This window comes from Amphiura filiformis, chromosome 14, assembly GCF_039555335.1.
Source record: "Amphiura filiformis chromosome 14, Afil_fr2py, whole genome shotgun sequence".
Lineage (NCBI taxonomy): Eukaryota > Metazoa > Echinodermata > Ophiuroidea > Amphilepidida > Amphiuridae > Amphiura > Amphiura filiformis.
This window is the reverse complement of record NC_092641.1, coordinates 20,398,625-20,686,982: the sequence shown is the minus strand read 5'-3', so window position 1 is coordinate 20,686,982 and position 288,358 is coordinate 20,398,625. Positions and strand designations below refer to the sequence as shown.

The 288,358-nt window shown below is 36.3% G+C and overlaps 2 protein-coding genes, 1 long non-coding RNA gene, 1 other non-coding gene and 1 pseudogene across 4 annotated transcripts in view; 1 reads left to right on the top strand and 4 right to left on the bottom strand.

Moving 5' to 3' along the window:
• The window catches only part of LOC140169261 (uncharacterized), a 59,109-nt gene extending 56,858 nt beyond the window's left edge, over positions 1–2,251 (bottom strand). Inside the window, exons 1-2 of the mRNA XM_072192518.1 lie at positions 1,907–2,251; positions 1,009–1,168 (exon numbers count right to left, since the gene is read on the bottom strand). Of these exons, the coding sequence (XP_072048619.1) occupies positions 1,009–1,168; positions 1,907–2,251 (505 nt within the window). The remainder of the gene's footprint in view (positions 1–1,008; positions 1,169–1,906) is intronic.
• A 27,117-nt stretch (positions 2,252–29,368) lies between these two features.
• LOC140169816 (cytochrome P450 2J4-like) lies at positions 29,369–36,502 on the top strand (annotated as a pseudogene).
• Positions 36,503–45,358: 8,856 nt separating this feature from the next.
• On the bottom strand, positions 45,359–242,053 carry LOC140169260 (uncharacterized). The gene is made up of 30 exons (XM_072192517.1): positions 241,446–242,053; positions 138,249–138,376; positions 117,480–117,699; positions 92,312–92,499; positions 91,900–91,990; positions 90,402–90,549; positions 75,830–75,957; positions 73,710–73,994; positions 72,820–72,985; positions 71,836–71,963; positions 71,206–71,403; positions 70,447–70,596; positions 69,715–69,839; positions 68,993–69,209; positions 68,116–68,237; positions 67,307–67,535; positions 66,396–66,689; positions 63,923–64,070; positions 63,527–63,572; positions 62,680–62,714; positions 59,723–59,740; positions 59,403–59,641; positions 57,274–57,405; positions 56,818–56,825; positions 56,345–56,651; positions 55,191–55,856; positions 53,600–53,677; positions 53,204–53,374; positions 52,426–52,512; positions 45,359–52,105 (listed from the first exon to the last, which is right to left on the bottom strand). Exons 1-30 carry the CDS (start codon positions 241,573–241,575, stop codon positions 51,780–51,782), a joined length of 5,208 nt encoding a protein of 1,735 aa, XP_072048618.1. The 5' UTR covers positions 241,576–242,053; the 3' UTR covers positions 45,359–51,779.
• Positions 200,200–202,710, bottom strand: LOC140168965 (uncharacterized). The gene is made up of 3 exons (XR_011861298.1): positions 202,573–202,710; positions 201,739–201,823; positions 200,200–200,316 (listed from the first exon to the last, which is right to left on the bottom strand). It is a non-coding gene; the product is annotated as an uncharacterized lncRNA (long non-coding RNA).
• Positions 209,455–209,528, bottom strand: Trnat-cgu (transfer RNA threonine (anticodon CGU)). The gene has a single exon. It is a non-coding gene; the product is annotated as a tRNA-Thr (tRNA).
• Positions 242,054–288,358: the final 46,305 nt, after the last annotated feature.

The window sequence follows — 288,358 nt, the reverse complement described above, 5'->3', positions numbered from 1 at the left end:
ACTGTGTGTACATTGCCAAATCTTCACAGGGCAGCTATTGCATTTACCCAATTCTGGCACTGAGCAGTCGATTTGTCTTTTCCTATGTGTAGTGAATCCTATACCACTAGAAACATTAAAAAAAATTAACGATACATACAGGCACACAAACCCATCCTCTCTACATACGCAAACAGATTAGTAGCTAGAACATATAAGCGGTTTATGATACTAAAGGGTTTCGAATAAAGATATATGAGTAGGTGTACCGACTATCGTCAGGTTAAGTCGGGTCAGAGGGGAGCATAACCCAATGGTGTTTGCACTCAAATTTGAGACAAATGAAGCTGCCACACAAGAGGAACAGCAGATGCAGGCGGCATATATTAATGTAATATGGTAATTAGTCTTTTGCGCGATAGTGTGACCACCAACCCTCACCATTACGACATCGGCAGAACAAAGGGAAGAAATGTTGCTGCATTCACATACAAAACGGTTCTTTTGATCGACCGTCGATACACATGCCCAGAGTTTAATTGAGAACACTCTGTTAGTGTGGCAACGTCTTTTGGGCAACGTCCTATGCGTCATTGGCCCGAACATGTTTAAAGCAAAACCTCTTGGCAGGTTTGTTTTAAACATGCTCAAAGGCTACAAGTACATAAGAGGTTTTTCACGACGATATTTGCAATTGACGAAAAAGTTTGCATTTCGTTAATGACGATATTAACGCAGACTTTATCCGCTATGTCAAAAATGTGGATATCACAGTCTTTAACCGAATGAGATGTGAACCAAAAACGGTGTGACGCACACACAAGCGTTGGACCGCTGTGTGTGAGCTCACCTTCCTGGTCAAATTAGTATATGACGCTGATCCGAGACGCCTCTAGTCACACAGCACAAAATTCTCTATACTTTTAGATCCGCTAGTCCGAAAAAAAGGCGCGTTAGTCGGAAATGGAAAACACTGCAGCGTGTGGAGCGGAAGCAATTCACTTCATATTCTTCAACTGACTAATATACCTGTTGTAAGATATCCAAAAGCAGACAGTCGGTAATTTAAAGTAACGATGATGACATCTCCTACGCTTGATAGGGGTATTCCGCTATAGGACCCAAAATATCCGTTACCGGCCGAATAGCCACCTCCGTGGATAAAGACCATAACTGATGCATTAGAGTGCTGGAAGTAACAAGAATTTTCTACAAAATTAAAGATCAATGTTTTCTGTAAAAGACACGATCTGATCCGATCAGACTAAAGCCAGCATTAATGAGACGAAGGCAAAAATAATAATATAAATGAAAAAACAAACAAACAAACACGCAAAACATACGAAAATGGACTGCAACAGCTTTCACACATTTGCAACCAAGTATAGGGATATCAATAACAGTAAGCTTACGTATTGAGCGAGCTAGTATTAATGGTAATAAGTCGATTTGCAATATGTCTGACTTTGGTCTGATTGGATCAGATCGGGACAATTGATTACTGGAACATTATCACATGTTTATAATTATACGAAATACAGGGTGTATCAAAATGATTGGTACGGACGATTTCTCATTTTTGCCGAATTGTTTTACTATTTTATGTACCGGCTTGGGGTTAATTGTTTATATATATATATTTAAAATTGTAGTAGGTTTATCTTCTCTAAGAATTTTAGATCATAAAGATAGCACATTCTATTCAGACGTTACATGATTCTTAAGGAAAGAATGTGTTTTTACACTTTTCGTCATAACGCTGGATCAGTGGCGCACCATTTTCAAAGCTCTATTTTACTGCAAATACCTTGTGAGAATGAACGTTGTCAACATAGGCTGGTGTACTCCAGTGGGACAGAATTACCAGGGTCTAATGTATACTATCATTCAATACTACCTATATGTTGCGTTGGATTAATACGCTTACCTTTGGGTTGGGTGCATACACATTAAGATGAAGGCAATCCTCACTCATAGGGAAAGGATCTTCAGTTGTTTGCACACATATGTCTCTGGTGTAAGTAGCATTATAGACCTCATCCTCACTCCATGGCTCCTTGGGTAGTGGTGCTTTAAACCGCCTCTCACCAACAGGTGGTTCTGCATATGGGATACCTAAAAACACGTCAATATCTTTCTGTATATCGAGATAGTCATTCTCAAAACGAACGGTCTCTCCAAGTATCTTCCCTTGTTCAACCCTTACTGTGGGTTGACCAAAGACGAGGAAAATTTGACATAAAATGCCAACAATTATAGCGGATGTAACCATTGTGTTTCCCTCTATTACTGTTATTATAGGCAACCTAATTCCGTCGATATAGAAACAAAGAATGGCTGAATATGCTAGATATGGTGTGGAGACAAGTCAAAAGTGATAGGAAGAAGAGCTATGAATGAATCACTGGCCATCTATATACATGTAATCTAATCTGGTTTTCATAAGCGTTTAAAAGGGCGGTATCAGTGTATGTGTTTACGTAGTTATGATGATAACGTAACTAACGTGACTAAGTAACCTTGCTACCAACTGTAACATAAAATGAATTATGTAAGTTCTCCGACAGTTTGGATAATTTCCGGGGATAATTTAGAAGAATATTTGAACCATAGCAGACCCAACACTTTAGTTTAAAATATTAAATTTAGCCAAGCAACTCTCGTGGTCGCCACTTAATAATCATCATAAATATACCTTAACCTTACCCCTAATTTAAATCCTGAACATAACACTAATACTAATCATGGTCATAAAACTTAACCGGATCCTAAGGGTTGAAATTATTATCAAATCTCATATTGACAATAACGTTACAATTATGTGAAATACACAAAACGTTTCTTTGGTCAAATTTGTCAGCAGCCAAAAAAATACCATGACCTTTTAATTGACCGATTTTCATGGAACTAAATCGTATTTGGTGTAAATCAGAACGTGACCGTGGTTAGAATTCATGTTTTTTGTGCAGGAGGTCCGGCTTCGATTACAGGCGTGGAAAACTTGCTGGGATATTAATATATTTTAAAGATATCAAAACTTGTTGGGATATTTACTTAAATTAAAATTTAAGTAAATACATCGACGCTCTCCCCATGGTGCATTTAGAGTTGGGTATAATGATCCTTGAGTGAATTCCGTTATTTGGAGTGGACGTTATTAGTTAAGAGATATACCTGTACATGTAGCTCGCAGTCAGTTTCCAGAAGATTTCAGTGTCCAAATGGACCACAACAAAAATAATTTATTTCAGAAGCTTTCTTTGTCAAACTCTAACAAATCTTATTAATGAAAAAAATAACCAACACCGGAATTATCATCAATTCTGAAACCTTTGAGCTAAACGCTATGATATATATGTATTCGGTATTTGGTTAGGTTTTGGTATTTGGCTTGGTTTTGGATGTACACGTACAAGGTGTAACAATAAAATTTATACAACTACATTTTGACTTCTCAGGAAAAAAACTAAAAGAGTTATGGCACAAATGTTATATCTTGGCTAAAAGAAGACGTTTAGTTGGTTTCTTTACTAGCTTGGGTTCAAAAGTTATGTCCGATTAATTAAATCGTCCAGAAAACGCATTGGGCCACTTTTGCCATGTTTGCACATATCAAGTTTTTACCGCATAGATATGCTTATTGTGTATTAAACATCAAAGAACGGACACAAAAGAATTATAAGTGGTGTTTGTTTCTTCATATAATTAACATGAACTTAATAATAATATGATATTGCTTTAAAATAAAGCAAGTCATGAAATTTCTTTCAAATAATCTTATAAAGTAATATCTCATATCCCTGAGATATCAGTAGTAAAACTGAGAACAGGTTTTTCATCAATAAGTACAAAACAATAAAATTGTGAAATTAAGTTCAGCTGGGCTTCTAGCTGTTCTGGAGCGACCACTATTGCCAGCATTCATGTTAACAAATTCTACATACTTCTCATAGTTCTATGTAATTGTATGTCTTGATGGAAGACGTGAGTTTGAAAAATGAGCTATAAAGAATCGTATGGTTTCTGCTTGACTCCATGTGCTACCGAATGTGACAACCGTCTTCCAACGTGAATTGGGGTTGAAGTTGCTGAGCTACAATATTGTTTGACTATGCTGTGTTGACTTTCATTGTGCTTTAATTCAATATTTTATATATCTATGCAAAATTTATATATCTCTCTGAGTCAGATGGCGCAGGATTGCGCTGCTGTGGTCTTCACAAGAGTACGCCATCTACTTCTATCAAAAGCCAAACGTGTTGCACCATACATTCCGTGTGATGAAACGTTCTTCACATCATTTGTCCAAGATGTTGATGGACGTCCCCTTCCACGATGGCCTTCCACAGCTCCCTGAAGAATCTGCTTCTCAACTCCACCATCCTTTCTTACAATGTGGCCAAAGTAGCGCAATTTCCTCTCAATGATGGACTTTCTGATGTTTAAGTCTGTGCCAATCTTATTCAGAACCCAGATATTTGTTTTCTTGTCTTTCCAAGATACTCCCAACAGCCTCCTATAGCACCACATCTCAAATGCATCTATCTTCTTCCTGTCATTCTTTGTCATTGCCCAGGATTCGCACCCGTATGTAGCAATTGAGAAGACTGTTGCACGGATAAAATTTATATAATTATGTAATAAAATGAACAATGCTGAATAATTGTGAATTTTATCCAATCCTGCTGTATTGATTTATTGTTATTGTAATTTATATATTTACACAAAATAATAGTAATATATTATCAAATGAAATAATAATCATACCGCACGATTTAGGAGAGAATAATATTTAAAAAACTTCGCAAAGTAATATATCAATTATTTACCCTTTCATGACAAAACAATATAAATCATAACAATACAAAACAATATAAACGTAACAAGAAATCCAAGTTTTGCAAAGTGATTAAACAATTTCTCACTTTTCATCACAAAACAATTGAAACATAAATCAAAATTTTGCACCTTTTCATCACAAAATAATATAAAAAGTAATGAAAAAACCTCTACTCCTTTCAATTTAATTGCATCCCTCTCGATTTCCGTTTTACTGCATCCCAAAAGGTTAGTTGCATTTATTATTCTGAAAGCACATTATATTTGAATTTACATTACATTCGAATATAAAACATCCAAATGTTTTCCTGACCATTTTCATTACAAAATAATATAAAATAAAAGTGTTGAAAAAACTCTACTACTTTAAATTTAATTGCATCCCAACCGGTTCCAGTTTAACGTTTAACTGCATTCCAATCGATTTCAGTTTGTACTTTTAACTTTCTTGTGCAAAAAAAAAAAAAAAAAAGAAAAGAAAAAGATTCAGCGAAAGCCTCTTCATCAACCAAAACATCAATCAAGGTATTTTGATTAGTTTCAACTCATCAAACGTCTCCCGCGTTATAATTTAAAAAAACACCTCTTTTTGCATTGAAAGTAATACAGTAATTTCACTTTTGACAATCACTAAATTCATTTTTCTTCAGTGTCTTCCAATTTTTTATGCCAAGAAAAGATTAAAATACATATTTCATGCACAATTCTAAGTTAGAAAGAGAAGTAGATAAGCTTTTGGACGATTCATAATTTATTGTATTTCTACGAGTACGCCATCGGTTATCACAGTACCGGTGCAGCTAGACTACCCCGTAGTCCACTTGCCCATTCTGCATATACTCTGGATATTGTATTTTAAAGCTTAAAACTCTGATTTAATTAATGTGGGCACAATTGATAGATTTTCACTGACATCTGATCTTTTCAGTCACCCTACACCCTCTGTTTGTTAGCTCCCCAAGTGTATTTTTAACCTGAAATTTCGCGATTTATAAACTGGCAGATTGTAAAATCAGAATTGTTCAGTGAAGTGCCATTACAATTACGACATTATGATATGTTGCATTCAATAATATAAGCCTACGTACACTTTACTTTTACTGTCACCAATATAATTATATAAACTTTTTCATAACAATTTTATACTAGTATATATTTTAATGTAATAAATATCAGTATAATTTCGAGTTCAACTGAATGCTTTCATCATGATTAACATTAATAACATGCTTTTATTTATCAAAAATAGACTATGGCATAGTCTACGATGTAGTCGGTCCCTGTGCGAGTGTAGAGCTTTCGTCAGATAAGACTTCATCAGTCGACCAATCACACAGGGACCGGCTGACTGGTACTCTAATAAACAACGGTGTACTCGTAAAAATGTATGACTTGTTAATTATTTAGGAGCACGTGTGGCCGAGTGGATAATGCGCCCGACTCATAATCCATAGGTTACGAGTTCGAGCCCCGCTCGTCCCAACGTGTTGTGTCCTTGGGCAAGGCACTTTATCCTCATTGCCTACTGGGGGATGGGGTGGGGTTGGATTGGATGTTTGTATCGTTGTTTGTTTCAATGTTGCAATATTGGCGCTGATTAAGCTGCTGACTGCAAATTGCATTGTGTCTGTTTAGGTGTTTAATGTACAATTCTAGCAATTTTACCTGCGGGTCATCATTAGAGTTTGAAATAAAAATCCTTCCTTTAAAAAAAAAGAATGCAAGGAGGTCAGAGTTTTAATCTTTCCGTATAATCTGACAGTTGATTATACAGTAGTTCTCAGATACCCAATAGGCCTGCACGCTATCACTCACAAACTACTGAAAAGTGATTAGACCTCTCGATAAGCATCATTCCACCTTTAAATTCTAGACGCAAAGGCTTGGCTATAATATAGTTTAGCCTAAAGGTTCGCTAGTCCTATGGATCGAACCTCATACTTATCCTTACCCGAAACTTTACCTTAACATGAGACGAAAATATCAGGCGGTCACGCGACACGTGACGTTCGAGGCTGGCGAAAATACAAGGCTGACAGCCCCATTCAAAATACACGGTTAGCATTTATAAATTGAAAAATAACATACGTACAGTGTGGTACATTGTCGTACCCTAACGGTTTTAGAGTAAGATAATTTTGCTTTGACACCACATAACAAATTTAGAATTGTTTGTGAAGATTTCATGATTATGTGTTAATCCAATGGCGACGTCAAAAATTGCGATATCGCTTCCACCACCACCTGGAAAATATTTAAACTAGCGAACCTTTTTGTTGCACTAAATACAGTCCACATTCATTTGGACAGGTGATCAATAATACTATTGTTTATTTACTTTGTTCCTATATCGGACAATTTCCCCAACGCTTCAATATGATATGGAATATACAGGGTGTCCCAGAAAAAATTACCGAGTGAATAAAATTGAACGTAAGTCGAGAATCAATCAGAATCAAACAATTTAAAATGTAGCGCATAGCCTGTTTTATTGTGCATCACGTATGAAAATTGTATTTGATTCGGTCGATTGGTTGCGAGGAAATTAACGATTACATAATTCGCGCATCAATGCAGTTCATTCCAAGTTTGATCAACAGGCGCTTTTTTCATACTCACTCAGCGCTTCCTAAAGTTTGTGTATCTCATTAAATGTAGTCCACGTGATCTATTTTATAATCCGACGGTGTTATGTTATTCATGCTTTCACTGAAGATAAATAACAGTTTGTCTGACAAAACTTTGATTTCTGCAATTGGAAGGTTTCCAACTTTAATTTTTAGGTTGCGCAAATATGTTATATTTTGACTTTCCAAAGAACATTTGAGCCAAGAATGACAATGATCAAGTGCTTACAGCTTAACGTGTGAATTTTGATACTATGCAACATTATGTTGGAGTTTAAAAAAATTTAAACTTTGCATTACAATTTATTGGAAATATTCCAAAAACATTAATGTGTGTGAGAAATTTTTTAAGCCAGCTGGAATTCTTATGCAATAATTCTTTATACAACATTTATATCAACATCAAAGTACCGAGCACCATCTTACATGCAAGCTTATAATTTTTCAATATTGTGCAGCTTTTCAAATTTCAAATTTCCTAATTAAATGTTTTACAAGAAACAGATTGTTTAGAAAGAACGAAAATGATTTCGCCGAACAAAGTATGAAGCCCAATGACAGTGTTAACCACTAGTGCGTATTGTGTTGAATGATCTTTATTTCAAACTTGGAATGAAGTGAATTGACGCATGTGTTATGTAATCGCTCATTTCTTCCCAATTAGTCAACCGATACCAGTAAAATTAACGTATAAGATGCACAATAAGATGGGCTACAAGCTGATATTTAGATTTTTGGATTTTGATGTCTATTTTTCGACTTACGTCCAAATTTATTCGCCCGGTAATTTTTTCTGGGACACCCTGTATTTCACAGTAACATGAGTGAAGAGAGGCAAATGCATAATATCGGCTGTATTTTCTACCCGATGTTGAATATTTTATCGAAGTAAATAATATCAAGGCCCTTCACAATTAACTCTTAGTTTACTTATTTAATTTTTTTTAAATTTTTTAAATTTGTTTTTTTAAACCCAAAATAAACCGGGCCCATAATTATTTTCGCGATTTTGACCCGGCCGCGGATGGCAACACAACAACTTTTTTTTTTTACCTAATCATAACACTTGTATATCGATCTAATCTCCTAAGAGGAATACACACATTATTTTCATTTAAATGTTTACGACTTTTTATCGTTTCCGGCATATGAAATCTTACTTTCGTTATGAGTTCACCTACAAAAATATGGAAAATGTATAAAAAACAGTGTAGGTAACATTTAGATGTACAATTATGCTAAGCTTGAAGAAGCTATCATTTTATACAGGACAGAGGTTATAAGAGTGGAGGTAGAACTTTTTGAATGGCCCTCGTATATCAAGGAGGTTCAACGCCCCCTGGGAAAATGCCGTGCAATGAAATAAAATATGAAATATAATCTTCAGTAGATAGCAATGACTTCACATAACAATCTGCTATCATTTGATAGCACTGTCTTTACATAACCATCAGCTATCTTCAGTAGATAGCAATTACTTACATCAGCAACCTCAGTAAATAAATATGACTTAACATAGCCATCAGCATATATATCAATAGATAACAATGACTTTATATGACCATTTCTAGATTGGCAAATACTGTATCAAGTTGACAATTGATATAGGGCCGTAACCCTCACCCTAACCTTTAACCCTAACCCTAAGCCCTATAACTATAAATCTTAACCCAAGTCCCAAACCAAAACCCTAACCACAAGCAGCGCCCTTACCCTTACGCTCTGAAAACCTTAACCCAACCCGAATATCCTAAACCCTAAACCATTACCCTAAGTCCAAACCCTAAACCCTAACCATAACTAATTCGGTGGGTTGGGATTGTATTTAGCAGTTCAGCATATAGGGGGCGAAATGTCAGGTAGGCGAAGTGTCCTGTTTCCCTTTAGTAGATACGTGGTGTGTGAGCACTATATTCAGCAGTTCAGCATGTAGGGGTGAAATGGTAGGGATGCGAAATGTCCTGTTTCCCTTTAGTAGGTGAGAATAACTTCACAGAGCCATCAGCTAACCCCGGTATATAGCATTAACTTTACATAGCCATTAGCTATCTTCAGCAGATAGTAAAGACTTCACATAACCATCCGCTAATATCAGTAGGTAGCACTGACATCACATATATCCATTAGCTATCTTCAGCAGATAGAAATGACTTCACATAGTCATCAGCTATCTTTAGTAGATATTAATGAATTCACATAGCCATCAGCTAACCTCAGTAGATAACAATGACCTCACAGAGCAACCAGCTATCTTTAGTAGATAGCAATGACTTCATAATAGCCATCTGATTTCTTTAGTAGCTGGCAATTACTCCATATTAGACATCAACTATCTTCAGTAGATAATAATAACTTCAAATAACAATGACTTCATAGAGCCATATCTTGAATAATTAGCAATAACTTCACATAGCCATCAGCTAACCTCAGTAGATAGCTATGACATCACATAGCCATCAGCTATCTTTAGTAGATAGCTTCACACAGTAATCAGCTATCTTCACCAGATATAGCAATGACTTCACAGAGCTATCAGCTATCTTCGGTAATGAAATGAATTGACACAGCCATCAGGTAACCTCTGTAGATAGCAAAGACTTCGCAGAACAAGCAGCTATTTTTAGTAGTTTGAAATGACTTCTCAGGGCAATCGGCTATCTTCAGTAGATAGCACTGGCTATCTTCAGCAGATAGCACTGACTTTATATAGCCAACAGCTATCTTCACTAGTTAGATAGTAATGATTTCGCAGATATTTATTTGATAGCACTGACTTCACATTGCCATATCGGTTATCTTCAGTAGACATGGTAGATAGTAATGACTTCACAGAGCAGTCAACTATCTTCATTTCATAGCACTGACTTCCCATAGCCATCAGTGTCTTAAGTAGATATATCAATGAGTTTACATAGCCGTCAGCTTTTCTAAGTAGATAGCAATGACTCCACAGAGCCATCAGCTAACATCAGTAGATAGCAAAGACTTAACTTAGTCATCAGCTATATTCAGTAGATAGCAATGATTTCAGAGAGCCATCAGCTAACATCAGTAGATAGCAATGACTTCACATAGTCATCAGCTATCTTCAGTAGATAGCAATGACTTTAATAGTCATCAGCTACATTCAGTAGATATTAATGACTTATCATAGCCATCAGCTATCTTCAGTAGATAATAATGACATCACATATACATTACCTAACTTCAGTAGATAACAATGACTTCATAGAGCCAGCCGCTATCGTGAATAGATAGCAATAACTTCACATAGCCATCTAGCAAAGTAAGCAGGGGCGTCGTTAGACCAATCGCATTGGGGGGGGTGGGGAGGGTATACTAATAATGGTTAAATATGGCCTATGAAGTTAGGCGCACCACGTGCATAACAGGAGGCCAGAGGGGGGGGGGTGACGGATTCCAGAAAAATGGATTCTCTTCTTCTAAATTTGATTCCTGGTTGACCCAGGCGGCGGATGACATGATCGAGCCGGCAACTTGTGAAACCACCCGGCCGTATGACATTTTCCAATATACTCGGTTAGTTTTGTGGGGTTCATTATCGAACCCCAACGGTTTTAGCTTGTATTTATATTATTTATCAACATAGGCCTATTTGTTTGTGATATTTCAAGCGTTTTAAAATTTCAAAATAATCCCATTCAATTACACGGTTGACGATGAAAATTTACTGAATTTAGAGAATGCAATGCGGCCACCACCTGGGTTGACCCACAAAAGTGTTTGTGGGGAGTGAAAATGTTTATCATTTGGTGTCGGTTTCACCAAAGTATTGTCTTTTTTGGAATGAGCTAACAAAAATATAGACCAATTTAGTCATTTTTGGCGATATTAGCAACTTGAAAAAAATTGACTAATTATTTTTAAAATTTTAGGTTAAAGCAATAAAAAGGGGTCATCGGATATGCATGGGGGGTAGTAACTTCAGATTTTTTTTGTGTTCATTCAAGACATTTGATTTTTTGGGTTTTTTTGCAGCTCTTTTGGATCAAAAGTCAATACAAACATTTTTCTGAGACCTCTGCTTTTTGACCTATGAACTCTTGAAATTAAAAGTAGGCACTAATGCGTGTTTTAGTGATGGAGCCTCTTTTATAATCTTGAGCAGTTTCTTGCATTACAAAAGTTTGTATTAAACTTTATATTATTGATATACAAGCTTTAAGCTTAAGCTATTAGGAGCATTCAAAGTGAAGGCAGTTTCCATGGCAACGGCCATATATACTCATTTTAAAGCAAATTCTCCCAGTAAAATTGAGCACATTTCTCAGTAAAATAAAAAATGGGGGTAAATGGGGCCACGATCTAGAGAAGGGGCAAGTTTTGAGAGGAAAATAATAGTAATAAAACAATTTTAAAAATTAAAAAAGAAAGAATACAACACAGGTCAACCCTCTTAAGAATGTAAGCATTAAAATAACACCTTTTCTGGCCCACCAGGATAATAATTTATAATTTTTTCATAATTTCCCAATAGGATTTGTACACACGTTTAAATAGCTTGATATCATATTATATCAGTGACATTAACAAATATCGTATATTGGACATATTTTTCGTATAATTACGATATTCGCCCATTGGCTTACTGAACAGAGCTAGATAATTGTGTAATAAAAATCGACGATCGAATATAACTTTTTCGCAAGGTACCGATACCAATATGAATATCCGATTCATAATAAATTGTAAGTATGGGATAATACTGGACACTTCACCCCGCACACTTTCACCACGTATATTTCCACGCGGCCCGCACACTTTCATCCCAGCACACTCTCATCCCGTACGCATTTGCCCTCTAAATAACAAGCTATTCTATGTTCAAAATGGGAAGAATGGGCCGGTCGGTCCAGTCGATTTTTTTAAACTTCAGATTTTTAAAATCCAAACAAGTATTAAATACTGGTTCATCCATTAGGGACATTGTCAATTTTTACTACTGGATATTTGTTAGATTATCAATTAAGACTAGTCTTTCAAAAAAATTTAAAATAAAAAAAAAACATTTAGTTTCTATATCTGTACAAATTTTAAAATAAATCCTAACTCGATTTTTTTTTTCTTTCTTCGATAAATGTCACGGAAAAAAAAGAACTTTTTCGACAGTGTCGGAGCCAAAACGCATAACGTAACAATTAGACCCTGTCCACTTTTTTCTTTCTTTGATAGGTATTAACCGTAAGTCAGGTCAACTCCATTTATGCAAAAAAATCCGGATTGAAGAACTTTTCTGAGAGTGTCGGAGTCAAAACGAATAACGTAACAAATCAATTAGACCCCCTTGAATTTTTTTCTTTCTTCGATAAATATTAACCGGAGGTGAGGTCATGTCCATATATGCGAAAAAATCCGAATAAAAGAGCTTTTCCGACAGTGTAACCTCCAAAACGCATACAAAATGTATAGAGCCTAATACGTTACAAAAAATTAGACCCACTCGAATTTTTTTCTTTCTTCGATAAATATTAACTGGAGGACATGTCATGTCCATATATGCGAAAAAATCCCGATAAAAGAGCTTTTCCAACAGTGTAACCTCCAAAACGAATAAAAAATGTAAAGAGCCCAATACGTAACCAAAAATTAGACCCACTCGAATTTTTTTCTTTCTTCGATAAATATTAACTGGAGGTCAGGTCATGTCCATATATGCGAAAAAATCCGGATAAAAGAGCTTTTCCGACAGTGTAACCTCCAAAACGCATAAAAAAATGTATAGAGCCCAATACGTAACAAAAAATTAGACCCACTAGAATTTTTTTCTTTCTTCGATAAATATTAACCGGAGGTGAGGTCATGTCCATATATGCGAAAAAATCCGGATAAAAGAGCTTTTCCGACAGTGTAACCTCCAAAACGCATACAAAATGTATAGAGCCTAATACGTTACAAAAAATTAGACCCACTCGAATTTTTTTCTTTCTTCGATAAATATTAACTAAAGGACATGTCATGTCCATATATGCGAAAAAATCCCGATAAAAGAGCTTTTCCAACAGTGTAACCTCCAAAACGAATAAAAAATGTAAAGAGCCCAATACGTAACAAAAAATTAGACCCACTCGAATTTTTTTCTTTCTTCGATAAATATTAACTGGAGGTCAGGTCATGTCCACATATGCGAAAAAGTCCGGATAAAAGAGCTTTTCCGACAGTGTAACCTCCAAAACGCATGAAAAAATGTATAGAGCCCAATACGTAACAAAAAATTAGACCCACTCGAATTTTTTTATTTCTTCGATAAATATTAACTGGAGGTCAAGTCATGTCCATATATGCGAAAATATCCGGATAAAAGAGCTTTTGCGACAGGGTAACCTCCAAAACGCATAAAAAATGTATAGAGCCCAATACGTAACAAAAAATTAGACCCACTCGAATTTTTTTTTTCTTTGTTCGATAAATATTAACTGGAGGTCAGGTCATGTCCATATATGCGAAAAATCCGGATAAAAGAGCTTTACCGACCGTGTAACGCATAAAGAATGTATAGAGCCCAATACGTAACAAAAAATTAGACCCACTCGAATTTTTTTCTTTCTTCGATAAATATTAACTGGAGGTCAGGTCATGTCCATATATGCGAAAAAATCCGGATAAAAGAGCTTTACCGACAGTGTAACCTCCAAAACACATAAAAATGTATAGAGCCCAATACGTAACAAAAAATTAGACCCACTCGAATGTTTTCTTTCTTCGATAAATATTAACCGGAGGTCAAGTCATTTCCATATATGCGAAAAAATTCGGATAAAAGAGCTTTTCCGACAGTGTAACCTCCAAAACACATAAAAATGTATGGAGCCCAATACGTAACAAAAAATTAGACCCACTCGAATTGTTTTCTTTCTTCGATAAATATTAACCGGAGGTCAAGTCATTTCCATATATGCGAAAAAATCCGGATAAAAGAGCTTTTCCGACAGTGTAACCTCCAAAACACATAAAGAATGTAAAGAGCCCAATACGTAACAAAATATTAGACCCACTCGAATTTTTTTCTTTGTTCGATAAATATCAACTGGAGGTCAGGTCATGTCCATATATGCGAAAACATCCGGATAAAAGAGCTTTTCCGACAGTGTAACATCCAAAACACATAAAAAATGTAAAGAGCCCAATACGTAACAAAAAATTAGACCCACTCGAATTTTTTTCTTTCTTCGATAAATATTAAATGGAGGTCAGGTCATGTCCATATATGCGAACAAATCCGGATAAAAGAGCTTTTCCGACAGTGTAACCTCCAAAATGCATAAAAAATGTAAAGAGCCCAATACGTAACAAAAAATTAGACCAACTCGAATTTTTGTCTTTCTTCGATAAATATTAACTGGAAGTCAGCTCATGTCCATATATGCGAAAAAATCCGGATAAAAGAGCTTTACCGACAGTGTAACCTCCAAAACACATAAAAAATGTATAGAGCCCATTACGTAACAAAACAAATCCAGCCGAAAAACACTGACAAATATTTTGTTCTAAAAATACTCAAAATGACTCTAGAAAGAGTCACAAATGACTCAAAATGAGTTACTGGGTCAATATAAAGTAATTCTATAACAAAAACACGCACTAATAACCATAATTTGCTTTAAAAATAACCAGAGCCCAATACGTAACAAGAAAAAATCTATGTCTAAAGAAAAAACACTGTCAAATTTTTTTCTAGAAGACTCAAAATGACTCAAAATGAGTTACTGAGTCAATATAAAGTAATTCTATAACAAAAACATGCACCTAATAACCATAATCAGCTTTGTTCTAGAATTATTCAAAATGACTCAAAATGAGTTACCGGGTCAATATAAAGTAAGTTTATAGCAAACAAAAATGCAACTAATCACCACAATAACCAGAGACCAATACGTAACAAAAAATTCTAAGTCTAGAGAAAAAACACTGTAAAAAATAATTTTCTAGAAAGACTCAAAATGACTCAAAAGGATTTACTGAGTCAATATAAAGTAATTCTATAACAAAAACATGCACCTAAAACCCATAATTTGCTTTAAAAATAACCAGAGCCCAATACGTAACAAAAAAATTCTAAGTCTAGAGAAAAACACTGTCAAAATTTTTTTTTCTAGAAAGACTCAAAATGACTCAAAAGGATTTACTGAGTCAATATAAAGTAATTCTATAACAAAAACATGCACCTGAAACCCATAATTTGCTTTAAAAATAACCAGAGCCCAATACGTAACAAAAAATTCTAAGTCTAGAGAAAAAACACTGTCAAAAATTTTTTTCTAGAAAGAATCAAAATGACTCAAAAGGATTTACTGAGTCAATATAAAGTAATTATATAACAAAAACATGCACCTAAAACCCATAATTTGCTTTAAAAATAACCAGAGCCCAATACGTAACAAAAAAAATTCAAGTCTAGAGAAAAAACACTGTCAAATTTTTTTTCTAGAAAGACTCAAAATGACTCAAAAGGATTTACTGAGTCAATATAAAGTAATTCTATAACAAAAGCATGCATTTAATCATGATAATGTCCTTTTAAAATAACCAGAGGCCAATACGTAACAAATAAATTCCAAGTCTAGAGATTAAACACTGTCAAATATTTTGTTCTAGAAAGACTCAAAATGAGTTACTGGGTCAATATAAAGTACTTCTATAAAAACACGTGCACATAATATCCATAATTTGCTTGAAAAACAACCGGAGCCCAATACGTAACAAAAAATGTATAGAGCCCAATACGTAACAAAAACCACTACAGAGGGAGGGAGTATGAATAAAGTAATTTTAATCAAATTTTAGTTTTGTTACGTATTGGGCGGGATGAATTATTTTTTGCCACTTTTTGTTCTAGGTAGAAGAGGTTGAGCCCAATACGTATCAAATTGATACGTACTGGGATTTTGTTACGTATTGGGCTCTTACACACGTTACCATGTTTAACATTATCTGGTAACATGTGGGAGTCCTTTCGTGTTGCTACTTTTTGCTACATATACTTGATGCACCAATGAAAATACTTAAAATAGATTTTAACAGAATTGGATTCTGGAGATTGAGATAGAGTTTGTTTACAATGAATTCATACAATGTTTTGAACAATTACTAAGTAATTGGATCTAATCTAATTGAAAATAAATGAGTAGGTCCTGATGTAAGATTGAGAATATTAATTGGGGATTTAGTAATCATGAATTTTTCGATTGATGAAAAATGTCTGAGCAGAATTGCTGCCAGGTAACCAAAATGGTGCTATTTTGCCGGTCTCGAACCCGGTCTCGGACCGAGACCTCGAGACCAGGAGGGCCGAGACCGAGACCAAGACCGAGACCAGCAGGCCCGAGACCGAGACCGAGACCAAGACCAGGCTTAGCTGGTCTCGAGACCTACAACACACCTTGGTTGGTCCGTAATAAAGGAAAGAGCATATTACTTAATTATATACAAGGTGGTTGCTTTACGGCTTCCGTCTCTTTCTTTTCTTTGCTTCTACGGGCCCGTGGGTAACACACCTCATTACCTCTCAAATAATCAACTAGTTTGTCTAATTTTAGATAAAACTTTATTACTGCTATACGTATGAATCTGCAATTCTACACAATTAATATTTTATTTTATACCACTCATGCATGAACTATGTTACTTTAATAGTATTACCAGAGAGTTGATATTCTTGAGAGGGCACTCTATTCACGTGGTTTCTTTTCCAACGCTAAAAGATCACGAATTTTGGTGGTTTGCAAATGAAAAGTGTCCGCACTATCGATTGATTACGTAACTGTTATGAATAATGTATTAGGTTTTCAATGCAATCGCCTCGACCCATCAATACATATTATCTGTATTTATCAAAGTACTTGGAATAGCAATCTGGTGAGTTCACTGAACTACGCCCTAATACTGATGGAGTTTTAATGGCGTTTAATGGCGCTAATCCTCTCCATACACAGATGAACAATACAATAGGAGAAGGTCAACACATATGACCTCCTATATGACATGTTATATGAGATGTACAACAACCTGAATATCATAAAGATCAGTGTTCGTTTGTGCATATGAACTGCATATTTACAATACTAAATATTAGTCGTTATATATTATGCCAAATATTGGTATTATGACAACACGGTATATGCATTGTATATAAAACAACTAATAGAGCCTGCTATCATGGCGTCAGGTCATTGGTTCATCATATCCCGTATGTTTCTTAAAATTCATTCATATTTGAGACAAATTTCTGTGCCCATTTTATAGGCGTACAGGTGGATCCGGTTTTTTGGTCATTTTCATTTCTTTTTGATGAAAGAATTAAGGTTTTCCACTGCACGGAGGCCACTATGTGATACTAATTTAATGCTATTTGTAAATGAATGCGGATTCCCGGTTGTTGTTTTTCCACAGTGTGACAACTGTCCACCCATCCAGACAACATCATAACATAATAAAACGTCTGTATTTGTACGATGAGTAAATATTAAACTGAACTTTGCCTTGGAACATTGTGTAAGACGGTGTAAGATTTTGTGGGCGCCCTCAACATTATTATCCTCTTTGTATCCGTAAATGACATGGCATAGACTGTGTGAATTCTATGAAGACTACTTATACATAGGGTCATATCCATGGACACAAGTAACGATAATTGACAACCAGAGGATGATTTAAGCACTTCCCAGCAAGTCTTGCGGTTAGCACAGCTGTGTGAGTGAACATGACACCACTGCCCGCCCACTGCATACACACGTGCATGGTTAAATTTGAATTTGGACAGATATATTTACAACAAAAACACCTTCTAAAAGTTGGTCGATTTCACATTTTATGTTATCTACAGAAGGCGTGAATTATCCTTCATGCATACATCACTTTAGATCTGAAATCGACCAAGTAATAATGACACACGGGCAATTCTAAAACAACATCTTTTGCACAGAGTTCAATGGGATTTGAAAAGTAAAGTGACAGTTGAAACACTAGTGATAACACTTTTACAGTGCATGATGGGGCTTCCTTAAATCATCCTCTGATTGACAACACGATACGCGACTGTATTTAGGGGCTAAGCACTAATAATTAATAATGCCGGGTAGGGCCTACTCCTGGGCGACTCGTGTGGGCAAGGACGCTTAGGACGGTGACCAAATGAGTCCCAAATTTCACCGGGGGTGGGGGGGCACTCAAGTATGATAGTGTAGGCCTAAACGCATGACTTTTTAAACACCCCTAAAACGAGTTTTACCCTACCAGCAAATTTAGGATCAATAGGCCTAAGGCCGTGTAAAATTAATATTTTGGTTCTCGTCCCTCCTCCTCAATTTCTGGGATTTGTCAGATTTTTTTTTTTTTTTTTTTTTAGATTTTTCAATTTTTTTAGACTTTGGAATGATTTATGAAATCTTCATACATATAAATAAGTTTATTAGAGAACAAGCATCACTTCCAAGTCTTTTTGTGGTACTCTAGGGGGTTTATCCCTCAGAATCTCACATTTGAAAAAAAAAAAGGGCCTCATCGTTTCCTCGAGCACTGTTGGAGAAGACCGAAAACTACTGACAATGCTAAATTTTTACATTAAAAAAAAAAAAAACCACCTCCCTCCCTCATCAATTCATGAAAATCCTCTGGACGAGAACCAAAACATTAATTTTATACGGCCTAAGCTAACTTAATACACTAAAGGAAGTTTTGGATGAGAAAACGGACATTTTGATGAGAAACGGCCAAAATGGTGAGAATTTAAATTTTCTCATTCTTTTGGATGAGAAACTTCCTGGTGTGTGTGTCAATCGTTATTGTCTTATTAAAACTGGTGAAAATTGGTAATCCCCGCTGAGCTCAAAATAAACGTTATTATTTTGTCATCCAAAAGAAGAATGAGAAAATTAAATTCTCATCAGTGGCCGTTTCTCATCGAAATGTCCGTTTTCTAATCCAAAACTTCCTCTCAGTAGTGATAGGCCTATAGGCATAGGCCTAGAATTTACCTCCTAAAGAGTTTTTGCCTAGTAAAAATGCAACAAATGTAGGCTACCACTTTTGGACTAAAAACATTGAAAATATAGGCCTACTTCCAACTTGTTCAGTTTCAGAAAACTACCCTTATTTTTGTGTCACGCGCGTAACTTGCCTACAAACGTGATTTGTTTTCGTTGCTCCATCATTTTGCTTCAGTCTGCTCCATGACCCAAGCGTGTGTCCAAGATAGGCCTACATGTTAAACAAAGAAAGAAATAGAGATCGAGTGGACTAACGTCCGTTTTCTTGATTACCCACCTTTGCTGTTTCCTGACACTATGATCTGTTTTATTTTCTTCAGATTTGTGATGATCACCATCAGGCTACCATCATGACCATAACTGAAGAGATATTGAAGCCTGAAGGTGAATTTCTACTTTAAAACAGATAGTAATGAAACCAGTTTTTATTTTCCTTGCTCTAGCGAATTCACAGAGAAGGTGTTTCTAGTACAATACAGTAATTACCAGGGGGATGACACTCACCTCATTTGCATGGCAAAATTACCCGTCTCCTCTGCAGCCAATTTGTTTTCGCTCCATCGAAATCAAGCTGGTCACGGAGGAGACTACCTTCCTTTGTGTTTGTTCATTTGTGTATGGAGAGCCCTTCTTGGAGTCCGTTTGGACTTAGGCTACGCTCTCAGCTAGAGTCCGACGCTGTATTGTACTAGAAACACCTTCTCTGTGAATTCGCTAGAGCAAGGAAAATAAAAACTGGTTTCATTACTATCTGTTTTAAAGTAGAAATTCACCTTCAGGCTTCAATATCTCTTCAGTTATGGTCATGATGGTAGCCTGATGGTGATCATCACAAATCTGAAGAAAATAAAACAGATCATAGTGTCAGGAAACAGCAAAGGTGGGTAATCAAGAAAACGGACGTTAGTCCACTCGATCTCTATTTCTTTCTTTGTTTAACATGTAGGCCTATCTTGGACACACGCTTGGGTCATGGAGCAGACTGAAGCAAAATGATGGAGCAACGAAAACAAATCACGTTTGTAGGCAAGTTACGCGCGTGACACAAAAATAAGGGTAGTTTTCTGAAACTGAACAAGTTGGAAGTAGGCCTATATTTTCAATGTTTTTAGTCCAAAAGTGGTAGCCTACATTTGTTGCATTTTTACTAGGCAAAAACTCTTTAGGAGGTAAATTCTAGGCCTATGCCTATAGGCCTATCACTACTGAGAGGAAGTTTTGGATTAGAAAACGGACATTTCGATGAGAAACGGCCACTGATGAGAATTTAATTTTCTCATTCTTCTTTTGGATGACAAAATAATAACGTTTATTTTGAGCTCAGCGGGGATTACCAATTTTCACCAGTTTTAATAAGACAATAACGATTGACACACACACCAGGAAGTTTCTCATCCAAAAGAATGAGAAAATTTAAATTCTCACCATTTTGGCCGTTTCTCATCAAAATGTCCGTTTTCTCATCCAAAACTTCCTTTAGTGTATTAAGTTAGCTTAGGCCGTATAAAATTAATGTTTTGGTTCTCGTCCAGAGGATTTTCATGAATTGATGAGGGAGGGAGGTGGTTTTTTTTTTTTTAATGTAAAAATTTAGCATTGTCAGTAGTTTTCGGTCTTCTCCAACAGTGCTCGAGGAAACGATGAGGCCCTTTTTTTTTTTTCAAATGTGAGATTCTGAGGATAAACCCCTAGAGTACCACAAAAAGACTTGGAAGTGATGCTTGTTCTCTAATAAACTTATTTATATGTATGAAGATTTCATAAATCATTCCAAAGTCTAAAAAATTGAAAAATCTAAAAAAAAAAAAATCTGACAAATCCCAGAAATTGAGGAGGAGGGGACGAGAACCAAAATATTAATTTTACACGGCCTTAGGCCTATTGATCCTAAATTTGCTGGTAGGGTAAAACTCGTTTTAGGGGGTGTTTAAAAAAGTCATGCGTTTAGGCCTACACTATCATACTTGAGTGCCCCCCCCACCCCCGGTGAAATTTGGGACTCATTTGGTCACTGTCCTAAGCGTCCTTGCCACACGAGTCGCCCAGGAGTAGGCCCTACCCGGCATTATTAATTATTAGTGCTTAGCCCCTAAATACAGTCGCGTATCGTGTTGTCAATTATCGTTACTTGTGTCCATGGATATGACCCTATGTATAAGTAGTCTTCATAGAATTCACACAGTCTATGCCATGTCATTTACGGATACAAAGAGGATAATAATGTTGAGGGCGCCCACAAAATCTTACACCGTCTTACACAATGTTCCAAGGCAAAGTTCAGTTTAATATTTACTCATCGTACAAATACAGACGTTTTATTATGTTATGATGTTGTCTGGATGGGTGGACAGTTGTCACACTGTGGAAAAACAACAACCGGGAATCCGCATTCATTTACAAATAGCATTAAATTAGTATCACATAGTGGCCTCCGCACACCGTCATCATCCCTATATCTTCGTGTTAAAAATTGCCGTGGTAGTACGATAAATCCTCACGTGTTTCAACAACTACGCATGGTGATTTTGAGCTATTTTGTTCGAGATAGGCCGTGCGACTCAGGCTATGCATACAATTTGAGATTTTGAGAGCCGGCCACACTGTTTCTATTCTATGTTTTACGATTTTCGCATGATCAGTATATGGCTGGCCGTAACCGCCACAACGTGGAGCTGCTACGCGTAGCTTACTTTTCGCTTCGCGGAGCTAAATGGCCCATTATGTTAGATTTTTTCATTACGCGGAGCCAGTTGATGCATCATCGTTCCAGAGAGAGAAAACTCTTGCCAAAATTAATGTTTACTATGTGGATTTTAAATGAATCGAATGTAAATAAACCACAAACAGTTGTACAGGATCAATACCATTGTTTGATTAGTGTATAGTCAATGTTACCTTGCATGCATGTGCCATGTGTGTGGCGTGTTTGTTTGTTTGTTCTGCACTGTGTCAGGCCAGGATCACTGACACCCACGGTACTGATACTGTCATACTATCACGGTGATCATATTGTTGAATGTTGTTGACTTTAAAATAATCATGATGCAGTCATGTCTACAGTAGAATTCACCACGACCTTTGAAGGACTTAAACCCCATTAAAAGCTATTAAACCAAGATAACACTCAATGAAAACAGCTCAACTATGTTACATCAGATCTTCTCTGGTTAAATACACACTGCACTTGTGCCTGTTTTACCTGTGCAATGAACAATGAGCTGGTATTATAGTTTCAGTTGGGTGAATGATTATAAAGCGAACGCAAGGTAACAATACTGTCTGGGCTTTTGTTTACGAAATGAGACAATAGTCTGCTTATTGTTAACCAGCGTTCTTGAAAATGAGAAGCATAATGGTTTGCAGACTTAACACGGATTAGAAATAATTTGTTCATATTTTTTGGTGTTATCTGTCGTTTACATATCCTTCCTAAAACACAAAAGTACCAATATTTCCAAACACCTAAATTAGCTAAAAATTTAGGAAATGTTACAAAACTATATTTTCTAGAATTTCAGAGAATACTTTAAATATTGACTGGTTATTTTTTATTTATTGTCGTCATATAGGCAATGGCATAATACTTCTAACATACACTAGGTCACGCGTCAATGGTGAGCGCACTGAGTATTGTGTATAGGAAAACGGGCAGTACCGTAACTACAGTATGTATGGCCTACTACTAATATATAAAGTAAATCCGAACTGGTTTGCTGAAGGTCGAATTCCGCAGGCCACGCCGCGCAAGATGTACAAATCAGCTCCCGGCGATACACTGCAGATCGCAGAATTGTGTGCATGGTTTACCACCACTCTGCCTAGCTATATAGTTGTGTACAATACTGTATGAGTTTCTTGTGAGTGCATGTCCATCTTAATAATAAGTCGGTTCGTACTTTTCATAAATTACTTTTTGAATCATAACTATCGTGACCGAGGATATCTTGCAACTACGTGAAGCTCGTCTGGCAAATTCTTAATGACTAAATTCGCTTCACGTAATGAGTAAGTCGTACTTGATTGGTCAGTTTTACCTCCGAGTAATGAAAAACTCTAACATGATTGGTCAATTTGGCTCCACGGAACAAAAAGTCAGCTACGCGTAGCAGCTCCACGTTGTGGCGGTTGCGGCCTACCATATCAGTATCCCATATGATATTTCTATTGTAAGAAAATTTTATTTGTTGTCACGTAAATCACAGGTTTCGTTTAAATGTACTAACTGGAAATTAAATGTACTAATTAGTGAGGACCGGTATTTTGCTGTGGATATGTTTAACTGCAATTTTGATGTAAAACATTTGAAATCCTGGGTAAAAATTTTGATAATATTCAACTCTTTGAGAAAATTATTTTATAAAGGAATGCTGGTAAAACCAGGTGCAATACAATGTACATTATTGACACACTATCACGCTCTTTATCTTCGTCAATAATAGAATAATCGATTTCAATCGAATTGAATGCATGAGTTTGTAGTTGACTACTGAGCGACCTAAGCGATCGATTGCTAGCCAATCAGATAGAACTCCTTTTCTTGCGTTCAGTGAAATACCACTCGCCTGTCGCTCACTACCACTCGCCCGTCGCTCACCAACGGAGTATCAAATTTATATTTATCGTATAGGACGTCGACGGTGTGCTCCGTGCAGTGGAAAACCTTAATTCTTTCATCAAAAAGAAATGAAAATGACCAAAAAAACCGGATCCACCTGTACGCCTATAAAATGGGCACAGAAATTTGTCTCAAATATGAATGAATTTTAAGAAACATACGGGATATGATGAACCAATGACCTGACGCCATGATAGCAGGCTCTATTAGTTGTTTTATATACAATGCATATACCGTGTTGTCATAATACCAATATCATGATGCAGTCATGTCTACAGTAGAATTCATCTCGACCTTTGCAGGACTTAACCCCATTAAAAGCTATTAAACCAAGATAACACTCATTGAAACAGCTCAACTGATTAAATCGGATCTTCTCTGGTTGTGCACAAGTGACTGTTTTCATGTGCGATATCGCAATAAAGCTGGTATTCATAGCTTCAGTTGGGTAACCGATTACAAAGGAAACGAAAGGAAACAATGTTATGTGTGGCTTTGTTCACGAAATCAGACAATGTCGTGCTTTTTGTAAACCAGCATTCTTGAAAATGAGCAACATAATGATTTTTGACTTAACACGGTTTAGAAATAATTTCTTCATATTTTTGGTGTTATCTGTCGTTTACATGTCCTTCCTAAAACACAAAAGTACGACCCTCTCCAAACACCTAAATTAGCTAAAAATTTAGGACATGTTACAAAACTTTATTTTCTAGAACCTATTTAGAATAATTTAAATGTAGCTTTTACCTGTTTTTTTGTGGCATCCTTCAGAAGTGAGCGGTCCGATACCAATATTTTCGGTCAAATCTCCATTCAAATAACACGGGAGTTGGCTAGCTATGCCTTGCCCTCACTCATATTTTACAAAAGTACGACCATTTCTGAACATCTAACCTAGCTGTAATTTTAGGTCATGTTACTAGAGAAATATATTTGCTAGAAGTTTTGGAGAATAAATAAAATATTGGCTGGTTATTTTTCACACAGTGATGTTAAGGGGTACTACACCCATTGATTTTTTTTGCATTTTTTGCATTTTGTGAAGAAATTACAAAAAAACTGGACAAAGTGGTATGCAAAATGAAGGGCAAATCTTCTCGTTTTATTGGTGGCATCGGTATCAACGTAGCTTACATGCTTTAAAAGTAGAAGCCAAAAGGTGGTACATCACTGATGTTTTAAATTCACTTCATTTTGGAAAGCTTAATATCAACGGATTTCGTTAAAATTTTGGATATGTGTTGCTAACACGTTAGGGAAATAAAGTTGATATGTAAAATGGGAATAAGTGGTTCCTGATTTCTTTTATGACTTCATGAACTTGGTGCTCCACAACTATCAAAAAGGAACTGGTTAAAATGCTTCTATTTTCAATGTTGAGCTATATTTTGTATTTTTAACTTGCGACATTATTTCACTGAAACTTAATTAAGCCATAGGTAACAGGTTACCACAACCATACTACAGCAATGTTGAAAAAATTGTATTTCTTGTCACCTATACCACCATATTGGGTAGTTTTCCGTAAGCTTAGCTTTTGTGATTTTGGTAACTATTTTATATTTATTTGTGAAATCCATCTCAACTAGGCATTCTAAATTGTACTCACCATTTACATCCCAAGGTATATTAGTATATCCACCTTGCACTTCTCGATATATATCCAGTTAAAGACAGAATATCAAAATTATTCCTCATTATGATACATTTTGTATCACAGACTCTCACATGTGTATTCAAAATTGATGCTTAAATTTGACCTGAACCAATTGACCTATAACCTGACATACGGTGACCTAATAGCCTTTTCTTCTCCTAACAACACATCAATAACAACATCAATATCAAATTGACTAATGACTATGCATCTATTGTGTAAGTGTTTATTTAATTTATTCAGTGTTATATATTTTGCAAGCACCACTAGATTTTCTATAGAGAGTATAACAAAGGATTTAATGTATTCTATTCATGTACCCTACTTGAACATGTTGAAAAGAATAAATTATGGTTTGTTATGAAACACGCATCTGAGTTACCAGGATACGGTAAACAAAAAATATATAGGGCTAAAATGACTTACTATACAATGGTTTAAAACACCTTTTTATTTATTTTTAATTTTTTTTTATTTCACATGATCCGTGCATATATCGCCTCGCTATAAATGAAAAAATATTTTTTTAGACCAATCAAACCAATATATGGGTGTAGTACGCCCTTAACTAGGCAAGTGTCCATTCTCCCAACATACATCATTTGTAGGGGTCACGCGTCAATGGTGAGAGCACTGTGTATTGTGTATAGGAAAACGGACAGTAACTGCAGTATGTTTGGCATAATATATAACGACTAATATTTAGTATTGTAAATATGCAGTTCATATGCACAAACGAACACTGATCTTTATGATATTCAGGTTGTTGTACATCTCATATAACATGTCATATAGGAGGTCATATGTGTTGACCTTCTCCTATTGTATTTGTTCATCTGTGTATGGAGAGGATTAGCGCCATTAAACGCCATTAAAACTCCATCAGTATTAGGGCGTAGTTCAGTGAACTCACCAGATTGCTATTCCAAGTACTTTGATAAATACAGATAATATGTATTGATGGGTCGAGGCGATTGCATTGAAAACCTAATACATTATTCATAACAGTTACGTAATCAATCGATAGTGCGGACACTTTTCATTTGCAAACCACCAAAATTCGTGACCTTTTAGCGTTGGAAAAGAAACCACGTGAATAGAGTGCCCTCTCAAGAATATCAACTCTCTGGTATTACTAATTTCGTCAACCATTGTCAACATAACACATATACATATGCCGTGACACATATTGCATTTTGTGGTCCCCCATAACTAAATCGACGAGTCTAAGAAAGTAATAATAATCCTTTCGTCAATATCGATAACATTTGACATGCCCTTCACTATCTATTAAGTTGCGCATAAACCATGCAGTACTACTAGTAGGGATGCCCACTCTCAATACAGTTTCCACTAGAACGATTTTTCATTTACTGTGTGCGTGCACTCACACACGTATTGTCTATGGAGAAACTGATCGATACAAGAAATCCCAGGCATGTTAAATGGCGTACATACTTGTTTTGATCCAAATGTAGGCCTATATCAGGGTGTTTCAAGAAATTCCTGATTCCACCAGAAAACATTCACCAAACTTTTTCTTGTTTGGTCAGTAAATAGAGAGGACCTTCCTGCATGAAGAGATCAACTTTTTTAATGAAAAATTTAATGAGATGAGAACTACAACAGGTTGAAGTGACACCATTCCGTGCATCAGGTGTTCAAACGCAATTATCTCCAAATTTGGAGTGAATCAGACAAGCAAACTTACATACTCATAAAATTTAACTATTTATGAAGACAAAATGTGTAGGATGTTAAGAAATTTAAGAATGTTTAAGCCTACCGCGGCCCATCTCAAATCATGCACTTCCCCGTGCACTTCTTACTACCATGTCCATTTCATAGGGAGTATAAAAACCGGGGACCATCATGGCTTCCATGCACACAGTGTATTGCTCAATGTAGTAAAGATAAACTTTGAGTTGGAGCAAATTTCTCAAAATTGGCAGTGATTAATGTTACCAAACTTATGCCATGATGAAATATAATAATTTTTGAAGATAAAATGTGCTGACCGTAATGACTACCGCCATTCATTTGAAATAATGCACTTATTGTTCATCTCAGTCCTCTATGGAGATATTTTCCATGGCGGCCATCTATGATCATGCTTGCGGTTTCACCAAACAAACCATGGGTTTTGAGGTCTTATATTTTTTGTTGCATGTCAACAAAATCGATTAAATTTTCAGGATGATCTTATTTTCATGTTGTTATAAGCAAATATAATGTTCCAGATAACGCTAGTTAATAAATACATTAAGAAAAAGTACCTTAAAATTGCACTTTCTGTTAGTAATCCTTTTTGGACTTTAACTTTTTTAAATGTTCTAGCAGCCCTATATAAAACCGTAACACTCAAAAGGCCATATCTCTGGAATGAAACGTCCGATTAAGATTATTTAAACGCCAAAATGTTTCTTTCATCAATTCCCAGCCAATAAGTTAGGTCTGAATCAATTTAAAAGTACTTCAATTTTTAGTGGACATGCCTACTACTAGCAGAGGGGTGACACTTCTCCTGAAGCATGGCAGAATGACCCCTCTATTGTGTTTGTTCATTTGTGTATGGCGAGCCATTATACTAGAAATACCTTTTAAAAGCATTAAATTAGTATCACCCTGGCGGCCCCGTGCACTGGAAAACCAGAATCTGTTATTTAAAAAGAAACGAAAATACAAAAAAAAACAGATCCGCCTGTGTACATATAAATGGGTAGCAAAATTGGTCTCGAATATTAATGAATTAAAAGAAACATACGGGATATAATGAACCATTGACCTGACGCCATGATGGCAGAATTTATTAGTCGTTTTATTCCATGTTTTTTATAGTAGGCTATGTGAAAATCCCACTCCTTGTTTAAATTATAGTGACTTATTTGTTGCATGTTCAATGTGCAGTCCATATGCACAAATGAATACTTATCTTTTCGATATTGGGCTTTTTGTACAACTCATATAACATGTCATTAAAGCAGGTCATATGTGCTGACCTTCTTCTATTGTATTTGTTCATCTGTGTATGGAGAGAAGAACGCCATTGAAACTCCATCGGTATTAGGGCGTAGTTCATTGCACTCACCGGATTGTTATTCCAAGTACTTTGATAATACAGATAATATGTACTAATGGGTCGAGGCGATTGTATTATGTGCTGACCTTCTTCTATTGTATTTGTTCATCTGTGTATGGAGAGAAGACGCCATTGAAACTCCATCGGTATTAGGGCGTAGTTCATTGAACTCACCGGATTGTTATTCCAAATACTTTGATAATACAGATAATACGTACTAATGGGTCGAGGCGATTGCATTGAAAAACTAATAAATTATTCATAACAATTACGTAACAATCGATAGTGCGGACACTTTTCATTTGCAAACCACCAAAATTCGTGATCTTTTAGCGTTGGAAAAGAAACCACGTGAATAGAGTGCCCTCTCAAGAATAACTACTCTCTGCTACTAGTAAGAAGCAAAACGTATTGTCATTTCTTGTGTTCGCTTTCAGTAAATTCCAGTTACACTGAATGAATTGCCGTGTCTTTTTTTGAAATCGATGCAAGCACAGCTCTCATTGCAGTGCTAGTGTTTCTTGTGATATTTTACTTCTTAAGAAAACCTATCAACGTCCCACCAGGACCACGGGGCTTACCAATTTTAGGTTGCCTACCAAACCTAGCCTACTATGTGTATCGTACGGGCCGTAAGGAGCCATTTCGATTATTTGACTACATCGCAAAGGACTATGGCAATGTATTTAGTATGCATGTGGCTACAAAACTGATCGTGGTGGTTAACGACTACGAATCTGTAAGAGAAGCGTTTCGTAACCCTCATCTTAACGACAGACCAAAGGTACATAATTATGATACCAGAATCTGAAGCAGGTAAATTTAAAATACCCTTATAGCCTGCCTATCAAATCAAAGTCGATTTTGAGTTTCCCGTCACCCGCCCTCACTTCATTTTCTGACCCTCACTTGAATTCATTATTGTGATTTTCCAAACAATACCGATAAAAACTGGTTATATTTGCAAAAAAATGATGAATATGCATTTATTTTTTGTGGAAAAATCAAAACATACATTTTGCTGTCAACCTTGCAGACTCTTTTTCAAAAGTATATTATATACTTTTGAATCTCATTTGGGCTAAACTTCCATCTTCAAGTGAGTGCGCGGTAAAAAACAACACATTTTACATGCGTGTTGGTCATATAATGAAAGACAGAAAAATAATGAATAATGAATAATGAAAAAGTTACCTCACTTGTTTTCAGAAATTATGTGACGGGAAACTCAAAATTGACTGTTAGTGGCCTATAAGGGACCGGTCACAAACACTTGTAAGGGAGGCCTAATGCAAAAGGGGGGTCCTGAAAAATGTTGACCCTCCTAAGCTACTGTCTGTTCAATTAGCTTAGATTCTTGTATTTTTAAGATATTTGAAAAAATAAAACATTGTAGCAAAGTCATCAAAGAAAAGTGTTAGCACAGCCTTAGACCCAACGTGATTTATACTTTTCAAATTCTAAAGTTCAATTTGAAACCCCATTTCTTTTCAATTTTGGTCTTTTCCCGCGATATTTTTATATAAAAAGCCGTAGAACATCGGGTACCGTAAACTTTTTTGAATCAATCCATTTAGTGCAATGGGGACGAAAGTCATAATAATTAGATGCGCTGAGATAGTATTTATTCGACCATCCGCATCAGGAAGTATTGTCCAGCTAAATAGCTATATTTGTCAGTAGGCCTAATTTGTGTTGAAACCCCACTGTTGAAACATTACGTTATTATAAAAATGTGAAGATGAACTAAGGGTTTCCGGAATAGGCCCAGCTTATATAAATACATTCCTTACTGTTTATTTATTTATTTATTTATTTATTTATTTATTTATTTATTTATTTATTTATTTATTTATTTATTTATTTATTTATTTATTTATTTATTTATTTATTTATTTATTTATTGTGTGAATGGGTCTGTGAAGGTGTAGGCCTAGGCCTATATAAAACTACAATTTATTTTTTTTATTTCGTTTTGTTTGTTGAATACAAACTATGTGAAGGACATTTGGAAACAAAAGAACTGTTGCACAAGAAAATATTATTTAAAAAAATGAGGTTACAGAAAACAATTCTTGTAAAGTCACTGTATATGAAAATGTCAAGCGAATGCTGATAGTCTTGGAAAGGAATGATGGTATTAAACATGTTAAACAAAACTCAATATACATTGTAAACCAGTTGAAATAAGAACGAATTCCATAATTTTAATGTCATTATTTAGGAAAAAAATAATGCTCAGCATAATGTTATGCATAAAACGTAATCGCGCATATAATTTCGTGCAACAAAACCGGTGAACCATTGTCACCTATAGATCCTACCCAATAACCGGAACGGTATTACAATTGAAATGACAGGACAGATTGGTAGACAGATTGTTTTGCTAAATTGGATAGGGTCTATGCCCTAAGTTGAGAGTGGACCGTCCCACTCGATTTGTGAAAAGGTCGCGAACCCTTTTGGTGGACCCAAGTAACTGCCTAAAATGAGGCAAAATTGAAAAGAAATGGGGTTTTAAATTGAACTTTGGAATTTGAAAAGTTAAAATCACATTGGGTCTAAGGCTGTGCTAACACTTTTCTTTGATGACTTTGACCAAAATTCTTTATTTTCTCAAATATCTTAAAAATACGAGAATCTAAGCTAATTGAACAGACAGTAGTAGTGCTCGCAGCAGAATACGGGAAGTTGTAAACAAGTTTCGTTCATTTTATAATAAGGGAGTTTTTATGACGGTAACTTTGTTTTTGCTTTAAAAAATAATTTACAGTTATTAAAATAATAACAAGCAGGTCCAATATTTTTATCGTAGTGGATACTCAAAATATTGGACCTGCCTGTCGTCTATCACACGGTAGAGGATAGTAAAAACAAAAATTCCTATCGTTTATTCTCTAATTATGTTGTTGTTGTTTTAGTTTTGATTTGTTGGCCAAGAAGATTATTAATTTTAAAGTAGGTGTAAATCAAAATGTTGATTCAAAATACCTCCACGTCTTAATATGGATCTTGTACGTCATCATCAGAGGATGTTTTACACACTTCCCATCATTCACTGTAAACGTATTATCGCCAGAGTTTCAACTGCCACTTTACTTTTCAATTCCCATTGAATTCTGTGCAAACGATGTTATTTTACAATTGTGTGCGTGTCATTATTACTTGGTCGATTTCAGAACAAAAGTAATGTGTGTATAAATGGTAATTCACACCCTCTGTAGATAACATAAAATTTGAAATCGACCAGCATATTCATAGTGTTTTTATTGTTTACAAAACTGTCCAAATTACAATTTAACCATGTACCTCTATGCAGTAGCAAAGCAGTGGTATCATGTGTCCTCACACTGCTATGTTAGGTGTATCATATGGTTAACCCAGTGGGGGTGTTGGGTAGTACTTAAATCATCCTCTGGGCATCATCAAGGTCACCATGTTCATGCATGCAAGCTCTCTTGCTTTTATCACAAAGTGTACACCGGTTCCCAATTTGTGAGCTTAGCAGCTATACTATATTCTAAACTCCTTAACAAAAGTTTGGAAATTTTTTTCAAACATCTATAATTATCTCAGATTATTTGTGACATGGTCATATTCTATTCAATTCTATTCTATTTTATTCTATTCTATTATATACAAGCATTTATAAGCGCTCTACAAAGAACACAGCGCTTTACAATGAGAAACATATAAATACTACAGGAAAAATACAAATCAAAGCACAAAATGAAAACGTGAGCAACAAAAACTCAACATGGGAATAAAAATATTTTCAATATACGCTTGAAGCAAGACACAGACTCCGCTTCACGGATCTCCATAGGCTCGTTATTCCAAATGCGAGGTTAGGATGACTGTCAGCTAGTTAGGGCTCGCTGACAGTCATCCTGGATCTTTTGATCAAAATCAAGGTATAGCTGTATGTCGTCAGCATACACATGAAACATAATACCATGATCACGAATGATATCCCCAACAGGGGTAGTATACAAAGTAAAACCCAATGGCCCAATAATAGAACCCTGAGGAAGAGAATATTGCAACATGTGATCTATGGAAACTTCATTTTTGATGGTAACCTTTGTGGTACGATCACATAAGTAAGATGCAAACCAACGATTTACAGTACCCTCTATGCCAAACCTACATTTGAGTCTTTGTAACAAAATGTGGTGATCCACCGTGTCGAATGCTGCCGACATGTCAAGTAACACCATGAAGATAGCCTTACCATTGTCCAGAGACTGCAGAATATCATTCTTCACCTTAAGAAGTGCAGTCTCTGTACTATGGTGTCTTCTCACGAAGTTGGTTGGTCTCAACATGGTCGGTTACCTGACATGTCGCAGCTTTTTCGACGATTTTGGAAAGGAATGTTATATTCGCCACAGGACGATAACTTTTCAACGAGTTTTGATCTAGGGTAGGCTTCTTGATATCCTGTTGCATATCAATAGACGTCTAATTTATTCCCATTTACAATGACACCACATTTGAAACAATCACCTTTTTACGGCTGAGTCTTTCGAATGTAATGGGGTCTCAAACAGAATGTGCCAAATTGACTATTATTCGGTGCAGCAATCTGCAATCCCATATCTTCGCAATCTGGGACTAATGAAATCCCCACGATGACAACCCCCCCCCCCCCCCAGCCAGGGTAATCAACGACTAGCTACAAAATAAGGGAGTAGAGAGAATGGAATGGCCTGCGTCAGTCCAGACTTCAACCTGATTGAACACTTGTGGGACCAGCTTTGTCGTGCTGTGCGTGCCAGAGTAGCCAATACAACCACATTGAATGATCTGCGACGAAATCTGGTTGAAGAATGGAATGCCATCCCATAGCAACGTGTGACCAGACTGGTGAGCAGTATGAGGAGGAGATGCCAGACGGTTGTGGCTGACTAGTGTCGATTGAGCACAGGATAATAGTCAATTTGACACCTTCTGTTTGATACCCCACTACATGCACAAGACCATGAAGACGTGTACTCAGTCGTGAAAATGTGATAGTGTCAAATATGGGGTCATTGTAAAGGGTAATAAATGAGCTGTCCATTGATATGCAACAAGATATGAACATTCACAAAATAATCTCAGATATAGATGCTTGAAAGAACTTTCCAAACTTTTTTTTTAGTTCATTTGTTTGTATTTTGTGTGTATTTGTTGCAAATCCAGGTGTTTTACTCGCTTGTGGGCACTCATGGAATCGTCAACGTCGCTTCACACTCAGCACTTTCTGTGATTTTGGCATCGGCAAATCCAGATTCCAAGACCAAATCTCAACTGAAACTGAACATGTCATCAAAGAATTCACCAAATATCAATCGAATCCTGTAAATCCGCATCGAATTCTAAACATAGCTATAGCAAACGTAATTTGTTCAGTTGTATTTGGGCAAAGATTTGAGTATTGTGACGAACGGTTTCAAAAGCTTTTACGCAACCTTGATGCGTGTCTTGAGGCATCTGCTTCCGGTGGTTTATTGCATTTTGTACCAATCGTCGCACACCTTTTTCCTGCCTTCAAGAGGACCACTATACAAACCACGGAACGTTTGGTTCATTTTGTTAACGAAAGCGTGAATGAACACAGGAAAAATTTTGACTCTGAGAATTTTAAAGATTACATAGACGTATTTCTGAATGAAATCAATGTCAATAATGCCAATGAGAATGAAAGCGATACCATTTCTTTGTCAGAAGAAAACTTAATTCATTCTGTGGTGCAATTATTCGTCGCTGGCTCCGAAACTACTGTCACCACACTCCGTTGGTGTTTCCTGTACATGATTGCATACCCAGACATCCAGAGTCGTGTACAAGATGAAATTGACTCAGTCGTTGGTAGGAATTCTCTGCCAAGAGTGAGCGACAAACTGCCCTTTACAGAAGCTACCATCATGGAAGTCCAACCCGGGAGTCCAACGCATCGCCAGTATCGTGCCTCTTGGGGTACTTCATACTGCAGCGGCGGATACGACTCTACATGGTTATTTTATTCCAAAAGGAACAATAATTATGCCCAATATTTGGGCTATTCATCATAATCAGGATACATGGGAAGAACCAGAAAAGTTCAAACCTGAGCGATTTCTGGATAGTAACGGAGATTTGTGTCATAAGACCGAATATGTACCGTTTAGTACAGGTAAGTTCTAATATGTTGTATAACATTAATATGTTTATAACATTAATTGAATAAGGTGTGTCTTGAATGTGAGGTGTGTGGGTGTGCGGGGTTGGTGTTGTGGGTGGGGGTGGCGGGGTGTCTGTGTGTATGTGTTCAAATTTACTTTTAAATTTGAATATAATTATATACATTGTACAATGTATACACATGGTGGGTGAGCTGTTATTAACCAAGTGATTAGTTTCGTTTTGCAATTACATTTAACTGACTTATATCGGTTGTTCATATTTTGAAACAGGTAGACGCGCTTGTCTGGGAGAAAACCTGGCCAAGATGGAGTTATTTGTGTTCTTCACGCATCTCTTACATCAGTTCTCCTTCAAGAAGCCAGAGGATACCCCTCCGATTACATTTGAGAGTACTATAGCCGCAACCAACGCACCTCTTCCTTTTAAACTAACCGTAACAAAGCGTTGAAAAGCAATGTGATCAGTCTGTTGATAAATCGGAATTTTTGTAACATGTATGTAACAATCATTAACCCTAAGCGTTCCAAACATAAAAAAACATCAATTCCAAAACCATATACAGCCTGTCTCAAAAAAGGTTGTGCAAGTGAAAAGCGCCCTCTTTGGCAATTAGAAAATACCGTTGTGACATGATGCTTACATCAACGTCAAGGGCGAAGTCTTAGCTCTCAAATACCGTTTGTTCTGTTCAATTTGCTTGTTTTAATCTGGAGATCTGCTTACGACGAAATAGTACATGGTGTTACGTAGAATTATCATAAGTCAGTGCAAAATTTGCTACATTAGTGGAACCAAGATTTTTTGCACCCTTATACCCTAGGTAACAAGACCTGAGTTGGTTCCATTTTTTAAATGTGTCTTCGGCCTTTTTAAAGCCATATTTGTCCCAAAAGTGCACAAAGTCATATTTTTTACTGATTATTTATACTTTTGATTGTCAAAATCCACTAAGAACATAATTAGGATCATTTTCTAGAATCCAAGATGGCTTCAAAATCCAAAATGGCCGCCAATTTGTCTAAAATGTTCTGCCAGCTATAAGGACATTGATTTCTTTCCTTTTTTGCTGATTATTTTCACTACTAATGTTTCTGAGAATCCACTGAGAACTAAAAACATAATTTGGTCCATTTTCTCCAATCCAAGATGGCCTCTAAATCCAAAATGGCCGCCGTTTATTAAAATATAGTATACCTCTTTAGGTAATTACTATCATTGAGAGTAAAATACACGTATCTCATTTCTGTTAGATATGGATAAGAAAATGATTGTAAACATCTTAAAGTAGTGCAACAACATTGGTAAAGGATAATATAGGTGCATTACAAATGCAAGCGTGTATTAAACATGTTTAACGCCAATTGGAAAAATCACAAAAGAATACTCTGCAATTCAGAATCGTATACTACATTAAATTGACTTGTTCCCAGAAAGTATTCTTTATACGATTGATAGATCTCTCCCGTAGTTGATATCAGAGCCTTCAACCATCACACAGGTATTTCGTTCTTTTCTATACACCTTTTGCAAACTGGCAGGCGTGTGTGGAAATGGTAACTGTAGGCCTATCATGTAAAAGAAATACGTATAATATTCATCAAATTAAGAAGAATATCAAACAAATCATCCTACTCAGCGGCGTAGCTGGGATTTTTTCCAGGAGGGGCAAGACTGTATGGGGCGGGGGCCCAAATCCACCAAATTTCCCACTTGGGGGACAATTTTTGCCAGGCTTATTGATAATAATCGCATGGTTTTGCATATCGTATGGATCTCCATCTGACCTCCGCCCCTCTCCCTCCTCTCTTTTTTTCTTCTTTCTCCTCCCTTTTCCTCTTTTTCCTTGCACTAGGGGGCGGGGGCCCAAATAGGCAAATTTTGCCGGGGGCAATTACCACCCCCCAACAGCTACGCCACTGATCCTACTTCCACATTACACTTGAAGCAGGCTTCCCCAAAACACAAAAAAAATTAGGTCTTTTGAGGAAAAAAATCCATATCTTCAATTACACCACATTTCGCCATAATACATTCTAGAAACGCTTGCTGTTAGAATAAGAAAATTTTAATGCTAATTTATTGCACATTCTAGGGAAGCGTGGTTACCTTTTTAAAATAACCGAGTGAGAGGATTTTCAAGAAAATATTTTTCCTGTCAAAACTGAAGCATCCTCTGTATAAAAGAAAATATGAATATTAACTGCACATCATATATAACGATTCGTGATACCCAATTGTGGCACATTTGATGTCGTTTAAGAAGCAGAGAATTTTATTTCAATTTTATATACGCCAAAATATTTTTTAATTGAGCAAGAATAAGGATAGAAAAAACGTTGAAAATCCTATGTGAATATTACATTAGACCCAACCAAAGATTACTGTTTCGTTTTTATGGTAATGAAAAACATTTTGGGTCTAATGTCGAATATTCACATACTTGATCAAAACATCGAACGTGTATACAAGAAAATGGCCCGGAAAATGGTAGGTTTACCTCTATAGTATTTTACTGACCGTGGAAATGTACTGAGACACAAGCACGTGTCAAAATCGATATAATGTATTGTCCATATAGACGCCCAGTTATCATGTTCATTGTTGGATTTTTTTTGTATAAAACACGCAGTTAACAATTAATAATACACATAAATGTTTTTAGGCAAATAAAATTCCAAAATATGGTACGTTTTCTGCCTTTGCTTGTCGCGTGGTAGGCCTATGTTGAAGTTGCGATTATATCTTCAAATAAGTTTCAAATGAATTCCAACAAGACAAGTGGCCGAGTGGTCTAAGGCGCTGGGTTCATAGTGTGTCCAAAGCAGTCCGCCGCCGTGAGTTCGAACCCCGCCTCCGCCAAACTTTAATGAAGTAAAATTAAAATTAAAATTTTACTTTAAAAAAATTTCATATTGGGGAAACGTGACTGGCAGAATTTATGTATGGCGTGGAGTGGTGTGATCTTCAATATGAAAGGTCAAAATTTTCAATTGATCGTCGGCTTTTCCTCCAAGCTACATACACTTTAAGATTATATCATTAGATTCATAAAATTTACTTCGAGGTCTGTTATATATCAAAAATGTGAAGAATTTATCATAAAATTTGTATTATATTGTGAATTTCAAAAAATTAAAATTATTTGATATCAGAAAGACATTCTTCGTATTCAGAATGCAATTCGATATGTCTGATGTGCTCTCATGTCCCACAAAAATACTTTCAAAACGCTCATTCCAGATCCCTTAAAATATATGAATGTTTATTCTGTGGATGGGAAAAGCTATTTACAATCCGCAGAATAAATGTTCATACCATAGGCCTAAATGGAAAATGCACTTTACTATCAGTACATGTACAATAATGCACTGTTTATACAGGGTGTCCCAAAAAAAGAGGCCCCTCATTGCGCCCTCTTTTTCTCCTATTTCTGAAAAGTTGATTAAATATATTTTGGTATGTAAAGAAACCTTTAATCATTAGATTTAATACACCGCAACAATTATTTCAATCGGCCCACAACTTTTGAAGATATGCCCTTTTAAATAAAAGTACCCGTTTTTCACTCTGTCCACGGATAGCAAACAGAGTGGTTGGGACGGCTCATGCTGTGGAGTGGCCTGCACGATCACCAGACCTCACACCACTTGATTTTTTCCTTTGTGGCAAATTCCAAGATCTTCGCAAATGTATTACTGAATGCATTCGCAAGTATCCGCCGCACAAGGATGGTACGCTACGCAATTGATGCAATGAGGACCAGGGCTGAAACCTGTATTCGCCAAGGATGCAACCAGGTAGAGGGCAGAGCAGCACAGTTTAAAACTCACTTCAGAAGAACCAAAGACAAACCAAACAGCCTTTTAGGGCTACCTTTAATCCTAAAAAGAGAAATGACTTATGTTGTAAATAAAAAAAAGAAAGCAAGAAACAACAAAGTACGAAAGTAAGAAACATAATAAAACAAAAAGGCATAAATAACCAAGAAAAAATAAGTAATTGCAAGTAAATCAAAAGAAGTCCCATTCGGCATCCATTTGACCCACAAATTAATGACACTATTAACAAAATCCATTGCCCGTAAACCCACCGGTAAAGCCCATTCCATAAATAAAGTTATTTTATAAAGTTATCATTGAGGAATGTTTGATATTCATGCATGGTACGTGTACTCCTTTTCAATCTTTCAAGTAGCCAAACCTTCTCCGTGGACAGAGTGAAAAACGGGTACATTTCTTTAAAAGAGCATATCTTCAAAAGTTGTGAGCCGATTGATATAAATGTTTTGGTTTATTAAAGCTAACGACTCAAGGTTTCTTTACATACCAAAATATATTTGATCAACTTTTCAGAAATAGGGAAAAAGAGGGCGCAATGAGGGGCCTCTTTTTTGGGACACCCTGTACCTTTTATTTAAAAAGCTATTAATAAAACCCATTGCTACCTGCATGTAGAATACATGTAGCACACCATGCTCATCCTGGGAATGGAAAACGCACTTGACTATCTGTAGAGTAGAATACCATGTTCATCCGGGGGTGAAAATCGCATGTTGCTACCTGAGGAATAGCATACCGTCCGTGTTCATCCCAGGAGGAAAAACGTACTTGACTATCTGCAGAATAACACACCCTGTTCATTCTGGGGATGGAAAATGCACATTACTACCATTACTAGCATTGGTAATGGCATATGCTGTCTACTAAGCTGTCTACTGAAGATAGCATTGGTAATGACATCAGATGCTGTCTACTGAAGATAGCATTGGTAAAGCCATCATGCTGTCTACTGAAGAAAGCATTGGTAATGACATCATATGCTGCTGTCTACTGAAGATAGCATTGGTAATAACATCAGATGCCATCTACTGAAGATAGCATTGGTAATAACATCAGATGCCATCTACTGAAGATAGCATTGGTAATGGCACCAGATGCTGTCTACTGAAGATAGCATTGGTAATAACATCAGATGCCATCTACTGAAGATAGCATTGGTAATGGCACCAGATGCTGTCTACTGAAGATAGCATTGGTAATGACATCATATGCTGTCTACTGAAGATAGCATTGGTTATGGCACCAGATGCTGTCTACTGAAGATAGCATTTGGTAATGACATCATGCTGTCTACTGAAGATACCATTGGTAATGGCATCAGATGCTATCTACTGAAGATATCATTGGTAATGGCATGATGCATCAAATGCTGTCTACTGAAGATAGCATTGGTAATGACATTGGATGCTGTCTACTGAAGATAGCATTTGTAATGGCATCAAATACTGTCTACTGAAGATAGCATTGGTAATGACATCCGATGCTGTCTACTGAAGATAGCAATGGTATAAATGACATATGCTGTCTACTGAAGATAGCATTGGTAATGACATTGGATGCTGTCTACTGAAGATAGCATTTGTAATGGCATCAAATCCTGTCTACTGAAGATAGCATTGGTAATGACATCCGATGCTGTCTACTGAAGATAGCAATGGTATAAATGACATATGCTGTCTACTGGAAATAGCATTGCATTACATCAGATGCTGTCTACTTAAGGTAGCATTGATAATTGATAATGACATCATATGTTGTCTACTGAAAATAGCATTATTAATGACATCAGATGCTGTCTACTGAAGATAGTATTGGTAATAACATCAGATGCCATCTACTGAAGATAGTATTGGTAATGACATCTGATGCTGTCTACTAAAGGTAGCATTGGTAATGACATGAGATGCTATCTACTGAAGATAGCATTGGTAATGACATCAGATGCTGTGTACTGAAGATAGCATTGGTAATGGCATCATATGCTGTCTACTGAAGATAGCATTAGTAATGACATGAGATGCTGTCTACTGAAGATAGCATTTGTAATGGCATCAGATGCTGTCTACTGAAGATAGCATTGGTAATGATATCAGATGCTGTCTACTGAAGATAGCATTGATAATGACACATCGAATACTGTCTACTGAAGATAGCATTGGTAATGACATCATATGCTGCTGTCTACTGAAGATAGCATTGGTAATGACATCAGATGCTGTCTGCTGAAGATAGCATTGGTAATGGCACCAGATGCTGTCTACTGAAGATAGCATTGGTAATAACATCAGATGCCATCTACTGAAGATAGCATTGGTAATGACATCAGATGCTGTCTGCTGAAGATAGCATTGGTAATGGCACCAGATGCTGTCTACTGGAGTTAGCATTGGCAATGAAATCAGATGCTGTCTACTGAAGATAGCATTGGTTATGGCACCAGATGCTGTCTACTGAAGATAGCATTGGTAATGGCACCAGATGCTGTCTACTGAAGATAGCATTGGTAATGACATCGAATACTGTCTACTGAAGATAGCATTGGTAATGACATCATATGCTGCTGTCTGCTGAAGATAGCATTGGTAATGGCACCAGATGCTGTCTACTGAAGATAGCATTGGTAATGACATCAGATGCTGTCTACTGAAGATAGCATTGGTAATGACATCAGGTGCTGTCTACTGAAGATAGCATTGGTTATGGCACCAGATGCTGTCTCCTGAAGATAGCATTGGTAATGCACCAGATGCTGTCTACTGAAGATAGCATTGGTAATGACATCAGATGCTGTCTACTGAAGATAGCATTGGTAATGACATCAGATGCTGTCTACTGAAGATAGCATTGGTTATGGCACCAGATGCTGTCTACTGAAGATAGCATTGGTAATGACATCAGATGCTGTCTACTGAAGATAGCATTTGTAATGGCATCATATGCTGCTGTCTAGGAAGATAGCATTGGTAATGGCATCATATTATGCTGCTGTCTACTGAAGATAGCATTGGTAATGACATCGGATGCTGTCTACTGAAGATAGCATGGGTAATGGCACCAGATGCTGTCTACTGAAGATTGCATTGGTAATGACATCAGATGCTGTCTCCTGAAAATAGCATTGGTAATGACATCAGATACTGTCTACTGAAGATAGCATTGGTTATGACATCAGATGCTGTCTACTGAAGATAGCATTGGTTATGGCATCAGATGCTGTCTACTGAAGATAGCATTGGTAATGACATCTGATGCTGTCTACTGAAGTTAGCATTGGTAATGGCATGATGCATCAAATGCTGTCTACTGAAGATAGCATTGGTAATGGCACCAGATGCTGTCTGCTGAAGATAGCATTGGTAATGGCATCAGATGCTGTCTACAGAAGATAGCATTGATAATGACATCCGATGCTGTCTACTGAAGATAGCATTGGTAAGGACATCTGATGATATCTACTGAAGATAGCATTGGTAATGGCATCAGATGCTGTCTACTGAAGATAGCATTGGTAATGACATTGGATGCTGTCTACTGAAGATAGCATTGGTAATGACATCAGATGCTGTCTGCTGAAGATAGCATTGGTAATGAAATCATATGCTGTCTACTGAAAATAACATTGGTAATGACATCAGATGCTGTCTACTGAAGATAGCATTGGTAATGACATCAGATGCTGTCTACTGAATATAGCATTGATAATGAAATCATATGTTGTCTACTGAAGATAGCCTTATTAATGACATCAGATGCTGCCTACTGAAGATAGCATTGGTAATAACACTAGATACCATCTACTGAAGATAGCATTGGTAATGACATCCGGTGCTGTCTACTAAAGGTAGCATTGGTAATGACATGAGATGCTGTCTACTGAAGATAGCATTGGTAATGACATGAGATCCTATCTACTGAAGATAGCATTGGTAATGGCATCAGAAACTGTCTACTGAAGATAGCATTAGTAATGACATCCGATGCTGTCTACTGAAGATAGCAATGGTATAAATGACATATGCTGTCTACTGGAAATAGCATTGCATTATATCAGATGCTGTCTACTGAAGATAGCATTGATAATTGATAATGACATCATATGTTGTCTACTGAAAATAGCATTATTAATGACATCAGATGCTGTCTACTGAAGATAGCATTGGTAATAACATCAGATGCCATCTACTGAAGATAGCATTGGTAGTGACATCCGATACTGTCTACTAAAGGTAGCATTGGTAATGACATGAGATGTTGTCTACTGAAGATAGCATTGGTAATAACATCAGATGCCATCTACTGAAGATAGCATTTGTAATGACATCAGATGCTGTCTACAGAAGATAGCATTGGTAATGACATCATATGCCATCTACTGAAGATAGCATTGGTAATGACATAAGCTGGGTACTGAAAATAGCATTGGAAATGACACCAGATGCTGTCTACTGAAGATAGCATTGATAATGACATCATATCGTTATGAACACGGCAGAGTGCCGAATACGCAAAATTGCTGTTCTGAGTAAACGGCGTTTGAAAATCTTGGTACCATTCCATTGGTCCCTCTAAAAATTGAGAACATTCTTGGGCACTCATTTGAAATGTATATTATTGAAGTGAATGTTCACGAATTATTTGCAATAATTAGATCTTCTGAAACAATCGATATCATCCCTCCAAACGGGTATTTACAGCTATTCAGCTTTATGCTGAATCCAAAATGTCTCTACCGCTGCGCAAATAGTTGTATACAAGGTCGAATACGCATTCAACTATGTGTAGACCATAGCGCGCATTCTTGATTTGGGGCTTTAGTGTAGAAATTAATGGTTGTCCAAAAGCTGTAGACTTTACATTTGATATATAAGTTATAAAATAGTCATCTATGTAATATTTAGCAAAACCCGAGGATTTTAAACCAGAAATAACAATATTGGCCTATATTTTGCATACAATTTATGGGATTTTACGAGAGCGCACTCACATTATTAAGCCATAGTGATATCATGTGGGGAATGTTTGTACTTATATTGGTATCACTGGATAGAAGACACCTATTGCTATCCATTGATTTCAAAAATAATAGTATAGGACACTTAATACAGAAAATTCGAGGTTTTCAGCTATACAATGCTACAAATCAACTTGATTTGTACAGCTAAGTACACGATTCATCTTTTGGTCGAATTCATTAATTGCACTCAGGCGCAATTTGTCCAAATCAAAATGTTGATATCTACGTCAGGGAGTAACATTTACCATTAATTTTTGTTGGAAATAAATGATCATGTGAAACATATTCACAAGCATACAATAACTCAATTTACTCAAAATTCTTGATTCGTCACTCTGCCAAATTCATAACGATATGTTGTCTACTGAAAATAGCATTATTAATGATATCAGATGCTGTCTACTGAAGATAGCATTGGTAATAACATCAGATGCCATCTACTGAAGATAGCATTGGTAATGACACAAGCTGGGTACTGAAAATAGCATTGGTAATGACATCAGATGCTGTCTACTGAAGATAGCATTGATAATGACATCATGTTGTCTACTGAAAATAGCATTATTAATGATATCAGATGCTGTCTACTGAAGATAGCATTAGTAATAACATCAGATGCCATCTACTGAAGATAGCATTGGTAATGACATCAGATGCTCTCTACTAAATGTAGCATTGGTAATGACATCAGATGCTGTCTACTGAAGATAGCATTGGTATTAATGAGATCACATGCTGTCTACTGAAGATAGCATTGGTAATGAATGGGGTAAAATACGTTGCCCAGGGGGTATTTGTTTTTAATTTTGGAAGACTTTCTAAAACATTTTTGTCTCCATTTCACTGAATTGTTGACCCGGGTACGGAGACATGTGGCAGACTTGGGGTGTATTTTTTTGGATCTTGGGTTTAAAATGTATGACAAATTTCAGAAAGCTGGTTGATGAGAAGGGGTGCTTTTCTTTTCAAAATTGTCTTAAAGACGTTTAAGAAGCGTAAATTTTTCATCGTGTTTAGCAACATCTTCAAAAGTTAAAAAAAAAGGGCAATGTTGGCTTAATTTTTTACAGGAATTATTTCAGAAGTCCAGAAAATGAGGATATTTTATGGGTCAAATTTGGTATATTTTCGGGGTAAGTTTCCGCAATCGTAGCCACAAATCCGTACCCAATCCTCTGGATAATTTAACCCCATGAGAACTACCTGCCGATTGGTCAAAAAGAAGTTTTCATTATCAATTTGGCCAATCAGCAACATTGTAAGAATCATTTCACCATGTAAATACATTGAGGTGAATTATTTTCTAAGCTCCATTTTGATTGGTGATTAAAGTGAAGATATCATGTAATTGACCAATCAGAGGCAATGTCAGATCGGCAGGTAGTGCTCAGGGGGTTAATGAAACCGAGTTTCATGAGTCAAATGATGTGACAGAATTGTCAAAGTTGTCCAGATGAGGCCCCAGGCCCCATATCCACGGGCACTGCTGTGGTATCAGAAAGTCAGAAAAAATGCACATTTAGAGACACTGTATTTATAAAATGTTCATCAATATAGCAGTTTATTCCATGCTTTTTATACAGACAAATGCATCAAATATAAGCAAATATATCTAGCTCAACTTTATCGGATCCTTATACAACGTTGCAATGGATACTATTAAAATGTCAGACATGGAATCAGCCAGGCTACAAAAAATGGCAAGAAAAATCTCAGAGCACAAAAACTCTTTTTGTCACAAAACTGTTTGTTAATATATTAAATGTAAAAAATGCAGAAAAAATGCACTGCCTTCATTGAGCCTGTGGTGTATTCTCACTTCTCAACCTTATTTTAACCAAATGGAATCATAATGTGACTATTGTACTTTTTATGTGCTTTATAACATGTTAAATAAACAACTGAATAACAATATCAATAATAACAAATATATTGGGTCATGATTTCTACACAATATTATTGGTATCTAGTTCCATACAAATTGTTGGCACTAAGCTTTGGCTCAAAAGGTTTTTAACAATTCTTCATAATACAGCTTTACATACAGTTTTAAACTCAAATACTCCTTTATTTTATTATGTACACAATAAATAACACATACATACATGTACAATACCCCTAAAATAGTGAAGTAACAAAATATTTTAGGAATCGATTCAAAGCTTAGTACCAACAATTTACTTGGACTTGAAATTACCAAGCTCTGTTTAACAATGGCTTCTCATTCAACGCATGGAAAACACACTTGTTGTGCTTAGGTTGTTTTTGATTTGTGTAAAATATTGTCCAATATTGAAAAATAAAATAACATGATTATTTAAATTCAGTGTAACACATATAATATCAGAATCAAAGAAGCAATACACAGTTGCATGTTTTTTACATCCAATTTTTGGGATTTTGGTGCCTATAAGCACCTCATCAAGCCTGATACACATACTGAATTTGACATACTGGGTATGCTTTGCACACAATTGGGTGTATAAAAGCACACAACTAACCCTATCAATCAGACAGTTGTGTGATTTTTACACCCAATTTGGGAGCTTTTGGTACCTATAAGCACCTCATCAAGCCTGATACACATACTAAATTAGACATACTGGGTATGCTTTGCACACAATTGGGTGTATAAAAGCACACAACTAACCCTATCAATCAGACAGTTGTGTGATTTTTACACCCACTTTGGGAGCTTTTGGAACATATAAGCGCCTCATCAAGCCTGATACACATACTGAATTTGACATACTGGGTATGTTTTGCACACACCTGGGTGTATAAAAGCACACATCTAACCATATCAATCAGACAGTTGTGTGATTTTTACACCCAAATTGGGAGCTTTTGGTACCTATAAGCACCTCATCAAGCCTGATGTACATACATTTCACATACTGCATATTGAGTGTAAAAAACACACAACTAGCCATATTTTGTTGTTTATCTTAATCCTACACCCACATGAGAGTTGAAACAAACAAGAAAAACATATTGAATGCAGCATTTTGTTTTAAAATTGAATAAGTTGGCAACTAGAGTTTAACAACAACTTTCATGGTTAATTTCATAATAGTTTCTAACTAGGCTTAAACAGTTTTAACAAAGGCTAACGCAATATAATAGCATTTTTGTATTAAATATATTTGAAGTACCACAAAACATTATAGGGCATTATTATTGCAATTTTGACAACACTTACTAACATTGAATATGGAGGCCTATTGAATGTGGTAAAAACATGTACAGTCGATAGCAGTTTCTGAACTAAGAGCCTTGTGACGAGGCTATAAACATGTATAGTTAACAGCAGTTTCTGAACTAAGCCCTGTGATGAGGCTATAAACATGTATAATTAATAGCAGTGTCTGAACTAAGCCCTGTGGTATGTGGTAGTATATAATCATGTAACTATGCCCTGTATTATGAGGCTAGTCAATGCCGGTTTCTGAACTACGTCCTGTGATATAAGGCTATAAGAGTTACAACAAAATCAGTGTTTTTACATTAAGAAATGATTATAACACAAAATAAGCTTGAAAACATTGTTTCCCAGTTTCGAGGTATAATAGTACTTAGTTTTATTTTGGGTTAGTAAAATACAAGTACTGCAAAATTGAGGTGCTTATTACATGGTGGTTCACTACACAATGCGCCACCAGTTTATAAATGAACACCATGAGAACTACCTGCCGATTGGCCAAAAAGAAGTTTTCATTATCAATTGGACCAATCAACAACATTGTTTGAATAATTTCACCACACAAAAAAATTGGAGTGAATTATTTGCAAAGCTCCATTCTGATTGGTGATTAAAGTGAAAATATCACATAATTGACCAATCAGAGGCAATGTTAGATCAGCAGGTAGTGCTCAGGGGGTTAAACATGTTTCATAAAATAAAAGAATAAGTCATAATCATAATCAAAATTGTAAACAATTATGTTATATTCATAATTGAATCTAAAAAAATACTACAAAAAAAAAAAAAATGATATTTGGTATAAATCATAAAAACAATCTTTGGTGGAAATCAAACAAAAAAGACAGATCCTTTGTGTCCAAGTTTTGAGGAAAAGTAAAAAAAAATGAAATTGTCCAGATCCCTCCTTCGTACATCACCATAGTTACGAAATATTATTTTCTTTGTTCCATACCAAATATATACAAATATCCTGATTTACAAAATTATTATGTTATACGTAGAGAAGACATTCTGGATTTAAGCTTTTACAAAATAAAGAAACTTGTGATGATGTGGTTAAGGGATGAAATCAAAACTTGACCGACAGTTGACCGCTGTTTCCATTATTTCATACCTATAGTGTTCCTTCAATGACCACCATTTGGTGGAACTCAGAATTGCTAGGTTATTTATAGAGTGCAGATCAAAATATAAATATTAACAAATCTATGATATGGTACTTACATAATTGTACACAGCTCTTCCATTTTAAGTCCACACTACCCCTGTGGAAGATTTTAGCTAAGTATTACACAGAGGGAGTATAAGTTTCAAATAGAATAGACAATTAGGTAACTTCCATTTGAAATACTCACTCCAGTTGTGGAAGATATAGGTGAAGCCATAATACAGGGGGAGTATGGGTTTCAAAATGAATAACTCTGAGGAATTACATTTGAAACACATACTCCCCCTATGGAAGATATTTCCAAAATCTTCCACAGGGGTAGTGTGGATCTTAAATCGAATAGCCCAATTTAGTATACAGACTTGTTGGCTTTCAATATTACAACATAAGATGAAAGCAAACAAACGAAGAAACAAACCAAAACTACGGTAGTTGAGTAAACAGCAACCTTCCTTATCCCTCTGGTGACACACATACTACTTTGTAGTAAGATAGTGTGGCAATTAACCCATTGTGTATTACCATTGGTTAATTAAATGGTGTAATCATCTGACTAACCAATCAAAATAAGGCTTCTATTCCAACGGGCACTACTGCCTTTCTTACAGTACCCCTGATTGGTTAATTAAATGATATAACTATTTGAGTAACCAATCAAACTACAGCTTTTAGATCTGTTGGCATATAGCTTAATGCTGTTCGCCTTACTGACTATTCTTTCCGTATCTCTGATTGGCTCAATAGCTTAAACCAATAACCAATCAAAATAGTTCTTAGATGCCGATGATTCGGCTGGCACTTTTGTGGCAATAGAGAGTGACAATCTCATCAAAATATGCACAAAGAATCCTCTGCACCGCTAATAAGTCAATAATGGAAAGTAGAATTTGCTCTTATAAAACAGAATTAATACAGAGCATTCAATAGCATTCAGTAGCATTCCGCCAATGGACACTTAAAATATGGGACTGCTGAATACCCATTTGCTAAACCAATGCATAGCTATAGACTATCCACACTGAAGAAAGAAGTAATTTCACTGTAAAGATGCAGATATTTTGATCACGTATATGTATTATTTCTTTAAGCGCTCATATTAACTTCAACTACCAGCAAAAACATTGTGCCTAAGCTCTGTAACACTTTGTATATACAGTGACATTACTTCTCACTTCAGAATAAAATAGACCAACTATAGTTACCTCTGCACCATGGAGTATAGTTCCCAGCAAGTTACCTGTAGGGGTACTACACGGTGCTTTACTTTGCAACTAGCGTTTAAAGAAAAAACTTGTTGTGTATCCACTTGCATTGGTCGGCTAGAGTGAGGTCACTTTCAAAGTGAGCATGGATGGATGGAATATTATAGTACCCAGTGGTGGTTCAGCATGTTATCTGTAGAGGTACTACATGGTTACTATACTTTGTACCCATTATACACACATATAACTTCTTCTGTATCCATTTAAATGGGTGGAGTGACACACCGCAGGTGGTTTCCAAACATAACTCAGCTATGTATGTGCAATTGATTCCCATTCAGTGATATTTGACCCATTGTACACACATAACTTGTTGTGTATTCATTTAAATGGGTGACATCAGACCGCAGGCGGTTTCCAAACATAACCTCAGCTACGTATGTGCAAATGGTTTCCCATTCAGTGATATTTGACTCCAAGCAGTCGGCACCTTGCATACACTATACGGAATACTAATTGCATATAATCTATTCAACCTGAAGTATGAAGTAGTATCACCCCATATACAATGCGCCACAGAGCATACACTGCATGTCTATGCTGCAAGGGGGTAGCAAGCGCTTAAAGCAATATTACATAATACGTGACCAAATCATATGCGTCTTTGTAGTGGAGTAACTTCATACTTGAAGCTGAACAAAATGTAGCAAATTATGAAGCATTACAGTACTGATGCATTACAGTATTGGAAATTACTAGCTTATGACGTTTGAAATGTGAACATACATCTATGATAGCTTTATACTATAATACTGCTTAATGCAATTATTGGGCTGTTCCATGCGATTTCCACACTCCCCCAGTGGAAGACCGAGTTTCACTCCCCCTGTGGAAGATTCTGCAGAGGGAGTATGGGTTTCAATATAATACACAACTGGTGGGTACCTTCCATTTCAAAGACTCCAGTTATAGGTAAAGCCATATAATATACAGGAGGAGTATGCCTTTCAAAATAATTAACCCTGGCCAATTCCATTTGGAAAATGTACTCCCTCTGTGGACAGGGTTCCACAGATTTTTCTTAAATCTTCCACGGGGGTTATGACAGATTTGAAATAGAGTAGCTCATTCATTCCCTTTTAAGACAATGTCAACATATGCTATGAATTTATTTCATTTAACTCACAAACTTCAGCCTTATGACTTCGTTATTTATTATGTACATTTTGGTATAAATTACTTAAGCCCAAACATTTTTTTCACCTTACACTTTCAACAACTGTGGAATTTTTTATTTGTTTTATAAAACACCTTTCAGGATTTAAACCATGGAAAACAATTGCACTGACTGAAAAGTGTCAGAAAGAAGAATAACAAAAGTCAAATCTTTTTTGATTTAGCAGAAGTGATTAGATATAGTTTCACACACACAGTAGCGATTCAATGTTTCAAACATTATTTTTCAATACATTTTTATACAAAGTTCTCTGTCACTAATGTCAAGCTATAACTGCTCATTCGCTACATGAATAGAAGTGTCCCTATCCATATTGTTTATATCCATTTGCTGAATAAAAGTGTCCCTATCCATATTGTTTATATCCATTTGCTGAATAGAAGTGTCCCTATCCATATTGTTTATATCCATTTGCTGAATAAAAGTGCCCCTATTCATATTGTTTACATCCATTTAGCAAACATTTTACAAGAAATTGTGTTTTCTCATTACTGGATTTAATGTTTTGGTGACAATGTAATAAATAATGGGGATATTCACACGGTATAATTTAGATCTAGATCAGTTTGTTTGATATGGATCCATACTTGATAAAAATATATGTGGATCCTAGCTTAGCCACAGTTCACAACATCTTTAACAAGTGGACCAGAATTTGGGTAATCTACATTCATCTGAATTTACTTGATTTGCAATAAAGCAACCAGGACTTGTGGTAAGGCATATGGATCACATTTGAACAAAAAGCAATCCACATTAATTTATACTAAGTTGAAATGTGCGCAGAAATTATGTTACTCATTCCTGCTTATGTATACTAAGTCCTGCATTCAAATCCCTTACATAGACAATAATTATCCCCTTCATGGCTGCTTATATTATCAACATTATTTATATCATCATACAATGTTTTCACTCACGCAATTATCAATCATAATGGCATCAAAAAACAACATAAAACATTCAATAGTTCTTTCTCTTATTATATACATTATCATAATAGTAACAATAATAATAATTACATCTTGATTTTGCTTTTTAGTACTAAGGTTTCATCAAAGCTTTGCATTATATATATATACACACATATATATATAATATTTATATATTTATATAAAAGCGTTTTTTTTTCATTTCAATGTTTAAAAAGCGCCACTCTTCTCCGCTTCAAAAGCCATAGGATTGGCGGTAACTCGTAGTCCCATTTCATTTGTATCACGTAATAACACATGATCAGTCACATGATCAGTCACATTGCCATCCCTATCTTGTGGATTTTTACCACTGGGATTTTGAGATGTATTGTTTATTATCGCGGGATAAGGTGGTTTTGTCACTCCGTCCATATTGCTATCTTGCTGCTGCTGTTGCTGGTGAAGCTGCTGTAATTGCTGTATATACTGCTGTTGAGTCTGCTGTGGTGTTTGGCCATTTGCAGGTGAGCTGTTTTGTATTATATGACCATTGCCTGAAATGAGAAGGCAGGGAATAGAGATTATAAGAACATGTCTGTTGGGTGTGGGGGGTGTCTTTAGGTGTGTGTGGCTGTGGTATATGACCATTGCCTGACATGAAATGACAGGCAATAAAGCTTAACGAGTCAAGTATGGACAGTTTGTGACATGTGTGCTGGGGTGTGCATGTATAATCAAGTTGGGGTGTGTGCATGTTTGTCTATGAGCTGAATATGTGGGGGTGTGTATGCACACATACATTTGATTGTATGTGCCTGTGAAGTGAGTAGGGGTGTGCGCGTACACATAGGTCCATTCAAGATACCAAACTTACCCATTTGTCTAGGAATTTGTTGCTGATATTGCCCGGCACTAGGATCACCATGGTGATTTCTTGACTTTCTTGTTTTAGGCTTCTTACCTGCAATTCAAAGTACATCAACTTTTAATCAAAATGCACAATTAAAAATTTAGAAAAGCTGCAAGGAAGTGGTTAAATAAAATAAAATATATGGACTAGCCCAACATAATATTGGTCAACATATTTGTTGGAACCAGAATTGAAAATAATGCCAGGGGTATTGTATTTTGAATACTGAGTGTGCTACACCAACAACCCATAATAGATGGTTTGAAAATGTTCTAGATAGTTTTGTAATTCACTTACACATACACATGGATATTTTCAGTTTTAGTTTTAAAAAGAAGGGCATATAATGTGTTGAGCCAATTAAAAGTATGGTAAGATTAGTCAATAGGGCTTAAGGGGAGTAAGCTTAACAAAAGCTTGTTTTATACAATGTAATTAGGCCGGGCTCGTAAGAAAGGCAGTACATGCTTCTTTCATCATGGGAGCTAAATCAGTGCATTACAAAGACCTCAGAGTCAGTTCCAACCAGGGGTATGCCTGGCCATTTTTACACTCTGCCCTGGAATCACGAGAGCTAGATCAGTGCATGACAAACACCTCAGAGCCAGTTCCAACCAGGGGTATGCCTGGCTATTTGTACACTCTTCCCTGGAATCATAAGAGCTAAATCAGTGTCTGAGCACTAAATGAATTACCTAGGTTAAATAAGGAAAGAGCAGAAAACAACACCTTATTCACTTACCATTTTTTGGATCTACTATTGTTGAGCCAACAACTTGCATGCCAGCACTCTCTGCTGCTGCTGCTACCGCCGAGGCAAAATCAGCGTCGGTGTAAAATGAACCGTCGCTACTAGTACTGCCGCAACTATCCCGATTGCTACTATTAGTTGACCATGCTGCTAACATAGAATCTGAAAATATGGAAAATTAAATTCTGTTTATTTAGACACTGGTGTACAAAACTGTACATTCAACATAATTGGCCCAATTTTAGATCTGGTGGTACGTCAACCTACGCATCTTCTGCTTAAAACATGCTTCGAGCATTTTCAAAATATCCCATATTTCACCTGAAAGGCTCCCCCATTTGTAGATTAAACCGATTGATTGATTAACCGTTGATTGATTGAACCTACCTGTACACCTAGCACTCTCGGCATCCGTGTCATGGTCATTATCTGATACCTCAGATAGCGCTGGTAGATATCCTGATCCTGAATTTTAAAAAAAATGATATTTTTAATTGAATGTACCAGCATTTGCATAATATTAATTCCTCCTCTTAGTAAAAACACAGTAGCAATTATGTTGCCTATTTGCAGATTCACTCATCACTTCATAGTTTTGCATGCTTACAAACTAAGATAATAAAAGCTCATTATTATGAGAGAAAAATTGGGATTACAAATATTTTTAAAAAACCAGGAACACAAATAATGTTATATAGCTATATAACAAGTATTGTTTTTCAGGTGACTAACTTTGGAATTAAAAGTGCTCAAACCCATTACAGGTGAGCGTAGAAACAAATTCAAAGTATAGACCTCTGGAAAAGGCAACCGTTACTACTAGTTTCACAGCATACCCTCACTTACGATCATTGGGTATACCGATTATCAGACGGATAATTTGTAATGGTTTCAAGTTAGCACAAATGCATATACGTGTATATATATTCTGTGGTGTCAAAACCATGACAAACCTAGCCATTCCAGCACAGTCTCGACTCCAAAAGTAGTCGAAAGTGCTCAACCACTATAAATAGTATGGCTATATAAATATATCTGAACTACCTGTATCACAACCAAAATAGTAGCACCTATACTACAATTTTGGAAAAAAGTACTTGGAACGCTTGGCACACTCTGCCGTAAATTCCATCCAGAATTTCTTATGATCATGGAAATGATGTATATTGTGCTTGGGAACAAACATGACTTCTACAACAATGATTTACCCTTCCCCCTCCCATCAATCAATGTTGGACACATTGGGAATCCGCTGAAGACATTGGCATTTCTCAACATTGCATGGGGGAAAGGGGTGACAGTTTTCCGTTATTTACACGCAAGCGTTCCAAGACTTATTTCCAAGATTGTAATTAATCCATCAGTCACTCATGCTCCACTTAATCACTCACTAACTCACAAATTTACTCTCTCTCTATGGCTCACAGATTTGTCCTATTGCTCACCAACTAATTTCCCTTCTTATCCAACAGCAACCAACAAAGATGGCTGACCCATTTATTTGCCAAAACCCTAGCTCTATCACTCATTTCACCCTAAGGCAATGGGAATGAAATGCGTCCACCACCCGCATGCTTTGAAACCTACCATATGAAAGTTTCATTATTTAAAAAAAATGTCATTATTTCCATAAAACAAGGTTTTGAATTTTTTTTTTCAAGTTCTGGATCGACACACTGTTGTTAACGCTTTATTTATGCAATAATCGGCACCTAGGGCCTCCCTAGTACTAGATCGTATGTGCATACTGCTATAATAATTTAATAATAGTTTCGATCTGTGGATTGTGAACTATTTGACACTGTGGTCCAAGCCTACATAACGAATAATGAAAAATGAAAAACAACGACAAAACTTTCATTCCCATGGCCCTTCCCACACTTCTTTCCTACTTTACCCAATCTAGGGGCCTGTCAAGAGGCTGCATACCAACCCACCCACCCATATACAAACAAATAAACAAACAATGCATTCTTACCTGGTTGTGCTGCCAGCATGGGTGTCTCCTCTTCTGGATCTGACATCATTTCACTTTGAGACATATCGTCATTAAATTCTAGTAATTCTTTTCCTAATTGTTCATGCCTTGGATCCTCAAACACTTTATGTGACAATGCCGTCCCAGCACTGCTATGCAAGCTGCCATTATTATGTACATATATCGGCTCTCCTCTTTGTCCATTTGGCAAAGCGCCCCCTACCATTGATTGTTCCACAGGCGGCATGCCATTATGCACTGGATGTTGCTGCTGTTGTTGCAGCGGGTGCGAGTTTTTACGGGGTAGTGACCCGTAGTGTTGTATCGTACCAGGAGGCAGGGGGCCTTCGCCATTGCACATTACACCATTGCCACACATTGGCTGCTCTGGCAAAGGTCTGCCAATGTTGTGTTGTCCACCACAAGGCATGGAAGACTTCATACTACCACGGGAGTTCTGGTGGGCTAGATGAGGAGAGCCAGGTGGGGAATCAAGGTCTGTTGGAGGCTGCTCAGGGGGAGGGGGTAGTAGCTCTGTCCAATTGCGAGCTGGCTGATTCACTTGCTTGTTGCTACCACGGCTACGATGTTTCCTACGACTTCCACGCTCATCACCTTCCATGCCATGATTGCTCTGCATTGTATTGCAGTCTGGACACATATGTTCTATTGAATAAAATAAAATTATGAAAAAGATTTGCTTATTATACTGCTCTCACCGATAGCAACACAGTAAATACACATTTTGGAGCAATACTTTAACATTTCTAGATGAAAGGTTTAAAGGTGAGTGTTAGATTTCCAGGCAAGTGAGATAAATTTCCAAGCAACTTAGCAGGATTTACCACCATTTTGTATGTATTTCTTTATATCCAGAAAAGCAAAATTTCCCTCCAAATGACCAAATTTACCAGCAAGGGGATTGCTGACCACCTTTCCCTTTACCCCATTGAAATTGAAATCTTGGAAGCAGATTGATTTAGTGAAGCCTTAATGGAAGGTATAAACTACCACATAAAAATTGTATCACCCACAATTATTTGTTATGAAATCTTTACCATATAACTTAGCAGCTACACATGGCAGCTATTGCACTTTCCCACTTCTGGCACTGAGCAGACAATTTGTTATAAAATCTTTACCATATGACTTACCTGGTTCACCTGGTTGACCAGACCCGCCACTACCACTATATGCTGCATTATCATGAGCCCTTGTACACCTCCGACCCGCCGTGTTGTGTGAACTATGAGATCCAGAATTATCTGACGAGCTGCTGTTGCATTGTGGGCCATGTCCGACGCATCCACGCATGTTAGGGGGAAGCACAAGAGTGGTGGAGGCGTATGGTTCAATGGTCAGCTGGATGTGGCACCATGCATTGGTTGCCCATATGATTGGGACATCGTTGTAGGGGGAGTGTGTGACAATTGTGTGCCATGCATTCATCATCTTCATTTTCTACTACAGCATATTCTGGACCAGCACTTCTGTAATGCAAAATAAGAGAATGGAATAACAGAAATGAAACATTATTAGGACATTGTTGTAGGGGGTAGGGGGAGTGTGTGACAATTGTGTGACATGCATTCATCATCGTCATTTTCTACTACGGCATATTCTGGACCAGCACTTCTGTAATGCAAAATAAGAGAATGGAATAACAGAAATGAAACATTATTGGGACATTGTTTTAGGGGGTAGGGGAGTGTGTGACAATTATGTGCCATGCATTCATCATCATTATTTTCTACTACAGAATATTGTGAACCAGCACTTCTGTAATGCAAAATAATGGGATGCAATAACAGACATGAAACAATGTGCAAGTAAGAAGTGAAATAATTTTAAGAATCAATAAAATATGTGCAAAAATCTCCTTCGTTTAATATCATAGGTAAAGGTAAGTCATCTGACTTGTGTTTAAATGAGCTTAAACTGATAGGCTATTTCCTCATAACAAAAAACAAACAAATAATTAACAATGCTGAATATGTGACCTATCATAACATAATTTTCTTGATTATCCATTTCTGACATTTTAACAAATTTTTAACACCTCAGATTGGTCAAGAAAACTTACCCATAAGTCTGTTGGTGTCCGTGTTGAATGTTGAGGTAGTATTACGTAATGTGCCAAAGCGAGGCTGACCTTCTTGCACACAATAATTGTCTGGTGGTGCCACTCTTTGGGGATTTCCATCCGCTGGGTCAGCTGTTTGAGAAAATAAAATCATTGGCTTGTTAATTTGTTAGATTCACACTGAAGGTACACCTCACTGTCTTAATGCCATTCCGTTTAAAATTCACACACCACCTGTAGAAGATTTCGAAACCATCTCAATCTCATTTGCACCCGAAGGTCAATCCAGCTGGAAATTTTGGCTGGTTTTATGTAAAATTTTATGTGATTTGGACTAAAATTAAACAATTTTGTTTGGAATACCAAAATCTTTCCCATTTTTTTAATTTTTTTGAATGAAAAATGGTTGGATCTCTAATCATTGCAACTGTTAAATTTGGTTGGAATTCCAAAATCTTCCAGTGGGAGTGAGGAATTCAAATGGAACACCCCATTAATATTTAGATAGGGATCTACATCAATCTGAACTGATGTAGACCAATCTGAAGTGATCCAAATCAAGTACACAATAGGTTTTGAAAGAGGATCTGAATCAGACAAAATGAAGAACTGATTTTTGAGTCAAGCCATGCAATATTGCTATGTAATTGTACATGGATAAAGAGTTTGGATTCACAAAGTCAATGTTTCCAAAATTAATATGTATTCTAGTAATTCTGTTATAATCAATAAAGTTCTACAAATCCATTTTGACTGTTGGTCAAACATGTGGCAAAAAGCAGTCCAATATTTAAAGGGAAATGTAATTTACTTTACGATAAAAGCTCTAGTGATGATGCAATCAGCCATAAGCATGCTGTTAATAGGGCAAATGGTGGTGTTCTTGTGATGTTAGATGTCTCTATTTAATCTGATCTCAACCCATAATCAATTACAGACCCTTATTATTGGCAAATGATAGAAAAATTTTGTGTTAAAAAATTTATTTTATTTAACCTGAAGCACTAAGTAACTCTTAGACCAAATGATGAAAATGATGATTAGTGTTCCCCAGTATATTTGATTCCCTGCAACTTGTTTCCCATAACCAAATGTAATGATTTTATTGGGTACCAGCAATTTTACCCAGTATTCTTGATTCCCTGCATCTCGTTTCCCATAACCAAATGTAATGATTTTATTGGGTACCAGTAATTTACACAGTATTCTTGATTCCCTGCAATTTATTTCCCATAACCAAATATTATTTTATTGAGTACCAGCAATTTTATCCCGTATCCATGCATGAATATATGATGGTCCATCAGACAAATATATTAGTTTTGGTTGGTTTCCACACATAATTAGACACTGTGCACTGAGAAGAAGGCGGCAATGAATCACTGCAATGTGTCTTTTATATAACGTAAATAATAGCAATTTTATTGGAAACCAGCAAAACCACCATATTTTGGCCGATGTTCAACATGGCATTCTTCTGTGTGAATGATAATAAATGTTGGTGTTTCATATTTTTCTGAGATTAATATATAATATTGGTTTACACAGTACGAGTTCCAAAATTGAGATTACTTTCAAGCGAAATTCATTTGTAACTTTTTAACAAAATCAGATCAGAGTTAGTTTCATAGTGAATAAAAAATTATCCAAACGTATAATGCCTTTGGTGAGGGGATGTAAGGAGAAATGTCAACATAATCAAAATGGTGAGGGGAGGTAAGGAGAAATGTCAACTATGTAACAAGCAACACCAACATTACTTAACATGAAATGAAATGATGTGATTTGTAGAAAAAAACAAGAAAGTCATAAAACCGTGGCAACTTGTGGTGAAAGGTCAAATGTTATTGTGTGCTTTAAAATTTACACAGGTGTCTCAATCACTCTGTAGAAAATTTTGATTCATTTCAGTAAATTTGTCCGGAATGTTGATTCTGTCACATTAATTTGTCCAGAATTAAGTTTGAGTCTTTATTCCACAAAATAATTCAAAAAGTTCAAAGGTCAACCTGATTTATACATACATATTGAAGCAGTAATGACCTTTGACATTATCAAAGCTGCCATACTATTTATTTATGTCTTCCCCGTATTTCACCAGTCACATGAAATGAATGTTAGCTTCGCACCATAAGGCTCTAGTAGCCAATATGCAGGGTTACCCCCATTAGGCTGTAGATATTGGCATGATTGATGAGTTTTGTCGTATGCGCTTCTTGATGTCATGCAGCCACGGTTACCAGGATGTATATGTCCAGGGGGAGGCTGCTGACCATCAGGTGTCTGGTGTGGTGGCCATGTCTGGTCTGTCCAGGCTGCTTGTTGACCGCCCGTATGGTTAGAGGTCAGCTGTGCATTTTGGAAGTTTCTGGAAATGGATTAGATAAGATGACATATTGGTTAAATCACTGAAATAATAAAGTAATCAATGCTATGGAGATAAACCTACCGTTGTTGGTGTTTAAAACTTCAATACAATATAAACCAAACTATAGTTTGATCAGCTCGTAATCCATGGGAATTGTTATGCTTTTACCAGTACGCCGAAAAGTAGGTCCACGTTGAGAGTGATATAGTTGGCCTGTATCAATTAATAATTTGTGATGTTTCTGGCGAGATGTCACATGACTTTTCTTGAAATAAAACATATTGATATTAATCTGTGATGTTGTGAATCCAGCCGATTACGAGCTGATCAAACTATATATGCTTTAACCTCTACACAAGTATCTATCCACAAGGTAACATAGCTATAGGTTTATGCACAGTTCTTGAGAAGAAATTGTAAAAAATCATAATATGTAACAACTGACATCTTTCAAGTCTCAAGTCCCAGACAAAGATTCATAATGAAACTAAAATGTAGTTAACAATTCAGTTGTAACAAATTCTACCTATCCCTGCATTCACATACGCTATATGCTGTTATTTTCACCTACAGAATTTTTTGTGATTTTGTTTTTTTGTTTTATTTATTTCATGGAATATATGTCAAGTAAAATAACTTTATTTAAAATTTTTCCTATTTTGTTATTTTTGTGCAAATTTTTCCTATTTTGTTATTTTTGTGCCTGCGTGCCCACTCTCACAGAATTCATAGGGAAAAAAAAGCTCATGAAAATAACAGCATATAATAAACTGAGCTCAAAAAGAAACTTATAATTTTTTACAACTTGTGAATCACAAGGTCATATCTTAAAATACTGTCAATCAAAATGAACCAACAAAACACACAGGATTACCTTAATACTCTACTCAAAACACATGTCAGTAACCAAGCAGTTGTCAAACTGACACAACAGCAAAATGCACAGTCATGGGACAGCTTCCTGGACTTCCTCCACTTTCACATCCCAACATTTGGCACCCACTACAAAAAATCTGTGAGAATACACACAAGATCCTTGCACAGATGATAAAACGGTGCTGCTTTCTGCTTTTCATACACTTTTTTCATGAAACAGGGCGGGGCTGTAAATGTGGTCCAGGAAGCTATTCCATGTCAGTGCATTTTGCTGTTGTGTCAGTTGGATAACTGCTTGGTTACTGACATGTGTTAAGAGTAGAGTATTTAAGTAAACCTGTGTGTAATTTTGGTTCAATTTGATGGACAGGATTTCAAGATATGACCTTGTGAAAAATTATAAGTTTCTTTTTGAGCTCAGTTTAGTAGTTAAACATACAAATATTTTGTACAAAACAGACTTTACGATGGGAAAAGTTAGAGCATGGTTGTAATGTCTTAGGAAACAATAGATGTAGGATAGAAAACGAGGGTGTAGTGCACAAAAAGCATATCTGCTATAGCTGCCAGGTGTCATTTGTACACTATAGAATGCAGAAATGGTCAAATTGTATATAGGGCAGCTATTGCAGGTATGGTGTTTTTTTGCACATAACCTTCAATAAGGAAAGGAAGGAAACAGAAACAGTTTGGTAAAACATTGAAGAGAGACCGGTCAATTTTTGCTGACATTTTAACATAAAGATCCAAGTTTTGTGGATTTTGTTATGTGGGAATTTTCAGGTTGGTAAGCATGGATGGGAAAAGTATGTTTACTTTTTAACAGAAATAGGAGAAGGCGGAGCACATGATTACTTTCCACAAATTTTCAGCTAAAACAACCAATACGATGATTTTACTGGGACTTGACAAAAAAGTCATCAGGAGAGTTGAACAAAATTTGCTTTTTCTACAAATCAAAGGTGTCCTCTTGGTAGCATCTTACCATCGTTCGAAACAGGGCCGGTCAGCCGGCCATTGGCCTGTAACTTTTTGGCCTGGCCGGTAACTTTTCTGACTGGCATCTAGTTGCCGGCCCGGCTGGCCGGTAACTTTTTAATGTCAAGCCCGGCTGGCCTGTAACTTTTTGAGGCATATTTCGAACACTGCATCTTACATATTGTTTCTAAAACTAAAACAATCTCAGGAAATTGCCCATAAGAACTACCTGCCGATTGGCCAAAAAGAAGTGTTCATTATCAATTGGCCCAATCAGCAACATTGTTAGAATAAGTCCACCATGCACAAAAATTGGGGTGAATTATTTGCAAAGCTCCATTCTGATTGGTGATTAAAATGAAGATATCATGTAATTGATCAGTCAGAAGCAATGTTAGATCGGCAGGTAGTGCTCAGCATGTTAAATAAGAGAGAGGTACAATTAATTTACTCCATGCTGGTAGTTCAATCTAAAAAGATAGAGATACATCCTCATCTTAGAGAAAGGACAAAGTTTAGGATTTTAGAGAGTGAACAAGATTTCAACTATTTGTCTAAGGATAAGTTTGGTCTTTGTTACATAATTTCGTTAATAATTTTGTTGTAGATTTTGATACTTCACACTAATATCATGCACATCAATAGTATCATACACAGGGGGTGCTCAGCCTATAGCTTGCTGGGGTTGCATGAAACTTGGCACAGGTTTTGTAAACTTGTTCCTGATTGGAACAAAGGTATGCATTCAACATTTCATAGACATACAATTTAGGACATTATTTTTTACCACATTCAAAAGATCTTATATAGAGGCCTTGCATGTGACGTATCATCCCGTAAATATGGCGGACTACTCAAATGCATTCAACAAAAGCATGATTGCAATCTACTGTGACAGTTCGTCTCACACACATAACCCTGCACTACGATCGAATAGGTTGATGACAACATTTGATTGAATGGACTGCACTCCGCCATAACTACGGTGAAGGACACCGGCTCAAATCCTTTGTTTAAAGCCAATCGATAATTTCATGCAGGGCCTCTATATGATCTCATTCAAACTCTGACTCAATGCAAAACATGACCAATCATGCAACCCAGTGTCTACACTGACTTGGCACACCCTGTATGACACAACTTCATGCAAATTACACTGATGATGATTAAGTACCTCTTTTTGCTACCATTTACCCCTGCTACACGGGCCCAAGATGATCTAATTATGAAATAAGAAATGATTTGACACGTTGGCTCATTCAATGCAATCAGTCATATTATTAATATTAGTTAGGACATGTCGAACATTGTGACATTACATGTTAGTTACATAGTTTCCTTGTTAAAAATAAAGTATATTCTTCAGTTGAAAATGGCAACATTACATATGTTAGTTATGTATAACTAACATATGTTAGTTAGTTAGTATAATAAAGTATATCATTCCACATATTTATATTGTGCTGTTATTGGACTATTCCAGTTTAAAGAGGAAGCCCCACAAGAGCAGTTCTTCTGGGGTGAACCAAACCTGCTTGGTTATCAAATTAATCAGTGACAAGGTTATCTCTGAATTTTACAGGTACTAATAGTGTTTTAACATTATTGCATCAATTAACACCTGTCATATTCAGAGATAGCCTTATCACTGATTAATTAGATAACAAGGCAGGTTTGGTTCACCCCAGAAGAACTGCTCTGGCAGGGCTTCCTCTTTAAACCAATGTAACCCCTATGTAAGACATGCCCTTTATCTCACTCTGAGCAGGGGTTGTAGATTTCAAATGGGAATCATCCATTCAGGTAACTCAATTTGAAATTGTGGGAGATCAAGGTCATGTCATCAATAGTGGGTGTATGGTTTTCAACTGGAATAGCCCATTTCCGCATACTGACGAATCCCAGCTAACTATAAACCAGCCCACTGCATTTTAAGCACTGTAGAGGGCGGGCTCCCAAGTAAAAATGTAGTATTGTTCTAGCAACTTCCTCACAGATGCTGCATTTGTGTTATATCTATACAATACTTACTGTGCTTCTGTGTAGTCTTTGCTGTAGTCTTGACCATTTATGGGACCTGGAATTTAAAACAAAGATGAAATATAAAGTTAATGCATTGAAAAAAGTAGGTAATGGAGAGTCCAATGAACAAGAACACAAAACACTTAACATGGGTCTACTTTTTGGCGTAGTAGTAAAAGCCTAATAATTCTTGCCATACGAGCTGATCAAAGTATAAGAACTGTTTTGATTGGTTACAAAGTGGGCTATATCACATATTGAGCCGATCACATAAAGTCAGTGATGGCTGAGGCAAATTAAGCTTAAAATGACTGAGAAATCTAGAAACTTCATTTTTGATTGGTTACTCCAATGATTACATCACAAAATTAACCAATAAGGGGTGTCAACACAACTTACTCTTACTTTGAGGTTCTTTTTTGTCCGCGTCTCCTTCTGTAGCACACAACACAAACCAAGAAGAATATCGCTGCGAAGCCGAACACAGGAACTACGTAATACCACTTTAACCCAGCACCCTTGGCAACATCACCTTCGGTTATACTGGGAACATCTATTGAAACAAAAATAAGATGAGACCAATCTGGGTGAATTTCAGCATGATTGGTAGAACACTGCACTGGTCTGGAGGTCCTATGTTCAGGAGAGCAATGTTATTGAAGTTCTAGAAGGGTGTGGTAGTTTAAACTAATGAGACCAATCTGGGTGAATTACATCTTGATTGGTAGACCACTGCACTAGTAATCTGGAGGTCCTAAGTTTATGTCCAGGAGAGCAATGTTATTGGAGTTATTCATATAGAAGGGTGTGACAGTTTTAACTGATGAAAACAATCTGGGTGAATTACATCTTGATTGGTAGAGCACTGCACTGGTAAGCTGTAGGTCCTAAGTTTATGTCCAGGAGAGCAATGTTATTGGAGTTATTCATCTAGAAGGGTGTGACAGTTGTAACTATGTCAGATTACGTTTTATGATTTATATAGTGACTGATCTTGCCTTAAATATAAAATAGACAAATTATGTTTAAGAGCAATTCGTCGTCCGTATTCCATAGTGGCGTATAGTGATTTTGGGTCATTTTTTTGAAAATTGGCACATATGTTTTTAATGATGTTCTCTTTCATTTTTCTAAGTCTCATCAGTCATAATTAGCTAATTAATTAGTAATTAATTAATTAAATGTGGCGTATAGTTACAAAGTGACATTTTTTGTATTCCATAGTGGCGTATCGACCATACGCCACTTTGTATACACATTTTTATAATTATGAAATATCGGCAAAAATGAAAAACATCGTATGTCATAGTGGCGACGCGTATCGGACCTATACGCTACTATGGAATACGAGCGATTTAAAAGTAATGCCATAGGGATTACACGGCGACCTAGGTGGCCTACGGTTAACGTAAGGTTAGGGCATTGCGTTTTGTTCGTTTTCCATAGTGACGTATAGTTTTATTGTCAGTTTGCCAGCAATAGTATGTATTTATTTCTTTTGAAAAATATATAACAATAAAATCTATTATATTTTATATTCTATTATGCTGGCTTGCATGAAACAATATTGTAAATAATGCTTTAATAAATCACCAAGTCTATTTTAAATGTAACAATAAAAGGCCAAAAAAAAAAAAAAGGTTTGTCTCACGAACATTTGCCAAAAAAGCTAAGTGCTATGCTTTTTTTTTTTTTTTTTTTTTGGTTTAGAAGCTATGCTAATGCGTTTTTTTTTTTTTTTTTTTTTTAGTATGAGACAAATGAAAATCACAAGACAGGTATTGGAAAACTACAAGTGGTCTTACAATGAAAGAGAAGCAACAAATTTACAATGTTAATATTCTGTAACTGTATTTTATTTGCCTTCCTAGAGCTGATCACTATTATTAAAAATCAGTGCAAAATACGGGTTACAGCTTCGCCCGACACCAACTCATTTTTAGGGCATTCAGAGTAACCGAATCGGTAGCACCGATGCAGTGCCCAATTCCTCAGCACAGTCCCCCTGTTTTAACTATCTGAATACGAACAATCATGTTGAAATAAATGGTAAAAATTCGTTAAAAAACAGCTACAAAAAATACAAAAATTTATGAAAACAACATGGCTTCACTCGATCGCAGAGTTCTCCGTAGTCTAAGTCCTTTTATATTGCATCCACTTTGCTTCGTAAACTTTACGCTCCGTGCCGTTGCAAGGATGGCGTGAAACTAGCGAGACTGAGGCTACGGTGTGGGTTACGGGCTATCTGCAACACTAATGGCATACGCGCTGCCTGACATTTTCGATGGTTTTCTGACATTGAGGAATTCATTTTTACTACGTTGGTCGAACTATCGGGAACCGGAAAAATCGGGAAAAAAAAACCTTTAAAAGGCGGTCAGCATGTGGCGTGAGACAAACGCGCTGTATCGCTTTCACATACTTATCTGTGGCGGGTTCGTGAGACAAACCTTTTTTTTTTTTTTTGGCCAAATCTATTTAGTTTACTACAGAAATTTCACATCATTTACAAAATATAATGAATGTCTGATTTACACAACTCGATTTTCTCGAAAAGTTGTTTATTCACGGCGCCCAACTATACGCCACTATGGAATACGGACGACAAATTTAGCTGTTAGAAGTCTACATTACTAAGTCTAAATCTAACGCGTCAAATTATTTATAGTAGAGAGATTGCGATTTCGTAGCATCTATTCAACATCCCGTCACAGGATCTATTCAAAATCCCGTCACAGGTTAGTGATTTTGAATAGATTCCACATACGTTCGATATGTATGTTTGGAAATCGCAATCTCTCTAGTATGTTACCATCTCAACATAATCAAGATTCCCATTTCGTAAAAAAAGGAATTCATTAAGATTCTTACATACCTTGTTTGATATATACAGGAAATGATGCACTGCTTGGACCGGTGCCGGCCGAGGTAGCAGCAGTCACGCTGCATGAGTAGATCTTACCGGCAAGTAACCCGGTCACTTTAGTTTGTAGAACACCGCCCTCTACTGTCTTGTTGCGATGCTGATTGCTAGAATTGCCCCGGCAGAAAATCTCATATTTGGCGATTTTCCCAGGCACTTGGTTGGAAGGAGGAGGGCGCCATGATATGAGTGCTGTACGTGACCCGTTACTGCTGGCTTCAATTTGTCGTGGTGATACTTTGGGCACTGAAAATATATCAAAAATGCAGAAAATGGTTGAAATATATTTATTTAGTATAAACTGAAAGCTATGTAATATTACAAGCTTTTAAACACTCACATACCTTCAGAGATGGATCATGAATAAATATTTGTAAGATTACTTTAAGGCATTTTCAGACATTTTTGTACCACCAGATAATCATTATTATATTATATTTCTTGCCTTTTTCATAAACATTTAAGCCATGGTTTCCAAATTCAACAGCCTCATTTGGACTGATAGCGCAAACTTTTATTCTATCTTCCTTCTATGTCAGACTTGTCTTATCAGACTTGTCTTATCAGATTTTGTCTTAACAGATTTTGTTTTATCAGATTCTGTCTTATCAGATTTTGTCTTATCCAATTGCTTTCACGTTCGCCATCAGTCAGTATCATTAGCATACTATGATTGTTCCCAAAAAATGCAAAAATCTGAATTTTTATAATATTAGGGTGTTCTTGTTCATCATATCACTGAATTGGCATTTTTAATATTCAGATGTCCATGTTGACTACATCAGTTAAAGAGTACCATTCCAATTCATCAAGAATTTCCAAGCTTTGTTTAAAAAATCAATCCACAGAATATGATTACTCACAGTCTTCCCCCGTCCTCATTTTCCTTGGATCACTCCATGGCCCAAGATTTTGCTCCATGTCTTCAGATCGTTTGAATGGCTGTACCATAATGCTGTATTCCTTATACGGGGTCAGGTTGGTGAGGAGTTTGATCTTCTGTCCAGTGACTGTCTCAAATAGTGGCTGTTCACTCTCAACTTGATTGTATTTGATGTGGTATCCATCGATATATGCTTCGTTCCTTTCAACCTGGGAAGAAATGATTAACATTACTTGAAAATGAGGTACACAAAATGTATACAGAATACAGAATTCTGACGACAGTGAGAAATAAAGTATGTATTGATTGAGAATAATAATAACAGCAAATAAATACAACTCACATCTGAGCTACCAAAAAAACACACCGCACTATGCCATGCATACTATGGAGTTTCTATAACTTGTGTTTCCTTTTTGAATATTTTCATTTTAGGGAAATCGGGCCAGGCAAATTTATGCATGGCATCGGGTGGTGTGTGTCCCTGAAAAATTGTTCAATCAATTTGTAAATGTCCAGTATACATTATTATGTTTTGATGGATCCAAGTGTGTGAAAATATTGGATCCAAAACATAATAATGATAAAATTGGATGCTTTACGCCCAATATGTATTGGTCTCACTATGAGTTTTAAAATATTGGACTCGACTACGTCTCGTCCAATATTTTTAAACTCATAGCTCGACCAATAAAGATGGGCTCAATTGATCCAATTTTATATCATAGTCCCTAATTCTTATAAGTGTGCCCGAGTAGGTGACATTGATATTGTGACCTTTGACCTTACCTTCCATGCTACTTTCAAGGTGGTAGAGCTAAGTGCTACAACATCAGTGATAGTGATGCCACATGTCTGGAGCTTCTCATGCAAAAGACTGCCATCTTCAATGATTCCAACTGGTGCTTCATCTGTAAAAGGAATTTACAATGATAAAATAATCAAAATGAATGAATTCACTTCAAATCATATAATGTCACTAATAAAATATTTGTTGTTTATCTTAAAACATATCCATATTTGAAAAGCTGACTAAAAACAAACAAAAGATTGATAAACAGACTGACAGAAAATAAAAGGAGCCTTTTTCTTTAAGACATAATATACAATTATTCTGTTTAAGTTTACCAATGCATACCCATGCAATTAATTATGCGATATTTCATCTGAGTGTCCAATTAAAATACAGCTTTGAGATATCTAAGCTCAGTCCTCTTCAGCACTACTGTTTTTTACCATGCTGCTGATTGGCTCATTAAATCATAATAGCCTTCTTATGACCAATCAACAGGTAGCACTTATGGGGATATAGCATCAAACTTATCATCACTTAGTGTTCACACTGATATGGTTGGACTCTCATCTTCATGATAGATATAATGAAATGGTTGGAAAGTGACTGAGTATTCCGTCATTGTCTTCAGACCCAGACACCCCCACACACACCCCATGACACACCCTCCCACCTACACTGACATACACAGCACCATACTTACTATAATAGTGTTGATACTGATATGACTAGACTCCCATCTCCATGATAGATGTAAGGAAATGGTTGGAAAGTGACTGAGTATTCCGTCATTGGCTTCAGATCCAAACACCCCCACACACACCCCATGACACAACATCCCACCTACACCCACATACATAGCACCATACTTACCATCACTTAGTGTTGATACTGATATGGCTGGACTCTCATCTCCATGATAGACATAATGAAATGGTTGTATAGTGACTGAGTACTCCGTCATGGGCTTGAGGCCTGTGATGATATGAGTGCTAGCTCCCATCACCTTCTCTACTGTATACTCAGAGGGGGCGCTATTTGGGCGATATTTCAGGTAGTATCCTTCAATGATATCTAGGTTTGGGTCAGTCTGTAAGAAAGTCAAAGTAATTCCATTAACATAAATGTGACATTAGTTATTGGTTGATCTGGAATTTTCAATAAGCCTGACATCAAGTCATCATCCTTCCAAAACCCTAATCCTAGGCTGTATACATGTGCTCAAACTCAGCCATCTGCACAAATGAGGCATTAATTACTGCACGATGAAGTACATACAAAGTGTGACACAGTGGTTAGAGTACTTGGCTCTCTAGTGCACAAATATGTCACTTGCTGGTAGTCTGTTAAATTGATACCATATATATATGGTGGCACTTAATCAGTACTTTCAATGTCAGAGGAAAGTTTCCCCATCAGGCTTTCTTCCTACTGCAGCATGCAGCAAAAAACAAAAAAAAAAAAACACTGACAGAACTAAAATGTCACCAAATTTTAAGATTTTGTGCTCCACTACTCTCAAACAACGATATACACCCTCACTATTCCCTCAACCTCTCCCTGCAAACTGTATGGTGCCAAGCCGGATAACTTACCCTCCACTGTACAGTGATAGCTGTTCCACTCAACCCAGATGCAGCGACATCAATGTTAACTGAATCTAATCGCCTCTCAAGTTGGGTCCTTTGTGCTTGAGGTAATGGCGGCAGTGGTTCTTCAACTATTGGAGGGAACAAGAAAATAAAACACATGATAATAATGGATGCCAATACTCATTTTCTAGCTAATTATTATTCCAATCATATCATCATACAGGAACAACCTTAACATGCGATCCATTCTTGCTAACTGAAAACAAAGTTATCAAATGTATTTTTGGGTAATGCAGTTAAGACAAAATACCGTAGAATTCCGAAACGAGGGTTTTTTTTAACGAAAGATATGAAACGCCAATACCCTTCTCAAAAACATTGCAATAGATTGGTCTTATAAATATACATGTTTGTGCAGCCGCCTTTATCAGTAATATAGTTGTTCAAACTCCAAATAACGTTTTTGTTGAGAGTGTCTGCCTCTTGTCTCTTGTGTCAAAAAAACCTCGTTTAGAGGCATATATATGCTTGTAGACGGAATTTTACGGTAGAGCAGATAAAATACTCTCTAGAGCAATGCTAAAATCTGAAATTGACATTTAGTGATTCATATGTTATTTGATCCAAGGCAAAATGACTTTTCTTATCTTGGCTTGAACTTCTTATTTGCATGACTAGTGATAATGATGATTTGTATCAAATACAGAGGTAACCATGGTGACCATTAGTACTCACTTGTAGTTTTGATAGCTTCAGAAACCGGACTTGGTGGTCCAATGCCATTGTCATTTAATGCCCTGATCATAAACATGTATGTGGATTCCGGTCTTAAATGCTGCACCGTGAAACGTTCACCAACTATGGTGTCATTCAAAGTTTGCCAACCTGAAATAAAATAAGATAAAACTATTATTAAATATCATCTTTGAACCCTTTTGATTGGTTACAAAGAGGATTATAGCATGTATTGAACCAATCAGAGATATGCTAAGACATGACTTGTTATCTACTCTGAATTACTGGCTTCTATGAACCATTTTGATTGGCTATAAAGAAGATTGTATCATGTATTGAGCCAATCAGAGATGTGCTAAGGCATGTCTACACTGAATTACTTGTTTCTATGAACCATTTTGATTGGTTATAAAGAGGACTGTATCATGTATTCAGCCAATCAGAGATGTGCTAAGGCATGACTTGTTATGTAATACAAGATTATCACATTTTTTAATAACAATTTATGCTGTTGCAAAACTTAATGTAATTATGCTGTCTTTTTGCTAAGTGTTATATTTGTAACTCATCTCTCAGCCACTGTCCAGTAAACCAAAAACAATATAAATTTAAAAGTTCTTTAACCAATATAATTATGTTCAATTAGCAGTATTAATGTCAAATTCCAAGAGCATGCTCAGAGCTAAAGGATCATTTGAAAGTTATCATGGACAGTTACATGGTCAAAGGTCATAAATGGCACCAAATTTAACTCCATACCTGGTCCCATGTCATGGCAGAAATATTCAACTCTATAATGAGTCAAATCCGGACTTTTACTACTTGTAGCTGGCCGTTGCCATGTCAATACAACAGATGTCCTGCTGATGTTATGGACAGATATGATACCAGGAGCATTGGGTAGAGTGCTGAAATCTGGTGTCCTCTTCACTGGGATGGTTTGGGCTTGAGCTCGTTCTGTGATAAAGAAATCATGATGATGTCCATGTACATTATTGCTGTTATTGATCAATACAGTTGGAGTATGTAAGGTGCACATATCATTCATCCCCTATGGCAGACATGATCTTAATCTCCCACACAGGGAGTGTGAACTTGAAATAGGGTTACCAGAATGGGTGATTCCATTTGAAATCTATACCCCCTGTGTGAGATTTCAACTGGAATAGCCTATTCAACATGCCCCTTGCTTTATTTGAAAATGTCATCATCATCAAAAGAAAGATGTTTTTCCCATTTCAATTCCCGACTTTTTATGGCCATTCCTGAAATCCTGACATTTTGGGAAGGCTTACATTCACATCATAAACAGATATTGCTTAGTGTGCACTGTGCAGTTTAAATGTTCTAAGAACTGATAACAATCCTTAAGACTGCCTTAACACTTACCAATAACTCTGAGATATGCACTCCATGTTGTCTCACCGCTACCATTGGATGCAATGCAGGTGTACACTCCAGAATCAACTTTGTCTATGTCTGAGATTTGAAGGTTTTTGGATGAGAGTACTGTGAATCTGTGACAGAAAAAGAAGGTATACCAAGTTAAGATTCACACCCATACGTAAGTGGTTTTGTCACCAAGAGCTGAGAGCAGGTAGGTTAACATGAAGTTGCAGACTTTGTTAGTAGTCCATTAGTCAGCACCGGATACGTGCGACTACAAATCTGAATAAAATCTCACAGTATTAAAATACCTAAAATGCACAAATTAACACATTAGGGCATAGTCAATAGTGCATATCATGTTATACTAACACCTAAAGTAACTGAAACACAGAGCACTGTTAAAATCAACAAATAAACCAAAGAGGTAACTCCCCTTCGTATTTGTATCCTGACAGTTATCCACCCCATCCCTTTCAAACCCCTCCATACTCTAACATATAAAACCAGCAGACTTTACCTTACCTCTTCGCACCCCTCCCCCTCCCCACCCCTGGAGCTTACATATCTGCCATGTTTCACTGGACGTGGTCGGAATAACCCTGCCATATTTAAACTAGTGGACTTTGGTTCCCTCATACCCCCTCTGGTTCCCTCACACCCCCTCTGAACCCCTCCCCATCCCTGGATGTTACAAACTCACCTTGCTTCACTGGACATGGATGGAATAGGTCTGCCATCTTTAGACCAGCGGACTTTGGTTTGGGATGAACCTGAAGTCTGACACGTAAAGATGCATAGGGTTCCGTCACACCCCTCCCCACTCCTGGAGGTTACAAACTCACCTTGCTTCACTGGACATGGAAGGAATAGGTCTGCCATCTTTAGACCAGCGGACTTTGGTTTGGGATGAACCTGAAGTCTGACACGTAAAGATGCATAGGGTTCCGTCACACCCCTCCCCACTCCTGGAGGTTACAAACTCACCTTGCTTCACTGGACATGGAAGGAATAGGTCTGCCATCTTTAGACCAGCGGACTTTGGTTTGGGACGAACCTGAAGTCTGACACGTAAAGATGCATAGGGTTTCCTCTATCAGGGTCTGGTCACTTGGTCCATGACGGATGATTGGCGGGGGTCTCTCTAATGAATCTGTGTAAAGAAAAATGCAGTAAAAACTTCATCAACTTTTTGGAATACAGATAATCCAAAATATGTTGACTATTGAATACACTCATTCATCTTTGTAGATATTTGTAATTACCCTAACCAATCTAGATTTGAGTTAACCATCGCAACCTGGTTGCTATATCCCTGGCTGTGACCTTCGCTACATATATTGCTATAAATGTAATGCCCGGCCGAATCTTCGTCCTACACAGGGTAATCTAGACACAAGTACCCTATCCAACCTACAATTTAGTAAACCATCACACTGTTTGCTGCATAGATAATCCTAAGATACCCTATTTTTATCAACACTGTAATGTGCCGAATCTTCATACTAAGCAGTACCCTAATCAATCTACATTTTATTAAACCATCACAACCTGGTTGCCACTTACCTATTACTCTAAGGTATGCCCTAGCCTTAGCCACACCTTCTCCACCTATAGCCCTACATATATAATGTCCTGCATCTTCATATTAAGCAATCTGGGCACAAGTACCCTGACCAACCTAAATTTCAGTAAAACCATCACAACCTGGTTGCCACTGACCTATAACTCTAAGGTATGCCCTAGCCTTAGCCACACCTTCACCACCTATAGCCCTACATATATAATGTCCTGCATCTTCATATTAAGCAATCTGGGCACAAGTACCCTGACCAACCTAAATTTCAGTAAACCATCACAACCTGGTTGCCACTTACCTATAACTCTAAGGTATGCCCTAGCCTTAGCCACACCTTCACCACCTATAGCCCTACAGATATAATGTCCTGCATCTTCCAACGTGACATCAACAATCTGTAGAGTGCCATCTTCTGTAACAATGAGTCTTCCATGCTGTTGACCAGCAAAGATCATATCCTGATTGCCTTCCTTTTCCCATACAAGTGATGGCTGTGGACTGCCAGTGGCTTTACAAGGAAACCTAGCCACCAAGCCAACACCAATAGTCTGATCTGCTGGGATATCAATGAAGGAGACCTCAGCTGAAAGAAAACAGGAAAATAAAACAATGTTACTGACAACATTTTGAGCAATATGTATCAATGTTAATCTCAATATTCCACTATGATAAACGAGTACCAATTTCCTACCATTTGCACCAATTTTGCTCATACCCTTTTCATCACTTAAATCATAAATTTGACACCCTTTCAAGGTCTTATAGTGAGAAGTTTGAGTGTTTATATGTGACCTGTTCTGACAAAACCAAGAACAAGTCACATTTTGACATTTCATGATTTGAATAAAAATGAAAGCAAGAGACAATAAGCTTCAAAATGATACAATTATATACATACCATCAATACTTTTCAAGTTATGGATAATTTTGTAAATGATACCTTGATATTTTTGATGAACTGCTATTCTGAGAATTGGGCTAATTAGTTTCCTGCTTTACACAGGATTGAATAGGGATTATCATAGTTCAACTATCAATTATTGATTAAATAAACCTCTTTTTAATAAGTACTTACAAGGATTTGAAAGTCCTCTCAGTCCCAAGGTCAAATACCATGAAATTTAAAATTCCAAAATTTGATCTTTTTATGGGAATGTCATCTTCAAAGGCCTATACTCAAACACATGCCTGGTGCCTTGTTCCGGGTTTTGTTGGAGCTGGTCACATATCCTATCCCCTTTCCCCTACCTATCCAGCACTTCTGAATGGAAATTGACCAAAATCCAAGAATAACCTCAAAGACACTATTTCTAAGGACAGTCCATTAAGGTGGTTCTGGACCCATTTTGGAAGTGCTCTATTTATGTTTTAAACATATTAATTGAGTAGGGCAGAGAACACTGATCCATATGCCTTTTGTTTGAAGCTAATCGGACATACCGTTTTCATAATACATACATTTTAAATGTCTTTGTATTGTATTGTTTTATCAATAATCAATACAGTTAATGAGCTAATATGACTTGAAAGTGCTCATTTATATGTAATTTTTTTTTTTTTTTTGCTAAAATCCAATGCATAAATGTTCATAACATTTTTATTTAACAGAATATTGGTTTCAAACTTGGTCAAAGTGTTCCTAATGACTTCCAGATAATTTATGCATAATTAATGAGCTAGCCGCCCTAATTTGCATAATTAATTAGCATTTATGCAAATTAGCTCATTAATTATGCAAATATGCAAATGGGGGGCTTCACTATATAATACATTAGAACATATTAGAAACACTTTGACCAAGTTTCAGGGCAAAAGTATGCAAAATAAAAGTACCATGAACATTTATGCATTGATTTTTAGCAAAATATTGGCAAAAATTACATATTAATGAGCCTTTACAGTCCTTTTAGCTCATTAACTATATTGATTATTGATAAAAACAATAAGATACAAAGAAAATATAATTTGATGTAGTATAGAAACCGTATGTCCGATTTGCTTCAAACAAAAGGCATATTGATCAGTGTACTTTACCCTACTCAATTTATCTGTTTAAAACATGCTCAAAGCATTTCCTTATTTCTAGAAAATGCATCCAATACCACCTTAACCCCAATACATTTGCACATACATTAAATGACCCACGAATGTGCTGGGTACAAAACTCGTAATTGTTCAATGGGGGTTAATGAACTGTACAACCATTTGGGCTATTCCAGTTGAAATCCATACACCCCCTATGGAAGACATGTTCTTAATCTTCCACACAAGGAGTGTAAATTCCAAATGGAGCCACTCATACAGGTAACCCCATTTGGTATTCACACCCCCTGTGTGGGAGATTAAGATCATGTTCTTCCATAGGGGGATGAGTGGATCAACTGGAATAGACCAGTTTGGCTCACAACCTGTACTTACCACTGACTGTGAGTGTGAGATCTTCACTATTACTTCCCCACATATTCTCAGCTGTACAGGTGTACACACCATCATCATGCAGGTCTACATTGCGTATACGAAGGCTGTTGTCATTCAATATGGTTAACCTGCAATATGGAGAGATGAAATAAGATATAACGTGGTCAATTAATGAAATCTGAACAGTCAAGGAAGATAATTGCAATTAGCTCAAAGCAAAACTTTGATTGGGATAGGACCTGGAAATTAGATATCCATCTTCTTTTATGACCTGATGGTAAGGAACAGGTGGATTGGGACTCCAAATCATCAGATATGCAAGCAGACACCCAAATACGAGAAGAATACACCCAAATGACTGAGAAATCCACCCAAATGTGTGAGGAATACACCCAAATGCCTGAGGAATGCACTCAAATATCCAAGTAACACACCTAATTGTGTGAGGAATACACCCATATCATCAGCAAAATGCAAGAGTGTGACTTCCATTGTATTTCATTGTCACTTTATAAGTTGTGTATTCTTACAATCTGCAGTGTTACTGATGTGTGGGTGGTGGGTGGGGGTGTGGTTGTGTGTTGTTAGTTTGGCTATTTTAAGTCATTAATAAGTGATGTGATCTTTTATAGTGTTTCTGTTGCTTTGTGTGTGTGCTTTTTTCAAATTTCATTTTAACTTTACTGTAGCCTATTAAATATGTACAAAATAATGCATATTTTTTTCAGTTGCTTGATTGTGACACATAAAAGATCAGAAGCTTTCCTACAGCCATGCTCCTAAACCACAACATTAAACTCCTCCTCAGACATCACAACATCTTGCCACAAAAATACATTAGAACCATTCTTATTTCATGTCATATCATAAAAGGAAAGTGCACTGTTATTCACTTAACCCCTTATCCCCACAAATGCAATGAGTTTACCGGGTTTATATCTCTAGGCATTCAGGCAGCCAGCATAGAGTACACCCTACACACACAGGCAGTCGGCATATACACAGAGTGATGGTTAATGAAGTCAATTTATTTAGTTGCATCCATTAATGAATAGATGGGTGGATGTGAAAACCAGAGATGTCAGCTGGCTGGATTAACAGAGTCTGGCAGGTCGGTAGTGTGACTTGATGGAGGGCGCTGATGAGCTTGATGATATAAGGAGATACTCAACTATTGATTGAAATTATTTAAAACTAATCAAAATTAGACCAACTTTTACAATTCTGAATTTTTTTAATTTAAAAACAAAATTTGAAACTTGTTGTGTGTATTCGACACCCATGTGGAGAGTTAATCACAGCTGTTTTGTACTTCTCTGATCCATTAGCGACAATGCCCTATTATTCTCCTCAGTATCAAGGACAAGAAAGACAAAACCTTGATCTTTAGAATCTCACAATGAACCAACCATCTAGACAAATGGATTTGACATGAACAGAAGAACCTGAAATGTCAAAGGGTATCTGGCTGGATCTATGTTGAACAATTTGTGGCTAGGACTCTTTCTGTTGTTGGTTAGCAACAGCAAAAATAACTGTTAAGGTAATACATGAAAGTGTCAGGCAAAATTTCCACAAAATTACCAAAATTGTAAAACTGTTTAGAAACTGGCTACATGTCAGCAAATGTCTATTTTGGCGATGAGCAGACTTTTTGTTAACCCATTAACAAAGTATAGGGTCCAAGAGAAGAAGAATACCGGCCCAGATTTTATAAACTTGGTCTAAGTGTATGTGCATCTGGGGTTTGTACATGCGCAGTTGCGAACAATGAATACTGTATCTAATACTACAGTCTTACACCAAAGTTTGTCTGGGTTTTCACACCATGCTGATAAATTTCTTTCCCAACCTTATGTATATGCATATGCGGTTGATACTTGAGGAGCGCTTAGTTTAGAACAATGAATCATTTACGATTCAATTACCGCATGATCCGCACAAATCTTCTCTAACTTCTCAACTTTAACAGAAACTGATCGTCTGTGTTCACTATCAGCCAAAATGATCTCATCTGCAATAGCGAAGTACCCAACACGTGGAAAGGTCATTCTATGACTATATCATTATCAATCAATTGGGGTAAAGAACTGTGTCATGATAGATGAGCATGTTTCTTCTCATCTTCCTCAAGGATGCCTCAGATTAGTGCTGAGTAAATGTTGGCGTTGCTAAGGATGACAGCTTCTTCTTTATCGTCACCGTCTACATTTTAAATGTGCTACTAAATCCTGCAACTGTATCTGTTTTCTTGCTTCATGAACTTGAGATATTTTTGCAAAATTTAAAAGATTAAGATATTAATTTTGATGGGAATGTGTGTGTAATTTTATATTTTTTTTTTTCAAATTAGCAAGTTAAAAAGTAAATGACTTTCAATACAAATGTATATTGGTGTAGCAAAAGAGAGCTCATTCAATATACCCCCCTACAATATTACTACTATCACTTCCAAATTGGTAGTATGTCATTTTACATGTATCTGAGACAGCATTCCGATTCCGAACTGCCTTCACACGCAAGTGTATTATGCTCCGATTCCAACAACAGCACGCACGTTTCAGGCTGCGCATCGCTACCAATCTCAAGGCGGCAAGTAGCATAAGCCAGCTCATTCAATGTCATCAAGAAGATTAAGTAATTTTGTTAAATTGTGGAAGGAATGGAAGATTTACAAGCTTTTATAGTAAGTTAAGAGTAAAAAACATGTGAAAAACATGTGCAAATCATGATCATTTATGTATAAATAGAGCCTCTTAAAACTCCTTAAACCATAGACTTTAGCATTACATGATGTAGTATAAGACAAATCTTATCAATAAGAAGCTTTGCTGTGTGGAATATTACAACCAGCTCCAATTACTACACCTGAGACTACTCCGTAACCATGACGAGTTAGAAGATAGTGAGCATGAATAGCTGCCACTTGATATATGGTAGCCATCTTGAATACTGATGCAGTGGTCTTCCGAATTGAGGTCTGAATAAAAACTAACCCTGTTTGCAAACCGCGGCAGCCAACTTGAATACTGATGCAGTAGTCTCTCAATTTGAGATCTGTTCGTAAAAAACACCCCTTGAACAGCAAGTGACGCGAGCATGTACTATTGTTGAAATATCTTAGATCATAATCAGCGTTCGAAATTTTGGTTGTCCGGTTGCCCGGGACAACTCAAAAAGTCGCCGGACAACCAAAAATACTGATTCGGTTGTCCGCCGGACAACCATAAATCTAGCCAAAAGTCACATTTGTAGGCCTACGGACAACCAAAAACTTAGACGGACAACCAGAAATTGTAATCTGGTTGTCCGTGGGACAACCATTTATTTTTCCTAAATTCGAACACTGATCATCATACAGGTATCAGAGTCCCATTTAACAGAGCCTGTGCTAATCTGAATCATAACGCAAGTAGAATGACAACTCATTTTTGCCGCCACCTTCAATTTTCATATTGCAGGTTCCCAGAGTGGAATTAACACACTCAAGTTCTGATAGGACATCCATAATAATATGCTCTATTTCTTAATTTTCGGTAAGATCACAAGACGGGATATGTCTGCATTTTTTACTTAGTGAATAATTTCATTTTCCCTGTTCATTAAATGACATTCAAATCTTCAGTCTATTTTCAACAAACCCAACTTTGTTCTCATCATCCACCTCATAAAAATTCCACTTTAATGCATGAGCTAATAATACATACTCTACACCAATTTTACAACATTGTTATTGCAGAAAACATATCGGCACCTGTAATAATAACATGTAAATTATTCATCCGACAAGTCTTATTAGCAGCATCAGGAGCATTGAAGCTTACCGACGACAAATAATACAATGTATCCCTGGTAACATTCTTATCACGCATACAATCCACCACTACCCATCTTTATTTATCCCCCGTATTGAAATATAAGCCAGGATCTTAGGCTCCTGTTTCTTTAAGCGCATCGTATCATTTTTCGGTCGTGACAAGCGATTTATGAATTGTGACACTCTTATAATTACTGTTAGATAAACTGTTATGAATTGGAATGGTCCTAGCGCCTGTGGTGATAATGTAGATATATACAGGTGTGTTGATAAACTGTTATGAATTGGAATGGTCCTAGCGCCTGTGGTGATAATGTAGATATATACAGGTGTGTTGATAAACTGTTATGAATTGGAATGGTCCTAGCGCCTGTGGTGATAATGTAGATATATACAGGTGTGTTTATGAATAGCAAGACCGAATCTTTCATATCTAATATCTTGTCAAATATCCTTATACAAAGCTATAGGCTTCAAAATTCATCTCATCTTTCAACTACTTCTGAGACTGTTCCTGAAATTGCACAATATAATCTTGAGAGCTGCTTAACCAATACTAGGCATGTTTGTACTCATTTGTATGAAGTTTTTTGTCCGGGGTACTCAAGTTTGGTTTTGGTAGGGACGTGCTGCTGAGATTTTGGAAGTGGACCCATAAATATACCAATTTTTCAAGAAATTTGGACCCATTGATATACCAAAAGTCAAAATTTTCGGCCGAATTTAACCAAAATTGCCTGGGTTTTTAAAAAATTTCCCAAAATTTTTTGAAAATTTTGAAAAATTTGGCTAGATTAAGGAAAAATTGGGTTGTTTTTCTGAAATTTTTTTAAAATTTTGAAAAAAGGACCCATTCATATACCTAAATAGGCTTTGAAAAAGGGGTCATTGATATACCAAAAGGCCGAAAATGCTACCCATGTTGCGGCACGTCTCATATGGTTTGTACTGAGTACCCCCGGGTTTTGTGAAAATACTATTATAAAATCCTGATTTTTTTTTTTGGCCAAATTCAAATAAATTTGTGATAAATATGTGATAAGAGTGTAACTGCAAGGGCAATGAGAGGCCACCACCCTTTCAAGTTGTAGGGATTTCTCCAGAGCATTTTAAAGGCTTTCAAATGCTTCTGAATGATCTTGTCAGAGTCCATTTGAATTTCATAATAACACTGCCTACCCCTCACAGCTAGGAAGGGGCCACATAGAGGGCGCAACCTGTGACTTCTTACAGGAGGGAACGCAAGGATGCTCATACACTTACAGAAACACCTTTGAATACACATAAACTGGGCACGAAACTCACCCCCACATCATGAAGGTCAATGCATGAGCTATGGTTACTGAATTGAGGTTATTGAACTATGCCACTGAAGACACCAACATTTCTATCTTTCAGACAAGGGTTCTGACACTGATCTTGTCAGCATCATTTTTAACCATCTCCAATGGATCAAGAGAATCCCTCACTAGCCCCAATTCTGAGAGCTGTAAATGGGGTGCTATCTTTTTAGTTCGGTATGGCATTTTTGAAGTCAGGCTACACTTTGAGATGCAGTCATGTTAACATACCTTAGATTTTGTTTATAGAGTATGGTGTATTTCTGCAAAAACAAATTAAAAAATACTGATTTTCAACAATACCTGTTGTTGCTTAGTGTAATCTTGAAACTTCATCCTAAAGTTGAAACTGATTTCCGATGCTGAGACACATGTCATGAATATGCATGAGATGCATGCAACAAGCAATGCACTCCAACTGGTAGCAGATATGATGTCATAGAGAATGTGTCTACCATGATATTGGTAACTTTATTATCAGTAATTTAATGTATGAACCCGGGGTATGAACACACAACATGGCTTCCGGATTATATGCTGAGAATCGGTTACATCATTTGAAAACCATGAGAGCACACCGCAGAAGATTAATTTATAGAAGCGACATCGTAGAATAATTTGTGTAACTCTAAACGTATCAGTATGTCACCAAATACGATCAATGACCTCTCTATGGTAGAGACAGCCTGTCATCCATTTCATTCATGAAGTTGATGATGAAGATACTGAATGCTAGAACAGGTATATTGCACCAGCAGAGAATGAATTGAAGATGAAGTTATTGTAAGAATGCAAACAGGTCATATGAAGTGAGGAAGAAATGCAAATTAAGTCTTTTGTGTTCTACATATATTACAATCTCCCCCCCCCCATATCTTACAGATGAATACTTATAAGGGAAACGGTGTAAATTCATTGGTTTGTTTTTAAAAGATTGGTCTCATTTCAGGTGTTTTTCAGATTGAACACAAAGAGACAGGTATCCCTGTTGACTCATTTGTAACATGTTCTAGAGCAGAGGATAACATTTCAAACCACAAAAACATCATGTTTTAGGAGACATTGGCAAAAACAGATCTATTTTATAAACCGCAAATTCTGTTTAGAAAGTTACATATCTGTCCAGATCATGTTTTGGGTAATTTGCCCCCTTGTGTAACACAAGAATTATTACATCCATCCCACAATGCACTATGACTTGCCATCACAAATCAATGTAATATGTAGCTGGGTTCTCATGAAGCAGAATCATTGCATGGAACACCCCCATTGCATGATGGGAATGCCCAGACCCTTCCCTTGTGCATCTATCCCACAATGCACTATCACTTGCCATCACAAATCAATGTAATATGTATCAGGGTTCTCATGAAGCAGAATCATTGGATGGAAAACCCTACTGCATGATGGGAATGCCCAGACCCTTCACTTGTGCATCTATCCCACAATGCACTATGACTTGCCATCACAAATCAATGCAATATGTAGCATGGTTCTTATAAGCAGAATCATTGCATGGAACACCCACTTGCATGATGGGAATGCCCAGACCCTTCCCTATTCTGATCTTCCCCCTTGTGCATCCTAACAGAGTTTGGTCTTGTTATTAATTTTGCTGTCAATTCTGTGAATGATTCCACTTTGTATGTGTCACACTGTAATGACCACATCATGTACCAAATGGTGTCCACAATGAGATCAAAACCATCACCTGTCGCCTAATAATCAAAATGCAATTCACACTGAGTATCATCAATTACCATCAATTCAGGACCCATGAGATTCTTTCACATTGTTATGGATACCACAATAACATATTTTCATATAAATTTATGCAGTTTCTTAATGTAAAACAAACAATTATGGGATGGGTAAAACGTGAGCAATTATTGCAGATATTTAAGTGTTGACACAGAGCAAAACTAACAGAACTGTATGAACACCTCTGCCCCAGCAAGACTGTGTAAGAGTCTGCTAAATTGACACAGGAAAGGATTCTTATTTTCTGAAAAATGTCTGAGTAAATTGCTCCAATTTTGTGCACATTTCCGGATATTTCACCACATTAATTTAAATTAACGAGTTTTTACGCTAATAACTCATGGCACCGTCCACTCATCTGATGAGTCCACTGTGAGCCATTACTAAGAATCGGATAACTTTGATCATCATCCGTGATTGATTGCATTGCAATTGATTATCGCTTGACCAGTCCAGCATACTCATTCCACAATTTGTTTTTCTAATCATTAGCTTCATCAGACTTCACACTACAATACTCAAGAGGAGTTGAGACTTACACAAGACTAATTAGGGTTATACAGAATCTTGATGGATAGACTTAACCAAGACTAATAATTGACTTCATCAGACTTCAATACTCAAGAGGAGTTGGACAAGACTGATTGAGGTTATACAGAATCTAATGAATGCAAATTGACTTTGGTAATTTTGGCTGGGATTTATTTCATTGAGATCACTTTTACAGATGCTCTATACTTTGTGCACACTCATTAACTCTATCATCCAAAGTAAAGCTGCAAGTGAAGAAAGTAAAGATAGATTTATACTGACCCACAGTCACCCATGACCCTACATGAACTAAGCCAATTCCATCATTAGGATTCATTGTGCTCATCTGTGAGGACACAGGTCTCAGACTCTTTTGAGCTAGCACTGTTAAAAGGGTGATATTGGACTATGCCATTGGAGATGGGACAATTTCTTGCTTAGTGAATCTTGATTCAATTGACTTATGATATAAAATTGGATTGATTGAGCCCATATTTATTGGTCGAGCTATGAGTTTTAAAATATTGGACGAGACGTAGATAAATATTGGGCGTAAAGCATCCAATTTTATCATTATTATGTTTTGGATCCAATATTTTCACACACTTGAACTCATCAAAACATTTATGTGTATAATCGAGATTGCCAAAATTTGCCCAGGTGTATACCACATTCTGTAGGTACATTGGAATTGCCAGGGAGATCGGGTCTTCTGCATCATTTATGTAGACATGGGTCAACATTGATTTAAATCCAAATGTGTGGTGTAATCTGCCTAAATTGCTGCCATAATGTATATTCAATATTTGCTGAATTTGTCTGGATTGTTGCCATCAATTTTCATTCATGATTTTGAAATGTCTTGGGAACATGAAAATGATCTGATGGATAAATCATATGTAAACACTTTCACAAAGTTCATATAAATTGATGTAAAATCAACATCAGTATCAACCTTATCGAAATAATAAAAGTTTTTGTTGCACTTTGATGGTCATTGACAACAATTATTTTGCACTTGGTGTGGGGGGGTGTGTGTGTGGGTGTGGGAGGGTGCGTTAATGTCGCCAGACAAACGAGGACCTACATAAGGATACACACATGACAAATGAGAACACACGCCAACCGTGGGCGTCCTCAGTCTATTAATGCTCTGCGTGCTAGCCATGCGCTTCAACAGAAAAAGTTCAAGTGTTGAAATATTTTCTCAAAATATCAAGAGATATCTTAAGAACTACTGAACCAATACTAGGCTTGTTTGTACTCATTTTAATGCATTTTTTATGCTGATTCCAAATATGGTCATGAAAATTAACATTTCTGAAATTTTTAAAATTTAAATTCTTAAAATTTTGAAACTTGTCGTGTGCAGTCGACACCCACGTGAAGAGAGTTAAATATATCCAGGACATCGCAAATGACATAAAAATGCATTTTAAACAGGTCCACCTACCAAGGGAGCCAGAAGCTAGGGCTGAGGATCTATTGTGTGCCCCCAAATAGGAAGATTTTGCAGCAAACCCATCCTTGAGTAGTGGAGTATGTACTTATTGTCTCCCACACAGATGCTATTATGAATGAAGAACCAAAATGTACTTAAAAAGATATCAAACTGAAATCCATAAATCACATAGGATTGAATGTATCCTGCATAAGCATTACTTCATCACTATGTCCTCATAATTTGACATACATTTGTCGTAGTTTATTTCAAATTCAGATGTTCAGTTTGTTGCTAGCATCCAGTTTTGTGGTATTTTGTCTTCTGGATGTATGATTTCATCATCATCAACATATTGAAATGTGCACATAATGTTGGCATCATGTTTCACTAAATATGCCTACCACATTTTTTTTACATGTTAAAATGTATTGCTAGAATCTCTGTGATATATCCCCACTTCTGCAATGAATTTCTTTGTAACTAGACAACTTTTTTATCTATTTATCTATCATAGATTTATGAATCTACAATTCTCTATTTATCACAGGTTCTTTAAATTAAGACAGGTATGAAGGGAGCATGGCATAGTAGTATTTGCACTCACATATTGAGACAAATAAAGCTGACACACAAGACGATATGATATGGGGAGATCCCAAGGCTTGATATAAGGAATGTCATTTCCACCTCATGTCCAAAACTTCCAGTTTGATATATTGTTTGCCTTAACTCAAGAACCACAAGATAAATGTGATCATTGGCTTTTTTGACTTATTTCCTATAAGATCAAATACACTGCAGGTTTTTGATAACGGCTAAAACTGGAAAAGTATGTCTCCCGCCATCCCACTCACCTGAACTCATTAAATTTCCAATTGCTAATTTGTCATAATATCATTCATATTCTGATAAATTTACTGCAATTTTTGCTAAGCAACAAGTGAAAAATAAACTGGAGTGAAAATACATTCCTTAGGGTGAAGAAGAATAAGGTATGATAAGACAGCTATTCGCTGCGAGGCATCAAATCCGTAATAAAAACATCAAATAATGAGAGCGTCATAAGAAAGCGTTTAGTCAAGAATGCGACAGCACAGGTGCTGTCATGCTTCACGCTCTGTTCATTCCAAAAGTTGAACAGCTTATCAAAATGATTCCAAAGCCCATGACATGAATATTAGGTAGGAAATATTATTAAAATGCAATGAAAACATGCTTCTTTTTCCCTAGCCATGTAAACTCTATTGAATTGATAAGATGCGATGTGACAAGCAAGTCAGATGGGTGATGTGTACCAGTTTGATGAATGATGATGGTTTCATGAGAAATTTGGAATGAAATTATATGGTGCAACAGACAATATTGGAGTCATTTATACATTGTGTGTTGCGTTGCATATAAAGGGGGAAGCCATGGCCATGGGCAAGCAGGAGTAAAATCTTCAAAAGCATACACACATGTATCCCGGGACATGTATGCTACAGAATTTGCCACCAACTTCACAATTTGGGTACTGAACTCATACCCTACAGACACTGTACATGTCACAATGTCATGTGATGAGTGAGGGGTTGTGAACTATTGCCATTAGATGAGGCTATTGCAAGTGACCTGACTTTCTTCATGAATATAGGCCTATGGGTCAGAGGTGTTGCGATCTCTTGATGGCTAGTGCATGTGTCACTTGTCTATATTGATTAAAGGCACATGATGTGGTCTTGGACATGAACTCTTTATGATGATATCTTGATGGTGATATGGGGGAGTGAAGGGGTGAGGCTATTTCAAGTGACATGACTTTCTTATGTGGGTCAGAGATGTTGTGATCTCTTGATGGCTAGTGCATGTGTCACTTGTCTGTATTCATTAGAGGCACATGATATGGTCTGGTTTTGGACATGAACTTTTTTGTGATGATATCTTGATGGCGATATGGGGGGGTGAAGGGGTGAGGCTATTTCAAGTGACATGACTTTCTTCATAATGTGGGTCAGAGATGTTGTGAACTCCTGATGACTAGCGCATGTGTTACTTGTCTGTAGTCATTAGAGGTACATGGTATGGTCTGGTCTTGGACATGAACTTTTTTGTGATGATATCTTGATGGTGATATGGGGGGGTGAAGGGTGAGGCTACTTCAAGTGACATGACTATCTTCATATATGTGACTCCTCGTCACAACTGAGCCCGGATATCGCCAATCATCATTTTTGAGATATTCAACCAAAATATTCTGCTTGAAATTAGCTTTAAAATGATGTATATCATGTCTATAGTACTTGACATTTAAGTAGTGAAAAATCAATAAAACAGTCAATAAATCCTTTCTTTCCTATTGTTTATTGTTAAGTTCGATGGAGCATATCTCAATAGTGGCACTGGCGACATCCGGGCTCAGTTGTGGCGAGGAGTCACATATGTGGGTCAGAGATGTTGGGAACTCCTGATGGCTAGCACATGTGTCACTTGTCTGTATTCATTAGAGGTACATGATATGGTCTGGTCTTGGACATGAACTCTTTATGATGATATTTTGACAGTGATATGGGGGAGCAGTGTTTACTCAGAGGCCGTATGTCTCAATTTTGGCCCAGTGAAAATAATTTTTGTCTCACAAAAATTTGTAATGCTGTATTACAATTAGTGAATTTGGGGAATTACTGGGCCAAAATTGGGCCAATTTGGGAAGAAAATGTTTCACTTGGCGCACCCAATTTCCCGAGAGAGTAAACACTGTGGGGGAGTGATGGGGTGAAACTACTTCTTCATATATGTGGGTCAGAGATGTCTACTCTGATACTTGTCTGTATTGATTAGAGGAACATGATGTGGTCTTGGACATGAACTTTGCTTTGATGATGGTATGGGGGGTTAAGGGTTCAAAATGATGATGATATGGAACATGAAACCGCACACAATAAAAGATAATTACCACCTGGATAAACTCAATTCACTTCAACTTAAATCAATTCAATTCAATTTAACTGATAACTCAACTTGATTCAATTCTATTCAATATAGTACAAGTTGATTCCATTCCATTCCATCCAATTACAGCCCTCTGTAGATACGTCATCCTCAGATTTGAAAATCCTAAAAATTGAAGATCTGATAATCTCTGAAGTTGAGTAATGTATGTCCAAACTTTATAATGTCATATTCCAAATTTGAATGGGTGTCAAATTCCACGCCTTTTCACATTAGAAATAAATAAGCACAAAAAGTCAAAAAGACTTGCGTCAAATATGCCTAATACACTTTGAAGTATGCTATGAGGCAGGCAAGTATTGTGTTGTTGCATTATTTGAATTTGTCAGTCCTTTAGCATGATGTAAACCTACCAACTGGTACATCTCTCAAATCCCACAACTCATCAACAAGGACTGCACAAATGATTCACTGTAGCTGACATGTGTGCAACAGCTAGATAGATATCTACTGATGACCATAATGACATTACAAGATTTACAACTATATCTAGGCCTATCTTAACCTATTATTATCTCCACTTGCTTGGTATTACAGGAATATTAATGTAAGCAACGAACCAGATCTACTCAAGAAATTGAAAAAAGCACACATATAGCCTAGTACAGCCAGGGGGCAATAGGAAAGGAATGATATTAGAGCCAGATCTACTCAAGAAATTCATAAGGCTGAATTCTTCTTTGTCCATTCATTAGATTGAAGCAGTAGAAGTAAAAAACACCAGTCATCATGTCTTCTTGGGATAAGTTTTAGTAAGCTTTAATTTCAATTTCTTTTACATTATGTTATCTGCAAGTATGTGCAAATATGGTAGCAGAGAGCTTGCGATTTCAAAACATATGTATCAAACGCTCATGCATCTATTCAAATATCGTCACATAAGAGTGATTTGGATAAATGCATGGGTGTTTGATATCTGCGTTTCAAATCGCCTAATATAAAAGTTCACTCCTTTTATACACTATGAATAATTCTTCTCAATTTATAATTCACAAGATGGTTCTCATGCAACACGGTTCCCAGTGTCAGACTATGCTATGCTTTACCCCCTTCATGATAGGGTCATTATCCCCTAGTGCTGACAGCAATGTCTCAATCTGCAACAACGTCTCTTGTTGATACACTGTGCACTTTTCCCCTGCTATGGTATGATGACGATAACTATAAGCAAAATGTAGGGAATACATGTATATGATGGTGTTTAGCCTGTGTGGGAACCATGTACTTATAGCTAGTTTTCTTATTTAGACTCCTAAGGCATAGAAAATATTTTCTCAAATATGTCTAGTGATGATGATGATGGTTATGTCTTTATTAAAGCCATTATAGGCTGGAGGGTGTGACGAGTTCAAGATGGAGCAGGTTTAGATGCTTTCATGGGACTCGAATATTGTATGGATCTATTCAGTTTTACTGCACCTCATCCGGGGTTGGTACTTTAGGTCTAAAATGGTAATGGTCCAAGACATTATCATCTACGCAAAAATGAAATGCTTAAGGGCTATTGTATCAACACAGCCAAACATAAAAACATTGAAGACGATACGTCCCCATGGGAGGGAGAATGCTAGACAGGTCAGGACCACTTGCTGATTACCTGTGAACATCTTCATCTTACCGGGATAATTTGTTATCTCTGTGTGCAATAGAGATGTACAACAGAGGGTAGATGCTCATTGAAGGAGGGAGGGAGGATGCTAGACAGGTCAGGACCACTTGCTGATTACCTGTGAACATCTTCATCTTACCGGGATAATTCGTTATGTCTGTGTGTGATAGAGATGTATAACAGATAGGTGCTCATTGAAGGAGGGAGGGAGGGAGAATGCTAGACAGGTCAGGACCACTTGCTGATTACCTGGGAACATCTTCATCTTACCGGGATAATTTGTTATCTCTGTGTGATAGAGATGTACAACAGAGGGTAGATGCTCATTGAAGGAGGGAGGGAGGATGATAGACAGGTCAGGACCACTTGCTGATTACCTGGGAACATCTTCATCTTACCGGGATAATTTGTTATCTCTGTGTGCGATAGAGATGTACAACAGACATTAGGTGCTCATCGGAATATTTTTGTAAACAGAAGCTGACATTATACTTCGGACAAATTGCCTCAAACTAAGATATAATGCCTTCCACGTTGTAATAACACAAGTACAAGTTGTGAAGGTTTTTATTGTTTTGGTGATCGGCTCTTTAGGGAGAGAGGCCCAGTAATTGTGGAATGTGACTGTGTGTGGGGGTATGACCTTCAAATGAGATAATTGGATCTTTTTTAAAACTTTGTTAAGTTGTGTATCCGGTTAAGTTGAACGTTTCGGTCAGTTGCTTAAGTGCATTTTTGGTTGAATACAATGTTTCATGTTGTATCTTGTTCTCTTGATGTGGCAGTGGATATAAAGTGGATTTTGATGTTCTTGGGAAAATGGTCAACCTAACAGAATAAAAACTGTGATGAGTCTCCATCCAACTTGAAGTATGATATAATTCTTACGCATCAAGGCAATTTAGAAGCATCAGTTTGCAGTGAGGTCATAGTGTTATTGTCTTTCTGCAACTGACACAGTGAAGTCATACACATAGTAGCGCTTTCTGCAATAATTATTGACAAAGTAACTTCATTTTCAAATTGGATGGTGATTGTCATTTTCATGGAGCAAACTCATACACAGAGCCACAGTTCCTTACCTGCCATCCGGTATTGTAAGATCTGGTAAGTCATCCCTGCTCCATGTAATCTTAGGTGTCGGGTCCCCTTCCACTATACACCTCAGGGTGGCAGTCTCTCCCGGTGCAACAGTGGCGTCCTCTAAAGCCGACATGAATGTTGGTTTAGCTAGAAAAAAAGAACGACAAAAGATGATATGAAAAATAACATTTCTGTTTAATAATCTGTGAGCTTTTGATCCAACTGGTAGTTGGTAGAATTTTAACTTTTTAATACATTTGTGATCAATTTGTTCTCTTATTTAAAGATGTCCACAAAACATAATATTACCCAATTTAACTTTTTTAAAGATTTTCAAAAATAAAGTTAAAAGTTCAGTCATAAATTTATCAGAGGTGTAGCATATGGATTGCCTACTGTTTAAGTGAACATATTGAAATTCCTGAAATGGACAGTGCTCAAAACTTATTTATTTATTCTCTATGAAAGGGTGTGATTCACAACCACAATATGACAAACTTTGAAAGTTGACGAAAATGATCCTCCCCAGATAATTGATATGTCATTATCAGTCACATAAGCTATTAATATATAGATAGATATATAGATATCATTATCAGTCACATCAGCCATCCACAATTATATGTTATACACTGATTTCTATCAATTGACATTCCATCACTCTTATATATAGATAGATATATAGACATCATTATCAGTCACATCAGCTATATGTTACACACTGATTTCTATCAATTGACATTCCATCACTCTCATAACTCTATTACATCTGTCTCATAAACACATCCATAGATGAAATATAGCATCAACTGTTCTCTACTTGTGTTTCATTGTGTAATCATAAATCTATTGAATCTCATTGGCAAATACTTGGCAAACAGGCTGTCCATACTTGGCATACAGACTGTCCATACAATGTTTCAGATCCCTATTGATGTTGAATCTAACTTTTCCAAAAGGAGATGTGGTTCTCTGGAGTTATATATATATATATATATATATAGATGAATACCATTGAGGACTGAGCGGAAAATTTAATCACGCTGGAATTTCTGGAATATTATCAACATTTCCCATTTTAGGCCTATGGCCAAAATCACTCATATCACTTTAAGCACACCCTGTATTATACCATGCACGTCACAAAGAACAGATATGTCACACGTAATATACATTTGATCTGGATTCATCACCTGATAAATCTGAACTGAAGTGATTCAAAATTGCAGTTGCTGAACACTGAACTTAGCTGACTTCAGCTAAATGGAGGAGGATATGAAATATTTCCTTTCCCAAATTGGCATTGTATTTGCCACCCTAATTCTAAACTGAATAGGTGAAATCAATTAAAATCTCGCAGGTATAAAATCAAAATATGTGATTAATGTTTTAGAACTTCACAGTATTTATGACAGGCAATGTACCGAGTATGGTCCTATCAGTATTCAAGCTTGTTTCAGCAAGAAACAGTCAGTTTATAATAAGCAACATACATACCTCTGACAGTAAGTTCTGCCGTTCTGCTGACCTTTGACCCTATCATATTTGAGGCTGTACATGTGTAGAATCCTGCATCTTCACTACGCACCTGTCAAAAGATAATGTTACGTCGAAATTGGTTACAAATAAACATATATAATTCCATTGTAAAATGAGAGGTAAGGTAACAGTGCAAAATTATCTGAATAATAAAATATTTTAGTTGGGTGCAAGATACTTGTATTTGGTTAAGTTATGTAGTTGTGTTGGCATTTGCAAGAAAGACCTATAGGTCTATCATGAATGCTGTATGCTGTCATCTCGCCCTTACCTCTAGCTCTCCCCACCCCAGAAAGACCCATTTATCATGAGGTTCCCATCAAGCATGAGATGATCTGTCCCTCCCCCTCCCCAGATAGATAATACTTACCCCATCTATCATGAGGTTCCCATCAGGTATAAGCTGTATACGGTCATCTGGCGATATCATCATTTCATCCTTCATCCATTTGACCGTTGGAGGAGGGTGTCCCCTCGGAGGTTCACATTCTAGTATTGCCACCTCTCCTGTCACTGCAACAGAATTAATGGGTTCGGTACGAAAATCATCTCGTAAAACTGAAAAGACAAACAATACAAAGATGAGGGTTAGTGATGTCAATTGTTTTTTTGTTTTCCACAGCTGCACATACAAGAGCACCAATGGTGCTGTAGCTCATTTGTTATGGGTTATGGTCAGGAATGCCATGCAAACGATAGCTATGTATAGCCATGCATAGCTATGTATAGCCATGCATAGTTATATAGAGCTATGCATAGCTATGTATAGCCATGCATAGCTATGTATAGCCATGTATAGCTATATATAGCCATGGATAGCTATGTATAGCCATGGATAGCGATGGATAGCTATGTATGGCCATGTATAGCCATGTATAGCTATGTATAGCCATATGTAACCATGTCATAGCCATGTATAGCTATGTATAGCCATGTATAGCTATGCATAGCCATGTATAGCTATGTATACAGGGCTGCCAACTTTGAAAAACACATTTCAGTATCCTCAAACCTCAAAATCAGTATTTTCCATACAAAATCAGCATTTTGAAAATATACTTACGGTTCTCAAGATATAGGCATTTTAGGGTTGCTCAAAACAATAAAATACAAAGAAAGTTGAAAGCGATTACAGGCTACCCTTACGAAAATGTAATCATAAAAACAAGCTCGAATAAGCTTGTTTCGAGCTCGAGTGAGCTTATTTTGAGCTCAGATGTGATTGATTTTGCTTGTGTAAGCAACATTGAGCTCCTTCAAGCTCGTGGAGGTCGAAAGGTCGAGCTCATATTTACTGAACACGAGCTCACAATACAAACAAATTACGAGCACAAGTAGTCAATTGCGATCTTGCCCACACAAACCTTACGAGCTCAAAATGCTCGTTTCTTATATGTGAGCTTGCACGAGCACACATGAGCTCATAAACTTTACATGTGAGCTCACACAAGCTTGTACATTTTTTAAGTAAAAATTTCTATTAAATTTGTAAGCTCAAAAATTTGGCGCTTGAGCTCATCATGAGCACATACAAGCTCATTAATTTTGTACTTCATATTTCTAAAACATGTTGTGAGCTTGCAAATTTGATGTGAGCTCGCATGACCGCATACAAGCTCGTAAATTTTGTACTTTTGTAAAATTTCTACTATGATAATTTGTGAGCTTGTAAAAGTGTAAGCTCATAAATGTTGTACTCTTCATATGTCGCCATTTGGAGGATCTCGAATTCGGCACTGGCATCGCGATGTCGTCAACTGATCCAGAACCATCATCATCATGATCATGATGACAATCCATATTTTATCATCCAACAATCCCGTCACAGAATTAAACCAACGCTAGTTTATTGGAACACGAGATTTCGCAAGCTGATCAGAAGTTAACAGTGAATCTAAAATATAGATTCATACGAGAATTCAGCTTACTTCGATTTTTAAAAAATCATGAAATGATGCCCAAAATCGTGTTGATCAACACGTTTCGTAGCATGCAGCTTGTGTTGCTGTATCGGTTTTATTCACTGACCTCTATACAGAGGTCAGTGGTTTTATTATCCAACCGTACCACTCGAGAACTGAATATTAATTAAGCTTACGTCATCGAAACGGATCTGGAAGCCAGTGACAGCTTGAAATTATTCTCAGTTTTTATGAGTTATGACATCTTTAACGAAGCGGAGCAGCGAAATCTATTAATGCATTTTATCTGCTATTAGTATAATTGATGAATTTAATTGCTTTTGTTACTTGAATGTGAACAATCTAACGAGTCACCATAAATGAATATTCAGTAGGCAATTCAACAATGCATTATATTGCCCGGTGGTGTACCACGTTCGCAATTATTATTTTCATAAAATTGTCTTCTAAATTATATTCCATTAATTTTGCCCTTATAAATATCAAAAATTTTTTTTGTAATTTCTGTATATTTTTTTTGTTTGTATTTGCTATAGTATTCAAATAATTGGCCATAATCTCTTCAACTTTGGAACAAATATACGCATACGAGGCCGAGGTCATGTATTTGCCGCGTAGTCGTAACCTCAGTCAGTATAATGCTATGTGAGTTTGATACAACTTCATACGACTTGGTAAAGACTAATCATAAAAGGTCATGATTCAACCGGAAGTGCGGCGATTTGAGAATTAAAAAGTTTTGAGTTGGGAGTTTCCGCTAGGGTGCTGGAAAAAAGTACCGAATTTCCATTTAGTAAGAGAATATCTTCGATCGTATAGTTGCCTGAAATAATCATCATGGCCGAAGAACCCGTGACTGGTCGCATGGGAAGGACAACAATGGTGAGCATTCAAGCTTTCAGTATAATTTCTTCTAGTCTTTTCGAATTTGAAGTTCACACGGTGAGACACATTTCAATAACTGGAAATGTACATCAGTCATGTAGGTGATGCACTGAAAGGTTGCATATTGCACCTACTCTTTTTTGTATTTCGATGTACCTTTTAAATGTTCTTTAAATTAAATGTTCTTTAACTTTATACAGATGTTTGTTTACCTTGTTATTGTTGCAACTACAATAGTCAATCACAATTTTTTTTAAACATCATAATATACCTACAGGTGTAGGACCACATGAAGCCCTTTGACCTGACAACAGGATGCCCATCAGCTGACCTGCATATTAGCCAGAATGTGCTTTTTGGAAAAGACAATTACAATCGAGAAATTACGAATATTGGCTTGTGATATGGAGCTCAATTGAGCTTGAAACAAGCTTGCATTTTTGTTACAAGCTCGTTAACAAGTTAGCTTGTGAGCTTACATTTATAAGCTTGTGTAAGCTCGATAGAAATTGCTGTTGCGAGCTTGTTTCCAGCTCACAAATGTTGCAAGCTCGATATGTTTCAAAAATAAGCTCGTTTTGTTTCAAAATTGAGCTTGTAATTTACAAGCTCGTATTTGTGAGCATATATTAGCTCGTAATGAAACTGCGAGCTTGTTTCAGCTCGCTTGGGGTGCAAGCTCGTTTTGTTCCAAAATAAGCTCATCAGTTCCAATATCGAGCTTGTAATTTGCAAGCTCATCAAAATGCAAGCTCGTAATGTTTCAAAAATAAGCTCGTTCTGTTTCAAATACGAGCTTTTTCTTGATCATTACGAGCTTTTTCTTGATCGTAACAAGCTCTGAACGAGCATATATAACAAGCTCATAACAAGCTCGTATACAAGCTCAAAATGTGCTCGGCATTTTCATAAGGGTACCGTACATCTCAAAATCAATATTCCTGATCACCTGACAAATCATCTCACTCTTTTAAAACTTTTATTGATATATTTACAAACCAAAATGATCCTCTTTAAAGCAGGTCTAAGTTCAATTTTGGTTCCACCACTTTATAAATGTTTTCACATTGGAGAACCTCTCTGGGCAATTCCAATGCATGGCATATAGGCAGTATTTGATTAAAATCAAGTTTGATGTTTACATATTGACAACTTAATTTAAAAACACTCTTCATTTCTATGCTATTGTGTTTATTATTGGTGTTTTTCACTCTTAACGAGGCAATATAACACACTTTGATGGACCTAAATGGGTCACGCTTGTCACATCTCAACTATATTCCTTGCCCCATTTAAGGTAGACTGCATTGATTGTGTTTTTGTGCTCCAATTTTAGAATTTCTAATGATATCTTTTATTGGATAGTGAAACAGGGAGTAAAATATGGTGAGTTATGTAAATAAAGAGTTACAGTGTATCATGGCTGTGATAATTGAAATGGAGAAATGGGAAAAGAGATATGGAGTTTTGAAATTCATAAGTGGCAGCCATGTAAATTTCAGACTTAGCAACCAAAATAGCTGCATAAATAGACAACTACTAAATAGCTGCTGTGTTAATAGACAACTACAGGCACAAGCTGCAGTCTCAAACTACAGAAATCTCATTGCAAGTGTGAATTTAAGACAGACCACATGACATATCTATCTGCTATATTTGATTATCACCTACAACATTATACAAGATGATTAAAACCTTCAAATATTTAGACAACAACAAACTCCTACAGTGCCTCAAGAACACAGAATGGTGAGAAATCATACCGTATACCTCATGGTGTAAATCTTATTTTGTCTTGCTCTGAGCTATTTGAAATCATACCATATACCTCATGGTGTAAATCTTATTTTGTCTTGCTCTGAGCTATTTGAACGTATACCTCATGGTGTAAATCTTATTTTGTCTCGCTCCCAGCTATTTGAAATAAGTTGAGGTGCCAAATTGAGGCAAACCAAAGCTGACACGTCCAACGCCGCACGCACGCCACCTAGGTGTGTTTACCTACTCGTCGCTACCGTCTTGTCAGAAAATGACCGTGGTTATGGGTTTGTATAACTACATCAGCAATTAGCCTCTTAAGTGTATAGCATGTGTGTGTGTAGAGACATTATTAAAATAGCTCTGAGAGCTCTTCGCTTGGTAATTGAATCAAGGTAGATTTTGGAGGTGAATTAAAATGGAGCTGAAATTTACTTCCGAGTAGGGCTTATGTTTTTGTTTGAACAAGCTGCTATACAGTGCCAGGTCAGCATGCCATTAAACCTATGGTCTTTTGTATGCTTATATGAGTGTCTAAATTAACTGCTGCATCTTATACATATGTTTCAGTTTGTTGAACCAGTCAGTCCGGGCAGACACACGCCTGGGTCCTGATGGGACCAGGCTCAAGCAAATTGCTTTTCCCTACATATTTCTACAATAAAACTTATATTAAATGTTGTGAATTAAAAGGGATTGCTGGAATCAAAATTGATACTACGCATTACTTCTCTACACAAGTTTTTCCGGCATGAACAAACATTTTGGTTGATCCTATTCATCAATATTCATAAGCCAACCAAACTTCATTTAAATCATTACCACTCTTTGATTGTGTCAAATTAAATACGCCGCTCATGACAATTCTTTTAAATTATATAGTTTTTACATAATACCTAAAACTTAATTCACTTCAAGGATTATTTAGTCTAATCTCAGAATCGTTTAATTAATTATTTATAAAACCTAATCTGTGTTTCTGATCTGGAGTAATCTTGACGCTTGAGGTAGTAATTACCAAATCAGCTTATAAAGGCATTTAGAAAAGAAATCAACTTTCCTTCTTACAACAATATAATAGCTGAATACTAGTGTAGCCAACAGGGTATATGACTATGTGTGAATGTGTGAAACTATGAGGCCCTAAACTTTCCGAAGAATAATGAATTGACACAATAAAAATGTGTTTTCCTCCTTCAAAGGCTGAGTTCACATAGGAGTATACATATACAGTATACTCCTATGTGAACTCAGCCTTAAAGTGGAAGCCCCACTTTTGGTTCAAGTTCCTTAGGGAATAAGTCAAGGTTGAAATTTATCCTTGTAAAATCTGTTCTGTCTGTCATCAAAGTAACAGGTGTTAGTCAGTTCTTCTGTGGAGAACTGGCCAAGCGGGGCTTCCTGTTTAAGAAGAACTTTGTAATTGACCCCATGGATTTTGAAAATAGTAAGGAACTTATTGAGAATGTTTAGGGTTAGACTTGTTAGGGGTACAAGTTGGATGTCATTTCAATATTATTTTGAATGACTTTGATCCCCAGGGTCCAAGAACATCCAAGGAAAATCTCCAAATCTGTATAAAATAGGATTCTAAATAAAAGAGAGCGCATAGCGCTGCAGCCTTGATGATGGAATAGGCCTATAATACCTCACTATGGACCACAATGGCCTCATCCCAATGGCATAGTCCAATAACCTCAATTAAACAATCATAGAGCAAAATTTGACCTCAAGTTGCGGAGTATGAGTTTTTGTACCCAAAGTTTCAAAGGTCATTCAATGAATGTACAAATGTATTGGGGTTAAAGAACTGTGCCCTGATAGATGAACATGTTGTGGATCCTAGTGCCTGTTACCATTTATCCACACTCAAAGGTTTATATTTTTCATAACTCAAGGATGAAAATATCATTTTGCTTGAGATTATTGTCAATCTTTCTCTAATGAAACATATTTCCAGTGATGAATGATGGCAACCTTTCATATCATTTTCCAACATTTATTTGTTTGACAAAATTGTTTTTGGTAGTAGTGGTTGTGACAAAGATGATGGATATCAACTTTTCTTTCTTGCCTTTTTCCACCTGTCTGTCCTTGCAACATATAGCCAACCTTTTTCATTTATAGATGTGATTATGACCAAATGTATTACAAATACACCTATTATATTAGGAATACACCCAACTGTATAAGGAATACACCCAACTGTATAAGGAATACACCCAAATGTATAAGGAATACACCCAAATGTATAAGGAATACACCCACATGTATAAGGAATACACCCAAATGTATAAGGAATACACTCAAATGTATTAGGAACACTCAAATGAATTAGGAATACACCCAAATGTATTAGGAATACACCCAAATGTATTAGGAATACACCCAAATGTAGTAGGAATACACCCAAATGTAGTAGGAATACACCCAGATGTATTAGGAATACACCCAAATGTATAAGGAATACACCCAAATGTATAAGGAATATGCCAAAATGCATTAAGAATACATCCAAATGTAATAAGGAATACACCTGAATGTATTAGGAATACACCCACATGTATTAGGAATATACCCAAATTTATTAGAAATACACCCACAAATATGTGTCAGGAATACCCCCAAATGTATTAGAAAAACACCTAAATGTATAAGGAATACACCCAAATGTATTAGGAATACTCAAATGTATTAGGAATACACCCAAATGTATTAGGAATACACCCAAATGTATTAGAAATACACCCAAATGTATTATAGGAATAAAAACAAAATGTGTCAGGAATACACCCAAATGTCTTATGTATCAGATAGCGATGGTTTATAGTTGTATGTTATTTAGCATTATGCAGAAATCATAAGAATAATGCTTATACTTCTATGCATTTTACTGAGAAGTAGAACACATACAATGTACCTTTTGCTCACAAGTCTAGCTTGTCTAGCATAGATGTAGGGCTTATAACAATACATTCAATATTATGATATAGGAATATCACCTGCTACTAACTATTATAACATACTTTTCATGTTCCAAGGCACTTCAGTCCTAGATAACATCGTCTAAGTATGTTGATGTTAAATAACCGCCCAACACCAGCATGAAATTCCCACCATGATTAAATAAATATGATATCAAAATAGCGCCTATGTAAAAGAACCTTCCAGGCTTTATTACTATGCATTTCCATATCGCCCAATATCACAATTCCAGCAAAATGGCTTCGATACATATGATGTCGTCATTTGTAAGATATCTTTCCTAATCTAGCCACCCTCGAGGGCGTAATTTCTTTTTTCTTCTTGATTTCAAATCGCCACTGAGCTAAAATGTGTCTGAGAGGTGAAAATATTGACCTGCTTAATCTAATACCAGCATATGGATAGGATGGTCTGGCTGGCTGGATGGTCCCTCTCTCTCTCTTACCAATCACGAACCATAAGACTTTTGCCACCGCCTACTTTTTTTACATCAATACAGGCGCCAACTTTGTATTCAAATATCGCCATGAGCAAATTAAGAATTTCCAATTAAGGCTTAAAATTGCCATATAAAACCAGCTCCAATCTGATCAATTCTGAAATACAGAGTGTATTTTCCATCTTTTTTAAAGTGTTATCATTTGGTTTTTCTGTAAACACTTGTAGTGAGCCTCTATCCTCCCATATCCGTTGTATATCATCTCTAAGGAATGTGAAGTGAACCATTTATCTTAACTTTCCTTCATCACTACAAAGCCTGCATCTAGCTACCAAAAACACCTCTAGACTCCTTCACAGGATTCATATAAGTTGCTCACTAATGGCGACAACTTTCTGTACAGCCCAAGCAAGTTCCAAATATCTTTTAGTGATTTGCGTTATTAATTTGAGAGTCACTAGTTTATTTAAGATAAACTTTAAAGAGTATGTCGCTGGGATTAAATGTTGAATGTGAAATAAATCTAGTCTGAGACTGGGCTTTCAATAAATTAAAACAGACCTATTTACCTCATTTTCACAACCTATCAGAGCACATAAACTAATTCAGAAGACTGAGCAAAGTGAGCATGAAATGTGACAATATTCTTTCCTTTATTTACTCTTCTTATATTTTACTCTTTCTGGAATGATCGGTGCACATTGCAAATACATGTATAATGAAAGACAAAGATAAAGACTATTTATCGCGTCTGGCGTCACCCGTCAATCAAACTCGAGCACGGTTTGTTTACAAGTGTCGTGATGATGACTTGCTGAAGCGGATTTATAACGGGCGCCTTATTGTTAATTTTGCACCTTCGACATGCAAACCATCTCAAAAGTTAGGTCTTTATAGTGGGAAACTTTCTTTGGTGAAGGCACCATGTCGACAATGCCTAGAAAAGCTGCTTTTTGCCTTGTAACAGTACGTAATTTTTCGCCATTTGCTGCTATTCCTTTTCTCCGATCAGCACCAGATAGATCGGTCTTCCTTTTACGCGCTGATTAACCTGTGTAAACCAATCAAGGGTCGTAATTGACAGTGACATCAGACGCGATAAATTGTTTTTATCTCTGTCTTTAATTATAGTAAAAGACTAGTTCAAAAAGATCTGGCAAATTTGTAATTTGATTACACTCTGTGAATTAAGGACATGGAAACCCATTTTTACACATAATCTCTTTAAAAGCTTAAACATTTATCATTTTGAGCAATTATTTTGAGCAGCAAACTGAGCATCTGTAATCATATTCCCATTGTTAATTCCTACATAATCTCAGCAAAAGGCTGCTTTAAACAATCTAATTCCTGCATGTGTAAGAGTCTAATCTTAAGGATCTTTCAGCGTGATATAAGCAGGCTCAGGTTAGTTGCTAAGGCTTTAGCGGTGAGTACTCCAAAACGCCGTCTTGACTCCATCTGAGGCTACATGCCTGGAGCAACCAATAAGGCAGAAATAAAAACACCATATTGTATTATATGAAAGCTACCCAACCATTGTTCTATAAGCGGTCCGCCTGTTCTGCTGCCAAAACCACTGATCCCCTTGCCTTCAGGTTCCTCCCAGGCATGACTTTACTTCTTTTTATCATCCTCGTCTTCATATTTAACCCAACCAAACCATCTCATAGGGATAGACTAAATGGGTACTCCCTAATGTATTAGCCTCCAAGACAAGACTGGAGCTAAATGAGTCATTTGGTATTGGGACCAATTGCTTTTTTGTTCAACTACTGAATACTTGTTTTCATGATCGACTTCAATTTAGTTACCGCAAAATTTCTTGGATACACATCACAGTGGTAGGGTTTTTGATACAATACAACCTGTCTGGTGTACAGGTGCATAGAAGTTAACAAAGTTGCAACACTGTATCAATTCATGCAGTGTTTACTTAATGTCGGACACAAAACATTTGTGGTGGGATCACTCATTATCATGAAGTTGGACGGAAACAAATGTGGTCGGATGATGTCAATTTTCACATTTTGGTACTGCAAAGAAGAACATTCTATAAGCTCCTAACTCCTATCAAAATTTGATTAAAGCAAACTCCATTATGCTGCAAGATGGAGACAGTAGAAACAAAGAAAAACATAAGGAAATGATTTGGAATCAACCAAGAACTCAAAACCAACATTTGCGACATTGTGGTCATTTTGCTTCAACTGGTCATATTTGCTAGGGGTGGTCTTATTATTTTCCTCACACCACATTATAATTATTCAAGAAAACATGGTTTGGGGCGAAGTTCTCTACAGCAATGCTCAACATTTAGCCTCCTCCGTTTGTTTAAGGGTCACAGATGATGACATGGAGGGAGAGTGACCCTAGCTGTTGCCATGGTGACCAGTGGCAGATGGATGTCATCCAAACCCATGTAGGACTGATGAGCGGCCAATAATATCAAGCTCTGATACGTTGATTAGCGGCTTTCATTCCCGATTACAACATCAACGCATGATAGGTTTATTAGATAGCTATATCAGCATATACCAGCTGAGATGATGCTGCAGACCAAGCCTGCATGAAGTCTTTACTTTATACAGAAAAAAAATATGTAGGGCTTTGGGCATTGTTTTCGAAATGAGTGAACAGTTCCAATATTTCATGGGAATATTCATATTCAACACTCCTGATATATCCCATTTTGTCCGATATTAACCAAGTATTTTGAGTACAGTAGTGGACATTTATAAATTATCTTGTCTTTCATAAAAATAAATGACAAGCCTGAAGTTTTTCTCCAATCTTACACTATAAAAGTCTCAACGTTGACAAAAAGTTTGGAATTTCTGACGGCAAATTGGTTCATTCTGTGGCGACACGTTTTCAAAGAGTAAGAAAATGCATAACCAAAATTATTGTTCTGATCAACTTGTATAAATATAATAGCATCCATCAGAAAGAATTTGCAGAGCTATTACAAGCAAATTACAAAATATCTAACACCTCTGGCTTGTAAACTGGCCTGGTCATCCCTAACTCATAGTTGATCCATATGATGAGGGACTAGGGGTCAGCCATGTTATCCTTTGTTAACCTTCTATGGCGAAAGTGGATGGTCACAAAAATTTATTCACATTTGCAAAATATTTCAAAATGTTCAACTTTCATGACCATAATTGAAATCTATATGAGACATAAATAAGTACAAACATGCCTAGTATTGGTTCAGAGATTTTTGAAATACACAATGTTATGCTGTAAAGCATTGTGGCATATGTGCACCTTTTCACAAAATATGCTCAGGCATGGATGGTATGATGTGTATGCCTTTTATTGGACTCCATCAATGCCTTGTCAATATTGGGCTGAATCTGATCTAATCCAAGCAGTGAGAGTGAGATGAAAGAGTCTGGCAAATTGCTCCCAATAAGCACCTTAAAGCCCTGGATTTGTGCTTAGAAAACTTAAAACCTATAAGCTCCATCAGAGCAAGGTATGACAAACCCACCCTACACCATACAATCTCAAACATCAGGACACAGTTCTTTAACCTCAATATACTTGCACACTCAAAGAAATGACCTTTGATTGTATTGGGTACACAAACTCACTCCACAACTTAGATACAAGTTTGAGCTACCATTTTTCAATGAAGAATACTGAACTGTGCCTTTGCAGGTGAGAGTATTTTAGCACACCTGCAAGGAGTGGAAGCAATGATGTCAAGAATGGGTAAATATTTCCTGTAGAGGGATGATTTGGGGAAGTTTACCTCATCACTGATACCAAGTGGGATTGTAACATACCTGCAGACATGAGAGCATTACAGCACACCTACAAGCATGACAAGGGGTGGAAGCAATGATGTCAGCAGCGGGTAAATATTACCCACAGAGGGACGATTTCCGAAAGTTTACCTCATCACTGATACCAGATATAAAGCCAAGTGGGATTGTAACACACCTGCAGCCATGGAAACCACTGGTGTTCAAATACCTCACATATCCTGTGGAGATGGATGTGGGGAAGGAACCAGAACAAGGGGATAAGGCAAAGAACACTGTGTCTGCAATAGCTGCCCTATAGAAATTTGACAATTTCTGCATTCTATATTGTGCACATATGACACCTGGCAGCTATTGCAGTTAAGGACTTCTTTGCTCTAAACCCTTGATGGATGAGGGGAAGGAACCAGACCACATCATATCTCACCAATGTGTAAAATTGGTTCCGGTTTGATAAAAACTGTGTTGAGGGAAATCAAATGGATGAGCTTGAATTTCTCTGTACCATGTACTGGGCTATTCCAGAAAATAGATGCACACCCCCTATAGAGGAGTTCGGATATCCGAACTTTTTGGCCAGTCGTAACTGTTGGAAATCCAGACTTTTGAAGTGCCCGAAGGCAAAAAAAATCCGCCAGAAAAATAGTTTAAAATCAGAAATCCTCAATTTGAGAGCTCATTTTCAACATTTCCGTGATTTTCCTTCATTTCATTGGATTTCCAAGCTTTTTCCAGTTACATTGGCAACTGGAAATCCAGTCGTTTTCAGAAAGCGGACTTGGAAATCCGGACATTTCTTTGATTGAAAATTTACTCCTCTATAGGGGGTGTGCACCTATTTTCTGGAATAGCCCAATGGTGCTGTTATTCCTCTAAATATTATATGCTGTCTGTTTGTCAGCTCAAATTGCCAATTTTACGCACGTTTATTTAAAGTCTGATATGGTTGTCTTTTCCTTAAAATTCAACTAAAAATAATTTCCACCAATAGTAATTCTTCCTATCTAATGTTTTATAGCAAAAAAGCAAACTAAAACAGTACCAACTGACCAGCAGGGAAACTTTGAATGGATCTTAAAAAGATTCAAGTAGTGTACATAACCAAGGAAAATAAATGATAAAAACTGTTTCATATGTACAACAACCTCCAAAATTTTTTAACCCTAAATTTTGGATGTTGTTGTACATATTAAACAGTTTTTAACATTAATGTTTTATAGTAATATTTCCTTTCTAGAGACCCCCAAATTATTTGCTTTGTTTCTACTTAATAGGACCATGATTTAAAAAAAATGTTTTTACTTCCTCATATCATATTTGATTAAAAAATAAAAATAAACCAATAATTGCATGGTTCATTTTAGTATAGATATCCACCACATATAATAACTTCCTCCGTTGAATAATCATGAGTAATAATAGAGAAGGACATTCAACTCTCTCCCAAACATTTTTTCAAATCAAGAAAATAAAATCATCCCCGAGTTTAATCACCATATCTTATGATATAATCGCAATGAATCAAACATATTTGCGGTTTCTGCGCTTTCCACAAAACAAATCGCCGCCTGTTCGGGCCATAAGGTGATCATAATTATGACGAGACCGATGACGATGACCAATCATGGATGGATTAACAAATCACCGCCAAAAGATAAGTCACATGACGAGACCGATGACGATGACCAATCACGGATGGATTAACAAATCACCGCCAAAAGATAAGTCACAATTGTCCCTATGGGCGATGAAAAACACCGTAAAATTAAGAAAATGGAATTCTACCGTTTTCACGCCCTGCAGCGTGCCGCGTATACCGATGTCTTAATTACACAACAAAGGCCACTGATTCATGATCATATCTCATCTTCAAAGATTCAAAAATGATTCCGTTTTTGATTCCCAAGACCGCCATTCAGCCGTGTTAATTAATCATATCCAATCATGCCATTAATTGACTACGACAATTGATTTACTCCGACCCTGGTAGTAGGAGCAATGCATGAGGGATCTACTACTTGTGAACTTTCAATCACAGCACACATTAAAACCCCTCCTCAACACCACTACCAAACACCTCAAATTATGCATGCTAACTGAAACTGGTTCCATCTTTAGTTTGGGGTTCTTGCAATGCATGAGGGATCCAAGACCAGTGAACTTTCAATCACAGCACTCATCAAAACCCCTCCTCAACACCACACCAACCACCCTAAATTATGCTTGCTAACTGAACTGGTTCCATCTTTAGTTTGAGTTTCTTGCAATGCACGAGGGATCCTGTGAACTTTCAATCACAGCACACATTAAAACCCCTCCTCAACACCACACCAACCACCCTAAATTATGCATGCTAACTGAAACTGGTACCATCTTTAGTTTGGGGTTCTTGCAAATTGCATGGATGAGGGATAAAACTTTCAATCACAGCACTCATTAAAACCCCCCCTCCTCCACACCACTACTAACCACCGTACATTATGCATGCTAACTGAACTGGTTCCATCTTTAGTTTGGGGTTCTTGCTATGCATGAGGGATGCACTACCAGTGAACTTTCAATCACAGCACACATTAAAACCCCTCCTTCCCACCGCTACCAACCACCCTACATGCATGCTAACTGAACTGGTTCCATCTTTAGTTTGGGGTTCTTGCTATGCATGAGGGATGCACTCCAAGTGAACTTTCAATCACAGCACACATTAAAACCCCTCCTTCCCACCGCTATCAACCATCCTACATTAATGCATGCACCCCTCCTCAACACTGCTACCAACCATCCTACATTATGCATGCTAACTGAACTGGTTCCATCTTTAGTTTGGGGTTCTTGCAACGCACAAGGGATCCTGAGAACTTTCAATCACAGCACTCATTAAAACCCCTCCTACACACCGCTATCAACCATCCTACATTAATGCATGCACCCCTCCTCAACACCGCTACCAACCATCCTAAATTATGCATGCAAATATGCATGAGGGATCCAAGACCAGTGAACTTTCAATCACAGCACTCATCAAAATCCCTCCTCAACACCGCTACCAACCACCCTACATTATACATGCTAACTGAACTGGTCCCATCTTTAGTTTGGGGTTCTTGCAATGCACAAGGGATACATGACCAGTGAACTTTCAATCACAGCACTCATCAAAACCCCTCCTACACACCATTATCAACCATCCTACATTAATACATGCACCCCTCCTCAAAACCACTACCAACCATCCTACATTATGCATACTAAACTTGAACTGGTTCCATCTTTATGTCGATATCGCAAAAGTCATCACTTTCTTATGAAAAAGTCACAAAACGCTCATATAAATCATTTATTCGGAGTTGTCGCTTTCCTCGCATATACACCCATCATGAGATCATACGTTCGTTATTCTAAAACTTGTCGTATCGTTTTATTATGATATGCTTACGGACTCATGAGTCACTCTCGCATCTATTGCCTCTTGAAATAGACCACTTTGGGAGTCCAGTCCTCATCTTTGTAAGGTCCTCTTTCTTGGCGACCACTTAACAATCCTCTCATTGTTCAGTCTTTGGTGTGACTCCAGGCGTAAGTGGTTAAGGTTCAATAGTAAACCAGGTATCCCATTGCTTATATACCAAGATGAAGTCAGAATGCACAATCAGATTTCTTGTCATCTCTACCAGGGTGTGGTTGGTTACCGTGGTGATATCTATCCTGGTATTATTCTTATTTTCCATCACTTCCTCTAGATTCTAGCTTTATTTGAATTTCTTGTTATTTTTGGATCAAAGTGTTGTAGGCATAGTTTTCTACCACAGGCTAATAGTCAAGATTGGGTGATATCTCTACCTTGGTATTATATTTATCTGGTTTATAGGCATCCTTACTTTCCTACCACAGGCTTAAATCCGAGTTTCCTTTTCCATGGTGGTGTGAGTGATATTTCTACCTGTGGTATTATTTTTATTTGTCACTTCATCTAACTTTCTATTGCTTATTGCATTTTTTGTGTAAATCAGTGTCTGCACTTTACCACCAAAGCTTCAATTTCAGGCTCTCCTCTTCCAAAGCATAGCTGAAAAGTGAATCTACCATGATTTTATTAGTCTACTAATCCATCCCTTTCAATGTCTAGTGTTATTCACATCTCAGTGTAGGTCATAGCCTTCTCAGCATCTCGACTTGTTCATCACCACCAGTTTCAAACTTGGTTCTCTTCCAGGGCGTGGCTGTGATGATATCTTGTGAGTACTTGGATTTGTCATGAGAACTCTAGTAATAATTTATATAGAAAATCCTGATGAATCTATTCAATGATATCTACCCCAGTGTCATCCTTTGAGTTTATTTTTGAGACCTAAATTGGTATACCAGTGATCTGAGCACAACTTCTGAAATCAACATTGTTCCTTACAAAAGCATGGCTATAGGGATGGCTTCTATTTTGATTCCTCGTCATATCCTTTTTATTGTTTTCATTTCTTCTTTATCCTCAAATTCAATTCATTCTCACTACTTCACTGGCTTGAGCAATGGATTTATGATTGTTCTCTGGTGCAGTGAGTGGTGATGCCTATTATTTTAATATTCCATCATTTCCTCTCACTTTATTTGCATTTCTTTTCATTCCGATTCCATTGGGCTATTCCAGATGTATTCCGCACCCCCCCTATGGAAGACACTTCCGGAATTCGGGGCTAAATTGACAGCCGGAATTCACATGTCAGGAAAAACCCATGGAAGACACACACCGTCATCATCCCTATATCTTCGTCTTAAAAATTGCCGTGGTAGTACGATAAATCCTCACGTTTTTAACAACTACGCATGGTGATTTTGTTTGAGATAACCATGCGACTCAGGCTATGCATACATTTTGCGAATTTGAGATCCGGCCACACTGTTTCTATTCTATGTTTTACGATTTTCGCATGATCAGTATATGGCTGGCCGTAACCGCCTGGCGTGGAGCTGCTACGCGTAGCTTACTTTTCGCTTCGGCGGAGCTAAATTGACCAATCATGTTAGATCTTTTCATTACGCGGAGCCAGTTGATGCATCATCGTTCCAGAGAGAAAACTCTTGCCAAAATTAATTAATGTTTACTACTTATGTGGATTTTAAATGAATCGAATGTAAATAAACCACAAACAGTTGTACAGGATCAATACCATTGTTTGATTAGTGTATAGTCAATGTTACCTTGCATGCATGTGCCATGTGTGTGGCGTGTTTGTTTGTTTGTCTACTGTGTCAGGCCAGGATCACTGACACCCACGGTACTGATACTGTCATACTATCACGGTGATCATATTGTTGAATGTTGTTGACTTTAAAATAATCATGATGCAGTCATGTCTACAGTAGAATTCACCACGACCTTTGAAGGACTTAAACCCCATTAAAAGCTATTAAACCAAGATAACACTCAATGAAAACAGCTCAACTATGTTACATCAGATCTTCTCTGGTTAAATACACACTGCACTTGTGTCTGTTTTACCTGTGCAATGAACAATGAGCTGGTATTATAGTTTCAGTTGAGTGAATGATTATAAAGCGAACGCAAGGTAACAATACTGTCTGGGCTTTTGTTTACGAAATGAGACAATAGTCTGCTTATTGTTAACCAGCGTTCTTGAAAATGAGAAGCATAATGGTTTGCAGACTTAACACGTTTTAGAAATAATTTGTTCATATTTTTTGGTTTTGGTGTTATCTGTCGTTTACATATCCTTCCTAAAACACAAAAGTACCAATATTTCCAAACACCTAAATTAGCTAAAAATTTAGGAAATGTTACAAAACTATATTTTCTAGAATTTCAGAGAATACTTTAAATATTGACTGGTTATTTTTTACACAGTGACGTCATATAGGCAATGGCATAATACTTCTAACATACACTAGGTCACGCGTCAATGGTGAGCGCACTGAGTATTGTGTATAGGAAAAGCGGGCAGTACCGTAACTACAGTATGTATGGCCTACTACTAGTATATAAAGTAAATCCGAACTGGTTTGCTGAAGGTCGAATTCCGCAGGCCACGCCCGCATAAGATGTACAAATCAGCTCCCGGCGATACACTGCAGATCGCAGAATTGTGTGCATGGTTTACCACCACTCTGCCTAGCTATATAGTTGTGTACAATACTGTATGAGTTTCTTGTGAGTGCATGTCCATCTTAATAATAAGTCGGTTCGTACTTTTCATAAATTACTTTTTGAATCATAACTATCGTGACCGAGGATATCTTGCAACTACGGGAAGCTCGTCTGGCAAATTCTTAATGACTAAATTCGCTTCACGTAATGAGTAAGTCGTACTTGATTGGTCAGTTTTACCTCCGAGTAATGAAAAACTCTAACATGATTGGTCAATTTGGCTCCACGGAACAAAAAGTCAGCTACGCGTAGCAGCTCCACGTTGTGGCGGTTGCGGCCTACCATATCAGTATCCCATATGATATTTCTATTGTAAGAAAATTTTATTTGTTGTCACGTAAATCACAGGTTTCGTTTAAATGTACTAACTGGAAATTAAATGTACTAATTAGTGAGGACCGGTATTTTGCTGTGGATATGTTTAACTGCAATTTTGATGTAAAACATTTGAAATCCGCTGTAAAATTTTTGATAATATTCAACTCTTTGAGAAAATTATTTTATAAAGGAATGCTGGTAAAACCAGGTGCAATACAATGTACATTATTGACACACTATCACGCTCTTTATCTTCGTCAATAATAGAATAATCGATTTCAATCGAATTGAATGCATGAGTTTGTAGTTGACTACTGAGCGACCTAAGCGATCGATTGCTAGCCAATCAGATAGAACTCCTTTTCTTGCGTTCAGTGAAATACCACTCGCCTGTCGCTCACTACCACTCGCCCGTCGCTCACCAACGGAGTATTAAATTTATATTTATCGTATAGGACATCGATACTGTGAGACACTGCCGGAATTGTGGTAATATGTCTAATATGGCCAGCCGGAATTCACGTAAATGTAAATGTCTTCCATAGGGTTCCAGCTGGAATTAGAACATTTTTTGTTTCCAGCCAGAATTCAAGTAAATGTCTTTCATAGGTTAATCGAGATGGTGATCATAAGTGAAGATTCTGCTGGAATTGGAGCATTTTGACCATTTTCCAGCCGGAATATTAAGAAATGTGAATGTCTTCCATAGGCACATCATGGCCTTTAACAATCCCCACTCTTGTTTTTTCGTTTATTTTAGCAGCCGGAATTCACCTAATCTCAATGTCTTCCATACCCTCCAGCCGGAATCTTTGCTAAAAATGACTGCTGGAATTCTAGACACATCTCAATTCCAGCTGGAATTGTATTTTTTTTAAATGTTCTTCCATAGGGGGGTGCGGAATACATCTGGAATAGCCCATTCAGTCCTTATCAGATGTCTGACTGTACTTTACCAATACGAGTAATGAATTCACAATTGTTCTCTACCAGGGTGTGGTTGTCGCATCTATTATTTTGATTTTTCATAATTTCCTGTATTTTTCTTCAAATTTATTTGCATTTATTTGGCTTAGTGCTTCAAGGCTTGTATATTTTACCAGGGATCCCTACTTAACCAGAACGCAATTGGAATACATAATTTTCAATCATTTCAATTCAGTTGGTATATTGGTATACCATCGGGCGTGGTCACTGAACCCATCATATTCAACTGTTCTGACAACTTTTGACATTTATTTAGGTTCACAAATCAGAGTGGAATCATTTCCAAGTCTACCATTGATATGCACTTGACCAACGCATGTCCTGAATTCAAATCAGTTTTGTCATTTGGTAAGTGGGTGTGGCTACTGCACCATCTCATTGCAATCATCTTTTTTTAAATTCGGAGGCAAATTGGTACGTATGGTAGCTTCATTGTCATCTATATCTTGAATCAGTGACTCATGTAAACTTAACATGTTCAAGAATTATTTTCCATAATTGGTTAAACTGTGGCCTTTGGAGTTTGAACCCCTTAATTTCAACCTTTCCTTATATTAGTATTTTATAACTTTAAATTCGTCACATATCTTGAGTGAATCCATCATGCTGATCATCCAGCACACTCAAAATTATCATTGTTTGATTATTTGGTAAATTTACATCAAAATGTTAATTTAAGAATAAATTCTTGCCCAAATACCAAATCTAAATCACATATTCTCATCACAAAATGTTGCCATCCCAATAAATGACTCATCAAAATCCCTGTTTTCCACCAAATCAATTACTCACACAATCATTTTGTCTCAAATTAAATTTTGTACCAAAAATATCAATATTGAAACTTTCACCTTGTAATTTAATTATCTCCATCTTCTGGGATGCCACCATTCAGTTATTGTATCCTTATTATTGGTCCACATTGTACAATATTACAACAAACCCTTATCAATTACTAAAGCTATGGTAACCAATAATACTCCTTGCACATGCACAATATGAGCCAAATATGATCTCATCCCTGATGGAAAAGTCCAATAACCTCCCACTAAAGCTGTGCTAACCAATAAACTCCCTACACCTAATTTTGAACAGAGTTAAAATGAACTCATCTCCGATGGCAAAGTCCAATAACCCACATTCAATAAGCATAGATGAAGAGTTGACCTTACGTTGCGGTGTATGAAATTTTGTACCCAAAACACTCAAAGGTCATTCTATGCACATGGAAGCCTATTGGGGTTAAAGAACTGTGTGCTCACAGATGAGCATGTTTCAGATCTTAGTGTTGGTATACATCCTACCAATTCAACCACTTTTTTCACAGACTTTTTTTTTTCATCAGACCAACTTTTGGGACCAGTACCATCTTACATTTCACTCCTCCTTTGTCCCACACATATCTTGTGTTAACCTCAATAAATATCAGACTTAGAATTACGTTGCAGGAAATTGTCCTTGCAATCAATTCTCATAACACAAATTTCACTTTGTTCTGAATTCATCGCAATCGTAGGAGGACGGGATTTGCTGTGAGCAGACGACGCAGCAGACAAAAGAAATTGAACGTCAAGTCCCAAATCAATAAACTATCGATGACACAGAGCATGCTTCAAAGCTGAAGTTTGGCACAATCTCATTTTATTCATAAAATCGGTTAACAATATCAGTTGAACAATGCATGAATATTCATCATCTTCCCGCTGTCAAATCGTCAACGATTTTGCTGACGGCATTCCGTTATAAAAAATCTCAGAACTTGTGTTGATGGCAGTACTGATCAAGCAAGTCGCATCACAACGCACTCAAATGCATAATTCAAATCAGTATTGATGAGTTTTTTGTCGCAAGTTTTTTCTGCTTTCTGCTCATGAAATGTGATATTTTTGGGCCATAAAGGCAAGTTGTTTTATCCATAAATGCTCAATATGTGTCACTCGTTCATGTCAGTGTGCAATATGCGCAATGGGCCGTGCCCTCATAGTTTAACGACAAGCATTTCATTATATGTTCAGCTCAGATTACAATGTTACGACTTATCAGACTAGCTAAAGCCGCCCACCTCTAAAAAAAGTATTGAAAATATGCAAATGAGCTGGTAGAGAATTGGTTCAAAAGTGGCCCGAACCAACCCCGATAAATCCTGTAAAATTTTAAAAGCTATTACTAATCTAGGTCACTTGCAGTGAATTCAATATCTCGGAAGTTTCTTTAAAAACCTGTTGATAAATGTGTCTTCAACCCAATGAATGTCACAGATTTCCATTTTGTGGTACAATTTATTGGAGGAGAGAGCGATAGCCAGTGTGAATTACCACTTCATGATGGCAAGGGTGGCCAAGTAGGGAGTGCCACTTTGGGTTGGAAGAATGTTTCTTTTTTGTCTTTCTGAATCATCACATTTTTATGTTATGTCTATTTTCTTGGGATTGTTTCAAAATTGATATGTAAAAAATAGTCTAAATTTTATGTACAATATGTATGTTATTTAATTAATTTTTCATACCATATGCTATTAAAAGGTTCTCATTATTTATACTAAACACATTTGGGAAAAGAAAAATACAAAATTAGCATCAGTCTTTTTTAGGGAAACCCACAAATCCAAAATGTATACACAAGTCAATGTTGAAGCAGACTCTTCTGTACCCAACAATCATGCAAACAAAAAAGCGCTACGACCTTCATACCATCACATCTCCCATATTTAGTTCAGTGGCATACTCTACCGTTACCATGGTAACAAAAAGACAAGATAACATCAAAAATTCAATCTGTCGATTCTACGACAAGCAAACAACCTTTTTGATGTTTGATTTTCAATTCTTAAACTCCTGCACTCTCTGAGTCTGCGATCTTCCTGATACAACACGCTCTGATTTTCTCGCCCATTTCAAACCCAAACACGAGCTGGGTCAACATACGATGTTTACTACATCGTGCTCCTACAAGCGCAAATGCCGACTCCAACGCCACCACCACTAAACAGGCAAGCTCATATTGACTGTACAATTGAAAAAAATTGCAGTGGTTTTACACTATTTGCTGTTCCCGCCTCTTATCTCCGTGTTCAGCACTTCTTTCCCCGCTCCTTCTCTTATTCAAACAAAATGGCCGTCTTGGTAACACGACACCATGTAACTTAGAAATCGTATTGACATGCCTATTGTGTGCTGCTACCTACGTCAAGTTGATCCACCTTTGGCTTTCTACGATTACTTAATGTTGAGGTAAAGAAGTGAGTCCCGATGGGCGCAACTGACGCTAAAGGAATGCATGTTTAACTTGTCCTATATTGTGTAAATGGAAAACTTGACAATTGTATCATTATTCTTATCAGAAGTCCTGATGAATTTGATTGTTGTATCTTTTTAAATTTTTTAAAATAAATTGATTTGAATGAAATTTCAGGTGTAGCTCAAATGAAATATTGTACCAACATCCACAATCAGATGATGAAATTTGGATATAAAAATAGCCACATTAAAGGTGACATAGGAGACAATGTAGTATTTACCGATAGCAACAGCACTCCAAAATTGCTACATTCCTCCTGATGTAACCAATGCGATCAATGCTCATTACAGAGGTGACAAAAGCGCCAACGACTCGGGGCACGCGTCTCCAGAGGCGTAAGGCGAGGTGCATAACAACAGCCCGGTAACAAGAAACATGAAACCGGTGTTCATTTTTTAAGGTGTTGCGGCATGAGGCGTATGTCTCTCCATGGAACACCCGCAGAAAATAAGGATGAAATTCCTATCATTAATCAATGTGAATAAAGGAACGTACCGGGAGCATAACCATCAACGCTTTTATTTCCGGAACCTGTCAAAACCAGGGAAGGGAGGTGTGTAACGAATTGAAACTAGAGGTCTCGGTAAAATTATTACCTACATACGTAATACAAGGCTTGTGTGAAATACTTTGGGGTTTAGGTAATATTGCATTGACATCAATGATTGACAGATATAGAACCAGTAGCATCCCTATATAATAAAACCATCTATGGGAAGGGAATTGAGCTATCCGCATCCTTACATAATACCACCATCCATGGAGCTGGTAGCATCCCTCAATAATGAAAGGGAATTGGATACTTGTCTGGGAATACTCAACTGTTGAATGCAATGCTCTGTTTTATATGGAATGAGATGAGAAATGAGATGAGGAATACAAGGAATCACTAGGATCCACAACATGCTCATCTATCAGGGGCACAGTTCTTAATCCCCAATACATTTGTACAATCATTGAATGACCTTTGAAGATTTGGGTACAAAACTCATACTCTGCAACTTGAGGTCAAATTTTGCACTATGATTATGTAATTGAGGTTATTGGACTATGCCACTGGGATGAGGCTATTGTGATCCATAGTGAATGAGATGGGGTTAGAAAGTTTTTCTCTGATTACCTTTTCACTACAATTTAACATTCTAATTACGCTAAAGGTAGCAGTCTACATTTGTAACATTGTGAAGTTTTTTGCTACCAAATTAATTTACCAAGCTCTTATTGTACACACACCACACCCACCCACTCACCTCCATATCCCATATACAAATAGTATATTTAAACCATCTACTTGAACAAGTCTACATTGCAATCATTCAAATGAAATAACTTTTTGGAAAAAAATAATCTGAGAATTGTCACACCCTGTTTTGGTATACAGTGTACTAGCTTAAATACCTTAACCTGATTTTCCTGTGCTAATACTAAACGATTTTGATTAAGACATATGGAATCTGCATGGGTCAGTTATTCCTGAAGCCTTGACATTTGCTAAGACACCTGAACACCCTTTGAAGTATGTGGTTTGTTAAGTATTACTTAAGTTTAAGCTTTCATGGCAAATGCCGGCCATGCTCCACCACCACCAATGAACAAGCCCCATATTAGCAGGGCAGTGAATAAAGTAGCCCACACATTTGTGCACAAATCGTAATGAATGTAGGCAGCATGTAATGTGACAATTTAAGCTTGGGCTTGAATTACTAATCAGGCTTAAGACAAAAGATATCACACATAAGCTGACTGGCCTGTGTAAGATATCACACATAAGCTGACTGGCCTGTGTAAGATATCACACATAAGCTGACTGTCCTGTGTAAGATATCACACATAAGCTGACTGGCCTGTGTAAGATATCACACATAAGCTGACTGGCCTGTGTAAGATATCACACATAAGCTGACTGGCCTGTGTAAGATATCACACATAAGCTGACTGGCCTGTGTAAGATATCACAGAAGATTTGATGAGTTTGTCATATGATTTGGTATATGATACACAGGTTTTGGTTTTATATTGGGTCAAAAAGGGAAACTGACTGAAAGTGGTTGTCCAGCGACGGCCACTCAGACCAGCCCTCGAATAAACCCACTGCACCCATGGCATTTTGCCGTGGGTGCCCATCCCCACTGCCGTAATGCCCTCAAAATATGTCCTTCACCCAAGGCAGTCACTTGCCGTGCCCTCTAATGAAGTTGCCGTCGTTGCCCCAGCCCTGCCCCTTCATTATAAAATCATCTATCAGACTGTTAGTGTGTGTTTTGTTCACTTTGCCTTGGTGCCCTTCTCAAATTTTCAACAGTTGCCATGATGCCCTCTTAAAATATTACAAACCGCCGTGCTGCCTTGCCTTTTCAGTGAAAATCCAAGGCAATGATCAACTTGCCCTAAAAAAGTTGCCATGCCCCTTCAGATCCTTAATTCGAGGGCTGACTCAGACCATGGAAGTACATTGTACATCCATGCTCAGACAACATCTTATTATTTAAAAGGACAATAAGGAAGATGGTTGAGGATGCTTGTATGTCTTCATGGTCTACTTCTCTGCAAATATTTTGCAAGTGGTTGATTTAGTTTGCTCACTTTTGAAATGTTTGGGGTTTGTGGTGAAATGGCACCTGCTGTTATTTTAAGTACAACAAGCCAGGCCTAAAGATCACTTGACACAAACTTTTGTTGTGTCTTGTGTCATCTGCAATTTATTCATGGCAAATCCAGGCCACTGCTAGCTCCTTGGGCATTATTGGATGACAAAACCTTACATAACCATCACTCTTCTGTAATTTGACAGGTAGTCATTCACTGATTTTGTCATCATGAAATGATCAAGGAGCACTGACAATAGTTATAACCATGAACATGTATTTACAGTTAGTCTGTTAAATTCTGCAACCTGTTGCCTATAAACACATGATGGCATCAGACTCATCCACTAACCCACAACAGGTCAACCATCTTACAACACTGATAAATATAAGCTCATGAACTAAGCCATGATGAATGAGAATACTTACAAGCTACTTCAAGTGAGGCATTTTTGCTCTTCACCGTTCCAAGTCGGTTATGAGCCACACACTGGTATGAGCCTACATAAGGCCTATTTACACGTAGAAAGAACAGTTGCTGAAGGTCACCTATGGACACCGCTGATACCAGTGACCTTTGGTCCTCGTCCTCGCCTGGCATCTGTGAATCTTCTAAAAGATCGTCCATTGACGCTCCATCTTTTATCCACTGCAAAAGACAAGAACAAGAAGAGAATGTTGAGTACATGACAATCCAAATAATATCATCAAATATTGGTATGCACAAATACAAACTATAAATCTAACTACCGTATTTCGTCAAATAGTCGCCCCCCCCCTCAAATAAACGCCCTCACCACTTTTTTCAACCAAGATGTTTAAAAAAGTGCCAATATTTCTATGCTATCTTGTGTAGTAAGCTTATCAAGTTGCCCACATGGTCGATAATAGAGTCAATAATTGGCGAAAATCTGGATCAGAAAGCCGGAAGTGAACCAGAAGTGTTTCTAGTTCATAGTTCGTCATTTTAGCGTGAGTTTTAAGTTTACCTAATGATTTTAACAGGAATTATCGTTCTAAAATTGACCTTGAATAAACGCACCCCCCCCCCCCCCTTGGGAAAATGTAATGCCCCGGGGGCGTTTATTAGACGAAATACGGTATCTGATCATTTTGCAAATATCAAAACAAAAGTAATACAGCTGTACATTTGTCTTTGTAAATTTTATTATCCAACCAACTTATTTTAAATAACAGTCAATGTAGCATTCATGTTTTATTGTAAAATATCTATATTTCATTCACTCATGCATAAAACAATAAATAAGTTCCAAGAAAATGGTGCAAAATTCATACAGTATTACATGTAAATTGTGATTTAATCATCTAAATAATAGTATGCAATTTCTCCGTTGATATTTACTATTCATAGGCAAACAAGGATACAATATCGCTATCTGATTAAACTTTGATGATGTTTAATCAAGCCAAGGTGCTAAGTTATAACCAAATATGCCATTTTTCTTTTACGATCCTTATTTTGCATCATCGCTTGTAAGATTTCACTTTTATAGTGCAGCATAGAAGTTTTAGATTACATTGTTTAACACTAGGTTTCCTACAGACTCGATTAGCACTGGTGTTTTATCACATATATCTGTTATGACATCATACCCAATACACAGTTCATTTCCTAAAACACTACACACTCATCCACAAAACCAACTTTGCATTCTTGGCAACTGTAACATCATTCCTATCAAATCTGTCTATACCCTAATTCATTTCTCCGCATAGAGGCCCTAATAACCACACCTACCATCCCACGACTACCGACAAACAGCCATCTTATCCGTCGCAAATACGCATTGATTGATTACAGATTCATACAGTGTATGCAACAAATAATAAGAGTTAGTACATCGTGATGCGAGCCATGCCCCACAGGTAAGCCTGCAACCTGTTATATGGCACCTCAAATGGCGCCAACTTCTTTCTTCCTTTAATTCACACTCCCATACATTATTAATACATCAATTTTCAACATGCTATGTGTAAAATAATTTCATCCTGGTTGTTATATCACTGCTGAAGCTCTTAAAGCAACTTATTATGGTGGTTTTTATCAAAAGGTGATGATTTGATGAGGCCTAGAAATGTGAGCATTTAAAGGCATGAAATTATTGCACAGAGTGGGAGGTGGTTATTTTGTGAGGCTAATTATGATTGGTAATTAATCACTGCAATGTTAATTGGTGGTATCTATTGTAATCACTAGGATCCACAACATGCTCATCTAATCAGGGCACAGTTCTTTAACCCCAATACATTTGTATATATTCATTCAATGACCTCTGAAAATTTGGGAACAAAAATTCATACCCTGCAACTTGAGGTCAAATTTTGCACTATGATTGTTTAATTGAGTTTATTGAACTATGCCATTGGGATGAGGCCATTATGGTCCATAGTGAATTGGGTACAATTAGAATTCTTTTGGACTTTTGTAACTTCCTCACACTTGTCAAATATATGAATACATTAGATACAAAATAAGAATTTTGGGACACCCTATAAAGATTCTGTATCTTGGGTGAAGTAGTGAAAGAGGTGTGATGGAGTAAATTAAATTTCTACGCGCTGACAGCTTGCTCCAATTCTTATGCATTTTAAGATTAATGGATGTCTATAGGCCTATATCGTTTTTCTTTTCTATTTTTTGACAACATCGTGTCTTTTGATGTCTTGCTTTTATATTCTGTTTTTGAGTGTGAATTTTTTCTTCTCAATATTTTTGTAGTAGAATTACCTCTGATAGCACACTGGATGAAGCAGAACTACCCCTAATAGCACATTGGATGAAGTGGAACTACCCCTGATAGCACAGTGGATGAAGTAGAACTACCCCTGATAGCACAGTGGATGAAGTAGAACTACCCCTGATAGCACAGTGGATGAAGTAGAACTACCCCTGATAGCACAGTGGATGAAGTAGAACTACCTGATAGCACAGTGGATGAAGTAGAACTACCCCTGATAGCACAGTGGATGAAGTAGAACTATCTCCGTAGCACAGTGGATGAAGTAGAATTACCCCTGATAGCACAGTGGATGAAGTAGAAAGTACTTTTCTGAAGTTTGAAAGTTTTGACACTGGGAGTTTAGGCTAAATGTTTTGGTTTCTGCTATATCTATATATAAATGCTAAATGAGTTCTTAGCAAGAAAAGGATGTTATTTGTCAACAACTAGCACCAGCAAACTGAATAAACAACTACCTTTATTCCTATAATTTCAACACTTAACTCAGTCTACCTGATCTATCTGTTTATATGCATCACCACTGCTCCTCTACTCTTTCTGATTAATTTGAAATTGTTGAATATTTTATGCCAGGTGACATTACAGTCGGATCAGGTGAACACGACCAGCGGGTCAAGTTACTCAACACCGTAACAAGAATCCTGTATTATTTTAGTGTTATTCTTCAAATAGATACGTCTCTCCCGTCATGCGTAATATAGATTTGTTTCTGTCTTGCGACTTTGCCCCGTTCCATGTGGATGTTTTTCGCGGTCAAGCAAGACGACATTTCGGTAACTTTATATTTTGTATCTTCTTGGCTTTCTCCTCTAGGACAGATCCATTTTAGTTTTTATTTGAACATCTCTTACTGTGCTCTGCACAATATTTGTATATATTAACTGGGTGACAACTACAAGCAACCAAACAAAAATTTGTTTCATTTTCTTCCGGTGACGAGGCGATATTAATATTTTGTGATCTTCTCGCGACTAAGCATATGCATAATATTGTGTATCAGTCAATATGGCGGGTGGGCATAAGCATGGTGGGAGGCGGTTCTAATATGAATGTATTAAGCAAATAATTTTAATTTATCCTTTGTTGGGAGGATGTGTCGTCTTGCAGCACACAAAATTGAGTTGTGGCAAGTTATATTATAATTTAGCAGAGATGCAAGAAAGTTCATTGAACCCAAGATCACATGAGGTATGGATGAAGACCCGCAAAGAGAGACCCCCTACAAGCCAAATATTTGCAATGTATATTTGATAAGATTATGTCAATGTATATTATAGGTTTGAATGTTACTCTTATAAATTGAAGTTGATTCAATCCCACTATTCACTTAAATAACTTCGTCAAATATAAATTAGTGTTAAATGTCAGATGGCTATGTTCTCCAAATTGCTATCTACTGAAGATAACACACTAATGAAGGTATCTATAGGTCACTCCCGAATCCAGATTGGTTTGAATCGATGCATATGGTTATGTTCTCCAAATTGCTATCTACTGAAGATAACATACTATAGGACACTCCTGAATACAGATTGGTTTGAATCGATGCATATGGCTATGTTCTCCAAATTGCTATCTACTGAAGATAACATACTAAAATAGGTATCTAAAGGACACTCCTGAATCCAGATTGTGGATACCTCTCTACAAATTGCTATCTACTGGAGATAATAGAGGTACCTATAGGGCACTCCTGGATCCAGATTGGTTTGAATCAATTGCTATCTACTGAAGATAACACACTGATGGAGGCATCTATAACAGGACACTCCTGAATCCAGATTGATCTGAACTGATTTAGAATGCAATATGTCATGTAGAAATCTTCCAAATATACCAGGTGAAACCAATTAAACCTTCATTCTTCATATACCAGCAAATTGGAGAGGCATTAAGCTTAAGTTAAACCCTTAACCATGTGAATGGTAAGGAAAATAGTACAATCTATATTTATATTGTATTTCCACAACTGCACTGAATTAAAACAAATTTATGACTGTATTTGAAAATCTACATGTAAAATACATTCAAACGAGTACAAATATGCCTAGTATTAGAACACCAGTTCTTGTAATCAGCTTTCACATTTTGAAAATAAAACTTGTAATATCTGCAAATTGTGTGCAGTAAAGCTTCCACCTGCTAGCTAGCAATGTTTTAGGTGAAATCAATCCATGACACCACAAATAAGATAATGACTCTCCTATGTGCCACATCTCTCTTGAAAGAGCATTTAATTAACTTTAGTAAAGGATTGAATTCACCCACCGCCTGAACCATCAAATCTAAGTAACATCACGATATAGTCTACATTATATCGTCAAAGATAAAGTTGAGATCTAAGAAATATCATGATAGTCTATCTAACGAAGAGTTGGGATTTCAAATGCTTTAAGATACTGGCTTGATTGATGATTGATTAGAGGAGTTCTCCATTACATTTTAAACTTTAAGTATATAGAGTACGTTTGAAGGTAAGAAAAGAGAGAGAAAATTTGGATGCCTTCCTATACGCCATTAGCACACCCTGGCATCAATCGTTTTTATTCATTTATCACATAGGCGTGTATCTACCATTTTCTCGCATAACAGCAATGCTTTCTTTTACTTTGGTACATATTTTAATCATTCAACAACCTTTATGGAGTAAACGGTTGTATCCAATGCGATATTAAGCAATATACTTTCTTTTACTTTGGTACATATTTTAATCATTCAACAACCTTTATGGAGTAAACGGTTGTATCCAATGCGACATCAAGCAATATACTTTCTTTTACTTTGGTACATATTTTAATCATTCAACAACCTTTATGGAGTAAACGGTTGTATCCAATGCGACATCAAGCAATATACTTTCTTTTAAATCAGTAAATATTTTTATCATCCAACAACTTTTATAGAGTAAAGAGTTGTATCCAATATGTGAAATCAAGGAATATAATTTCTTTTACTTTGGTACATATTTCTATCATCCCAACAGCCTTTATGGAGTAAAGAGTTGTATCCAATATGTGAAATCAAGCAATACACTTTCTTTTACTTCAGTACATAATTATTTTAATCATCCAACAACCTTAATGGAGTAAACAGTTGTATCCAATATATGAAATCAAGCAATATACTTTCTTTAACTGGAAGATAAGATTATAATCCAATCTTTGCAAGAAGGCAGTATTTTCACTCCTACTTCTATGCTGAATGCATGTACGGTAATGGAAATTTGTAACAAGTATACAGCTATGAAAATTAATGCAAGATACATTGTTTTGGCACTACAATATTACACACTCCGATTGCTATCCCAAAGGAAGTATATACAGCTATGAAAATGATCACAAGATAAAGTTTGACACAGCAATGTTCCGCCTTCCGATTCCCAATCCCGGAAGATAACAGTTGTCTCCTTCGCATCCCATCGTCGACGTAAAGCGATTGAATAATGAATACTAATTGAGTGAGCACATGGTCCGCCACACACTATCTGATACTGAAGCTGCAATTAATTTACGTCAAACCACGGCCAATGACACCTTCTTATTACCCGTGTCGTGCCGATGAAACCCAAACCCATCCGCATAATCCCAACTAATGCTCATCTTCTTCATCATGTTTACCAATCTTGTCAAGTTGTGTTTAAATTTGTAAACAATCAAGAGATTTAATTGTGAACTGTCTGCCAAATGAAAACACAGACATGTAGATTTGTGTTCTAATTCAAATTCTATTTGTATAGTTACTGGAGTGATTATAAAAGTTCCATGGTATTTAAAAGTTGGGAGTAATGCAAGCCAACAAAAACCACAAATTCCATCAGTATATTTCAAGGAATCCTGACATTTGAAGCATACATAAAATGTTGTTGCCCAAACAGTTAACGCATTCAATTTTCTGCTAATATCCTTCACCCACATTCCTATCCCCAATCCCAATATTAAGTTAAATCTAACTTGTCATATTATTACTATTGATACAAATTTGTGGTGAAAACCTGTTTATACTAAACTGAGCTCAAAAACAAACTTATAATTTTTCACAAGGTCATATCTTGAAATCCTGTCCATCAAATTGAACCAAAACACATGTCAGTAACCAAGCAGTTATCCAACTGACACAACAGCAAAATGCACTGACATGGAACAGCTTCCTGGACCACATTCACAGCCCAGCCCTGTTTCATGAAAAAAGTGTATGAAAAGCAGAAAGCAGCACCGTTTTATCATCTGTGCAAGGATCTTGTGTGCATTCTCACAGATTTTTTTGTGCTGTGTGTCAAATGTTGGGCTGTGAAAGTGGAGGAAGTCCACGAAGCTGTCCAATGACAGTGCATTTTGCTGTTGTGTCAGTTGGACAACTGCTTGGTTACTGACATGTGTTTTGAGTCGAGTATTAAAGTAATCCTGTGTGTAATTTTGGTTCATTTTGATTGACAGTATTTTAAGATATGACCTTGTGATTCACAAGTTGTTAAAAAAGATAAGTTTCTTTTTGAGCTCAGTTTATTTTATTAACCTTACAACTTTCAATTAACCCCTCTCAAATACTCCTCTTCTAGAACACTGTATGCCTTTCACTTCCATGTAGGCCTACATCCCATGCTGTCACTAAGCTAGCTGCACAGAAATTGTAATTACATTTGTACATCATCATTAAAATCCTGGTAGTCAAGTGTCGGCAATCTGATCGATATTGTCTTCAAGCATTAGTTTCCTGAGTTGACTCCTTGCCTTCATGTTAGCAAACATGTCCACTAGATGAATGAATGATGAATAAATACTGTAAGGTTGTTTGAATTTCCTCTGCAAATACAGGCTTAATTGCTATGTCAACTCTGAACAGCTTCTGTGCTCTAAATCACACCTTATGATTGTATTTATTCTAGCAAATGACTTATTAATTTTGTAACACAAATTATTGGAAATTAATATTTTAACGTATGGTCTATGAGCTGAATTGGAGAGAAGACTTTTCATTACTTCACAAATTTTCATCAAAAATAATTACAAATAAAACTATAAAAATCAAATTTTCATAAGCTTTCAAATTGCATTCAAATTACTACAAACATGCCTAGTATTGGTTTAACAGTTACTGAAGCATCACTTCTGTGTACCTCAAATATTGATGGGATAATTTCAGTATATTGAAATCCATCCAGCGTGCAAAGATAACAGGACTTAGCGCTGGGAATAACAAGGGTCCCGTAAATTGAGGAAACTGACCATCTTACCCGAGTTATCATTAATCGCACGGGAGCACTTTGACGCTTATTACTGAAGCGTGGAGCCAGGTAGGCGCAAGCAGATAATCTACTTTGGAGGTACGAAACGGGAGATTGCATGCCCGGAGATATTATGGCGTGAGTCGTGAGTTTAAGCCATCTTTATTGGAAGGTAAATGAGATTGTGGCGGCAAGTTGACGTGTTGATTAATCTTATTGGCACAATAAAATAATATGTAGGATGCCTGTGTAAATTACTCAATAAGGTGCACAATTTTGCAGTTTGCTTAATTTCAAATTCTATCCTGTTCAAAATATTAGGCTATTCCATTTGAAATCCATACCCCCTCTCTGGAAGACTTCTATTAAATCTTCCACAGGGGCATGGCAGTTGTCTACTGAAACAGCCCATTATAAATTCATTGAGAAATCAAGAATAGTTTGCAATATGCAAATTTAACTGTAATATTTCACATGATACAATTTGAATTAATTTGCAACCAATAAAAAAAATGTGATTTGATATTTATCATTTCGCAAAAAAGTAAACTGCTGATCTCTGACAACAAATAAGGAAATTTGTTTAAGCCAAAAATATATGAAATCTTGCTTATTGTGTAACTTGTAAGAATTTCAAAATCAAGATACCAACTTGTTGCACTTGTAATGAACTCATCCCCAATGTGCTCTTATAGGACACCTTCCCTAATATGAAATCTATGTACATCCCATCACTGAACCATGAGCCCCAATATCTCCCAACACTATATGCAAAACAACATCACCTCCATTGTCAAAGTTAAGAAACCTCCCATTATAAATAACATTTCACAGCTTAACCTCATATTAAAGAGACTGATTTTGGTGCCCAATATATGTGAGGTCATTCTATGAGTATACATTTATATTAGGGTTCAGGAACTGTGCCTTTAGCAATTGGCATACTAGATTGTAGCGCTACACTGACATCAAACTAATATTTTGATTTGTCAAGGGAAGTATGATAGCGATAATCGCTGATTGAAAATTCATTTTACCATGTAATAGTTACTGTCCCTACGGTCTGTCAAACAGAGATCTATGAAACAACATACACAGGATATAAGCTTAACATTTAAAGAGACGATAGTGTTACCAACTTAAGTTACTCCTCACGATTGGAAAGCAGGGACAGGTTTTGTTTTTGACTTAACGCTATCACGAAGCACTCTGCTTGAAACTACTATAATGTAACATGTAGCTCTTATTCTAGGCTTGTTAAGTTGGAATCGAATTTGCCTTAAACACAACACGGTTCATTTTTCTTTCATCTTGGCATCATTACAAAAACTATCACACGCCTCTGTTTTTAACTATACATGAAACTCTGCATCAGTATGTTAAGTAAGAATCTAATTTGCATTTGAAAAAAACAAGTTTCCTTCAGATTGTCACCAAAGGAGATATTTATGATATCCCAGCATGCATTGCTGTAAGCCCAACATATTTATGATTCAGCACCAACTGAACATTAAACATAGTGCATTGTGGGATCTGATGAAGATCTTCTTTGGTGGGCTGTCACCAATATGTAACCCATGTGAACAAGATATTTTTGATATCCCAGCATACATTGCTTCAAGCCCTACACATTTATGATTCATCACAAACTGAACACTGAGATAGAGATGCAGAAAATGGTGCATTGTGGGATGTCACCATTATATAACCCATGTACAACTCTGCCTTCAGCAATGCACTGAAACTGGAAAAAAACTTGCAGTTTTTGAGGTAAAATAGATTTGTGTTTGTCACATTCAATCAGTATTTGATTCATTTCTACAGGTGTCACATTTGAAATTGGTGCAGAGATGGAAAAAATATCTTTAAATAACAACAGAATTCACTTGCATATTTAAGCATAAGCCACTGCGGAAATTCTCTTCACAAAGGAACTTCCATGTAGGGCTGCCTTTTCATGTCTTATCATCGATTGAGTTACTTTGATTTGAAAGGAGTTTACTCTTAGAAAAGGGGGTCCTTAGCTGTTGTGTATGTAGAGAACCTTCAAAAGTAAAGGGTTTTTGAAAATTGCAAAAACCCCAAAATGGTTCTTTCTAGCCTTTACAGAATGAACCTTTTTCAGGTATGTCTTTAAATAAAATGGTTCTTTCTGACCTTTGCAGAACCCTTTTGGTTCTTCAACCATTTAATTAAGGTTCAATAACTTTTCAGGTTGAACCTTGTTTCTGATTGTAAAAATGCTGTCAAGAAATTCTCCACAATTGACTGAAGAAAGATTTACCATATGAGCTGATAATATTTAGCATAGCATTCACGTCTCACACAAACAACCTGTTTACTGAACATCGCAAAACAACAAAGACATCTCTAAACAAAACGCAACAGGGACTTGACTATTTTTAACTCAAAAACTAACTTCACATTCCCTGTAGTTTATTTCAGTCTAAATTCCCTAGCATCAGGCAATACGTGCATACAAACCAGCCAAATTCCCTAGCGTCAGCCTATACGTGCATACAAACCAGCCACCTATGCATGCAACCTTTTTGCTCCCTCTCCTTTTCCAAACAAGCTTGCGATACAAACCAGGTATAAAAAGCCAGCGACATTTTCAATAAATAGACTCATAGTCATTTGATACGGTGGTCACGCCTGGGCTCATAGCATCTTGCCATGCGGACTGAACAGCTCTCTTCAGACCCCTCTTGTGGCCTTGTAAAGGGTTCTTCATTTTGTTTATAACATTGGCCATTCATTGAAGTCTGATTCCCACACTTGATTACGTGACTGACACAACTAATGGCAGAATGGACACTTGGTATAGATACAGTCTCTGATTGAGGTTTGTGTTTGTGCGTGTGTGCCTGTGGGGGTGGATGCCCCCATCCCAAAATGCCCTCAAAGTACCCCTTTTGGGGTTTTTTATGCCTTTTTATGCCTTGGTGTGTGTGTGATACACGGGGGTACATGTGTCTCTGCTGCAAGAGCATATGATTTGTGCATTTGGAGTTCTACTTCCATGCTAGTGCATTATTATGAAAACATACAATTACTTAAAAGCAATACACCCCCAAATTAACACACATCGAACGACAAATCAATTCCCAAAGTAAAGGGGTATTCAGACTTTTTATTGTACGTACAATATTGTATGCAACATATCTACGTTGTTTAATCTATTGCCATTCTATTTCCAGTAATGTTTAAGTTCTAACGAATGTTTGATGACATAAAATCGATAATATATTTCTACTAGATATTACATGTAACATATTATCGATTTTTCGTCATCAAACATTCGTTAGAACTTAAACATTACTGGAAATAGAATGGCAATAGATTAAATAACGTAGATATGTTGCATACAATATTGTACGTACAATACTCGGAGTCTGTGGAGCGCTTAACTGATTCTACAAGAACCTAAAGAAAGACCATCCATGCTTAATTTTCATAAAAGTATGGCTTGCTCGATTTGCTTCTTAACAAAACCTTTAAGTAGTATATCAGACCCTTGAGATCGGTATGCAATTAAGCGATTCATGAATAACGCATCCATCAGTGAGATAACTATACAGACTCAAGACTTGCAATCTAATTCTATGGAACGCCTCTAAGCCATTATTAACATTTATTTTGTGTATATGTATAGTGTATACTACCTGGGAGCATACCATCATACCATTGACAGAGTTCAGTAATCAACATGTGAAACCTTATTATTTGATCATTGTGTTTCTAAAGATGAGTTTGACCTGGCTTTAAACTTACCCTGTCCCTGTCGGTGGCAGGGGCCCATCTTCCCCCCTTTTAAGGTCTTTTTTGGGCAGTTTTACATAAAATTTGTTTGCCCCCCCCACAAAATTCACTTTGGCCACCCACCCCCCTATATGAGCTAAAACTGATTAAATTTTGTATTTTTATTTACTATTCTATTCTTGCCACTGTAGTAAGCTGAAAATGCCATCAAAATTGGACTTAAAATTCCTAAAATATGAATATTTATACTTTGCAGATATTAATGAAATACAAAAGTTGCACACTTCTTCTACGCGTATTTCGAAATTGATTTTTTAGCGACACAGGCTCATCTTGTTTCATATCATCACTTTACCAGGCTCAGTATCCTATGGTTTATTTCAATCACAAAACCCAACTCAATCTCAAGAGCACATGTAAAAAGGTCAATTGCCATCTAAATTGGCTTTCAACACAAAGTACATCTTTTTATTACTTTTTCTGTTTTTCACTCCAGTCTCTATGTATATTACTCAAGGGCCTGTACTACTGACTTCTTATTTAAGAGCCTAACCAGCGGAGTTCTTCGTCCTACTCCGTTTATTAGTTTTAAAGAACGATCTGATATTAACTTGAATTCAAGCAACACACTGCTATAATGGCATTGCAAGCTTCAGTTCCTTATACTGAAAATTAGCTAGTACATGATGCATGTTTGTACTCATTTGCAAGCATTTTCCAGAATTATAGATTCCATATATGGTCATGAAAGAAGGATATTCTCCTGTTTTTATTAAATTCTAAAAAAATACTTTTTTGTCAAACATACATCTTTTCTGAAATAGACTTAAAATAATATGTGCACAAACTTGAACAAAATAAAGCACTAAGTATGAAAATTATTAAAATATGCTTCCTTTTGACTTTAAATTTTTGACAGTTCTAAGTGCATTGCAAATCCAACTTGGGTGAAAAAAATTTCCTATTTTCTCTATGTAATACTATAGTGAAAAAGTTAGTCTCTGAAGTGCTTTTTAGAAATCTTTTTTATTTCTACTTTTTAAGTCCATGCAGGCTGACAACAGGTAGAGCTGAAGAGCCAATTGGGAGTGAGCAAGCAGTCTTCAAGTTCTTGTCAAGGTGCTATTATTTAAGCTTTAGAACTTGCTCAAATTGAAAGGTAAAAAGAGTTGATGAAATGCACTTTCTTTCACTAAGTGCTAAAATTAAACACAACCCGATCCAATTGCACATCAAGACACTTAAAGCATAGTGACCTTGTCTACATTACATTAGGCCTAAGAATGCAGCATGCTTACAACATACCGTAAAAACTTACTATCAAGCGCTTTTAAAACATGCAAACATGAAGAGCCCCATCCACAAAAGTGTAAAGAGTTTTGAGCAAATCATCGATACACATAGTTATAAACGAAAAAGTAAACCTGCAAATGTGTATTTTAAGCCCATTAGCTCAATTGTTAAAGCGCCGGACTTTGGTACAATTTTATGTTTTCAAAAGCGCTCGATAGTAAGCACATATGCTAACTATCAAGTTTTTACGGTATGCATAACATTTCAAGTCCAATTGACAATGTGGGATTTCTGTGATGAGAACTAGGAAACTTGCAACTCCAGGTAAGAAAATACTTCTCTCAATTTATATCAAAATCACCTTTTAAGTGAGTGAATGAGAACACAAATATGACTCAATGTTTGTTCCTAGTGACAAAAGCATCTCAAAACAAACGATCATCTGACAAAATGAGAAATATGACATCATCAGCACCATGGGCACCACTACCATCAACCACCTCAGGCAGCAGCAATAATATCATCATAGTTGTCATCATCATCACTGTCATTGTCGTAATCATTGTCATCTTCATCTTCAACATCATAATCTTCATCACCATCATCATTGTTATCACTGTCTTCATCATCATCTCCTCCATCAACATCAACATCTTGATTGTAAACATCATCATCATCATTATCAAATTCATAGGCTAACCATTGCCTTCCAAGAATATCTTTCTTAGTAGAAACTCACTCCAGACCCTTTAATTCCATCACCTAATTGAGACATGTTTTCATATGGTTTTGAGGGATTTTGACCATATTTAATGACAAAACAGCTCAAACAATGCCTCAGCTGGTAAGCTGACAGTTTCTACATCATCCTCATCATCATCTTAAAGATAAACCAACTTTTCGACATGGATGTAAGCGTGATCCTAAAAAATGCCTTTCACGGTGACCCAAACTATTTACAAGACCTCTTCTGCATTGAGGCTGGCCTTCCCTTTTAAAGGGAATTTTTATCTCATTCTCATCTACACCAACTCCTAGCAGTCATTTTGTCCCCATAAAAAGGCAAACTCTCAACTTTCCACGTGCAATTAAAGCCATATTATAACATTTCTGTAAAAATAGATTAGTATTTATTTTCCATAAAATGTTAGCTTTTACTGTCAGATATGTCCCTTTTAATTTTGAGCCGAACAAGTGAGGTAAAGCATAGAAAATTGAATTTACTACTAGCACCCATGCATGTAACTCCCGCAGTTGTAATACGGTACGATCCTCGGGGTGTGTGTGTATGTGTATCCCGCATGCCCTGTACCTACTGTGCATACATGTTCAACTAATATTTCCATTGTAATAATAAAACGCCGGTTCAATTGTTTTATTCAAAATCTCGGATTTTGACAAAACTACAGCACCTAAAGTCTTGATTTTGCAGAGTATCTTTAGTACATTACAATCGTGTAAAAAACAGAATTTAAAAGAAATTTGAGGGCGTTCTCCTCAGCAAATGTTATAATATGGCTTTAATTGAAGGTGGCTGACCCATCAGTCTAGAAATTTCCTGCCAAATATGGAAAGAAAGGAGACATACAATATGAAGTCGTGAAGTGATGACAGTGAAGTCATCTGGTACGCTGACAGTTTCTACATCACCTTCACCGTCATCTCATCAAGATAGATAGGATAACCAACCCTTCTAGACCAACTCCTCCAGTCATTCTGTCCCCACAACTCTCAACTTTCCAATTTCACCTGCAATTAATTCAAGGTGGACGACCCATTGGTCTAGAAATTTCCTGCCAAATATGGACTATGAAAATATGGAAAGAAACGAGACCTACGATATGAAGTTGTGAAGCAATGACAGTGAAGTGAGGACCCGTATTGGATTTTCTTTTGATATTTCATTGTTTTCTTTCCCCTTGGGGCATTTATCTTGGTTGCTAAGGGTACATGTTCTCATGTCATATCAGCACACCTATGACAACCAGTCTCTTACACAAACATTTTGATTCATCACTCCTGCAATTTTTATTTAAAAAATGCTAAATATGATTCAAGTTTGCAAGTGAATCCTGTCAAATTAACACCTTCAAACCAAAATTAACAAAATACTGATAAAAAGATGTTTCATTTGTCAATTTTTGCATTTTTTTAAATCAAAATATATCCATTATTATATCCCATCAACTTCCCATATGTGCCACATTTGTATGCATTTTTCCCCAAATACTCCATATTTCATTATAAAATTTCAAGCAGCAAGCTCAGACTTGACAAATAATGGCCAACAAGTGTCCCAATATACATCTCTATCACCAAGTGTCTAACAGTTCCCACTCCACATCTGTGTAAGAGTTTGATACCTGTAAGCAACATAAGCTCCCATTTCCAGTAATATTGAGCGTGAGCAAGTAGCGTACGCTAGCTACGCTAATCATAGTTACGCTTGTTATTTAGCTCCGAGGTATTTTGTGATGGTATAAGTCACGGGTATTGTGTGTGTAGTAATGGAACCTTGTTCAAACATGGGTGAAAAATCTTTTTGACGTGCTCGCTTCATTATTACCAAACATTACTTCAAATTTTTCATTTTCCCAATTTTTTTAGCTCTTTCGATCATGTTTCTTTTGTGTGTTATAAGTGGTTGGTGAGAACTACATGATTATTATCATAAAATTGAATATGACTGGCTTGTGCCAAGCTGTTCATGATATGATTAAATCTGTTTCTACAACTTAAGCATGAGAACCCTAACTTAGGAAAGCTTATCAAGTTCTGTACTTATTTATTTACATTGAATGTCTTCTGAGCACCCACATTATGGTTGAGTCTCTCCTTCCAACACCATATGGTTCAAGAAAGCTTACTAAGTTCTATACTTTATATATTAAATATCTTCTTAGCACCTTCATTATATAGTTCAATCTCCTCTTCCAACACCATATGGTTCCGATCTTAGTTTTATCAGGGAAATGATAAAGGTTCTAAAGTTGTCCTCTCAGGAAAACCCTTAAGAGGTTCTCTAAAGAATCAAAAATGGTTCCAAAACCATCGAAAATGGCCCCAAAAATATGATACAGAACCGTGTTTGGTTCTTTAGAGAACCTTTAAGGGTTCTCCATAATTAAAGAACCTTTTTTAGAGGTTCAAGAGGGAGAGTTCTCCTGAGAGGATAAAAAAGTTTCCATCTAGAACCTTTATTTCTTAGAGTGTTTGAGCAAAGTGCAACAAAAAAGTACATTGTAATGTCACATTGTCATGATTATGTTGCGAGAGAACATTTATTGAAGGAAAGGGATTCAAGATATGATAGTGCTTTGGTCAACGGTTCTTAGGAACAAACACCTAGCACCTTGGAATGACCACTCTGTTAGTTGTAGAGGTAGATAATTTTGGAATACAATACAATTAGGTCATAAATTCTGAAATACCCACAATGATACAGTTTCACAAATTTAGCACTTCTTTTCAAATCTTGCTCTATTTCTGTCACAAAACTTACAAAAACATTGTGTTCCAAGTAACATTACACCAACGTTGACCCTAGCATGACCTCCAGGTCAAATGCCAAGTTCACTTTCAAATACATGTATCAAATTTGCTATTCAATTCAAGCTACATAAACTTGTTCAATTCACAAAAGATTCTTTTCTCTGCAAACACAGCAAATAGTTGAGCATATAGGTTTCTTTCTTTTGCATAAACCTGATTCAAAATAGTTTGGAGCTTTACTTTTCACACACTCTGCAAACATACTCTGCGGGTTCATTCCATTTTTTTACACGCCATTCATGGCCTGAAACAGGCTCATTCCATTTTTTTCTACCTTCCATTCATGGCCTGAAACCTTTCTCATTCTCATCTATCAAGACCAAGTTCTTCAAATCCTATAAATTAATGCATTCAAACAATGACCTTTGAAAGTGTTGGGTACAAAAACTCACGCTCCACAACTTGAGGTCAAATTTTAACATAGTATTGTTAAATAGAGGTTAAAGAACTGTGGCAATGACAGTGAGACTGTTTTGGGACCTTTCTTTATTACATCTAAAAAGTGAAATATAACCCTCGCAATACTTTTTTCTTTTCCGTCACAGGTTCCCATGGTGCTTGCAATTACGTGTACCAAAATGTCATATTTCTTTTTTCCAAGTATTCTGCGGTAAAAGCCTATCCGGCCTTTTTCATTCTTTCTTTCTCTGTCCGATTTCTATTCAGTTCCCAATAGTAAGACACAATATCTCCTGGACGTTGCTAACTCGACGATTCTATTTTTAAGTATATTGACTTGAACGAGGCAAGTCGTACCAAGCCAAGCGACTCAAAAGCTTTTCACCTCACACGTCCCACAAGCCTAGAGTCGCCTGCTTTCGTTTTTTGTCCTGTATCCATTTCTACCGCTAGGCTGTTTTGGTCTAATTTCGTTAATGATGCATTTTTTTCAGGCTATTTTGGTACTGCTCCAACTAACTATTGAGTCTATTCAAACTAATGTACCGTCAGTTTCGGGCAAAATTGGCAAGGTTTTTGTTCTATTCTATCCAATGTTCTCACTATCCACAAAACGAACCTCAAAAAAATACATCTCATGATAACCAGCACGCTGCATAAAGTTGACATCATTTGTGCTTTTATACCATCCATGGGACAAATTTGGATGTGAATTAAAGAATACTGTACTATACTTTAAAGTGTCAATCTTTGTTGTTCCTATAAGTTTAACTACCTCATTCCTGTTATAAAATAGTAGTAAAAGTGTAGTTAAGCTTTCTCAATGAGTAATAATGCTAACCATTGCAGACCAATTCTAAATTAAAACCAGTAAAGTCACCATTTGCAAGCACCATTAATTTGACTGAACAGTACTTCTCTATCAATTCCGTATACCACTTTTGCTACACTGGGTCGTGAATCAACGGGATTGCGATAATAACGCGACATAACCACGAGAAAAAAGCGGGGCATTGAATCCTGGGAGGGTATCTTATGATGACTAAATAATCTCGAGGGACGCAGCCAGATTGCATGCTGGAGGGTGTTTGATTCATTTTTTCATCTCGCTAATCACAGTCGTCGTAATGAGGTTAAACACAGACATCCAACTATATCAATTTTACATAGTAACATACAGCGACAAAAGACCCTAGTTTATTCAAAGACGCAATGATACGTACCACAATGGAGGTATGTCTCATCACTGGAGAGGCCGAACGTTATCAACGCAAAGCCTTAAAGGGGGTTGGAGGAAATGTTCGTGATTGGAATCAGTCAATGCAGTACCCTATTTGGATAACACATACTTGTTTTAGATGCCGTATTTTTTAATCAAATACTTTTTCTCAATATAACCAAATTGAAAATCTTTGTTAATGTTACATTGTCAATGAATAAAATTCCGCAACTGGGTCAACGTTTCTTTTGAAAACAATGTTTTTTTAATCATTTTGATCCACGTAACAACAAGCTCCAAATAATATTTACACATGCACTGTGACAGATTGTAGACTTAACAATTCCCACAAGATAACCTAACATCTTCACTTCTGTTCTCAGTCTTCAATCTACCCTACTGCATATTTTGTTTATGCACCGTGCCAAGCCATCGGGTTAGGAAAATAAATTGACAATATGGGTAGTTTTCAATCAAACTGGATTTGATGGTATTTGGAGTTCATCTAACATTTACTAGTAGACTTGGTAAGTTTCAATTAAGTGTGCAATCCTGCCTGATTTTGTTATGTCTGCTTCACAGCTTTGTTTGCTTCATAACTCAGGGTAAGGCAGGTCAAAATCCATTCAAAATTAACTTTCCTGAAAATCTAGTTGTAACATTGTACAATATTGAGTGTGTTTTTTTATTTCAAATTTGATTCAATTTCAAATAGTGGTTTTTATGTTATTTGTTACTCCTGAAGGCGGCAAAATTTTATAACGTTGACCAAGACCGAATTCAATCCTGATAGTGTATAGCTTCATTCTTCATATGCAGTTTTCTGTCTCAATGTTTGTCTGTGTGTCTGTCTGTCTGTAGTTTTAACAATTTAAATTTGTACATTCTTAATTTCATGAACAGGAAAAATATTTCACATTTTGTTGAAAAAAAAAAATTGGGAAAAATTTGATGACAAATATACCCTCAATGTTAATTAATATTATTTGTATCGAAACCTGAAACAATAAATGCATCACTTATTAAATATCACTTAATCACCCACCTCTATAGTACCTACCTCTATGGGGACATTGCTTTGTCTTACGGTGACCCAATATGGTAAACCTACAATTCCAATGGTATTAAGTATTCACACCCAATACTATACAAACATCATTCAATTCAACATTAAATATTAATTACACGTCGTATTCAAAATATTGTCATTGTTAAGAACCAATGACTGAGAATTACTGGTTGACATAGCGGCAGGTCAGGTAGTGACCTGATTTAAACGCATCATTTAGCGCAAATTGAAGTGCTTATTGTGAATTTTTAATGCATTTTTGTGCCGGATATTTTCGTCTGTTCGTTTGCACTAATTGTAATGGTATCTTGCCATTTGTTTTGCTTGCTAATGACCTGTGTTACAAGAAGGCTGGTTTCCGTTTTTAGCTCATTTAAAGGCCGCCATTTTAGTTCATTTAATGGCAGCCATGTTTCTTAATGGATTCTGCTCATCTTCTCAACAAATAGATGATTAAATTAAGCTCAATTTGCCTCATGTCACAAGGCTAAGTTCCTAGTCATATACACCGGTGCTAATAATGAAATTTGACCTCATATTTTAAGGATGAGTTTTAATACCCAATAGCATGTACAATTTGTGATGTACTCAGAATGACATGCAGGTCAGTGAGGTCAATGAATTGTGCACTTAAGAGATGAGAGTATGTAAAAGATCCCTGAATTTGCTCTCAAACCGTAACATAAAACTTGCATTTTAATGATTGGAATATTCTCCAGACTGAAATTTGATGTCCTTCTAAAAGAAGTCCTGTTTTACTAGAAATCGTAACCTGAAATATGCCATTTCCAGGGAAATACTAATATACAATACTTAAGACTGGCTAGAATTTCACAATAATGTCAAATCTTAAAATTGTGCCTCTTCAAAGATCTCTCTCTCTCTCTTATCAACCCTGAGTTATACCATGTTCCTGATAACTTAAGATGTCCTTTATGTGCCATCTTCCATTTTTACTTCTCCAGACGATTTATGAATTCAAGTCAATGTATTTCCCATCATATCTGTGACTGAAACAGAGCATTGTACATTTTTCTTGAACTTGGGCAAAACCTGTCACATTTCATGTTCGTATGTGTTTTATTTTCATTTATTGGAATTGTAAGCGATCTCCCCAGAGAGAGAGAGAGAGAGAGAGAGTCCCGAAGGCACTGAACAAATCTAGCAGCATGGAGTGAATATATAATATAGGAAATAAAAGCGACAAAATTGACACACAACTTGGACATTCTAGCATTGGACACGGACTGGGTGTTAACTTAAAAGGTCTGCTTAATTTGTGGGATTGTACAAGCGTAAGGGTAATGAAAAAACTTGACACTCAAGGAAAATGGAGAAGAACATTCCCAAGAGTTATGATAGTAGACTGATACAAATTCTTGATTATAGGTGAAATTGGGATTTTGAAGAATATCTATTTTCTTTTAAATCTGACATTATAATTTGTAAAGTAGCAAACCATCTGCATGGTACTATCAGGGAATGTAGGAAAAGTGTAAGGGTAATGATAAAACTGATGGAGATGACCAATCCCTCGAGTTATAATAGATTGATACAAATATATGACATGGGGAATTTGCAGAATATCTAGCATTTTTTACAAATGTGACATATAGTGCAAAGCAGTCAAGAAACCATCTATCTGTGTGGGATGTGATAATAAGAAAATGCCATAGATTTATACAGTACAAGATCATTGCCTTTTACAGCTAGTCGCTGGCCACTATGACCCAAGACACCCCTTATAAACCATTTAACATCATACAGGACCGCAGCTCTATGCCAGGGATTGCTGTTTCTACAGTCCATGTCTATACTAGTGCAGAACCCTAGTCAGCCTACATATAATATCCATCACAACCAGGATCAATGATTACCATGTATCCCATGATGCTCTCACTCAATGTGATATATTACTTACTGTTATTTCAGGTTCCGGTCGTCCTTCGGCTCTGCAGTTGAGTGTTGCTGGATCCCCTTTCTGTACTATTGTGTTCTGTGGATGTTCTATTATTCTAGGAGCAAAATCGTCTCTGCGGGCAGCGATTACTGGAATGACAAAATGAAAGAAAACAGAAACTCATTACTAATTGAAAACAAACAAACAAACAAAAATATACTCATGTGTGGATAACAGCTCTGAGGAAAAAGAGAATCCAAAAAAATGGATTTGATAATGAATTCCCATCAAACAAGAGTACCTGGAGTTACAAAGACTTCAACATTTGCATCCTGATCCTGTAAACTGATGTCGAAGCAGTCAAGTTGTTAAAATGGCACGGAATGTTACGTAAAAATGGCAAATACAAAGACTGTTGTGTATTTACTTTAATAAACCCATCTTCCCCATTCAATCAACACTGTCAATGTCATTTAGGACTACAGTCAATATTGGACTGATCTTGTTCCCTAGATTTGGAATTATGGCAAAATGATGCAAGTTTTATTGAGTTATCTCAATCTTACTGCCTTTGACTATGGATCACAGTTTACACACATTAAATATTGAGTTCAACTATTCCTGTGTACTGAAAAGTGCAATTGATAATCATCTTCAAAATTCAGAAAATTCTGCCGACTAGATTTCACAAAAATAGATAACATGCATGCGAGTATGTATGTAGATCAATACAATATGCATCATGGTTCATTCGCCTTCAAAATTTAGACCCTCCCTCGGGTCCATGGAGAACGACTGGTAATGTAGATTACATAGCATTAAAAATCAACCCAATACATGGACCCTCCCAGTCTGTAAGCAATTTGCCTTCAAGTTCCCACAAAATGCTGGGAGTTCACTTTTACGGATTTGGAGTCACGCAATCTTTCTATATACCACATCCATGTTTTCACTACATTAACGTTTGTGTAAGCGACTAAAACAAGATATTGTACCCGACCAATCAACGCAGCTTGGCATCGTAGGGATATTTGAAAAGGCTTCCCTAGCTAAATAATGTGCAAACATTTGCAAACCACACGCGATAATATACATAATATGGACAATAGGCCTAAGTCCGAGTCGAGTGGTTGCCTTTTATTATTGCTTGCGCATACCATGGGTCTATCAGGACGCGTGCCACTTGAGCTCCATTACCTCTCAGTTGTTGACAAGTGTCCCATCCGATCTTGCGTCACATCCCGCGGCATAGCTTTGTGCTACCATATTTGAATTGAAACTGAAGGGCTTTCGTAAGTGACATCGAAACAACGCGTGCTTCGTTGAACGAATATTTGGAAGGAGATCTCTAACAGATTGGACCAGTCTCGGAATCAGCGCTCAATGACTTTCGCATTCACTTATAATACGAGTATATTTCTAATATTGCTGCATGGTTGACTGTGGTGGGTGTAATTAGTGGCGTCGATTTGTGGATGAAGAGGAATGGGTTTGTGGCATTGAAGAAAATAAGGGGGGGTTACAGGACTTTTCATATTTTTTTTATAGGGCATTATGTAATTATTTATTGTTACATTATCCAGAGATGGAACCGAACCGAGACTGGGGGCCAGTCTATCAAAATTGGACTAGAGAGTTTGCAATTCTTAAATTAACTTTTGCCCAGAAAGGCTTCAGACTATAACTAAACATTACTTTAAAATTCAATTTTTTAGATCACATTCGATTACAAACTACCCAGAAGATAAAACCTTGACATTTTCACCACACACATCTATGAATGTCAATGACATGTGACTTTAAGGATGAGACTACTACACATCAACACACATAATCCCAATCATTAATGTATACGCTGACATTTCCAGTTCAATCTTTGCCGAAAATAAATAAAAGTAGGGAGTTAGTGCAAGAAGACGCTATCTGCAATAGCTGCCATATAAACATTTGACAATTTTTGCATTCTAATATTGTAAGACATTTGAGTATCTGACACCTGGCAGCTATTGCAGTTTGAGCCTTCTTACACACTAAGGATTCTCTTGGCTCATCCCATGTTATCTAAATGTAAATTACATTGTGGTGAAAAGATCCACACAGTAGCGACAAACTCTATCTTTTCTAACCAATCACTCCACTTTCTCCACATTTTTGTTTTCAATCATGAATAGAATTCACTCATTGATTAACTTTCTCTCTAAGGATTTCATGTGCAGAAATCAAACTATTTTACAAAATGTATAGTTTTTAAATATCTGAATTTATGAAGTAAATTTCACATTTCTGTTTATAGCAATGCTTTCAATTGAGCACAGAGGCCTGCTAATGGCTAATTAGTCCTTCAAATATCTAGACCTCAAAATGATGAAAGGAATCATTCATTACCAAGGAAACATTGACAGGACTATACGATTATGCTGTCCTGAATGATTTCTATATACATAAGATTCATATTGTAGTTGACAAAACATTTACAACAGAATTGTGTTTACAATAAATATGCAATATACTAAGATTTCAATTCGATGTTTGCTATGTTCGTCACATAGCCACAATCATATTACACCTGAACTATTAAAGTACAAACACTGCTGATGATATCAAAACAAACCACATCGCCCTCTAGTGCCCACTCATCAGTCTTCCTGCTGCCAAGTTGCAGACAATTTGTTGTGAATGTTTGTCTTGACTAAATATTGACACAATCGTTTGTCAATTCTGTTTGATTCTACACTTCTATGAGGTCATGTTCAGCAAATAAATCCAACATGGTAATCTCAGCTAAATCCACCTGCTATACAGCAAGGCAGAAGGACGTATCGTAATATCACTTGTTCCAGTTATAATTTCTTTTTATTTAGTTTATGCAATCTTTACTCTATATTCATCACATGCTTAGGCAAAAAAAAAAAATTGTTGTGTTGCCCTCAACCAACCGACCCTAAATCCTGAAAAATCAGGGTCTGCATTTCTTTTCTTTTTTTGAATGATTATTTTTACAGATTTGTTCAAAAAATCAATGTTTTTCACTTAAAATTAATATTTTATTGAAAGACTAGTCTTTAATTGATGTCTAACAGGTATCCAGAATTAGTCAAAATTGACAAATGTCCCCTAATTGAAGAAGCATTATTTAATATTTGAGGGATTTTTTAAAACTGAAGGTTTAAAAAAAAAAAAAATCCTGACCGTCCGACCAAACTTTCCCATTTTCCCACTTGAGGGCAACACAACAATTTTTTTTTTTTTGCCTTATATTATTAAGGTAAAATATACCGTATAAATTTTCAAGGAAGATACTGTGTTTATCATAGACTGGTGTATGATTTTGACAATCCATTTCACAAGGATTTAGTAACAAAATTTAATATCAGAAGACTGACTTAACGAGATTAAATCAAAACCCTATCAAGTAACTATGCAAATAGATACATGGTTAACCACAGTTAGACTGTGACTAAACAGGGTTTAATCAAAGCTATATCTCCACTCATATCAAGTAACTATGCAAATAGACACATGGTTAACCATGGTTAAACCGTGACTAAACAGGGTTTAACCAAGCCCTATCTTCACTCATATCAAGTAACTATGCAAATAGACACATGGTCAACCATGGTTAAACCGTGACTAAACAGGGTTTAACCAAGCCCTATCTTCACTCATATCAAGTAACTATGCAAATAGACACATGGTTAACAATATAAACGTGGTATTTTACAGCTTTTCTTGCACAAACTTTGTCACCTTGATTAAATATTGAGGATAAATTGACACAATTATCAATTCAATGTCAGTTAATCAAATATAAATCTACAGGAATGAGTAAAATGAGGTCAATCTTAGCAAAGAGGGTTGGAAGACAAAAATCTGTGGCCCAGATTTTTGTGAGAAGCATGCAAATCTAAACAAACTTGTACAGAGTCACAGGCAGCAAGGCTTGAATCAACAGCATATCTAGGCTTGCAAGGCAGCATATTTGAGGTGATCAAGGGCACTGCTGTAGAGTGACTGAAACTGCCATTCTGTTCTATAAATCACCCATAGGATGATGAGGACACACACCACATTCCTTCAAATCACTCACAGGATGAGAAGACACTCACTATATTTTTTTCTTCCATCCTCTCTAATATATCATAAAGAACTGGTAAACATCTGTATCAATATCGCAGCCTTCACCTGCGACCCCGGGACTATTTCCTCTTTACAGTTTAAATTATCGTTGGCGAACCACGCGACCTGCAAATCACACATCTGGATATGTTTAGAGGCGGTGAAGTCACAGATGATTTTAGAAGTCATTATTAGAGGTACCCTTATAAACATATCATAACATATTTCATGTTGGGTAAAAAATAATGCATCATAAAGTGCTCCATAAATCAATACCATATCCATATTAACATGATGAAAGAGGCAAAATAAATGCTTTCCCATGCTGCAATGCAAAATGTTACATGTTTATATAAATAAATGACTCATTTAACCAAGTATGATGAGACATTATAATGTAATATTATGCAAAAAGAGCATGTGCTGAAATTTTGTCAATTTAATTGACCTTTTCGGTAAATCCCATAAGCCTTTGCGAGTACACCTGAGATGTCGTCACTTGACGTCACGCCGACTTGCAATGCATAGTAACAATGTTCCATAAACGATGTACACATTGGCGCAGATCGGCGTGACGTCAAATGACGATATCTCAGGTGTTCTCGCAAAGGCTTATGGGATTTACTGAAAACATCAACTTTATGTTTCTTTTCAATTATTTTTAACACTATTTTGTTCAACTTGAACAAAATGTATGATACATTTATACCCCATTGCATTATGGGAAGACATCACATGAACCTTTGATCCATAGCTTTATTGCTTTATGCATTATTATAAAGGGCAAACCATAACAAACTCTGCAAACTCAAAAATTATTTCCAGAAATTTTTAAGATTTAATCTAAAAAAGTAATAAAATATTATGGCAATGTTTTACTAATTTAAATGGATTTTTTCCAAGCAGGTTTCTAATTTAATCATGAAAATATCATATTTTTATGAATTAAAAAAATAATAATTTTAGGTTTGACATGTCCATTGAGATAGGAAGGGTTTATATGATTTAGATGTCTACAGAACTGCCTGCTAACCAGGGGATAGACTCTGAAAAGCAATACAGGGCTATGAACATGAATGTTTCTGATATTGGTTAATATTTAGAAGTGAGCACACAACATGTATACTTTGCGCGCATAGACCTTTTACTATGTTTTATAATAACCAAAGGCTACACAAATTTTCTATGATGAAAATATAAAGAAACAAACAAATACTACTTTCTGACATTTACATTGCAATCAAAAATATTGAAGTTTAAACGGATTATTCCCACTTGGTCCAATCCCATTTGGTCCAATCCCACTTGGTCCAATCCCATTTGGTCCAATCCCACTTGGTCCATTCCCCCTTGGTCCAGTTCCCACTTGGTCCAATCCCATTTGGTCCAATCCCACTTTGGCCAATCCCACTAGGGCCATGTCCCACTTGGTCCATGTCCCACTAGGGCCATGTCCCACTTGGTCCATGTCCCACTAGGGCCATGTCCCACTTAGTCCATGTCCCACTAGGTCCATGTCCCACTAGGGCCATGTCCCACTAGGTCCATGTCCCACTAGGTCCATATCCCACTAGGGCCATGTCCCACTAGGTCCATGTCCCACTTAGGCCATGTCCCACTAGGGCCATGTCCCACTTAGGCCATGTACCACTTAGGCCATATCCCATTTGGACCCGTACATAGGCCTAGATGTACATAAAAAGATGAAAAGGTTTAGAAGAACAGAAAGGAAAAAAATGAGATGATGTAGAAGGAGCAGAATAAGGTGGATGAAAAGGGTGAAGAATAGACAGAGGAAGGAAAAGAGAAGGAATCAGTAGGACAAAGGAAGGAGATGGAGACTGAAGGAGAAGAAGGGATTGTTTGCCAACATAATGCCGGAACAGAAATGACACATAAATGATGATCTTTGGCTTGTATAATAATTATGTGCATAATCATACGAAAGTGGCATTTTATCATAGGCCTATGTAATTTGCATAGTTCGCATTATATTATATAGACCATTTAAGGTTTGCAAATTGTGTGAACGCACATCGTCACACACCAATTTTGCAAGAAAAATGAGAGTATCTTCTATCATGCACGATAAGTTGACGAAAAAAAGATACCCTGTTCTACGTCGGTCGGCATTTTTTTTTAATGACACAAAAAATCACCAACATTTGTAAATAATTTGCAATTTGAGAAAATACAAATTTGTTCAAACTCTGGGTCGGTCGGGCCCGTAGAACAGGGTTTTTTTTTCGTTGCCTAAAAACAAAAACAAAATTGCTCCTTTCAGACTCAAATCAAAATGGGTACCATTAGACTCTGAAAACCAAAAATGAAATTTGTCATCTAAGATTCACATGACCACAACCAAATCTTGCAACAAAAAGAAAGAACTGCTCTATTACAATAAACTCTATAACATCCACGATATAGTCATCAAAACCCCAAAAATGCATGATAAAGCTCAACATGTACATAACACACTCGTAGATATGTACAACTCCAAATATATCAAGGAAGATGGGCCTTTCTTGACCCATATATAACAAACTACACATGCCTTTTACCAGAAGTCCATAAACCACCTCCAGATAACTTACTCTTCCATGCACATCCTATTATATAAGCCTACTAATTATTAGTCATAATGGACCTACATCCAAAATATCCACATGTTATGACTATTTCTTAAAACTTATAACCTCAAAACAATCTATATAATTATGTGAACGATGCTTCTGACATCATAAGCAAACTAGAGGCTAACAAGCCAGTCCCACTCTAATACTCTAATATCTCACTAGAAATAATTATTTCTAGTGAGATATTAGAGTGGGACTGGCTTGTTAGTTTTAAGAAATAGTCATAACATGTGGATATAATAGTTGGCACAGCTATATAAACTGAAACATTATTAATCTGAAGCAATAGGTATAACATGCAAAGCCTTTGAAAACTCCAGGTTAATAACATGTTTTAACAAACCACCAACTGAACAATTTAGAAATCTGAATACAACACCTTTTTTAAAAAGAAAAATGGCATGATCATGCATGGGACCCACTCTCAGTGCAACTTTATCCAATCTTACATTATATTCTCAATTACTGGATATACTTAGACGACTGTGATCCTATACTAAAGAACAGAAGAACTTAGACAGACATTGACTATCTCTCCGTTCACAAACACTTGTTAGGGGACCTAAAATTATTTTCAGGGCCCCCTTTTGGCCATGAAAAATGTATGTCAACCCCATAGAAAATATAGTGTAAACTCATGTTCTGCGAGAAAATATTTTGGTGATTTTTTAATGAGCCTCGACAGAAGGATTAAAATATTTAGGACCCACTTTTTGCATCAGCTCCCACCCCCACCCCCTTACAACTATAGGCCCTACTATGAAAACTAAAACAAGTACTGAAAATGACCAAAAACAAATATTATAACCATAGTGGGACATGGCCCTAGTGGGATATGGATCAAGTGGGACATGGCCCAAGTGGGACATGGACCTAGTGGGACATGGCCCAAGTGGGACATGGCCCTAGTGGGACATGGCCTAAGTGGGACATGGCCCTAGTGGGACATGGACCTAGTGGGACATGGACCTAGTGGGACATGGCCTAAGTGGGACATGGCCCTAGTGGGACATGGACCTAGTTGGACATGGCCTAAGTGGGACATGGCCTAAGTGGGACATGGCCCTAGTGGGAATGACCTAAGTGGGACATGGCTAAGTGGGACATGGACTAAGTGGGACATGGCCCAAGTGGGACATGGACTAAGTGAGATTGGACTAACTGGGTCTGGACAAAGTGGGATTTGGACCAAATGGGATTGGACAAAGTGGGATTGGACCAAATGGGATTGGACCAAGTGGGAATAGCCCGTTTAAACTGGATTTAACACTAGTCTTTAATCACACGTTTAACTATTGGAATCATAAAAAGGTATACATGAGCCCCTCTCACCATAACGTGATACCAATTTAATATTTAAAAAAATTGTATAATTAAATTTAGACGAATATTTCAAAGAATACACATTTCAGTAGCCATGCACACAAATGTATCCGACTTAGAGTGCAAATGAGGTAAGCACATAACAGCCTTACATTCCTTTCTTTCTTTCATCACAAACTTATTAAACCTGGTATTGAATGTCATTAAATACGACATCACACCAACTTGACTACGTTCTGATATGTTTGATGACGCCTTGTTTCGTTATGTTCCATGATGCCTTTTTTCTTATTCCCTGTCTATGTCTTGCCATGCATTTCAAACTCCATTGAAAACAATCCGCATGATGAACTTATTGGTGGATCTACTAAAACACAAGACTATTTTTTCACCATACTTTTAATTTCACACATTTCAAGATGATCTTCATAATACAGAGAGTACACTATGGACCACAATGGCCTCATCTCAATGGCATAGTTCAATAACCTCAATCAAACAATCATAGTACAAAATTTGACCTCGAGTTGCAGAGTATGAGTTTTTGTACCCAAATGTTCAAAGGTCATTCAATGAATGTACAAATGTATTGGAATTGAAGAACTGTGCCCTGATAGATGAGCATGTTCTGGATCCTAGTGGTAGCCAGTAACATTTATTAGTTGAATAATCATAACACGACATTTGACCTCGTGTTGTGGTATATGAATTGCAAATCACCTTTTCCGTAAATCCCATAAGCCTTTGGGAGTACACCTGAGATGTCATCATTTGACGTCACGCCTATCTACACCGATGCCAACGCACATCGTTAATCGAACATTGTTACTGTACATAGCAAATCGGCGTGACGTCAAATGACAACATCACTGGTGTACTCACAAAGGTGAATACTCAAACACATTTAAGGTCATGTACAAGCATCCTGAGGTTAAGGAAATGTGCCCTGAGCAAGATAATATTTCTGTATAAATAGTCGAACATTCCTAGTAGGTTCACTGGGATTTTACAAGAACCAGGAGCAATTTCTGAAGAAACGGGAGCAATTTTCAATATTAAATCCTTTTCTGCATATATATACAATACAGCATACCAGCACGACTGGATCAAGTGCAAAACTGTAACCAGGAGCAATTTATTTTAGAAAATTGCTCCTGGTTCATGTGAATTTTACAAGGACCAGGAGCAATTGGTGGCTTTACGAGGGTAAATTTGCTCCCCGCGCCCACCTATTTCAAGGCTTGAACACAAACTTCACAGAAAAATTGAAATTCAAGAAGAAAAGCCAAGTAGACATCAAGGGCACTTAATTAAATCAATGACTTACATAATCAAATACAACCAAGAAATGACATCATCACCAATGGCATAGTTCAAACCATTCATTCAACAGTGCTAGCTTAAAATCAATCTCAAATAAGGAGGATGAGTTTTAGTACGCATCACGTGCGAAGTTCATTCTATGAGTGTACAAACATAGGCCCCTATTGGCATTAGAGAACTGTGTCCTGACAATTGAGCATAGTAGTACCGTTATGCGAGCAAGAAATGACTGTGAATCCTTTGAGATGTAATTACAAGGACTCATTTCCTACATCAGCTTATTCACTTGTATTGTATTCATACTATCAGATGCAATGCCATTTACTTATACCATAAAATTTACAAAATACTACAAGATTTCTTAGAACAGGACAGGTGATATTAAAAATTTCAAAATTCAAAGAATTGCAAACAATTATGACACAATTTCTTGGACCTGAACAGGTGATACTATTAGAAATTTCAAAATTCAAAGAAAGTCAATACAAGATGCTGAAAAATGAATGCAACAGAGGACACTGTGGCACTGGCCAAGTCCAATGATGATTTTATGCATCAACATGTGAGCTATGTTATTGCTAGCCATTCATCCAACCACTTCCTTGCCCATTCATCCACTGACTCACATCAAGATCTAATTACACTGATGTTAACGAGCTATTGGATGTGATTAATTAACACCAAGTAACAACATGATGTCAATAAACTTGTAATAACCATCCTCAAATAAACATCCCATGATGATACTGGTTTGATTGATGATGCATAAATATTTATCTTGGTTACCAAGACATGCATGTAGTCCTCCCAAATTACCAACATCACCTGCGGCTTGTGGATACAAATTATTGTCTTTCTTGTGTAAACTAACAAATTACCATAAAATAAGCCACACACATCGTCAGATAAAACCAAGCAACCAGAATGAGATGGATGATGCATGCAAGGGCATCTTCACTACCAAGACACAGTCCTCCCAACCAGAATGAGATGGATGATGCATGCAAGGGCATCTTCCCTACAAAGACACAGTCCTCCCAAATTACCTGTCTCACCTGAGAGGCTGTGTACACCAATTATCATCTTCCTTGTGTAAATGGATAAAATTACCATTAAAATGCATCTTCGGATCACCATGAAACCAGAAGAGATGGATGATGCCCTTGTGATGGGAGAGCATCTTCTTTCCCATCCTCTTGGTTACCCAACCATCCTCTTGGTTACCCAACCCACCTGAGAGATGAAAGGAGGAATCTCTCCTCTTCTCATGACACTCAACACCAAGGTCAATGACATCCCACAAATTCATGCTCTGTTCCTCCTCAATGGAGTGTGCGAGTAGTCCGACTACAGAGAACTGTTTTCATAATCTGTACTGTGGTTTCTCAACCTTTCCTATGACTCGATTGGTAATGTACGCTACAGGTGGGTATCTGTGGAAAACATAGCTCTAGTCTTGCCACTTCATTTGGCCATAAGTTTTGGTGTTCTTGCAATTTGAGGACATATTTTTGTTGACAAATAGGGCCACTGTCTTACCTGGTTGGACTACCTGTAAGATGATATTATAGTGAGCAAATTGACTAATTACAGTTAATAACTATGCATACATAGGTATAGTTCCCATCTATCTCTATGTCATATACTGTCTTACCTGGTTGGACTACCTGTAAGATGCTCCTTGTTAGCAGCTAAAAGGGACAGCTAATTGATTAATTGCTTTCTGTATTGTCTATAGTATATGATTTATAGTAAGCTTACTATGCAGAGGTAGAGTTCCCATCTTTGAGTGACAGGTTGACATATAAATTAATGGGGCTCTATGGGTGATTATCAACTCAACCATACAAAGGGGCCAAGGGGTTGTTACAATGCTCTTCTGTTAAAGGCCCATTCCTTAAAACAATATAGAAGTGATTTATGTCAACTAGATAAAAATTTATGCAAACTCAGAAATGTGATTTCTTTTCAAATGGATTGAGCCTGTGGATTTGGTAAGCGCTCTGAGCCTTTGGAAATGGCGTAAATGCTCTTTGTATTGTATTGTATTGTATTGTATTGTATTGTATTGGAAGAGCCTGTGGGTGTTGGAGAAATTTGGCAAATCAGTCAAAAACTTAATCAGGTGAAAAAACAAACAGGATTTTATTTAGCTGGACATGTCAAGCTGACAGGACTGAGTTAGGTCATGACTGCAATGCAATATTATTACAGGCCTACTTATAAATACCATGTACACAGGTTGAGTGGTTTAGTCACCAATAAACTGACATTTTCAGAAATGACAAATCTGATCAAGACACTATGAGCCACAATGGCCTCATCCCAATGCCATAGTTCAATAACCTCAATTATATACTCGCAGTGCAAAATTTGACCTCAAGTTGCAGAGTATGAGTTTCTGTACCCAAATTTTCAAAGATCATTCAATGAATGTACAAATATATTGGGGTTAAAGAACTGTGCCCTGATAGATGAGCATGTTGTGGATCCTATAGTGAGAATGGACACAGAATTTTCCCTCTCAAAATATGGTCACTAAAATATATATGTATCATCATGCAAGTTTGTATGAGTTGCCAACAACTCATCAGAACTTGGGTGTGTTTCTGAAAGGGACAATGAGCAGTTTAACAACTGTATGATACCATGACACTAGAAGTAGGCCCCCTATGCATTGTCGATCATGTCTGTTCTCTAACAAGCATTATAATCTTATATTATTACTCTCTTTATCATTTGTTCAGTCTCTGGTCTTATTATTACTTCACCCAACTATTATCTGTGTGTTCCAAACTTTCTAATCGAAGAAGACGGGGAAAGTTCCGGGTGAATATGGAAACATTAATGTTAGTAATGGGGGAATCTAAAAGTCAGTCTTGGAGGCAAATTTTGATGAAAAACTTGATTCCTCCTACTTGTGTGTTTAACACAAAGGTGAACAAGATGAACATTAATAGGAAGCATTGAGGGCAAATATAGACTCAAAAGTTACATGTACACTAACATTGGAATATGAGGAGGTGCTGAGGGCAAATAAGGACTAAGACGTTGCACTAATAATGGATTATGTGGGAGTACGTTGTCTGTTCATTATATTTCAAGTACACCCAATTGTCTCTGTGATGTCTTGGGTGTGATTGCATCAAATTGACTTCACATTTTGTACAGCACCTTTGTATTCCATGTCTATAGTATTATATAGCATTCTTGTATTCAAACACATGATCATTCCACATATGCCTGCAATAGTTCCTTTTAGTCTATTGTCTGTCCTTTTATCCTTGACTTTGTTGCCATGGATCTACCATCAAACCCCTCATCAGGCCGATAGCTAACAATCTTGGTTATTCTCTGATGCTTTTTTAAAGTACAAATGTCAAGATCGCAGGAGATTCATTTTCAGTACCTCTTTATCCACAATTTTACCTTGTAATTATCGTCAGGGCTCAACAATGACATCCCACCAAAAGCTAACAATCTTGATTGTTAACAAAGCTTTTTAAAATAAAAATACATCAAGATCACAAGAGCTTCATTTGCAGGCTATACTCAAGATCAATACCATCAGGGCTGACATCAAGCCGATAGCAAACATTCCTGATTGCTAATGGATGCTTTCTAAAATAAAAGCATGTCAAGATCACAGAGCTTCACTTTTGTCATGTGGTTGTAGCGGAGGGGGGGGGCGAGGATCACAATTTATCACTGTCATGTTCAGGAAAATGGGCAAAGTAACAATTCAATGATAGTTTCTGAAATAAACTACTGAAGTTACCAGTTAGAACCAAAGTTAACCAGTTATGAAGAAACTCTTTTGTGATTGCAAAATTATGTACATCAAGACAATTATAGAAAACATAACAGTACACATGACATGATTCACACAAATGGCCAAATTTACAAAAAAGAACTCAATCCCATTTCGCATCATTCAGTAGACAGGCACAGTACCCTAATCAGAGTATATTCCTATAATAACCCTCACAGCCGGGATCAGCTCCCCAAATTTCCACTATTTCTCTTTACCACTCTTGTGATGACTTTCTCACAAAGTTTGATACTGATGAAATGTAAACCAAAACTGTCAAATAGCACTTAACAATAAATATAGTATAAATGCTTCATATTTAAAACTGTAACAAAGCCGTTATTGTAACCTAGCAGCCAATTTCACAACCCACCACGCTACTATTATTGCAGACTCCCTTTAATCGGTTCATGGCAAACTCGTGCCGATTTTACACATTCCAATGGTCATCTAATTTAATTTCCATTCAGTAAAACATAGGATTCTATCCACACCCTACACCCTACAGAGTGAACACACATCAATTAGGAGATGTATCACATCACACTTCAACTCTTAAATACTGCCCACCAACTTACATCCATGATACGAAACCTGTCGCGAGTATTATAATACACACCAAAAATAAAAAGTTGCCTATATTGCACCAGCATTGGATGGACCCAATGAACACACACACACCAATTAGGGTAAGCCCACCAACTTGGGATGCATTCATGATATGTAAGCCCCGGCAAAAAACGCGATCTCGGTTTTCTCGCCGCAATTCTCACTATTGAATAATTATCTCGCTTTTACAAACAATAAAACAAGGCGTTTAATGCCGAAAAAACTTCCGAAAATCATTGAGTTCCATGCCGTGTTGACAATTCATGTCATCAAGTAAGCTTAAAATGCACTCGCCAGTGTGTAGTTTCAGTGCTTAATTGGTCTCTAAAATGTCATGTCAACGTAATTGAATACTAAATTGTAGTAGTTTATAGTTAAATTTTAAACTGAGAAAGGATTTATTATGTAAACAACATATTGAGGTGGAAATACTTGAACTTCTGTTTACGTTCTTTGATCGTGACGCGTGAGCCGGCAGCATGTTTACATCGCTTGGACTGCCAGAGGGCAGTATTTTGTTTTTAATATTCAGAGATTTTTCTGTTTTTGGTGGCGATTTTCCGGGGAAATCTCGGTTTTTAAAGCAAATTTGGGGTAAATCTCGCTTTTTATTTTTTTATATCTCGTTTTTTGCCTTTAAAAATTGCGTTTTTTGCCGGGGCCTAATGATATGAAACCTGTCACGAGCATACACAGGCCCACAAAATCCACGGGACCGCGGGACCGGCGGTCCCAGAAAGAAATTAACAGCTGCAGAAAATTTTTAAGCCAATAAAAAATTTAAAAAATGAAAAAAAATGAAAAAAAAAAAAAATCGCAAAAATTGTAAGTTTCAAACTCTCAAACTCAACTTCAAGATTTATTATTTATTGTTTTCCACCTTATTATATGCCTCTTTGTCCATTTTCCCTTCCCGCTCCCTATCTCCATGTTCAATTTCAGTCATTATTATCCATAAAATAAACTCAGTGCGTCGTGGCCGTCGTCAGCGACTCGGTGCTCATTAAAATTCTGCAAGGACAACGTTAGTCTTTTGTACAGTCTTTGTGAGCCTACTTCGCCCACGTGCTCCAAGTACCCGGATTGACACAATACGATGCATGCGGAAGAGACCAGTATTAAATGACAGACACCCAACACGCTATTTTTAGACATAATTATCTTGCTTAATTTAATTATTGTTTGGTATGAGTTTCGTATGAAAATGGTATTCCCAGCATCAAGAAATATTTCTCATTTTGTTTCTGCCTTAGTATCAACTTTTAAAAAAAAAAAAAAAAAAAAAGGGTTTTATTGTCAAGCTATTTTACTTAACGAGGCAATGCTGACTCGTGAAGCTTAAGCAAACGTAAACACAGCCGGAAGGCATGCTGTCAGTGCACAATCAAACTTGCCCCATTGCCACTGCAGGATTTTGCAATAGAAGCTACCGGGAACCAAATTACATGGACCGGCAATGGCGCCACTGCACGACCCCAATTGAAACCAGCCAGTCCACCTAATTAATTATTCATAATCCCAGCACATGACCAGATTAAGAAAAAAAAAAAAAAAGCCGAGGTGGATTTATGAATGGAAACAAGCTTTTATGAAGATCCGGAAAGTACCGATTGATGATTTTCGGAAAATTAAAGATGGCGGGCTGTCACTACAGTTTTCAGAATGGGAAAACATGCTACCGAACGGAAGTTATAGCTGTTTGAAAAATGACTTTTTACCAGCATGAAAACACACAAAATTTGTGAGTGTCATAGAAGCTTAAATTTCATCCTTTCGTAACTTGATTTAAAAATTTGTTATGGTAAAGAAGGAATTAGTTTAGCGTAAATGGAAGTTTGTTTCATGCAGTCATGCTCTTGTAACATTGCTCGGTTGTGCATTTCCTTGTTCGCAAGCAATATTCATGATGGTTTTTCTCATGAAATTCGACCAAAAAGGTACCCATTTAAAGGTGCAACATTACATATTTTCACACAATTTTTATCAATAGCAGGTCATTTTATGCTATATGTGTTAATGTGTTTTGAAATTTAAAGTCCTAAACATTACAAAAAATGGTCCAAAACTAGGCCCAGATCGCACCAGAGAGCATCAAAATACCTTTGGCTTCCAGGGCCCTAAGGCGGGCCCTGGACCCCAGCCGTCGGGACTTCGCGCGACGCGCTCGTGACGTGCGCTGCGCGCACATATTTGACAGAAAATATTTGCCATTACAATTTAAGGTCCCAGAAAGAGTCAACATTTTTTGGGGCCCTGAGCATACACACCAATAATAGAAGGTTGCCTATTTTACACCAGCTTTAGATGGACCCATGATGCGAACCCCTGTCAAGAGCACACACACCAATTAGGGTAAACCGAATACTTAACACCATCTATCCTGGTATCCATGACATGAGCCCCTATCGTGAGGACACACATCAATTAGTTCAGGTGGTATACATGATATGTTGAATGGCCGCATTCAGGGAGTAGGCGTATAGGTGATCGTTTTGCTTCCGAGAGTAGAGGTGTGACTCCCTACTTGGTATACCAACATCTCTACTTGGTATACCAACATCGTAAGTTGTTTCGATTGCTTTCAACAATGTCTGTGCAAACATATCTCTATGATTTCTACTGGACACTTAACATGCTGAACTCTTGATATATTTCACTCAAACTGATATCATAATCACAACTTTTGAAAGACTGGAGTCTACATTGATACGTCTTTAAACACCAGACCATGAGACTGCTTCTGAATCAGGACTAAATGTTTCCCTATGTGAACATTAATGTAAGAAGAGTTCAAGACACGGAGTCTGAATGTGCCATTAAGGTTAATATAAGAGGGATTAACAATGGACCCTTTGTGTCAATGAAAACTACAGAATCAAGTCTCATTTGAGGTTTTCTCTCCATTTTCTCCCTTTAGTGTGTTCATATCCAAACAAAATACATTTTGTATCCTACAGGCATTTAAAGAAATTATCAGAGCTAGTCACTCATGCAGCAGAATAAAATTGCATTTTGTTGGTGATATTAGAGTTTTTGTTTATACAAACCTGTGCCACAGTACATCTGCACACCTTGAAGGACAATATTGCGCTTTATTAGAAATTTACAAACTTCTGGACAAGTAGAGTATTCTGTGACATAAATTGCTGTCATCAAATAGAATGAGCATTTAGACATTTAGTGCATCAATTTGGGTGAGTAAATTGGCGAACATCCCTTTAAAAGCAGACAAGCAAATAAACAAAATCACAAAGAAAAAGACAAAATATGAATATGATACAATTACACCAATAGATCATGTATTTACATTTACAACAATTTTTCAGTAAACAGGAAATAGGAAATAATAAATAGGAAAACCTGACAAAAGTGTACGGACCATGAAGCATGTTTTTGAAAATGCCGACTAGGCTCTCAATAATACTGACAACATAATAAGAATATTGCTATCAAAATTGATCCAGGCAGTAGCTTTTAAATTGGAGCAATGACATAAACACCTCACACGTCACAACTGTGAAAATAACATCGCACACCTTCCTGACGCGTCGTCTTCGTTAATAAATAACAAGTGAAAAATAAGCCCGATAGGATGAACAAATCTTTAATCAGATTTTGAAATCAGTTATTCCAAGCAGAAACATACGCTGTTAGGCCTGGGGGTTTGGGCCCCCTATATATAGTCTGCAACCATGATTCCTATCTCGAAGGCGGTCTATTTATTTCACTCAACAGCATCAGAATACAATATTTCCTAAATTACGTCAACGCGTTAGCTTTACACGTCTGCCGTTCAAACACAACATCACATCTGATAACGCATAAAGTGCCTCAACATGATAAATTCCTTTCCAACCGATTTATTCCTGAGAGAGAGAGCAATAAAACCTCAAAGTGATTTTTCTTACTGATACTACTCTGTTATCATTCAAATCACACTTGCATTTTGTTGTATTATTTTTCATTTTTCTCTTATTTTTTCAGTGACCAATACTTGGCGGTTCGTTCAGTGCAATTTTTTTCTATGAAGGCGTGAACAATCACATTGTATGTTGATACGAACTTGGACTTCATTTTCATTACAAATCAGGCGTACCAAGTAGATAACTAGGGGTGAAGTCCGTTCACAGCAATCACCATGGACAATCCACACACATGCATTGACTTGTTAGTAGCCAAACAAGAGGTCAGGTTTCAAGTTATGTTATACAAAGCATAGCCAGGGTGTTGAGGCAGAGTGGCTGCAATGGCTATTGGGACGAGGAAAGTGAGCAAATTTTCACCAAATTACCGTCCAGAATGGCGGAAAGCAAAACATTTGGCCTTTTAGGAAAAGAAAATTGAATAGAAAACTAGACACCTTGTGGAGGAATGAAGCTGTGACAAAATTATTGATTTTGAGACAAAATTGAAATGTAAAGGTTCAAGTTGCAGTCAATTATGTCTTACTATAGGGTTAATGTGAGGTCAAGCAGTGAAATAATTGGGGACTATTTTGAAAACAGTCAGATACTATTTACATAAAATCAACTTTTTCAATCAATTTGTTTTTGTTACAAAAAGTAATCATTCCTTGTTAAACATTCGCCAGATATTTTGATACATAGAGCCAATCAATTGTTTCTCAAAACAGTCAAAATTCAGCTTCCTCCATATTCAGGTGATCACTTGTGATGCAACTTTGATAAAAATTAACCAACTCAATGTTTTTCTTATAACCAAACAAAACATATGATATATGGCAAACAAATGCACTAATTTCATAATTCAAAACTTTGAACTCATGTTGTCAAATTTACAGCCTGTTCATACAAATGCTTTCAAATGAGTACAAACATGCCTAGTATTGGTTCAGTGTTCTAAGATGGACATGTCAGGAACTTTTAATTTGAGTTTTTTTGTCTAAACAATTATAATAACTGAATTATTTTGGATGATTGGAGCATGGTGGAAAGAGGTGAGCCTTCCAAATATAGATGGGATTAAGGGAATTATGGGTAATCCCATCAAACAACGGGAGGGTGGCATCACAAGATCTTCATCATGAGGATTACCACTCATATGGTGATTAAGGTGGATGTGGATTCAGTCTACATACTTCCGTTCTATAACCATAATTCACTAAATCCCCTCTACATATAGGGGCATAGGAAGAGCATCAGGGGCCCATGGACAAGGAGCAATACGGGGCCCTTTTAACCAGGGCGGGATTTACCTTATGGGGCCCTTGCCCAGGCCAAAATTTGGAGGACCCGAACTCACGTGCCGAGGAAGACATGTGCACTCAAGTCAGTGGCCAAGTTTTGGTTTACGTATAATATTGAGGGGGACTAACATATTTTGGTCCGATGTTACTTCGGACATTTGCGCGCAAAGCACACAAAAAAAGTAAATTTCAGACTATTTTAGCCCTAGATCAACATGAATTTTGCTATTTGAATGAGCGCAAAGTGCTAAAAAATTGTACAATTTTGCACTATTTGGGCCAAAACACATGCTGTTATTGGGGTTAAAAGAAAGATAGGACAATTTTGGGGCCCTGGACCCGGGCCCATCTGGCCCAATGGTGAATCCGGCCATGCTCTCTATTATCGGCTTTTATTAAATGTTCGCTTTTGTGCTCGGGGCCCTTGAACCCTCGGGGCCCATGGACTTCGTCCACCCTGTCCCCCCGCTTGCTACACCCCTGCCTCTACATTTTTTCAGATCCACCTGTTTCCACCATGCTCCAATCATCCAAAATAATTCAGTTTTCATAATTGTTTTGAAGACTTCCGTTTTATAACCAGATTGAGCTGTCAGCAAATTTTCAATCTGACATTTACTTAGCTCAACCCATCTCTACATACCATAACTAATGCTATTACCCATCCCAAACATCAATATTGTGCTACATTAATTGCATTGATTCCAATTATCTGCAAATGTTTCAACCATCATCGGAAATTAAAATGCTCTGTGATATTTTGATTCGTTTTGGTTATGTAATCATAATATTTGTGCATGTTGGTGGATGACGGATATAGAATATGATTACCTGTGAACATGGAAGCATAGATGCATGGATGATGTGGGTTGGCAGGGATGATTATTAAATGAAATATAAAAATATGTTTTTGCATTATCATCAATGTTTGTTTGATTTTACATTGATTGTATGTGTGTTACTTTTCTACCAATAAATGTATACCAAACAGTGGTACACAGGGGCAATGGCAAGGTGGGGGTGCCTCGCCCAATATGGTGACTAATTACAGTTAATAACTATGCATAGGTAGAGTTCCCATCTATCTCTATGTCATATACTGTCTTACCTGGTTGGACTACCTGTAAGATGCTCCTCGTTAGCAGCTAAAAGGGATTAGCTAATTGGTTATTTTTTTTTGTTAACTATTTGGTCCTCATGCATGACAACCCAAGATGGGGTATTTACCATAGTGTTACACACAGGGCAATATGAGTTGGTACTCATTGGCTCTAACCGCTTTGGTTTCAATGTTGTACCACTATTTGGTCCTCATGCATGACAACCCAAGATGGGGTATTTACCATAGTGTTACACACAGGGCAATATGAGTTGGTAGTCATTGGCTCTAACCTCTTTGGTTTCAATGTTGTACCACTATTTGGTCCTCATGCATGACAACCCAAGATGGGGGCATTTACCATAGTGTTACACACAGGGCAATTGAGAGTTGGTTCTGATTGGCTTCAACCTGTTGGGCTTCAATGTTGTACTACTATTTAGTCCTCATGCATGACAAACCAAGATGTGGGATTTACCATAGCGTTACACACAGGGCAATTGTGAGTCAGTACTCAGTGGTTCTATCGAAGAATGACATCCAGAATATAGGTACCCTTTAAAATATTGTATTATCATTATAGAAGGAAAGGAACGACTCAATATAATATTCTCCCTTTAACCAAAAAAGAGATTTGAGGGATATCATTTTCAAATCTATGGGAAAAGTTAAGAGCTAAAGGTCTGTATGTTGCAATTTGCCTTCCTACCCTTTCCCATAACCATTTTAATCTTAAAACCCATCTACTTAAAGTTCACCACCACTCAAATAACTATATTAGGCCTACTTTTTACCCCATAAACCCATATCTGGATAAACTCAGTTAAGCTGCCTCATTTAGATCTCATTGACACTAGGGCATTCCTTTAGCGATATAACATTAAGCCTGACCGACCTTTTTGAGTTGTCCTGCCGCAATATCTACAGCGGCATTGTAAGGAGGAGGCACTTTAGAATGTTGATAGGCTCACATGATACATGTATTCCATATATCATAATGTGAATCTTAACATACTCACATTGGCAATAGCTGCCTTTTTAAATTATTGGTGTCTTATAAGTTGAGAGGGGAAATCTTTTACAGAGACATTTCCTCAACATTAAACCACTGGCTATGCTCATACTTATGCCAACATTTCTTAATTCCCCAAAATAAAACAGACCTTTTATCCAGAAAGCGTAACATTATTGAGAAATCGGAGGGAATGGGTAATTTTAAGTACAAGGCAGTGTAAAATTATGATTCTGGTAATATTATAACTATATCAGATCTGTCTCGGACACTCACACAGTAAGGTAATGTCCTTCCTTACCAACACCAAATTTGACCCATGTCAGTGGCACTTGAGAAGCTTCCTTAAGAATCTAGTCACCTGATGAACAATCTCAAAAACTACCAAATCAATAGTTTAAGGTTTTATAAAATTTCTTTGCAGAGATCCAACATGAGGTAGCTACTGGACATGTTGCGCAAAAGTACAGATATCAACTCATGATACTAAGCTGGTCTGTGCGTGACATTAATGGTCTACATGCTCTTACACATTCAGCAAACACAAGTTTTGTCAATTATTACTGACAATTAAGTATTATTTCCAGATATATCTCAAGAAAACCTGAACCAATACTAGGCATGTTTGTACTCATTTGAATACGCTTTGCATGATTGTTTCAATTATGATCATCAACTGGTAAAAGTGCGAATTTTTTTAAAGACTTTTGTTATTTTTTATACAAAACTGACTTCATGTTGTCTGCATGGATAGGGTAGTGATGAATCACTAGGATCCATAACATGCTCATCTATCAGGGGCGCAGTTCTTTAACTCTAATACATTTGTACATTCATTGAATGACCTTTCAAAATTTGGGTACAAAAACTCATACTCTGCAACTTGAGGTCAAATTTTGCACTATGATTGTTTAATTGAGGTAAGAGAACTGCATCATTGGGATGAGGTCATTGCGGTCCATAGTGAATGTACAAGTAATAGGTCTGTCTCACATGGATACACATGCCTACATACATCATAAACATGATCAGGGCACAGGGTCTTGAAGCAGGGTTATAAATTGCGTTGGCCCTCATATTTATTTTTGTCACATTTCACATAGATTAAAGGTGGAACAGGGACAATATATCATGAGATACTTGCGTCATCAATAACTTCCATCTTGTGGAAGTCATTTTCTGGATATTGCTTCATTAGTCTCAGTCTCAAAATGTTATAGACCCTATTGATTAAACTCAATCGGAACATATCAATTGAAATGGCAGACATGTTGGTTGGAAGTTCCAGTGACAGCGGGACAGGTCTCTAGTTCGATACTACAACCATCACGACCGGTGATCTTTTCTCGGGGGGTGTGTAAAATCAGGGGCTCATTTCTCATCAACAGGTGATAGGCCATTAGACCCACATGAGAAGAAATCAACATTTCAGGGAGTTTCTTATTCTTTGTTTTATGTACCTTAGTTCAAAATTAAACCTTGAAACATATCCACAAATGTCTGTAAGAAGTCGGTGCGTCACTTGACATACGCCCTCGTCTCAAACCGGTATCCGCTTGCAAGACTACTCTTCTACATACGCAACAAACCAACAATTAAATAGAAAACTTATACGAGCATTAATACAGGTTGGAATTATACAAGTTGGGGTTTGCGACATAAGCCATACCATGTTACGTCGTGATCTATGTCACATGAACCTCCCTCTGGTTCAAGTCAACCACTTCGAAAAATACACCATCCTGACGTGCAGAGATGTAGGGAATTATGGAACATACCATCCTGACATGCAGAGATGTGCCAAATAATGGATTCTGTCTACGATTTAATATTAGTGAGATATAATGAAATCTTTGAGTTTCTCCTATGAATATGGATACCTGTCACATATAATGTTCTCTGAGTGTTTTCATGATGCGGCTTCTACAGGGAAATATGGTTTGAATTGATCAGGAAATATTATGTTCTGTGGCAAGGTTTTGAGAGGCACTGTAGTCCTGCTATGTATGGTGTTTGCTGACAGGGAAAAGAGCAAAATCTGAAAACTGATCTTTAAGAATACCTGGTGTGAAAAGTGAAAATTTGTCTATTTCTATACCTCTGTATCAATAAAAGTTTGATTGAATTCCCTTAAAATACGAAAAGCCTGAAAACATGGAAAACTCTTCACCTTTGAAATGCTTGAAAACAAATTAAGTAAGGAATAGTGGTTTGGTCTTCACAAAATAAGAGGGTGGCAAGCAGATTAGTGTGATGGCATCTAGAAACAAGTTGTTTAACTATTGACAAATCTTTATCAATAACTTGGTTTAGGCTTGATCCAAGCAAGGGGGCAACATAACCTTGAAGTGCACATACGGTTTGTTGTTCCGTTTGACAAGTTTACAAAACTTTTCTCCAACACAGGCTGTCAATTTCTAACCAATACATGAGGCAGTGACAGAAACTACCAAGACATGCAACAGTAGCTGTTGGAATCAAGACAGTATCAGAAGATGTCACATCTTCATTGGCACTCCTCTTATTGCATATAGGGCCTACACCTGACTAGTTATGTGAGAGTAGATCTACTCTCACATTCCTGACCTGACATTGTCACATCTTCATTGGTATTTATCAAGTAGCTATGTTATATATTAGTTTATTACATATACACCTGGCCTGCTAATCATCAGATAATGTGAGTAATTCATGTAATTCATTTAGGGATTCAATCATGTTTCACCGTTGTTCATCACCGTTTAACAACGATGCGGGCGTCGTCTGCGTGGTTTACTTCGCGAGGGCAGCTTTAGCTGCCCGAGCTTAAGTAAACCACGCAGACGCTACCGGACGCGAAGTTGTTAAACGGTGATGAACAACGGTGAAACATGATTGAATCCTTTCAACAACGAAAAGAAGCTAAAGATCGTATAATTCACGATTATTTCACGAGGAAATGTCAGTTAATCATTGTCACTAAGCCTTACAAAAACTTCGATGATTTCTCTGTTAATATCAGCAATAAAACTACAGAATAAAACGGCAAAGTTTAGCCGCTACCTGAAAAATACTGAATTCGACTTGTTAGCTTGCATACGCACAAAGGTTCCAGGCATGACGAATTTTACGCTCTCGCGTAACGCGTAGGCTCGCTCGCGTTCGCGTATACGCTACTGTAAAAGTGTGGATTCATCACGGTTTAACAACGGTTGGCTCCTGTACAAAGGTATAGGAAGAGTTGTTGAATATGTGATACAACCATGAATTGTCTTGTCACTCATTTGTAACCATTCTTTATCACATTTTCCAAAACTTTTGTTTGATGACAAAATTTACAGTGAAAGAAAATTGAATAGCTACTACTCACTACATGTTTTTATGGCAAAAAACAAGACAATGCTTTTGTATGAGTTTACACAAGGACACTTGGGCAAATAGCTGTTGGGGAAATTGTTAGAAATTACTTAAACTTATGCAATGAAATCAATTGCATGTTAAAATGATCACATATAAATAACACCATCCCATAATCAGAATGACTTCATCAAGATACGCCAAATTCAAGTAGTAATGAACCCGTAGAATGAATGCCCGGTGCACAACCTCGCAGTCATGGGCATGTAGCCGTGTCAGGCGGAGTCATGGAATGCAACTATTCATTACATCATACTATTGTGTGAGACATCAATGAATTGCATGTTAAAATGATCACATATAAATAACACCATCCCACAATCAGAATGACTTCATCAAGATGCACCAAATTCAAGTAGTAATGAACCCGTAGAATGAATGCCCGGTGCACAACCTCGCAGTCATGGGCATGTAGCCGTGTCAGGCGGAGTCATGGAATGCAACTATTCATTACATCATACTATTGTGTGAGACATCAATGAATTGCATGTTAAAATGATCACATATAAATAACACCATCCCATAATCAAAATGACTTCATCAAGATGCACCAAATTCAAGTAGTAATGAACCCGTAGAATGAATGCCCGGTGCACAACCTCACAGTCACGGGCATGTAGCCGTGTCAGGCGGAGTCATGGAACGCAACTATTCATTACATCATACTATTGTGTGAGACATCACCAAGGGAATACTTGAAAGTAATGATGATGCGACTAGACAACCATTCAAAGAAACTTCAATGGCACTATGGACCACAATGGCCTCATCCCAATGCCATAGTTCAATAACCTCAATTAAACAATCATAGTGCCAAATTTGACCTCAAGTGGCAGAGTATGAGTTTTTGTACCCAAATTTTCAACGTTCATTCAATGCATGTACAAATGTATTGGGGTTAAAGAAATGTGCCCTGATAGATGAGCATGTTGTGGATCCTAGTGTGGATGCCACATAATGGATGCCACATAATGGCATAAGGAAGTATCTTCCTTACTCAATGGTCATGATCATCTTCTTTCAATGTTAAATCTACCATTTATTCTGATTGGTTACTGAGATGATTATATCATGTAATTAACCAATCAGGAGAGCTGTAAGAAACCCAGTAGTTTAATTACTACACAATATAACTACATTTCATATCTGTGAGAGATTGAATACTGCACCTGCATGTGTATTGATATAAAACATGGTAAAAGAGAGACATTTGATCAATTTAATTTGAACTCTTTGTATTTGATCGATATTGACTTTTGATACGAACGGGCAAAAATAAGAAAACAAATCATGTGTACAGTAAATAGTACAAATCTTGAAGAAGCTTTTTACACCGAACCACCTCAAAATGAGGTACAATGAGGGAAAATGAATACAAGATGCATCTTTTTATCATGCAAACTGATTCTTAGGTTAGATCAGTCAAAGGCCTCTAACACGATTGTAATGATTTTGTTCTCCGCAGGACTAAAACAGTAACATGACACTGGTAGCGCATCATGTCACACAAATCCAACTCTCCCAGCACCAATTAGCATCCTGCCGCTTCATTTTGTTCTCCAATTTCTCCTCGGGACAACCCCCGGCCAGCCAGTCTATCGGTCAAATCCCGGGGATGACCGATATATACACCTATACGACTGACGGAGAGATAACTGGTATCAGCTGATTTAGTCTGACTGAATTGGGGCTTATGCCTCTGTGGCATATCACAGATAAATGAAATATGACAAATTATAAACTGTACTTGAAACAGTGCTCTAAGGCTTCAAATCAAATCAAAGAATATCTTAATGCACGCAAAGATATCAGTGTACAAAATGTAGAAAAACAACATTCCTCTGAAGGAAAGTTCATTTCCAATGCATTTTCAAGCACTATTTTAACTGCTTTATATAGACCATTAGTGCTTCATATTTTACTCTTAGTGCTTCAGCTCAGCTGTATGCATGTAAAAGTCTCTTTAAAGATTCATTAAACAATCCCTCCAAAGGACTAACCACTCTCATTTTTAAAATTTTTGCCAAAGGAATGCTGTCAAAATGAATTCCTATGTACATGTAGTTGGATTAACCAATGTTGACGTTGGAAGCCAATTTTATAGATACATGGTGAAAATTAGGCCACATACATATCAATAATATGAGAATCCAACCAGAAGAGCATGAATGCTTGGATCGGACAGGTTTTGATAATAAATATTCTCATGTGGAAAAGACTTTGATAGGAGGCTGTATATCACCATAGAAACCTTATAAGGTTTCAAAGTAGACCTATCTCACATTTGCTCTCACATGCGAAGGTTAAAGTCCGATCCTGACTTGCAGATGCGATGCGATGCTTTTCAAACATCGAATATCAGGCATGTGAAATTAAATGTACATTTTAATTTCATCGCTGATGTTTGAAAAACATGTGGGGTTTGCATCTCCTTTTAAGGTCATTCTACCGACCTTGATTTTCCAACAGCCAATCACAAGCGTGCACGGTTGCGATATCGCAGCACGATACGAAAAAGTTGGAACATTGTGCAACTACATCGCGGACCGAAATTTCCGCCGCGAGATGAGAATTTTCAACGCTGAGCTTGTAAAAACCTGGCTCAGATTACAGTTTTTATAGCATCGCAGCATCGCATCGCGCTGCGATGTGGAGTCAGGATCGGGCATAGCACTGCCCAAGCAATCAGGTTCTAAATCTTCTGTTAAAACATGCCTGAAATTTGAAAGTGTAAGTACCGTAATACAGGCATTTCAACTTACCTATTTTATGAAGGAAGTCAGTCAGGATGTGAAGATGAAGAGGACATTGAGAGGATCACATGAAAGAGAAAAACAAAAAGAAAACATTAGTCATAGTGTTACATTTGTAACTTAACACAGATGCAGAAATATACCCATTATATTTGCAGTAAGGTACTGTAAGAGAATAATATTTTTGTGTGTGTTATACGTGTAATTTTACCCAAGTTTGATAATCTACCCATATTTTGTCAGTCTTTCTTGAAGTGCTTTTACTACTTATAGAGTTATATATTACTTAGCAATTATTGAATGATAGTAATACTATTATGAACTACTATTTGTCATCCAATAACACTTCAAAACCGCCACCAATGCAACATCAGGCATATTACGCAGCATAGGAATTCTACCGGATGAACTTTCACACATTCTTCTATTACAATTTGTATAAGATCAGATGGTGTGGTACAAGATTCCTATGATGTTGATATTGCCTCTTGGCAATATATCCAAGGTACTCGGAATACATCACAATCTTGCCTTTTGGCAATGTATCCAAGGTACTCAGAATTCATCACAAATATGACATTACATCAATATTCAATTCTGTTGGTGAATTTGATCAAGATTCTTTGCATTTCAAGAAATTGCTCTCTATTATATCGTGTTCTAATGACCATAAAACCAACCTTATAACCAACATTATCATTTCATTCTGACAATCATGGAACTTTTCAAGCCTCTTTAATAAAGGAGTAGACCTATTTCTCTTTATTACATTCAATATTTCCCACATACATTCTTGAAACTTCAGAAGCATTTCAATCAGTCAATCTCTTACAGTTCAAAGTTGATATAGGGGCAGAACGCCACTACAACAAAACAATTAAGTTTTTGTTTGATGTACAGCTAGAATTGGAATTAGGATTACGAAGTTTAGAATTTACTTTTTGCTTTTTTTTTGGAGGCCCTTTAATAATATTGTGAAGTCACAAGATACTCTGCATGAGGGTGTTCTGTGTCTTTCACCAAGGTTTCAGTAAACTACTTTCATTTATATTTTACCTTCTCATACAACAGATAAAGTTTCAGTAGACCTTTAATTTGTTTGCTGCCACTACATGTACCCCTGAGGCTGATTTTCAACATTTTTATAAGAAAAGGGGAAGAAAAGGTGAGACAATGTTTAGAAGGAAGTGGAATTGAGTGCAGAGACATTCATGATAACCCTTAATTTGCTGGTGTCAACTGAAACTCCAGTTAGATGGGAATTTTCTTTAAAAGTTTTGCAAAACAAATTTGCATTTTAATTACAATATTTGATATCTAATCGAAAATGCATATAATTCAGTACTATGCCTGGTATTGGTTCAGTGGTTCTTGAGATAATTCTTCTGGTAGAAATTCCACTCAGGATAAGTGATACCACTCATGATACCAGGAGTTAAGGATGCCTGTGCTCCATCTCTCAGTACACAACAGTTGGTAGGAGCCAATGTCCTAAGGCTGTTTGTGTGTAAACTGTGCTGTGGGTATTTATAGGCAATGTCATTACCACAAATCTACCCCTGAAAAGCTGTGCTTGAATGTGAACTTGGACCTGTGGCTTATGTGCTATAAACTAATGTTACACTACAGAGTAGTCCTATAGTCTATGTCACAGTCTGGGGAAGTCAGGATGTATATGCCTAAATTGTATGTTTTATTCTTTCTTGCACTATTCAAGCATCAGTAATACACTCATTTTCTGCTATGTTCCACAGATTCAGTGTGGATGGCCAACCCTGCCATATAAACTATCAAAATGGAGGCTCCTCGGTTCCCCTATCAATCTGCACCTAGCCCCTACTGAGCTGAAGAGTCAGCAAGGGAGACTACATTCACTAAGTACAAAACCAAAGCCTTTAAAATGATACTCCTATAATGGCGGGTTCATGAATGATGTTGACATACAAAGTACAGAATGACAGGTTGTTGAACATTATCATTAATATGTTCTGGAACAGAGTCATTTGAGATATCATTCAAATTTTCAGCAGGGACAAAATCTTCAAATTCGGTACCTTATTTGGCAAGGCTAATCCCCACACCTACAACTTAAATATGTCAACTTAAATATTAACATTACAGATGGCACAGTTTCAATTCAAAGAATTCCAACTTTTTTGCTGCCATTCTCAAATCCATTACTTGGTGACTTTTAACATTTTCTAAACCTCCCCTGTTTGTTTAATTTAACACAATTCCTCCTAGAATTGAGTCTTTTTTAGACTCTGTAAAGTACATTGGCATCTTGTTACATGCACCAAACATTGAAGGGGTTTAGAGCAAGAAAGCCCTATTTGCAATAGCTGCCAGGTGTCATATGTGTACAATATAGAATGCAGAAATGGTTAATTGTTTATAAGGCAGCTATTGCTTTCTTGCACCAAACCCTGGATTGGCATCTTGTTACATGCTTATGTTACCCACTTTGTGCAAAGATAATGCTTCCAACACAACACCATTCAATTCACCATGCACAGAAAACCACTAAATTCCAACATTTCACCCCAAAATGTGACTCCTATCTCAAGATCCGCTGAACCAATAACAGACATGTTTGTACTCATTTGAATGCATTTTCAATGTAGATTCTACCTAACATAAAAATGTGAAATTCTGCAATTTTTGAACATTTGATAACATTTTTGAAATCTGGTGATTGCATATTAAGACATCCGCACAGAGTCGGTAAAACCAAGTCAATCTCTACGTATATGTACAGACCTTTTATAGGATTATATGGTTGAAGACTTAGGGTTAGAGAAATCAATGTAACACTAACCCACCAGATCTATAAAAGTCGCCGGGATAGACGGCATCGCGATGCATCGTACTGTGTTTACGACTGCATATATAGTAGTAAGAATCAATCAATACGCCAAATGTAGACAGAGTCCGGTTTCCACAATAAAACAACAGGGAACAGGCTTTGACGTCATCCAAAATAAATTTCTCCTAAACTACCTGCTATTAAATACTAGGCATGTTTGTACCCATTTCAATGCATTTTGTTCTCAGTTTATCACATTAAGACACTAACATAATCGTAATTTTGGTTCCTGCGGGATTTTCCTTGGATACAATCTATTTATTCCGCCATAAATTCATTGTGTATAGGAGCGTAAGAGGAGTGAGTTAAACATTGATCGGTAAGTGCTTCATGTTTGAATGTGAATACAGCAGTGATGCAAGGTGTGAAAGGTCTAACTGCGTATATAATCATGATAATGTGCAAACTGGAGCCTTTTTTCCTGCTCTACATTTTAAATATTTTCCAACATGACTGTAAGCTTCAACTCTCTTGGGCAGTTTGCTGCTATAAATACAGTGACATTCTCCTAGAATTCCATGAGTGATTCGGATTCCTAAACAATATCAATGTTAATCATAACAATCTTAAAAATTCATAGTCAATCACAATAATTTCCCACTCAAAAAAGTACACACATTTAATTCATCATAAATTGTTCATCAAGAAGTACTTTCCTTTGGTTAAATACTAATCTTATGCCAGTTCAGATGTACTTTGCTCAATCTGAAGGGTCAAAATTCTCCCCAATGGACAGAAACAAATCTGCAGTAATATGCTGAAATTAAGTCAAATTCAAGCAGCAGCTATGGCATTAAGAAAATTGTCATTTCAGTAAATGCTGCCTTTGTGGAAGTCAAATCTTTTTCACCTCAAAATTCATAGCCAACTTCAAAGTAATTATTGATGTCCACAAAACTGACTAGATTCTGTATGGGGACACTTTGAAAATGAAAGAAAATTCACATCCTGTTTCTGTCATGTAGAAATTTTTAAATTGGCAAAATAACCTCTAAAAGGCCACCATGAGAGGTTAGTACAGGTCTTTCTGGAGGATTGAACTCCTGAACAAACCACTGCTTGTTTGGTAGGTTTTGTGGCATATATCATCAACTGAAAGTGCTTTGGTGATGACATGCTATTAGGAGCAATTACTGGTCTACCACAGATGCTACCTTCTAAAAGACACCAGATTGAAACAACATACATCAAAAACAGGGTGCACCAAGATGTATTGCTGAGTATATCAGACCATGGAAGAGCCAAGGATCCACTGTTGTTGATTGCATGGACTCAAATATTTCTTCCAAGTTTCATTCATCGTTGTAAAGTTCATAGCCCTAACCCAACTAGGACTCACTAAAGCTCACTAGCTATTAAAACCGCTCTGCGTGCATGGATTCCACGGGACTTGATGACGCAATCAGACCAAGTCATATATACCCAGGGAGTCATTGGTCGGGCCAACGTCACCTGTGTAGCTACATGCTGGGGATCTTCTGCGTGGCATGCGAGGGGTCCGAGGGTCGAATCCGAGGTGTGCCAAGTGACTTTCTTCTTCATCTTCTCTCCTTTTTCGTTCCTTCTTTCCCTTCCGATAACACAAAAACCACGGGTAGGGTTAGGGTTAGGCCCTTCACAATTGATGTGATGGTTGTGTACATATCTTCTACCTCAGTCTGACAGAAACACACCACCAGACTGAATTTACCAAAAGAAATCCCAGAAATCAGCCTGACCATAAATAGTTGTGAAGGTAACAGCACCAAGTGCATTAAAATGACCAAGTGCAACTAGTGGTGTGATGGTTGAGCACACATCTTCTACATCAGTCTGACAGAAACACACCACCAGACTGAATTTACCAAAAGAATTCCCAGAAAGCAGTCTGATCATAAATAATGTGAAGGTAACAGCACCAAGTGCATTAAAATGACCAAGTCCAACTAGTGGTGTGATGGTTGTGTACAAATCTTCTACCTCAGTCTGACAGAAACACACCACCAGACTGAATTTACCAAAGGAAATCCCAGAAATCAGCCTGACCATAAATAACTGTGGAGGTAACAACACTGAGTGCATTAAAAATGACCAAATCCAACTAGTGGTGTGATGGTTGTGTACACATATTTTACCTCAGTCTGACAGAAACACACCACCAGACTGAATTTACCAAAAGAAATCCCAGAAAGCAGTCTGATCATAAATAATGTGAAGGTAACAGCACCAAGTGCATTAAAATGACCAAGTCCAATTAGTGGTGTGATGGTTGTGTACACAGCTTCTACCTCAGTCTGACAGAAACACACCACCAGACTGAATTTACCAAAAGAAATCCCAGAAATCAGCCTGACCATAAATAACTGTGAAGGTAACAGCCCCAAGTGCATTAAAATGACCAAGTCCAACTATTGGTGTGATGGTTGTGTACACATCTTCTATCTCAGTCTGACAGAAACACACCACCAGACTGAATTTACCAAAAGAAATCCCAGAAATCAGCCTGACCATAAATAACTGTGGAGGTAACAGCACCAAGTGCATTAAAATGACCAAGTCCAACTATTGGTGTGATGGTTGTGTACACATCTTCTATCTCAGTCTGACAGAAACACACCACCAGACTGAATTTACCAAAAGAAATCCCAGAAATCAGCCTGACCATAAATAACTGTGGAGGTAACAGCACCAAGTGCATTAAAATGACCAAGTCCAACTATTGGTGTGATGGTTGTGTACACATCTTCTATCTCAGTCTGACAGAAACACACCACCAGACTGAATTTACCAAAAGAATTCCCAGAAATCAGCCTGACCATTAATAACTGTGAAGGTAACAGCGCCAAGTGCATTAAAATGACCAAGTCCAACTAGTGGTGTGACAGTTGTGTACACATCTTCTACCTCAGTCTGACAGAAACACACCACCAGACTGAATTTACCAAAAGAAATCCCAGAAATCAGCCTGACCATAAATAACTGTGGAGGTAACAGCACCAAGTGCATTAAAATGACCAAGTCCAACTATTGGTGTGATGGTTGTGTACACATCTTCTATCTCAGTCTGACAGAAACACACCACCAGACTGAATTTACCAAAAGAAAATTTCCAGAAATCAGCCTGACCATAAATAACTGTGAAGGTAACAACACTGAGTGCATTACAAATGACCAAATCCCAACTGGTGGTGTGATGGTTGTGTACACATCTTCTACCTCAGTCTGACAGAAACACACCACCAGACTGAATTTACCAAAAGAATTCCCAGAAATCAGCCTGACCATAAATAACTATGAAGGTAACAGCACCAAGTGCATTAAAATGACCAAGTCCAACTAGTGGTGTGATGGTTGTGCATACATCTTCTACCTCAGTCTGACAAAAACACACCACCAGACTGAATTTACCAAAAGAATTCCCAGAAATCAGCCTGACCATAAATAACTGTGAAGGTAACAGCCCCAAGTGCATTAAAATGACCAAGTCCAACTAGTGGTGTGATGGTTGTGCCTGACAGCAACACAGAGAATTGGCACAAACAAATTAAGTGAGCAAAGCAGGTAATTAGATTTGTAAAATAAATAATTCAAAATTAGCATTGATTTTTGAGGTGGGTAAAGGTTGATTCACTCAAGTTTAAGTAGAATGTGGCGATGAGAGGGACATTTTATTCTTTCCTATTTTTCTCTATTATGGTGAATTGGGTTTGAAAGATATTGTGGTTGCAAAAGGAGGAAATAATTGAAAGCTGTAATACTGTATAAGTGGAAATTTTCGCGAGGGTTTTATTTTCGCGAATTTCGCGATTAGAGCTCCAACCGCGAAAATAACACCTCGCGAATGTATGCAATAATGTATTACAAGTATAGAGGAGGACTGGGCAATCGCGAAAATAACATTCGTGAAAATGTGTCTCTCACTCCAAATCGCGAAAATAACTGTACGCGAAAATTACCACTTATACAGTAGTGACATTGGTATATTCCATTTGAAATTCATACTCCCCCTGAAGATTTAAGAAAAGTCTTCCACACTGAGAGGGAGTGAGTTTTTCAAATGGAATTGGATAGGCCCCTGACAGTCAATTTTAAGTTTCCGTCACATAATTTCTGAAAACAAGTGAGGTAACTTTTCCATTATTCATTATTTTTCTGCCTTTCATTATATGACCAACACGCATGTAAAATGTGTTATTATTTGCCACTCACTCACTTGAAGATGGATGTTTAGCCCAAATGAGATTCAAAAGTGTATTAAAAAGAGTCCGCAAGCTTGACAGCAAAATGCATGTTTTAATTTTGATTTTTCCACCAAAAATCAAGGGATATTCATAATTTTTTTTGCAAATATAACCAGTTTTTATCGGTATTTTTAGGAAAATCACAATAATGAATTCAAGTGAGGGTCAGAAAATGAAGTGAGGGCGGGTGACGGGAAACTTTCCTTTCGACTTTCCTTGGCCATATAGTTAATTATTTTGAAACCCATACTCTCCCGTATATGTCTTTGTATCTTCAACAACGACAGTGAATATTTAAAATGAAAGTTACCCATTGTCTATTCTATTTGTAACTCTTCCTCCCTCTGTGGGAGACTTAAGCTAAATAAATCTTCCACAGAGAAGTGGATTTTCAGATGAAATTGCCCATTGCAGTGATATTTTTGTACTTCAGGATTTGAGTGACCATTTGAAGTAAGGGCTTGTGATGCACACTTTCATGACATGCTCTAACTAACCTTGAATATCAACATAAGGCCAAAAAAAAATTGTTTGTTTGTCCATAGAGGCTTATGAAACAGTTGGGTCGGTAGGTCAGATTTTTTTTTTTTACAGATATTGCACTTGAAACTGGTAAAGTCAAAACACACAGCACTTTCCTGGTTTAACTCTTGAGATGGTTCTGCATGTTATACTGTTCATTTCTTTACATTTTCTTTCTTTAAATTTATACTAACCACTGTTTTACTAGCACATTCAATGCAAATTTAAAAATATAAAAAAAGACACGGTCGGGACCAGAGTACAGGGTCGGTCGGACGTGGACAAACAAACAATTTTTTTTTAGCCTAATAATCAACACTTCGTATATAATTTTTTTTAAAGAAACATACAGCATAATAATATTAACAAAGATCCAGACATCGATAAACCTAAAAAAAATCAGACAAGAAAATACAATTCTACTATGTGTCTGGGTTGAAAATGCGTAACCGCTATCACCATGTTGTCACATCCATGCTACCGTGATGATTCTTGTTTGTCTATACCCCTTTTTGTCTCCTTTTACACACGCCCCAGCGATTTGATTCACCAACATTTATTTCTTACATGCATCAGTTTTAAATTCAACAAATGTAGCAACCACATGCCAAGGTTAAAGTCATACGATTGGTCCATTTCATTGGCTGCAGATAGAGAAGGTAGCGCAATCCGCAATCAAGCAAGATGGAATCGTTCGTCGCTAAAATTGATTTTGCATAACAGCCAAAAGGTCTGGTCAAATTCTAAATGCTATTGCAAGGTTTTCTTGAATGAAACATGGTCTTACATTATTGATGTCTGCATCCCCCTGACTGTGCCATGAGGGATGATGGCATTGCATATCATAGTTTTCTTGAATGAAACATGTTCTTATGTTTGACGTCTGCTTCCCTCTGACTGTGCTGGACTGTGTCATGAGAGATGATGTTATTGCAACTCATGAGTTTGCTTGAATGAAACATGGTCTTACATTATAGACGTCTGCATCCACCTGACTGTGCCATGAAAGATGATGTTATTGATGTCTGCACCCCTAACTTTGCAATGAGGAATGATGTTATTGATGTCTGCATCCCCCTAACTGTGCCATGAGGGATGATGTTATTGATGTCTGCATCCCCTGATTTTACTTCTCTTTCCTACATGGATGACAGATCTTCAATCCAATCGATAACCACCATGAATGAAACATGGTCTTATGTTATTGACGTCTGCACCCCCCTGACTGTGCCTGTGCCGTGAGAGATGATGTTATTGACATCTGCGTCCCCCTAACTGTGCCATGAGAGATGATGTTATTGATGTCTCCGTCCCTTAACTGTGCCATGAGAGATGATGTTATTGATGACTCTCCGTTCCGCTAACTGTGCCATGAGAGATGATGTTATTGATGTCTGCACCCCGAACTGTGCCATGAGAGATGATGTTATTGATGTCCGCCCCTAACTGTGCCATGAGAGATGATGTTATTGATGTCTGCGTCCCCTTAACTGTGCCATGAGAGATGATGTTATTGATGTCTGCACCCCTAACTTTGCAATGAGGAATGATGTTATTGATGTCTGCATCCCCCTAACTGTGCCATGAGGGATGATGTTATTGATGTCTGCATCCCCCTGATTTTACTTCTCTTTCCTACATGGATGACAGATCTTCAATCCAATCGATAACCACCATGTTCTATATAAGGTGCGGCCAGGTTGAGATAAGTAAATATGTCAGCATATTGGTTGTAGAGGCCTTCGTTCTTTCATGTTCTAGTTTATAATTTTTTTTTGTTTTTTTATTTGTATCCTATTTTAAACAATTTTTTAAATGTTGATATTAATTATATAATCTTAAATTTTTGATTTTATATTATAATTGGCTGTTAATTGGTCGTTATATTATTCAATTTTTTTTGTTGACATAATGTGATCCCGAGATTCAATCAGTAAATCAGATTCACTGATACAAAATTCATGATCTAGGTGCTTTCGAACGAAATAACTACTTTCTTTCATTTTACCGCAATAGTTTGTCATAAAATGACAAGGATTTTGTAACCAAAAAATAAAAATCTAAATTTGATAGAAATCATACAATAATTATACAATTACATTATTTTTTAAATCATTTCAGCTTAATTCTAAACATACTTCGCAAATTCACATAATTTGGATGAGTAATCTCCCATGATGCAACATAATTCCCACAATGCAGCTCACTAAATAAACAAACACTTCTAATCCCACAATGCATCAGTAACCAAACAAATCAATTCTCATAATTCCTTCACATTCAATCAAACCTATTTGTCAACATAAATCATTGTCTTAAATTTTCCCCTAAAATACTAATTATTTACATTTTCTTGTATTAAACCCCTACGCAATCCACTGTACACACTAATTGGCCTCTTCATGGCATCATCCAAACAAAATTCACCTCAATTTTGAGCATAAAGAGGAGTTTTCCATAAACACTCCAATCATGTACTTCAACACAAGTCTCTCCACACGCTGCTATTGCCAACTGAAGAGAGACAAATGCTTAGTAAGAGCGCTAATATTTGCATCAGAATTTTTGTGTTTTTTTATTAATTTTAGAAAATTTTGCAATTTTTATTCATTGTGCATATTTCCAACTTCCACTTTTGTCACACATGTTCTAATGTTATCCTTCGGTAGATATACAAGCATGGTTTCTTAAACATTGTGAATATCAACATCTATACAAAAATTTCATCTTTTCCGGTGCTCGGTAAAATTATCGGCATGTTACACCGGGAGAGAAGAGCGGTTTTTGAAGTGTTGTCAGACAGGGCAGATGCGACTCATCTGTAAGTTTACAGTGTGTCATCACATGCAACCTGACAAAATATTGAGATATATCAACAACTGCAGGGATGGTGCATGGTGTTCAATGGCTTCTTTAGTATCCCATCTTGGTTTTATATTATGGTGCGGCCTATGAGGGTGCACTGTAACAATTACTTGATAATAAAATAAGTTAAATCCACTGTTTCCTGCACAATTTGATCAAACTTATCATGTTTAGGAATTATTACATTTCTTCTTTTCTTTCTCTTTAGAAACATACTGAGGAGTTGTATTAAGGTAATACACTATTTTAAAGTGTTGCGATTTGGTAGTTCACAACATCATGCGAATGGTAATGAGCTTTGGCAAAAATTACATTGCTCATTTCCTTGTGAGCGTGTAGAAGAATTCAAATATCACATAAATAATTTTGTAGGTCCTGTGGTTCTTGAGTTATGTTGTAAAGAGGGCTGAAACAACAACACTTTTGTAAAATGTACATAACTCATTAACAACAATAAATTAAGCAAGTTTTCAAATTATATAGTTTGTAGAATGAACGTTTGCAAAACATCAATGTGTTATTTGCCAATAATTTATTGATCTAGAGACTGAAAATCGATTTTTATGGTTGCTTCGACCAACAACACCTCGTCTACCCTTAAATCAGAATTTATTCTTGCTTGATAAATTTGTTTGAGACCACTTGTAACAAACAAATATGTTTGTTATGATCTTGAAATGCCATAAACGATTTTATAATTACATTACTAATGCTACATAGTTGTATAGGATTTCAAATCAATATCATCATTTTTGCCAAAGATTTTTTAAAGCAATTGACGTATAGTACACTAGGACCCTGGATCAAATATTGTAGCCTTACGTAAAACTGATCCCCCATTTTCAAGACATTTATATGCAGGAACTTTGTCTTCTAGAACTACATATAAAATCAATCATCCCAAAGTCAAAGTCCCTTACTAAGTCATGTTCAGCATGAACTTAGTCCTTTAGGGTCCTAAATGCTCATCCGTTATTTCCAAGTTCCTTAGTTCAATATGTTACAAGAATGCTGCCCTATTGAATTGAAATGCATTTTAACCAAAGTATCAATCTGATTTCCTCAACATGTTTACAACAATCTAATTTACTCACTAATTTACTTGTAATTTTATGGCTAATTTCTCTCAAACAGCATTCCCATACAGCTTACGCATTCCATAAATGATTCATCAATAAAATGCAATAATAGTGCTTTACTAATACCGGCATTATACCAGACACACATGTACTTTACAAATACCGGTATTATACCAGACACAAATGTATTCATTAATACACACATTAAGAGCAAACATTAACATTGATTTAATTGATACTACCAATTAAGTGACCACTCAACGTCATAACGAGGGCCAACCAATCAAGTCATTAATAACTCACTAATTATTTCTGGATGAGTAATACAGTTATAATTGTACATTATTAGCATCCAGGGGCGAGCATACAGAATAATGAAAGTAAATATTAATGTTTCCAATTTAATGCACTATCTGAAACATGTATGCACAGCTGAAGTACACTAAACAATCAGAGTAAAACTATTACTATTGCATTTTATTAATTAATATGGGCATGTTAACTTACCTAATTTGTTGTGATAAAAGTGAACAGGGACAACAGACGAGGACATGAAAGAAAGAAAAAAAAAGAAGACAATGAATTTTTTTTGTCATATCATATTACTAATCACGACGTGTCCGTCCGTTTGCGCGGTGTACTATTGCGTGCCAGTGCGCTATCGCGGAGCATCGGAAAGCATTACAGTGTGACTAAAGGTCAGGGCACTGGGCAGATATATGGGTAACGGATCACAAGAACCGCAAAATCTTGTAATATATAATTCTACATTTCTTATTAATTAATTTAATATTGAGTGTTGTGTTTATTGAACATTTTACAATTTTTTCTGTTTTTTTTTAATTTTTGTTTTTTGGATTTGCTGATATTTTTTTATTTTGTTTCTTTCGTTTAAATATGTATCTGATTTTGCGAGTTTGATTTTGAGTAGTTTGTAATGTATTCATTAGGGTTGCGAATAGTAGGGAATATGGGAAACAATTACGAGTAGAAATTGTGGAAAATGTTGCCTTCTTTATGGAAATTTGACTTATTTTCCCATGAAAATTAGGGAGCGATTGCCAAATAGGGTGCAACTCTACTAGTCTTATTACAAGACTGCCCTACTCCAAACATAACCCCTAACACTAAACTCCGTAAACAAGGACTGGACTCAAGTCTAGCAAGTTGTAAGTTAGAAGACACGGTTGCTACGTTGGCACGTATAGAAGGTGATAAAAGTGGTTTTCCAAGTAAAGTGTTGGATGTGTGCTGTTAGACCAATAGGCCTATAAAATAAACGCTGTGTCAGACAAAAGTTGCAAGTTGTACCCTATTCTTTAATTGTACCAAAATGAGCATAATATTTCCAAACTGGTATATATTTATAACCTAAAGCACAAACATTTCCAGGAGCAGCAGAGTCTACAGTGAACCATCCAATCTCCGCCTAGCCATCACTATCTCTGAACCTGTCTGTACACTCATCATAGCCAGGTTGAGATTAACGTCGTCGCATCGTTTACAATCAAAACAGACACCAGAAATATGCGCACTGTGTACCTCTCTATATACGCTGTCCAACATGCCCCATGCCATTGTCTGGTGACAGTATTATAGTTCATACGTTACTACACTGATCGATGTTAGAAATATGCGCACTGTGTAACTCTGTATATACGCTGTCCAACATGCCCCCTGCCACTGTCTGGTGACGATATTATAGTTCATACGTTACTACACTGGTCGATGTCAGATATTAGGCCCCTAACAGTCAATTTTGAGTTTCACGTCACATAATTTCTGAAAACAAGTGAGGTAACTTTTTCATTATTCATTATTCATTATTTTTCTGCCTTTCATTATATGACCATTACGCATGTAAAATGTGTTGTTATTTGCCGCTCACTCACTTGAAGATGGATGTTTAGCCCAAATGAGATTCAAAAGTATATTGAGTCTGCAAGGTTGACAGCAAAATGCATGTTTCGATTTTGATTTTTCCATAAAAAATAAAGGGATATTCATCAATTTTTTTGCAAATATAACCAGTTTTTATCGGTATTTTTTGGAAAATCACAATAATGAATTCAAGTGAGGGTCAGAAAATGAAGTGAGGGCGGGTGACGGGAAACTCAAAATCGACTTTCCTTGGCCTTATAGGTCTATTCTGTACTACATGCCACTGTCTACATGGTGATGGTATTATAGTTCATACCTTGCTACATCAACAGATGTCACCATGTAGGTGAACAAAGTGTACAAAGACATCATCATTATCATCATTATTGTTCTACAGCGATAATAGAACCCCCATGGGGAATGTCCTTCAAATCTGTCCAAAATTTGCAGTACAAAACTTTTGCTCATTTTTTTTTTCAAACATACTATAACATTGCTCATGCAGTGGTCAGCAGCTGGATCAACAAGGAAATAAGACCAAATAGTCCGGCATGTAAGAACACATTTTCTTAAAAGATCATCCACTGTACGATTCATGCACCATTTACACCACAGATGCCATAACTGCAAAAGGAGAAATTTGAGTCCTATACTTTAGGACTAGGACCAGTTTATCATGCATCAGATAAATCCAGCAATGAAGACACTGTACCTGGCTGGCCTCTGTGTTCTACATATCTTTATATCCACAGAGAAAACATATCCTGGAATAGTCTGCAAATAATGGGGCTTTAAATGTTACCAAGAATGTCAGGAGAGTTTAAGGGCATCCTATTTATGTTTGCTTTGTGATGTTTGACATACTTTACACATAATGGAATGTTTTATTTGAAAAGGCAATATTCTGAATACAAGCATCAGAAAAACAACATTTCGGAACACAGTTCATGAATACCAATAGATTTGTTCACTATTTTTAAGAAACGACCAATTTGGGTACAAAAACTCATGCCCACAAATCTGAGGTCACATTTTAAGTAATGCTTGTTAAATGGACAATAGCGAACTTTAGTGTTTCAGCCCAAGTGATATGATTCTGAGACAATTTGTTTATTAAATAGTTCATATTTGGGCCATCCACCATGATAAGAAATATGGGATCGCTCATATAATAGGGACTTGTTTTGACCCTAAATTGGGTCAAAATAAATAACAAAAAATGTCATTTTGTATCTAAATAAAAAGTTGATGAAAAGTTAACTTCTGATCCAATGGTAATAAAATCAGTTCAAAAATTGATTTCTGACAAAAATTATGACCATGATGTCAACATTATGACCATGATGTCAGCATGTCAATATGGCTATCTCACCCAGTTCCCTCAGACCGTATGCAAATAGCAACCAGTCATACCACAAATCGGGCACCAGATATATATATATATATATATATATATATATTTGTCGTCATCATTCAATGATTAATTATCATAATAATAACAAAATATAATCCAATCTCACAGAATGGCAATTTATTTTCATATTTGACAGTGACCCAATGCCCTACTTCATGACATTCCTGCGACTAAGCCCTCGCTATCTACGACATATCTCATGATGTGTGAGCGCAAATAAAACCGACCCACGATCAAACGCTTATGTAAATACACTGCACCTCTGCAAACAATTGTAGACAAATTATTATTTGATAAATTGATGTCAATCTTAAGCTTTGGGCAAATAAAATGAAATAATAATTGCAATCCAATTCAATAAAATAAAATTGCAATGAATGATTCAATATTAATTGTAATTTCTTTCAATTTGACATAAGAAAAGCCAATAAAAAGCCCCCACATTATTGTTTTCATTTTACAAAACACATAACCTCCTGACCAAAGTATTCTATAATAGCCAGGAAGTCATAAAAAATTAATGTTTCAAAACTATTTGATCAAATTGTTCAGTAATGACTTCTACCAATTCACTCATAATTGCTGGTAGTACAATAAAACTTTACTCCATATTTCCATGACCTTTTAAGCTTGAACTTGCAATAAAATGTTCTCAAATGTTATAAAAACATATCATCCCCTGACAAAGAATCCTGGCATGTAATTTGTATTCCAGCTAGTACAGGATTAAATCAAAACCATACCAGCAATTATTTTTCCAGATATTTCACCCATGCAGGATTTATCATGAGAGATTACACATGAGCTCTACCTATAAACATGTCGGACATGATAAACACAGGTTAAAACTTTATAAGGATGATTATTAAAGACTTAAATCCGAAGTTCAAGTGTCATGTTGGTGTCACTTTAACCAGGAATTCTAAACAGATCTGGCGAAGAGAAAAATACATTTGCAGGGCATACATGTCTAATATCAACACCAAGGACGAGTATTGATGGTATATTCAGCATGACCTACCAATTCCTGACAAAGATGATTCAAACATTGGGATAAATAAATTGAATTGGGCTGTGCCGCTGTACTAGAAATGCACCCATAGTATAGTACTGTGGTTGCATCACTCTATCATACCCAGGATGTCACGCAAAGGTCGCTGGCGTAGTGCATGTTAAAATATGACCACTGCTAGGTCAACTGGCTCATGCTTTCTTTGTTATGATGAACCACTGATCGAAATGATCACAACACAAAGCCTATGGCATATCAAAATTGGGAACGGTTGTGGAGCACCTAACCAATACTAATGTGCGCTGCAACAGCGAATAGTGGTATGAAGCCATGGCACCTATATGGAGAGCAATGTCTTGATACAAGATGTCCTCAATATTCCATTCAATGATATGCCTAGTTCACAATCTGTTCCACATTATCAAACATGTATAAATATACCGAATGTGATGCATGATAGATGCATACATACCCACTTAATTGAGTTTTCCATGTCATCATAAATATGCACATATAAATACATTTTAAATAATTTATTCATGAACAAATTCCCAGTTTATTTTTCTGTTCATAACAAATTTACAAGACAATGCATCCAATATGAAGAAAAAGAAAAGTTGGTGATTACTATGCAAGGAATAAATATGAAATATAACAGACACGGCTATGGAAGCAATACTTCTCATGATTTGTTTCGTTCGTGTAATTTCAGATTTTAAATATTTTATTTGAGTGCAATATTTCATGGATGAGGCACAAATAAGAAATGTAACACTTCAAATGGAATCAGATGATGCATGGAAATTGTCATTGAGTCTAGAGATTGGCAACAAAATTGAATATGGAATTGATAACAGAGGCAACAGAGTGTGAGAGACATAGAAATAGAGAGATGAGGGGATAGAGACATACAGACACAGACATAGCGAACAGACTTGAATATGAAACTGATAATCAGAGGCAACAGAGTGAGTGAGAAATAGAGACAGACGGAGACATAAGAATGAGAAGCAACAGATGGAGAGACAGACAGACAGACAGGCATGAAGGCATGATATCTTAAGTGATAGAGATAGGAAAAAGACACACACAGACAGACAAAGACAGACAGATAGAGACTGAGGGGATCACACGGAAAGGGACACACACATAGGAAATATGAAATAAGGGAGCTGTAAAGAGACAAAGATGTCAAAGGAAACAGGCAAAGACAAAGACACAGACAAACATGGACAGACAGAGACTGATGCGGCTCACACAGAAAGGGACACACACATAGGAAATATGAAATAAGGGAGCTATAAAGAGACAAATATGTCAAAGGAAGCAGGCAAAAACAAAGACACAGACAGACAAACATGGACAGACAGAGACTGATGGGACTCACACAGAAAGGGACACACCTATTAGGGAATATCAAAGAGACAAAGGCAAGACTGGAAAACGAAAGACGCAAAATCAGAGACAAAGAGAGATGGCAGTTTTGGTACAAAGAAAGAGGCACTGTGATTTAAGAACACTGAGCATTATACTAAGTGAAATAGAGAGAGAGACAAGAAGAGAGAAAGCATATCTAACTGAGGCAATATACTATTACCATACTGACGCGAGTATAGTCCCACCTTCGAGTAAAGTCCCACCCCAAATTTTTGAAAAATTTCAGAAATTTAAAAAAAAGTTTTATTTTAAGTTTTTTATTTTTTCGGGTTTGTAGTGTCCCTGGACCTAGACCTAAATGCTAGGATCATTCATGGTTGACCTAAAAAAACCAAAAACCAAAAAAAAACAAATTTCAAGATGTTTTGCATTTTTAATATGAAAATTGATATTTTGTATTCATGTCATACTCTATTAATGATTTCAAAATGCATTCAAATTCAATTTTTTTTTTAATTGAGTATAGTCCCACCCCCAATTTTGAAAAATGTTCACCCAAAAAGCGGGGTGGGACTATACTCAAGGCCAGTCATCGGTATATATTGGGATATATTGAGTGGTGTTATTTATTCTTAATTTTTACTGTTTTGATCCTTTTGCAGGCTTTGAAAAAGTATGAAAATAAATACCTTGCGAATATTTCCTGCTATAGAGACAGGATGAGATGAGAGCATTGCATTGGGAAATGGTAAAAGGAAAAGTAGAAAGCAACCTAAGTGAGACGGAATTGAACGCTAAAGAGTACATATCGACCATCTAAAAGCCTAGATTTCCATCCAATGTTTTGATCTAGCGACCTGTCGGCCACGATTCCCAAGCTTTACATCGACGACTACAGAGAAAAGGGAAACACAATATATGTAAATGTGCCTGACAACCCATCGCTATGGCTGCCTGCGTATAACTTTCACTTACGATGAAAAGAGAGAGGAAGAACGAAAGGATGGTTGACTAGGATTAAAGGGATTTGTTCCTCGATGTCTTGGGTTAAATTTGAACTATTGATGCATTCACACATGGCTTTAGTTTAATTTCCGCGCATCTATCACATATATCCTACCTGGCTTGCGCTAATGGCATTGCAAGTCATCGCATTTTACTTTTACGTAATATTGCACTGGAAAATTTTTGAAAGAGTGCTTACGTGAAGAGGTTGGCTTTTAATGTACAGTTGACATCCATGTTTGAGGTCAAGCCCATTTTTTTTTCAAGTGCAATTTGTTCAAGTGCATAGCTACAAGAATTTATATAAAGAAACCATTTTCATGGGCTATAAATAGTCCTTTTAATATTAGATGAATTCTTGTGCAGGTTTCTTATTTCAAATTCCAAGAAGAACAAAATAATTGAAATACCTTATATTATGAGTAAATTTTGATCAAAACACAAAATTTGATTGAACCTTCTCTTACAGGTCACAGGAAAGACATCGACATAAAATGTCTTTCTTATCAATAATCAACCTCCTGCATAGCAACCTAACATGGCTGCCACCGACCTCTGTCAATATTAATACTGAAATGAGCAAAATCAGCAAATCATTGATTGGTTACAAATAAGCTTTGGTTTCAAGCAAAAAAGCAAATCTAATTATGAGTTTGTTACTAATTAGAAAGCCAGGCTATAGCGCCAGCTGTGAATGTAACAAGTTCAGTGTCAGATTGGACTCCTGCATGTCTGATATGTGGCCACTCTCTCTGCTGGAAACCAATGGCTGAATATGAATGAATTTGAAAGATTTGGATTCAATTCCTAATTTGGAATGATAATGCACCAAATTTGAGTGGAGTGGAGTGGTGAAACACAGGTCTTTCTCATCTCCAAGTTTGCCCATTCAAATAACCAAGCAATTTAAAATTCCCCATACTCAGTTCAATGACCTTTTGAACCCAATTATGACATTTGGAATTCATCAAGTTTATGAAATTTATTAATATGTGCACACAACCTTCCTGACATGGAATATGACCAATTCAATCCCCTCATGTTCAGTTCAATAACCCCAAGATGGCTCTCTATATGATAATGTGAACACTAGAGATGATAATATTCATAAATACTAGAGATGATAATATTTACTCCAACGTTCCTTCACTCATTCCAATCATCCCAAGTTCAGTTCAATGACACTAATATATGTGACTCTCTGAATAATATTAATGTGGACACTGGACACTAGAGATGATATTCAGTTCACAGACCCAATACAACATAACAGTTTCATAAATTAATTGACCTAATATTGTGCTTAGTGTCATCATGATGCAAACACCCTGATCATGCTGATGAAGAGGTGTCAATGATCATGATAATGACCAAATTATAAATTATGACTCATATAATTTGACTCAAATGGACTGGAATAAAATGTGATGACAGTTTATTTACACTTGAATTAAAAATTTATTCCAATTTTATCAGAATTTTTCTAAAGTTATTTAAGGCTCTGACCATGCTAACCTGCAAACAGAAGAGAATCTCTTGCAACTTTTACAGGGTGTCAACAAAGAAGGGCCCTGTGATTATGGTGCTATAACAAGTCCAATCTTCACCACTTATTCAAAATAGCCTCCTGTCTTTTGCTATTAAAAACAGTAACAAAAGCTAAACAATGTGACAATTAAAACCTGTAAAATATGTTTTCAGATAGTGGTCCATTTGTTGTAGCCTGCTGGGGGGTCCTGGATATCTTGACATTGTGCATTACTAGCAGGGGTACTGTATAGGGCCTTAAATGTTGCAGTCAATGAATCTGCTACATCCGTAATAAATGCATGGTGCAGGATAGGACGTTGTCTGCAATTTACTTTTTATTACCAGATTGGCAGGAATTTTTTCTTCCATTCCAGTTCCATAGCAACAACATCACATCCTGATTGGATTTTAAAATCCTTGATATCCATGGGAATGTTGATGAATAAACATCTTTCCCATCCTTGATATCAGTAGGCCTTGTACTGTTCATGCAGTGAGCGTTTCCCAACATCTTTCCCATCCTTGATATCAGTATAGGTCTTGTGGTGTTCATGCAGTGAGCGTTTCCCAACATCTCTCCCATCCTTGATACCAGTGGATCCTGTGATGTTCATGCAGTGAGAGTTAATGAAGATGAAAGTATGGCTTGGTACTGGGTGAGGTTACTGACCAGGAAATATATAAGAAACATCAGCATGAGACTATGGTGACAGCATACCTGGCAAGGCCTACCTATGCAGGTAGATAGGCAGATATAATAACCGGAATATATTGCTGCATTCCCATGGAATGAAATCACGCTGGCAGTGTAGTTCAATACCATACAATCAGTCTGGTTTTACCATAGACTATATGGTTTTACATGGTATATTCATAACCCATGGCAACTCTTGCAAGGGCCTATGGGGTGTACAATGTTTTATGCTTCATGTAGAATGCAAATGGTTTGGATATTGTAAGATTTCCACTAGTTAAAATTAGGACAAATTAATGCGTCCCCCTACTCTAATCAATCATTTCATGGGATAGTTTGAAAGTTTGCCTTAGCATAATTACTCTTGGAGACTTCCTCACAAACAATCAAACAAACAAAACATAGTCAAATCTCACTGAATCTAAAGCATTATTTTCTCACCATTGACACCCCCTCATCCATATGCCGCAGTTTAATAAAATAGCCTATATAAACACAAGTGCAACAGACCAACACTTAACACTCTGGGTATCAAATATCATACCTAGTGTCAAAATGGGTCAAGTTCCCCATGAGTATAAGGTGTCAGAGAACTGTGACATTCTAACTGATAATAATGGCAAGAAAACAATTCCTTATATCCTTGTATTCCCCTTTGTTGTGAATGTGTTTCTGAACAATAAAAACATCTGTCCCAAAATTTTGAAATGGTGTTTTTTAAACGCGCATTTTCAGCGCTTATACACATTGACATATGGTTATACCAACACAATAATAACACCCTAAGCTTTCATACACCCTACCTAACCCTTACTGCTGCATAGCTGTGAAGAGTGTGTCAAGAACATTACGTTTTAATAATTTCATTTCGTATAAATATTTGTGTACAATTTTACAAGAAGAATGCACTCACATTCACCGTATAAAATACCTAGTACTGGTTCTAGTGGTTCACTGATTCTTGAGACAGAATTTTAAAGAAATTTGGGAAAAGTTCTCTTAATTGTTTGTGTTGGATGCACAGAAAACGTTGGTGTGAACTGTGAAGTAATAATGTATTCGTTATCATAACATTGCATTAAAACGAAGGTGCTAGTTTGGCTTTGAGGTGTTACAGTAGCTGGACGCTCTGTGCTCCCAAAAGAATATCCTGGTCTAGAAATAGAGCAGCTGTCTCTTACACAAATGCCATTTAGCAATAAGTGTAATATTAATGTGATGGATATTTCATATCTGTTGCAGAGTCTAGATCATCAACCTAGAATGTGCACGGTTCCCATTTTATTTCACATTCTGTTATAGAAGTCAATGCGAGATAAATCAACAACAAGAACCACCCTGTACCAGTCAGCTAGACTAATTCCAATCAGCCGTCTACACTTCGCATGTACAATGTATGCTTCGTAGTGACGACTGATTATCTTACAGGCCATATCATGACGGACTTCTGAAAACTATCTAATGCGACTTTGGTTGTGCGCCGTGAGCGCGACTGACTAGCGGCGCCCGTGTACCGCGTCGCCGAAACGCGCCGCTGTGACAAGATCGCGCTCTGAACTTCTAAAAACAACAAACTCGGTCAAAAGGTCAATTTGGACATAACTGCGCATGCTCTATGCCACAGGAATCCTGTTGCAAAATCCATCACTTTTTTTCCACGTAGTTTTCTCAGTCGTCAATCCAGACGGTTGACGACTGAGGGCAGCAGTCTACCAGTCAGCATCTATTACCGGTATACATGTATGTTCAGAATAACATTAGTTTTCTCTTAAGTTAAAGGGACACTAATGTCCTGTTATGCTAAAACTATTCCCTTTAAACCTTTACGCTGGCCACACATGTACTAAATGCACACAACCCACACACATACATTTTTATTCTGGCTTGAGCATTTTGTTTCAGCTGCATGGTCTCATCAGGACCCTAGCGTGTCTCCTCACTGAGCAACCATTTAAACAAACCAGTCCACAAAACGAGCATTGAGACCTAGTACTGCTGCAAAAGTTTTAAATAGAGTTTCAGGTTTCAGTATTTAGGCAACTGGTTTTAAATACCAACATGAACCTGAACCTAAGCCTGAATAAATCATACAAAATGTACCAATGTATTCATTGACTCTTTACATTTTTTCATTTCCCCTTTGTACCTACATGTAGGCTCTATGCCTATCTCACAGCTTGAAATAGAAGCAATGTTGATATCTAGGTTACATGCTGGCGATTGAGGCCATCAACAATATCCCCCTCATTCTTACAATGCCTCACATTTCTCATGACATTTTTCAATCTCAAGAATAAATGTCTACATTCCTATCTAGATGATCTTCTGCATAGTTGCAATATAGGTCATCTCCTCTCCTTGATCAACCTGCAAAATTGCAGCCAAAATTCCATATTTTAATATGAATAATTTGATCCAGAAATATCTAGGACCCATACAGAGCTCAGGTCAAGGCCTATTAATATCCCAAATTTAAATTGACAACATAAACACCCATCACACCAAGGGGTGCACACCCCTACATAGTATTGGTACAGGTCAAAAAGTAGAATTCATCTCTTTCACAATGTAATCACACCATCAATATTGTCTTAACACCTGTGAAGTGGCAAACCTTGGTCTGTCAAAGATATTATCTAATATCCAATTAGATTCCTAGCAGGATTTATAGACTACTGGTCATTTTAGGAATTGCTTTATTTTCTTAAGAAATTTTATACTATTACTGATAAATGTAATCTATCATCAGGACATGAAGTTAATCTGGATGTGACTCTTCTCAAAAAGAACATGGGAGGTTCATATTTGTACTCATGGGGTTCCGTGAAAAACAACATTTTTAATATCAGTAAGTTTAGCTCATTTCTCTGGATACACAAAAAGTTTTGGAGGACATCAGTGTGCATCATGATGTTATACTCATGCTTGTTGTGCAGGTTTCTTATGTATTTCTTATTAATAACTTGAAAATTCCCCTCCAAATCACAAAATTTCCTGGGAACCATTCCTGAGTTCCCTATTTTCCAGGCCTGAATGTTGTGCTTCATCCTAACATAGCAAAATTAAAGAGCTTGCATGGATTAGCACTTGTTCAGTGCCTGTATGGGACCATGATAACCCCTTTCTAACATTGCAAAATGCACCAGTCCTATGCCGCCTTGTTGGTCGCTTCACGGCCATGCACCCCAGAACTAGAACTAGTTCTAGCATGGATTTGAGGTGTAAACCATTCTTTTCCAGGATCTATTAAAATGGTATTTTCTCATCAGTCCATCATCAGGCAACCTGCTATTTTTACACAATGTTGACACTATAAAATATGGATGACCACAGCCATGACCATCTTCTCCCTCCATTGGCTACTACTGACCCTCAACTGACCCTCACCATCCATAAATCATAAGACCCCACCAATTGTCTATCATAAATTCATAAGTCTATCTATTGGGAAGCCTGTCCATGGCCAGGCAGGTATGTACTGTAGGCAGGCCACAAAAGAATTAATTCTCCTCAAGATTTGATGAGTAAAACAGTCCCAAGACAGCCTTTGCCATGGCCTATGCTTTGATATGTGGGTCATTGTGGATTGTCCTGTGTGACTTTTCATCAGAAGCTCTCCTTTATCTTGTACTGTGAGGTCAATGCACACACTGGACATTCATTGAAGGTTTGAAGGGGAACCTGATTGGTATATACAAAGAGAGCAAAAAGACATGCATACAGCATATCAACTCACCACCAACATTGCACCTGGACAAGTTGAAATTGGAGAAATACATTTTGATGGAAGATGGGAGTAGTACCAGTTGAAAATTCCATATGTATGAAATAATCGTTTTTGTTTTGTAAACAAATTACACTCTACATGACAGTCCTAGTATTTAGGCCCCCCTGTTTAGGGGGCACACAAACAGATCTGGGCCTAATAGGCATTGATGTGTTGCAGACTATTTGTAAAGAAAATTGAATTTGATAACCAACAGAAAGGTGAATTGGATCAAAATTTATTGGATCAAAATTTATTAGATCATGTAGAATGCTCAGCCTACATCATGATATCAATGACTCAATGATATTCTATATCTCGGTAAAGAAATCTGATCTGAATTGAACACAGACAGAAATTTATAATAAGTAGGTTGCATGTCAACGAGCTGGGAGGGGGAACGAGATGATGTGTACCATCTGGGTCCTTAAATGAAACAAATGTAATTATGCTAATTATGCTTTAAATCAAGTTATGGGCCACTAGTAGAACAGGCATGCTATGTTATGATCTACTCAAATCCCCCTTCCCCCATATTTATAACCTCATACCCTATGTCATTATACTACATGGATCATTAAAACTGCATAACCCTTCCGTGGGGGTACAATATTCCAAGGGGAAGGGGGTAAATTTCCAATTGACTCTAATTGATGGCACCAGGTAGATATAATATGGTACCAGATTAGATCCAGATCTAATTTGAGATTCCCCAGTATTTTGATCTCTGCCTGGGGAGGGGGTAGGCTGATTAGTATGCCAATCCCCAGTCTCTTTATCCCATAAATAATGTGATTACTCTCCTTTCATGTTGCCCTGATTATTAATGAAATTAACTGCATCAACATGACTTTGTCTTCTGAATTCAGCAGGGTTCAACTGACAGGTTGATCTGTGGCTGGGGAGGGGGCAGACTGGTTAGTAAGCCCATCCCCAGCCTCTTTACATCACATGATCCTTACTCCCCATCACACATAATGTGATTATTTTCCTTTTATGTTGCCCTGAATATTTCCATAATAAAATTAACAGACAACTGCATCAACATGACTTTTAGTCTTCCGAATTCAACAGGGTTCATCTGACAAGTTGAATTTGTAACACAACCATTGCTATGTTCCATTAACATGACTAACATTAACCTTTTTCACACTAGGAAATTTTCTTATGTTACATCAAATTTTGTGCATTTCATATTTATTCTAAAGCACTATAAACAAAATACAACAGAAATCAGAATTGGGTGATTTAGAGGAAGTAAAGTAAAAATGTTATAATTTATGTTTGAAAAAAGTGTGAATAATTAATCTTAAAAAAAAAAATTGCTACTCAAAATGGAGACCCTTGCATCTCAATTGTTCTCAAACCCTGATCCAACATGTCATCTAGTCTTTGTCAAAGACTACTTGTATTGAGGGGATATATGGGTAATACAGGTACACGGTCTGTAGCATAGACTACATGTCACCATGACTGACTATGGTAAGTATCCATTCACTTGAACTTCAAAAACACAGCTCTGTTATTTTCTTCCCTTTTCTCGAGCCGACAACTCTGTAGAAACATGTGACAACCTAGATTTGTTACAGGAAGTAGTGATGTGCTCATGGAGCGTTTACTGAAACATCCATCTTGTCTTAGCTATGTGCTCAGGGAGCGTTTACTGAAACATCCATCTTGTCTTGGCTATGTGCTCAGGGAGCGTTTACTAAAACATCCATCTTCTCTTGGCTCAAGGAAGCTGGGTTGGATGGAGAGCAATTACTGGTAAGGATGCTTAAAGAGATACTAGAAACCAACTTTCATATTTTCTTTTTTTAATGGATTGAACAATTATTTTGTTTTGAGCTTCCCTACTCTGTAATACTTAAAACACAGTTAACCCATACCAAAAATTATTCCATCCAAACTGTACATCTCAAAAAGTTGATATGTAAAGAATATCATTTCTTGTCCTGTTGAAGCTTTCTGCCACTTATTACGATTCTATGACATGTGGGAACTATTAATATTTGAAATGTCCAAGTGACACAAAATTGAAATGTGAGAAATCAGCAACATTCATTTATCTTTAATAATCATTTTGAAAGTGTGGTCGCCCCTTACTCATTCCCATCCACATTCCATCAAATGCGTTTACTAAATATCACACATTTATACCATTTTCTCATAAATATCCAACTCTTCTTTTTAAATGTTTCAAACTGTTTAAATTACCTTAATGCTTTGCGTGCTAGCCAAGCGCTTCAATGGAAAAAGTTCATGTTTTGAAATATTTTCTCAAAATATCAAGAGCTATCTTAAGAACTACTGGATCAATACTAGGCGTGTTTGTACTCATTTTAATGCATTTTTCATGCTGATTCCAAATATGGTCATGAAAATTTACATTTCTGACATTTTTGAATTTGTAAAAAATTTGTGAAACTTGTCGTCTGCAGTCGACACCCGCGTGAAGAGAGTTAAGTTGTGAATGAAATGAGCAGAATTTCTCCACATTTAAACTTAGTAACCAGACGCCCATTACAAATTCAGAACATTTCATCTCCCCAAAGCGCTGACCTAACCAACGATTAACCGCTTTCACCGATGTACCCTCACTTTTTCACACCTCTGTGTATTATCTTCATTACCCACGATGCGTACAATTTGCATAATTAATTAGTCTCGGATTACTCATCTTGCACCGCTGTGATACCCACATCATCGCGGCATCTCTAGTTAATTCCATTTTCATCCAAAAAAAATTGATACGTCTCCTTCTTCTTACGCCCGACTTAATTTCCTAGTAGTAAAGGCACCATGATCTCAAACTTGGTTAAGACCAAGTATGGGTGATTAATAAATGGCAATTGATTAACACAAAACAAAGTAAGAAAATCCTATGGGAATGCAACCTCATTTGATTCCACTTGACTAAATGGAAGAACAAATAAACGGTCAGCTTGGACCATTGGCCATAGGTGAAGTGACTGCATAAACGGTCAGCTTGGACCATTGGCCATAGGTGAAGTGTAGTATTATAAGCCTTTACTATGGTTAATTAATTTCTTAACAACAATGAACCTTGAACTAGGTGTAATGTATACACATTTTGCCTGCATGCATCTTATGCATGTGCATGCCGAGTCTTAATACATGTACTACGAACTTGGTTAATTCTAGAAATTCAAATTATCCATATTATAGGCTTAAATTATATGTATCACATAAATTCAAGTTTGTTTTTTCTGACAAATCATATAAGTTTGGTGAACTTACTGCCCTTTAAATTCAACCAACATGTATGAATTGTTCAAACAAAGCACTTAATTTGAGACCCAACTTTAAGTTGAGAAAATCTGCCTGGGGTGCTTATGTGTGTATATAGATAGATAAAGTGTTTTGTACAAGGGTTTTGTGTATAGTACAACATGTTACCGATAACTAAATGTCCATATTGTTTTCAAGTTCTCACTTTCACAGTAAAGATTGCATAAGTTCAAGCAAAATTATAATAAACAGTGTGTTAACTGCGGTCAAATCATGGAGGTAGTAGATAGGCAGCGGTGCAGTACTAATTTGTATAATGGTTGCAACTTGTTCATAAGATTACTATCTGTAGGAAAACAATGAACTACCTATCAGGGACATTGGTGTGCTTGACCTAAATCACTATTAAATTTGCTGAACCGACTAAATTCTTTCAGTAAGTTTTTAGCGGGTTCACCGTTAGACAAGTTTAGAACTGTCAAACTTTCATCAGGAATGACTTCTTCAGGACAATGTATGTAAGAATGAGACATATAGGATGCCCCTTGTCTACTGATGACTCTGAAAAGAGCCGTTCACTGAAGATTATCCCTTGTCAACAGAGAACAAGCAGACATCGCATGTAAAAGGTTTGGTGGCTCTGAAAAGAGCTGTTCACTGAAGATTGCCCCTTATCAATAGAGAACAAGCAGACCTTGCTTATCTGCTAATTGAACTTACATAATTTTTTTTCTTTGGAAGTGAGAACTTGAAAACAATGACTAAATTCCATATTAAGTATGAGGGTACATGTAACATAAATTATATTTTTGCACAAAATCTGGATACTGAAAGAGTTCAACCAATGCCCTAATTTCTCCCAGTTTCAATTTGTCTTCATGTTATGGTCAATTTACCCCCCATCACCCACTACCACCAAATAATAGCGATTCCAAGAAGTCAGAAATAAAGACCTGCTAAGCTATACTGAGCCGAGTTCAAAACTATATTACTGCTGTTCTCTTCAATGGCGACTTCTTCAAATAAAGGACAACCAACAACAATCTTGTAATATGTGATGAGGCATTGTGGGTATTGGTGTCATAAACAATATTTTCATTAATCTATTGAACATGTCACATGCATTAGGTCTATCAGTAGCCAGTATAGGAATGAGCATTTATAATGTATCATCATCAACGGTAGAATTAGGCCTCTCTATTGCATTGTACATGCCAACTGGTTCTTTATTAATATCTGCGTCATCAGTATAGCAATGGTATTAAGATGTTGACTGGTGAACAGATAAATGTCAATGTCATAATTAGGATATGTCATCGTCATGGTAAATCAATAACTTTATCTTATGGCAGTGCATAGAATAAACTGTATGTTGAAGGATACGGTGATGTAGCAAAGGGGTGTACTCAGTATTTGTGTATGCTTTATTTGTTTGTTCGTTTGTTTGTTTACAAATCTCATTTCCTAATTTTTTTGTTGATTCTTTATTTATTTTGCAAAATATGTGTGTGCTTATTCCATTTCTCCATAGGTATTATAACTTAAACATTATACTTACACTTCATTTTCAATCATGGATTAATTTACAATTTATTCACCTATTATTAGTTTAAATTATATCGTATTTAATTCTAAATTTATTTTTCAAGGGTATTTTATTGTCTGTAGTGTAATCTGCATAAAATAGGCTAATGTTATTTGGTTAACAAACTACGTAAATTCTTATTCATTTTGACTTACCTAGTTGATGAAAATTGCATTTGAGAAGACGGCATCAAGTTGGTCACATGGAAGAAAGAAAAAGAGAGAACAATTACAATTAATTAACATTTTGTTTCAATAACAGGTTTATATCAAATTTATTTAAACTATAATGTGAAAATAATGACATTTAACATAAAACAACAAATCAAGTAATGCCCCTTTAAAGTGACAGATGTATGCTATCATATCTTTCAGTTCACACCATGTAATTTGTGCCTTTAAGGGTGAAAAATAATTGTTGTTGAGATATATTTTTAGTGAAACCATAGACCATGGAACATGGTCTATGGTGAAACGCATTATTCTACATGTACACATATGAAAATGACAAAATAAATATTTATGACTATGAGATCATTACACTGAGGGAAAACTCCTCATTATGTGAGGAAATGCACAAAATGACAAAATACATGATGCAAAAACATTCCTCCTTTGTTGCCGATGCACATTCTAATTTGTGTCATCAGATAACGCAATACAAAAGCCACCACCGAGGGCAGCGTTGATATATCAGCGAATCCAAACATTTAGTATAACGTTGTCAATTCACGTTGATGACTGACTTGTTTAGTAGCGTGATGAAGATGTGATGAAATGACCAGGTTACATCCATGCTGAGAGACTTTGTGCAAGACTACCTGTGGCTAATATGCCATGTATCTTAGGGACTTTCACCAAGACTTGATGACTGAAGTTAGTAGCTTAATGAAGATGTGATGAAATGACCAGGTTACATCCATGCTAATCATCATATGCTATTCAACCAACTGTATAGCAACAATATTGAATACGATATTATGCCTTGCATCATTAGGACTTTGCATAAGACTACCTGTGATTACGTGTCTAATGCAAATAACTGGGAATGTGGGAATTACCATCCCCTTCATTTTATTAATAATATTGTGTTTACCTTATAAATCATCTTTGTGTACCATTTTTCGAATAAACTTACAATTTAAAATTTCTTGCCAATTTTCTTCTCACATTACCCAAACGGTACCTCAATTTGCAACAAATAAGACCATTACACAAGTGGTTTAATTTGCATAACCCCCATTTTAAAGTAATAGAAACGGACTTAAGTAACAGAATGGATATCAAATATCAGCCGAGTCCATGGGGTGTTGATGGACAGCTTATAACTCCCGATCCACATAACGGTTTAAAAAGCTACGTGACCAGCAAGCGCTGTCCCAACGGCCATGATGATCTCCGTAGCCTTCACAGCAATTTGCTTGCAATTTTCTATTACAAATTCTTGTCGTTTTTAACATCTGGTGTGAAGCACGAAAAGATGAGGGTTCTTGAACAGGAAACCTCACCTTATGTGCAATGAAACTTCACCTTATGCGTGTTGTGTAATTAACACCTTGATTTGGAATGCAAAATGTGTTTCTCTAAAAACTGGACTTTTTTACGCTATGCTTCTTAAATATGAATGTACTCTTTTCTCAAACTCCAAAGCTAAATGAATTAAAAACACATTTAATATTGAACTGGAAGGGAAATTTTACTTTTTGTATGCATGCATCTTTCATTGAGAATATTTAGGCCTATCTACATTTAGTGAAAATAGAAACAGCAAACATTGATTATTAGTGTGAAAATTATTCACAGAAAAATTAAGCAATATCGTAAGAAGTAGGGCACTTCAAGCATTATTTCACCACCTTGGTTAAAAAATAAAATAAAAGAACTTGTAAATTTTAGTAATGGACCCACGCATGCAGGTTAATCAATTATAGTGTGGATTTCAGCCATATCACTAACCAGATCCAAATGACCAGCCAGAGAGCATTAATAAACAATGATCTAGCTTAAATAGAAATTCCTCTATTAATTTTTGACATGAAATTTGATCATGTTCTGATGCACAAAGTCACAATAGCCTCATAACAAGTGGCACAGTTCATAAATCCCTATTCAACAATCATAGCTCAACAGTTGACCTCAAGTTGTAGAGTATGAGTTGTTGTACCCAACTCATATAAAGGTCATTCCTCCATATGTATAAACATATTGGGGTTAAAGAACTGTGCCTTGACATATGAGTATGTTTGCGATCTCCTTGATGTATGGTGGATTGATAAAGTGACCTATGGTATAGAATACTACATGTACATTGACATGGCCTGATGATGGTATACTGCTTTATAGATCCATGCAAAGTGGGTGAACTCACTCATATTTCTGATGCATATTTTTGCTATCAGCAGTAGATAGCAGGTAGTATTAGGTTTCTGTGATAATTATATTATGACCCAAATATAGATCAATTTTTGCTAGAATTTGTAACTTGGTACTGTGCATTGAGTAATATCCACAAGGCTATGGTACACTTTACACACAGTCCAACCACAGCAGCTGAAGGGAGTATCCCATTATGCTTTGCGGCACCATTATATAACTGATTGTGCCATAGAAAATGTACACAAAACCCAAACTTCAACTTTCAATTACTCTCTTAAATCAGGGAAGCTTAGACTTTTGTTTGAAAAAATATCATCCATAGAGTATTATGAATCTATCAATAGCTCTCAATATCTAAGCGGCTCTTGTTTATATTTTGTATACATTTGCTATGGAGTAAGCAGATATACTGCAATGCATGATGGGATACTCCTTTCAGCTGCTGTGCAGTCCAACTAATAAATGTATGAGATTGTGAAAATTCAACTCATTTCGTTCCTTTAAACTTTCATCATTTCACTCCAATCTCTTTTCTTTCCTTTAAACTTTCACCATTTGAATCCAATATTTTTTAGTTAACCTCATACTAAAGGTACCATGTCACAAATCCTGCTCTGTTCTCATTTAAAGTCATCAATTGGGATATAGGGATGAGAATGATGTAAACATCTCCTATCCAAACATGAGTAATTACTAACACTGATGAGGGAAAGTCATAGACTAAAAATAGACCATAAATGTGTGAAACAGTTGTATGTAAATATTATTGTAAGAAACTTAGCAAATAAGATTGAGAATATTGTTTGCCTCATTGGCCGTGCAAGTGGGTCAAGGGTTATGATGGACATTTTGTCCAGTTTAATTGATTATGTTCATAATATTTTTTGAAAGTTGTAATAATTATTATTTTGAAAACCACTTTTTTTCAATACAAATGTCATTATCAATGTCAATATCATGTTAATGTCATCATCATGACAATTTGGATGGTCATTTTGACACCACCTTTTCAATAATCATGTTATGAGGCTGAGAATGGTTAACATCAGGGCATTCTCTTTTTCTCTTGTACACATTTTGACTACAAAACATCAATGTTGTTTCAACATTTGCCTTTAAACGTAAGAATTTGCAGCTTGAACCATGAAATAAGTCAAAGTATAACAAAACCTGTTAGTGCCCAATTCCCATTTGAACCATGTCACATGTTACAGCTACAAAATTGAACATTCTCTTCCTTCAAATTACGTCTTTTATCTCCTCAGAAACAACCTGAAGCGAGTCGTCTAAGATTTCTACCCCTCGTCATTTCATCTCGACAAATTGATCACAATTTTGGCTTCTTGTCAGTCAAAATACCTTTAGTGCTCTGTAAATAAATCTTGTGTATAGTGCAAAGATTGCCCTATCTGCAATAGCTGCCAGGTGTTATGCATGTACAATATATAATGCAGAAACTGTCAAATGTGTATGCAGCAGCTATTGCAGAAACCGCATTCTTGCATTAACACCTCAAAATCTTGTGTAGTGCTCTGTGTCCGTTGGGATCGCTCCCAAACTCGCCATACCATTACTTTTATTATTGCTCTAGATATTACAGCACACTATACAATAAATTCATACAAAATGCCTAGCCGATGACGTTCACATGTATACAAGCGGCGTGAAGAAATTTACTGCTTTAATCTGGCAGCCAATTTCTATGCCAATCGTCTCCAGCTTTTGCAGTTCATTCCCCACTGAAAACCTAAATTGGTCAGCTGGACTAACTTAAAGCTAGTCCAGATGGTGCCCACCTGGACTAGCTTTAAGCTAGTCAATTTTGCTGGACTAACAAGGATGACTAACTTATCTTAGTCCAGCATGCTGGACTAGCTTTTAGTTAGTCGCTTGACTAGCTTTTTGGTTAGTCGCTTGACTAGCTTGATGTTAGTCCAGCACGCTGGACTAGTTAAAGTTAGTTTGACTAGTTTCTTGACTAGCTTGATGTTAGTCCAGCAAGCTGGACTAGTTAAGGTTAGTCGCTCGACTAGTTATTGACTAGCTTTAAGTTAGTCCAACTGGTGCCCATCTGGACTAACATAGCCCTAGTCAAGCCAGCTGGACTAATGTAACATTAGTCCAGCTGGCTTGACTAACATGCTCGACTAACCTCAAGCTAGTCCAGCCAGCCGAACAAACCTAATGCAAACCATACATGCAGTTGCAGATTGGATACAGTCTGATAAGGGTTATACAATTGGAAAGTAAATGAGCCACATGTGGATTTAGTCTAGATAGATTAATGTTTGCTTATTGCTTCCCTGCATGAATTTACAAGAATTATTCCATAGATAATCTTAATCATGCAGCATAAATAGTGAAATATGAAGCAAAAGCAAGCACCAATAATTAGTACAGAACTAGACCTGCGTGTTGGCGAGGATTTTGATTTTTCTCTTCTGACCATGTTGTCTCATTTCATCTGGCTACCTAATACCCACCACAGACTGTATCCTATCCTCTTTTGGAGACAATAGATTCTGAAATAAGAAACAATTCAAAGTCCAAAATAACATTAGAAAAACTTTATGACATTCTTATCTTGCATCCAACATTATGATACCCAACTCTGCATAATATTATTATAAAAGCCTTAAACATAAATTACAAAGATTTCTGTTTATGAAATTTAGTAAATAAATAACTAATTATAAATGTATTTAATCTGTCAAAACCTTAAGTTTTTTTTTATAAACAGCTTGGTTTGACAGATTAAAAACATAATATTGATCATGTTGATTACAATTAGCAGTATAGAGTCTGTCTATCCAGATGTCATACAAATTAACATACAAAATAAGCATCATGGATAGGTTATAATATCATTTTTCACCCTGATATGGCAGTGGCGTCATTGCATAGTCATCCAGCAAACAAACTCATGATGTTCCTTTTTTTTTAAATCTACAATTCATATTTGCGAACCTTAGAGAAAGCGAACCTTCGAGATAGTGGTCCTTAGAGATAGCGGACCACCGCTGGTCGGAAAGGGCATACTTTTTTTAATGCCTGATTGTGAGAAAAATAGTCATTAAAGTTTGTCACTCATATTCACAATAATGAAGTCACCACAATCAAAAGTTTTGATGAATCCATTTTGAATGTTTATCAAATCATGAATCAGACAAGTTTCATGTGCATGATTCAGATAAATCCATCTTTGACAGGCAAAATTAGTGCAAGGTTCTTTTTCACACTACTTGTTTGTGTAACGTCTTAACTCGTTACTTTGCACGGCCGATGCACAGCATTTTCTTCTTGATGAGTTGCAATTGTTGGAAGTCTATTTCTACCACAGTTGGGTTACATTTCAGCAGCACCTGAAAGCAAATTATACAAAAAGTTACTATTAGTTAAACTTTAATAGGCAAAATGAATATTCCTGCTTTCACATCTGGCAGTTTTCTGAAAAAATATTTTGTATCAGCGAGAACTTTATTTACAGTTTAATACATGTATAGTCTACGGAGCCCCCAAAGTGATAAGGAAGGAAAAAAACGGAGTCTGACTTATTAACTCGCGGCCCAGAGATAGTAACTCAGGGTCCCGAGATAGTAACTTGGGGTCCCGACATAGAAACTCGGGGTCCCGTCATAGTAACTTCGGGGTCCGACATAGTACATCATGGCCCGAGGTAGTAACTCGGGGCCCCGACTTAATTAGTAACTCGGGGTCTGAGATAGTAACTTGTGGCCCGAGATAGTAACTCAGGGCCCCGAATTAGTCCTCGGGACCCCAACTTAGTAACTCGGGTCCGAGATAGTAACTCGGGCCCCGACTTACTAACTCGGATAGTCCAAGATAGTAACTTCGGGCCCCGTTACTTAGACCCCAAGTTCGAGGTCCGTGTTACTATCTCAGACCCGAGTTACTAATTAAGTCGGGGCCCCAAGTTACTATCTCGGGGCCCGAGTTACTATTTTGGGCCCTGAGTTACTACCTCGGGCCATGATGTACTATGTCGGACCCCGAGTTACTATGACGGGACCCCGAGTTATGATGTCGGGACCCCAAGTTACTATCTCGGGCCCCAAGTTTTTTCTTCCATGTCACTTCGGGGGTTCCGTAATAGTCCCACCAATTAAACTGCACCAAAATTTAAGGAAGTTCTTACACCTCCAAAATTTTGGTTGGTCAAGTATTTCCACATCATTTTTTAGAGTCCACCAGGGACAGTGTTTATAAAATAGCGTACTGTCTTAAAGGGCATGGTCAGATTCTGACATTCTGTTGTGTTTTGAAGATACCTCACATTGAGGCCGCATCACACTAATTTCTGATTTCTTGGTGATGACTTTTGAGTTAAATTTCTCTAGTAGCAGTTTTAACATTTAGCAGCAAAAATGTGTTTCACAATGGCAAAAGAACCAATAGTTGAGGCAATAGGCCTCACGGGGCCATTTGCTCCCCTCATATATTTCTTGACCCTCACTTTGAAGTCAAATTTTCACTTTTTGCAGCAATTTAACCCAAAATTGGTTGATTCTGCCCCCCTGAAATTTACTCCCCATCCCCCCCCCCCGACCCAAAATCCTGGTGCCGCCACTGAGAACCATATGTGTGGTAACCACAGTTTATAACATTTAAACATGCTAAAACGTAACATATTTCAGGCATAAAATTTCACTTGGGGTTATAATATATGCTTTCTTCTGCTGATGCCAAAAAAATCTTCATTTTGATAAGATATTTGTAACAGTAGGGGGATGAGGCTGTCATCTGGTCAAAAATGTTTCAATTACCTTTGTTATTTGAGTGAAATCCTCCAGACTGTATATGTTGAGTCTTTCAAGCTTCACGGTTGCATCGTCAAAAAAGGAACAGAACCTATATGAAAATAATACACGACATTAAAATGGTATAATTTGACAAACTGTCGACTGTAGATTTTGTTTGGGTCGTGGTTGTTATTCTAAAAAAAGTGATAATTAATCATTTTGCAGACCATGCACATAGCATTTTTTTTCCTAAGTTATTACTAATTTTAAGTACGGTAGGGCATTTAAATGAGTCATATTTGAAATTTATTTTAAATTTTACTTTAAATTTCTTAATAATAGGGAAAAAAATATATGTTTTAAAATTTCCAGTTGGTCTATTAATATATAGTATTTATGAACAAAAAAGCATCCATCCAGCTTTAATTGATGATTTCTGCTAAGTTTAATTAGCCTGAGCATCACATGTATACACCACCAGTACACCACACGTCAACACGCTCTGTATTCTGTTTACATGTTGGGTAATATTTTAATTAATATCTATTAATTCCCGTTAATTTCCGTACTGTTTCCTACGCCTTTTAAGATAATTTTATTTAAAAGCTGCCCCATGAATGTGTGCCAAAATTTCACCCCCCCCCCTCCCTAATATCATACATGTAGTGCACACATGATTGCTATAAACAACAAAATTACTAGTACGTATGCATGTTGTATTGTGCTGTTAATACCACTGCTGTACACAGTGCATATAGGCCTAGTGACAGCATTCTGAGCTGATAATATTTTTGTCTTTCTGATGTAATATTATAACAAATTGCAACCTTACATATATCAACACAAAGCAAGACTTACCTTCATGTTCTACAAAATCTTGATGAATTAATTCCAGGACATTTTGTGGCAAAAACTTGAGAGTGTTGCTCAGCTCTGTAGTGAAGTGACAGCAGTATCCAGTTGACCTCAGCAGTTGACAGTTACAAAATGTATGTTTCCCGCTTATAGATTTCAGTTGGGTCAGAGGTCACATACCACAGACTACTGGCAAATTGACTAACTTAAGCTAGTCAAGCAGGCATCTTGATTCTTGACTAACCTAAGCTAGTCAATCCTTAAAACTAGTCCAGCAGGTCAAATCACATTAGTCAAGCCAGCTGGACTAATCAAAAACTAGTCCAGCTGGCTGAAAACTAGTCCAGCAGGTTTGACTAGGTTGAAATACTAGCTTAAGCTAGTCAAGCAGGCTTGACTAACCAGTTTGACTAGTTTAAAGCTAGTCCAGCATGCAATTGACTAGTTTAAGTTTTCAGTGCCAACAAAAATAAATCGGGGGAATATTTTATCGCTTGAATCTGACCTTATATCAGTCGTTGCAACATCAATCCGCCGGGTCCTTTGGGACGATTGCGCACTCAAGACGGAAAATTAAGTGCCTCAGACTATCATTCCACATCGGAGCAAAAGGACTTAAAACTTGATCACAGATATTGTCAGCGTTAGTAGAATCATCACAAGCCAAGTACAAAGTTTGACATTACAAATGCCCGATAGACATAAAGCCAGTCGCACATTACATATGCCCGATAGACGAAGGGCCAGTCCAGGTTTTCTAATTACAGACCAGAATTTGTCTCTTATTTTCTGCTGAAAACCTCTATACCCCATGAATACTAATTAGTCAATAAATTAAGCTCTAATAAGTAGTAATATACCGATACGGTAGCTTCTTCACTCAAATTTAAGCTCATTTATATTATGTCACCATGGTGATTTTGTATATTAATTGCAAAATGTAACAAATTTATTCGCTTCCAATTTTTATCATCCGCTGCTTATCATTTTTGGCTGCGGTCAGCCTTATTTGCAAGTCTAATATTGGGCTGTGTATTAAGTGTACGGTGACCTTGCAAGCCACCATAACCAGGAAAATATTGACAAAAATGCGTCATAAGCAATCAGAATGCATCCGTCAACCGTTTATTGACTTTTTACATCACGCGTACAGCTCCCTTGTTCATCAACTTCATTTTGCATGTCACGATTATTGAAACTATATTCAAAATTTAATTCTGATTGGATTGTGTGTGTGTGAGAGAGGAGAAGAGAATGAGTGAATTCATTGCTATCTACTGGAGATAGCAATGACTGGTAATTCATTGCTATCTACTGAAGATAGCAACCACTTGTAATTCATTGCTATCTACTGAAGATAGCAACCACTTGTAATTCATTGCTATCACTGAAGATTACTATAACCACTTTTGTAATTAATTACTACCTACTGAAGATAGTAACCACTTGTAATTCATTGCTATCTACTGAAGATAGCAACCACTTGTAATTCATTGCTATCTACTGAAGATAGCAACCACTTGAAATTCCTTGCTATCTACTGAAGATAGTAACGACTTGTAATTCATTGCTATCTACTGAAGATAGTAACCACTTGTAATTCATTGCTATCTACTGAAGATAGTAACCACTTGGAATACATTGCTATCTACTGAAGATAGTAACCACTTGGAACTCATTGCTATCTACTGAAATACTTGAAATTCCTTGCTAAAAAAAGGGGAAAAAAGTGCAGTGATTTATAGTGCGCTACACAGAGGCACAATGCCTAGATGTTGATCCACAAGCCTCTGCACACTTTAATTTGCTATCTACTGAAGATAACCTCAGCTTTTGTAATGAGGAGAACAAGAGAAGGAGAAGGAGAGTGTGAAAAGCAAGCAAGATGGAGAGAGGAGGGAATTGTTATTAAGAGCGAGAGAGAGTTGTAACATCTCTTCATAATGCATTTAAGGTCAAGTGCGTTGAGGTAAAAGAGGATGCTCTTATTATTAATCAAAATGAAAACATTTGAAGCCACTCTAAGCTGATGAAGAGTGATCAATGAAGACGGTGTCTGCATATTTACTTGAATCATGCTAGACAGTAGCGATGTGTACAGAGTATATGATGACGAAAAACTAGCCCACAGTACACGATGACGAAAACGAGCCCACAGTACACGATGACGAAAACAAGCTTTTAATATGAAGTATATTGTCTCAAATCGATAATGAATGCTGTTATACATTATACTGAATTGAAATATATAAATGTCAAAATAAATAATGACGAAAACAAGTCCATAGCACACGATGACGAGCCCGAAATATATGTTGATGAAAATAAGCTTTTAACATAAAGTATTTTGTCTCAAATAGATAATGCTATTATCCATATTCTGCATTGAAACATATGTCAAAATAAACAAGATTGCAATTTGAGCTTGTACAGATATTAATTAAATTGCAAATTGAATTGGAAGTATTCATACAGACGGCTTAATAGCATGATATCCATATTGTTTATTACATTAAAAATTTGCAATAAGTCATGGAATCCAGGTCGGGGTATGCTAGTTATTATTTTCTTATATTATAAACTCTATCATCATCATCACTGAAAATTTGTCTCCAAAACTCGATTCAAGGCCTAGTAATAGTATGTTTGTTCCTGTACAGTCACACCTTTAAACTGATCTTGAAAATATCAAGTACAGTTGCTATACAAACACTAGAATCCACAACATGCTCATCTATCAGGGGCACAGTTCTTTAACCCTAATACATTTGCACATTCATTGAATGACCTTTGAAAATTTGGGTACAAAAACTAATACTATGCAACTTGAGGTCAAATTTTGCACTATGATTGTTTGATTGAGGTTATTGAACTATGCCATTGGGATGAGGCTCTTATGGTCCATAGTGAGAAACCTTCACAATGACATGAAATAAATTATTCACATTTGTGCTCAAATTGATGTTCTGCAAAAATCCTCCTCGCTAATATCAAACCTATTACTTCTTGCTGTACAATAATTACATTTTGAGGGTTTTATGTGCAAGAAGCACCTATCTGCAATAGCTGCTACATACACATTTGCTTATTTCTGTATTCTATACCATACACTTATGACACCTGGCAGCTATTGTGCTTTTATCATCATTACATCAAGAGATCATGAGCAAGAAATCCGTAACTGCAATAGCTGCCCTATAGCTATTTGACAAATTCTGCATTCTATATTGTATGCATATGACACATGGCAGCTATTGCAGAAGGCGGCATCTTACGCACAAACCCTCAATTTCAATGAAACATGGGAAGTCATAATTACAATTGTATTTATTCATTAATGAATCCACCTTGCATGTCTAGCATGCCTACAGGTGTGTTCACACAAGTGTCTTGTATTTTTACATTTCCCTTGTCATTATTGAAGCATATATTACCTGGTATGTGATGTGCGTACATATTGCTGTGTGTTTGCTTAACATTAATGATGTTTTCATGTAAAACATGAATGATGCGCTGCTAGTGTCTGGTAATTTGCATGGATGTGTGTGGGTGTTTGGTTGTATAGGAGTTGGCAGTATCAAACATGGATATTTTGCTTTTACATTCCGATAAACTATAAACATACAATCAACCGTGGACGTTCATAGTCTGCTACCTGCCTCAAAGATAGGAAAAAGCTTACAAATGTGTTTCACAGTGTGTCCCCATGAGGTACAGGGTCAGCCCACAGTTCACTAGGTGTGTCCACGGTTTCGGTTTGATAGCAAATTTGGGTCCACATTTGCAACTATTTTTTGCGATACACGGTTGATGCATCTTACCGGGGTGTGTGTGGTGTGTGCATGGTTTTGCATGGCTGATGCATATTTTATCCTGTATGCGCATACATACACATGAATCTACCAAGACCTTTAATCCTGATGCAACTGTATACCCTACCTGCTATTATCTACTTACTCAAACCACTACTAGACTTAATAGCACAAATAAATACACAAATCCAACCCCTAGTTACTATACCCAATATGCAAAGATCAGGCAAGGATCTAAAACATGCTCATCTACTGTGACACGGTTCCTTAACCCCAATATGTTTGTATGCATTCATCAAATGACTTCTTATGTATTGGGTATAAAAACTCATACTCTACAACTTGAGGTCAAATTTTGAGCTCTATGATTAGTGAAAGGAGGTTATTGACCCATGCCACTGACTATGAGGCTATGCAAAGATCACTTATTATCACAATTTACCGTGCAACAACACGATAGCTACATCGCTGTACAATGATAAATTAGTATGAGCACACACTCCTTGATAGCGTAGCCTGTTAAAAGCCCCATTAAGAGCCGAGTACCTCAAGAATTTAATTAACGTCTCCAACGACTCAACCTGGTCTACGGATATCAACTATTCAACCACGTTTGGACAATTTCTGTGTTCTGTGTTCTATGCTGGTTTCCTCTGTAATTATTCCATAAGTCAATGTATTGTGATAAATTGTGTAGCAGCACTGGTTAGTCCAATTACATATTTCCTCTTGCGATGTAAGTTATTGAATAAAATAATTAATCAAATAGATATACTTCCTGAAAACAGAAAATAAGCTAAATTGAAATTTTCTGAAACAAAGAATTTATTGCTGAACATCAATCAAACAAAAACTTGTCTGGCTGTGAAATTTATCATAGGTTGATGTGGGTGCTCCTGTTAATATAGAGCTGTGACAGGACCAATAGTGGTCAGCTATGTTGAGTACAAAACTTAAGTAAAACAATTTGTGCTTGTCCATAAAGCAAGAGCTGCCAACAAATTGTTTAATTTCGGTTAAAAACTTCCCATGAAAGCATCTCCGAACTTTCCAACAACATGCAAAATCATGTTTTCCCACAATTATACAATAGCCTAATTTGAATCAAGAATGACCATGCACACACAAATCTAAGTCTAAATGAATGATTATTTTTGTTAAGAATTCATACACACCACCTCATTTGCATAAAAAGCATGCAGAAACACATAAACTGGATCTTAAACTAATTTCAATTTGAATGAATATTTTCCACTATTATTTGCTTATCTTATGAGTAGGCACACATCATATTTACAGAGTGATATAATCCACAAAACAAGGATATAAAAGAAGACATTCTTTCTTATTGTCCTCATGTCATCATTTATTTACTCACTAGATCCATTCCTGATGACATTTCCTAGTTATTGTTGCAATATTTGTCCTTTATTTAGACCAATGATGACAAATCAGTCAATGCATTCACAGTGTGGTGAGGTAACCAAGAGGCAGACCATTCAACATTATGAAAAGTAGCAAAAGGTATACCAAGTAACCCTAATTTGCAAAGCTAGTGCTCTCCAAATGACATAACTTTCACTATACAGATGGGGAATGTTCAAGACAAGAAGCAAGGAGGCTTTTAACTTTTTTCCCAAACACATGATTCACATAATTATAGGGTACTGTCATCTTATTTGTGTGATCATGGGATACAAGTGTCCTGATATATAGTGGGTTTCTTCATGTACCTTGCTAACCCGTTTTGATGACCCCCATCAATGCAATTAATAACTAATTGTTTTGTTATAACTGATGCGCTTTAAGTATATGATGGATAATGAGGTTCGTGCAAATGAATTTGTCAAGATAATCACACTTGACCATTGAGTTATTGCATTAGGTCTCAATCAGGGCTCTTTGCACTCAGTTCATCATCTTTATCACAGACTTCACATAAGGACACATGATTACTGTGGATTTCACAAAGCCCATCTATCTACAAAAATAGGGGAAGAGGCTAAGGTACATTACAAATGTTCATCAGTAAGCACATCAATCATGAGAATGTTTGTCATGATGTGTCATAATATTTGGGCATTATAAATGTCCTTACAGAAATCTCCTCTTCATTGCTGTGTTAATTTATTGGATGAACATTAGCTTCAAGAGCTAGAGATGAGCAGAAGTGGTTTTTTTTTCAAGAGAAAACATGAATTCTTGTGATGAAAAAAGTGCTTTTTCAAATAAGAAACATTCCAACATTTAAGTATGATTAAGATGATACAATAGTCATCCTTGATGAGGCAATAGATCCTGGTACAGAGCTAACAAAAACCAATTGTTAGATTTAATCAGATTGTGCACATGAATAGAATTGAATTGAAATGTAAGAAATGTATGTCTTACAAATAATTTAATCAAACATAAATTATGTGAAGGGCACATTGAGCAATGTCTACACATAGGAACAAGTGAAATGAAACATCAGAAACAAGATAAACTGAGATACCAGTAACATCTTTTGATAAATTTGGTACTTTTTTCCCTGTAAAATGAAAATACTATTATTTCATGAACTGTAAGTCACATTTAGATTGGATTTTAAGCATACCTGATAAATACACACTTGATTGTAGTTGAATGTTTTCTGCAAGCAATTTTCATGTCATTTCTGTTACAAGAACCAAACATTACACTTCAATGAATCACATTATCCACAATCTCAGTTAGTAAATTCCAATAACAATCATTCTTTTCATTTACTTTCCCAATCACGTACATGTAGGAATTCATTAATTTAACATATAAAGTAAAATGTGCCTATTATTTTGTCAGCCTGACTGACCCCAAATGCAACCCCTTCTTTACCAATCAATTTAAGACCAATTAGGCTATGATTGTAGGCCTATTATACACAGTAGGGTAAATCCACAAATATGTACATTGTACAGTAATGATTTTGAATTTATCGCAAGAGTTACAATGTAACACGGAAAAACAGTGGCATGATCGACGGGAATTATATAAATAAACATTATTTTTCATCAGGTTCGCCGTCGCAAATAATAAAGGAGACAAGTAGAAAAAGTGATCCCGCCTGGGAATCGAACCCAGGACCTCAGGTTTACGAGACCTATGCCTTAACCACTTGGCCACGGGATCTTCATGATTAGGCTGGTTGAAATTCTAACCCATAAGCGGTCACTTAAACTTATCTCCTCCCCGCAAATAGAGTTACAATGTATTAAGTTGCCACTGAAATTTAAGTGAGCATTGGAATATAGAGCATTTTCGGCAGTTCAAAAAATAACCTTCGCCATACAGAAAGTTTGTAATATGCTAAAAATCAAATCCTCATCAATTTTTGTAGCCATAAACAACTGAAATAATTCTTAATTGGCTCCAAGTTCAAAGCAATCTGTTTCATTAAAATGCTGAAATCAAAATAAATCCTCACCAATTCCCTGAACTTTGAGTCATATCTGTAGCCCAATCACCAGTCCTCATAAGGGTCAATGCGTTCTAATTTTTACCAATCATTAGTAGCTTTCCACTCTGTTACACCCAGCCACTTATTTTTACACCAAACTCAAACAATCGCCAAAAAAAGTGCATTTTTCATCCCCAAAAGCTATAATTACTCATTATTGGGTTCTTTCAGTTGATTGACAAAGCAATAGCCCTCGTTTCCCATTGCCGTTCTTTATCCCGTCTCAATCGCCTCAATTTTCCGCTTGGAGTGTTGATCTAGCGGTATTTCTTTGAATGAAACCACAAGGTATTGTCTGAATCTACATAGAATCATTATGAACCAAAATGAACTCATGTTCAATGGTGTAGTTCAATAACCTGCATCCAACAATCATAGTGACACACTTGACCCTATGTTGTTGACTATGAGTTTTTGTACCCACCACAAGCAAAGGTCATTATATGCATGTAAAACCATATTAGCTTTTAGAACTTAGCCCCAAGAGATTGGCACGTTTAAGGTCCTACATATTGAGTGTTTGCTCATGGTCAACACAACTATGAAGTTGAAATCATAAGCAAATAATTTTGTCTAAACTTGAGATTGTCGTATTTTGACCAGGTGACGTTAACATACAGCACAGGCATGTAAGTAATTGCTCATTCATGTATGTATACCAAACGCCCGCATTTGACCCCGCGATGAGTACTTTCAACACCCACAAATTACTTGGTTTGGTGGCCAAACGACCATTTAGTTCAATACACCGAAGATTTTGGTATAAAAAGTGAAATGTGCATGCAAAGAAAGGCATTTTGTTGGGATTTCAACTTTCAAAGGTGTCAAAATTGGTCTATTTTGACGAGGATGAGTCAAGACGGGATGGCGTGAGTGCAAGCGACCTCAGTTTTGTCACTTACGATTCTTACAAAATTTCACACAAAATCAAGAAGCGTAAATTACCAGACAATCACTTGATCTAAAGAAATGACTTCAGGGCAGTGAATAATATATTTCTGATATTTTATACATATCCCCAATACATCCAGGGGATGCTTGCAGACACATTGCCTCCTGCAAAATCATGAACAATTTGTCTATACCGCAGTATATTCAACAGTCCAAGTTTTGAAATATTTTCTCAAAATATCAAGAGCTATCTCAAGAACCTCTGATCAGGATTACTAGGCTTGTTTGTACTCATTTTAATGCATTTTTCATGCTGATGCCAAATATGGTAATGAAAATGTACTATTCTGAAATTTTTGAATTTTTGAAGAAAATGTGAAACTTGTCCTCTGCAGTCAACACCCACATGGAGGGGGTTAAGGACTACCTGTCGCTTACCTCAACCTCACCAGGTCCCCTTACTTCTAGAGAATAAATGTATGTTACAGACCCTATTTGCACCAAATATTCTTAGCAAAATTAACTAGTGAAAATTAATTAGGACATGAAATTGCTACATATGGCAAATTATTTGCCCAATTAAGTAAATATTCATGGAATTAAGACTCAATTTTATAAATTTTGCATGAAATTAAGATCTGAATTAATTATTGAACACACTAATCACATTTTCTTCTCAAATATGTGCAATGAGTTTAATCACTACATAAATCTAAATGAGTTTGGAGTGTGCTATGGTAGCAAAGGAGGCAAGGCCTGCGAATAGTATATGATAAATCATATAGGCCTATATTGCGATTCTTCTCGTCGCCTTGAAATCTAATTACATTTTAGATAGCATCTTCACCTATGATTGCCTGCCTTGATGAGGAGGAACTTCAAACCACTTAGGCTAGTGATGGTAGCTCCAAGTCAACGAATCAGTCTTAATTTATCACACAATCAATGAGAGGAAACTGTTAATGTTTTATGGAGTTAGGATGAGAATAGAATACAGGGTATCTTGTGAAAGCTTTATTCCCATGTAGTGTAGGCCCCGTATCATCCCATTCCCATTTTATTGCCCTGCCCGATGTGTTAAAATAGTATGAGTAGAATGAAGGAATGTCCATTCAAAATGCACTGTGAGTTCTGACACCAATCATAAGTTACTTTGTTGATTGAGTTTAAATGGTGTCATGAAACTACAATGGCACCTCAAAATAAAAGTCAAATTCATGCAAAAGCTACATGTACCATATTTTCCTGCATATTTTGCTTGATATGGAATATTTCAATTTTCACCTGTGCTATTAATATGTATCATTGCATTTTACCCCACCACTGGTTGTATCAAATTGTTCGGGTGTTTTGATATAGCATAATATTTAGATAAGTAACCATGGCAATATTTGTCCAATTTTCTCACTCTATGCTCTGACAGTAATTTCAAAACTTTTCAGTCATTCTTTAAAAACTTGAAATACTGTAATTTCACAATTTTCAATTGAATCACCAATCAGTTTGAATTCAAGCCATTGGTATAGTCTGTGAACCACTGCCCTGAGGGCTGTGGTAAGGTTGTCCCTGCTTTGAATTCAAGCGTTCATGGTTTACAAATTTAACGCTTTCCTGGGTCTATAAAGTCGGCTTTCTTATTTTATGACGAGATAATATCTCCAGTTGTATAGCGCCCAGCGATTAAACTTCGCACCATCGTAAATTATGAATGATATGGTGGCTGCAATCCAATGACGTTCTCATACGCGCGTCTTTTGTTGATCCACTGATAAGCCAAAATAAAATCGCAATGGAGAGAAATTGAGCAAATGAGAGATTTCATTTCAAAACGTTTTGCTTTTGGATGACCTATTTTTGATGTCCAATTAAGTATTTTTCTCATTTGTCTGCGAGTTGTCATGATTCACGCGTTGTTACTCGGAGGCTTGCATTTTGCTAAACGGTGAAGATATGTTGAAATATTAATTGATGAATCATGATATACGGCCATGTATAGCTTACTATATACTCACTGGTATGTACTTCAGAATGTGCATAAAGCATGCTTTGTAATATTGATAATTCATTTTATTCAAAATCCGACACAAAAGAAAATTGATGTACCGTATTCATTCCAATAAGCGCCCATGCCCCAATAAGCGCCCACCCAGGGTATTTTCAATTTGCTAAAGTGTACGGTACCATTTTAATGTTTAAGTGACAGATAGACGTTGATACAGGGAAATAGCTGGAGGACTGCACATCATGTGAAAACTTGCAATGCATTTTCAACATCAGAAAAGCTACTAGAACGTGTCAGGACCCTTTTATAACAAATTTGTCTCTAATAAACGCCCCTCACAAAAATTAGGTAAACCAGGTAAAAAATAAGCGCCCACCTAAAATGACTTTGTTAAACGCCCTGGGCGCTTATTGGAATGAATACGGTATATAAATTTCATTACAATGGCAGTTAACTTCTTTAATAAACTTGAGATGAGAATGAGTCAAAAATTCCTTTATTCTGTCTGTCTCAAGTGCGTATTGGTATGTGTGCGCGCATGCAAGTAATTTCAAGATAAAACTCTCAAGATTACAGTTTATTGACCTATTTCAGGAAGTTCAGATGCTCTGAATCATGGATGTACTTTTATCCTTTTTTTTCACAAAATGCAGCTCCTTTTTAAACTTAATTTCATGATAAAATGGCCTAGATTTGAAAAACCCAACATCGATTTAAATGTCCTTAAAATCTGCATACATCTCTGGACCTTAAGGGGGTACTACACCCCTGGCCATTTTTTGGCCTATTTTTGCATTTTTCTCAAAATTTATAGCACATTAGTGATAAGTAAGATATGTATATTATAGGGGCAAGGACTACAACTACTGTACTGAAAATTCAGCAACTCAAAGCAAGTAGTTATTGATTTATTGATCAAATATTGGTTTTCCTCATTTTTGACTGTAACTCCACAACTGTTGTCTGTGCTGAAATAAAATTTCCAGTGCAGTAGTTGTAGTTCTTGCCCCTATAATATACATATCTTACTTGTCCCCAATGCGCTATAATTTTTGAGAAAAATGCAAAAATAAACACAAAATTGGGCAGGGTGTAGTACCCTCTTAATAAGTCTGTAAGGCCAGCCTACCATGTCGATGTTGAGAAACCAGGCTGGTATGCATGGTATTGATACATCTTGTATGCACAAGTACTTGAATTGCATATTAAAATGCTTTCTCCCAAATCAATGAATGAATGAATCAGTACTTGACAAACACCTGGATCAGGATCGGCTGCTTCCAATGCAGACAGACATTACTACTTCAACTGTGCACTTTTAGTAAGTAAAAATAAATTTGCAAATCATGAATAAGTAAAGAATTGGATATTATCACTGCATGAAATTTGCATTTAAATTCCATCAATTTGAGATAAGCAGGATTGATGTGGGTGACTGAATTATAAAATTTCTTTACACAAAACACATAATACAACTATTATTATCAACCAAAATTAACAAAATTTGAACAAAAATGTTAAAATATTGACCCATTTCTAGACTGGAAGATGAAGTGCTGCACCAGGAATCACTGAAAGGCAATGACCTCATTTTCAGAGGCACAGTTCAATAGCACCCATTAAACAGTGTTTGCTCATAAATACTAACCTGATGACTATGATATTTTGTAACCTACATACTCAAAGGTCATTTGAGTGCACAAGCATATTGAGGTTAAGGAACTGTGTCCTTGGAGATTGGCATAAAAAAATCATTATTTATGTTGTTATCTACTGAAGATAGCAAAATAATGAAACCGTTTTCAAAGTTCAGTCAAATAAGTTACTTTGTTATCTACTGAAGACAGCAAAGGAGGCATTATGTGCAACATCAGATTTTTATACTCATCAGCCACATTCAAATGTCATTCTATGTGTATACGCATATTGAGGTTAGAGAACTTAGTCCCCACACATTGTAATATTTAAGATCCTAGTGTACTAAAAAGGACAATATTTTCCCACACATTTCTTAATGTATTCTAATGAAGCTATTTATATGCACTTTGCAGCTCAAAATTACCAGACAAAAGAGAGTTTCCCAGTGCGTACTCAAGACAGAATTTTTAACAGGTTACTGTACTATTAGGTGTACATTTAAGTGGCAGAAAAATGCCAAGTGTCTTATTGAGATTCAAGGATATTTGCATGTTCCAGATATTGGATCATGGATGTGGAAAACGCCACAATGACAATTTTACTCTTGGCAATATGCAACATCAACCAACTTCTTGTTAACACCCAATGAAGAAATCAAGGGTATTAAATAGAGCAAGAAAGACATATCTGCAATAGCTGCCCTGTAGACATTTGACAATTTCTGCATTCTATATTGTATACATAAAACACCTGGCAGCTATTATAGCAGATGGACCTTCTTGGGCTATTCTCAAAATGACTTCTGGTTAACACTCAATGTAGAAAATGCAAAGCAAAAATCACAACAATAAACCAAGATTCCTCACTTCCTAAAGGCTACAAATACAAGCTTACAATGTGCTTGGTTAAATCGCAAACCTTTTCTGGAAACCATCAAAGGAGGAATGGCGAAGAATGAACACAATAGACACAATGTCATGACAGCCAAGGGACAAATTTGCCTCTTGAAATTAGCAAGCCATCTCATCCATTATACCCATGTCTGCTCTAACCAAAATAAGTCTGCTGAATTCAGCAGTCTCACAATGTCATGACAGCCATGGGACAAATTAGCAAACCATCTCATCTATTATCGCTCTAACCAAAACAAGTCTGCTGAATTCCGCGGTCTCATTATGTCACATGAATTACTTTCTCTGATGCATCAAAATCCCAATCTTGTCAATATGATTACTCATGTTTATTGTCCATCAAAGTTTGGTTTTAGTACAGGGATTTGATTCAGACAAGGAGACACCAGAATTCCATATTTTGTCAACCAAACAGCTTGCGTTCACATCTTTAAAATCTTTTTAAAATTAGCAAATTGACTTGACTTCACTGTAGTGACTTGAGGATATTATTCTTCTGTATACAATGCACTGGAAAAGGACAAAGCAATTTTCTAATAATCGCCATAGAAACGGTATAATGATAAATGAGTTTATATCCAAGGAGACATGGACAATGGAAGCTTTAAAATATTATTATTAATACATAGGCCTACATCCCAGCTGCATGGATTAGTGACTAGCTATTAATATTGGCAGGTCATTACGGAAATTCAGATTTCAAATATTTGGTTATTTTCATCAGATTATTCATAGATCATCTTTAGATCAAGATGATCTATGGATTATTATAGTAAATTACTATTATGTATTGTAATTTTTATGAGTACCTGCATGCTCCTGGAATTCCACTACTCAAAATAAAATTGAGATCAGTGGAGTGAATTAGAAAGCCACGCATGAGAACACACAACACCCCTCTCAATATCAGAACATCTTCACCCATTCATGCAAATAATTTCCCATTTGATACACTACAAAGTTTTTTCATCCTCTAAAATATCTCTTCTTCATGTTGGCATTCAAGGAGCAAAATAACAGCCATGGATTTAGAAGATCTACCATGTGACCTTCCCTCTAAGTACCTACTTAAAATGCCCTTCAATACCACTAATCTATTTGAACTTGGCTAGTCTATAAAATGAGATAAAACACAGACTGACTCTATCAATTCATACCCACACCAATAACACAATATTCCTTGCACATCTTTTAATAGGCAGCCCTATTAGTGATGCAGGTAGCCCAATGTGAAGCCCTGTTCATAGTTGCCAATAGTGATTTGGAGCACAATATTGCCAGGGTGTTTTGTTGACATTTTTCATCTCAATTTTTAAACAAATCCTGTGCTATATATAGCATAGAACTAAAATTACAACAAAAAAAATTTAAGAGACCTTTTCATAAACCTTTAGTCCATGAAACAAAATTAATGGTTCAACTTTGTAAATTGTCAGCTATTTGAACCACAATTTAAACTGAATCAATTTTGACAATCAGATATTTTGTTATTAAAAGGGCATTTTGTGATCCACAGCATCATCCACCCAAAAAATTTTATACCACTGGAAACCTATGGCTACATAATGTTTATGTACGAAAAATGTCCCAAGTGCAGATTATTAATTTAGCAAAAATATCGCGACATTTGAATTATGTTATTGTACACTGGAATGAAATGACCCTGCGATTGTCTATGGAGCAGTGTAATATCATGTATAACTCGCAAACGCAAAATCGGAATCAACTGAAATTTTGGGAATAAGCTTATTTTATGGATATCTACTGAAAAATGTCATGAAAAGATCATGACATCACAAAATACTCCTTTAAGTTATTTTGTTCCCTGTACAAGCTGCTGTCAGCTAGCATTTCTACACGGGCATGGTAATATCCCATCTAAACATAGAAGTTGACATTTGGATAATTTCAACAGTGTGAAGCAGCTTGTGGTGTTTATGCTCTGTCAAAGCTGTGCATATACAATGTATTAAAATTGATTATGAATTGACCTAATTATAATATAATTGTTGATGCACTGACCTAATTACTTAATTTATGCCTATGGATGCAATCAAAACAAAACCTCAAAGCATGCACAAATAAACCTCACAATTTCTTGGTATAGTCAATAGACAGAATAAACCCCAAAGCACAGAACATCTCTGAACACTATTGATTACTGAAAGAAAACAAGAGCATTGATTGTTTTCTATTTATTTATGTACCTCTTGTGTTCTTGTACTTCCGTGACCCAAGACCCAGTTTGTACATGTCATGGGGCCTACACGAAGGAGCTGGCAGTTCTGTGAATGACAAAACTTAAGCTGTGGCAGAATTTCCCGCAGAATTTATGCTGCCTGCAGTTGTTGCAAATATTACTTAGCCCTTTCCACAGGGGGCAGGGAGCAGCTGACTCCCCTAGAATTGCCCCCCCCAGAATGTTGGTCACCATGATATTAGATTGTTATGCCTAATATGACCATTTTCATTTATTGCCCCCTCCTATGTCACCTCCCCCACCCCAGACAAAACACTGTCTTTCCACTGCCCAAATCCATGACAAGCCTAATATGAAAACATCATGGTAATGTTCTTGTCTGTGGTTGCTAATACATGAAGTAAAAGATTTATTGCTATGTATTCCACCATGCATGTATCCATGGCCCATTTTAACAAGGGTCATGCACGATTGGGATGAAAGCCGCCAATTTCATTTCCAACCGTTCTGCAAAAGAGCACATACAATAATCTCTCTGTGATCAAAAACATTCCACAACTCAATCGCTCTCTCTATATGCATACCATGCTAGCTGGGATTGTAATCTTGAAAACTACTTGGGGCCAGTTCATTCTTGAGCTGAGATTTTGCTTTGGATAAATCAGGTAGATGGATAAATGAGAGGCGAATGAAAGAGGGAGAGAAGAAATTTGAAGAGAATCATGAGAGAGAAAATAAGACGAGATCAAAAGTGAGGAAACAAGAGGATTACACATGATATGATTAGTCCCAAGTAGATATGGAAGATGGTAAGAGACTGAAGGAAATAATGACAAGTGGGCGAAAACGAAGAGGGGAAATCTAAGAGAAAATAAGAAGAGGAAAGCAGTAGTAGGGAGAAATTGAATACAGTAGGCCTACATGTACATGTATATACAGAATTTTATTCTCAATTTGTGAATGCCACTCTGATCCTAGGCCAACATTTTGAAGTGCAAATTTGCCCTTCGCTATATCTATGGTTACTGGTTAGCCCAACCCATGCAAATGACTTTACCACCCATCATATATCAGACTCAAGATTTTTCTAATCCTAGATTTGATCCTTGAGGACGATTGAAATTCAAAAATTCATCTCAATAAATTGAAATATTTGAGGATTAAATCTCAACTTTTCATCATGGCAGTTTTCATCTTGATCATAAAATTTGGTAATTTGTTAGGGGTCAATTACGAGGTCAAATTGAGGGTCAAGTTTGAGCCCCAAGGCATAATTTTGAAATGGCCCCATGTAGACAGTGACCCTTTAGGTCACTGATTGAACACAGACCATTCCACAATTACCTCTCATGAGGGCAGGTGTTTTCTCTTGCATTGTCACATTCTTGCTTCCTATTTATGATGGATTATTGATGTCTAGTGTGTCCACCCATAATAGCTGCCAGGTGTCATATTCTTACATTGTGTACAATATAGAATACAGAAAAATATCAAATGTCTAAATGGCAGCTATTGCAGATAGGGTATTCTTGTGCTGTTTCCTTCTCCTGATGGAATATTGATGAGTCTTGTGCAAGAGACAGAAATGATGGAAAGCTCAATCAGGGATGTGGCTCAATCCATGTGCATAATGTCCTGGTTATAATCAGGGCTAGTGTTAAGAATAGTACAAAATGTTGTGAGGGGTCAAAGTTACAAATTCTTCTGCTTGTTTTTATGGAATGTTTGAGAGTGACACAATCCAGACTTCAAATGGAAACATTCTGGTCCTTTTGACAAAGTCCTATACTATGCATTGAGATATGATGGTGTTATTGAGAAACTGTGTCCAGTATGAGTCAAAATGGTCTCATTTTCATAGTTCACAAATTGATCAAATGTAGTTGGGAATGCATGTTATGTACCTGATGCATTGAAGTGTCATTCTATCTGCAAGTTTAACACGAATCTTGGGTTTTGAAATCAGGTCCTGTGACTGTTTGGGGTCATACATAAAGCACTGCATTGAGTATGACAGCTTTGAACATGACATGCCATGTTCTTTTAATAAAATCTTTCTCAGATTTCGAACCTCTGTGTAAACATCTATTTGAACTATTCACACTAATTCTCAATCCGATACAAAATAAAAGTTCATGTATCAAACTTTACACTCATTAATTATGATAAATATTTGCATCATTTGAAACAAATTTCCTTTTCGTTTCATAACCGATCTCAAAAGAGACATGAGCATCCATGCTCACTGAGCATCCATGCTTACTCACCCCTACACAAACAAATATGGTGACAAAGACTGATAGAGCTAGTCTATAAATCAAGTGGAAAACGTAATCTCCTTTTCTAAATATACTGTGTGTAATCTCAGAGATGTGCACCTGCTTCAGAACCAACCAACTATGCTACAATTCATCAAACCCCATGCTGCTAATTTTTGTGATCAATTCCATGCTCAATAGCAGTTTTCTTGTACCTTTTTATTTGGAAAAATAATAAAATTTATCAGCAGAATTCTCTTGAATAGTAATACTAAGTCATAGATGCCATTGTAACCAAATTGAGGCTTGCTACACTGCCTGCTTATGTACGTCCAAATTGAACTAAGTATTTTTCAAAACATAATATAACACTGAACAGCAATATAAATACATCTGCTATCACTGTGGTGATTAGGGTTTGTTACACTGCCCCTCCATTAGAACAATGTCCCTCCTCCCATCAAATACATCCCTTGTTTGGATTAGAAGGAAATAAGGCTAGTAGTAAGTATAACATCAAATCATCACATTCAATTTTGTGTTTCAAGACCTGATTTAAAGTTCACCTTGTTGTGCCTCTATTCTTCAAAACCACATTTTCAAATCTATCATCTTAATAACTTCTATGACACTATTGGTATGATGCTCTGGATTAAAATGCCATTACTGATGTTGCCTATCGACTTGGCTGCTGTTATTTTGTAATACCAAATACAGTATTTCCATAGTAGCACCAGCAACTTTTTCCAGGGGGGACATTAAGGGAGAAAAGAGAATTTCAGGAAGAGGGCAAAATGTGCCCAAAATTTAGATTCAAAGTAGCGGCCTCAAATACACTCACTGTATCATTATGCCATTTATTCTACAAACAATCCATTTTTTAACAATGAATTTCAATATTTAAATCATATTATCTTCTTTGTGGGTTTTGGTAAGAGGTGATCTGATCTGTTTATCTGCAAAACACCTCACAATCTTATGCTAATCAAATCACATGAAATTGTAAAATGTTTCATGATCCCATTTCCCAATGCTCTCAGCATTCATTCAAATCAGTGAATTGCAACAAAAGTTGACAAAACCCAAAATTCCATCAGATACTTAATAATAATCGTCATATAATAACCACAAAGGCCCATTGTTGGCCTACAAAGGAGTCCTTTGAAAGCACCACAAAGCTGCTCATCATGATTCCAGAGATTCATCCATCTGATGCCATCCATTCATGGGTTTCTAATCCTCAATTATATCAATAAGCTCCTTATATGGCAGTGTTCATTTCTTGTTTGTTTTGTCAATTCAAGATTTGCTACTTTTCTGACCTTTTATGATAGGATAATTTTGCTTAAAATACCCTTCTTTTATGTGACTAATGTAAGAAAAAGGCTGAATATGATTTCCATGACATGATGGATGTGGGAGAAATGAAATTGAAAAAATGTCAAAATTAGGCTAAAATCACATAAGAGCCATCTTGTTAAAAATACAAATCAAAATGTCAAGCCCAAATAATATTGCAAACAATTCACGCTACAGTAGCAACCTCCTTATCTCTGCATCACAACCATGACAACCTTCTCATTCAATTCACACATATACAAATCATTCAAATCCATCCTACAATCCATCATACATATTTCATGAACTATGGTTTGATAAAAAGAAATGAAACAAAGAAGTAGTCATGCATATGTGTTGTTGCAAATCCGTCATATCGTTGACTAAGAATGGAATTGGAGTGGAGTGAGCATTCCATCACTGGCTGTCAATATTCATCCCCATCTCACCATCCTCTCATCCTCCCTCCTGTTGTCAATATTCATCCCCATCTCACCATCCTCTCATCCTCCCTCCTGGCTTTTCCTCCTGATGCTGGGAAATTTCAATAACCACTCTGCATCAGGGCAGGTGTTGTGTCCACTGTCTGCATCCACCTAAACATGCTCATCTGTTCAGTCACAGTTCCTTAATCCCAATATACTTGTACATTCATCAAATGACCTTTGAATATGTTGGGTATTAAAACTCATACCCAACAACTTGAGGTCAATGTTAATACTATGGTTTTTGAGTAGAGGTCATTGGACTCTGCCATTGGAATTGAGGCTATTTGCTCATAGGTTTCACCAATACCCGGGTTGATGCAAACATCTACAATACATGACATTACAACTTACTTTCAAAGAGAGAGTGCCATAATGCCATTAGAACTGAAAAGGTCAATTCCATTATTTTGAAAATATTTGTTGAATAAAACAACCTCCCCTTCTCATGAAACAAGATGATCTCCATATTGATAAGACAGATGGGGGTGGGGAGGGGGAGGATGTATGATGACCCATCCAGATTGCACCATCATGACATTACATTTACAATACAATTAATTGACTTTCAAAGTTGGAAACCAGGGAAATTCTGCTACTAAAAAAAGCCAATTTTTGCTGAACCATGAAATGGTATCAGCCTATAATTGTGTATGTTACTAGGTTACTAGGTTACTAGGTCCCTAACTAACCATTTGGTCTGAAATGGATATATCTCTAAATGCCACGAAGGTATGACCCCATGAGTGGTGTCATATGAAAGAGAAAAACATAAAGAATATAATAAAAATATTTCCAAACGTCAGAGGTCATCCAGGGGTCACAGGAGTCAAAAAAGGTCATTTTAACCAAAAATGCTCCGATTGAGCTTAAATTTAAATGCAATGATCCTCATGACATTCTAAACATGTATAAAACATTTTAAAATTCATTTAAGGTCATTAAGGGGTCATAAAGGGGTCAAAGGTCAAGTTTTTCAAAATGCTCCAATTGAGCTTAAATTTATATGCAATGATCCTTATGACATGCTAAACATTTTAAAAACATTTTAAGATTCATTTAAGGTCATTAAGGGGTCAAAGGTCAAGTTTTTCAAAATGCTCCGATTGAGCTGAAATTTAAACGCAATGATTCTTATGACATTCTAAACATGTTGCAAATATTTTAAAATTCATTTCAGGTCATTAAGGTGCAATAAAGGGGTCAAAGGTCAAGTTTTCAAAATGCTTCAATTGTAGGTATAGGCCTACCACAATATACTGCCGAAGCCACATGGTTCAGCTATGGTGCGGTTATCGCTCTAGTTTTTTACAAAGTTGGATAAAGTTGTACATTTTGATTACCTTTGCTTCTATTGAACAGTCAGGGACACACTGAATTAGTATGCAGAAGTAATTAAAATGTACAACTTGATCCAACTTTGTAAAAAAAATTGGCTTTTTTTTTTTTTTTGAGTTGCAGTATTTCTCTGGTTTCCAACCTTGAATAACAAGTCATTTTGGGCCTATAACTTGCTTTTCTGGCCAAAAATATTTTTTGAAAATAATTTTATTTTTATTTTTAGAATTTTTTTTAGTCGACGTCGGTATACGAATTATATAGACATGTTGACATTAAAAAACGGTGCCGACACCAGCCCTAATTCCAGATAGGGCTTTCTTAAACCCTCAGTATGCTTCTTCTTCCAAGCTAAGTTATGCATTGGGGAGAAAATAGGAACTTCAAAAGATGTAAAAGTACATTCAAATTACACAAATTATAATAATTTATTTTCTGTCAAATTACCAGCTAGAATCTTGAAAGCTTATTCATTGAAATTTCACAAAATTAATCATCAAGAGAAAATTTAATATTCACTTGAAGGTCAATTAACAAAATTTTAGCTGGCAAAATTCATGCAGATGTTATGGACTGCTGCCAGAAAATTTTAATTTGATTCCAATAATTAGTGCTACTATTATCTGCATTTTTCTGCATATTGTGATTCTGCATATTTGAATTCATAAAAATGTTTGTGTATAGTAATACATAAATCCTATCAAATAATTTTTGCACACTGAGCAGATTATGAGATATTGGTTGACAGTGAAGGTCCAAAGAATTTAATTGTTACATGGATGTGATTCTGATTAGTTTTTGCATATATTACATTGTTCAGGACAAATGCGTTCTTAAGTGGTTTTGATCAATTTATTTGCTGCGTAAAGTCAAACTTGTGTGAGGTCAGGTTCTTTTCTCTTAGATGGTTTTTATTCAGCATAATTTCAGAATTTGATATTCCACTTAGATTCCACATGCACCCTCTGATTATTTCATGTTATTTTAAAATTTAAGAAAAGTGCATCATCATGGAATAAAATGCAGGTCTTCCTTATTCTAAAATCTTGCCAAAGATTCATATGCATATCTAAGTCTACAATTGGGTCCAGAATTGCAAATTTAGGATAGTGAGGCAGTGCAAGGAATTTTCAGGATTACTGAAACACCTGACCAGATGCCTTGCATCCCAGGAAGCCTATATTAATTTACTAGTCAACATTTGCATAGGAACTGCATAGATTGGAGATTATATACGTATTTATTAGTAATAGACAAGTAATATATATATCGTGTGTTTGCGATTTATTCCGTAATCAATAAGTATGATGAACAAACGCATTTCTGGCAGAAGCACTCACAGCGTAGTGGTATTCGATCTCGACTGTCAATCAAAAGGTTGTGGGTTCGAACCCTGGTAGAATTTTAATTGGAATAAATTTGTTTTTCTTTTGTTAAGTAAGAGGTAATAATTATGGCAATAAATCCGCCGTATAAAACTGAACACAGCTCAATCCAGCCTCATAGGCCTATATCATGTAAATGTATTATGTGATGCAAATGTTGACTAGGAAAAAAAATATCGCTCCCAGGAATCAATGTAAATGTTTTACTTTGAGTTCAGATCAATGCCTTAATAGATGATAGCAAATATTGAGTTTTTTCAATACAAGATTCTACAGGTAATACATGCATGTGCACACGCATCCAGGGGTATGTATGTGCACACGCATCCAGGGGTGTGTATGTGCATGCAATTTTGTGTGCAGTACTGTGCACATGTGTGATATGGGATGAGATGAACGCTTCCCATGTCTAATGCATCAACAATTCCCAGAGCAAAAAGCCGATACATTATTCTCCAAATTCCAAATCATTATCCATTAATCAGTACTGGGTTTGGTTTCATCTTGAAATTCAAATTGAATCCATTGAAAATATCATAGAAACCCATTATTATAATCAATCAAAATTATCATCAAATTCTCAAATCTTTAAATCTCAACCTCACTCATCAATTTCACCATGCATAAAAGCCTGCATAGGCCTATATTGAAATAATTTATATAATAACAATGGTTTATATCTTCATCAACCAATTTGCAATTATAATCAAACATTTTATCAAAATTTTCCTACAAAATTTCAAATTCTAGTCCCATATTGAAAATTGAATAATTGGACATAAATCTCAGCCGATATTGATACACCCAGATATCATTACAATTTACATCTTTAAATATTAAGTCTATGAGAACTACATGCTGATTGGTTACAAGAAAAGTTATTGTCATGATTATGATTTATTGAGCCAATCAGCAACATGGTAAGAATGGTGGTAGGGCTGATGAGGTTGAGCTTAAATATTTATAAGCCGTATTTTAATTGGTCACTCAGATTAATATATCTCATAATCATCCAATCAGAAATAAGAAAGTCATCTCCAAATTCAGCAGATGTAACACACATAATCCCAAGCACTAGCATTTTTAGTCTCATATATTATCCAGATTTGGGGTAATACAGAGTGCTATCTCTACATATACTGATTAGGTGTATCATTTTACGACTTCTTGGTATCATGAATGATCAGTGTAGTCCTGTTCATGACATCAGACCTTGTGTTCTCCTTTTCTGGTGTATTAATTTGATATCACAACACAGAAACATTATGACATGAATGAAGCCTTGTTAAGCTAGTGATGAATGGGAACTATTACACAGGTTTGGGTTTTATCTGAATTGAAGCACACCAGAAGAAGATATCTTACCCTTCCCAGAATCCTTTGCAACATAATACATCGCATCATTTCAACAAACGATGCTCCCATTACTTTGTACAGGTTTCCTTTGTTTTCCTTTTGAAAATAGACTAGCTGAACATGGGTCGCTAGTCAAGAAATAAACATAGTTTGCAAGATCTGGATGTGCTCTGTTCACTGAGGTATATTTCATCACTATCCCATGTGGCACAATATAGCAAATCAGTACAGAAAATTGAAAGAAATGCATTATGGGAAGTGTAAGATATCTTCTCTGAAGCACCTGATGATAACCACCCTCCAGGAATGATCTTCTCTATTTTTGTTGTAAGTAATCAAATTTCATGAAAAATGTTACATAAATAATTAAAATGGCAGACAACTTGACAAATAACATAATCCAGGTATATTTTCTTCAAATTTATGCTTTATAATCACGGTGCATCCCAGTTCAAAAAGAAAATCTTACTCTAAGATCACTAATTTGTAACATAACCCGCTTTTCATTGGAGATTCACAAAGTATCAAAATTCTGCACACCTGTCATCTGAGACTACATGTAATTACTCCCATCCCAGGGATGTTAACCCCACACTTATGCCTCCATACAAGCCCCGGGCAGATACATCTCCCTTGGTATACAACCCAAAGACTTTTTAATTTCATTCCATCTTAATTACAACTAGACACTCATGATACTCATTATATCAACTAAATAAGCAACTATAAATGTGTACAAATAACGCACCAACAATTATAAGCTTACATTAAAAGAATTCTGTAAGCTTACTAATTACCCTTCCCTTGCTAGTAATTATTAGCATCTAACCCCCCTAGATATCCAGGTGGTATGATATAAGAGAATAGAACAACTGAACCGACTAATTAACCTGCCATAGGCTAATTACTACCCTCATTGACTAATTAATTAATTTATTATTATTATTATATTCATATTCACCCCAAACCTGAAGCTTTTCCAACCTGTAAATCAATGAATGGTTACGACTCGAGGCAAATATTATAATTTAGTCGATGCAAACAACTTGTCATGAATTTGAATTTGCTCACTTCTAAAAGGAGAGAAGGCAACGGAAATGATGTGAAGGAAAGCTGCAGTATTGAGACTACCTTACAGCCCTTGGGAAGGTTTGCTGATGTGGTCTGAATATATTGGTGACCTATGGATCTACACCCTTTGCTTTTATAGTGATATGCACAGGCAAGCCAGTTTAACTCTTCAAGTGCATGTGATGTTACTTTAACCCTCTAAAATTTCTTTTAACATAAAATTTTCAAACAAATATATATTCTTATTCCTTTTATTTTAAGATTATTGAATAATTCAATATTCAATATATGCAACCAAATTGAGTACAAATATGCCTAGCTTGTTCGCTCATTATTTGGCTAATTTACAGAATTCGCAAACTATGTGTGTAAAGCACGTACAACTGATCTTGTGCAAGAATCAGGTCGATAAACTTGGCAGCCATTTTCTTTTGCAGTTCTAATCAAACTTAAAACACCCACTACAAAACTCTGTTTATTCTGGGTCTCTTTACTACATGTAGGTTCAATAGCAATGGATAGTCAGAAGGACCAGGGTTGCCAAACCCGTGATTTGGTAGCCCAATTGAGCGACTTTTGAAGATTTTCCCCGCGACTTTTGACAGTTTCCTGTCCCATAGAAACCAATGGTTAAGAACAAATTTGGGCGACTTTTCAACATTGGCTCCCGTGACTTCCGATAGTTTCCTGCCCCATAGAAACCAATGGTAAAGAGAAAAATTGGGCGACTTATTTGACCCGCGATTCGGGCTGAAATCTTTTGGCAACCCTGAGAAGGACTCTCCTCACTTGTAAACTATGTTTGATACATTTGATAGTCAGGACTCTCCTTCAAAAGTCAGGAGGTCATAAAATTACCAACATTTTCTGCTACAATGAGCAAATTTGGTACATTTTATAACACAATCCACAGCAAATCCTCACATCTGTTGGGATTTATGGATTAAGGAACCAGAGTTGGACAACCTTGTTTAAATATGCACAGTTTATCAAAACAACTGGCCAGCAAGATTTCTGTACAAAATCCTATCATCCAAATGATCAATTCTAATCACAGAGTCCAGGCTCAAAGCTTTCCCTGGTCAGCCCTTAGTTCTTTGACCCACAGATGCAGTGAAATAACAGATGATAAACATATTTGGAAAATAATGTGTGTTGAAGAAGACTCAATATTTCTTGTGCAAAGAAAAGCTGGGAACCCAAAATATATCAATCTTGTAGTAAAGTGTCTATATTAAAGCGTGATGAGTATAAATTGATACAACCCCATGAGAACTACCTGGCGATTGGTCAAAAAGAAGTTTTCATTATCAATTGGCCCAATAAGCAACCATGTTAGAATAATTTCACCACGCAAAAAAATTGGGGTGAATTATTTACAAAGCTCCATTCTGAAGTGAAAATATCATGTAATTGACCAATCAGAGACAATGTTAGATCGACAGGTAGTGCTCAGGGGGTGAATGGTTAACCCACTCCATTTAAAAATAGTCTGTCACAGAACTGGTATAATGCCTACACCCTGAACCCTAGAGCTCTTCAGGTTTACAAGAGTTGCAATTCTGAGTTGTTAGGATTTGGAATGTCTAGCTCAGAGTGGCCATAGCTGCCCCGCTTTTCGAGAAATGTGTTATGTTTTTATAGCTTTGTTCAAATTTTGGTGTATCCCAACATTTTTCAAATTGCAATGGCCCAGGTCTAGCTATTTACTTAGTTGAGCTATAAATTGTAAAATATTTGAAAATGAAATGGCAAATCTTGAATTTATTCTTGCTGCCTATCTCCCATGCATCCCATGCAGCTGGAGGAAGTGCCATCAGATAATCCTACATTTCTGTGGTTTTCAATTGCAGGTGATTCTGCAAGCCACTTGTTATTCAAGTACTTCCTTCAAATCCTGTTAACCCCCTATTCTGTACTCTTCAGATATCAATAGGGAGTTCAAGCAGAAAATAGGATTGATTAAAATGGGATTACAATCCTACCAAATGAGGGTCAAATCTATGGACAGTGATGCCAACGCCGCGCCTTAGGCGCACAATTGGGCTACTTGGCGATCACTTGCCGCTACTCAAAAAAAGCATGCCGCTACTTGTCTAAAATTGGGCTACTTTTGCCAATCTCAGGCATGGCACTAATTTGATGTATTTTCCTTTCAATTTAGCCGATTTATAAAGGTTTTGAGTCTTTGAAGCTCCAAATTGAAATTACAATGGGTTTTGTGACCATTTATTGATCGGTCAGTAACTTCCCAGTAAGTACCGGAAGTTTCAAAGTCAAGTGCTTTTCCGCCCAATTGGGTTTTTGCGTTCTAAATTGGGTAAATCCGCCCAAATATCCGGTATTGGGCGCTTTTTGGAAGCTTAAAAATTGGGCTACTTGAGAATCTTTTACCGCGGCCTGGCGAGTCAATGCGCCGCGCCTTGACACTGAAAAGTTTTGGCAACACTGTCTATGGATTAAATCTACTAATCACAGGTGTGGATTTGGGAGAAATTCTTGAATCTTATGAATCTTATCATTCAGATGGTGGTATTTAACTATTTTGCTCATTCACAAGTTTTGATGTTGAAAACATTCAAAGTTTCAGACAATTTTTGATCCTGTTCTATCTATCCTGCACACCCCTCGCATGCCAAGCAGATGATCACATTCACAGGCCTGCAGTAGCCACAGGGGTTTCGCTGGCCAGGCCAGTGATTCAGTGTGTGTATATTACTTAGGGTGATTGCATCTTGGCTTCACATGGGATCCATGTATGCGCACTGGTTTTCTGTGTTGAATTCTGCTGGATTTGGCAGTAATAGGCTTATTATGTTCCACAAGTCTACCCATCAGTACAATGCCCAAAGAAAGTTCAAGCAGATTGACACAAAAGTCAACTCTTTTCCTTTAACGAATTCCAACAACCTGTACTCCAATAAGCAAACACCCCTTTCTTGTATTGTTACACATCCACACCAAGAAAGCAAATTTAACCCCAGCATAGCACTACAAGCTAGCACTGCATTGACACAAAGCAAACCCTACCTAAATGTACACACTTAATTTGTACTATACAACATGCCTGTGTTTGTCTAGAGTGTCAAACGAGTTTTGTAAAAGGCACAAATTAACATTGAGGTTGCACAAGACTTTATTTGCCATCCTTACTGAGTGTATAGATTTAGTTCACCTCCATGTGTTTTCATCTATCCTGTGTGTTAACACTGCGCTAGTTACCTATGCATGTAGGCCAAGCGACATCACCCCAAATCCACTTTGATTTACCCTTTTCACTCATTTCATGTAAGTGAATTTTCCGATTGCGCCAACCATCTGAAACCTAAATGATCAGAGAACAGGTTTATATGATCAACACCAGGATACCAAATGTTTTCAACCAGAAATGTGGATAAAATCACAAAAATGGATCTCCTATACTGAAAATCACGAAGCCACTGTTCAACTTCTAAACTTTTCTGTTAATGCCTTCAATAGGACAGGAAATGGTCAGAATTTATAAAGGAAAATCTTCAGAAGTCACCCAATTGTGCTACTAAATCATGGGTTTGGCAACTCTGGATCAACATCCCATTTCAACTAAGCTCACATCTCTGAACACAACTTCTTATCTGATGCGTTTGTGTGATAGAAATAAATGCATTCTGTTGTATGTAGCATTAAGGGGGTACTACACCCATCACATTTTTTTGCGGGTTTTTTGCATTTTGTGAAGAAATGAGAAAAAAAATTGGTCAAAGTGGTATGCAAAATGAAGGGGCAAATCTTCTCGTTCTATTGGTGGTATTGATAATAATGTAGCTTACATGCTTTTAATTGTACAAGCCAAAGAGAGGTACATGATGACCCCATCACAATTTTGATCATATTTGCAATTTCAGAACTGCTGACGTGAATCCACTTTACACACTTATTTATCAGCAATGGCCGACCCTAATAGTACCAAAATATTTTTTATTTTGGAAATGCATTAATTATGCACAGCTTTGAAAACACAAATATGCATCAATTTCATGTTATCAATGAAATTAAACTTATTTTCCCCCTTCCAGTTGACAATGATATGCAAAATTTGTGTTCACAAGGCAGCACATTTGTTTCAGGTTTGATAAGGTTGAAATTAAAGAACAGTCAAAACAGTCAATTTTCAGTATTAGGTGAATTTTTGCTCAGTTTTCTGAGAAAATAGCAAAGCTTACAAAACACGATAATAATGTGAATCGGTATGTTCACAATGGTAAAACCTCAATATTAAACTGTTGGACACACCCTAAAACTTCATGTGTAGTAACGGTTTCGTCACTTACCTGTAGCGGTGTGTATTCCTTCCACTTTGAGAAAAAGATGAAAATCCGTGTGAAACTTGGAACTGATAACATCACTGCTCGCTTCGAAGATAAGCCAACGTAAATCGACGCCATATTTTTATAATTGGTTTTGACCTTTGACTAAGGTTTGCGCGATACTCGATACATGGATTCTCTGATACCGCACGCGCACGATACCGTACATTTTTACAGACATGACAGAATAGGCCTAAAGAATTATTTAATGGAACGTATTGAAAAAATATTAGAAAATTGAAAACAAATATTCTAATCTCTCATTCTCTATTAGCGACTTCAGGTAGCGAATAAATTGTGTGGTAGGTCTAGACTATCTCCAACTCTAGTGTGAGCTAGTGTGATGCAGAATTCGGGTGCAGAATTCACTGCTTTTATTGGAGTATAAATGATCCAGATCCAGATCTCGCAGCCCAGGCCCACCGCTAGGCCTAGGCCTACATTTAACAGTGTTTTGAATAATCCAATGGATTGTCTATGGATATGCACTCAGCAGCACATCATGGCGGGTATTGGCGGGGCATGTAGGCCTACACGATAAAACATTTCAGGGTGTGTTTGTTATGTTATATTTATTACAATTAGGTAAAAATCCCGATTTTGACAAATGTTACGGTGCTTTAAATAACAATTGTTTTCCTAATGAAGGCCTACGTATACATGTAACGTCACAAAACACTTTTCAGCTACCTACCGTATCATTCACATTTAGAAGTGTACCCGGTATAGAAACTAGTTTACGCTGAGGGATGATTTCATACAATTTTTAGCAAAAAGGATTTTTCACACATCTGAGTTTTGGTGACCTTGAGCATTGTAAAGTGGCAATGTTCGATCCCAATCAAAGTAATTGCAAATCTTTTACAAAATATTTTCAGTACAAAAAACACGGTTTAAAAAAATATGTTACGAAAGATTTGAAACTAGCCAATTGTAGGCCTATTGGTTTTGTTTACAATCAACATACAAATTGTGTTAATAATGTTTTAAACTTAAATTGTCAACAGAAAGAGTCAGCTGATCATCAGGTTTTATGTCTTCTTTTAACAAGAGTGGAAACAAAGGAACCCGAAGAATGTGCAAAGTTATTGACTTCGGCTAGCATCTTAAAATTAAACTCTGAGTCAAAAATAAGCTTTGTTTCATTAATTAAGAAAGTTGTAAAGTTGTTGTATCTTGTTAGTAAAGTGAAGTTTGCTACTGTTTTTATTATTACCTGTGTTGCGATTGAAATCCCACAAAGAGTAAGCAAGTTCGTTATTAAATGTGGTAGGCCTCAGTACCCCCTCCCCTCCCCAACATACACATTGACTCATTTAAAGGCGGATTCGGGGCTGACGGCCCACCCCCCAAAAAAAAAAAAAAGAGAAGAGAAGGGAAGAAAGGAGAAAAAGAAGAGAAAATGGAGGAAAGGAGGAAAGGAGGAGAGAAACTAAATTGCACGTAATTGAGTAGGCCGATGTCTAAATAATCGCACAGTCGGGACGATTGGAAGTAGGTCCTATATAGGCCTGCGATTATTTTCGGTATTGCTTGAAGGCGGGTCCTCGTCCTAAAAGCATGTGAAAATTACTGCGGGTCCGCCGATATGCAGGGCCCCTCACATTTTGCCACCAAAGTCAGTATTAAGACGGACTCCATACCGACTTCATCGTTTTATGCATGCTTTAGTAAATTGCCAATCTCAAGTTTTGCAAATTGAGTTCGGGCCCTTTTTTCTGTTTAAAGCAATTGATTCAAATAGTAGTGTAAAAACAATGCACCGAATGGCTTCAATTCGACCTTCATCTTGCAAATTTTTCAAACTTCTCAGGGGGGAACATCCCCCTCAGACTAACCCTTGCGTAGTGGATAAACATACTATCATTTTCGCTCTTCTTCCAACATTTGCAAATTTAAGCCCTATGTTAACACAATTTGCGGTATAGGCTTACAGGGAAAACTTGTCCAAGGAAGGTTTCATGGACCATCATTTAACAAATTCGCGGTTTTTTCAAACTAAAGTTTTACACACTAGTACCAAAATGGTCCACCAAAACACTTCAATTTTCTTCATTTTACACTCCCCTCGTAATCGATATACAAGTGGCCATTTTCGCTTCTTCTTTCGCCGATTTATGTTTAAAACAATTTATAGGCCTACGACAATAGGGAAACTTGTCCAAGAAAGACTTCATGAACCGCACATTTCACAAATATTCGCCGCCAAACTAAAATTTTACGCCGTGAGTAATAGCGCCAAAATTGTCCACCAAATCGCTTCAATTAGATCTTCATTTTGCACCGTTTCTTATTTCTGAGGGGGAACATCCTCCCTCAGACAACCTCCTGCGTCGGCATAAGCGCTCCATGACCATTTTTTAAATTTAATTTTATTTTTTCTAAAAATTCGCCGCCACCCCTGACAGATCGACAATCGACAAAAGCTGGTATCGCCCATCCCTATGGAGAGTGACATCCGCTGACATCACAGACCAGGCGGTGATGGAAACGATATCGCCAATTTTGAGGTCGCCATTAGATTTAACACATAATCATGAAATCGTCACAAAGAATTCTAAATTTGTTATGTGGTGTCAAAGCAAAATTATCTTACTTTAAAACCGTGAAAGTGCGACAAAGTACCCCACTGCAAGTATGATAATTTTCTATTTGTAATTGCTAACCGTGTAGTTTGAATGGGGCTGTCAGTGTATCTTCGCCAGCCTCGTACGTCACGTGTTGCGCTTCCTACGCCGCCTGTCACAGACGTAAAAAGTGGATCGCTAAAAAAATAAGCGCCCTTACCAACCAGTCAACTTTAAGACAAATGGGTGAAAAGACACACTTTTACAAAGTTTTTTCATAATTATTTTTATTTCACATGATCCGTGCATATATCGCCTAGCTATAAATGAACAAATATTTTTTTAGACCAATCAAACCAATATATGGGTGTAGTACGGCCTTAACGATTTACTTTCTATTCCAGGCAAGATTGAAACCCTGCAGGATGGATGTTTATTTACGCAATGCAGCATGGCCAAACTGATTACTACCCAGCATCTCTGATAACGACCCATGCTAATTAAACAACACTTGTATGATGAAGAGTAAACAGTGCTTGTGTAATCATCAACTACTTGTACTCCTATCCATGCATACTAGGGATGGGCATTTCAACACTTGACATCGCTTCTCAAGTGTAATGGGGTCGTTAGTGTTTACATTTGGCAGTTGGAATTAAAACTGAACTAGGAGCCCGGGACTAGGAGGAAGACAAGGGATGCAGGTTGTTTTGTAATGATAAGATTTGATTGCAAGTTTGTTTGTTTGTTTGTTTGATAGCAGTGTTATGGGAGGAAACATTATTATTTGATTGGATATGATTGCAAGTTAGTTTATTTGATAGCAGTGTTATGCAAGGAACATTGGACTTGATAGCAGTGTTATGCAAGGAACATTGACTTGATTGCAAGTTTGTTTATTCAATCAGTGTTATCTATTGTACATTTGGATCAAGTGGTTGGTGGTGAGCAGGTTGTCACTTGTCAGATCCGCACATGTACATAGTGTAATTAAATCAGGTTATCTGCGATTTAATTTTGATTAATCTTCTAATTTTTATCAAATAAATTGAACATGATTAAACCTGGCTTTGCAAACAATGTAAAATGGGAGTATTGAAATCAACTTGGAAGGAGAGTTTAATACCAGCAATTACCATAAGTTCCAGAATTACCATAATTTTTTCTTGATTGTAAGTTGCATTATAATGTTTGTATTTTGGTAATTAAAATAAATATTACTAAATATTATTACTCTCTGCAAACATAATAATTTAGGGTGAAACTTTTCTTTAAAACACACATCTCCCATAATTGACAAGTTCTACCCAGACTCTCACAAGTACAAAATGTGTGTGTTCAATTTACACAGCAGCAACGTTAAATTGATTCAAATGTTGTGCACGCACACTTGTTTGTTCCTAAATTAAGTTGCCCTTTTTCAACAACCGACGGCACGCAGAGAGGAATACACTCAAACCATCCCCTCATACGAAATACCGTATTGGACGAATCGGGTCAGTCAACCAGCGAGGTCTGGGGCGTTGACATGCGAATACGTATACTAAACATTGCTTACGTGATTGTGCGTTTGTTCAGGCACCTGCTGTTTACAATTGATGTCCCTCAAATAAAAGCCTTTAGCCTTTCATATGTTACTGATGATACATAGGTCTAGAAAACATGGACATCATTCATTTCCCTATCAATTCTTACATTGTATGCATAGCGTCCATCTATTTATTGACTATCTGTGCTTTATACATTTGGAAATGAAAACCTACAGACAGGTGTTTTTTAGTAAACATGTAACATGCTGAATATGTTCCATCTCCGGTAAACATCTTTTATATTTTTTTTCAAATCTATAGATAATTTGCTTTTGTAGAATGTCATAAAACTGAGTATTTTTAAGAATACATGTACTTGTAAGATCATCTGGGGCAATCATGAATACTTCTTGAACCAATGGACTACGTTATCTTCTGCAGATATTTGATTGTCAATTTACCTTTCATTTATCAGTGGTTTATGCTGATTGAGAAACCAATATAATCATAAAATGAACTAATGTTTACGAGACACTCGGTATGTTGGCATATTAGGAGCTAATTTAGTTGGTTGGTTTGGCCATACATCATGTGTTACAGTATATTATAATGGTACATGTTACATTATGGTTTGGCCGCTGCCCTTATCGTAATAACCATGACATTACTCATTAGTGGTAACCAGTGGTTTGGTCATACATGTTCCGGTAGTGTATAGTATGGCCGCTGCCCTAATGATAATAACCACTACATTAGCGGTAGCTATTGGTTACTGTCATCTTTAATCTCATAAAGTCTGCTTTATTTTTATCAATTTCATATTATTTTGTACACAATTTCTATTTGCTGTATATGTAGTTAGCACAAAAAATTTAAAATTTGTATTATAATTTTTATTTGGGGGAAGGGGGAAGGGGTATTGGACGAACAAGCAAGATCGGTGTAGGAAAAGTAAAAAGTACCATGACATATATTAAAATCTACATATTATTAACCAACCCATCTGTGGATCACCATTATGATCGTTGTAGCAACATCAATTCAGATAGGCCTGTATAAAACCTTTTAATGCTCTGGTACAAGCACACAAGTAGACTCTTAATATATGTGTCCATCCATATCAAAAGGATGCACTTGTCGGCTGCTACATGTGTCTCATTTCACATAATAGCTAGGAATAAATACCAGACTCATTTCAAGTGCAGGTCACTTCAAATCATCCCCAAGTCACATGGTTTAGGAATACATAGAACATTCCTTAACCATGTCACTTGGGATGATTTGAAGTGACCTCCACTTGAGATGAATCTGGTATTTATATCTAGCTATTATGTGAAATGAGACACATGTAGCAGCCGACAAGTGCATCCTTTTGATATGGATGTACACATATTTGTATACCGGTAACAATCACAACATCAACATGTGCGCTTATTAAAATGGATATATGTGTATGTTACACCAACAAACACACATGTTCAACTCACCGTTTTTACCATTTAGTTCCTTTTTTTCTGTATATAAATTTATGTATCAATCGCATGATAGCATTTGCACAATACAACAATAATTATTGATTTTCACATTGTTGGCACATTTTCACATTACAGTGCCAAGTTTTAGAACTACAAACCCGCAATTAGCAACAATGTGCGAGTAAATACCTAAATCTCGTTTTGCTCTTTGGCGTGCCTACTTTTGTATATCAAATACAATGCAAAGTTTCATTGAAACATACATACAGGTCCAGCGCTGTAGTAAGCATACTTGAACAATAAATTTGATTAATTTTAATCTGTAGCTTTTTAATGAAAGGAAAAAAAAATAAGAAAAAATAGATAAATAAAAAGGAGGAGGTTATTGCTTCAAAATACAACAACGTGTCAACGTCCTTCAAACAAACACACATGTACCCACACAAAACTTTTCAAGTTGGCCGACTTAAAAATGAATGAATTCCAATTGTTCTTTCTCAGTTCCGCAACACACATATAATGCCCTCCCATTGATGTCCACTGTCTACGGCCATGCCATAGACAACTGGACAATAGATTCTGGCCACTAATTGACCCATCAAACTCATCCATTAAGAAATCAATGGACGCCACTGCTGGACAAGTTGACCAGACAGAAAGAAGCGAAATGGTTTGTGGGGAAGGGGGAGAGAAGGCAGTGTCTGTAATAGCTGCCAGGTGTCATATGTTGACCTACATGTACAATATTAGAATGTAGGAATTATCAGATGACTATAGGGCAGCTATTGCAGATAGGCCTATGGTTTTCAAATGGTTTGAGGGAAGGGGTGGAGAGTAATAGCTGCCAGGTGTCATACACATTAGAATGTAGGAGTTGTCAAATAGTATAGTATATGGCAGCTATTGCAGATAGGGTTTTCTTGCACTAAATCAAGTGACTGAAATGGTTTTAGGGGAAGGGGTGGGAAGTAGAGTAAAAACAGATCAATATGGAATTGTACTAAAATCATCATGGTATGGTTAAATAATAACTATAGAGTGTGTGATGTTGATGGTCATAAAAAGGGGAATGGAAAACTGGTCAATACTTATATTGGTAACACAATCGTGGCACAATAGGGGTATCATTGTTTAGTGCCATGTAAAATACATCCCAAATATCTTTAAAAGTCTATCAATATTTAATTTTAAATTTCAAATTTGAAGCATGCAAATGCTAAAACAGTTTGGTAATTTTGCATCCCAATTGTCCTGGACTGCTTATAAAATGCTTACATAAATTTGAAGTTGTAAAAAGTATAGGATCTAGGAAAGCGTGCTTGTTAGGCCAAGGAAAGTCGATTTTGAGTTTCCCGAAACTTTCCCGTCACCCGCCCTCACTTCATTTTCTGACCCTCACTTGAATTCATTATTGTGATTTTCCAAAAAATACCAATGAAAACTGGTTATATTTGCAAAAAAATTATGTATATCCCTTTATTTTTTATGGAAAAATCAAAATCAACACATACATTTTGCTGTCAACCTAGCAGACTCTTTGTAATATACTTTTCAACAACTCCTCCTATACCTTTGTACAGGAGCCAACCGTTGTTAATCCGTGATGAATCCACACTTTTACTGAAGCGTATACTGTGAACGCGAAGCGAGACTACAGCGTTACGCGAGAGCGCGTAAAATTCGTCATGCCTGGAACCTTTGTGCGTATGCAAGCTTACAAGTTGAATTCAGTATTTTCAGATAGCGGCTAAATTTTGCCGTTTTATTCTGTAGTTTTATTGATGATATTAACAGAGAAATCATCGAAGTTTTTGTAAGGCTTAGTGACAATGATTAACTGACATTTCCCTGTGAAATAATCGTGAATTATACGATCTTTAGCTTCTTTTCGTTGTTGAAAGGGATTCAATCATGTTTCATCGTTGTTCATCACCGTTTAACAACGATGCGTCCGGCGCGTCTGCGTGGTTTACTTCGCTCGGGCAGCTAAAGCTGCCCTCACGAAGTAAACCACGCAGACGGGCCGGACGCTATTTGTTAAACAGTGATGAACAACGGTGAAACATGATTGAATCCCTAATTGAATCTCATTTGGGCTAATCATCCATCTTCATGTGAGTGAGCAGCAAATAACAACACGTTTTACATACATGTTGGTCATATAATGAAAGGCAGACAAATAATGAATAATGAATAATGAAAAGTTACCTCACTTGTTTTCAGAAATTATGTGACGGGCAGTGCTGTACGGTGCAAAAACTGATTGAGGAGCCAATGGCTCCTAACTTTATAAATTAAGGCGCCCAAATTTTGCTCCCAAGTAAAAAAACTGAGGCGCCAACGCACCGTATTCCAACTTTTCTCGAAGTCATTCTGCCACAATGTTTATATCTGCGTTCAATTTTAAGGGGGTTTCCCTGTCACAGCCACATGTTGCGTTGAATGAATCATAGCTGCTGTACTCAATCTACATACTCCATACACAGCATGTACAGTGTAGGCCTATAGATATGTTTTCCAGAAAGTCCCCATTGAGATGTCATGATATTCATAGCCGTACATTTGTACTATTGAACACTACATTATTTACACGTTTTGCATTTGCTGGCGAATAAAAGCTTCAACAGTTGGTCGCCATTGGCGCCAAGGATTGAAGGTTTAGTCGCATCAGAAAAAATCTAGTTGCCAATGCGCCTAAATTGGTCGCACCGTACAGCACTGGTGACGGAAACTCAAAATTGACTGTTAGGGGCCTAAAAATGCTTAAAAATGGGCTAGATCTATAAATGTGCCATGTTAAAATAAAACCACCTAACTCACTGAAATCAATGAAGGCTTACACATTTAAATCCCATACAAATGTCCAATTTAAACAAAATAATGGTAGTACATTTCAAATCTTGATAATTTATTCATTAACATTTTTATGGTCAAGTTCTTGGGTCAAAGCGCACTTTTTGGCAAGCCATTGTTTGACAAAGTACATGCTAGCACTCAGTACATTCAGTGACTGTTGTAGCTAGAGGCTAAGATTTAGACCAGAAACCAACCAGGGATATAATATATGAACCAACCAACCACACTTTGAATATAAAGGAGGTACAGTGTAGGCTAGGGCTGTGTGTGGGATCATTACTTGGTTATTATTCCATCCACAGGCAAATGAATTTGTTATGGTCAGTGTTGTGGTGTATGGCATGCAGTGAACCCTCAGTGTTTATAGTGTGGTGGTGGTGGTGGTGTCCTCTATGCACTGCAGTGTGTCAGTGCTATACATGCACATACAACACTCTACAATCTACTTCTATCTGAAGATATATTGCTAAAAATCACAGATCCTGTGCTAAAAATACACACACTTTACTTCTTGTTGTCCTTGATGCACATGCAGCATTTGTTCTTCATTTATATCAAATACAGAAATATGCATTTTCTTGTCAATCTAGACCCAAATAACAGGTGCATAGGCCTATACTGTATTGAGTGAGATAAAAGATTACATCAGTACTCTGCCTGCTGTGAACTCACATGGAGTTTACCACTTGATCCTCATCCATATGCAAGCATACACTGTAAAGCCACATATATTGATAAAGATGCATGATAATTCCACTTCCTTTTTTGACATCATGAATTTTGTTATAAATTTTATCACATTAAAATAAAGATAGTTATCTGGTTTTCGGAATGTCCTGCATTTCTGTTATTCACTGAATCTGCATTTTTATGAGGGCAGCCAGTGCATGTTTTGTGCAAGGAAGAAAAGATTGATCCCAGTTGAGTTTCTGAATGTATTGGAAAACATTCTGGAAAGTGTAATGTGTTGCCTATGAACTCATAAATGTTTCACTTGACCCCTGATCTCACTACAACATGTAGTCTATTGTAGAGTATAGCATACAATGCAGCAGTTACCTTGAAAGTAGTGTGAAACCTAATTAAATTAAAGAAATACACACTACAGGCACACACCTAATTGCAATGACCATCAGACCAATCTGTGATCAGACTTCAGACTGCAGACCACCGTTGAAGTTAATATTATGCAATTCATAAACAATGCAAGGAAACCTTTCCATGGGAAAAAAGATCAAGTATATGTAAATATTGTTTCATTTTCATCAGTTTATTTTGAAATTTCATAGGAACATGTGATGTATGAATGTCTGTACCTGGGGTCTGTACATACAAACACATTGAGACATAGGGCCTATTGGAAGGTACAAGTAACAACATTTCCAGGAGCATGTTTTTAAACGGTTAATTCCAGGCACTATTTCTCCCTTCTAAAAGTTCTATTAAGAAATATTTGGAAGTTGCTTAATTTTTTAATTTTGGAATGAATATGATTTTGTATTTTTTTAAACAAAAGCCAATTTCTTGTTCGCAATAGTTGCTACATCCATAAATCATTTCTGACATTCAAAACCCATTAAAAATTTATCCAAAACAAACATAATAAAAATAACAACCACTGCTACCCTAATATCACACCAAAAAAGTAATAATTTGCCGAGGATGGTGTTCGCTTTGCGGCGCAAAATGAAATTAATCATTTATATTTCATAGACCATTCCAACACTTCATAAAAGCTCGTATTCCTGCCTCTACCTCGCATGTTCAAATTTAACCAAACACACTGAACACACAAACTCTAAAATGAAGGTATTATCTTACGCTTTTTGCAGCCATTTCAACAGGACGACTTCAATTTTTCCCGGTTAATGCCCCAGTTTATATTTCACAGAAAAAAAAATTTTAAGTTATTATTTTTTCTCATAAAATATAATAGTACTCACCATTATCAAAGCATATATTCCATATCGATAGTAGTAGTAATGGCCACAAATATATTTTCCTACGATACATATTTCCTTTATTTTGACGCCAGGGTTTGTGGTATAAAAAATCCCCAGCTTTTGCAAGCATTATTCATCCACTCTCCTGCTCCAAATATGTGATCCACATGCTCTATAATATCCAAGAATTATTTCTGCTAAAATCTTCCTTTTTTTACAATTTCAAGAAGCTGGTGTTAATATTTCTTGTTATCACAACAACAGATGGCTTCTACCACAAGGGTGTAAGGGTAGGTTGTGGCACCATCAAGCTGTTTATCTAGGCAGTAAATTCCAGCTAACCTTCACACCACACAAGAGGGTCAAACCATCTCCCTTACACCAAAAACATCCACTCCACAATTAATGTAAATTTTTCCAACAAAGACGTTTAAAATCCAAGTATCAAATCCAAGTCATGAAATACACTATATAGGTCCTTTTCTCCACTTTATGCAGTGAAAATATTTAGCTCCAGTAGTATTTAATCCGTTTTTTTGCGAGCAGCAAAAGGCGTTCATCTAGAATAGTGTGTTTTGAGTGCAGAGAGCCATACACTCCACCATGCAGTCATTTGCCCTAATGCACTAACTTACTTCCACACAGCATACAGCACTTGGAGTAGGGCCATTCTCATTATCAACAATAGGGGTGTCCATAACTAAACACAGAGGGACTGCACTATATGCACTAACTCAACACTCTCCTAAACAGCACATGAATATTTTCCAATCCAAATTATTATGTTACATGATTTAGCATTATAAATACTCTATCTCAGCTTTAATGTGAATGAATAATGAGGTATATTTTATATATTTTGATAGAGTAGTTATGTTAACATGGACATATAACCCTCTTCTAAAGTGTGAGATGCTGAGTCACCAATGTCTCAGAAGTAACTGAGTGAGGCCACCAGGTCCCCTTAGGGCAGATAGCACACACACAGTACACTACCATGCCAATATTACAAAGTTCTGCCAAATGTTATTTCAAGCATTTTATTTGCTGAAAAATCCTATTTAAAAACTGCACTATTTTGATTAAAAATAACTCCACAGCTTCTTTTAGATGTGTGATATTACTGAATTAAACAAAAAAATATGCGATAATAAAATACTAATTGGCTTCATTCAAGCATCTTTTTATAGGATTTTTTATTCAAATATTAAAATAGATTTTACTTTAGATTCGAAAAAAGAATTATGTTTCTTGTCGAAGACTTCAAAGGAAAATAATGTTTAAAGGCAGGTTACTATTCCTATAATTATCTGATGATCCTGATCAACAAAGTCGATCTATAAAAATTTAATATAAAACATGAACAAGAACTCAATAATACAGAAGAATTAGTTTTATTTCTCTCTTTTCTTTTGTTTTGAATATAAGTAGGCAACATATGTGGAGGATTCAAGATTTAAATAGCTGTGCTAAAAACTAATATAATAAATATGAGAAACATAAAATTTATTTTCCATGGCCTTAATTACACCATGCATAACTTAATTTTACGTCTAATCTGGCAACAAATTTACAAATCTCTGTTTTGTTAAAATGTGTGCTTTTCACTGCTCCATGCATCTTTGTTCATTTTCATACATTTCAGACACTCAATAGGATTTACCTTGCCAATCCTCTTTCTACAAAATGCTGCAAGTCTTTTCTTCAAGATGATTTTCTTGGGGATTTTGGAAGGCACCAAGGGTCTTCAGTCAGCCTGACTGAGCAAAGTGGATTATAGGGAATATAATCAGTATGTGATGGCTTTTTGATTTCATCAAAATTTCACCTTTCTTTTTAACAGCAATATTTGAATTTGTTGTAAACATAAGGTGTTAAAAATAATAATTTGTAGCTATTAAATTTTTACTGGTTTTAAAGAAAGTTTCTTTATGTTGAAAACGATCATTGCAAACAATGAGACAAAGGTGAAAACTAATTTATCAGGGAAGGGGTGAATCTGGAGTGAAAATCTGAAAATGTCTGAATTTTAAAATTTTGTTCGCTGTTAAAAGAGTAAAAAGACTTCTTTATTTTCAGCCTATTTTTACAGGAACCAAATTATTACATACAAAATGTTCTCTAACAACAGCGATTTATTTTTGAAAAACATTTGAACACCAAAATGCTTTCAATATATGCACTTAAATCTCAATGCATTTTACCTATGCCGTCTTTATAATTCAATGTCAATTTTCTACATCTGTCATTCCAAATCAAATTATTCCGTATTACAGACCTGCTCATCCTGGCTAAGTAGAGCTTGTACCATTTACTACCTTCCCTATTCAAAATCTTAAAAACACTATTTTTATGTGACGTTTTTCACATTTTATTCCTGTCGTTGTTGTTGCCGATATTTTTGTATGTTTTGAAGATTTAAAAGCAAACCCTTGTTAAGGATTTCCATCAACATGAAAGCCTATTTACTCAAAATTTAATAAATAAACTCTAGTTCACAGTAAGGACAGCTTTGAAATTCCATAAAATATCTAAACGCTTTCCCGTTTCAATAAAATTAAATTGATATATGTAAAGGGTCTAATAACTTTGTTGGAAATGTTGTAAAAATGTTTGCTATAATAATTAGTTAAATTTGGCAAAATTGAGTCAGTTTTTTTCAAAAATTAGTATAACTATGGGTCCACTTAGAGATCCCTACCCATTTAGTCAAACAAAACTTGATTTCCTCCCCTCCCACCGAATATTGTTTCCTGCAACATTACAGAAATTGAAGGATTAAAACAAAATTTCTGTAATTTTGCAGGATGTACCTGATATATCAACCTACGTGAGGTACCCTAAGCCACAGTAATTTCCCAGACATTATAAAAGCTTCTTTTCTGCAGCGCTGGTCTTTTAGATTCACCTTGACATTGTTACTAGTTGTAGCGTGTACGATACAATAGCTGGCAAGATTACTTATTTTGTCGATGATCAATCAGCGTTGAACAACTCCCATCTCAAAATGATAATATAAGAAGTGGTATTGTTATGATGAAAGCCAAGGCATAAATAGATGATTGTATTATTAGGATTGTATGGAAATGATTACCTTCATGGTTACTAGAAAATATAATATACTATATGATGCAGAATTGTCTCATTTGCAATGGCACAGTCCAATAAGTTCAAATACTTATTGTACTAGTAAAATGGCATTAAAGAACTGTGCCCAAATAGATTAGCATATTTCTAATGATAATAACCTGAGGCAGGCAAAAACATTGTAAATGTCTTTATAATTCATTGTCAATTAGGCCTATGTCATTCTTACGCTGAGGTTCTTGCATTTTCTTATCAAATTGTGGTATAGAATCTTGTATTCTTCCAATATTCTCAGAGGCTGCATACAGTTATCAGCATTTTTTACATCTGTAATTACCAGCGTTCGCAATTTTGGTTGTCCGTTCGCCCGGGACAACTAAAAAAGTCGCCGGACAACCAAGAATACTGATTCAGTTGTCCACAGGACAACCATAAATCTGTAGCCTTTGTCACCGTTGTAGGCCTACAGACAACCAAACACTTGAGACGGACAACCAGAAATTGTAATCTGGTTGTCCATGGGACAACCATTTATTTTTCCTTAATTCGAACACTGGTAATTACCCTTTCGCTAGGTAACCCTATATCAGGGGTGTCTTTCTTCACTGGAATGGGGGTGGGCAACACATTGGGCACCTCAAACAAAGTGGATTAGGGTTAAAGCTCAATTATCCTAAGACATAACTCACACAACTCACTAAACATTACTCTTATAATACAAATTATCATGTTTGCTATTATAGCACATAGCAAATCCTTATAACATACACTAAATCCAAAAACATAACTCACAGTTGTACAAAACTCACTAAAATATTAAACATGAATGTTCATGTTTGCTATTATGTATTTAACATTCATATTTCCAGACACACAACTCACTTCATTGTACAGAACTCACTAAGCATTACTCTAGAATTTCCATGTTTGTTATTATGTATTATGGTAGAACACATAGCAAATCATTGTAAGAACACATACGTTACAATGTGCTAAGTAATCGTGAAGATTTTCTTTTCTTGTCTGTACTCCCGGCCTGCCGTCACATTGGTGCCAGAGAGGCTTGTGAGTCGCGGCTTATGAAGGCCAATCAATGTTTAGAGTGGTGCGCTGAGAATTATAAGGGGCCAACTCAACATAGATGTCCATTTAATGGTGTATGTGTTCAGGGATATGCTGTGTGTGTGTGCATATAATTATTGATGTTGATGCGATGTGTCGCAAAATGCAACAAGACTCATTTTGTGTAAAAATTAGATTATCTTTAAACAGAAAATGCAATATACTTCCCCTTCATACTATAATAATACTAACATTTTGGCCATTTCTATTATCTATGATTGTGTTAGTCTTCATGCTGTACGTAATTAGACAAATAATCATTCAAACATTTCAAAAATACACAAAACACACTCATATTTACATCATTAAAAATTAAGTCCATTCTGACATCTTAATCAGTTCATGATAATAGTGGTGGAAGGGGGCAATAGGTAGGAGGAAGTAAAATGGGGGAACTGAAAATTTGCCTTTAATTGGGTCATTTTTTCCCAAAATAAAGTGATTTCTTTGACGCCGCCACTGGTTCAAAAAGGAAAGATCACCCCTCAGCCCTCACCTTATAGCCCACACCTTAACATCATCCACAATATTTTCAAGAGAGATTTCTCATTCCGTATTACACTAGCAACAGCCCGCCCCCTAAATCCTGACATACACCCCACCCATTTCTATCCCATCTCTAACCCCAGACATCTTATCACATCTTATTTGTCAAAATTAAATTGGCTCCCAAATAACATGGCTAAGAACCTGTTCGATACAAATCGTATTTTATCGTTTAAACCAGCGGGGTTTCTGCGTATGCATCACTCCCCAAGGGACTCATGTCATCAATTAACCCGGGGTTTAATCTTGTAAATTCCGGTTAAGTCTGACATGTTCCGCAGATTAGATATGTTCTCCTTCATGTTATTTGGGGATTTTTTTTAAATACTGAAGTTATTTTGCTGTAAGTACAAAATAGTTCAGCACTAATAATCATGACCTTTTAGTGTACTTAAACATCAGAACACAAATAAGCCAAAACTGGCAAATTAAAGAGCATGCTTATGCTATGTGCGGGGTGATGAACATCATTAACATACCTTTAAATTTTACTAAACATCTTAAGGGGGTACTACACCCCTGGCCAATTTTGTGCCTATTTTTGCATTTTTCTCAAAATTATAGCGCATTGGTGACAAGTAAGATATGTATATTATAGGGCAAGGACTACAACTACTGCACTGAAAATTCAGCAACTCAAGGCAAGTAGTTATTGATTTATTGATCAAATATTGGTTTTCCTCATTTTTGACTGTAACTCCACAACTGTTGTCTGTGCTGAAATAAAATTTCCAGTGCAGTAGTTGTTGTCCTTGCCCCTATAATAAACATATCTTACTTGTCACCAATGCGCTATAATTGTTGAGAAAAATGCAAAAATAGGCACAAAATTGGGCAGAGGTGTTAGTACCCCCTTAAATTCAAAATGCTGAATTAACAAAGACTAACAAATATTAAGTGTGGAAAAACAGTGACATGATCGACAGGAAGTATTTGCAAAAGGCAAACCTGGTGAAAAATGTTTATATATTAAAAGGGCATTTGGTGATCCATAGCCTCACCAAAACAAAATTACAACACATTGTCTATGGAGCAGTGTAATACACATAATCATGCATAACTCGTAAATGCAAAATCGGAATCAACTGAAATTTGGGAATAAGCTTTTTTGGGGATATCTAGGCTCTACTGAAAAAAGTCATAATGCTAGTATTATGAAATACACCTTTAAATGTATCTTTAGAATTTATTTTAATTACACAAATGTGATCGGGAGGTTCTTGAGACAGTTCTGGATCTTGGAATTTTAAAGAAAACATCTTTATAATAGAAGTCCAATGTCCTTTAACATATTTGTTCAATTTGAACCTTTCAGCATACTTCATGTACTTTTTCAATGTGAGATAACGTGCAGTCCATCTAATTCACTTCACTTTCCCGACAATTATTAATCATAGAAATAATAACAAAAGGGACAAATTCAGTTTATTACTAATCCAAAAATAACTTTTACCTGCAATAAGTGATTTTCAACGGCGACAACAACACAGACAAACGAGCGAAACACAGACTATGAGGATATTCACATCTTACAGTTTGTTCCGTATTGAACTTGATTGATGTGAATTGGATCAAGTATAGTATCATGTAACACATTGAGGTATAATAAACCTATGAACATTTTTGTTGCATTTTCTGGATGAAAAGTTAACCAAAAATTTTAAAAAATGGATAAAGGTAAAGGAGTCAAACCTGCATATTTACATGACGGAGTGCCCATCTCTCTTTTGCACAAAACTACAAAAATTGAATAAAATAGGCATTTTTCCTTGCACTTGTAAACATGGCTGATACGGTAGGCCACTGGTTAAGTAAAAGTTCTGGCAACAACAGGAATTGGTTTGGTGATGAATTTATTTCTTCTTACTGGTGCACTGCAGATAACATAAAGATAATTTGTAATATAAACTCCGGAGAACAGAAATGATAAAACAACCAGAGCAAAAGCTCCGTGTTACAACCCCATGTTGACGTGTCTGTGGTCTGAGATAGAGTGAATCTCCGTGAGCACGCGCTACAGATTTTATCGCAACTTCGCCCACGTCAGCCCATACAAATCCTGAACTGTGATTGGTCAAGATTGCATTTCTATTGTTCCTAATGAAAGACTCGCAATGACACACTGGTCACTTCAAAATCATCCTCTTCCAAAATAAATCATGTATGTTCCCACTCAACAGATTCAGACCATGTATCCTACATGGATTGATAAATCTGCATGCACAGTATATCATATGAACATCTCATAAATGAATTTTGCAGCCCATTTGTCATAACAAGTGAATCAGAAAGCTTGTCAGTTTCTACTGTCATGCTTTCAATCTAAAACATGCTCATCTGTCAATACACAGTTCATAACTCCAATATCTTTGCACATGTAGAGAATGAACTTTGAATGTGTTGGGTACAAAAACTCATACGTCATAACTTGAGGTCAAATTTTGAGTTATGATTTTTGATTGGGCTTAATGAACTGTGCCATTGGAAATGAGACCATTCATTTCACACTAGATTCCTCATATCCAATTGCATAGTTCAGTGACCTCCATTCACCAATCATAGCATAAAAGTTGACCTCAAGTTAGCTGGGTATAAGTTTTAATACCCAACATATTGAAAGGTCATTCTGTGAATGTACAAGCATATTAGGGTTAAAGAACGGTGTACTGACAGATGAGCATGTTGACATCCTAGTTCCATCTTTCATCCCATACCAACACTTCAATTGAGAGAAGATATCTTACCCTTCCCAGAATCCTTTGCAACATGATATATTCCCTCAGTTCATCAAATAACACTTTACTTTGTTCAGAGAGTGATGATGACCGTATTTGCCGGAAGCCCTAACCCTAACCCTAATCCTAATCCGTTCCGGCAAATACGGTCACCTCTCTATACTGTCAGGTTCCATTTGTTTTCAAGTTGAGAACAGACTGGCTAACCTCTGTCGGGACCTCTGTTCATGGAGGTACCATTCGTCACTATCTACCCATGTTGCACAAGATAGCAAATTGGCAAACAATTGAACCGGAAGCAATGCATTATGGGAAGTGTAACATATCTTCTCTAGCATCAATTTATCTCCAATCACATCCCTAGTTACACACGCATACATGCGCATCCAGCACTTAATATACACTGGCAACACTTTGATGCATACTACCTGGATCATTTAGTTGTAAAAAGTACAGACAAGATTTAGAGAATACTTCCAGGGTATTTGGAGCATCTCATAGCGATGTTACAATTTATTATGCATTCACATTTGCTGCTCACGCATACAGGTGTATGTATTTGCACACATGCCTTTTTAACAGTATTCATTGATATACTTGCACACTTGGAAGTCAAACGAGGACAAAATTCTAGATAAATATATTCAGGGCATTCTCAGCATAATATGTATACCAATTTGAAATTTTGATTCAAGAGAATCTTATGTATCACATCATGAAGCTACAGTAGAACTACAGCTTTGCTAACACCATTGTTACAATTTCATCATACGCATAGCTATGGTTTATGATTTTTTTCTTCACTGAAGAAGTAAAACATAATAGTATAGAGTTCTTTAGTGCACAACACCACCTGTTATTAAAACAATAACATACAACGACAATAACAACAACAACAGCTAAACTGGATAACATTTAAGAACAGAAGTGTACATATTCAGTTCTCAACAATAGAAAGCATAACCCTGAATCAGGACAGTATGTAAACGCTGTTGCTCTTCACTTGATATGAGTAAGCTTACACTCTGACATATGAATGACACAATCTTGATAACGTCATCTACTGAAGATAGCAGAATATTGCCAAGGGACTGCACTCAGATCAACCTAGATAATAAGTTCATTTATGCCAATTGCTTCTGATTGGGAAGCTTGATAACTTCTTTGATTATCTCAACCAATTTCCATTCTCTCAAAAATATTGGTTTTAGAGGATTGTGATGAAGTACAATAAATTTTGGGATTGTTGGTGAACGTGATTCATCCATGCATGTGTCAAATATGACAATTACAAAATTGGCAACAATTTGAAATCATAATCATAATATTCGTTAAGTACCTTTGTGATCTACATTTTGGGGAGATAAGAACAAGAAACTGTGTCTGTGTAAAAGTGTATTCTCACATATCTGATGTTAGAAAGTTACCAATGCTATCTTCAGTAGACAGCATCTGATGTCATTACCAATGCTATCTTCAGTAGACAACATCTGATGTCATTACCAATGCTATCTTCAATAGACAGCATCTGATGTCCTTACCAACCCTATCTTCAGTAGACAGCATCTGATGCCATTACCAGTGCTATCTTCAGTAGACAGCATATGGTGTCATTACCATTATTATCTTCAGTAGACAGCATCTGATGTCATTACCAATTCTATCTTCAGTAGACAGCATATGATGTCCTTACCAACACTATCTTCAGTAGACAGCATCTTATGCCATTACCAATGCTATCTTCAGTAGACAGCATATGATGTCATTACCAATGCTATCTTCAGTAGACAGCATCTGGTGCCATTACCAATGCTATCTTCAGAAGACAGCATCTGATGTCATTACCAATGCTATCTTAAGTAGATAGCATCTGATGCCATTATCAATGCTATCTACAGTAGATAGCATCTGATGCCATTACCTATGCTATCTACAGTAGATAGCATCTGATGTCATTACCAATGCTATCTTCAGTAGACAGCATCTGATGTCATTACCAATTTTGTCTTCAGTAGACAGCATATAATGTCCTTACCAATGCTATCTTCAGTAGACAGCATCTGATGTCATTACCAATGCTATCTTCAGTAGACAGCATTCGATACCATGACCAATGCTATCTTCAATAGACAGCATATGATGTCATTACCATCAATTTTTATCTAAATTGAAAATATATCAAAGTGACTTACCTGTTAATGTGATCCAAACAAGGTGAGATGAGAATGCATGGAAAAGAAAGAAAGAAAAAACATGAAAAGTGTTATTATCCTGATATCAAATTGTTTAAAGAATGTGAATGAATTATTGTATCATAGCCCACTTTTAAATCAATCAACCATTCACATGATGATCAGATAAAAGTGAACTTTGCATTGTAGTATGAGGCTAAACGTTGAATAAATTAAGTCCAATCAAAGCTAGGTCAACTGTCCGAACGACCCAGCTTAAGGCGGTTAATGGGTATCTTGGCTTCTGGTATCATCATCATCCATCTAACTATCTACCAGAAGATGAGGATAGAGGATGTGTGGTGGGATGACTCAATGGCATATACCAATTGAGATTAACAAATTCTGTGTTTTCTTGGCGGCAGTAAATCAGTGTAAGCTTATTCCATTATGAGGGTCACTGACATTGGACATAGGCACAAACCAATCTACTTGATGGTATAAATGAGAATTGGTATCAATGATGTAGGGTGATTCACTGGATGGGAGGGAGCAACAGTAATGTTTGATTCAACTTCTACTTTAGTTTGAGTGATTTTTACAGCTATATGTCATTACTGATGCATTAGCATTCAGCTTAAATGCAAATATAGAACAGATTTTTCAGTGAAAACATTACGTTCTATCAATATCATTATCTTTATTCATTACTCTTTAGTACTATGATACCACTACCCTCCTCTGCCCTCCATCATCCTTCCTCCATCTCTGATGACGATCGGCGATGAGGCTTCTTTATTTTCTTCTGCCATCTTCTACCATTATTATTTGATGTTATTACCGCCAACCTCCTCACCACTTCACTTTTACTCTTCTTACCTCCTCATTAAGCTATAGAGTAACAAATTGAGGAGCCCCACATCCTAGCACATCAAGGGACAATCGGCACCAATCTCAATTTACCTGATTATCACCAAGTTACCAGAGCAGACCCGCTCACCCCAGCATCAATTGCCCCGGCTGGTCTTACTGCTAGGCTAGGATCCAGCCAATTTAGATGATTTCATGCACAAAATCAACAGTGCCAAAAACCCTCAATGATATCATCCATGCAGAGATTGGTGATGATTGGCGTCGAGATTTGAGGTATTAGAGCGTAAGAGATGATTTTGGTCAATTTCAGATTTATTCTGGGTAAAAAGCCATGTAATCAAATTTCTACCATCCAAATATTCCACACTCATCTCCAGAATACAAAGCTCATCACGCACTTGTAAACACTCTAGACTCATTTTGAACCATGCATAATTTATTACTGAAACTCATCTACAAACATATAAGTTCATTTGCAAAAGATTAACACATGACTATGAGTCAATGAACTGTGTAAGAGGATTGATGATATTTACACTCTCTATGATATAACAGGTGGTTATCTTTTCCTATTTAAATAATTAATCACAAAATATCGCATTTCTAGTTTTTTATTTCCAAGGTAAATGCACTTTATAAATCTGCTCGGTACATTACGTACGCTTTTAACAGCGCTTGTCATTTCCAGAAATGTAAAGGGTCAAAATGTAAACCAAACCACTGTTAAATTTGATAAAAATGTGTTTATTTGACACAACAAAATCAGCATATAGTTTTCATGATTATTTCAAGTATTTAGCACCTGCTTCAAGATAGCTGCCAATATGTCAAATGATAGCGAGTTATCATCGATTCACTTGCACTTTTTCAGCTCAAATTTTCTCCCAAAAAGGGATAAAATAGGATGTAAATTGGGTAAATATTTCCGCTTGTAGGTTTGCGCTGTCACATCTGAAGCAATAGATGAAATAAATCAATGTTCAAATGTACATATATGTAATTTAAGAAGAGTATAATTTATGAATAATTATGGTATCCTATATGTTGTTCACCTGTCACACTTTAACCCTTCTTCCTTTTTTATAGATGTTATAAATTTGAAAAAAATATTAAAAAATTCAAAAATTTCTGAATTTTACAATTTCATGCCCATATTTGGATTCAGCATGAAAAATGCATTCAAATGAGTACAAACAAGCCTAGTATTGGTTCAGTTGTTCTTGACATACCTCCTCAAATCATGAAATTTGGGTGTTTTTTTATCATTCTACCACAGTGCAGAGTACTAAAGATGTGTTAGTCAACTTGTCAATGCAGTAATACTTATATACACAGCTGCACATAATTATCAAAAACTCAATGTAATCAAGAAATTTCAAGTTACCATACATCATGTTGTAACACGAATCCCATTTTCTATCTCAACAGCTGTCTGTTTTCCACTCCAAATACACTCCATAAAAGGAGACATGTTACATAACAAAGACAGCTTCTAACAACTTCAAATTCTTCATTTCCTAATTGTGATAGATAAACAGGTTCTCAATTTCCGCCGCTTCAAAAGAAAACTACTTTGACGAGAAATCTACTCAATTTTCATAGAAAAAAATTGCATTTTGATCGTTTTGCATAAATTGAGAGTATATAATAGAGATTCCGACACCCTGAGGATGCCCAATTGGGATCATTTCCCCTCTCATTTGAAGATACTTTATAGCAATTTGGCTGCGGGGTGAATTTTTACTTTTCACTAAGTTTTTTATTAAGATCTGTGAGTGGCCAATTTTTCTTCTCAATATATTTATCTTCTTGTATTTTCCTCTCCGTATATTTTAATCAAAAGGGCTGTCCAACATATCTTGAACTGAACTAAACAAGTATTTCTGTTGTGAAGTAGAAATTTCACTTGCGGGCTTAATGAGACACACTACTTGCAAGGTTTGTCCTTATTATTTGAATTTTATTAAAAATGAAATGACGGGAGGCAGCAATAACCTTATGACTCTCTAAAATGTCTTCACTTTTACACTTGTGGATGGTACACACATGCGTAAATAGTTTTGTTTTGAGTTACTCTTGTCTTATTGGAGAAAGATATTACTGTGTAGATACAGAATAATAGCTTCTAGCATATCTTAGAAAATTGTTTTAGACTAAAGGAAAGTGACTATGAACATGCAAGCGATTAATAATTTTTGAGAGGTATTGTAACATTGTACATCTCATTAAAGCAGTAAGCCTATTGTAAAGGATGGAATTATTGCTATCTACTGAAGATGTTCACTGCTATCTACTGAAGATGTTCACTGCTATCTACTGAAGATGTACATTGCTATCTACTGAAGATGCACATTGCTATCTACTGAAGATGCACATTGCTATCTTCTGAAGATGTACATTGCTATCTACTGATTTGATTTGATTTGTTCGGTTAACCCAAGAAAGCCTCTATTGAAGCTTATTTCCATTGGGGTCCATTTGAACACCGGGACGGGTTGGGAACATTCAGGGGTTAACACCCTACTCTTTTCGAAACTGGCTGCGAGATACATGTACAGGTATGGCTCTCTGTACACGGGACCGACGGCTTAACGTCCCCTCCGAAGGACGGAGTACTTTCATGATTCATTTACCCAATTCTAAATGAACCATGGGGAGAGCGGAAGTCTGAATTTAATCTACAGAAGTTGCCAATTAATTTCAGACTGTTTTTTCCAAGTCAATATCCCAGCAAATCGCCACCGCCGAATCGAACCGGGACCTCATGCACTAAAGGCAAGTACCTAACCATTGCGCCACGCTCTCTGAAGATGTACATTGCTATCTACTGAAGATGTACATTGCTATCTACTGAAGATGTACACTGCTATCTACTGAAGATGTACATTGCTATTACTGGAGATGTATCCATCCAATGTAACCATGATTTGCTATCTATTAAAGATAAACTGAAGATAAGCATTGCTATGCTACTACTGAAGATGCATACACTATCTACTGAAGATTCATATTGCTATCTACTGAAGAAGATTTTTAATACTGATTGCTCTTTAATTATTTTCCCCTCCTCCTTTTCTTTTCCAATTGCCACCTTTCAATTAGTTCCATTACATTGCATTAATAAGCTCACTTCTAAACAAACCCATTTCTAGAAATGATGGCAGCACAAAAGTAAAAACTCATCCTTAGTGATGTAATTATTACACAAAGATGACAGTATAGAATACAGAATACCATTAGAATTCATAAACACTCAAAGATGACAGTAGGGAAGACACAGAATACCATTAGAATTCATAAACATTCCATTACCATACTAATTGACTTTCTACTATCAATTGAAGTCAAAAGCTTTGAGTGGAGCTAATTGCTGTGTACGCAATATTCACTAATTGTATAAAAGAGCCTAATACATTTCAGAGTCGTTGAATCTTAATGAATTTTGTACCCAGCATAGGATTGTTTGGCTGTCTACAGTCAGTGGCAGCACCAGGGATTTTTTGTGGGTAGGGGGGGTTAAAGTAATTTTTTTGGGAGAGGACAAAATCAACAAATTTTGCCAAAGATTGCTGCAGAAAGTGGATTTTGTTGTTGTTGTAATCTTGGGTTTTTACTGAGCGGGAAACTGCGGCAAGAGTTCTACTTGGGGACATTCCCCCCACCACAACAGTCTACAGTGTTTGTGACAGTACACGTAGGATGTGTGAGTGTATTGCTGCAATGAATTGCAGATAATGTAAAAAAAAAACATTTGATGCTTTGTCTACTGTTAAAGGTTCATGATTTGTTGCAGTTTGATCATGTGCCTCCACAGTCAGTAATAGTGTAGTCCTCAGGTGGAAGGTTTATACGAAACATTGTTTGATAGTAAAAATTTCAGTGGTGCTATATCCACATGGGTATGTGTGTATTTGTATGGTGTAATTTTCAATAATGAATATGATTCAGAAAGAGAATTCTTAAGATAAACAATACTTAAAATAAAATGCTTAAATCAAAAAGTGTAATAACTTTTTTTAAACATTAATTTATTAATTATTTTGTCTGCAATTCATCAGTTTCTTCACACAAACTGAAATTAATCATTTTTGTCACCTTCTATTTCTCTGGCAATAAGATCAAAGCTGATTTTGATGATAATGACATGAGGAAGTTTTCAGAAGCTGTTAAAACTATCATCATAAAAGTAGTTTCCAATAGGGCTCATTCTATGTGTATATTAACAGTCCACTGCTGCCTCGTAATAATTAATTTTCACCATCTTGTCAAGAATTTCTAATTAGAAAGAAAAATACCATCTAGGTTCATATTTGGCTGTGGACCAATATATATTTTAGCTCGATTAAAAAATGCAACACCATAACAGAACCATCTGTAGTTTACATCTGCTGAAGTGTAAGATTCCTGAGGGTGGAGACTTATATTAAACCAGATTAGCTAAGTGCAAAGTCACTGGCCCGCTTCTACCTATATAGTATAGTGTGATCAGTTGGAAAATGGCAAATGGTATGATGCACTACGATACCCAAAATTCAGGAGTATGCATTTAAGGTTCTTATAGTAGCATGTATTGGGATTGGATGGACCAAACTGACATGTTGCTATAATTACAACATTCTGAAAAAGGTAAATTTTGTTTAACTCAAAAGCTAAATTTATTCAAATTTTAATTATCCAAGAACGCAAGATCCACATTTCTGTGTTATTATGTTTTTAAAGTGACTAATGACAAACCAGTTTGATAACCAGGTAATTAATTCTGATATAACAGGCATCAAAGTTTATATTTCATCCTTACTGAATGGGAAAAAGACAATAACACCTCTCCCCCAGTTCATACAGTTGGAAAAGAAGTCTTACAACTACAGTCCAACCTCTTTTATCCGGCCATGATGGGACCAAGCATGGGCAGGATAAGTGAAAAATCCGGATAAGTGAATTACATGTAATTCTGCATTGAATGTCTGAAGTGCTAACATTGAGACGGCAAAAGGTTACTCAAATGGGGTAAAAACACTGAAATATGGTATTTGAGTTATGTGTGCTACATAGTTATGGCCTTAAAATGCTTCAGTACATGAAATCAAGTTCTCAAAACACAAAAAACATGTTCTTCTATGAAGATCACATATCCGGATAACAGAGAGATCCATATAAAAGAGGTCCGGATACGAGAGGTTGGACTGTAGTTGAATATTATATATATAAAACGCATCAATTTTGAATGAAACACTCTATATAACAACTCTGTAATACTTTCATCAACAGTCCAGTGGTCTCGCCCAGTGACTCCTGGTTTAGTAATTGTTTCTTATGATTACTTTACCCTCAAGTAAATTGTTACTTAGGACAATTTTGCCCCAAGATATAATTTGTTACTTTAAGGACTATTTTACCCTGAGGTAATCTTTATAATAAGTCTTATAGAGAAGGGGGATGAGATGATATTCAACCAGGGTTATGGGGTTAAGTAAGAGGTTATAGAAACATAGCCAGATGGATTTGAAATCAAATTTGAGTATTTCTTAGTTTCTTGCACTTTACTTTGTACTAAGAACATTACTCCACAATGAAGAAGCTATAAAATCCCATGATTCATACGAGTGTAACAGAGAAAAAAACCTGATAGTCAAAATGGTAAAAGAACTATAGTGAATTGTATATAAGAAAATTAACAAGCGTTCTGCAGTTTAAGATTCCATCATTTCTATCAAACAGATCCAAAATGTAAAATGTGCACTGGTGCTATATATAACATGACGTATAGCTTGATGATCGTCTTTTTGATTTTAGATTATGTGACTCAGATTATAACATCTCTCATCCCTGTTCATGTAGGTTACCTCATTCATGTCATTGTAATGAACTGAAAACTTGCCATTCATTCCTGTTTAGAATATCAATTATCAGCAGACACATGACAAATGGGTCCTCATTTAGGCTATTCCTACAATTTTCACATAAAATGCACTGTGTGGGGGTGCAAATAGATGGGCGCATATAGATCATGAAGCTCATCAACAAAAATTACATTGCATTTGGGACCCCACCCATTTGTCAATTTGTGATACCTTTAAAATAACACAATGTGTGTAGAGTTAGCCGAAAAGGGGAAAACATAACTGAAGATAAACATCATACTGTTACCAAAATCTCGCAGAACCCTACGAAAAATATGATTGTTGCCAACAGGAATTACTTTAGTCAAATTGTTTGCAACAAAATCCTAAGTTATTAATTTTTAGTAACCAAAAACATGTAGATGTATGTAACAGATAAGCTCGTTATTATAAAGCGCCCTCGGGCTTACAGGTGCAACTGGAGGGTTTTTGTTTTCCCGTCTAAGCTTTGCCTAGGAGGACACGAGCTAAAATCGCCAATAAGTTAAGAAGATCAGTGCAAACTAAACTCTGAAGTCTATCACTCCTTATCATCAAGATTATGCAGATTTATAATATCACAATAAAAGTGATATTGTTGAAAAAAATTGTGTTTTAAGAAAAATTTACATTTTTGTTAATCCATAAAGTCGCCAAAGTCGTGTTATTACAGTTTATTATTAGGATTACATCTTGTAAAGTTATTGTATTCAAATAGGGTTACAAATTGTAAATGCTAATCTTACAAATGACCCTCAAGTGAGTTTGTGTCCCCTTAAATTGAAGGGTCAAGTCAGGTTATGATTGTAATATCAGCTGGCCACAGATGTTAAGAAAACTCATTTTTGAATTATTTTGGTAAAATCATTATGATATGCCTATTGCCTAGACCCTCTGGTATAAGGGAATTTGTTGAGTGAGAAAAGGACAGCAGGGCAGTGGGGTGGATGCCCTTTTAAATAGTTTATCCAAACTCTATTATAAATACTTCGGAATGTCCAGGGATGTTAATAGAAAAATATTTGCCATTTAGCATGTTTAGAGTGCACTTTACTGAGAGCACCAGCAGACCAGCAGACCTGAAGGACCTCTACCAGCTTGCAAAGACATCCACTAGCCCACTCCCACAATGGGCCAAATTTAGATCTATTGTCTAAACCAGACCAAAAGTTAGATATATCTCAAGTTTAGTCAATTGTGTCCCAACATTTTGAGCCAGGTCTCAGAGGCAAAATGTTCATCAGTAGACCCTGGAGGGTCGGTTCTCCCTGGTTGAAGGTATGGGGATGTGCCATGTTTTTAGGGTACCATTGCAGTGATTTTGGTATATACTGATAGGTGGGTTTTAAGTGAAGACATTGCACCCTTAATAAAAGCACCAATTTGGGCAAATATTTGTGCTTTTTGTGAAAAATTGGTACACTAATGGGTTGCAAAAACAGCAAAAAATAGATATAGAAAGCCAGCATCTGAAAGTCTGTACAAATTTTTTTGAAGAACGCTCCTCAGTAGACAGCATTAGAATGAACATAAAAAATAAATTTTGCAGACCACCCTGTCATTACCAAAACCAACCTCAGTGTCATCATCTTACATGCCTACCTGTCATTACCAAAACCAACCTCAGTGTCATCATCTTACATGCCTACCTGTCATTACCAAAACCAACCTCAGTGTCATCATCTTACATGCCTACCTGTCATTACCAAAACCAACCTCAGTGTCATCATCTTACATGCCTACCTGTCATTACCAAAACCAACCTCAGTGTCATCATCTTACATGCCTAATGAGCTTGATGATAGGTAGGAAGATGTCTTAATCACAGCAGATATACTTTGTCTTCAAACATTAATTATCATCCATGTATACATAAGATTCACTTTACCAAAACATCACCATGCTTTGTTCATAAGCTATGATATGGTCTTGTCATCAATGACATCAATGTAATCCCAAAAGACAAAGTTCAGTTGTGACCTGTGAATGACTATGAACTTGAACTAAACCTGTTACCTGTGCATTCTAGGAACTAGAAATTATACCCATTTTTAAAAGGTTAAGTTCAAGATTGTATATAGTGGGTAAGTGTTTATGAACTATGGCACTGACAATGAGGTTGTTGTGCAGTGATTTATAGATCAAGTTGTCATGTATCCATCATGGAGGCTGTTAGCATTCATGGTTTGTAAAGTTTTATTGGGTTTATAGATCAAGGAGCAAACACAATTTCTGCACTAGTGATTTGGATTTAAATGTAAACAGAGGAAATAAGAAGATTGAATACTAAAGCTACATGTTTTGAATGTTCTCAATTTGACATTTTGTTTTAACATTTACTACATTAATGATTGTTATGAATACAAACTATGAACAGGTTTTGTTTTACCCCGTTTACTAGGCTAAGGAGAGGTGGAAGGACTACTGATTTATCAAAAATCAAGACCAAATGAAAAAGTCACTTTTGCGGAGCTGAGAGTTGTCTGCAATAAACAATTGTGTATGATTTTGTAAAAACTTCAGGGTTGGTAGAAATGCAAATCTGTCCCTGATTACATAAGACACAAACAAAAGAAAATTGTGTTTTCCACAACATTATTTATTTTATTATGACAAATCATGTACCATTTGGTAATTTATATCAAAAATTGTTATTTTTGACATCACATGCAATGCCTTTATTTAAAATTTGTATCAGTTCCATAACCAGCAGCCTAATGTCTTGTACACAACATGATCCAAAATGTTTTCTTCCTTTATCCATTTATCATTCTAAATCTAAGAGTACGACCACCAGTCTCATACACACCGGCCTGGTTTCTACCTTGATGAGATATCCTCAATTTATAGCAACCACAAGCAACCACAAGAGACAATCTAATAGTAAAGAATGTCCCATCTGACCACTAATAGACTCATCAGTCTTGCAGTAAGAGACTATTCTAGGCAACATTGTCCTTTCTGACTGCTAATTGACCAATCAGGACAGGGCATTGTGTGAAGATTCTCCCATGTGACTGACAATTGACCAATGACAGGACTAGATACTAAGTAAAGATTGTCCCTTCTGACTCTAATGAACTGATGGATTGACCATTGTGCTGTCTGCACACTTTTTTACCTTCAGATAAATTGTTTTTTAGTCTTACGCCAAAAAAAGCCGCTAACGCAAGACGTCCAAACATGTATACTGAAAAGACTTATTTTTGTAACAAAAATAGAATAACAAATTAGACCATCTGTAGAATAACATGCACCCTTAAAAGTCCGCACATTATCAACATTAATGTATCAATCTATTCATCATTCATGGCATATCAGGAAGGCGGCTTAAAATCCAGGTAACTTTGGAAGATGTCCGCTATGATAGTCACGTGTAAGGAATTAATAAATGTTCAGACAAGGACATATAACGGCTGAGGCCAACATTGCCTTGACTGACCCACTTCGTAAAACAATTCCTCCCTTAATTAATGCTCTGCCTGCTAGCTATAGCTTCAGCAACATAAAAAATCCAAGTTTTCAGATAATCTCAAAATATCAAGAGCTATTTTAAGAGCCACTGAACCAATACTAGGCTTGTTTGTACTCATTTTAATACATTTTTCATACTGATTGCATATGGTCATGAACATTTACGATTTTAAAAGTTTTGATTTAAAAAAAATTGAAACTTGTTGTCTGCAGTTGACACCCATACTTTGATTTTGCAGTTTGGTTCACATCAGAGTTGCTTTATCTCAAAGGCTACTTGTTAATTTATTTTATTTTATTTATTTATTTATTTATTTATTTATTTATTTATTTATTTATTTATTTATTTATTTATTTATTTATTTATTTATTTATTTATTTATTTATTTATTTATTTATTTATTTATTTATTTATTTATTTATTTATTTATTTATTTATTTATTTATTTATTTATTTATTTATTTATTTTTACTTAAATAAATAATTAATTAATTAATTAATTAATTAATTAATTACTTAAATAAATAAATAATTAATTAATTACTTCATTAATTAATTGGTGGCTTTGCTCGTTTGCTTGGGTGTTTCTTTGTTTATTGGTCTTTGTATAATTTTTTTCATGCTATGAGAAGTTTTTCAGATATGGTTTAAAATTCGTTTGCTTTATTGTCTTTACAAAATTACACCATTTGGTCAACACAAATACGTACCATCATTTTATATCTATTATTTTGAGCCATTATAATATTGGCCTATATGTCACAGAAAAAATAGATTCAGAATACAACCCAGTCATAACCAATGAAAACATTCTCTAAATATATCATGTCAGTATTAATCCAAATTTCAATAAATAATTGCCCCATTTCTTACAAAAATGTATCATCTTTACTAATCACAAGAGAAAATTTATTCATTTTGGTTTAAAGCAAAATAACCACCCCATTTTCAATTTTTGCACCATCATACAAATAATGCATAATAAGACGCGCCTCGTCTCAATCCTGTCCATGTTACTAAATCAGTTCCGGTAAATTACCGACATGAGTAAAATGCAGTCTACTTCCAAAAGCCCCATTTACACAGCCCATTGAACTAAAATCATAGTTTTTTGCTCCAAATAGTGACCAGTGATGAATTATTCATGGTCAGTTTGATCCGTGCATGTTTTGGGTCATCGGCCCGACCCAACGCTGCACTTATGCTCTCATTGCGTTTATTTTATCTCTCCGATAGATCCAGGGTATTGGTGATTTCACCCTTTTGTTACTTTATACCCAACTAATTTGGAATAATTTGGAATAAGAAAAATGTTAAGTAGTTTATACATCTGCTGTTGAACAAAGAGTAAAGCCTTTAATATACAGTAATTTTGTATTCTCACTGCAGGGGTTTTAAGACTGAAATATAAGCTGTGATTTGAATAATGATGCGATATCAAATGGTGCGTACTCCGCAGTCGTTACAGGCCAGCCCTTTGCTACTAATAACAGATCGATACTCTATGTATACAATGCCTTGGTTAACTCTCCTGGTAAAGCGAAACAATTTTATCCACTTCACGACACACACAGGCACAGCCAAGGGAGGTAGTTTTGTTTACACAGACCCCTCCCATAGACTTTATCAGCATAAAATAAGGGGTGGTGGAAAATTTAGTCTTATTCTTCCTCAACCCATTCTCCTCTTCTTCTTCAACAATCAGAAGAAACCAAATGAAGAGATTACCCCAGGGATAATTCCGGGGACTCAAGTTTGGTTTTGGTAGGGACGTGCCGCTGAGAATTTGAAAGTGGACCCATTTAATATACCAATTTTTCAACAAATTTGGACCCATTGATATACCAAAAGTTAAAATTTTCGGCCGAATTTAACCCAAATTGTCTTAGTTTTGACAATTTTCCCAAAATTTTGGGAAGATTTTGGCTAGATTAAGGAAAATTGGGCTATTTTCCGAAAAAATTGAGAACATTTTGAACCCATTTATATACCAAAATAGGCTTTGACAAAGGGGTCATTGATATACCAAAAGGCTGAAAATGCTACCCATATTTGCGGCACAGTCATTTGTACTGAGTACCCCCCCCCCCACCCCCGGGATAATTTCAAAATTTTTGGCTAGATTGAGGCAAAATTGGGCAATTTTCCAAAACAATTGAGAAAATTTTGAAAAATGACCCATCCATATACCAAATTTGGCTTATAAAAAGGGGTCATTGATATACCAAACGGCCGAAAATGCTACCCATGTTTACGGCGTGTCCCCGTCCAGGCCCGTATGCAGGGGGGTTGCGGCACACCCCCCCCCACAAATTTGAAAAAGTATACAAAAAGTCTCAAAATTTCAGAATTTGCGAGCATAGCTGGCAAAAATAATCAGGTTTTTACCCTTTTTTGGACAAAAAAGGTCCACATTTTGGGAAGAAAGTCCACTTTTCACAAAATTTCCCCCTTCCCTTGGAAAAAGTCCACTTTTTCAAAATCAGCACCCCCAAATGAAATCCTGCATACGGGCCTTTCCCCGTCTGGTCATTTGTACTGGGTACCCCGGCCCCCATGGTGGATGGTCATATATGATTGTTTTACAAAGCTGGGCAACTTTGAGTCACAATTAGTACCATGTTTTGATTTTTGAAACAGCGGATAGATGTATACAATGTTAAATGTTGCTATTCATCATTTGACCGCAGGTTACCCCAGCCACACATAAAGGTCTCATATCAAATCGTGAGCACACAATAAAACTCATGAATTTAAATGTCTTGGAGCTAAGGAAGGGCGGTGGCACTTAACGAATGAAACTACCTCTTCAAGCTATTATACCAGGACAATAGATTGTTTGCATACATAATCCTGACTACATTTGTCTTCTGTGGTATTGTGCAGTTTTCCTACTTTGTACTTTCATCCTTTTTCCCACTTTTTTCTCCCTTATTTGTTTTCTCTTTTCTCCTCCGATTACTTTACCAAATCTGCTCATGCTCACATTTTCTTGCATTTTCATTATTTTAATTCTAATACTCAACTCTTTTCATCAATTTTTCTTTACCTAGCTGGGGGGTTTTCAACCCCCCGAGCTAGGTACTGTTTTGCTATCCGATTCTTCTTTCTTTCTTCTTCTTCTTCTTCTTCTGGCAACAAACTTCAAAATGCTTCTCCTCCTACATGTTACACCCTACAATTACGTAACTTGCACATATGTATCGCCTATATCCAGTGCCCATATGGTGCAAACAGAATTGGGATCAAAGGTCATTAAAGGGGCATTTTCGGTATATAACCAAATATCTTCAAAATGCTTCTTCTGCCACATATTACATAGCACAATGACGTCACTTACACATGTGCATCGGCTTTGCCCAGTGTCCATACCTTACACACAGAATTGGGGTCAAAGGTCATTAAGGGGTAAAATCTTACAATTATATTATCTGGACATCTGTAAGGGTATGGGGTTCAAACTCACTGACAACAAATATCACGACCAGTGGAACATTTTGCAGGGGTCAGGTCAAAGGTCATGCAGAGGTCAAATTTTAGAAATGCATTTTCGGGACATCTGTAAGGGGTATGGGGTTCAAACTCATTGACAACAAACTTAATGACCAGGGGAACATTTTAGAACATTTTGCAGGGGTCAGGTCAAAGGTTATCTAGGGTCAAATCTTATAATTTTATTTTCTGGACATCTGTAAGGGGTATGGGGCTCAAACTCGGTGACAACAAATCTCATGAACAGGAGAACAGTTTGCAGGGGTCAGGTCAAAGGTCAAGCAGAGGGCAAATTTTCGAAATGCATGATCTGGACATCTGTAATGGGTATGGTTCAAACTCTGTGACAACAAACTTACTGACCAGGGGAACACTTTGGAATGCTGTGCAGAGGTCAGGTCAAAGGTTATCTGGGTCAAATCTTATTAATTTAATTTTCTAGGCATCTGTAAGGAGTATATGGGACTCAAACTCGGTGACAACAAACCTCATGCCCAGGGGAACATTTTTGGAACATTTTGCAGGGGTCAGATACCTCCAAAACACCAACATGCCCCAGCTAGGTTTGTGGTCTATGACCACCATTTGCCACTAGTTTTATTTTGTATTCTTACTTCCTCTTCTCCTCATGCTCCTCTCTCTTCCTCACTCAGACATTTGTTTCATCATTTCCTTCCCAATTTAATTGATTCTGCATAACCATCCTTTAATTATATTATCAACATTATTCAGTGGAGCTAACATTTTGCAAATTATTTTCTAAGAATTTTGAATTGATCATTTTTATCATATAGTCACACTGGAAATCTACATATAAAAATGGGTACAAAAGTGTTTGGTGTCATTATGTTGGGATTTATCTTCAACTTTGATTTGCCAAATCTTGGGAGTTTTCATGACTTTTATAATTATATTTCAAATTTTTAACATAATGCCAAGCTAAAGATCATAATAGAATCATACAATCATACCCAAGAGGCACAACCTGTACACAACATACATGAATAAAATGAACTGAGATTTGTTTTCCAAAGGAGAGACAAAAACCAACTCAAAAGTGAGCATGATAAATTGTGAAATTGAAGATGAAAGCTTTATCCTGCAGGCTCAAGTACTGAGAGGAAAAGAAATCTTAGAAATATTACAAGTTAAGCGTCGGACACGTCGTATCTCATGCCATCATCCATCATGTGCTGAATGTGACTTGAGCAAGAAAAGAAGCCATTTATCGGGAGATATTAATTTTCATTTTTTTTATATCATATTCTTGATATATATCAGACTACTGCTTAAAACACAATCCAAATTGGACTAGCGGTTCTTAAGTTATGAATATTTTTATGTCGTAAAAAACAATAAATTACATAGCAATCTCAACATTTCGTTCACCTATAACTCAATATTGAGTATAGCGACAAGTGACCCATTTCGCTTGATCACATGACATATTCCCAGCACTACATCCAGATCCGTTCCTTCATTATCGTATTCATGAAACGGGCATGTTTCGTATTTTGGCAGTCATGGACTTGGCCGTTAATTAATATCTCGCATTCGTCCCCCTTGTCGGATTGGCGGCATGCTCTTTGGGAGTTGAAAATGATACAGTAGCGGATTTTGGCTGTCAGTAGGAGTTGTAAGTCTTTGTTTGCTAGAGTGTGTGTCGGACTGAGGGTTTATTTGCTTAGTTAAAAGTGTGGTCATTTAAAACATGCGAAAATGATGGATTGAATCAAGTTAACTTGTGGACATAAAAAGCTAATAAAAGACATGGATATGGTCTTGAGTTAGACTCATATCGTCAGAATATGCTAATGATTTTAAGGTCTTTCTCTGTTTTCTTCTGCATTTATGTATCCTTATTTGATTTGCTCCCCTTATAATATGTTAGATGCTTAACTTCGTCCCTATTCTCGATTCAATTTTCTCATTTCACACAGTCTATGATTTTAGGCCGATGCAAGTTAATAAACCTATCTTATTTTCTTTTACATGACTGATTTAAAATTAAATGATAAAGCAACACATTTTTGTGGGACATACAAATGGCTAATAACAAAAACAATACCAATAAATTAAGATACCACTCAAGATAAATGACTTAGTAAACAAACAAATGAACATATTAAATAAATATAAGTATAGGATTGTTTAATAGAAATAATACATAATTTATTAATGAAATTACATTGAAAGGCATATGTCAAAAGACAACAGTTCCATCAATGTGTTGTTCATTCATAGGATTACATTTGAATGTGTCGAAAAACTCATACTCCAAAACTTGAGGTCAAATTTTGAACAAATTGAATAAAGGTTCTTGAACTAAGCCATACATGTAGAGATGAGAATGTTTCTAATGATTTGTGCATTTGGTATGATTATAATTCGTTGAGTCAGAACTAAGTCTGAAATGTGAAAATAATTGCTCTTACATCATATGCATGGCCAAATACAAGGTCAATATCATGGAATGTGTAGTTGCCATGGTTACGGGTAGCTAGAGTATCCAATAAGAAGTCTCGTCTGACCTTGAAGATTTGTTTCATTCTTATATTCAGTTGCATAGATAGCCTTGGCATTGACTATGTCTTTGTCCTTGAATGCGGTAAAATTGAACCAGAAAGAAACAAATGTATTCTATGAAGCCAAGAAGGTCTCATACCTAACGGCATATTTCACTAGCATTCACTTAAATGGTATAGCAAACAATTTGACCATAAGATGTAGAGTATGAGTTTTTGTACCCAATACATAATAGATCATATCTTGATTGTACAAACACATTGGGGTTAAAGAACTGTGGTATATAGATGAGCATGTTTGAGACTCAAGTAAAATATTGGTCAAATTAGAGATGAAATTTCCAGGAGACCTAACAAGGACAAATAAAATCTATTCTAAAAGCCGCATTTGATATTAACCGATATTCTGTTTCTTTGTATACAGGAAATGTTAAAGTTAACAAAATATCTTGGGTGTAATCTTCCCCATGCAGAATTATTTCAATTATTGGTTGGTTAAACTGAACAAGAGTAATATGGATAAATGATGATCTCTATAAAGCCAAATATCTCCAAAGATCATGATTCTAAAGTAAAGGATCTCCTTTCTACAATTCTAACATGATTTGTGATGCTTCATGAAGTGTGTAGACAATTATTCCCCAATATTTTTTATTTCATTCATTATTCATTATTTTGTGTTTAGGCAAAAAAAAAAAAAAAGTTTGTCTCAAAGCTTGCGCGCGCGTTTGTAAAATCGCACGATTTGACAAAAAAGAAATGCGGAATTTTTTATTATTTCAAAATGTTTTTTTTATAGTTTTTTCCAGAAATAAATCGGTGAAAATCAGACTTTTTTCTCAAAAAAGTCGGGAATAAAAAATTTTAAAAAATAAATAAAAATCGCATTTTGCATTTGTTTTAAATTTCTCGTGAGCTTTGAGACAAACCTTTTTTTTTTGGCCTTACAGGGATCAGTTATAACAAACATTTTGTACATGTTTCAGCCTCAGGTTAGAGTAAATTTTTGCATTTTTTTGATTAATTTTCCGCAGAAATAAATGTAGTACAAAAATTTCCACTTTTACAGTACTGATCTGAACAGGGGTCTGTTTGTTTGAGTTGAGAAATACTAAGGAAAACATCAAATGACTTTTTCCAATCATCTTTTTATACCCATAACATGCTTGCATTTGGTTGCATTCCAAGTCTAAAAAATAATTTCCATAATTTCTCCTTCAATAAATACATTTTAGGATGACAAATATCTCAAAAACATATACGAGAAAAATATATCTTTTAATCGTAAGAAATAAAGTAGACGGCGAGGTGTAGCCCAGACAAATAGTCAAGCTCTTATGAGAGACACAATGTTTTGACTACAAAATGTACAGACCTTGCACTAATTTCATCTGACTAGTCGTCCCCAGTGAAAACAACGTCAAAGACGGAATTTGTTGCTTCAGCTCAGATCGTAATGCACAGAATTACCCAGAGTTCACTATTGATGTGCGCTCATGTGGACGTTATGTAATAATTGTATGAAGGAAATGAGCATACCGATGACAACGAGAGGCAGATGGCTTATAGGATGTCCCACTTTGATTATCATCTATTCATAGGCTTGCCGCTAATTAAAACATCTTGTTTTCTTGCTTTTGTTTTTATCTTCATCAATGTACATAGGAAGTCCAGTAAATGGACAACAAAGGGGAGTAATTTATTTCAAGAAATATGGTTATGTAATAATTTATAGGGATGACATCAGACTTGCTGCACTTTTGTTATCTTGGTTCTCCAGTGATATTGATAGTAATTGTTCATGATGTTAGTTTCCTGAACCTCCACCCTAATTTCTTTCATCAGAGTCAAAACAAACATGGATATAAAGCTGGTGTTTTGTTGGCATGGGTGATATGGGTACCATTTCAAATACCATATTTTGTCAAATAAATGCCCCCGGGGGCATTACATTTTCCCAAGGGGGGTATTCAAGGTCAATTTTAGAATGAAAAAAAAAAAAAAAATCATTAGGTAAACTTAAAACTCACGCTAAAATGACAAACTATGAACTAGAAACACTGACTTCTGGTTCACTTCCAGGTTTCCAATCCAGATTTTCGCCAATTATTGACGCTATTATCAACCATGTGGGCAACTTGGTAAGCTTACTACACAAGATAGCATGGAAATATCAGCATTTTTGAAACATCTTGGTTGAAAAAAGTGGTGGGGGTGTTTATTTGAGGGGGGGGGGGCGACTATTTGACGAAATACGGTATATGACCATTATTATAAAAACAAGCATAAATCATACTCTGTCACTTTCATTTTTCTTCAAAAAGAAGAATGGGACAAGATAATCCCAAATAGCAGATGGAATCAGGGTCATTGGTGTAATTAATATGATCCAAATTGGCTCATTAAAAAGAGGTTAAACAATATTAAAAGATATTCTGCACCTGGCAAATATTTCAATGGTGAAACATGTTTTGAAAGATCCCATTTTAGAGATGTTTCTACAATTTTAAAGGCCTCAGCTTACCCTTTTTCAGATTACCATTCATATCAAACACACACCTGTTATAATGAATTTTTCACAATGCAATGTAATGTGCACATTTTCTAAAGTCAAATTTTAGCATGATATTGTATGATTTTTGTCTTATTTTCCTGAAATATACAAATATAAAATTATACAGAATGAGAAGCTGAACAGTAATAAATTATGATTGTAATGAATGAAGTTTTGAACATGGAACAGGAACATAATTTTCATACTGATCATCATGTATGAGTGAATTTAGTGTTATTTTTATCCCACATAGCTTCACATACTTGTGTAGAATACCAACAACTGACTCATCTATGGATAAACTTTCATTGTTTTCCTCATTGTCTTAAGAAAATATCCTCATCTTATCTTTGAGATGTCTTATTTCTATTATGTTCCCTGTCATGTCTCCATGTTAATTAGCAATCCTGTTAGTCATTCAGAATTATGAAAGGATCTCAACCAATCGCGCCACAGGTGGCAGGGCCGTAGCAAGCGGGCGGCCGGGATGCCATGGTCGCCCACTTTTTGAGAAATTTGTTATGTTTTTCTTTATATCTTTATTTCAATTTGGGCATATATTTGTATTTTGGCTGCTCCACATTTGTGATGGCCGCCCCACATTTTTCAACCTTGCTACGGCCCTGACAGGTGGCAACAGCACTTTTGTCAGTCAGTTCAGGACAAATTTTGGGGCTACAAAAATGTACACATTACAGCAAGAGAAGTGATCCGAAAATGTTTGTACAGTCAGAAGAATCAAGACCTGTGGGGGGAGCCCCTACTTTGGAAAATCTGCATTCGCCACTGGGCGGCAATTCTGAAATTGAGATACAGGCAAAAATAGAGAGAAAAAACAATAACATACATAAGAAGGTGTTGTAGGTGTTGAAGGTGTTGTAAAACTAAAAGGTCGTAACTTTAAAACCAATGTAAAAGTGTTAAAGTAATTAGCTAAGCCTATCAAGCAGAAACAATAGACTGATGATTGACATGTCATTAAGATGCATTCAGTGGATGCTCATCCTGTGGTTCTTATTACGGTACCTCATTAAGGCTGACTAATTAGGTGGTTCTCATTATGCAAATTAGGTGGTTCTAATTATGCAATATCCAAATGATAGATAATTGGGCTGACTGGTCGAGATTTGATCATATCAGCGAGTTGATAATATACCTCCTGTAAAACCTATATTAATTATGAAAATACTAGCCTTAAACAATCATGGTTTAAAGACTTGACAAATTATATATGTTCATGTGTCAACTAAATAGCAGAACTACCGTACTGACGCGAGTATAGTCCCACCTTCGAGTAAAATGATTTCAAAATGCATTCAAAATCAATGCATTTTGAAATCATTAATAGAGTATGATATGAATACAAATTATCAATTTTCATATTAAAAATACAAAACATCTTGATTTTTTTTTTTTTTTTTTTAGGTCAACCATGAATGATCCTAGCATTTAGGTCTAGGTTCAGGGACACAACAAAACCGATTTTTTTTTTTTTTTTGAAATTGAGTATAGTCCCACCCCCAATTTTGAAAAATGTTCACCCAAAAGCGGGGTGGGACTATACTCGCAATCAGCACGGTATTTTTAAGAGTAATAGAGTTTAGTTTATAGTTCTAAACTACAAACAAAAAGTACAGTTACATGTTAGTATAACTTGCAACTAAAATCTTGGAATCACCTCATTTGGCCATCACCTTCCCCGTTCACCTTCTATCTACTTCCTTCTAATTATTTCATAAGCTTTCTTCACTCTTTCTTTCTAAGTTTCTGCAAACATCTCCGCAATAATATTTGTCATGGTCAACACAACATCACCCCTGCACCTGCCTATACACAAGCAAACACACATTCTTACCAAACTCTCTGTATCAAATACAATTCTATGTAGCAAACTGAGAAGGTCTTTATTGACAATGAAATAGTACTATTTTATATGAAACCTGTGAAGGCAAACATTTGTGTAAAATAAGGAACAAAAGCGCTTGGCAAATACTTGTATAGGGGTCTGCATGGCCTTGATATGACATGGCAGGCAACCCTGCAATTTAAGTCATTCTTTATTTGCTGCCGAGATTTCAACCAATTCTTAATCATTTTTAGTGAAAAAGAAAAGCTACTTTGTAATTCAAGAAGACAACCAGTATACTAGGCATGTTTGTACTCATTTGAATGTATTTTTCATTTAGGTTGTGAAAAAATATTATCATTATAAAATGTAGGCCCTAGATAATGTATGAAAATCTAATATTTTTAGCATTGGTTGATTCCTTTGACATGGGACGGGTTAATCAAGGTACTAGGCACACTTACCAGGTCTCTAATGGGGTATTCAAATTGGTAAGTAACCTTGATTAAATTTAAATAAGAGATTAGTGGACCTTAATTAACTCACTTAGGATTTTGCTCATTGTGTTCTCTTAATAGAAAAAGCCCCACAATGCATTGGGTTTTGGTCAATATTTATGGGCATATCACCTATTCCAAGTTATTATACTTTATGGCATTTGCTGAATGACAAATGCATTGTGGGATTGAATATAATGCAATTTCATATTGCATTTTGAAGTGCAAAATTGGGTTGTTACAGAAAATAACTTTAGTGACTAGTCTGGCTAATTATGTCTAAAGATGGCTATTAACATGAGTAACACCTGCCCAATCTGCATAAGTCAATGTATCAATGATTCTTTCTTCTGATTGGCTTAAAGTTCATGATCACATGCAGGTACAGGTGCACTCATGCATGGAGTATCAGTCTCTTCAACACAAAACTGTTGTAAATTCTCTCACCTGGTTCTTTGTGTTAGGGCGAAAGAGCATAATGTGTGCATTAAAGCCTTAATGTACGATTTCCATCAAATTTTGATTTTGTTATTCTTTATTCAAAATGTTGAAATAATATTAGTAATAACTGACGGGAAGGGTTGCTGTCCATTTTAGGTTGAAATAACAAGGTAAAGTGAAAGAAATCCAACTGGTTATTTTGGCCATTTAACACACAGTTCTATGGGAGGACATATTATCATAATTTTAAATTATGATAATATGTTGAACTTTGCTCTGTTGACCTAAAAAGACAACAAATTTGGCCGGTTCCATTTAGGTGCAAGTTGGGACATGTGTAAACATTACAAATATGCAAAAAAAATCAGGTTTGAAAAAATTTAACCAATTTCATTATTATAAGAGCGTACATTATGGCTTTAAACTTTGCCAGATCAACACACCCTTCACATCACTCCCATAGCCATGCAATAGTATACCACTTCACTTAGCTAAGCCGATGTGAGCAGCAAGACTTCAAGTATCACACTTCTTGGCTTGTTTATTTTCCTAGTCAAGTTTGTTTACATCAAAATAACTAATATTATGACATAATATGTCTAGCATGTAGACATATGATTTCTTATTGCCAAGTTAACTTCTAAATGTTTATTTGTACTGTAAAATTGGAGCCCTATTATCTGTAATGTAAGGAGTAGGGAGTTAAATTTTGGGGAGTTAAAAGGTGACGAGTTCAACATAACAAACATGGTCTACTATGTCTATGCACACATGTATAAACTTTCATTTCTCATTGCCAAGTTAACTTGTTTATACTGTAAATTGTTAGCTTGTTTGTACTGTAGATTGTATCCCTATTATTTGTAATGTATGCAGTACCATAGGGAGTTTCATGTTGGTGAGTTGAGGGTGATGCATGTTTCCCCTTTGCTCAAAAATACAACAACAAAATTGACGTCCTCTTTGCAATAGCTGCCCTATATATATATACTAACAATGTATGCATTTTATATTATATGCATCTAAAATATGACACCTGGCAGCTATTGCAGATAGGGCCTTCTAGTCCTAAACCCTCAATATGATGTGTTCTTCAAATACCAGTCTACATGTATGCAGGGCCGTAGCAAGGTTAAAAAATGTGGGGCGGCCATCACAAATTAGGGGCGGCCAAATTGCAAATATATGCCCAAATTGAAATAAAGATATAAAGAAAAACATAACAAATTTCTCAAAAAGTGCGGCGGCCATGGCATCCCTGGCCGCCCCGCTTGCTACGGCCCTGCATGTATGTCAATTCTGGCTCAAATAAAATGTAAATCCAAAGAGACAGAACATAATGAATTTAATTCCTTTCAACCTGTTCTACACAATATTTCAGTGTAATTTAGTGTAGAACTTTCTCACATTTAAAACCAAATACTATACCCCTTTCTCCCTTTTGAAACATTTCCAAAATGCATGAGACTACTGTATAGTATTTGCTTAAAAGATTACTGTAACACATGAATCATTGAACATGGATTATGTTTTCACAAATTCAGTTTAAGCTTACAATGTGTATGACAGACAAGGGCACATTTAAAGCTGCTCTCAACATTTAGCAAACACTGGATTATTTCAATGCAATTTTCAGGTGTTTTTTTATTACTTCATTTATTTTATTATATTTTTGACTATTTTAACAACCCATGTCAAAAATGAATATATTCAGAATAACCTGTCAGATACTTATAGTTTTGTGATCCAATGACATCTCTGATTAGCTCACAAAAAGTTGGTACTGTGTGTTTGTGGTTATGCATACATTCCTCCAGTAATGATTTTTAGGACCATTGCAAGGGAAGGGGCAGATCCACCAAGGTCCAAAAAGTCCCCTTAAATCCACCTAAAAATTTCCGTCCCACATCATCTCTGACAAATTGGCCTAAATTCACCCAAAATTTTCCCCCAAATCCTCCCAGAATCCAAACAATTTTGTGTGGCTTCCACATTTTCCAACATCTATTCATGTACAAAAAGGTCTACTTTTTCAACAAAAAAATCCACCCTTCTCAAAATAATTTCCTGAGCCTGGGCCTGAGCATATACCGTACTGACGCGAGTATAGTCCCACCTTCGAGTTTTGTTCCCACCCCCAATTTTTCGAAAAATTTCAGAAATTAAAAAAAAAAAAAAAAAAAAAAAAAAAAAAAAAAAAATATTTTTTATTTTTTTTTTTTTCGGCTTTGGAGTGTCCCAGGACCTGGACCTAAATGCTAGGATCATTCATGGTTGACCTAAAAAAAAAAAAAAAAAAAAAAAAATTTCAAGATGTTTTGTATTTTTAATATGAAAATTGATATTTTGTATTCATGTCATACTCTATTAATGATTTCAAAATGCATTCAAATTCAATGCATTTTGAAATCATTAATAGAGTATGACATGAATACAAAATATCAATTTCCATATTAAAATACAAAACATCTTGAATTTTTTTTTATTTATTTTTTTTTTTTAGGTCAACCATGAATGATCTTAACATTTAGGTCTAGGTCCAGGGACACTACAAAGCTCGAAAAAAAAAAAAACTTTAAAAAAAAATAAAAAATTTTTTTTTTTTTTTTTTGAAATGAGTATAGTCCCACCCCCAATTTTGAAAAAGTTCACCTAAAACGGGTGGGACTATACTCAACATCACTAATTTACTAATTCAATCAATCTAATCTTACAATGAAGGAAAAACAGAAGCTTATGATATTTGAAATCCTATAAAGGATGGCAAACCATTATGTATCTTAACTCCCTCCACCCGGGTGTCAACTGCAGACGACAAGTTTCAAAAAAATCTCAAAAATTAAAAAATTTCAGAATTGTAAAATTTCATGATCATATTTGGAATCAGCATGAAAAATGCATTAAAATGAGTACAAACAAGCCTTTAAAATGAGTACAAACAAGAGATAGCTCTTGATATTTTGAGAAAATATCTCAAAACCTTTAATGTTGAAGCCTATGGCTAGTATGCAGAGCATTAAGAGTATATTATACAAGAATGTCTTCAAGTTATTAACTATTATGGCTGTATGCTTGGCAGGTAAATTAGATGATAGCTATAATAGGAAAATTGCTGGCTGATTACACCGACATGTACTTAACGAAATTAACGAAATTAAGACACTATAGAGAGTGCATTAGTCCGCCTCTTATATTGGCAGTCAACGACCTCAGCTAGGCCTATTGCTAAGATGGGATTGACATTTACTGACAATAATTTGATTATTTACTTGGATGGAGCTAAATGCATGTTGAGGCAAAATTATTATATTTGCTCAAATGTCTTATGTTTTATCTCAGTAGCACTTTGCAGTGTCTCACATTATACAGGAAGTTCCAAAAAATGGCGCAAATAAAAATGGCTGATTTGCTCCTGAAAGTTGTAGTTAGACGCATTCATATTAATACCACACTATTGATAGCTCATGCATTCACCTTGTCAATACTTGTTTATTCCATCAACTCATGTCACAGAAACATAGACAACTTTACAGAAAAATCTATAAGCATCTCTTTAGGCAATAAGCAATAAGATAGAATTCACTACTGTACCCCTCCCTCATTTACTCTTTACAATATATTATTCCAGGTTTCTCCTCTCTCCATCTCTTGATGCTCCAAACTATCGCCTCCCATCTTCTTTATACCAGGCGACCCTTCAACTCATGTCATAGAAACACAGACAGTTTTCTGTAGGCATCTCTTAAGGCATAAGCAATAAGATTGAATGCACTATCCCTCCTTCATTTTTTATTTGACTCTTTACAATATTCTCTGTTTCTCCTCTCTCCATCTCTTGATGATGTTTCCCATCTCCTCCCATCTTCTTTATACCAGGCAACCCTTCAACTCATGTCACAGAAACACAGACAACTTTCTGTAGGCATCTCTTTAGGCAATAAGCAATAAGATTGAATGCACTATCCCTCACTCATATTGACTCTTTACAATATTCTGTGCTTCTCCTCTCTCCATCTCTTGATGATACTCCAAACTATCTCCTCCCATCTTCTTTATACCAGGCGACCCTTCAACTCATGTCACAGAAACACAGACAACTTTCTGTAGGCATATCTTTAGGCAATAAGCAATAAGATTGAATGCACTATCCCTTCCTCATTTACTCCTTACAATATTCTGTGCTCTCACTTCTTCTCTCTCCATCTCTTGGATGATGTTTCCCATCTCCTTCTTTATACCAGGCGACCCTTCAACTCATGTCACAGAAACACAGACAACTTTCTGTAGGCACCTCTTTAGGCAATAAGCAATAACTTTAAGATTGAATGTACTATCCCTCCCTCATTTACTCCTTACAATATTCTGTGCTTTCAATTCTCCTCTCTTATGATGGTGTCTCCTCCCATCTTCTTTATACCAGGCAGCTCAATCTGTAGGCATCTCTTTAGGCAATAAGCAGTAAGATAGAATTCACAATCCCTCACTCATTTACTCTTTTCAATATTCTGTGCTTCTCCTCTCTCCATCTCTTGATGATGCTCCAAACTATCTCCTCCCATCTTCTTTATACCAGGTGACCCTTCAACTCATTTCACAGAAACACAGACAACTTTCTGTAGGCATCTCTTTAGGCAATAACTTTAAGATTGAATGTACTATCCCTCCCTCGTTGACTCCTTACAATATTCTGTGCTCTCAATTCTCCTCTCTTATGATGGTGTCTCCTCCCATCTTCTTTATACCAGGCAGCTCAATCTGTAGGCATCTCTTTAGGCAATAAGCAGTAAGATAGAATTCACAATCCCTCACTCATTTACTCTTTTCAATATTCTGTGCTTCTCCTCTGTCCATCTCATGATAATGTTCTAAAACTATATCTCCTCCCATCTTCTTTTCATCTCCCTTTCTCCATCCCATCTTCTTTTCATCTCCTTTTCTCATCAAGCTTCCTATCCAACCAACAGTATTACCCAGCAACTAATCTGCGCAACACACAAAGATATCAGCTGGCGTCCCCATGCCGGATATGCGATAGCCATCGTACCAAGCAAATACTAGACAACGAGGCATGGATTTATACCGTCCTATTCCGTATTCTGTCGTTAACTTGATCCACGACACGCTTATCGTTGGGTCCCCGTGTTCCTGATGACAAGCTGGAGAGGGTCTGTGCTAATATTGCTTAGTGAGTTTCAAGTGTTCTTCAGACTTGATTTGTGTATATTCGGAGACGACTATTCGTTTTTGTACCAAGTGACAGTGTAAGCTTATTAAACACTCTGCATGCGACTCACCATTCAACAATACAAAGAATTTCTATCAACAATTTATTTTCTTCAAATATAACAAAAGCTATTTCATAACCACTGAACCAATACTAGGCATGTTTGTACTCATTTGAATGCACTTTTCATGTAGATTCCAAATATAATCATAAAGATTGTGTATGAAGTTTTTGACAATTTTTCGAACATTTTGCTATGATTTTATCGTTGTAATACTACCATTTCATCATTGTAATGGTTAATATGTAAGCTTATATAGTACTTTGTGCAAGAGGTCAATAGAAGCTGTTTACTGTCATGTCCATCTAGAAGCACTTTGACTGCTACAGCTAATTAGACTGATTATGGTCGTATCATGAGAATACTGTATTTACAGTGAAACCTCTACTTTCGTTATTGATAAAGTGCATGCATATATAGCGAAGTTTTGAGTGAACAAGCATGAAAATATACTGCACATAGTGTGGATTCACTATGTGGATTCTGGATGTATAACATTAATTGATATTGACATAATCAATTGCCATTGAATATGTATTTTTGACTCTGAAATCAAAATTGACAGTAGGAATATCAACAACACAAATAAACAAACAAACATACAAACAAACAAATAAAACAAACAAAACATGGAATGGAGACTTCTTACATCAAAAACAACAAAAATAAAATTAACAACAAACACTAAACACATTGAACAGGGGACTCAGTTTTTATTTTGATTGCACACCTAAACTGCCCAAAGTCAAGGTACCTAAAATGGCATCTTTCAATATTTCATAATATTTCCAGTTTATTCTGCCATATTCATTCATGCTGACACCCAACATTCATCACTTGATCCAATTTCATTCTCAGTATCAAATTACTACATGAAAACATTCAAAATTGGCCAACCCATACTGCAATAAAACAGGTTGGAAATCAAACTCGCCATTTTTCTATAAGTCCATCTCTCCATCTCAAAAACCACAAATTTTCAACCACAACAACATCATCATCTACTCCTTCTCTTCCTCTCATCCACGTCTTAACGCAAAGGAAATAATTCATCTCAGAAAGCTCCTCCTTGGCTCCGTATAGCCGCGATTGCCCAGGTAATATGAGCCACGTAAACGAAGAGCCGCGAGCCCTGGTCGGTTCGTAAAGTGACGCTGTGCCCTGCGGCTGGCAAGGGTGTCCATATGATAGGCACGCTGGGACAGACAAAATATGAGGAGCTGTATTTAATTATTTGCGTGCTGTAATACGTCTATGGATTAAAATATGGAGGATTTGTTTAAATTATTGCAAATGTTACAGGATCTGTTTAAAAATACTTTCAAAAATGACGGAAATGGTGCTGGACATGTTTATACTTGTGCTTGTTGCTGCAAAAAAATACTCATTGTAAAGATTTAACCAAATAATTCATTACTATTAAACTAGATGTTGTCACTTTGTTAAGTATGAAAAGGCATATCTTATACATGTAAAACATTGAATACCTCAAGAACCACTGGCCCTATCCTGCATGTAGGCATGTTTGTACTCATTTATTCACATAGTCGATATGAATTTCAAATGATGGTATCTGAAAGTTTAAATTTTTATATTTTTTGCAAACATTTCATTAAAATCAATCTGTCGTCTGCTTGCAATAATTATTTTGTAAAATATCATCTTTTAGACAAGTAAAGGTTAATATCTTGTTTCTTACAAAAATCCCTATTGGATTACTACTTTTAGTCTCATACCCAAAGTGTCAGTTCAGTGAACACATACAAATACATTATGTAAAGATGGTAGTAATTGTATTCTAGGTAATATATATCATACCTCCAGATTGATATTGTAGCAAGACTTGTGGGAATTTGTAGCAACATGTTTGCCTTATATCATGTTTTATTTAAATTAAAAAAAAACCCTGAAAATTATGATGATTACAAAATGAGTTTATTTATGTGTCTTTGTACCTTAAAATTCAAAAAATTGATAACGAAGGAGCCAAATCAAAAAATAATGGGTAAATATAGATTTCTAAATGTTTTGTAAAAGTATATTTTGGAAGAATAAACAAGGTAACAAACAAACAACAAATAAAAAAACCAAAAGAATTAGTACAAACTAGACTAAAAAAAAAAAAAAAAGCAAACAAAGGCGCACACAAATAGTCAGACAGACAAACAAACATACAGACAAACAAATATACACACAATATATCACAGCAACATCCCTCTAAGATATTGATTGCATTTCCCTCGCACGTTCCAACGCTCACTCCCAAAATTGCTGAATTCCGATATTTCCCTCTCTTTATCACATTCCCCTCGGCATTGTTGACGCTGTTTGGGGACAAATTCCATTTTAAAAGACTGGCCAATAATAGCCTGGATAGGGGTGTGTTATTAGAGGGACCTTATTAGATGCATCTGTTAAGTGCATATATTTATTAAAAATGCCCGTTTTTAGAGAAAATTTAATTTACTGAGTTCCTGATCATAATCAGTATAGTTGTGTGCGTGCATATTAGGCTAATGAAAGTTGATCCCCAGTTTCCCGTTACATAGTTTTTCATGACTGGGTAGGTGACTGTTTCATTATTCATTATTCATTATTTTCAAACTTTCATTATCGGTGCAAAGTTAATTACGGAATGCTATGTTTTGAGGCCCAAATAAAATAATAAAGTATAGTTAGTAATGACCATGCTTCACTTCAAAACAAATTTTAATTAAGCACATCTTCTTTGGAATCTTCAAATTAACCTATAGGTTGTGCAACATATGAAAGCACCAGAAGTCCATGATAGTCTTTGGAGAACCACTTTTCCATATAAATACACTGTGTCTGTGTGTTCTATTGCACACTACTTTTTACAAACCAAACTTACTCTCCACTAGCACATCTTTGGAAGCAATATTTATACGGAAATTAGTTTGTCTACTTGCACAAACTGGAGGTTGCTGGTAAAAATCATCACAGGGTGCACGTGTTAATAATAAAACAACCATGCAAGAAATTGACAAATAAATCATTTTATTTATAAGTTTATTTGATTAAATACATATATTTGTAAGAAAAGCAGAATAAATTTGACTTCAAATTTTATTTATTTTATTTATTTTGATGTTGTCTATATATAGCGTGCTACATAGTGCACGGTAGAAATGCTTTCATATTTGTTCATACGCTGGTTACCGCGAACTTGGCTGCCTCTCTTTGTGTTCGGTCTATCCATTTAGTGGTAGGAGAAACTTAGATGCAGGGAATTGCTAGTCTCCAGTAAATGCGCCCTACGATATCGCCATTTTACCACATAGTTTAACCCAGCGTTTGTAAAGACTATTCGGGCCGGTCAGGGTCGGCGTAAAAGTGCTTAAAATACGTGTCGGACGTGAAAGATGACATTAAAACTATCCTTTTTCTTAAAAACTTGAAAATGTGAAATAATGAAATAATGGAAAATAATGAAATATTTGATCGGCATTTTTTTCTGACCGGAGTCGGGTAACGGGAAACTGGGAGTCAACTTTCATTAGCCTTAGGTTGAGTTTAGGAGAAGGTGTTTATTAATTTGGGGCTATGTTGACCAATTCAGGCATAAAATATAAATAAAACTAGAGCGGTTCTCGGCTTTCGCGGTTCTCGGCATTCGCGGTTCTCGGTAGTGTGGGTTGGTCCGTATGTGACGTTTCTGTTCAGAACCTTGTGTGACCCTTCCCCCAGAAAAAAATCATCCGCCACCACTGGTTATAACAAGGGCCTTGTAAATGCAACTGGTGAGACAGAGCCTCGAATGACGTTTGTGTTTTCAGTCTGATTTCAGTTCCCTAACAGGTACAAAGTTTACGCATTATCATTAGGCCTACCAAGTATTGTATGTCCTATAATCTCTTATGTATGACATGGATCTTTACCATGATTGTGTAAAAAAAAAAAATATCATTTCAATACCCCAAACATGCGTTAAAAAAGACCATGTTTTACACATGCAACCTCAAGTTTAGACATATAATTTAATTTTCCCTAAACCCTCATGCACGGGAAAAATCATGCCGCCACCATTGGTTATGATAAGGGCCTTTTAGGGTGCACACCAGTAAATAACCCTCACTGACTTTCTGTACAGACAGGGGCCGGGAAAACAACTCAGTTCTTCAAAACTTCCCCTTTCTGCAAGCAGAAGGTCAGATGGCGACATCCATTGTAAAAATTAATATATGGATTTCAGGATTTTTTTCCAGAAATATTGTAAAAAGTTCAACCTATAACCCATACAGCTAACGCCACCTCACAAACAGCTTGGTGTTTCTGAAATGTAACACATTTTGAAAGTCGTCATAAAAAGTCGGATCCTGCTAAATTTACACAGACAATCTAATTTACAGGCCTAAATGATGATTAAATATGAATCAGGGCCTAATAGTTGCCTTTTAAGCCTTTTCTAATGTATTACATTAAGTCATATTGCACATTTCCTCGTTTCAAATACTGTTTTTTCCCTTCCAGGGTGTAGCTAGACTTCTCCGTACTCCACTTGCCAATTGTGCTTCTGGCTATTGCATTTAAGCTTAAAACTCTGATTATTATTTGTGCACAATTGATAGATTTTCACATCTAATCTTTTCAGTCACCGACGCCCTCTGTTTGTTAGCTTCCCAAGTGGACTACTGACTTTGGATTGCGGATAACTTTTTAACACGGGATTCTATGGAGAGTTAGGCCAAAACTAAAATTGGTCATGATGTAATGCATCTTTAAATGAATCTGGCTTCTGATTGGTCCCCCAGATATCGTTATTGATTGAACAAATTCATCAGGATCGGTAGAGTAAACTAGTAAACCAGAGTTCGTAGTATCTGATCCAAGAAAATGCGCTGACTGGGTACGTTTCAACAACCACTGTTGTCTTTGTCAACACTTGATGAGGAGTGACTGCAATCTACTGACAACCAACGCTAGAGGGATATGTAAAATCAGGCGGTTTTTGGCGATTTTAGCCATTAAGCCCCCCCACCGCATAAATCTGAAAGCCCTCTGAGCCCCCCTCCTGGAGACGCTATTGCAAAATCAATGGAGAGAAACTATACTACCTTGTTTCTTAATAAAATGTAACGGGTACATCAGGCAACTATGAGAGCCAAAAAGGCCTCAAATTGAGCAAAGAAAGACATTAATTTTCACGTGCATTTCAACCATACGCTTCATTAGTGGTGTTCGCCCTTAATGTCATATTATCATGACCGTTTTATTTTGTTTTATGTTAAGGGCTGGGGTATGAACGTTTGGACAGTATTTATTGTGGGACATTAGAGCACATCAGACATATCGAATTGCATTCTGAATACTAAGAATGTCCTGATATCAAATAATTTTGATTTTTTGAAATTCGCAATGTAATACACATTTTATGACAAATCATTAAAAATTGATATTTTTGATATATAACAGTCCTCGAAGTAAATTTTATAAATTTAATGATACATTCTTTAAGTATATGTAGCTGGGAGGAAAGGCCGACGATCAAATGAAAATTTTGACCTTCGTATTGAAGATATGGATTTCCCCCAAAAAAATAGGTCTTTTGGGAAATAAAATCCATATCTTCAATATGAAAGGTCAGAATTTTCAATTGATCGTCGGCTTTTCCTCCCAGCTACATACACTTTAAGAATATGTCATTAGATTTATAAAATTTACTTCGAGGACTGTTATATATCAAAAATTTGAAAAATATCAAATTTTAATAATTTGTCATAAAATTTGCATTATATCGTGAATTTCAAAAAATGAAAATTATTTGATATGAGAAAGACATTCTTCGTATTCAGAATGCAATTCGATATGTCTGATGTGCTCTCATTTCCCACAAAAAATACTGTCGAAACGCTCAAAACGCTCATTCCGGATCCCTTAAGTATATGTCATATTACATGTTTCACATTTGTACGATTTTAAATAATTCTTTATCATGTTTATAGGACATGCTCTGTTATATTTTTATATCCTCTTTTCATTCTTGAAAAGATAGATCATGCTTTTTATTTCACCCATTGGGTATTTCTTTATTAATTTGTGTTTATATGGCGATTTCAAGTGGGATAATAACTCCTGGATGACGTAAGCATAATGTTGATAGATTTAAATATCATTATAAATAGGCACTTAATAATAATGATATTGAAATAAATTGATAAATAGATAAATTAATAGATAAATAAATAAAAGATATATAAGCCTAGATAAATAATAAATAAATGATAAACTACAATCAAGGAAAAAAGTCCTTGGAACGCTTGGCACACTCTGTCGAAATTCCGTGCAGGATTTCTTATGTTCATGGAAATGACCTATATTGTGTTTGGGAAGAAACATGACATCTACAACAATGATTTACCCTTCCCCTCTCCCCATCAAGCAATGTTGGAACACATTGGCAGTTCTCAACATTGCACGGGGGAGAGGGGGTGACAGTTGTCCGTTATTTACACGCAAGCGTTCCAAGACTTTTTTCCTTGATTGTCTCTACCGAATGCACAATATTTCATCTAAATTTCGTTTTTGTCTCATAACTCAAAAACGGAATGTCGTATGAGCTTCAAATTGCACACGATTTGAGAGTGGATCATATGCTTTGTAATCATAATAAAATTGTTAATAAAGAATTTGGTTTATTTAGGGAGTGGTCATTGGAAACACCCCCTATGCTAAATTACTCACATTTCTTAATCATGGTTCTAAAATGCTCTAAAATGTCGTTTTTGTCCATAACTCAAAAACAGAATGTTGTATGAGTTTCATATTGCACCAGATTTGAGAGTAGATAATATCCTTTTGAATCATAATAAAATTTTTGATAAAATTGTTGGGTTATTCAGGGAGTGGTCACTGAAAACACCTCCTATGCTAAATTACACAAGTTTCGTAATTATGCCCTCTACTGTAGTCAAATTTCGCTTTTGTCTCGTAACTCAAAAACACTACAAATACATTTATTTACAATATCACAATGTTTTGCAGCATGTTTCCAAAATATTTTCAATGTTATTAAAACTTCAAACATTTTGTACCCTTTATGATATAACCCAACATGTAAATGTTTTGTCTAAAACTTGTGTTTGCTGAGTATAGGCATATATAAATGTTTTCTGGAAAACTTGTGTATGCTGAGTATAGGCATATTCGAGCGAATCACAAAGATCATGATGTAACAATTTGAAACAACTCATTTCTGAATATTATTTCTATTAAGACACGCTTTTGCGATGAGAAAAACAAGAAAAAAAACACACAATTGAATATACTTTTTAAAAAAAGATCACCACTGGGACTCGAACCATTCACATCGGTCAATAGTCAAAAGGTTATCAGTCTGAGGACTAATCCGCTACGCCACGCTGCCATTTCGCAATCAAGTAACAATTTTTGTTCTTTTATAGTAATCAGGTATCGGGGAAAGTGTAAACTTGTATAGAGTGCTTGCACGAAAGGTCATGAGTTCAAATCATCCTCCAGACACGCTCCATAAGATATGCTAATGCATGGAGTACAAAGAATTACTTTGATCAAAACCAGTTAAACAGGTGATTGGTATTGTACTCCGTGCATTTGCATGTCCTCTGGAGCGTGTCTTTAGGATGGTTTGAACTTTGTGATCTTCCATGCAAGCACCCTATTCAGCATCGAAGTGGTTACGTAATTCTCTTGGTTACCGGATCACGCTACTTTGGTATGCCTTCGAGTGCCATATACTTTATGTGGTGATCATTTCGATCGTGGTTCATTACTCTAGCGCGTGATCCCGTTGACATAGTAACATTACGTAACCTCGATACTGAATAGTAGAAACCTCAAAATGTATCAGTTTACCATAATGACAAAATGGTCCAAAATCGATATTTTATGTTTTTAGGCCGCATCTCGCGAAGCGTCACGTTCGTTTACATTTGCTATACCAATTGAAAATGTTTTATTGCAACAGGAATGATATAAAATTTGTTAACAGTTAAGTTTACCAATTTGAATTGAAATAAATACGCATAAACAACTCATTTCTGAATATTATCTATATTAAAATACGCTTTTGCGATGAGAAAAAAAACAAGAAAAGAAAAAAAACAACAATTGAATATACTTTTAAAAAGACCACCATTGGGACTTTCGAACCACATCGGTCAATAGTCAAAAGGTTATCAGTCTGAGGACTAATCCGCTACGCCACGCTGCCATTTCGCAATCGAAGTAACAAGTTATGTTCTTTTATAGTAGTCAATATCAAATGGAAAGTGTACAACTTTATATTAGAAATGGCAAAGTGTATCAGTTTACCATAATGACAAAATGGTAGCAAATGTAAATCGAATTTTATGTTTTTGAGATGCGCATCTCAAAACATAAACGTTCGTTTACATTTTATACCAATTGAGAATGTTTTATGGTAAACTGATAAACATTGATTTCATATATAAATTTGTTAACACTTTACCATTTGAATTAAAAGAAAAAACATATTATATTTATTTTTCAATGGCAGCGTAAAGCGGATTAGTCCTCCGACTGTTAACCTTTTGGCTATTGACTGATGTGCATGGTTCGAGTCCCAATGGTGGTCTATATTTTTTCTTTAAGTGTATTAAATTGTTGTTGTTTTTTCTTTGTTTTTTTTCCTTATCGCAAAATCGGATTTTGTTATAAATACTATTCAGAAAAGCGTTGTTTCAAATTGTTACATCATAATCTTTCTGATTCGCTCGGATGTGCCTATACTCAGTAAACACAAGTTTTAGAGAAAACATAAATTTTACACGTTAGGTTATATCATAAAGGGTACATAACGTTTTAATAACATTAAAAAAACATTTTGGAAACATGCTGCAAAACATTGTGATATTGTACGAAAAATGCATTTGTAGTGTTTTTGAGTTATGAGACAAAAACGAAAATTGACTCAGTATCATACAGAAGAGGGCCATAATTACAAAACTTGTGTCATTTAGCATAGGAGGTGTTGTCAGTGACCAATCCCTAAATAACTCAACATTTTATCAACAATTTTAATATGATTCAAAAGGATATTATCTACTATAAAATCTGGTGTAAAATGAAAGTCATACTACATTCTGTTTTTGAGTTATGGACAAAATCGACATTTTAGAGCAGTTTAGAGCCATAATTATGAAAAGTGTGTAATTTAGCATATGGGGTGTTTTCAGTGACCACTCCCTAAATAAACCAAATTCTTTATCAACAATTTTATTATGATTGCAAAGCATATAATCCCCTCTCAAATCGTGTACAATATGAAGCTCATACAACATTCTGTTTTTGAGTTATGGACAAAAACGACATTTTAGAGCAGTTTAGAGCCATAATTATGAAACGTGTGTAATTTAGCATATGGGGTGTTTTCGGTGACCACTCCCTAAGTAAACCAAATTCGTTATCAACAATTTTATTATGATTGCAAAGTATATAACCCACTCTCAAATCGTGTGAAATTTGAAGCTCATACGACATTCCGTTTTTTGAGTTATGAGACAAAAACGAAATTTAGATGAAATATTTTGCATTCGGTAGAGACAATCAAGGAAAAAGTCCTTGGGCGCTTGGCACACTCTGTCGAAATTCCGTGCAGGATTTCTTATGTTCATGGAAATGACCTATATTGTGTTTGGGAAGAAACATGACATCTACAACAATGATTTACCCTTCCCCTCTCCCCATCAAGCAATGTTGGAACACATTGGCAGTTCTCAACATTGCACGGGGGAGAGGGGGTGACAGTTGTCCGTTATTTACACGCAAGCGTTCCAAGACTTTTTTCCTTGATTGTAGGAGTAAATTGCAAACATTAAATATCTTAGAGCAAATGAGCATTTAATAAGTTTTTGCGACAAATATTTTGCCCCTTCTTGTACGTTTTATCATTATTTTATCTTTTACTAATTTTTTTGGGACATGCTCGCTTATTTATTTTTTATGTGTTCCTCTTATCATTTGTGAAGTATTTCTTTATTTTTGTTTTAGTACAAGTGATCACTGAGTATGTTTAACTGTGGAAATATCGGTAGATAAGGTGTTTTTTATTTCACCCTTGAGTATTATTTATAAGTGTATCAACATACATTTCACATGTCATGATTTTTCATTGTTTTATTTTAAAGCAATTCTTTATTGGGGTGCATGCTCTCATATATTAGGTGGGTTTTTTTTCATGTTCCTCTTGTCATTCTTGATAGATGGCTGTTTATTTATGTCGCGTGTTAAGTATTTTTTTAATTTTTGGTGAAGTGTATAATTATCATCACATGCTGTACGCTGTTTATTTATTTCGCCCTCATTTTCTTTACTTTTGTTTTTAGATCTTTAGTTCTTTATTTTTGTTTCTGTGAATATCATCCGAA

Coding starts and splice junctions, on each gene's coding strand:
- LOC140169260 (XM_072192517.1), bottom strand. CDS start 241,575: ATGCTTGCAAAAGCTGGGGATTTTTTATACCACAAACCCTGGCGTCAA. Junction 71,404..71,835: donor TGCATATCTCAGAGTTATTG/GTAAGTGTTAAG, acceptor TCTTTATCACAG/AACGAGCTCAAGCCCAAACC. Junction 62,715..63,526: donor AAAGACTACACAGAAGCACA/GTAAGTATTGTA, acceptor TTTCATAATTAG/ATCATCTTGGGCCCGTGTAG.